Source organism: Mangifera indica, chromosome 4 (assembly GCF_011075055.1).
Source record: "Mangifera indica cultivar Alphonso chromosome 4, CATAS_Mindica_2.1, whole genome shotgun sequence".
Lineage (NCBI taxonomy): Eukaryota > Viridiplantae > Streptophyta > Magnoliopsida > Sapindales > Anacardiaceae > Mangifera > Mangifera indica.
This window is the reverse complement of record NC_058140.1, coordinates 19,318,507-19,579,124: the sequence shown is the minus strand read 5'-3', so window position 1 is coordinate 19,579,124 and position 260,618 is coordinate 19,318,507. Positions and strand designations below refer to the sequence as shown.

Genomic DNA, 260,618 nt, shown 5'->3' with positions numbered 1-260,618 from the left:
AAAATAAAATATATTTATTTAAAAAAAAATTTAAAAATTATGCAAAGCTGCCCTTCTGCCTGGCAAAAGCATATATCTGCTTCTGCACCAAGGCAGCAGAAGCAAAAATTGCTTCTGCTACCCAGGAAATTTTTTTTTATTATGAACAGTATCAGGCCGGGCCAGCCATGGGCTTAATATTAAAGCCCAAGGCCTGGCCCGACACTCTACAGTACCGGGCCAGACTTTGTCATACCCGGACTTTTTTCTGTGCTTCGGGTCGGGTCTCCATTCGATCTGGCCTGATTAACGTGTCTATCTATGTCCTTCATATTTCATTGTGGTTTATTTGTTTTGATATTATATAGTTTATTGTAATGAAAATCTAAATTCATAAATAAGATTCATCCTACTTCTCTTCAACCATTAAGGTCAAAGCTTTTATTTAATATTCTTGATGATATTTATATATCAGAATTTAACACAATTTTAATGAATTTAAAACTCTATGTGCACTAAATCCTTAATTACCCATCAAATAAAACTAAACCCTAAACGTATATCCAGCTTATAAAACAGGTTTTTACATATGGGTTTTGGTTAAAAAAAAAAGAATTGATTACTAGTTTTTGGACTTGTATTTACAATTTTTTTTAATAAATCAGATATAGCTATACGTATCCACTATTTAAAAAAATATATATTTAATTGATTTTTATATATTTTTCTCTCTTCTATCTCTTCTTCTCACCATTGTGGCTTCCTTTTTACTTGAAGTCTTGCTTCTTTTACCTTCCCCTTAATGTGGGGCAAGTCCCATTCCAATTTCACTTCATATTTTTACTTTTTCAAATAAGTATATTCTATAGAAAATAGTGAAAATTTTGTCTTTTTTATTATAAAATTTTAAAAGTTTGTTTAATTCATCAATAAAAAAACAAAGTTTGGACCTTAAGTGAAAAAAGAAATTGTTCCCTAACTCTTAAGGGTTACCCCAAACATTAAGTTTCAAGTTAATGCAATGCTTAAATTGAATGACATGTAAATAGTGATATATATATTTTTTTTTATAACTAAAATTTTCATTAGAATTGAATTATTACATTGAGTTAGTATTACTCATATCAAATAAGACAAATCTCAATTTTAATGACTAATAATTTGCCCCACAATCAAAATTAATATGCGACCAAGGGTACCATGAGTTCACCCATCCCTGTATAAGATAGCTATGACACCCATGTGTCCCCATGCGCGCAATAACTTAGCCCATACTTGCCTAAACCAAAACAAATAGGCCAAAGGACTATTTCCCACCCAAGGTATACTGTTTTCTCAAGTTTTTCTCTGTTAATTTTGAAAATCTTATTTACCTACCCTTGAAAAGTTAAAATTAACTATTTCAGGGATAAAATTATCATTTTAATTGTATTATTAAAAATAAACTTAAATGTGATTTTATTTTTTTCCCTAAACCCTAAAAACTAACAATTTTTCTCAACCCAAATTTTAAAAAACTACATTTTCCCCCTAGGATTTTCAATTTTTGGAGTTAGTTTTTCGGCGCCATTTCTTCCTCTTCAGCGACCTCCAGGAAGCTCCTCTTCCTCTTCGATGCGGTCTCCTTCCGACAGTTGTTCTAGGAACTATGGTCGATGAAGACCACTCATCTTCGTCTCTGAAAAAGACGAGGTCTTCGTCAACGACGAAGACTCCTCGTCTCGTCGACGAAGACGATTCGTCCTCGTCAGAGACAAAGACGAGTTGACGACCATGCCTAAGATAATCACAGAAAAGAGGCCATGCTGAAGAGGAAGAGGAGTCGCTTGAAGGTCATCGAAGAGGAAGAAACGGTGTCAGAAAACTAACTCTGAAAAATTGAAAACCCTAAAAAAAAAAAATACTGTTTTTTAAAATTTGGGTTAGAAAAAATTGTTAGTTTTCAAAATTTTAGAGGGAAAAATGAGATAAATTTTTCAGGGGTTAGAGTTTCGTTAAATTTAATAGCCTATGAGTGGGTAAATGATATTTTCAAAGTTAATGGGGGTAAACTTGACAAAAGCACATACTTTGGGTGGGTTATAGTCATTTGGCCAAACAAATATAACAAATGCACACGTGTGTCCTCGAACAAATGTGTGAAAGTTTATTGATTTTCCCGCTATAAACCGCCCTCACTTACGATTTAAAAACAAATATCACCTTAATTAAAGTCATGAAATAACAAAATTTCTTCCATTTGAATTTTAAATGTTAAAATAAACATCTTAAAGGAAATTTGATAAATAAAACATCTTAAAGTTAATGATATCAAACTTTTTTTTTTAAATAAGAGTAATATGATAATATTATAGTCATTTATGATAAAGTTACATATGCGATTTCTCTTTTTTTAATGTTTTCGAAGAGAAATTCCAACACCCAATACTATGTTTTTGTTGCCATAAACTCCAATCGTCTAAGTTAAAAACTTTGTCTCGTATATTTTATATTTTTTCAAAGTATCTTTAAATTTTTTTTCTTCTTTTATTATTTTGGTATAAAAAAATATACAACCGTCTTTCTCAATATTAGAAAATATAAAATAGAAAAAAAAAATTTCATAATTGAGGTCACTAATAAAACAATTGTCTTTTGTTCATATTACCAATGTTATTTTGAATATCTCTGGAATTTTGGTTGTTATATTATACTTTAAGGTAATTAATATAATTAAATTAGTATAAAAATTGCAATTTAAGTGTTTACTAACAGAAGGGTTTTTTTTTGTCATTTCATGAACATTAAGAGGCTTTTTGGTGTTTAATCATACCTTAGGGTTCCAAGAAACACAGATTTTAAAAAACCAGAAATAAAAAGAAATTGAGAAAAGCAAATCCAAAGCATGGTTGAGTTCAAATCAGATCAGTTAAATGTCTGGCACCTGTAGTTAATTGCGGCGGTTTTCAGCTCATCTACTTCACCCACCTCTATTAACTTCATTCCCGTCCTTCCTCTGCCTAACCCTCATGACATAGCCGCTTCTACGTTCAACGACCTCACCTAAATTCACTACCAGTACCGTACGCCAGACGCTCACATTATTTATCTCTTCTCAACAATACCCACTTCTTATATCTGTGTTTTTTCCTTTCTTTCAAGATCCAAGAATTCCACTTTGCAGGCCAATCATGGAGAAGTGTTTTCTTGATGCCCTGAAAACTCAGCCACGTTGGGTTCTTGTTTTGTTCACCATTGGTTCTCTTTCGCTTTTGAAGTTTTCTTGGAGTGTTCTCTACTGGGTTTATGTTTCTTTTCTCAGACCTGCTAAGAATTTGAAGAAATACGGTTCGTGGGCTGTTGTGACTGGACCCACTGATGGTATTGGCAAAGGTTTTGCCTTTGAGTTGGCTAGGAAAGGACTTAATCTTGTCCTCGTTGGTCGTAACCCTGAGAAACTGAGAGATGTTTCTGATTCTATTCAGGCAAAGTATGGAAAAACCCAAATCAAGAGTGTTGTTGTTGATTTCACTGGTGATATTGATGAGGGTGTTTACAAAATTAAAGAGGCAATTGAGGGATTGGATATTGGTGTTTTGATTAACAATGTTGGAATCTCGTACCCTTACGCAAGGTTTTTTCATGAGGTTGATGATGAGTTGTTGAAGAATTTGATTAAGATTAATGTTGAAGGGACTACTAAGGTCACTCAAGCGGTTTTGGCTGGGATGTTGAAGAGAAAGAGAGGCGCTATTGTTAATCTTGGCTCTGGTGCTGCTATTATCATTCCTTCTGATCCTCTGTATTCTGTCTATGCTGCCACAAAAGCGTAAGGACTTATCCATTTATTATTCATTTTATTTGTTCCTTCGATTTTTGACTGAAAGAATTTTTTTTTTTAAAAATCTGTGAATGGTGAAAAACGTTTTTTTCGTTTGTGCCAATTTTCAGGTATATCGATCAATTTTCAAGGTGTTTGTATGTTGAATATAAGAAGAGCGGGATTGATGTGCAGTGTCAGGTACTTTTAGCAATTTTTCAACTGTGAATTCATTTGGTTATGATCCTAGCACTTTTAGCGGAGAGTATATAAGTTTTATGGCAAAATAGTATGATTTCTTCTACGTCAATATTGGATCAATTTTCTCTTGAACTTTTTATCTGAGAGTGTGTTTCCAATTAAATATATGTTCTAGGTAGAAGCTTAATCAATTTTGTCAAAACTTGTTGAACTTCTAGGTTTCAGCCACTCTTCGCATCAATACTTGACTTGCTTAAGTAACTGCTAACCAATCAAATATTTGTTTATTAGGGGCAGAACTACACTCTATGTTGATCTAGAATCAAGTGGGTGTTATTGGTTCATTCCTTTATCAACATGCCTTTCTTCATGAAAAAAAGATATACAAGATGATTTGCTAGTTGGAGTATTTGGTAGAAGCTTGCTTTTCTTTCTGAAAATTCCATGCCTTGGCCTTGGTTAATTTAATATAACTATGATGTTTTGTTCACAATATCACGTTTCTCTACTCAGCGAAGATGATTGATCTTTTCACAACTTGAAGCATTTATTAAAATATTTGTTAAAGATTATCTTTTCTTGTGTTTGCTCCAATCAATATTCTATTAAATTAATAGGATTTGAATATTTATTATATTAGCTGAAGCAGTTGTGTACTAGCAAATTGACAAGGCTCTATAATCTCTAAATCATGTTCTTTTCACTGAACAGATTATCAGCTTTACTTGTATATGCTTTCTGATAGTTTGTGATGCCTCTTCATGGTAAGCATATGAGATGCAGATGGGTAGTGAGATTGAATCTCGCGTATAAGTGAATAGCTCTTTTGCAGCTATCTGCAACTTCAGATAGCTGCAATAGGAGACAAGGAGAGGAAAGAAATGATATTTTTCTATGCTGTGGAAATAGGCATTGTTACCTTGCCTGCTTATGTCCTTTAGCTTGTGATGTGTTAGCTACAAACCGATATAGCTAAAGCCGATGTCTAGGGCTAGTTGTAGTTTATTAATATTGAACTCTTTTAACATTTCTAATTGATGTGAAGAAATTTCTGTGCTTACACTGATGTCTTGAGCATTTAAGATGCTCATGCTCTAAGAGTTTGCTATTGGAGCAAACTTTCCGTTGTATGCCTGGTTTTGTTTTGTTTTCCTTAACTGAGAGATTCTGTATACAGGTTCCTTTATATGTGGCAACTAAGATGGCATCAATCAAGAGATCTTCATTCTTTGTTCCATCTATTGATGGTTATGCAAGGACAGCCATTCGATGGATAGGTTACGAACCTCGTTGCACACCCTACTGGCCTCATTCCGTCCTCTGGGGTTTGCTGAATTTATTGCCAGAGTGTGGCATAGATGCCTGGCGTGTGAAGTATAACCTTGGGATTAGAAAAAGAGGACAACTCAAAGATTCAAGGAAGAAGGAATAAACAGTTCTATCATCTTGTCGGGGAGGTTGGCAAGGATAAGCAGTCTGGTGGGCAGATTTAACCTTAAAGCACTAGTTGCATGCCTGGAATGTTTATCTTCAACACATTTTCTTTCTTTTAGTTGTGTATTATGATCAAAATTTCTGTTTAGTTTCCTTAAATTGTTGAATAATCTTGAACTTCCAATTCTGTATTAGATGTTTGAGATGGAAAAGTGAAGTCCCTTTTATCATGACTAGAGATATTTAATCTAAATCATCATATAGATCATTCTCCATCACAAGTTCTGCATGGTTCTTGAATTCATTGAAGAAATTGTGGTGGGTCATTGCCTTGCCTTCTCAGGATCATGCAAATTAGAGAGACAGGATGGACCCAAATTTAAGCCTTCAGATTGTGGGGAGCACTGCGTATTTTGATTCAGTTCACAATTACTGACTTCATAGAAGTTGCATCTTTTCAGTGAAGGCCACCTTATTTTTATATTATTTAACCTCCCAGCAGATTTTCAATTACATCCATCATTTAAAAAATAAGAATAATAAAACCAAGATAGCCCTAAATCTTTATTGTAACTATTTCACCTTGACTAAAACAATTATTAAGACAAAAATGTTTTTATCCTAAATTAGAATGGCCTTTTCACCATTTGCACTATTATCGACTACAACTCACCATCACTTGCCGGCACTACCAACCCTTCATGACTTCTATTGCCACCACCTAACACAACCACCACTCTTTCACTATTAATATTACCACTTTCGATTTCGTCTTCTTTAACTGTTAAATCTTGCTTTTATATAATCGCGAAATTTCAAGGAGTATTGAAGATCAACATTGGCTGTTGAAACCTTAGATCTTGACAGTTGAAACCTTGAATCTCATCGGTTTTGTTTGAGATCGAGGAAGCAACCACTTCCAGATTGGCAAGCCCCCACTACATTGCGGTGTGCGGGAGTAGACCTGGCCACGCTTTGTGAACCAGCGGTTTCGGTTCAAAACCGCCTGTTCACGGTTCGAAAAAATAAGGACCCTGAACCAAAACCGTAATAGGATGGTTTGTCCACGGTTCGAAACCGACGGTTTCGGTTCATGACCCCAGTTCGGAACCGATAGTTTTGGTTCGAAACCGATATTGAACCGTCAATGCTAATACATTATCTTGATTTAATTTTTAAATTATTAATTACAATAATTGAAATTATAAATTTGTCTGCAATAATTGCAAACAACATCGAAATTACCATTTTCTTTTTGTATTTTCTTAAAATGAATCTTGTCAGATGTAGGAATTTTTTGAGAGTGTTGTTCGTGTTGTTCCATCTCCATCTGTTGTTGATGTTATTGTTGTTACTCCACCTCTTCATATTGGCTTTCACTTTCTTATGTTGAAAAATCATCTATAAGTTGATTTTTATTCACATTTGATATATGTGAATATTGATCAAATCTTCTATTACCGGAAGAATTTTCACTACTTGTCATTTTTTGATAATAAATAAAATTAATTATATAAATAAATTATATGATTAATTATAAAAGATAATAAAAAATAAATAAAATTAATTATATAAATAAATTGTATGATTAATTATGAAATATAATAATAAATAATAAATAAATTTAATCATAGAAATAAATTCTATAATTAATTATGAATTGTATAATAAAAATAGAAATTGAAATTAATAAAAAATTAAGAAAGAATTTAATTAAATTTAAGAGAATTTGATTGAATTAAAAGATTGAGAGAGTATTAAAAGTTGAAAGAATGAGAATGAGAGTTTGAATGATTGAGTGAGAGAGTGGAGAGATTGAAATTTGAGAGAATGAAATTTGAATTGGTATATATATAGGAAAAAATATTTTGAAAAAAATTAAAAAATTGGGGGGTGAATTGTAATTTTAAAAATTGCAGGGGCAATTTCTCTGAAAATTGCAGGGGATCTTCTTCTGCAAGCCAACGGTTCCTGCGCAAGGAACCGTTGGCTGTTTAAATAAATTTAAAAAAATTCAAAAAAAATTCAAAAATTTTCGGTTCAACACAATAAACAGTCGGTTTATATGTCAGTTCATAAACCGAATTTGAACCGGTGGTTTCACGATTCAAATTTAGATAAACCGGAACCAAACTATTAAAATCCGGTTCCGGATTTGTCGGTTTCAATTTTATCCGGGCTGGTTTCAGTCCGGTTCACGGGCCAAACCGGCCTGTGGCCAGGTCTATGCGGGAGTAAACACTCACCTAATATTTTATTAAGATTATCCCGAAAAGGAATAAGAAAATTAAGTTGCTGTTGACTTGGGCCTGGGCCAAGTGGACGGTCGGCCCATTTCTGACCCGATGCGGCACTTCAAACTTAAAAACCAAGGAGCGGTTCCTTAAGAGCTGTCTTCTTCGAATTGAAGCAATGCCGACGCCGCCATAGCCAAACCCTCAACACAAAACCCCTCAATTCTACCGAGCCATATAGCTTCTTCTCCTTGTCCCTTGTCGCCTCATTATAATATTCTTCACTCTTTTTTATCTGAATCTATCAATGGAGGAACCCACTTCTATTTCTGATTCTGGCGCTACCATAACCTACAACACCGTCTTCGTTGACACCAGCCTCGATACCCACTTGGCCATGATTGTCTCTGGTTCCGACACTGTTTCGGATCTCAAAAGTAGTTACACTCAATTCTTTGTGTTTCCAAAGTGTTCTTGTTGCAATGGCATGATTATAATTTATTAGAAGAGGTTTCTAAATATTCACTTTCTTGAATTTCTTTTTTAAAATAATTAGAGGTATATGAATAGAGAGGGCATTTTCAGATGATGCTTGTGCCATCTATCTGCTAACGTGTTAAGTGAGTAATAATCAATCAATCTTGACAGCCATTCTAATTAAAAAAGAATGATTCTTTTTCATTAGAATTTTAGTGACTGGGTGGGTTAATAAATATAGAGAAAAAATATTTAGAAGGTCTAGGATCAGTTGAAATTTTTTTTTCTGGGAGCTCACAGCTTTTGTTGTCTGATACAATTTGAAGACTCGAGATATAGCTGCATGGAAAGGTTTTAAATTACGTTTTGAATAGCTTGCAATACTTTAGCATTTATGTTTTCTTAAACTACTTTTGTCTTGTTAGATTCTGTTTTCGGTTGCTTATTTATGCTATTGATGTGCAGAGAGAATACTGCACGAACACCCATTGTGTTTTCCTAAAATTGGTGGGATAAAAATTCATGCTTTAAAGGTGATTTCTTTATCTTGCACTTTAAGGTTGTTGGTTATATTACTTGTTTATGTCTTACATTGATGGGTTTTGGGGTTTTGTGAATTCGGCAGGTAAAACGTAAAGGACACTTTTATCATTTATCAGATTCCATGTTTGTAAAAAGTGCTTTCGATGGAGTCAGCAAAAGCTGGTTTCTTTCTGTTGATGCTTCAATTCTAGAGGAGCAGAGTGAAAAACAGCATGCTGGGATATCCAAGTTTGGAGACCTAGTTGCCTCTTGTGGCATCACAGGTAATCCTACAGCTGATGGGGTTGCTCTTCTGGCTGATGCATCTGCTAGAAGGTTGCCCAGTACCGATGAGTCGACATTGACACATGTTCACAGAGACCAGAATGCTAAACAGAAACCTTCTACTCAGATTACTTGCAACATCTTGGCTACTTTGAATGAAGGGAACACGTCAGCTCATGTAACCAATGAAGATGAATCACAGCAAGACATGGTCCTGGTTAACTCGGTCACTGAAGGTGGAGATACAGTATTTACTCATGATATACAAATGGGAATCAAATATAATGCTGATGAACGTTGCAGGATTTCAGCTTGTGACATCAAACAGAAATCAGGGAGGGAGCTGCTGATGAATGATGTTCTCTGTGAGGGAACTGCAGTTTTAGCAAAGAATTTTGAGTGTGAAACATATAATTCTAAGAATGTTGATGTTAATGCAAAGTGTAATACATCATTGGAGGAACCTTCAACCAGGCTTGCTGCAAGTAAAAAGCAGAAGACTGTGAGGAAAGATGACATGGAAAATTCTTCTATAGAAAAGAGGCTTCTGGAATGTGATTCTACTAGAGAGACCTTCATGCAAGACATAACAATTTCTCAGTGCTCTTTTGGGGACAAACAAAATGGTACAAATGCTTCCTTGGATCATTTATCTTTGGAAACGTTGAAGGATAACCATTTATTGACAACCGATGCAAGCACTGGAAAGAAGAAAAGGAAAAAGAAATCATCAAAATTGATTAATCAAGTTCTTGCTGCAGTTCCTTCTTCTGTACAAGATGAGAGGATGGAGAACCCTGGGGACACAGTGGGAGTTCATCAGAGGAATTTGGAAGGTGAGCATAATGCAGCAGTTCTTCCTGCACAAAATGTCCATGATGAGATGATTTCTGAACCACACACAGTGCTTTTGAAGAAAATTCTTGGTGTTCCCCTGCAAGAAGAGGGGGGAAACAATGAATTACCTTGTTCATTGGGTAAGGTCCTATTGTTATTGTCACTTGCAATTCGATGTAGTTTTGTCTTTGATTGAATCAAAATTTGATATTCATATTTGTTTCCGTTTTGTAGATGCTACTATTAGTGCCAAAGGTGTTGGCAATGTTGAAACCAAAAACGTTTCACCTGAATTAACAATTTCATCTGCAGCAAAACAAATGAGCATTTCGGAGGATCACCATGTCAGTGAAGAAGAAGGCAATCCTCCTCTCACTGTCCAGGATAATGGTCTCAATAAGAATACAGGGGTCACCAAATACGAGAATGCTACTGTTCATGATTGTCAGAAATTTGGACGTGATCAGACTGGCAGAGTTGCAGAAGGAAAACAATTGTCTCAAAGTAAAGATTCAGAGGCAATGCCCCTAGTAAAGGGAACCCCTTCAGGCAGGGATGAATTAAGTTCAGAGGCTAATGGAAATGTGGACCCTGATACCATTGTAAATATGGAACCTGCAAAATCTTTAAAGAAAAAAAGGAAATCCAAAAAGTCTCAGGATCATGCTTCATCAGTTACTGAGCATAAAACAGGCTCTGGCCTTGGCATTTCTTCAACCAAGCCTCATGAGACCATTAATAGAGATCATTCAAGTGATAAATCCAAGGAGGAAAACCTCATGTCCCCAATCAAGGGGAAAGAAATACCAAAAAGGACAACAGTGAATGATTCTGTTTTGGCTAATTATAGGGAAGCTGATAATGTGATCCGAAATGTGTTGGAATCCTTGAAGGATGTCAGCGAAATTCCAATGAATGCAGAAAATAAGGATGAGAAATCAAGAAAGAGAACCAAGCGAAAACGAAATTCTGCTTCTAAGAACCTACCAGAATTGCCGGAAGAAGATGAAAATGTCAGTTGTAAAAATGTGACACTGTCAACTGATGGATTTAGGGATGCAGAGGTGGATGCATCATCCAAACTGACAAAGAAGAGATGCTTGGTGAAGACAAGCTCTGAAAACAAGCTAAATGGATCAAACCCAGAATCTGAGAATAATGCTGGGGTTGAAATGAGTCCTCTTCAAGATCAGAGTGGTAATTTCCCTAAAAGTGACTGTTCAAATGAAGCTGATAATAAAATGGAAGTATCCTTTGATAGTGATAGGACTACTGTTAATGTCAATGTTGTGCCCAACCAACAACAGCATACAATTGATGTTTCTCACAATGTGCCTGTTGAAAAGGTGACAGAAACAAAAGGAGCAGTTAAAGAGGTAAAGGCCAGCAAAAAGAAGAAAAAGCTTGATGTACACTCTAATGGCCCCTCACCTGATTTACAAAATGCACTGAAGTTGAATGAGAAGCAGAGCAGTGGAGGGAAAGTTCAAGCTGCTGACTCTAGCAGTTTTGATTCCCAGAGATCATTTTCAAAGTTTGAGGGTGATAAACGGGATCTTCTTCCTAAAACGAAACTAGCAAGAGTTTCTGGAATTGAGGCTAAAGCTCATGTGTCTAATAAATCTGATAAATTATCCAAAAATCAGGAAGCTAGAAGGCCCAATGCTGTCCATGGTTCTTCAACCCATAGCCGTACAGATAAAAGCAGACAAAACGTTGCTGCATCAAACTCTAGCTTGGAGAGTTCAAAAAACGTACTTCCTGAAGGTAAAAGGGATAATAGGCATCAATCTCATTCGGATTTTAGACATGTTTCCAGTAAATACTATGATGGGGAAGTAGTGAATAGAACACAACGTAAGAAGAGCTTGTTGGCTACATCAGGCTCAATTTTTAAGGAAGATGGTTGTGAGAATTCAGATGATGACAATGGGGTAGATCATTCAGATACCAGCACCAGAACTCCATCTGATAATTCTTTGTCATCTGACTATTCAGATGGGGATAGCAGTGCGCAACAGAAGGGTAATTAAAAATCTTAAACTTTGAATATATTAATATTACCAGACTAACTTTATCATGAGCTTATAATTATTGACTGATGGTTTTCATTTTTTCCCTGTCACTTCTCATAAACTATAAGTCTAAGATTGATAATTAATGTGTTATAGTAATTAAAAACTGTCCTCAAAGTTAGCCATACGTTTACTTGGTTGTCCGCTTGTTAGTTTCTTAATGTTAGTTGCCCTTTTTTTATAAAATTAACCGAGGGATTTTCAGTTGTTTTGTTTCAGTCCATGTCAGCATGTTTGGTTGACATTGTTTGAACTCTGAAAACTTTTATATATAGCTAATAATCTTGTCAAATTGTTCTCTTGTAAACTTAGTTCATAAGCTCTGGTGTGCAGAGTGGCTTCTTACTGTATTGTCTTCTTTGACAAAACAAATTCTAATATATAATATTTTGGTATGTATGTGGTTATTACTACTTTCTTTCTGTAATGGGTACTCTGAGCCTGTGGGGACTTATTTTTTTTGTTTAAACTTAAATTTGTTGCAGGAACTTATGTTTCAAAAAGGAAAGAAAGCGGTGGAGGAGACATTACAAAATCATAGTAAGTTTAATTTAACCATTGTGAGATATCAGTCTATTTTGTTTTCCAGTGCTTATGTTTGCAATATATCTAACTTTTGCAGATCAAAAGTCTACAGCGTTATGAGACTTGTGTCTGAGTGTAAAAATTATGCATTTGGAAAATCTATTGACATGAAATCTAAAAATTGTTAAAAGAAACATAACAAAAGAAAGAAAATTCACATCCAAAGCCACTAGTGATGTTTCTTCAGTTGTAAAAATGTAATAGCATGTCAAACAAATCTCTTTGGCAAGCATTATTTTTGTTTAATTTGTGATTTTATACTTATGGTATGTTTATCTAACAATATCTTGTTGGAACAGCTCTAGTGGAACCTTGGAAAAAATCCTTAGAAGCTCAAACAGATACAAGGCTGCCAAGCTAAATGCTTCTCAGTTGCAAATGCAGGAAACCGATAGCCAGCCTCTCGAATTTGTTCCAGATAGCCAGGCAGACCAATAGTCACCTCCTCCTGCTTGTTGGTTTTTTTCACTTTTATCCCACGAGAGTCTATGCTTGCAGAGATCTCTCCTGTTTGAGATTTTAAAAATGAATTGCATTCAATCTGAGCCATGTTTTCCTAATCCTTTTCTATTTCCTTGCATAGTTAAGTTTATGGGCTGAGCTCTTCACTAAGAGAAAAATTATTGTGGATGGCTTGTTTTTGTATCCTGTGAAACTTCCACAGTGGTAGAAATGCAATTTGCAGCACATTAGTTGATAAGAGTAATGTTATGTGTATTTATTTTGAGTATATAAATAAATAAATATTTATATGTATTATTATATAATTAAATATTTTTTTATATTTAATTTAAAATTATTTAATTATAATTGAATAGGCCTATTGAATAGAATATCTAGAGCTGGGGATGTCGAAAGAGGGAGCCATTTCCAAGAAAAAGTTGTTAATTTTGATTGGGAAGAGATCCTTGAAAGTTTAGAGCATAATGATAATGCATGTCCCCTAAAGCCTTAACAAAATCAATTTTAATCCTTATTATTCCCCCTTATCTTTAGGATAATCTTGCTTTACTTACTCTAAGTGCACCCCAGCTTTCATATTCCCACCATCAAATTTATAGAATTTTGATTAAACGATGGTATGTGAATCCAGATTTTTCGTAACTACGTAATCAGATGATGTTTTAGGTTTTATTTTATAAATCTTTTATTAATTTTGATTGGTTTGGTGGCCAGAACTTAGAAGTAACGTCTAACGCAAACAACAACAACAACAACAACAATAATAATTACATTTCTACTATTAACGCCAACTAATCAATTAATTAATGCTGCATTCATCTTGACCCTTGGATTTTTGTCTTTCTTCCTGAATACCACCTCTGTATCTAACCCAAACCCGTCAACTTTCCGGACCTGGACCATCTCCGATCTCTTGAACATCTTCAACAGTGGTTTGACGCTGTATAAATCATTGGCCGAGTACTTATCAGCCCGTCTAGATAGCGCCACATGTAAAACACAAACCCCACCTGGTTTCAACGTCCGTTCGATCTCCATAACGAATTTATTCGGATATAGTGCGTGATCAAACACGTTCGAGAATTCGAAGTCGAAAGTCTCATCATCAAACGGCTGCTTGTGGAAGTCTCCCTTTATAACCAGAGGCGGATACGGCACTAAATCGATACCAACCGAGTCGGATACGCCGATGCGTTTCAAGGCTTCAACTTCTTGGCCAACACGAGCGCCGACACAGAGAGCTTTTGATTGATTAGAAAGAAGGTTTTTTTGTTTCAACTCGTTGAAGAACTTGGCAAAGACTTGAATTTTACGTTCCCAGTCACGTGTTGTCCATATTTGACGTAGTTTAGGGTTAAGGGTTTTGTTGAGTTGACGTTGAAGGTAGGCTTCGTAGGAGTTGTAGCCGGGTCGGATCTTGAGATCTTCGGAGACGGGGTCAGTGAGGGTTGGGCGGTGGATGTGGGGTTGGAGGGAGGAGAAGAGAAGGAGGAGAGGTAAAGAAAGGAAGAGAGAGATGAGAAAGTATTTGAGAATGGGAGTTTTTGATTGAGCGGCGTTCATGAATTGCATGAAGCCAAAGGGAATTGTTGTTTTTTGTGTAGGAGGAAAAAGAGAAATGGATTAGAAGGAAAAGAATTAAGAAAAATAAAAAGGAAAGATGTGAGACAGGAGAGCAGCACCATCTGTTTGTTTAAGTGATGATTTGATTCCTATTTTATCATATCTGATATGATTTCCTTTATTAATTGCATGTCATAGGTCTCCCAACACTGCTTTGCTCTAGTCATTGTGAAGTTTGAGTGCCGTGCCCTTGCGTGTAGGATATATTTTGTTACATCCTATTTATCAGTAATTCAATATTCCTCCACTCATCTCTGATATAGTTATGGTTATCAATTCTATCTTTTATATTTACTTACAATTCTTCGCCAACAAATCAAAGTGTAACACAGCTAGCTTGGTCTACTTTTGGAGTGCGATTCTATCAAAGTCAAAGTGGCCTTTTCTTCTTGTTTCTACCATCCTTGTATATGTAGGCTCCATCACCATGGCTCATTACTTTAAAATCATTTAAACCCCAATATTATAATGTTTCAGTCTCTTCAGCTCACTGGAACCAACCAACTTGCGATATCGATAATGGTTTATATTCAACCAGGTGGTGGCCACAGACGAAATGTTAATGAAGTTCAACTGTAGAAGATGTGATGATTAATAATTATTGTTTCATGCTGATCCTTAAAAGCAAGCATTATAATAACATAATGAGCTGGGGTTTGGTCTTTGAGGCCACTACAAGAGAAAACCCTAAAATGGTAGATCATGCATGCAGGGATTTAGAATGGAGGAGTGGTCTGCAGGCCCACCACGTTGTTTTCCAAGAAAATTTAAAAGAAAAGGAGGTCAAACAAACCGCCTAGCCAATAGTTTTGCTATTGCAATTTGCTCAATTGCCATTCCACAGTGACTCGGTGGTAATGAAATATAGCATCACTTTTTTTTCTTATTTTTAAGTGCACATATAATTAAAATTCTTTCTAAACATCAGTACAATGTTCTCAATCTTATCAGTACGCATGAGAGGTGTGTGTCACAGCTCGAGAAGTCTGATAAGGTGACCACCACTTGTGTCTGAGGCTTGCGTAGATGACAATGAGAAGCTCCATCTCCTCTTGATCCCACTTTGTGACAAAACTAATCATTTTAACTTAATGAAATTACACAGATCTAATTAAGTCGTCTTCAGTCTAGTGTTGTAGGAAGGCAGGCAATGTGGCAAGGTGCAATGTTTCTATTCAAATAGTAGCGATGAAAAGACGGTTGGTCTGACGCTATTTTTTAATGTTTCTAACTACTAACCCTATTTTAATAATTTTTTTACTTTATTTTCTTATTTACGATAATATTCTTCTAATTCTAATACTTTTTAGTTTTCTAAAACTTCTTTTTTAACTTATGATACTTTTTTTTTTTTATAGTTTTTTAATAATATTTTCTTGTTTTTGATGTCATCCCCCTATTTTTGGTATCCTTATAAATTACATATTCACCAGGAATGTGATTGAAGTAATAATATAAATTACATATTCACCAAATTAACATATTTATCTGAGCACTTTAATTACAATTCTTCTCAGGAAAATGCAAAAGAAAGGTAGTTCATTAACAGTAGGTGCAATTATACATATATTAATTTTGTTGCATATCTCACCCTACAAATCCATTCATGTCTCTCACTAAGACCTCATCCTGTTGATTTGATTCAAAGCCGGTTGAAGAATGTTGTATAGCACCCACAGAATTGCTGGAGCGATAACAAACAGCAGAAGTTGACCCCTGTTGTCATTTGTAGCATCAGCCAGCACGGCAATTTCACTAGCCGATGCATGTGGTGGCATTGACATCAACCCAGCCAATCCGCCAAGTCCAAGCCCGATAATCACTCCCTTGCTGCTACGCATACTGTTTATTTGGTTCAGTGCGGGCTGGAGAATGTTGTAGAGCACCCAAGCAATGGCTGGTACGATTGGTAGCAGTAGTGCCAGGCCACGGTTGTCACCTTCTGCTATTTCGGCTATTTGTTGTGCTGCAAAAGCTGCATCACATAAGCTCAAAGTTGAAAAGATTGCTCCAGCAATAGCAGTGCCAGCTATTGCGGCTGAATTCTCAGCCGGGTTTGAGATGGTCAGTCCTTTTGGGAGGTTTTGAATGGAGAAAATGGAGGTGGGTTTTGTGGTTGGTTTGTTGTGGCTGATATTTTTGGGTGTGGTGATGCTCAAACACTTGGCATTGAACACAGCCATTGTAGCCATTGTTGCAGCCATTGATCAGTGTTCTCTAGAATTGTATGGGTGCTTAAGATGGGAAATTTGAGTTGAAGATTTGATGAGAAAATGAGGCAAATGTAGACCAATAGAATTATGGTTTTCAGATTTCAGATTCTTCTCTTATCCAGAGGGTGTGATTGGAAAGGTTGGACCTCACATTTCATACCCCACCCCACCTGCATTTTCTTGTCACTTCTTATGCTCTCACTCTGAATTGTAGCAACTAGTATGTTAATTTTGGACCCAATTGATGGGTATTTATTGGGAACCCATTATTGATGTATTCTGAAGGCCTGAGCCCAAGAGATATGACCCAGAAAACAGAGATTAAGATCAACAGGAGATGCAAAAGTCAAATCATTTCAAGATGCTGCATTGCCTCATTTCCTAAACCTAGGCATTTTGGACTTAATTTGTATGTGAATCAAGTTGTATTTTAATATGGAAGAGCGTGTGGTGTGGCACGAGCATGTGGCGTGGTGTGATGTGTTGCAAAGGCTCTGTTTTAAAAGTGCTTCTTTTGCAAAAAACTGAGGATATAGAGGAAATGCTACAGTTTAACACTGTAATATTGCGAAGGCTCTGTTTTGTGTTTGGAGTTCTTTCATTATCATTCAAACTATTAGATTTTGCAATTACAAAAATAAGATATATATGTATATAGATATACATTTTTTTTTTATAAAATGAGTTTAAATAGAGATATAAATTAGATTGAGTGAAAATCTAATTTTAATTCAAAATTAAATTATGAATATACGGTATACCTGTATTTATTTGATAAGAATTATTAAAAAATTATTTTTAAATCCCAACAAATTGGGCAGGGCATCACCCTCTTAGATTCTGCAACTTCTTTCAACTGAACAAAACCAAACCAAAAAAACTTTAGGGTTTTCCAGAAACGTTAAAATCATGTCTAATTCTCTCTCAGTGAAACCTAATCTTGTTCTTTCTCCATTTCCATACCGGACCGCAACTCAAAACCCTCTTTTTAATCGAACTTACTTTGCCCACAAACCATTCCTTCGTGGTTCGCTTTCTATTACCAAAGTGGGGTTCAAACCCGACCCGCAAAGTGTGGAGGGTGTAATCAAGGAGCTGTTTGGACAAGCTGAGAACTTTCTCTTTACCATAGCTGATGCTGCCGTGTCTTCCTCTGACACAGTAACTACAACGAAACAGAACTCTGATTGGCTTTCTGGTATTACTAATGTAATGGAAACTGTTTTGAAGGTATAACAATTGTATATCTATATTGGTTTTATGTAGACAGGTTTTTTCGCTTATTTTTGCTAATGGGTTCTATAAAGTTGTCTTTCTTTTTTTTGTCTAATTTTTTTCTTCTTGGGTTTGGTTCCAGGTTTTAAAAGATGGACTGTCTACTTTACATGTGCCTTATTCATATGGTTTTGCTATTATCCTTCTCACTGTTATTGTTAAGGCTGCTACTTTTCCTTTAACTAAAAAACAGGTTCGTTAATTCTGTTAATCTGGAGTGAGACATTCCTTTCATAATGTCATGTTCATATGGTGCTGCAGATGTAGTTATTAAAGGTGTTATGTACAGGTTGAGTCTGCCATGGCTATGCGATCTTTAACACCACAAATAAAGGCCATTCAGCAGAGATATGCTGGTGATCAGGTCAAACTCTGTTCTTTCTATTTGTAAATATGTTTACGTAACCTAAGATTGTAGAGATTTAATTTGTTAATATAATTTGTAGCCATAACCATTTTCATTAATTGGTTGTTTTTGTATTGATTGATAAGTTGGAAACTTTTGTCTACTTGCAGGAGAGAATTCAACTTGAAACTGCCCGATTATATAAATTAGCTGGCATAAACCCTCTGGCAGGTACTTATGTCGCTTCCAGATTTGAATTTTTTATTTTATTTTATTTTTTCCTGATATTTTAGGCTTACTAAAATTCCTGAGGAGACTGAGTTGAGCTAGGTTCTGTTTTGAAATTCCCCGTCAATATGTTTTATTACATGTACCCTAGTTTTTGCCAATATAGGAGCATAGGTTTATATTTTTCCATCTTTGTATTACCAGATGCTCTAAGTACAACTATTGAATCACTTCCTCTGTTTTCTTGCCTTATTCCAGGATGCTTGCCTACACTTGCCACAATACCAGTATGGATTGGCCTATATAGAGCTCTTTCAAATGTAGCAGATGAAGTAGGGCACTTATCCCATTAATTTGTTGTTTTCAGCTTGTTGTGGGTGTGGCTGTATTTCCCCACTTTTTCTAGCTGTCTCTTGTGTCTAAATTCTAACTGAATGTTTTGATGAACATAAAGGGACTCCTCACGGAAGGTTTCTTTTGGATACCCTCTTTGGCTGGTCCTACCACAATTGCGGCACGACAAAGTGGAAGTGGCATTTCTTGGCTTTTCCCTTTTCAAGTAAGCAATTCTATACTATTTGAATGTCACATCATAAATTTTTTAAGCCTTGTACCTATTTTACTCAAGTCATGGTTCTGTTTAAGTAAGCAATTCTAAACTATCTTTCATCAAAGTTACAAAGCATGAATTGCACTATATTCCTTCTGGTGTTGAGCATGTAATTTAGTTCATAGTGGCTTCTATAAATTGAAATTAGGATGTAAGCTATATTCCTGGTTCATTCTACCAAAGAGATCCCATATGTGGGTTAGTATTTTTTTCTTTTAATTTTGCTTGATTGAGCTTCATTTATTGATGTGTTTTTGCTTTCATCTATCAAGTTGTTAGTTCAATTCTCATTCTTGGTTCAATGTTCTCAGGATGGTCATCCACCCCTTGGATGGCATGATACCTTGGCGTATCTTGTCTTGCCTTTTTTATTGGTTGTTTCACAGTTTATGTCAGTCAAGATCATGCAGGCCTCACAGGTCAGTCACTTCCCTGTGTAAATTTGTCTGATTACTTGTAAACTAAGTGTTTGACCAAGTCTTACCATATTTGAGATTATTTATTGCTTTGTGCTTTATAGCAGATGTATACAGCTTGTCAAGCTGAATACCAAACAGTGGTGTAATATTTGGTCCCTTTGGCACATGATTACTATTTCAAACAACTTGTCATATAATGTCAAAGTGATGCTACTGAAAAATTGCTAAAATCATGTCGAATTATGTGACGAAAACAATGGTGAAGAGGGACTAAGCAACTTATTGACACTGTTGCATGCATATGAATACTTCCCTTATAGTTTTCCTTTCTAGATATCTGTACATGTGACTTGCTGTCCAGTGGGAGTAGAAACAAATCTAAAAATCTGTTCAATTTCTATTTGGATCCCAATATTTAAATCCCAAGTTACATGGCATTAACTTAGAGATACACATCATCGAACACTTAACCATATCATCTACCATTGATATCATGCCACATCTGTTTCAATGCAAGACTTGGGAACAAACATGGACTGTATAGCAGTATGCACTGTAAGATACAAATGTATTGTTTCTGATTGATTTCATTGCTCAATTTAAGGTATTTTACATGAAATTGCAAATCTTGGCCTTTATCATATAAATATCGCTTATTTAAGGCAATTGACTGTGGACATTTCTTTCTTTCAGAATAATGATCCAAATGTGAAGACTTCTCAAGCACTGACAAACTTCCTCCCATTCATGATTGGCTATTTTTCTCTGTCAGTTCCTTCTGGTCTAAGTCTTTATTGGTGAGCAGATGTAAAGCTCTTCTATATTAGGATCATTCCATCTTGTTTGGAATGATTCCTGTTGACATTCTGCATATGATTTCCTGCATCTTAAATTTCCATTTATGTAGGTTTACAAATAATATATTAAGTACAGTCCAGCAAGTATGGCTTCAGAAGTTTGGGGGTGCAAAAAATCCAATCAAAATATTCAGTGATTCAATCAAGGAAGAAGAACTTGAGATTCCGAAATCTGTCTCAAGATTAAATACCACCAAGGAGGAGGTCAAACAAAGAGAAAAGTTGACAGTGGAGGGACTACGTCCTGGTGAAAGGTTTGTCTTTAACATTATCTGATTTTATTGTTATTTTAACCCCGCTATTTTTAGTTGTAATGTGTTGATATACTCCAGATTTAAGCAATTAAAGGAGCAAGAGGCTAGAAAAAGACGAGAAAGAGAAGAGAAGAGGAAAGCTGAAGAGGCGGCAGATAAGGGAAAAAGGTTAACAAATGAGGAACACAAAAATGAAAAGAGTGGACTTGAGGAGGGAAGTGGAGGTGCTGCCAACTTAGTTAATAAAAGAAATGGAAGCCTGCAGTCTGTAAATGGTCAAGATACCTCCAATTTCAAACTTGTGAATGGTGACCAGTCTAGTCAAGAGTTGAGACAAGATGAGAATACAATCTCTGTATTCAGGACAGAGGACAGTGTGGTTTCTTCCAAGACTGAGGTTGATGGGAGGGATGAACAGTAATCATATGAAAACCTAGGAAGGTATATCTGATATCTTTGCTAAATTTTAATCCTTGCTGCCTGCTGATTATCTAGTCTGTTTATTATTCAGTGAACTTAGACCAGGAGATGTTTTCAGATGCTGTTATGTGGTATGTCTGATTATGTCTTTGGCTTATATGTGCCTTGGTTTATTCCCATGGGCTGCTCATTGGTGTGCCATTTATTGTTCATAACTGCATCATTGTTTGTGTATTTTTTCCCCTTTTTTTAATTCCCAGTGCGGATCAATTCAGTTAGGTATTAGAATGCTGTTGGGATTTGGGTACTTGTTATGATGAAAACATTCCTGAAATAACTTATAATTGATGCCATCTATATCATGTATAATCAGTATGTGGTTGGTTTTTTGGTCATATTTAAGAATTAAGAGGAAGTAATGGGGACTCCACCATAATGGGTAAAGCCTGGCAGTGAATTTCAATATTACTTAACTCACTACTTTTGCCTCCACCTGGATTCTGTTACCGGCCGAGAAATGATCTGTATAATTCCTGTAATTATTCTAGATATTAAGACTGATAAATGATCATTCTGTGAACTCAACGATTCATGTACTTCCTGTAATAATTCAAGATGTTAATATCTGATCATTCTACTACTGGTGTCATGATATATTAGGAAGCTGTTGAAGTATGCAAAAGTTCAGTGACAAAAGATAACAAGCGTTCTGAAGAAGACATGGACCAAGCCTGGAGGGGAGTAAGGGACCCAAGACAATCATTGATACGACATAATAATATTTCAGGTTACCCCAAAGTACAATTCTAGTTGTTTGCATGTTAGGTGGGATATGGGAAAGCAAGTGACGTTATTTATTTCCAATATTTCCACATTGGATTTGTGACATCTCTCCAAACCATGCAGATGACTTGCGGCATCAATAGGGTTTTGGAAGTCGCATGTACGTTAAGCAAGGAGTTGAGATGTAAGAATAGTTTTAATTAATGACCTTTTGTTATTCTATGTATAAGCTGAAAAATCGAATGCATTATCTTTCTCTCTTTTCTTTTTCTGTATGGTACCCATTCTGGATAGAGCATAAAGAATAATAAGGAATAAAAGGTTCAACAGATGCCATGGGTTACCTTATTCCTCACATCAAGCTTTATATTTCATTAACTGCAAAGATGACAGAACATGTAACATTTGATTGCCCTGATCCATTTCATTCTTTATTGAATCCAAGAAGTTAGGCGGTTTCTTGGTCAGACTTTAATAATTTTTAAACCTTGTAGCTTGTATAAATTCAAGTGTAACCAAGCAGTCCTGCTGTGCTGGATGAGCGCAGCACCTTGGCGTACACGCAGGAACACATTCCTCCCCCATGGTTTTTGTTAAATAGATAACTCTTAGGTTACAGGCATGACAGGAAAAGAAAAGTCTCAAATTTAGTTCCCTTGGTCCCCCGCTAAGTGGGTTATTAAAATAATCATCATCTCCTCTAATGATTTTTTAATCAGAAATGATGTTGTCGCGTAGTGATAAAAAGAAATGTCTTGAGTTTGTGCTTGACCCAAATGTGGCAACAACGCATTAACAAGGAGAGGATTAGGGTGATCCTGGTTTTTTTATTTATATAGACCAAAGAATCCTGAATAGTTGCAATAATTCAAAATCTAGAGACAAGCTGCTGAATGCATGCAGGTGCAGCAATCAGTGTGCCCCGGCACCTGAATCATGTCTGCCTCTGTTCTTTTTATCTTTGGCAGAATGAATTTAATGCTATGTTTGCTTTTAAATAACATCATTTCTTGCTAGCTCGTTAGCTGGTGACACCTCAAATGGGTGCTTTGTCTGCAATTATGGAACACATGCTGATGAAGTATGTTTTAAGCATCTTTATTAACTTGTTTTGCTGCTTATTTTGCAGGCCACAGAGGCCGAAAGAAAGGAAGTAAAAAGTAGAAATGAAATCCTGTTGGTTGCTTTATATTTGAACTGTCATAGACTCTAATGGACAATGGGTTCCCAATTAAACCAACCCTTAATCATGGTACGAGATATTCTAAGAGCATGAAATATCTGATTGTCCTAAATCACATCACATCACATCACAAAATTATGATCTTTCTTTTCTTCTTTTTCTGGGTGCTTACCGATTAACTGTTACTTAATACGGTTGAAAAATGTTTTAGCAGAAAGAAATGGAATATAAGACAAGCTTTTTGATAAGAACAAATGTTGCAGCCCACTTCAAAACTGGTTTTATTTATTAGAACTGTGAAGGTGCATTATGACATTGACCCCATTCACCTCTCATCATTGGCTGAATGCTCCAAAACAAACAATATAAAATAGACGAAACCAACCATCAAGAAAAACGTTTCAGCCCCATTTGTTTTTTAACTTTTGAATTGATAATATCAATAGAAAATGGCTGCAGATGGCTACTGAATCAGTGTATATAGTCATTGAAGAGGTCATTATTCAAGTTCAGTATCTGATCCCACTAAACCAGAGACATAAAAAATACAATACCTTCCGTTCTAAGATGAGTAATTTAACACCAATAATGGTTTTGGGTACCAGTATTGTTATGTTGGGTACCAGTAGTTAGCTAAAACTTTACTGGCAAGTTACTTGATGATCTTTAGTTGAAGGGGTTAGGAAACAATATGATTACACCAGACTGTAAGTTGCAAGAGAAATGATCTCTGGGAAGAAGAAGAAGGTGAACTGGAATGACAGAAAGGTTTCCCAAAAGAAAGAGAAGTAATGATTTTCTTCTTTTTGGCATGATGGAATTTGGTTAATATGGCTATTTTACATGCAAAAGATCATGGCATATTTCAAGAAGTTCATTGAGTCAGTTGTGTCTTTCATGGAAAATTACATGTTGAAAGTTTTTGTTTTCTTTAACAAGTGACAGGTAATGAAGATGTATGTTTCTTTAATAGATGGCACCATTGATGAAAAGGTCCACCCAACCTAACCCAAGCTTTCAAGGCTTAATTTGTTGCACTTGCAAACTAGTTTCTTTCATTTTCGAATTTCCCTTTCATTTGTGTATTAATGGTGTTGATGGGGAAATTACAGGAAGTGATTATGTAACCATCTGGAGATTTACATGAGAGGTGTAATCAGAGTGTTATAAAGAATATTCATGTAATTAGCAAAATTAATAAAACAGCAAACTAGAAAGAGAGATTGAGCAAAACCTACGTCCAGTTTAAGTGTTATTAACTCTTTTCACAATTTGTTCACTAGGAAAAATTACAAAGAATGATAAGGAAGGTTTTGGAAAAAATTTAGAGAATGTACTACGTATGAGCTTATGAAAATACTAGTGACATAATAAAAAATCTCATTAAAGAAAACTTAGTTGTTTCAAAAGATCAAAAAGTTTTCAGAAAATTTGTCTGATGCCCTCTTTTCTTTATATCGGTAAAAAGTTCTTCTAAATCTTTCCCGTTTTTCACCTTTAAAGTTATGAAGAAAGTTTAATATTGTAATTACTGAGGTGCAAGAGATTCAAACTATAAATAATATGAATGATAGTTATCATGTTATTTTCAATGTAATATCACGGTCATGTGTTTGTCAAAGTGACAATCACATCTTAATGTTCATTTTTATGGTAACCAATAAATATTTCCCTTCTATAAGATACATGTGGCTTAGCTCGAGATGGGTATATATTCTTTATACATGAGATAATTTTACTTCAATACAAGGATGAAAATGTCCTATAGCATGCCCATCAAACACGCTTTACCACTTTCTGTTTAATCGAGGATTATTTGCGATCTAACAACTTAACTCTCTTCTTGATACGATTTCAAAGAGGCACACATATTCACACAACAAACTATTTCTCTATAATTACTTCTCCCAACTTTTTCTTGAATTACTTAACATAAAAATTTTGATTGGTTCATTGTTTACATATAAAAAGCCATAAAAAATAAAGCAAGCTTGCATTATTGAAAGCATATCCAGGAATATCAATACATGTAACTTTATTCTCTTCATTTATGATCGTTCTTTTAAAGCTCATTTACCAACCCTTTTCCTCCCCTTTCTTCTTTCCCACAGAACCTAAATTCTATTGCTTTAGAATTCAACTTGGCAATCCTTATGATCATTGGTTCATTTCGCATAAATTGAGGCTGTAACTTAAGTCTCATTAGTCTCCATGTCCCTTGACATACAAGGCTGCAACTTTCTGTGAAAAGGATCCCTGAATCTTACAACATCAAACTGTCGATTCGAAATCATAATCATACAACCTTTCTGTGCAGGATTTATATCATTGTCAACTAGTTTTGGGCACCCGATTCAACACAAGTGAAAATAAAAGAGAACCTCAAGGGTTAATAGGATATTTGATCCCATCAGCCAGAAAATTGGGCAGGCATACCTGATAGTTGGGTCAACCGGTGCCATCCATTTCCATCTCACAGTAAAATATATTGTAGAAAAAGTGCATATGAAGTAACCCCTGCTGGGGTCTGTGGACCCTGTTGCTTATGTCTATAAACCTTACAACCCTACAATTGGTTTCCACCTCTAGCTCTAGATCTAGTTTTTTCTAGTAAGAATTTGGTTCATGAAGTAAAGGTCACACTACTACTGCAAATTTTACCTCATGAGGCCCCAAGTTTCTTGTTGTGGCATGTTCTACAATGGTTTGTGCAGCAACTGGTTTATAGCTTCTTTGAATTGAGGAACTAGAGTAGTTGACAAAACTGATAGTGGTGGTTTATGAATCTCGTGAATCATGTTTTCGGTTTCATCCCAAGGGAAGTCAGTCTTCACACTAAAATTGTTAAAAGAGTGCTTCAACTTCATGAAGTAGAGATTTGGTTTGTTATAGTTTTATTTATTTAACCATACATTCATGCTTTAAAAGACATTTCCCAAGTTCAAGCACACTATGTAAACAATAATAACCTTTAGCATTTTTGTGATATGGGTCAAAAAACACTCAATCCTAATATAATTCAAACTAGAGTCGTATTGAAAACATTCAATTCAAATATGATATATTTTATAAATGAATTAACATGACACAATTTATTTAATATTTTTTAAAAGTAGCTTGTATGATCCATTATACTATGAAACACCATGTTTAACATGTGATAAAATATGAATAAATTGTATTTTTGATATATTAAATTGTATGAATAATACATAAATTTATATCTATCATGGATCTTACATAAGAATACATAAATCAATATACAATAATGTATAATGTGAAAATACATATTTAGAATATATGCTAATCTAGGATCTCATATATTTAGAATATATTTAACATAAGAAATCATATATTTAAAATATATTTTAACATCCTCCTCAAACTCAAATAGGTAAAGAATTTGTTTAATCAAGTTTGTAAATCAAGAGGAGAAGATATATGTTATCAAATCAATATAAGGTATGAAAATGAACTAAAAAGTGCCACTAACTAAATAGTGATACAAGTGTGTCAAACTGATGATCTCATTTTTTCATGTAGATGATAGTATAAGTGTACCAAACTAATAAACTCATATTTCCACGTAGGTGAATGCGTGAGTCTACCAGACTAATGAATTCATCTTTTTACGTAGATGATAACATGAATATGTCAAACTAATGAACTCATTTTTCCACATAGGTGATGATGTAAGTATAGAGATAATAATTTCAATTGAAGTTAGATTCTTCGCTTTATCTCTACCTTAACGAAAAGGAGATTTTCCAATAAAATATTAGGAAAAAATGGGGACGAGGACGAAAAATATCTCTATAACCGGGAACGAAGACTTGTCCCTACCTTAATGGAGAGAAGATTCCCAGATAAAAATTATAAAGGAAAAAGGGATAGAGACAGAGATACATATACCCACTCCTCGGCCTACCCCGCCTCTATCCCTGTCCTCGTCCCTATCATTTTATATATTAATATTTGCTTAAAATATTAATATATCTTTATAATTTTAGATTACTTATGTTTTTTGTTTGCATATTAAAGTAGTTAACATATGTTATTTGTGACATTTAAAATAATGAGTTGGTTTTAGTTTTAATTAATTTTATTGTTTAATATATTTATGTTGTGTTTAAAGGATACAAAAAAAAAAATTCTCGTGAGTAGGGAATAAGAAATTTTTGTCATCATTGTAATGGGGATGAGTTAGAGATGAGAATTGATATTCTTTATAGAGATAGGGATGAGCAACAAAGTATTCAACCCCCTTCTCATTGTCATCCCAACATGAGTGTCAAACTAATGAATTCATTTTCCATACTGGTGATAGTATGAGTGTACCAAAAAAAAATACTGACGGTAATGTTTGACTCTTAAACTATGAGAAAATATAAATAAATTATATTTCTAATATATTAAATTGTCTGAATAATACATGAATTTATACATATCATAGATCTTATATAAGGAAAAATAAATTAATATAATTAATCTACAGTAATATATAACAAGAAAATATATATTTAAAATATATGTTAACCTAGAAAACTATATATTTAGAATATATTTTAACATAATGAAATTATATATTTAAAATATATTTTATCATGTTTTTTACTTGAATAATGTTATATGTATATATATATTTTTTATAATTTAAATATATAAATGATATGTCATTATATGATTTTATTTTTTCATTTATATATGTTATTATTGAACTAACCTAACTAATTTTGATATGAAAGAATACGATTCAAATATGATATGACTCTTATACATGGAGATGCATTCAGATTTTGAGGTTTCAATACAAACACAACTTGTTTTGTTGAATAAGTTAACAAGAACATGGCTTATTTGCCATTAATATGAACAATTCTCAATCCAAGCCTTAACCTATTTTTCACTAATCTATTGTATCAGAGTTTTTTTTTTTTTAAATTAAAATTTTGATAACCAGAGTTTAAGGCTTAACTCCTCTTAATCAGCAACAAATCGTATTTAAAATCACTCTCCTCATCCTCTCTCCTCCCTGTCTTGTCAAATCAAAGTTACCCATACCCTGGTTTTCCCTTATACCATAGTTTGTGGTAAGTGAATTACCATGGTTAAGAAGAAAGCTGACGTGTGACAATACTACTATAAATATTATGGGTAATGTAGCAATTCTGCTCTCATTCACCACAATAGAGACACATCATCACTTTGTAAAACGTATAGATATAGCAGAGACAGACAGTTCTCCATTGAAAAAAAAAGAAACACTAAAGCTTCCTGCATAAAATTCCCTTTTTCTTCTCTCTTTTGATACCTTCAAGATTTTCATAATTACCAATTACTTCTCTTTTCATCTCCCTTGAAATAACATATCAGTTTCTGATCAGATTCCCACTTGTTTGCTCTTCAATTTTCCTGTTTTTGATTAACAAAATTCCTGTTATTCACCGATGCAGATGGGTTAAGGGCGGTCACGGATGTTTCTAACATGTAATATGTATTGTTCTATGTCTCGATCTATGATGATCAACCTTGTTTACTGATGACAACGACTAAAAGTTGTTGAACATGTGATTTTGTTCTGTTTATTGTTTGATTCCTTTAGCTTCTTTAGTTTGACGTGATCAAGTTTACTTTTTGAGTTGTTTCGTTTTATGTTTTTGTGATCTGGGTTTGCCTCAAAATTGGTCTTTTATAATGGGTTATTGTGAACAAGGGGTGTTAATTATTGCATCCCTGTTTTGGTCTTAAGCGGTTGGGGTTGGTTTTGCTTGTTTGGTTCAAATTGATCGGGTCTATTTGACTTTCCTTTTTCTTTATTTATGTGAGTTATCATGAGTTTACGTGAATAGGAGTTTCTCTTTTGATATGAGAATTCTTTTCTTTCTTGGTTCCTTTTGGGACTGGAATATCCTTTAGCAGAAGAATAGTTTTCTTCTCTTCAAAGTCTCCTTTTATGGTGTACCTTTTATTTTAAATATCTTTATTTGGTTGTGTGTGTTTTTTTTTTTTTTTTTTGATAATATCTGTCGGTTCTCTAAATGTCTTCGGGTTTCTGGTTTACTTGTTTGTCCATATCAGTTTCTCTCTAGCTGAGGTGATCTAATTCGAAAGTTTTCTCTTTAGCCAAAACTAGTATTGATGATGGGATTAAAAAACTTCGTTTTTCTTCATGTTTTAATTCAGTTTATCATCTCATGTCATGATGAAGTTAATTTTTTTTTTTCTGGTCATTGAGTATTTGGGATGTGTTTAATTTGTAGGTCTTGAGGCTTGAAGTCTGCTGCTCATACAAAATCTACCTAAGGTAGATATTTTGTTTAAGATTCTCAGTAGGCAAAACAAATTTAGTATCAAATTAAAGTTCATACTATATGTGCTATTTTGGATCAATGGTGAAAAGTAATAGAATTGACGTTTGTGTAAATGTTTTGTGTCCCAAGCTATTTAAATCTGCCCTTTCTGCAAATCTTGGGCACTGCAAAAGCTGGCAGTGCTCATGGACGCTACAACAAGTGACACTCCAAGTATTCAATACCATAACATTCCTGATCAACCAAGTACTGCAATGGTGGTCGCTCCTGTACCAACATTTCAAAGAATTCAACGGCATTGCTTTGGGGATTCCATTCCCGGAGAATTTCCCTTGGCTGCCAATCCCTCCATTGTGCTTCATGTCCTGACAGCATGTAATTTAGATCCGAAAGATCTTGCTAAACTAGAGGCAAGTTGCATTTTCCTTAATCTTTTTGATAATGAAGCTCTTCATAATAGTAGAATTGATAATGCTGCTGATTTGATTTTCAAATGTGTGCGTTGCAGGCAACATGCTCATTCTTTAGGCAGCCAGCAAACTTTGCCCCAGACTATGAATTGTCCATATCTGAGGTTGCTGCTCTGGACATGTGCCAAAAGAGAGCTATATTTAAGCCAATGAATGAAGAAGAACGACAAGAGTTTAAGCAAAGATGTGGGGGCTCATGGAAACTGGTGCTGAGGTTTTTGCTGGCTGGAGAAGCATGTTGCAGGAGGGAAAAGTCACAGGCAATAGCAGGGCCTGGTCACAGTATTGCTGTAACATCAAAGGGAGTGGTTTACACATTTGGCTCTAATAGCTCTGGACAGCTTGGCCATGGCACCATCGAGGAAGAATGCCGGCCTCAGCCAATCAGGTTGCGCACTTTTCACCAATCCATTGAACTGGTATTGTAAATGCAAGAAATGGAAAGAGAATTTGTTGGGTAAAGAGGTTAATGGAACTCCATTGTGTTACAGATCTCTGCAAGGCATTCGAATTATCCAAGCAGCTGCTGGGGCTGGCCGGACAATGTTGATTAGTGATTCTGGGCAAGTTTATGCTTTTGGAAAGGATTCCTTTGGTGAAGCTGAGTATGGTTCCCAAGGAACTAAAATGGTTGCAACTCCACAGTTGGTCGAGCCATTAAAAAATATATTCGTGGTTCAAGCTGCAATTGGAAACTTCTTCACAGCTGTATTGTCAAGAGAAGGAAGGGTTTATACGTTTTCTTGGGGACAGGATATGAGACTGGGTCATCAGACTGAGCCAACTGATGTGGAGCCTCGTCCTTTGTTGGGAGCACTGGAGAACATACCAGTAGTTCAAATTGCAGCTGGATACTGCTATCTCCTTGCTCTGGCTTGTCAACCAAGTGGAATGTGAGCTCCTTCATTTCCTTTTATTGAGAAACATTTACATAACTATAGAAAAATTTGTCAAATTTGTAGTGATTTTGAGTTTTTGCATGCTAAATATGGTTGATATTGTGATATAACCATATCTAAACAATATGAAGACTGTGACGATGTTGCTTTCAGTCTGATATTTGCTCAAGCTGAAACTTCGCTTCAACAACATGCTGCTTCTGTTTTAAATTTTCTTCTGGAATGTCTTGCTTTTACCTCTCTCAATTCAATTTAAGAATTTTAATGGAAATTGCTTCCGTAAAGCTTTTTTTTTTCATTGCTTTCAAACTTCTTCAAAATTGCTATATATAATGAATGGACTCTGGTGTTAAAATAGTTATTTGTCTTCTTCTAAAACTATGCCAGGTCAGTGTACTCTGTTGGGTGTGGCCTGGGTGGAAAGCTTGGACATGGTTCAAGAACTGATGAGAAGCATCCTCGACTTATTGAACAGTTTCAGCATTTGAATTTGCAACCAATGGTGGTTGCAGCTGGTGCCTGGCATGCTGCTGTGGTAGGTCAGGATGGGCGCGTTTGCACATGGGGTTGGGGACGATATGGATGCTTGGGTCATGGAAATGAAGAATGTGAATCAGTTCCTAAGGTTGTGGAAGCACTGAATCATGTCAAAGCAGTTCATGTCGCTACAGGGGATTACACAACCTTTGTGGTCTCTGATAATGGTGATGTATATTCATTCGGCTGTGGCGAATCAGCAAGTCTTGGACACAATGCTTTAGCAGCCGGAGGACAGGTCTACTTGCTCTTCTTTTTATTTCTGTGTTGATTTTATATGCTTTCCAGATCGAACTTGTAATTGTTGTTATGGTTATCTTTTCTTTGTCCAGGGAAATAGACATGCAAATGTATTGACCCCAGAATTAGTAGCATCATTGAAGCAAATGAATGAGCGGGTCGTACAGATCAGCCTTACCAATTCTATATACTGGAATGCCCACACCTTTGCACTCACAGAATCAGGGAAGCTATATGCATTTGGTGCAGGAGACAAGGGGCAGCTGGGCACAGAACTAGTTAACAATCAAACTGAAAGGGGGAACCCAGAGCAGGTCGAAATTGATCTCAGTTAGCTATCTAACTGGCGTCCCTGGCCATTATTTACACCATGCCATTCTCTAATTCATGATTACACACATTGCATTTGGTGTTTAGATTTCCTTGTCTATATTGTACATAAAAACAAAGGAAGAATTGTGAAGATTTAAGTTTAGGTAGCAGGGGCCCAAGCAAATGCTGCATTGTTGATACGAAGATATATATACTAGCAAATAGGCCTCAAGCTGTTAATAGTTGATACGTTTGTTAAGTTTCATCGATAACTTATGTTGAATTGCATTCATGGGTTTAGTGTTCTTATCTGTTCTCAGTGGCAACAATGGTAAGGCTGACCTGTTGGTCTGGGCCATTGTCCACACGAGGCCAATATATTGCCCTACCGTTGGAATACATGCAGACCTAGTGTTTTCAAGTTTCATAGTGTTAGTTCAAATTCAATTCAAATCTAGAACAGTCAGTTTGAATTTGAGTTTGAGTTGGAAAGCAGTAACATCTGGTGCATTCAATGTTAATAGATGAGCATTAAATCATACAATTTAGGTGCCGACCGAAGTCCAAGTGCCCTGTCCATTCTCAGCACTCTCTGTATTCAAATCAACAAACCAGCTGAAAAAGGGAAAAGACTACACTAAACCACCTTCCAAGCATGAACATTCTCATACTAGGCAGAACATAAACCACCTTCTCATACTAGTCTGTGTACTCCTCTCACTGCTCTGTGAAAGCAATCACTTGGTTAAGGACATTGACATGACGAAATTGTGGTGGCCCGTGACACTACCCAAGTTAATAAGGTGGGCGAGCAAGAGCAATGGGGCTTGTGTTTGTTTCTGTGATTAAGATCCGTTTGTCCATCTGGGGCTTCAGATATTGATCCTCTCAATGCCTGGGTGCTTCTCAAAAACATTTCTGTTAATCTCGTTTTCAAGATGACTAGTGCTACTACTAACAACGGCAATCGTCAAATGTTAAGACAGGAATGCCCTCCATATATGGCCTGGAGGGCAAAAATGGGATCAATCCACCACCTATGTAACCACAAATGGAGCACCGCCATGAAACTTTTGAGACCAGTGCAGTGGTTACAGCCCTTGACCACATCCAGACGTGGCAAAGGGCCATGCCTAACCACGACAAAAAATTAAAAAAGGCACCGTCAGGGGTAGCCAAATACATATTTTGTCACATCCCAATCAATACTGAGCATGTTTTAGGTAATTAATCACACTTCAAATGAAAATGGAGTCTCAATTAATCAGGATAAATCTCGTTTGTTAACACGTTACTTCGTTATTAGCTTGGTATTACATACAAGAAAAGCTCTTTCATTCCTTTGGAATTGTGAAAGAGAGTAACTTGGAAAATACAAATTTGAAGGGGTCGCCAAAAATTAATTAAAGAAGCAAACTCTGAAGCTGCACGTGCATGAATTGTGTTTAATTTCGTCTTGATGACCAATTGCCTTATCTTCTTACACACGTTATCATTGTATTGCACGTCAAACCAGAAACATTTAATCACGATATGTTTGTATATTTGAGACATGTACATGTAATTCTTGGCCCAGTTTAGCTTTACCATGTGGACACTTTCTGATCCATTCGATATGGACCAACTCAACTTTTTGGGCAGGCTTCAATAGGGAGAAGGACTATTTCCCACCCATGTTTTGATGCATTCTCAAATTGGCACCCACGGCAGATGAAAATCCAGTTTTCCCACCCGTGAGCTGTTAAAATGGATGATTTCTGTTTGCATAAGGGTAAAATATCTATTTTACCCTTGTTAGATGAAATGACAAAAATGCCCTTCTGCAAAATTCAACCCAAAATTGTTGTGAGGGTTTCTTTCACCCCCCTTAGGTTTTATAAACTAACATTTCACCCCCAACCTAAAGTTTTTAAACTTTGAAAACTAACATTTTCACCCCCAAATCTAGGGTTTCCAAATTTTTCAAAAAACAGCCGCCCCCCATAACTTTCAAAACTAGCAGTTTCACCCCCATTTTCAACTTCATCTCCCGACGTCGTCTCCGGCGTAGTCACCTGCCTCCTCCTACTGTTGGTGCGACGACGGTGGTGGCCGAAGAAGGAAGAGATGGAGATCTCCTTCTCCTGGTGCACGGTGCGACGAAGAGACAGAGATCTCTTCGTCGCACGCTTCGTCGCTCCACCCAGACGACGAAGGACGACTCTTCGTCGTCCTTCGTCGCTCGTCGCGTCGTCCAGAAGCTACGACGAAGCGTCGTCCTTCGTCTGTTCTTCCAGATCTGGACGACGCTTCGTCGTCCAGATTTGGGCGACGAAGGGTCGTCCTTTGTAGTCGGAGATCTCCCATCGATCGATTGCAGCGGCCGTCGGTGGTGGCCGGAGAAGGAAGCAAACCCTAGGGGGTGAAATTAAACTTTTCAAACTTTGAGGATGGGTTAGTTATTACTTTTTAAAACCTGGAGGGGGGAAACGGTAATATTTAAAAGTTTTAAGGTTTTAAATAGCAAATGACGATTTTGCCCCTGTCTCTAACTGAAAAATTAGATGGCAGTTTGGTCACGGGTGGGAAAACTGGATTTTCATCTGCCGTGGGTTCCAATTTGAGAATGCATCAAAACATGGGTGGGAAATAGTCCTTCTCCCGCTTCAATAATGCTAATTACTAGTCTAGACTAAGGGGAGTTTGATTTGGAAAAAGTCTAGTATCAAAATTTGAAGATTACTTTAAAAATAAATTATTTTAAAAATTATTAAGTATAAATTATTATTATTATTATTATTATTATTATTATTATATTTGATAAAATTTAATAAAAATAAGTAGGTATAAATAATTATTATGTTTTATTAGATATAATAAAATAATACTAGTATATTATTTTACTTAAATACCTTTAAGTATAATTATTTTAAAATATTTTTTATGTTATTTATTATATTAATTAAAAATAAGATTATTTTTGTTTTAAAAAAATTAATAAATAAGTATGTACTTATAATAAAATCTAGATTATCTTGGTAATCTTTTAATACCTAAAATGAATGTAGTAATTAGATTTTCTTTTATATTATCTATCACATCACCATTAGTAATAGAAAATCACTAGAATATTTTATTATTTATAAATCAAATAAAGTAATATAAATAATAAAATATAGATTATCGAAGTAATCTTTTTACCACTAAAACCACACATCCCCTAAAAGTTTCCTCTAGAGAAAGATAGATATATTTTGAATTAGTAGAATCAAACTGAGTATTGTTTAGTTCAAATTTAGCTTATAGATTTTGAGTTCAAACTTGAAAAGCTTGAGAGTTGTTGCCTTGAGCTTGAGAGTGAAAGTGTAATTTCAGAAATTACAATTAGACCTTAACACCTAATATTCAAGTCATTCAAATTCAAGCTTAATTAGATAATAATCGAGCCAAACATAACTCGATACAAGCCTAAGAGATGAATGGGTGACAAACAGTTCACCTCATGTACAACCCTATTCAATTAACATCAAATTTGCATAAGTAAATACTAATCAGAAAATATATACAGATTGAATGATGAGACAACGTTGCAATCTTAAAGAGGCTAAACATAAATTAGTCCACAATATGATAATGCAAGACTGAAGATTTCAATCATCTTAAAAGTCCATTACTTTACCAATCAATAACGAAGAAGACCAGCAGAAGTAACGTTATCCATTATTGTATAGCCTAGCACATGATCAAATCAATGAGGGAGGTGATTTCTCTTTATAATGATGTGTGCAGATTCTTAGTGGACTACTGAAGTTATCGCCCATTTGTGCTGCATGCTAGTTTCAATTTGCTACCATATCCGACCTATGAAGAACTGAATATCAAACATATTTATGAAGATTTTGTAATGATTTATCGCATGATTCACAATCTTCTCTTATGCAACTGATGGCCCTTTTCACTCTTGTTAGATTTTCTGTAGCGTTTGCTGTTTTCATCGGATGATGGATCAGTAGGTGATGATGGCGAACCTTTTCATCATCATTAACCATATCAGACCTGGATTTTCTCTTTCATTCAAGTAAAAATTAAAGGCATTGCTATAATGGTTGGATCAGAAAAGGACATTAGAAAGTTTGGGAGGAGGAGCCCACTTTAACGCAGGAAAAAAACATGGCGCCTTACACAGTTTCTCATTTCAATGGCGTACACTATTGTAACAGTTGATAATGGCACTAAAAGGAGAGTTGATTTGTTGATGGAGGAGAATGAGTCTCAGCAAATCACATGGCTTTCTCAGCCCCCCTATGTGATGTGTTTTTTGAATCTGTTCTCTAAATTATCAGACTTTTTTCCTTAATCTCTGCCTGCTTGTAGTTGTGATATAGTACTACTAGACAAATGTTTTTGTGCGGAAAACGAAACCACACATAAAAACAAGATTTAATAGTGATTTAGTCTTGTATGAGAAGTATGTCCCATTGGAATTTCACTATGAAGAAGAAGAAGAAGAAAAATTTTGGAAACTCTTCCTTTGAATTTTCTCAATCTTATTATAACTCTTTCAAGAGTTGAACATTTGATCGGCTCTTTGCAAGATGAATGATACTTTAACTATCTCAAAACAAAATATTTTGATCCAGTTCTTGTAGAAATAATTGTAATCATCTTAACTCTTTGCTAACTTAAAAATACTATTTTACATGGAAACATATTAGAAAAAAGTCATATTCTAACGAAAACTAATTCAATTTGAATTGAATTTGACAGTCCAAACAAAGTTTAGGTATATGATTATATGATGTTCTTTCAATTAATAAATAATTTTATCATTCAATCACCTTGATATAGGTAAATTTTGTAATAAAAAGAATTAGAAAATGTAATGTTATTTTTTTGCTTTTTCAGTAAAACTTTCTGCCCGACCAACTAATAATTTATGCTGGTTGGAGGAGAAGTACTGATATCTTGCTTTGGGTTTTCACTAGATACTGGTCTGGTGGTACACGATCACTATCCACGTTTGTTAGCAATATTGACTCATATTTATGCTGGATAAGCTCAACTGATAAATCGGTGAACCAATAAAATTATGTGTATAATTATTTTACATAAATAACAATATATTATCATATGATTAAGTGTTATTTTATCTTTAATTTTTAATTATTCAATCATATAATGATACGTCGTTATTTATGTACAAAGTTATACATATAACTCTATTGATTGATGGATGTACCTGACTAATTTGCCCTCTTAAAATACAGTCAGTCACTTTCATTTACAATTTTTCCCTTGTGTGCGCCTCTCCATCACATGCTTATCATAAATGTCCAATTGTACTGATGAACTCAGAAGTCTCCATACTCCTGTAATTAATATGTATATTTCAATGATAATACTCGGTTGCAGACAAGTGTCGGTGGGAATTGTTGCTTCGTCGATTATAAGTTTAGTTTGATCGATGCCACTTATGAACAGCTACAGGTCTAGTATAAGAAATGCCGCAGTTTCCACAAATTAAACATGCAAGAAAATTTGGTTAGGAAGGTCAAGAAAGTATGTAAATTTGTACACTACTGACGATGATGATCCATTCTCATCTCATATATCCACCAACACAAACAAATAATAATGCTGCAATGACAATTTGCAGGGTGCATGTTATGTTATAATTTGCAGGCATGACCATTGTAGCTTCTGTCAGATTAATGGATGAAATGCATTATCTAACTATTGGCTGAGCATGAATCCACACTGTGGCCACCCTTTTATCCACTTTTGGTTGACTGGGTTAGTTGAATTTGATTAATTTCAGAAACCAACGGCTCAGAATTCTCAGATGAGGGCATGAAGGGTCAGGATTTTGAGGGGAAATTCTTGTAGGGCCTGTTAGGCAAAAATCAAAGGAACAAAACTCACATGGGAGAACGTGCCATTGAAGGAAAAAAGTCTCCAGTCATCAATCTAGTGCACAGTACGAACTTCCCATGTGGGCATTCAATATTAAAGCTTCCACTAGTTCTCAGAATTTCAAAAGAAAATTTAATGTTAATAGGTGTAACCATGAGAACTGAAAAATCAGCATAGCTCCACGTCTCGCATTGTCTTTTTCTGGGTTCAAGTTCCTGCGAGATCAGCATATGTGCTTTTCATTTTTTTTTTTCCCTATTTATATTTAATCCTTTTAATGAATCTTACTGTGAAGTGACACAAAAAGTTACTTGAAATGTGTAGTGAGGAACACTGATTCAATGCTGATTCTCTTAATGGTTTGTAAGATAAGAAGAATTTAAGGACTTTGCTGAATTGAATATAAAGAATCTTGGATCAGAATTGTCTGCTTTTTCCATTATTCAATGGTAATCTTGAATGAAGAACCTGAGCCATGTTTCAAGTAAATCAAGCTTTTTCTAAGGCGCAATTGCATGCAGGAGTTTTGATAGAGAAAGAAAGAAGCGTCTTGTTGCAAATTCAACGCATCACCACCGACATACATGTCAATTCTCATTTGTATTGAGTGTCGGTGTGTTGTTAAATGCTCACAGCACAATTTGTCTTCAAGAAAACTTCATCACTTATAGTCTCACTAATTCAACACAAGCACTCCATCTATAATGAGATTTTTATCGTTAATAATCTTTAGCTAATGACATACGCAGGAGCTATTGCTATTTGCAAACGACCCAAATTAACTACCACTGTGGGACATTATTTAAAGAAGAAATGAAGAAAGCAGGTGGCCCCTAAGGACCATGTTTTTTATATTAATAAGATCAACATCAATTACACACTTTATTTCCTTTATAAATCCAACTCCTCTTCTCACCCTTCTCACAAATTTCCTTTGTTTTCTTCTCTTAGCACTCTTTACTAACGATAAGAGATGGTAACAATTTCACTCTCTCTGTTCGTACTCTTCTGCCTCCTGATCACTCCAGCCTTCATTACCTCCTCTCCGGTTCAGGATCCTGAGCTCGTAGTTGAAGAAGTACACAAGTATGACATATATTATATAATTCAATGAAACTATATTTGATATTAATTATAATGCTGTTTGCTGGATATTAATGTGTCACATGTATATGTTTTTTAAATATTTATCTTATTTGTTGCAGGAGCATCAATGCCTCTCGGAGGAAGTTAGGCTTTCTCTCATGTGGAACTGGAAATCCAATTGATGACTGCTGGCGGTGTGACCCCGACTGGGAAAAGAACCGCCAGAGGCTAGCTGATTGCGCAATTGGGTTCGGCAAGCATGCCATTGGTGGGAGGGATGGCAAAATATATGTTGTCACAGACCCCGGTGACAATGACCCCGTGAACCCCAAACCAGGTACTCTTAGGCATGCAGTTATTCAAGAAGAGCCTTTATGGATCATTTTTGCCCGTGACATGGTGATCAGATTGAAGGAAGAGTTGATCATGAACTCCTTCAAGACCATCGATGGTCGAGGAGCCAGCGTTCACATTGCGGGAGGCCCATGCATTACTATCCAATACGTTACTAACATTATAATTCATGGCCTGAATATACATGATTGTAAGCAAGGTGGAAATGCTTACGTGCGGGATTCTCCAAGCCATTATGGCTGGAGGACCATATCGGACGGTGATGGAGTGTCAATATTTGGAGGAAGCCATGTTTGGGTAGATCATTGCTCTCTATCTAACTGTAATGACGGCTTGATTGATGCAATCCATGGATCCACGGCCATTACAATCTCTAACAATTACATGACCCACCATAACAAGGTGATGCTCCTAGGCCACAGTGATACCTACACTCAGGACAAGAACATGCAAGTCACCATTGCTTTTAATCATTTTGGAGAAGGGCTTATTCAAAGAATGCCAAGGTGAAATCTTTTTCAACTAATAAATTTTGAAGGGTTTTAGGATCTAATTAACTTTTTTCAACGGTATTTATTCGCAGGTGTAGACATGGGTATTTTCATGTAGTGAATAATGACTACACCCACTGGGAAATGTATGCCCTTGGCGGCAGTGCTTCTCCCACAATCAACAGCCAAGGCAATCGATATCTTGCTCCTGATAACACAGACAGCAAAGAGGTCATTATGGAAAATGATAAAGATGTTATTTTACTAATTGTGGGCAATTTTTAAGCGCTAAAACAAATTTACATGACATTCTTTCAGGTCACTAAACATGAGGAAGCACCAGCGAGTGAATGGAAGAATTGGAATTGGAGGTCAGAAGGAGACTTGATGTTAAATGGAGCTTTCTTTACAGCGTCTGGGGGAGCAACATCTTCTAGCTACGCCAAGGCTTCAAGTTTAGGCGCCAGACCATCGTCTCTAGTTAGTTCACTCACATCCGGAGCTGGTTCATTGAATTGCAGGAGGGGAAAGCGGTGCTAGATGGAAACTTATATTGGGAATTTGGAGGAGAAAAAGAATAAGGCTAATTGTATACTGCAAGAAGTAGCATTCTTCAAATTCTTGTAAAATATTGGTCTGTCTTTTTTCTTTATTTTTAAATTTAAATGTATATACAAGATCAGCCTGTTTCTATAAGAAACAAGAGCAGAAATGTTGATCTATGTTTAATGGAATGAAGCATTCTATTGTTTCTACATCAGACTCTTTATAATTCTACCGTCTCACCTAAAAAAATAACCAATTCTTCAACTATAAAAAGCCCCTGGGCCCGATAACTGGAGTTTGCCATAAAAGTCTCATCATTTTAAAGCTAGCACCATCTCATCTATTTATGGGCGGCAGAGATAATTAATTTTTCTTCTCTTATCACTCAGCTTTTCCAATTATTTCGGCATACCATGTGTGAGGTAGCTTTTCTGATTGGACCAATCCAATCTGATGGTGCCATTGAATGAATTAGATGAAGGCTTTCACTAGTGGTTGATATCAATGTAGACTTAACCAACCCAATCTCATCACTGCGCCTCTTCTTGCAGGGGACAAAACCAGGGTTGGGTCTAGTGATGGGCTCTCTAGCTGCTAGACAAGACACAAAAACCCTTCTCTTCTTCTCTTGCCAAGGTATTATTCTGAACTGAGGACGAAGGATAAACTTCAGTAGTGGTGAGACTACGTGCCGTAGAGCCGCTTGTACTGCATTATTAATGGACACAGGGGGCCATAATCTTCCTTCAATGTTCTTCCAACCGCATGCATTAAAGGGGCCTTGAAGAGACCAAACTTCTTCAACAAGTACCATCCATCAACATAAATTGTTAATGAACTCCTGCGGCTTGCCCCTTAACTATTAACCCTGCAACTCTGTAAATATAATATGCATGGGGCTTCAGATTAAACTTTCTGACCCTTTTCTTAAAAACCAGTTCAATGTGTAAAATGCCGACTAATATGTTATGTATTAAGGTCATAATGATGAATATCTGACTCTTAACCATCACAGGATGCAGCGCCGCCCTGCAAGTTTTCCTGCAGATCAAACTGTAAATGGAAACCATTATTTGTAAGATCTAGTAGTCCATGTGTGAATACCAAAAGAAGCAAATTAGTACTTATTTGGACAAGATTAAATTATATTCTTCATGCCTTGAAATGTGGACAAGAATATCTGGAATGATTATTCAACCTGGAAGCATTGACTCCAACCAAAAGATAAACCATATATTTGAGCTAAGCTTGGATGGTTCTGGATACCCTGTCATAAAACTAGGAACTTGACTCGGAATCAAAACTGAAATCTATCGAGACAGGTTCCAACCCGGTAGGTTCTGATTCGATTCTGGTTTCTCTTGGCACTGTTTATAATTCACACATACAATTTTTTTTCCTTTTCCTCTGAAAAAAAAAAAAAAAAAACTCTCGGCATTGTGCTTTTTTCTCAAACACACAAAAAATTTCCCCTCTCGGCACTGTGCATCTCCCTCTTCTGCAACAATTAGCTCCTTCAACCACTGCCATCTTCACTCTTATCCCACTTCTTTAAGTTCTCTTGGTCCTTTCGGCAATGGCTCAGTCTCATTCACCTTCACCCTCTCCTTATTATTTCACCACTACCAACGCCAAGTCTCTTCTCCCCTTACGCCACCACCAATGTACGCACCAACTCTAAGAAAAATACATCGATTCCTCTACCATTGTGACAACCTCACCTTCCGTGCCGCCTTCGTCCACTCCCTTGCCTCCTTCCTTCAAGGGTTACAAATCCTATATCTCATTGGAGGCCATCAACACCTCGATGTGAGATAAGACAGCCTTTTTAATGTCTTCTTTGAGATTAATCATGCAATTTGATCAGTTTTCAAGAGAGAAAGTCGAAAACTTTCCATTAAAAAGGTTGCTAGCCTCAAATGTTAACAAAACGTCTTGCTCTACAACAAAACATCGTGATCAGATAAATTTGTTTTGGATCTAATTCTCAAACTGGTTTCGATTCCATGGCGTAACTAAAACCGACCAATTTAAAAAAAAAAAGGGTTTAAAAAACCTCCCACGATTGAAACCTACTTGGCATAAGTTAACCGATTCCAAACAGGGAAGCCCAATTCTGCTTATGAACCCACCCAGCGGTTGTTCCTATGCTCACCCCTTTTAAGCTTCGTTTTCAAACAATTTTTCGTACCCGTGCAAACTAGCATAGAAGATAAAACAGTAAACGGGTGAAGAGTAGATCTGATTCTCCAAAAGAGCCAAAATCATCCATCCTCATTAACCGCCGGAGTTTTCACAGTACAAATCCAACGAATAAAACCAAAATCTGTGAGAAAATGTAACTCCCATCAAGTTAACATAAGGTCTCAAAAGACTTTGAACCACCATACCGAGTAAACAAATTACATTACAATACAACCATATCCATTTTTGTGAGGCAGAGCCATAAAAATTGACCTAACATCAGTAATCAGAAGGTGAGATAACATCATCAATTTTTAATATCATCTTGACAACTTGTGTTGCAAGAAGGATCTGCTGTTGTTTCCCGATAAGTGTCTCAAAGACATTCTGCTCACGCATATCTGTAGTGCCAACATCATTGCAATCTATTCCAGAATATGGATTGTTTTCCTGCACATTTGAATACCAAAAACAAAAACCTTTTAAGATCAATGGGACTACACAACAAATTGCCAGGAGTAGAGAAAATTTGCAAGCATTTCCCAGGCTAAGATCGGTCATTATATTCCGTTACCTTAATTTGCTGAGATTTCACAGCAGATAAAGTCTCAATAGGCTGCAGACCACTATTTTCCGCAAGTGCCATTGGGATAAAATCCAAAGCATCTGCAAACGCCCTAATAGCATACTGCAGATATAAAAGCAGCCAATGCCATTAACATCATGGGATATAAAAACAAATTGCTAAAAATGATCCATTTTAACTCAGTTTCATACCTGCTCAACTCCTGGGTGTTTATCTGCAGCTGCCTCTACAGCAATTGAGCAAGATATCTCCGCCGAACCACCACCATAGACAATGGAATTGTTACGAATCAGATTCCTAGCCACACACAATGCATCATGGAGGCTGCGCTTAGTTTCCTCAATCATCATTTTATTACCTAATGCATCAACAAACACAATTTACTGGTAAGATTATTAAAATAACTTCAGAACCTTTCTCAAGATACATTCTTTCTGTACATCAATAAGCCCTTCATATCACCCACACCATAACTATTGTTAGGTCAAAATGAACTGAGCAGCATAAGTGCATCTGAACACACTGTCTTGTTGCACTATCATGACATAATAATACCAACTAATTCCACAACATAAGAAAATGAAATGCCAGGTAAACCAGCTACAGCTGATAAGCCAGCAAGAAATATAGTGGACAAAGAAGAAAACAAACAACACGGCAGATGTCTTACATAAAGATAAAGGCATTAGATGTTAGTTTTGCAGTTACTTTAGCCAAGTAAATATTAGATGTTAGTGAATTTGAAACATATGTTTAAAAGCCAGGCCATTAATACAACAGCCGTCAGGCTTTAACAGCTAGGCAGAGTTTATATCTTTACTTTCAATACGGTTAAATCAGAAAACATTTGAAAGTGACAATCAGGAGCACCATACACATGAAAGTACAGACATCAAACATATTAGTGGGCACTGCCAAAAGAAACTTGAAAATGCAGGAACAATCATATCTACAATTCAATTCAGATCTTAGTACCATAAATAATAAAATACTTGATCACACGAAAAGAGCAACTTTGGCAAGCCAACTTGGTTCTAAAAGCAGAAACAAGGAAACATAATTTTACCTCCACGAATAAATATGGTTACTGCCCTTGAATTTGCACAGTGTTCAATGTACAGCATTCGATCTTTTGTTGTACCAAAAGACCTCTCTCGAACCAAACCAGCCTAAAATAAATAATATAGTAAACAATCAACATATTTTGTACTTTGGAGATGCAATATAAACTATATATATATATATTTCATCGAACAGGTAGAGATTTGAACACAGAAAAGTGTGTAACAAGCAATAATCCCAATTTGAAGGTAGATGATGAGTGTTAGAAAGCTACTTAAAAATATATGTTTGTAAATTAAGTGCATCTGTATGGGTTTAACTGATTAGCTCTTACGTCTTTCAAATAAACCAGGATATACCTATTGGAAAAGACAAAAAATACATTAACAAGCATTCTCAATCAAAACATAAACAGGAAAAACAAAAAACGGTAGTACCTTTCCCAGCTTTTCAGGTGTCAACTCCTGAAACCTTGGAACAATCCTTCCACCTACCAAATGCAGATACCATTACTTCGCCAATAAGTCAATTTCACAGAAGCAGATAAAAATGAGCTGAAAAAGTAATTAAGTGCTAAAGAGATATATTAACACAAACCTGTGGCTATTGCTATAAGTTCCAATTCTACACCACCAACCCAACGTACTGCAGGCAAGTTCCTGTGCATTAATAAGTGATTGGCCTCATCATCAAAACCCCATTGACAGATCACTAAGGTAGCACCAACATCCTGCACACAGTAAAACCAAAAAAAATGTTGACCTTTTAATAATATGGTAAATCAGTCCCTCAACAATCCAACAACAAGTGTAACAAGAAGAAAACATTACAATTTCAAATATACAGAACAAGCTTTTCAAAACTTTAAAAAGAAAATAAAAAATTCAGAGAGAATGGGTGCTTGTATAGAAAATATTTAAGATGTTTTAACATTGTAATAACTCCACAAAACCTGGCAACAAACCTACCTTGCACTTCTGAACCATGTCATCAAAGTATTTCTGCTCCTGCAGACGCAAAGTCTGGAACTTTTCCACGCTATCAATGTCCACCTTATGTTTAGTCTTTGGCTTTGGCGGTTCAAAGGGGCAAGTCAAGATAGCAATTTTAGCATTTTCAATTCGTTTTGGCATCTGGGGATGGCTCATATCCTTATCAACAGTAATCCCATATATTAGCTCAGTGTCCTCCAGCTTTCCCCCTACTTTTCCTTCAACTTTAATCAAATCTAAATTAACATCTTTCCTCTCTAAATCTGCAACAGCAAGAACTGCTTTCACAGCAATTTCAGCCAGGTTGCGTTTGCATCGATTCACCCTGCAAAAAAAAAAGAAAAATTTTTATCACATCATCACATAAGATAAAACACATATTAGTATGTGTGTGGGTATTAGTTTACACATATTGGTGAATCACATAGGCTAGTAAAAAGAGAAGAGGGCATGTAAAGGATGGCATCAAATTTTCCAAAAAAGGTGGAAGCAAACTTACATCTTAGAATTTAATGTAGTCATGCAAGTTTGAACCAAAGGCTCTATATTAGAAACCCCAAATTCAAACTTCTGAGCAATATGATCCAAATGTTCAACAGCTATTCTAGACGCCATTTCATATCCCTCTGCAATTCGAATAGGATGAATTCCACGTTCTAAAAGCTGTTCAGCCTGCTCCAAAAGTGCACCAGCCAAAACAACAACACCAGTCGTCCCATCACCAATTTCATAATCCTGACTACGAGATAGTTCAACCATCAACTTTGCAATCTGATTGTCAACATCCATCTGCTCAAGGATCGTGGCACCATCATTTGCTAAAAGCACCAAAAAAAAAAAAAAAATTGGTAACGAAACCAAATCTCCCCACTTCAATTTCTTTTTCTAATGAGTGAAATACAAGGAAATCAATAAATCTCAGCTTAAATGGTCACTCCCTCGTAATGCGCACATGCAAATTTCTCCACTTAGGATAATACATCAGTTTAATCAAACTCTTTATAACCCTAAACTATTCACATCCACAACCCTAAACACAGACAATCGAGAACCTCAGTTAACATAGTATCCACTAAGATCCATAAACCAAGTAACCAAAAACATAAAATGGTAACAATCTAAACACGAGAAGAAGACGTACTAATGATGACATCACCGTCGGGGCTCTGGAGCATTTTATCCATGCCTTTGGGTCCAAGCGAGGTTCGGAGGATGCGAGCCACAGCTTTGCCGGCAGAAATGTTGGCTTTCTGAGCATCGAGTCCACGCAACCTGGACTTCTCATCTTGCTGCTTTATCAGTATAAACGGACGACCAAACTCATCGAACGCTAACGCCATTTTTTATTTTTTTCGGTCTTCTGGATTTTCAGTATTGCATCCTCTCACTGAATCAGATTTCAAGAAGAATGTAGAAGCCTCGGCTTAGTAAATTGCACTGAGATTTATACCGCCAGAGCGGGCGTGTTCAAAGCCCTAACTGAGTGGCAAATTCGTAATTCAAAGATCATACTTAATGGGCCCTTGATCACAAAATAGTTTTGAACCGGCCCGTTTCCTCAATAGGGTTTTTTAAAGAATTTCAAAGTTAATTATTCAAATTCTTAATAGAAAATTTTGAATTTATCGATCAAAGTTTGTATTTGAGTTAAGTCCTACTAAATTCGTAAAACCCAGATGGTGAATTCGTTAATTAGGTTCATCAACAGCAGAAGAAAAGCAACCTTTGAACTATATTGTTCCAAAAATAGGCAAATAGTAACTGGTTATCCTGAAGCTGCGCAAACAAAATCCCCAACATCATAAAAATTTCCACAATTTATGGCTGATTAAACCCAGGGTATATAAGCAATAGCTTTGCAAACAAGAGAAGAGAACCCTCCTGCACAAAATTCATCTTCGGTATTTGTCGTCAAAATGGCACGAAAAGTCACTGCTCTTCTTCTCATTTTTGTGGCCATTGTTGGGTTGACGCCTTCTCTCAACACTTCAGCGGCCCCCAGCGATGGTCCTTCTCCCATTGAGACTAATTCCGATTCTCCTGCCCTTTCCCCCACTCTAGCCCAGATCGGTTATAGAGCTACAGCAGGTGATGTTGCCTTGCCTGCAAGCGTTGGCAGCGAGTCAAAAACCGAAGCTCCTCCTGGAAGTGGTAGCGCCACCGCTCTTCGGGTTTCTGGCCTCCTGGCTGGTGTTGCTATCTCCGCTTGCTTCTTCTAAGTGCAAATACTTAGATTAGATGGCTCATGAAATCGGATGCGTGAAACTGTTTCTTGAAAATTCAAGATGGCAATTTATGTACATAGATTCTTTCTAATTAAAGGTGGGAAATGTGCAATTTCATTCCCAATTATTTGACAGTCCTACGCTTCGTGATCAACTAATGCTACTGTTATGCCTATTCAATTACCTAGAAAACTTATTATTATGACGAGAAATGTTGGTACTAAAATATCAATTTTAGATATAATTTCAAATTCAATACAATAAAGCATTTCAAATTTAGATAATTAAAATGAAAATATAAGAATTGGAAGCCCCTCTATCGGTGGTCAAGCCCATGGTTTTTATACTTGGATCGAGCATCGACAACCACCCCATGGCTTTTATACTCGGATCAAGCATTGATATAGTAAAAAAGTCTATTTAAAGTGGTAAATCAACAATCAAATTAATTAGCTGATAGTCGAATTGATAATTCGTTTAAAGGTGATATTAATTCATGTATACTTTAAGATAAGTTTATCATATTCATTTTGTGCTAAGATAAAAGTAATATTTTTAAGAAAAGTATAAAAAAAAAAAAAAAGGGGAGATGTGAAAAAATGAATCCTAATCATAGACCATTTAAACCCTAACCATTGATCACCTTCCAACAACTCCTCCCACAATTGATCTTATCATTTTTTACTTCTTTTGATATCAAACTTAACTGTTTTTAATTTTATTTTGCATCAATCTCCTCTTCAATAGCTCCTCTCATTGTCAATTTTATCTTATCAATTCCCTTCAACATCAATCTCTTCTTTAATAATTTCTCTCAATGTTGATATTGTCATTTTCAACTCTTCCCTTTTTGATAGTGCCACTTCTGAGACAACTCATCAATCATAACATAAACATTACTTTCTCAATTGAATTGTGATCCAAAGTGACCAAATGACCAAGTCATTGGACCATCACCCAAAACCTTGGTTGTCTTTCGATAGTGATCAAACTAGTTAAACCACCCAATTCAATTCGAGTTTTAAAACCATAGTCAAACCAGCATAGGTAAAGCCTTGCCAAACATGGCACGGCCGTCCAGCCCTACCTGATCAATCACTAACAAACCGCTAGTCAGGCCTAACAGCATTTTCCCACACTAACTTTGAGGAATGTACCTCCCGCCTTGCGCTATATACCTCAAACCTGGCCTTGCCAATTGGACCAACAGCCGCTTATTATGTTTTGATGTCCTCTTGTATCCAGAGGAGTCTACTGTTAAGACAATCAAGAGCCGAGAGGATAGTTATTGAAGCTGCTCAGCTTCAGCTTGTCTACATACATTCCTCTAGATTATTATGAGACAAATTTTAGTTCAGAATAATATCTCCATAACCCACCAGACTCCGATAAGATAATACTTCACACATCAAATCTCCATTTCCATACATTACTCTCATACAATACACTTCCAATTCTCCAGGCCACGTTACCCAGATGAGATGACAATGCTGCTCATCGCATTCTGGATTCTGGAAAAATCACCTTCCCCAATTAGCTGCATGCGTCAATGAAGAGACTCCACTCTTTAAATTAAACCAACATAAATCAATTTTCACTATCACAAAACCTTTTTTTATTGTGTATGTAAAGTATGGTTACTAACTTGAATTCAACTGAGCTCACTCAAGCTTAAGCATATAAATAAGATTTTAATGTGTTTGCACATGACCAAACCACCTGCGGATGTCAAATATTCATGCCGCAATAAGAAAACAGAATGTTTAAAGATAAATAAACATGTAAATTATGGATGAGAATGAAGCCTATTGTCTAGACACCTGCAGGAAATAAACATGCAAAATAAAAATGCAGAAGACCATCAAGCTTTTATTTGAATGTTACAAGAACGGTCCTAAACAGAATCCAGTCAGTAACTGCATAAAGGAAAAACTAACAAAATTTTAAACGGAATGCAGGCAATCATGACATAGATTCAGCTTCAAACAAACTATATCATGTTCTTGTTATGATTATAGAAACTGCAAACAATATGAAATTAAAATCTGCAAATTGTTTTCTGGGCAGGAAAGAAGACTAATTACACATGGACTTAAAATCAACAATCAAAACAAACACTCAATTACAGATATCAAAACTGTAAAGAATGGAAAATATCTACAATGCAACTTGTTTAAGAATAAAAGAAGCCATCCAAAATTAATAGAAGACGTGCAATTACATACTGCAGCAGCCAGCAGGAAAATTGTGAACCCAACTCTTGCAGTTTCCTTATCAAGCAAGTGGATCATCAGAACAACGTAGGGCAGGTAACTGAGTATATGCCACCTTGAATACTGATTTTTTTTTTTGCTAAGTACCTTGAATACTGATGTTGTCTTTCCTCATACAGAGATACAAGGAGATTAATGAAGAGGAAAAATCTAATACACATTGAATAAACAATACAAATCCTATTGAAATTAACCAGAAAATTGTCCAACCTATTTCAAATTTTCTGGTATACAAACCAAGAAACTTAATCTATACAACAAAAAATCCACCACGAAAAATAGTACAAGTGACTTTACAAAATCTGCTTACAACAAGTTTACTACAGGAAAAAATAAATGCACAAGGAGCACTATATTGCGCCTTCAATGACGAAACATACCCAAAACAACCAAAACTCTTGGTGCAGCTCATTTACAAAGCTGTGAAGTCCATAATGTATGACTCCTATGCACTGGTAAGCCTCAAAGTTTACCTAAATCGATTTACAAAATTCTGAAAATTCTTAACACTCTCATGGTAACAGGCTCTAACATTATATATATTACAAAAACCAATTACAGGTGAAACGGTAAGACAGGTTACAATGTATTAATAGCTCATCACTGAGTATCCAATCCTCTACACCAAATAAAATATGACCAATTACAAGCCTCAAAGTCAGTACAACTTTTTTACAAGCTCAAAATGAGCCACAAATGGTCAAATAAACAATGAATGAGGCCATTACACTCTGGTGCCCAATACATGTACTAGACTTTACAGATGAAATGATGCTTTACAAAGTGGCATCAAGAACCTATAATCAACATCAATTCCATAATTAAAAGTTTAAGACTCCCAACTATTTATATGCATTTTCCTCCCCAAGAGCAAATTACAGATCTTAAAGGCGCTTGAGGAAAAAAAGATCAAAGCAAAATTTTCGAGGCTGCTTTAGCACACTTGACAGACCAAAGCCATTATTTGAGGAAGCAAAGAATTCAGACCATCAAACACATCTTCCTCCAGGCACATCCACTCATGAAAACAGAGAGTTGCCCACTCCACTCCCTGAATATGACGATAAAAAGAGAGCCCCCATGTCAATAGACTTTTAAAAAGAAAAATAATTTGCCAAAAGACACTTCTCAGACACCCTATGTCTATCAATCATTATAAAGACACAGCACAGCACCTTATTTGGTAATATTCCCCAAATTACTTTTACATTTTGCACTGACTCCAACCACCCATGAAAAGCCAGCCATTAGACCTGCGAGGTATAGACACTTTAATCTAATAGCAAATTTTAAATCTGAGTATTTCCAAACCTATCCTATTATCACAAAAATCTAAGGGCATTACACTTCTATAAAAAAATATCAATCATTTCTGACCCAAATTTCTGCATGTAAAGTTAATAAACTAACAGCCTAAACCAAATCTTGTAACTCTAGAAAAGATGACATTTCATTCTCAGAATATAGTATAGCATATAGAACATTGGTAACTTATTCTAATATGTTAATAGCCACCAGTATAGCAGAGCATTCAAATACCTGTAAAATATAATATGCAATTAGAGTTGCCATAAAGGTAAAATACTGTTCTTCAACCATTTTAACAATTCAATGTCAAGTAAAACTCAAAGAACTCTTTAACGCAACTACTTTATTGAAACTTTGATGAAAAATAAGAAAAAAAAAATTACCCAAGAAAAAGGAGCAAGCAAAAGAGAAAAGTAATAAAGCAATAGGAAACCATGCTTCAAGATTAGCCTTAAAACTAAAACTTTCAGAAATCATTCACTTAAAGGCTAACGCATAAATCACAAGATTTAGTAACATTACTAATAATGATAAGTGACCTTTATGAGTTCCACCCAACTAGAACCACACATTTCAAACAAAAGAAGGATAACTGAAAAGAACAAAAAAAGTCTTAGTAATCCACTATCAAGGAAGCATGCGCAGAACTAAAACAATAACGAATACAGCTAGCATCAACTCTAACAATAAGCTATCATGCTGTTGCTGTATCTCACTAAAAGTAACACTAGAATGACTTTTCAATAAAATGAAACTTGCTAATAAAATACTAATTATCTGTTACACACCAACCATAATTTCCCTTCTAAGGGGGGACAATATGGGAGAAAACATTATTGATTACATATGAGACATTATCAAAGGCAAAAGAAACACTAAAGGTGGACTTCTCAAGGCATGGCTAAGAAACTCAGTAACAGTAGCAATTTGCATGGATCCAAAGATGTGGAAAAACATCCCCCGATTTGAATAATTAGAATAACTATCACCACCCACAAATCCTCACATTTAATTCCGAATGCAACTGGAAGTATTATGATGAGGGCAAGACATAGATATTACATACATCATACACAATACAAAAGAATTGCACTGTTCCACACTTACAAGCATACCTTAACTATAGTTCCAACAAGAAACAGAATAAATTGGGAAGAAAAAAATCAATCTACAATCAAAGAATGCTAAAACAGCCCAGAGAAAAGCACTTTCAAATGTTTATGGATATTGAATATAAAACACATATTGATAAACCTTATCTTCATGAAGAATGATAAGAAAATTGATGCCAGCTATATGGAAAAACAAGACAAAAAGTCAAAAATTTTCATGTGCAGACTAAACTCAGCTAGAAGATAACTCTGAAATGAAAAAGTACTGAATAGTATAAAACATTAACTTTTTTACTGTTATAACCATGTGGCTTTGACAAACTTTCACTGAAGCAACAAATGCAAGAAACAGGGATAGAAAAGTCATGGGCAATAAAATCAAACAACCATATAAAACAAGTAAGCTTCAAAGCATATGAAAACCAATCGCCCAAGAAACATTATCTTGAAGATAAAATTCAGTAGAGCAAATGTTAAGCCAATGGGATACTCAGCAGCGGGATATCAGAAGTCCAACCCCACAGAGAATATCCACATAGATGTGTAACTCAAAGTTCACTAATCATATTTTAACACACAAATAAGGTTTTTTAATAATGTTCTGTAGAAGGCAGTACCAAAGGAAGAAAGAATGTATTCTTCCCTCCTACAAATACGAGTAGAACTTACTTTTCCCTCAAGAAGTCACACTCTGCATTTGGGCCAACGAAAAGCAGGAAGAGCAATTGTTGATGCACTGTAACAACCCAAGGGCAAAACACTACGAGTGAATTATGGAATTCGAAGTCATGTACAATCAGCCACAGATGAATAAACAGCATAATTCTGTCACTCTGATGGTAGTCGTCTCCTCTTCCCATAATCTGCATCCCTCGATTGAGACCTATGATCCTCTTCTGGCATTGCTCGAGACCTACTTCGAGATCTTGAAGACTGTCCCCTATCCCAGTCATCTTCATATGCTGAGTCACGTTCTCTTTGTCGATGGTCACGGTAACTATCTTTTTCTTCCCTGTACCTGTGATCCCTTTCAGACCTGTCCCACTCTGGTTCTCTCTCTTCACGATGCCTCCTATCAGTGCTCCCTGACCAGTCACGCTCAGAAACCCGTTCCTTTTCCCGAGACGCTGCACTTGACCTTACCCCCTTTTCATGATTTGCCTCTCCATACCCATAATCAGAAGCACCATCATCTCCACCATAACTTGACTCCCTTGTCCTCCGCCCATGCTCCTCCCCTCCCCATCCACCCATACTCGCGTCAGTCCACATTCCCGAATGAGGTCCTTCCATTCCAGAAGAACCCATCATTCCCATCCCATTAGCCGCCATCCCCCGACTAAAGAAGGCTGGGTTGACATGAGGAGCAACTCCAGCAAGTGCCATTGCATTAACAGCAGGAAATGAAGGAAGCATGTTAGGAAAACCAGGGCCTGAAAATCCACCATAGCCAGCTCCCCGACCCATATATGTCGGATCAAACCCTCCCATCATATTCTGAGGATGCATCATACCACCAGCTGGACCCCCAAATCCAGGACCTGCAAGCCCTTGTCCATAAACCCCACCACCGCCAGCATTTCCTGCTCCAGCACTGCTTCCAACCATATTCTTAGCACCCATAGCCCCTCCTCTTCCCCTCATTGGTCCACCTCCAGGACCTCTGTTGGGTACACCCTGCCCACCTCGTCCCCAGCCACCCCTTCCATAATTCCTACCTCCATCACCACCTTGATAATTCATGTTACCACCTCTCCCTGCACCATCATTCATGGGTCTCCTTCCCTGAGGTTGAGACTGAGGCTGGCCCTGGTTTTTATTCATATAAGAAGCTCCCATTTGCTTCAACGTTTGAGAAGAAGCAAAAGCTACAACACATGCCCGTCCATTAAAAACATAACCATTCATTCCCTCTTTGCAAGCAGCCGCAGCACCTGCATCATAGAATTCAACTTGACAGTAACCTTTGGATTTCCCACTAGCTCTCTCATCAAAAAACTTAATCTCCTTGACCCTTCCATACTGAGATAAAACACTTTCAAGCTCTGCATCAGTTGTCCACCAGTGTAATTCTCCCACAAACAACATAGTCCCACCATTCTCCATAGTTGGCCGGACCTGATTATCATTCACTATTGTACGATTGGCATTAGCATGTAGACCCATCTGATTACCTGGAAATTGCATGACACTTTGAGGGCCACCAGGGCCAGGATTTAGCAACGGTGTGGGCTCATTGACTACTTTTCCAGGTATACTTGAAGGATCAACCCCAGCTTTTGGATGTACAGACATAGACCCTTGAAATCCCATATTTCTGACCTGGGCACCATGATTCATCTCCACAACACTTCCTTTCGTTGAAACATGAGCCCCATCTGCATAACTCGCAGCTGGTCTGTTAACACCCAACTGCCCCTCGTTTTGAGCAAGAATTTGGGTCCCAGAATTAGAAAATTTTACTTCAACAGAAACTGCAGGTACGTTTGTGCCTTGTGAACCCCCAGGTTGCAGACGAGGTTCAGGAACCTCATTTTTCTGAGTTTGGAGCCCTCCATTACCCACACCAGTGGCACTCTGTGGAGGTGGTGCTTCATGCTGCTGAAACTGCAATAAACCCTCTCCAACATTAACATCATTATAAAGCTCATCCAACTCATCATCTTCGCCCACCAGTTCTTCATCTGCAAGTGCAGGTATGGCTCCACCTCCCTGATACATCATCTTCTGACCCCCTCCATACTCCTCATCTTCATAATCTATTTGCTCTTCAGCCAGTGGATCCATTCAAGCTGACCATCATAATAAAGAACGTTATTCCTATTTCTCCTCTAAAAAGCTAAGCCCCAATATGAAGAGCTATAAAAATTATCCTCATACTTCAGATCAAAAAGATTATGAGACAAAGATCCATCAACAATCGAACAAACAAATTTTTAAGTACAAATAACCTCAAATTGAAGATATGAAATTAGAATACCCTGGCCAATATAAAAAAAATATTATTTAAAACACGAAATTAAATACTTAATCATTTAAAGAACAAAAGAACATTGTAGATCCAACTCCTACCAAAAGAGGAGAATTACAGCGCAGCGTATACATACACACACAGATCGATAGATATACAGATCAAAACAAAGTATAAAAAAGCTGCCAGATGCTAACACAATAACGATTTCAATAAAATATCTACCACCTGCCAACACAATCTGATGAGAATCATAGGAAATGCTAAGTATCCAACTTAAAATATCCATCAAACCACATAAATCGTTAATACCCACTTGTTAAAAATCATACAAGTCGCATCAAAATACCTTATACGCAAGTTAAAAAAATAAACAAAACAAATAAATCTCAGAAACTCTCAGACTTAGCAAACATGACAGTAAATCTCACTTAAGCACGTTCACAAAGCACAAAAAGATTGATCTTACGGCACTGAAGCAAACAACCTAAAAAAAAAAAAGAGAGAGAGAGAGAATCGGATTATTATGTATGTAGTTTTAAGAAGTTTTTATTCTCAACCTTTCAGCTAAACCTACCAGGCTCAATCAAAAATTATCTTTGACTCCCTCTCTCAATCCTAATCTTTGTTAGTTTTGTGTTTGTATATTCTTCTTATGCTGGTTACAGTGAAACCCTTGTGGATTTGATCCGGGCTTCGTCTTTCCCAGCAAGCTAACACAAGATGATTCTACGCTTAGCCTAGGAAGAGGCGTTTATCATTGTATTTGGAAGGGTATGATAATTGTTTCTAGTCAAAACAAATATAATTGATAAACTTAATATGTTTTTCAAGTGCTGAGTTATAACTATAAATATATTTTTATTTATTAAATATGCATAAATCACAATTTAAAATTAATTATAAAAAAATATATTAGTTATTTTTATTTCTTAAATTTTAAATTTTGAATTGAAAATAAAAAATGTAAAAAAAGATTGTGAACCAGATAATACCCAAGTTGCTGCTAAACTAAAACCAAAATAAAAATTAAAAAAAGCCAGAGATAAAAGCAAATCAAAATCACATAAAACTAAGTGTTTTGCATGGTGAACTCGAGGTTGAATGTGTTTGACCCACTAAGTTTGTTAGATTAAAAGAATTTATTACGGCTGATTTCAATTTAATTATAACAGTTAAAACTCTATTTGATACTATAATTTAATTCGAGTTAGACTCTTTTTAAATTGAATTAAATTCAATTTCATCTAAAGAAAACTCGTCAAGCTTAACGGCGAACCACGTTCACTTATCATCCAAACCCATCAAATCAATTCAATTCAAATTATCTTATGAAAAAGGAAATTACAATTTTTGGCTCAAACATAGCTTTTAATCCAAAATTAAATTCAAGTTCAAACATTTCAAATTAAATCTAATCCAAATCATAGTGTAGTTTTTTGTAATTTTCATACCACTTACATATCTTCATAAAGCCTGTTGAAAATGGTAAAGTAGGATAAATGAAAAGGAAACTGCCTTCTAATGGGATGTTTGGGATTTGGATATCCAACCAGAATTTATTCTCTCTTTCCCACCATACGCTTCAATCAAAGCAAAATTTACAGTGAAAATTATACTTTCATAGGAATTCACAGATAAACCACGACAAAGATTTATAAGAGGCATCAAGTTCACAACACATTATGTTGACATGAAAAATATGATTTTTGACACAGTTTTCTTGCATCTAAAAGCTAGTTTTCACTACATTTCCAGAATTATCAATTTCATATGTGCGAGTCCTGACCGAACCTGGAAGGATTCAATCACCTGTATTGATAATCCAACGGAATGACTTACCGTTGTCATTGATAATTCACAATAACCGAGATTTCTAACAATCATCAAAATTGTAAAAGTTTCTGAAAATTCCTACAATGTCCAGAATATATAACTACAAGAGGATATAGAAATTGAATTCACATTTAACTCAAATGGTACTTCCAATACTCCAAATAATATGAATGAAACTTCCTACCTCAAAATGTACCTTACTGAATTATCTCTCCCAACCAATTGAAAAAGGAAAAAAATAAAAAATACAAATAAAAATGTATCATATCCCTCTAAGCTTAACACTTAAAATGCAATTCAGCTCTGATGATATTTATCTAATTCTTATCTGGTCAAGTGCCAGCATGGCCTACTTGGGCCATGCAACCAAATTGCGGCGTCCTATTGGCAAGATGAGAAATACCCCTCTTCAGCTCCCTAGTCAATGAATGAATACAGGAAACTTATTTTTTCCCCTGTATTTTGGAATATTTCTCATCCACGATTAACATTTAGCAAGAAGCAAAGATAAGAGGAGGGCAATGAGGCTTAGGCAATTGATGGAACAACATCCAGAAATGCCTGCCAAGCAATCATCAGAAATCATTCTTCTTATCAGTACATCCCCTTGAAGATAGGATTTGAGCGGCAGATGCTAGCTCCATATTCCTCATACTCTTCTTTTGTATGGCAGGCCTGTACAAGGAGCAGAAACTTTTTAATCAATAAATTCCATGTAAGAATTATAGCAGTGTTGATCAACACAAGAAAAACTGATAATCAACAACAGAGAACTAAAAAAGTCATGTATGTCTATATCTGCATAAGCAGCTTGTGAAGTCATTGAATGTCCCCATCCTGTCTCCAACAATATAACAAAGAAGCCCTTGATCTAACCCAATTTTACACAAAAAAAAGGTCCATCAAAACTAATAAAGCACTTCAGAAGGAGCTATCTGTGACAGTCTCCTTAAGAACCATACGAGTGTTATGGGTAGGTGTAAGTGATCATACAACTTTCAGAAGCAACATTTTAGCAAGTCATTCACAGTAGAGTTTCCCCATATCTTCTATTGGTCAAAACCGAACCAGAATTTCAGGCCATTCATATACATTATCAACAAGATTACACAATCAGATCTCAAATTCAACTAGCACTGAAAGTCCTATTCATTCACAATTGACTAGATCAATAAATAGACAAAGATATTATTGATGGATTCCAGATAGCAGGTGAAAAGGCATATCACAAACAATTCTTTAAATGTCAGCCCTAGATCAAGGAGCACCTTTATATCTAAGGCGATAGTAACAGTGTGACTCTGCAGAAATGGAGGAAGAACTTTGACATATGACAATATAAACAAACATAGATTGCAGATCCATACCGCAAAAAATTCAGGTGTTGATGCAAGTACTGAACCACCAAACCAAACTGCAAATCTCTGGATAGAATTGCTGACAACATTAACTTCCACAGGTTGTGCCTAGAATCAAATGCAGATGATCAGCTAATCTTCTAAAAATGTTAATAATAAAAAAAATATTTGATAATGAAGTTAAAGTGAATGATAATTAACATTAATCAATTACTTTTAATTCACCACCAAGTCGAGCATCAGATGCAAGAACCCGAGCGTCCACAATCTTCTTCAAATCCCGTTGCAACCTTCTGTGGAAGTCCTTAAACATGGTTGATCCTCCAGCTAAAACTATATTCTGAAATAACAACCCAAAACAATAAATTCAAAAGGTTCAAGAAATATGAGTCTATTACAGGTTTAACTTTTCCAAAATCACTACCATAACATATCCACAAAAATGCCAGTTCCAAGCACACTAGATCTACGTGCATGAATGAGAGCAAACATCTCTTGATGAACATTTAGAAGTTCAAATACCCTCATAGAATCATGATAATAATTTAGGAAATACAAACATAAGAAATGTTAAAGAAAATCAGAATACAATTTATATAATTGAAGGCGCTGGTAAATTTAAACCAACACTTTTGATGGTCTAACCAACAAAGCAAAAGGTCACAAGTATTAGTCCCACCAGAACCATCTAATAGAAATAATTTCTATAGTTTCATTAATCTTGTCTAAGAACCAAAATATGCATTCTTTTCTCTTCCTGATTCTATCTATACCTTATACAATGCCCTTCTTGTGTCAATTGGAGCAGACTGGATACACTTGTCTATTACAGCTGGTAAAGGAGTGGTAAAATTGCTGCTATAGATCTCTGGGTTAAAGAATATCTGTCAAACAAGCAAGGAAATTCATCAGAACAAGTTCGCCAGCAGAAAGCACAGCAACTCACCAAGCAAAAAGTTCATTGCTAATTCATTAATGACTGACATCAATCAAAACAATATTTCCTATAATTTCAAAGGATTTCCATTGCAAATTCCAACCAAGATGTCCATGAAAAACAGCAAACAGAACCTTCTTTTCTAACAATGGAGGAATACCTAAAGTGTCATTCAGTCAAACAATAAAAATGCTTCTGATAGAATACAACAAACCTCAGGGCCAAGAAATCGTTCATAACCAATATCACAAGTGTAAGGTGCCCCTGTCTTTGGTTTGATACCTCTCCATTGCTTAATATATTTAGCTGGTTCTTTGTCATGCTTGTTGTACTCCTGCAATCATTCAAGGAATCATGCAGCTTTGTGAAGGTCAAAAGGAATTATTAGGAAAATTACAAGGTACCAAATAATTCAGCTTAATTTTCAAAGGAAGCAAACCTTGACAATGTCTGAACTTGTATAGCAATACATTTCCTTTACTTTTCGAGCTACCTCAAATGAATCTTCAGGTGGTACATTCTCTCCTCTTTCCTACACAAAACAATATTTAAATTAACAGATTGTCAGTATTGGACAATCTTTGTATGGTTTACAGATTTGAATTTGATTTATAACATATAAATTTTGGTACCACACAATTATTTCTAGAGGTTGATGTTTTATCCAAATTTACTAGCAAAATAGACAATATTGTGTGGTTGAAGCATCTTTTCAAATAGCAGAAATTGGCAGAAAAGAAAATTTAAATTATGAAACGAAACAGCATCCAGAACAAATTTATGAACTATACTTAATATTATTTCATGTCAGCATCTAACGAGTCACAGATTATAATCAAAAGTCTATGCATGAGAAACTGCAAAAAAATCAAATTGAGTGTAACTGAAGTGTCCAAAATCTACAGTCAGTTGGTGAACAATGAGGCTTAAGAATGAAAATCTTCATTCTCTCAAACATCAGTGCAAGGCAATTGCCACATGCTTAATGGATACGACCAAATGAATTCAGTCTTCAACACTTGGCTTTCAAATGCTTCCAATATTCAGCCTCTTATGATTCAAAGATTAAAACTTTGGAAAATGCTTTCAGTAAAAAAGAATCCTAATCGTGCACATTATACTTGAGGTTTCCATAGCATTGCTTTCATGTTCCTTTATCCTAGTGGATGTAAAGTTTATGTCTCCTATAAACATATCAAAATCCTAACTTTCCAGCCAAGGATCAAAACTTTTTGTAAAGGTTCGGCTTAGCTTTACCAACAAACCTAGGCTTATTAGAATCCAGGAATCTTAACTACTTAAGATCATAATTCAAATAGATGCAACATAAATATTTATTCAAAAATAATAATTACCTCATAAAGTAAGCACAAACCACAAAAATTACAATTTACACTGAGGGAGCTAAACCAAACATACCCGCATGAGCTGCTGAATGAAGAGAGTAACATCTTTTCCAGCAATAGGAACCGACTTGATGCTACCCCCAATAACATAACCTTCTGCAACCGGTACAACATGAGTGGCCCCATCTCCAACATCCACAACAACACCTGTCATCTCACACTAAAGGGAACTACAGGTCAAATCTAAAAGTAAAGGATTGCGAAGAATCAAGAATTATAAAGAAGAAATAATGCAGATCTTGATTTCGGTTAGATTTTTTTTAATTATTAATTAAAAGATAAAATAAAATAGAATGATAATAACATTATTAATATTATCATTAAAAGTAACAAGAAAATGCAGGCTTTTAAACTGTAAATTCAAGAACCACCAAATCATAAAAGCTCACTCAAGTAATCTAATACCCCTACATCTACTCAGTATTCCAGGAAAATTGGGTACTCCAGTAAATTTTTGTTAGCTGTATGTTTGTTAAATATTCTCCTCTTTTTTTCTATATATTGGAGCAAATAAAATTACTCAGATAAACATTATTTATATCCAACATTTTAGTAAAAACCCACACTCACAGAATCTTCACAAGGAATGTCCATGGCCAAGTCCAGTATATTAGGGAATTAATTCTGGCCAAAATCATCCACATATATTGAAAGAAAAAATGCCTTCGATTATTCAAACTGATTACTAAGGCCTTGTATCACTAAGTTCATGATATTACTACTTGCATTGCTAAAGGAAACTGAAACTAAGCTTAATTAGCAGCAGAATTTATTCTGTTCTATGGGAAGTGGAAACAGTTCAGAAGTAAGAATTTTTTGCCTGTAGAGTTCAATCCCTTTATTTGTAAGAACACTATTAGAGCAAAATTTACTATAATTTCTCAAAAACTAAATGTAGCTCTCATGGATGAAAGTGATCATTCTTTTTTAGTCACCCTACAATTGTTTAAGCAAACTTGCTGCCCAAAAAAGAAGACAACATCCTGTTCAACCATTATATAGCCGTACAGAGGCTTCACCAAAAGCAAATATAATTCAAAAAAATAACACAATTTAATCCTAGTAAATTTAACGCTCATAAAGGCACTAAAACGATATAGTTATCAAGCCTAAAACACCAACCTTAGATGCCGTGTAACCAGCTGCAAGAGCAAGCACCGAATTCACTGCAATATATAGGCCCGGAACATTAAAAGTCTCAAACATAATCTCACCAGTGTACTCTCTACTCTCCGGTGCAGTAAGTGGACTCTCTGTTAACAAAAAATAATGATCCTCGGGATCACACCGCAAGTAATTAAATATACATTGTTGCCAATACCGCTCCATAGCATCCCAATTATCGACTTGGCCATGCCTAATAGGATAACTAAGATTATAAATACTACTAGATCGCGACTTCGTGAATGCTTCATCACCGATAAAAAAATCAAGGTCTGCCATCACGCCTGCGTTGTATTGCGCAAGCCAATTGGCCTTCGAGGACGTTCTTGATTGATCTAGAAATGACTCGTTGACTGCTACAACTGTTGGAAGAATAAAACAAGGCTCTACGTTCCCCGCAAAACCCATCTTAGTATACCTGCAAAGACGCAAATAAACATGATTGGAAAAAAAAAAAAATCACAAACAGAAAATGATAAAAATCAAAATGTAAGCAAAACCCAATTCGCACATTTCATCAAACACATTGTACGCAGTTTTATCGACACAAAACTAAACATATACAAAAAAAAAAAAATATGCAAACGGATATAAAACGAGAGATATACCCAGTGCCGTTATCGATGACAACGGCCGGACGAGATGTGGGGTCCATTGGAGAAAGAAAAAAGCTGGTTATCAAGATGGCTGTGGTGGATCCGCGACTGAGATCCGATAAAAGGTTCAAGGCAATAATGTATCATGATGGTTCTGGTGGTGATATATGAAAGACTTGTGAGGCAAGTGAAAGGAGCGACTCAACGCACAGCTTGGTTTTGGTCGCGTCAAGCTGGTGAATCCAATACCCATTTCAACCATGTAGACAGTGAGGTCCCTTCATCAACTTCTTCATCATAACCATCAAACTGTCTTTTGTGTCTTCGATACTTTTCTTAATCTGCACACCCAAACAACAAACAACGATTCTCTCTTTCTTTTCTTTTTTTTCTTTTTTTTAATTTTCTTCTTTCTGCGAGGCTTTCTATCGAGGGGGCCAAAGTGCGGTTTGTCGATTTGACCGTACTGATATTTGAGGGTGCGTATGGACCGACCGATCTCTTGACCTACCAACACGTTGAGACCGTTCGATTTGTGAATACTTCATTGGGCTCCACTAAAACCAATAGTACAGTAGTTTGCGGTTAGAGTGGATTATTTCCTCGTCAGAGTACGGTTTTAAAATAGGAGGGTGATAAATTTGATGGTGACTAATAGGAATTAAGGATGTGGTTAAATCTAGTCACGTGACTAACAAATAAATTAATAAATATAAAATGTGATAATAAACGGGATTAGTCACATTATTAACCTTAATGATTCTTAACTTAGGACAAGCAATTCACGGCTTGGTTTATGTCAAGTTTAAATTGTTTGAGTTTAATTTTTTAATTGAATTTAACTTTAATGTTGGTTGATTTGGTAAATTACTAAACTCATAATTTAATCCAAATAAAATATTAATAATTTTTAATTGTTTCAAATCTTATATTTACACGTTTAAAATAATAAAATTTTACTTATCAACTTTCAACATAATTGAGGTTGTATGTAAGCCATACTTCAATTCATTTATTAATTTGATTAAAATAAGTAAAAAGCAAACTTAGCTTAAGCGAATTCAATTTTGGATCTTAAATTTGAAGATGTTTAACTTGTCAAACTTATGAATTTGAAAAAAATTACATTTAAATAAATTAAAATGACATCACTTTTATTAATACATATCAAAATAATATCGTTATAATCGATTTTAACATAACTACAATATCAAATTAATCTCAATTTGAACTTAATTTGATAATAAAATTAAATATAAGTTCAATTTCTCAAGTCAAGCAAAACTCGAACTAGTTTAAAAAGAGATCATTGAACTTAAATCTATGTTCAAACTTGATTTTTTTTAAATCAAATCAAACTTAAATTTAACTACATTTGAACATAACTCTAATATAGGAAAGTAATTAAAAAATATATAATTTATTTGATATAAAATATTTTGAAATTTAAAATTTTAAATGTAATTTTAAAATTAAATTTTAACAAAACTTAGAATTATCTGTTATCAGATAAAATTTGAATTAAAGTCTAATCTATTGGTGAATTCGAGCTCTCCCTTGAACTACTCGGCTCGATTTTACATGCTTTGCTTGAAATTTTATGTGTCTAACTTATTTTTTCTGTTAAAAAAAAAAATAAGAAAAACAATTATTCGGTCACATAATTGCATCTTCACGCTTACGGTTAACAATTTGATTCCAGATAGAATAAGAATTTATAACGATTGACATGTTATTCGTAAAAATTAAATAAACAAATTGGGTATTTATAGGCCAGCTGCCCTTGCTGAACCTACAGCAAATAATTGGGCTAAATCTATAAGCGAAGCCAGGGTGAGACTCTATTAGGTGGACCACGTCATTCGAATCCAAAACTTAAAATTCTTACAAACGGCAGACGAAAATCCGGACTGTATAATTGCATGTGTCTGTCGTCACGTTAACTCTGGGAGAGCACGTGACACGTGTTTGCCACTTGTACTGAATCTGCTTGCAGTACCTCACCTTCCTTCCTCCCTCCCGTCGGTGGCCGATTCCAATTTTTGCAACATTTTATATCTTCTTTTTCCTCTTCCTTAACCACAGACGAATGTCATATTTACATAAAATTTAAGAGGAAAAATAAGTACTGCTTTCATCTAATTATTGTTATTTATTTATCATTAAAGTTGACGTGATCCATTAATTATGATATTCCGTTACTCATTTAGACAACAAACATTATCATGCTGCCAAACATTATTATTGCTCATTTAATATATTAATTATTTCATATAATTAATGTTTGTATAAATCTAGTCATTAGATGTTTGTGCCTTGTGGGTTGGGATTCTGCGCAATAAATTTTCAATCCTTTTTTAACCCATTTATAATTATATATATATTTTATATAATTTTTATATATAAATAGTCACATATTATCATATAATTTAATATTATTTTATTTTTAACTTATACAAAATTTAAATCATATATTTCATGTCATATTTCAACCCTAGATTGTTTACAATGATTTCATGTTACATATTTAAAAACTTAAAGAATAAAAGAATTAATAATTCATCTCAAATTAATGTGTTGCTATATTGGTCACTGTTATGCTGAACAGAAGTCAATAGTAGTGACTCACTTAAGCAAATTACCTGCACCCATCGCTCCACTATGAACGGCTAGTTGTTGCAGTTTGCAAACCCCTATTTCTTTTATTTATATAATTTGAAGGCCAAATGCTATTTTCCACCCAAGGTTTTATGCAAATCCTTTTTTTACTTATTAACTATAAAAAATATAAATATTCACCTGTTTATTAAATTTCACTGTAACTATCAAGAATAAAATTATTATTTATCAAAATATTTAAAAAAACTAAAAATTTATTATATTTTTCTTGTAAAGTTTAAAAGTTTAATAATTTTCTTTCATCCAAAATTTAAAAAATTAATATTTTCTCCTAAGATTTTCTTAGTCATGCTATCGATGGTCAGAGATGGCGATAACTTTCTTTTCTCTCCCTCTAGGCTTCTCTACCATAGAAGATCACCCATATAGGCTAGAACGGTGGCCCAAAGACTGGTGTTTGTAGGATCTTTGTCGTCTATTCATGACAAAGATTTGTGAAAACATCAATCTTTGATCACTTTTGTCTTCAGGAAATACTTATTAGACATAATAGTTATCGAAGACTAAGGACATTGATAATCGACATTTCACACCATCTTCATACACAAAGATCTGATAGAGATCCTGCAAATGTTGGTTTCGAGCCATCGTACTAGTTGATATGAATAGTCTTTTGTGACAAAGAAACCAAGAGAAAAAGAGGAGAAGCTCGCCGTTGTCTTTGGCTATTGGTAGCGTAGGGGTAAAGGGAGATTTTTCCTTTATATGAGAAATATTCATTTGGGCTAATTTAAAAGAGCGGAGGCCTAAAAATAAAATAAATTCAATAAATTATATAAAATTATTGTTCATGATGGCATTTTTTGGCAGAAAGAAGAGGCAGCTTCATGCTTGCCACCTCACACACTCCACTCCCCTCACACAAATCTCCAATATCCTCTTACGGGTATCACGACCGTTGTTTTCACTCGCGAAATGACGCAAACAGTGCCCCCACAATCAACGTCAACATCAGTCAATTACAACCTAAAAGAACAACAGAAAGGGGCAAAACCGTCATTCATTCTGAGCCATCACCACCTTGGGCCACCGTCCGAAAAGGCTTCTACTTCTCACCCAACGGACACACTTTCCCCACCTCCCAAACCAAATCACTTCCTGTGCACTAATGCGCACGTTAGCTGTCTCCCCCGCTATCATATCCAATTACCCCCAAAATCTAATTTAATTAATTATTTAAATCACTAAATTAATTACATTATTTTCACATTAATTAAATATTGATAAAATTTTAAAGTCCATAAGTAGGAAAATAAAAAATTAATATACATTTATTTATTATCGTGGGAGGCCAACACTGCCTTTATACTGAATTCTACTGACCACTGCCTTAAATGGATCTATATACGCACTGCACCACACTTTATAATTCGTAACTGCCTTGCACTTTGAATCTTGATCGCCTTCGCCGTTCCCCTTTCCCGTCTTTATGTCATTTCAGAAACGTTTCGTTTTGTTTCGTTTCACTTTCCCGTCAGTTTTACCACGAGGTCCGATCCGGACTCATATACCCGACCCTAACCTCTTCATCTTCTTTCTCTGACTGTATTTATCCTGAGATTTGAATAATAATAATCATAGTACATTTATGTGATGGATCTTTGATCTGATAGTGGATGCTTTGGTGCATAAGATGAATCCTCTATGCTGCATTGCTCCCGTTTCGATCGATCGGGATCGGGCCAACCCGGTGGTTGCTAAATCGACGAGTCATTGTCAGCTAGGGCTTGAAACGGACTCCGTTAAGACTGTTAAATCGAGTTTTTCAGCTCAGGTATCTTCGGTTGGTACAGATTCCGATAAATCTTCAGCGGCTAATGCTGTTGTTGAGCTAGTAGCGGAATCAGGAGAGTCAAAGTTGTACGGTGGAAATGGCGGAGGCGTCAGTGCCAGCGTGGCAGGTATTTTGTACAAGTGGGTGAATTACGGTAAAGGGTGGAGGTCAAGATGGTTCGTGCTTGAAGATGGAGTGCTGTCGTATTACAAGATTCATGGACCGGATAAGATTTTGATGAGTCCAGCTAGAGACGACAGTGTAAAAGTAATCGGAGTTGATTCGGTTAGGTTTTTGAGAAAGGCTAACTGGAACAGTTACCGTCCGGGCTTAGCAGCTCGGCAGTGCAAGCCATTCGGTGAAATTCATTTGAAGGTTTCTTTTCCGCTTGTTTTTGTTTGTTTGGTTTGTTGGATAGATTTTTATCATTTCGTTGACTTGTTATTGTTATACGTACCCTTTAATTGTCAATTTGATGTTATTTTAAGTTAAAGTGTAGCATAGTGAGTGGCATATTTTTTGTGCTGCTTTTTTATTTCACCGCTTGTTTGGGTTATTTTATATCTTCTTTATGTGATGCGTCAGTTAATGGCTTACCATGGATGAAATCCTTAGTCTAATTTTAAATGTTGATTATGATCTATGGACTTTTTTGTTTTGCTGTGTGAAAGCTTGTTGTTGTTAATTTACTTATGAGATACAAGCTATAAGTATTCCATACGAACCATGTCTAAAGAATTTGGATAGTTTTTGCTGTTTCATTTGGTCCATCTGAAGTTTGATGTCATGCTAACGCACCAAACTTGCACTTGGCTGTTCTTTGCAAATTATAATGAGATCTGTATGATATAACAATTGATAGTTATATTAACATTTTTTTTTCTGCAATCATTCTGTGATAGACTAATGATAATTTGGGAATAATGGTGTCTGTCTGTTTTGCTAAACTCTGCTGGGAAGACTGGCATAATCAGAGCTTGGTAGCATATTTTGTCATATATAATGATGGAATTACCAGTCATATGTTCAATTCCTCTGCAGTAAATATGTTCGACTAATTTCCATTAAACATCTTCTCTTTGAGTAGCAGCTAAATTCTTTTGTATTATGGTGCATAGGTATCTTCAGTCCGTGCAAGCAAGTCAGATGACAAAAGGCTTACCATATTCACAGGAACAAAGACACTTCACTTACGTTGTATATCTAGAGAGGACAGAACTCTCTGGATTGAAGCACTACAGACTGCTAAAGATCTTTTCCCTAGAGGGTTGACGAGCAGTGATTTTTCACCTTCTGAAGATATTGTTGTTTCAACTGAGAAACTACGACAACGATTATTGCAAGAAGGCATTAGTGAGGCAGCTATTAAAGACTGTGAGTCTATTATGCTCTCTGAACACTCGGTCCTGCAAAACCAGCTAAATTCTCTTCAACGTAAGCATATGATTCTATTAGAGACATTGAAGCGACTAGAGGTATATGTCATTCTTCCATTACCAAATCCTTAACCGTGTACTCTAATTATTTAAAACAACTAGAAGGATACAGAAAAAAAAAAGCTTCAATTACTGGATGAACTTTTTTTCTGTTTACCGTTCTCTGACAAGGAATTTTTGTTTGTAATGTATATCTTGTTTGTCATAGATTTTTATGAGATTCCTTAAAATATAGCTAGAGCCTGTATGGTTTCTGTTTTCAGATTTTCTTGTTAAGGTTTTCATAGACCAAGGTTATACCACCAAGCACTTGGTTAATTCCCATTTTGTTTTTCATCCATTAATTTCAGTTCATTTGTATTGTTGGTGAATATTGAATTCTGAGCTCGGTCATCATTCTTTGTCTTGTATTTATTAATTTACATAGACTGTTTGAATGGCATATCTAAGTTATTAGTTTAAGGGCTTCAAGAACTAAAGAAATGAAGATCAGCCTGGGCCATTGAGATGGACTGCCATTTTTATCTGGTGAAAACCTCACAGGTGCAAGCGTGGTAGGCCTGTGTTAATGGAGCTTAGTAGAGGAAGAAAGAGAGCCAGATGGTGTATGATTTTATTTGAAAATATAACAAAAATCTTGATGGTCTTTCCTTGGAGTGGATGAGGAAATGGAAATAGGCCCCACGCTGCTGACATCAATGTCTGTTGAGTGGACTCAAGTAGTTTCTTAAACCTCCCTTTGCACCTTCTTGTTCCCCATACATTTTGGTCATGTTGTTTGAATACATGATATTGGTGAGGATTTTGCCATGCTTTCAAAAACTGTAGTGTGAGGATTTAGATTATGTGACATAATGAATTGGGCAGAAAGTGTGCATCATTATTCAACTGTATACTTCTGGTGCTTCTTGGGTTTTCATCAGTTTATGAATCTATGTTTCTTTTGTATTTGAGCCTATGTTATCTCGTTAAATTTTCCTCAAATTTTTATTTTACTTCTATGTAAATACTATGGCTAATTTCTCCTCTAAAAATTGTTTTACAGACAGAGAAAATTGAGCTGGAAGCTACTGTAGTGGATGAGACAAAGGAGCGTGAGTCTTTCTGTGGACAAGGGAATAGGAGATATAGTGGTTAGCTATGCTTTTGACTTCTACAATCATATTACTTGTTGAACTAAACAATTATTTTACTTCATTTTGATTTCATATCATCTTCTGTTGCAGATTTCTATTCTGTCATGTCTGAGGGCAGTGGAAGTGATTCTGAAGCAGATAACGAAAGTCATGATGGAGCAGATGTTGAAACGGATGAAGACGATGGAACATTTTTTGATACAAATGATTTTTTGTCTTCAGAGTATCTAAGAAGCGCTTCTTATCAGAGTAGGGAATCTTTGGGAAATGCTTGCATATATGAAAAAGAATTATTCCTTTCTGATCGTTTACGAGGTGTTGCAAGTGAAGTCAGGCTAATAAAATATCCATATGTTAAAAGAAGGGATAATTTGCCAGAACCCAAGGAAAAAGAGAAGCCGGTTGGCCTATGGTCAATTATCAAGGACAATATTGGAAAGGATTTATCTGGAGTTTGTCTCCCTGTTTATTTTAATGAACCACTTTCTTCACTGCAGAAGTGCTTTGAGGATTTGGAATATTCATACTTGGTCGATCTAGCATTGGAATGGGGAAAGCAGGTCAGGTCCTCAGCTCTGCTTTCTTTTGTGGCTAAGCTGTTTTAGAGCATCATCTGCTAGTTACATTTTATCCCAGGTAGTTCATGTGGACGCTTGAGTTCTGAAAGAACTAGTTTCCTGCCCTGCAGCCTCCATTGTGCTGTATCATCTGTTCACTTGGCATTTATAAAACTCTTTTCTGGTCAAATTATTTATTTATTATTATTATGTTTCTTTCTTGACGGAGTCTTCAGGATGGATCTAGTAATTATTCCCTAAGCATTGGTTCACAGGTCATGCTAAATTCCAACTTTTAGTTGCTGATATGGGTTCCTTGAAGAATTAAATCCCTCAACTCCCCTTTGGGAGGAGGCACCTGGTCCTCTGGCCAAGGACTTGTGGCCTGTGTGGACTATGTATAAGAAGGTAGAAAGAAATGTTATTTTGTGATAGTTCAGCTCCAAACATTATTTTTTTATATCAGGGAGTCAGCATCAACATATTGTCTGTTTCCCTGGAGTTCGGAGCTTCTTTATGCAAAACCTGCATTCTCGTATGGTTGGTGCATTGTGGTAAAATTTACTCATTTGTGGACTGTGGTTAGATTAGGCTACTATCAGTGGCTGGTTTGGGTTATGAGTCTTATCAATACATTCTGTGTTTTAAAATAAGCCTATCAGGACAGTTGGTATAAGCTTCATGAAGATATCACTAGCATTTTTTTCTAGAACAATAAAAGAGAGGGACCAGCCAGATGTGCTGGAATAAATATTTGTCTTTGTTGCATTTATAATTGAGTGTTGAAATGATCTATATTCCATGTTCTGACATGAGTGATTTGCATGTCTCAGGGAAATGACTTGATGAGAATTTTGAACATTGCGGCTTTTGCTGTATCTGGCTATGCATCAACAGAAGGCCGGCAGTGCAAACCCTTCAATCCTCTTCTTGGAGAGACCTATGAGGCTGACTATCCAGATAAAGGACTTCGCTTTTTTTCTGAGAAGGTAATTGCTGCTCTCTTCCACTGTGTTCTGAATTTTGATCCAACAATGTTGGAAAGAAAAAGGTTGAGGCCACCCCTTTGTTTCTCATAGTTGTTCATGAAAGGTGGCAATAGGGTGGTACATGACACTTTTCCAGTCAATTGCTGGATATCTAACAAGGTAAATTTCAGGTGAGTCACCATCCGATGATTGTTGCTTGTCACTGTAAGGGAAGAGGTTGGAAATTCTGGGCAGACTCCAATCTCAAAGGCAAATTTTGGGGGCGGTCTATTCAGCTTGACCCTGTTGGTGTCCTAACCCTGCAGTTTGAAGATGGTGAGACCTTCCAGTGGAGCAAGGTCACCACATCCATATACAATATCATTCTTGGGAAAATTTATTGCGATCATTATGGTACCATGCGTATTAAGGGCAGTGGGAACTACTCCTGCAAACTCAAGTTCAAGGAACAGTCTATTATAGACCGAAATCCCCATCAGGTATTTTTTACTTATAAATTGACAATTTAAAAAATACTTCATGGCCACTGATGTTCTTACACCTCTCTATTGGTTCATAATAGCGGTCTTTTTTTTTTCTTTTTGGAGCTCTACTGTTGTTTCTTCTCTTTTATTATCTCAACCAAAATGCAAAAATTTGCTCAACTACAGTGTCCTTTCAGGAAATTCATAGGTGCTTCCACTTCTGTAGTAGTATCAAAGTAGAAAATTTGATGCATTTCTTTAAAATATTGGTCAGTTTTTCCTACAAAACATTTGTATAAATAACCAGAATGTAGAAATCTGCATAGGTGACTGGGCACTGTTGATATGAGTCAAAACTGAAACTATAAATGAATATTATACGTGCATCCAGTGGCAATCATGGGAATTATGTTATTCTTTTTACTAGTTGATTAAGTTTTTTCTGATGACGAATCTAGGTTCACGGATTTGTGCAAGACAATAGAAGCGGAGAGAAAGTGGCGATGTTGGTGGGTAAGTGGGATGAAGCTATGTACTATGTGCTGGGAGATCCAACTACGAAGCCGAAGGGGTATGATCCGATGACTGAAGCTGTGTTGCTTTGGGAAAGAGGCAAATCTGTTACCAAGACAAGATACAATCTCACTCCTTTTGCGATATCCTTGAATGAACTGACTCCTGGCTTATTGGATAAATTGCCTCCAACTGATTCAAGGCTGAGGCCAGATCAGAGACACTTAGAGAATGGAGAATATGAGTTAGCAAATGCTGAAAAGCTGAGGCTAGAACAGTTGCAGAGACAGGTATAACTTAAAGATCTTCATCTTCTCTTGTCCTTAACATATAATACTGTTATAATTGGAGGTTTATTTATACCTTCCCATTTATTATCTCTATTGTCTGCAATTTTTTCTTAACTATCTTTTGAGCAAAATTAGTGTGCTTATCTTATGATACAGGCAAGGAAGATGCAAGAGAGGGGATGGCAGCCAAGATGGTTTCAGAAGGATGAAGATGGTTGCTATCAATATAAAGGCGGGTACTGGGAACAAAGAGAGGAGAAGAACTGGGATGGAATTTCTGATATATTTGGCCAGAGCAGCGATTCACCTTCTATATTGGTGGAAGAGTAATTTCTCTTTGCACTTGAATTGCAGGCAGTTTGATCTTGGGCTCAAGTATATTGCTGTGTTTTTCATATATCCATCGTTTTTCTTACCCGTTCTACCCTTATGTCTACCAAAAGATCAACTCAAAATGTCCGTTACTTTAGTTGTAGCTTTGTTAAAGTTATAATTAAGGAGCTTCCTTGACGTGTAACACTCTTTTTCTCGTGCATTTTGTCCTGATATATATTAGCAGCTTTGATTATTGGTTGGGCAGCACTTAATCAATGCCTTCATGAGAGCATAATCTCCGTGGATGGGCTGCTTTCTTCTTGAAATAAAAGAAAATCTATTAATTATACTTGGAAAATACAAAAATACTTCTACAATATTTCATAATACTGGAAAAATCATGTGACCTTAAAATTATTTTCATTTGAATGCCGATACACCTGTGAGCAAATCAAGTTCATGTAGATGATCATTTCCAGGCTTTCCTTCCCCGGAACTGCTTGCCAGATCGGTTGTGCTTTTTCTTCTTCTCCTCACGAGATTTAGCTGCCTTGGCTCTTTTGGCAGCAAGGGGCATAGCCTTCTTGTGCTCCTTCTGCCGATTGCTCAAACCACCCGTCTGTGTACAACATCACTAACATTTATAAAACCATTGATACAGAATGTGTATGAAATAATGAGTATAGAGAAGCAAAATTGAAGTAGACTTAAAAATTTCACTGGCAACATTTTTCTTCACTCAGAAACAATAGTTTTTTCACTTTAAACTAATTGAAGTGACTTCAGCTAATATTCCTCACTACTGTTTTCTTTAAAAAGAAAAAAGGGTAATCTGAATTGGTGAAATAAAATACCTTTTTCTGTTTTACAGCAGTTCGAGCCATAAATTTCCCTCTGTCCTCCCTACCTGCTCTAACTAATGCAAGCCTTTCTTCCTTGCTTAACTTTTGCCGTACATGAGCCTAAAATTTGCATGAACAAGCAGGTCAGAACACCAGATCTATTTCAAGAAAAGAATATCTTCAAATAAAATGAGAAGATCGGAGGAATATATGCACATGCACAGAAGAATTAGGGGATAGAGTACAATGAGGTTCACCCATCAAACATCTCATAAATTCTACAACATTATTCAAGCCTATTAAGCTTGCCATTATTAAGCAGACAGAAATTCTAACTTCTTATCATACATGTTTATCATATTTCTATTGTATGAAGTTTTACGTCCAAGTTTGAAAATAAATGTGCAATTTATTCCAGAATCTAGTATTGTCTGAATAGACTCAATATAGCATATAAATTCCTTTACACTCAATCATCTAACCTAGTTTCCAAATCATACCCAATTTATCTCACTCAAAAGTTCTCCCCCTTCGGAAAACTTGCAGCATTTGGGCTTCTAGAAAGCCAACTCGCAACAATGGTGTGAGAATATGGTAGAAGTACACATGAGCAATAGAAGCAGAGAGGACTTACTTCAAGCTTGGCTGGGTCCACACGCTTAACGCTGAGTTGATCTGAACTTGGAACCTTGAATCCTTGCTGAGCCAAAGCAAGCTTTGCATCTTTCTTTGCCTGATAGTATAAACCAAAGAAGCACCCAGCAATGAACATATAACTTGTATATTGATCATATGTCTATGAAAATGTGCATGTGCAAAGAAAATCCTGACTCAGAGCTCAACATTATACAAGATTACACACTGTATCGCATTAATCATACAAACTTATAAAGATATTAGCACACCTTCAGTTCCTTGATCCTTTGGAAGTCTTCATTAGAAAGAATACCATCAGCTGAGTCAGAAGAGGCATGACCTATTTTTGCTTCCGCCAATTTCTTTAGAGCCCGAAGACTAGTATCAGACGCAATAAGTTGTTCATCAAAATCAGAATATTTTCTCTTCCTTGCTTTAGATTCTTTAGAAACTAGTCCGCTATTTCCAGCATCATTGTCATAATTTTTAGGAACACCATTACCTTCTTCAAGTTCCTCGTCTTCCTCTGTCTCTACATCCTCATCCTCATTATCACTATTATCATCATCATCACTGACACTAATACCATCATCTTCATCACCAACATTACCATCATCATCATCTTCATCTACTGTATCATCACCTTCACCATCATCTTCCTCATTTCCAGTACCATCACTATGCAATTGACTTTCTTCATCAATATCAACAGTGGTCTTACCATAATTATCATGATTGTCATCAGAGCCACCAAATGTGGATTCATCAGTGTCATCCCCACTACCATCACTGTCTTCATCATGTTGTAACAACTCAACACCGGGAACATCGCTAGCAACACTGACTTCTCCATATGCTCTAGGCCTTGCCTTAGGGTCAACAGGGCGCCCACGATCCTTCTTCACCAGCAATGAAGGGCAAACCTGGAGTAGGGAAAAAGTAATTAGACTCCCAAACTTGGGTACACAAATAAGTGGACATGCAATTGTTTACACACATGAGAAGCACTGCAAGAGAATTATATCAGTACCTCTCTAAACAAAGTGACAAGCGAACGAGCTGCAGCTGAAACTGCCTTCTCATGTGATTTCTTGTATAATACAAGATCTTGCAGCAAGTCTTCTGTCATCAACTAATAGCCAAAACAAAAGATTAATTTTTACAGCATAGCAAATTAGGAGATATATATCAAAGAGCTCAAAAAGTACAGGACCTGGAGAGGTACTTACCAGAGGCATTCGCAGACAAATTTCCCTAACGACATTCAGCCCAACAGCAATGGCCTGGTGCAAGCAAGTGAAGTTTAAGGAAAGTTCATAGGGGATTAGTTAGAAAATGAAATGCAGCAGACAAAGTACCTCTGTACGTGAACGATCATGTACAAATTGATTCACAATCTGTTTGAATAAAGGTTCAACAGCATCAGGAGGCACCTGATTTCGTGAAAGCAAGATCAAAGGAAGTTAAAAGATGGAAAGGAAGTAGAGAAACAAGTGTATAAGTGTATCATCTACCTTTTACAAATTTAAGACAAGATTTATATATCTCCATAAAAAAAAGAAATAATTAAAAATAGAATAAAAGATATTTCATAAAAAACAATCTATCAAAATAGAAAGCCTACTGTACCATATCATGGCAAGCCTGAACAGCAGCGGCAAGTAAATTGGTGATATCACGTTGATGAGGCTGCATATACCAAGACAATCATAGTTCAATTGAACAAGAGAATAATGACTTCAATGAATGAGTTAATTAATATACCTGAACATACTTTTGGAGAAAAGGGTAAAAATTTAGCAAAATTAATCGGTGAAGTCCAATAGTACGAGCAATCACTTTCAACAACATCATTTTAACCTGATTTTAACAAGGAATAATAATCAAATGGATTCATAATTTGTCAGAGTTCCCTGTGGCAAAAAATAACCAAACAGGAAAGAAAAGAGAAAAAGGATATAAAAATGTAGAGCCCCCTAATATAAAAATGACGGTAGCTGCTAAAATGAAAATTTTAAAAATAAAAAAGCCATCTGAGATAGCATAGAGTCAGCAAAAAAATTGAATATCAAAGAGTATTCACCTCAAAACGTTCATTGCAAGTTTGAAGACGAGAAAATAGCTTCTCAGCAAATCCCTGTAGAGAAAATGGTTGAATATTCCCTACTTTCTATTAAAAATACCTATGAACTGAATTATTACTATTAGCTATGATGCATGAAAAGCTGCATACCTGTGCATCAATTAGATGATTAAGAGGAGAGTAATAACTTGTAGAGTTCTTTTCTGATGACAGGCGTTGCTGCTTTTTCATGCTACGCATGGCACGCTGTAGTTTTGCCTTCTTTTTTTTCTTGCTAGATGTTGTACCTTTATGGTGCGCCTGAGATTTCATTCAGAATCACAACATTGAAATTAACTAATGCCTTTTCAAGTTATAAACTATATATTCAGTGAACACTGACTTCACTGGCATCATTATGAAAATATATAAATAATTTATATAACTGTAGGTAATAACTGACCTTATAGACAGCTTCCTTACTAAGGATGGCTTGTGGTGTGTGAGTAGTCACATCATCTTCATCACTTGAAGCATCACTATCATCATCATCTTCAATATCCTCATAGTCAAGAAGAAATGATAGCGCAGCTATCATGATCCTGATAAATTCATAAACAATTAGTATCCTCTTAAACTCCAAACTAGAAACAACATGTCAGCTATCCAAGTCGAAGCAAAATATAAAATAAAATGTTCACCTTGATGATGAATGAAAACACGCTTTACAGATAGCATTAGCTGTTCTATCATCAAACCACACCTTTCTCCGGTGAAGTTCACATAGAGTAGTAAGCGCCCTCTTGGCTCTTGTTTCATCCTCTGCCTAGAGAGAAGTAAAATGATGCAAACATCAATGCGAAGCTCGAAATTAATTCAAACAGTATAATAATACCATAAACCAAAGATAGATAATGTAGACCAACCTGTAGAATTGAAAACACAATATTCTGAAGTGCTCGATTCTTGGGCTCATTTTTATGCTTCTGATTCATGCGCTTAATGCTATGAACAACATGCGAAAATGCCAACTTCCTCAGATTCCTATCACCTAGGGTTTGAAGCTCCATGAACAACGCAAGGATGTCTTGGGTATCAACTATCTAAAAGTAAACAGTGGTATTAAAATAAAAATACGACGAAAACAAAATTCTTCTCAAGTTATTGCCACTGATAAACATATTAAAATTCTGAAAAATAAGAAAAGCTGGATTGAACATAAAAGTAATAAGATTATGATAAGTTCTGCTTATTCTAACAGCAATCACTAGAACCTGAAATTCTAAAATATACCTTTCGATTAACAAGAAGAATAAGCGCTTGAGTAACGTGGCACCTAAGCCCCGAGGGTAACGTTGCTGCAGACGATTTTAAGAATTCAGCGAGCTGACTTGGGAAGTCAGCGAGTTGCTTACGATAAAAGGGCGTGACATGCGCTAAAAACATAGCGCGGTCACCGAGGTCTTTTGCTATGGTGTGATCACCACCAACGCCACTGATAGAGCCGAAGTTGAGAGCTGCTTGCTGCTGGAAGAGATCGAGAGCCGAATTGAATTGCTTGTAAATGAGTGTGAGCTCCGTTTCGTAGCCATCCGGGTCGCATTTCATTTTCGATTGTAGTATTGGTAAACTTAATTTCTCAGAGCTTCGGCCGGAGGCCGAGAGCGACTCCGGCGTGAGGCCGTCGATGACGTGCTGAGTTGACATTAGTCACTAAGCAGCAGCAGAAGTTAGGTTTTGGGGAAATTTGAGAAACCCTAGCAAAACCCTACAAAGCTGTAAATTATTCTTTTAATTATTGGGAATAGGGGTATCAGTGGGGCAGGTTTGGTTGAACACAAGAAATTTATACCTACACCCAAATACTTTATAAAAATCAAAAAACCGCCCCCTTCACTTATCCATAAAATTAAAAAAGAAAATAAAAATTGTTGGAGCGTACAGTACAACCAATCGCAGCAGGAAGGCAGATAAAGCAGGCTTTAGCTTTTAGCACTCTCTTTGTTGTCTCATCTCTTTCACGGCCATCTCTTGTGGGTTCTACTCTTGGTGGTCGTCGTGCTGTCGCGATATTTGAGTTCAATTCAATTCAAGTTCCTATTTACACCTTTGAAAGTTCGAACTTTACCCAGTAAAGGCCAATTTGCAGCCATGAAAAGAGCGTTCCTTTCAGCTCCAGGCCAGCTTTTTAACCGCCCTCAGGTTCTCTTCTCTCGCTTTCTGTATATCTCACATGCGCACACGCACAAGTAAGTACAGTCACGGAAGTTGAAAAGAGAGTGTTATATGATAGCCACTTCTCGCACTGCAGTTGGACAAAGACCATATCTTTTGGATTTTGTAATATTCTTATAAGCGAGATACCATTTGCAGTATTATAAATTTACTCTTAGTTTGCCATCGATTTTATAGAAATTTTTGAATTTATCGAATTGGATGCATTTGGGAAAAAAAAAAAAAAGGAATTGGGTTGTTTGACTCTTTAGCGATTGAATAGAGTCCGAAGTATGCTATCGATTATACAAACGCTCAACACTCAAAAGGTACTATTGTTGGAATTGGTGACCGCTTCATCTATAAGGTTTCACTTCGTCTATAAGTTGTTAGCATATGGGTTCGGTTGCCTGGTCATTGGGTGTGGGTCCTTCTCCGGTGGAGTGGACAGGGCTGCAGGGGGTAGTGCCCCAAGTCAGTAAGCTGCGTTTAATTACCTGCTTCTAATCATGTAGCGGGTAAGGTGCGACTTATTGCTAGACACCACCCGCAGATTGAGTTTATCTCATGAAAAACCGTTCTAGAATTTCCGTAAGGAACAAAAATATTACTAGGGTTTGGTTTGGTAATAGAAATTTTGTAGCAAATACATTTATTGTAGCGAGAGAAGTGAGAGAATATTGAGAAATATTGTCTTTGTTAGAGATAACACGATTTTGGGTGAATTAAAATAAATCAGGCGTGTTCTCTTGGTTAAGTATGTGACTATTTCCTTTATTGATCTCACACACATTCTGTAGTTTGTTTTTCTACAACTATTACTAAAATTTTTCCCAAAATGTTGCATCTTTCTCTTATTGTTAGTACATGGGTTCAAGCGATTTTTAGTAAAGTTGATCATTGTCTGTCAGGGAGTTTGCAATGTTGGAATGACTGGTGAAGAATTGATTTCAAAATTGCTAGACAGAAGATGGACATTGAAAGGTCCTGATACTAAAATTCACCAAATTATGCTTTCTGCTACCCCAGGAAAGCATGGAGATGGGCCATTTGGTAACATTTCTTTTCTAAATAATACTAGTCCATGTCTTGGTGATCACTTGATAGAGAAAGATCAGGATCAATGCTTCTATGTCGTGAGAGATGACTTGTTGCATCCTCTGGTAAATGGTAATAAAGCACGGAAATTGGATGGATTGCTTCCAATTCTTGAAGATCATTCTGTGACTGACGTGGTGAGAATTGCATTTGTTTTGGATGTTAACTGAAAAAGGCATGTTAGAGAAGTCTGTTTGTTTGCTGAAATATTGGGCTTTATATATAATTGTTGGTAACATACATGAGATCATCATTCCTGGCAGTGTCCTTTTTAATTTTAGGGAACATGAAGACCAAATAACTTTCAACTGGAACCTTTTCTAGGTTACATGTGGAGGTTGTCAAAGTGCTCATGCAACAGCTCTGGGTATGCAACTTCTTACACTTGTTACATTGGGATGTTTCTCTGAATATTATTTTGCTAGAAATTCCTTGTTTGGTGAAGTAACCCAGATGGGTCTTGCTTCAAACTTCTCATTTGTGTGTATTTGCAGCTGTTGCATGTGCAGAGCGAGGATTAAAATCTCATTTGCTTCTGCGAGGGGAGCAGCCTAAAGTTCTGACAGGCTATAACCTGATTTCAACAATTTATGGAAATGTCACGTACGTGCCAAGATCCCTTTATGCCCAAAGGGCTGAAATGCTAAAGTGTCATGCTCATTTGATTACCGGCAATAATGGTCATGTTGTATGGTGCAATGAGATGCTCAAGGCATCTTTAGCCAAGTGGACACCCTGGGCTTCTGACTTTGTGCAAACTGGTGCTCATAGAGATGCCGACAACTGCCCAAGAAAGGTTGTAATTGTCAATGAAGGAGCAGGAGATTGTGTAGCTTTACTAGGTAAGTCAAGCATCACCTTTTATAGTGTTGTGATACCGTGTATGCATGTATACATACTAAATCTCTTATTAGGGACTCTTTCTGGCTTATGATAATCAGCCAGTGTATAATCAGGTCTTAAACATGCGCTATCACAAATGTTTTTACCGCGTAAGGCTGATATGACATCTTCCTGTCAGCATTTCTTTCTGAGAACTTGGTGTTACTCCAAGGTCTCTGTTCCTAGATATATCATCCTTGAGCAGGTCGCAGTCACATAAGGTCTGGTCTAAGCAATTTGGAAATGACTGTATATTGCCTTAATTATTTATTTCCTACATTGATTTCCGTTGATTATTTTAACTTTTTATGGAAAGGAAGCAAGATCCTCCATAAAATGTTATTTTAAGATATTAAAGATTTATTTTGCATTTTTTTTCTGCTGTTAAGTTGGATTTTTCTCTTGCTGGTTACTAACTGGTTGATTGGTAAAATGGGTTGACTGCTATGGTTTCTTCTCATAGGTGTCTTTCGCCTAGTTCAGTACTTATCCCAGGATCATTTACTCGGAAAGAAGGGGGCTGTCAAATTTATTGTGGATGCTGGCACTGGTACAACAGCTGTTGGTTTAGGACTTGGAGCCATATGTTTAGGGTGTGTTCCAGTCTTTATTATACACTTGTAATTAAAATGAACCACCTCAGAGTTTCTGCATGAGAACATTATTTTATTCTGGGACTAACTTTTTACCAAGGCACACTCTGCTGGCACATTGATCAAAGCTATTGTTTTTTCTCAGGCTTCCATGGGAGGTAACTGCAGTAATGCTTGCCAATACAATTGATGGGTACAGGCAACATGAGAAACATCTGATTTCTGAATTCCAGGAGATATTTGGTGTTCAGCTTGACGACAACAGTCTAAATAAGGTAGATGGTGGAATTGTTTACTGGGAAGAACGTTGTCAACCCAGAAAGTTCGTGATTTCTTCCCCTTCTGGTTATCTAATGGTCGTCTCTGTAGCTTTTATATATATATATTTTACTTGTCCTAGATTTCTGTTAAATTTGTTTCAAACCTGGGTCAAAGCTTTTTTAGAAATATATTTTAGGTGTACTTTAGTGTCAAAATGTTATGATATGTAGTACAAATAATTTCTTAGCATTCACATGTGCAATATTTTAAAAACATTAATTGTTTTTCCTCTTTATTAGTTTTGAACTGTTTATTCTATACCGTGTATATATTTAGTTTCTTCTGAATCTTGACTGGTTTAAAAGGGGAAAGTTGGGGATCAAGTAAAGAAGTTAAGCTTGATCACTATCTATTATATCCTGTGCTGTGAACATTTCTAACTCATGAAATCAAGATCGATTGTTGTTAAGTTAATCGAGTTCATGCACTCTCTCAGATTTGGCAATGTGTTGGAAGGGGAAGTAGAGGCATGCAAACAAATTGCCCAGTTCACTGGTATTTCAGTAGATCCCATATACACTTTAGCGGCTTGGGAGATGGCAACGCTCCTTAGTGACAAGGAATTGAAGGGGGACACTACTGTTGTCATGCTTCACACCGGTGGCATGCTTGGCATGTTTGGATTAGCCCAGAGGTATAAATCTTACTTCAATGTTCTTACAGATGGATCCTCTGTTTAGTAACACTGAGTTTTGTATACCATACAGAAGGCATTATTTCTGTGCTAATTTTTATTGAACTGTGGTAAGGGCATCGAATTAAATGATCATTGCAAATTTGAGTGTGTGATTATATCCATTTCCTTTTTAGAAGAGCGAGTATCTCTGTTCTCCTTTCATGAAATGAATGTGTGATTATATCCATTTCGTTTTTTAGGAAGAGAGAGCGTATCTCTGTTCTCCTTTCATGAAATGAATGCAAATGTTTAGCAGTGTTGGCTATGTTCTAAATTTCTAGAAATGGTGATAATATGAACTTCGGGAGAACCATATCTCAAAAGCTAGCTATGAAGATGAGAGAGACTAAGATCATATAAACCTTACGTTAGTTGTCTATATTTTCTAATGTGGGATTCAAGTCTCATAGTTTGTACTTGAGATCCTACCATGCCATCACACTCCGCAATTCCTGCGCCCATACGGGTTGGCTATGCGCTAGTTTTGGGTGAACATTGTAATATCGACATCACTATCTGAGTCGTACGATTGCAACTAGGAGATATGATGATGACTATGATACCAAATGATACGAACCTTGGAAGAATCACACCTAAAAAATTAGCTATTGAGATAAGAGAGTCTAACGTTATATAAATCTCATATTAGTTACTCATATTTTTTAATATGGGATCTAAGTCTCATATTTTACATTGAGATCTTAACATACCAGGGTATATTAGGATCTCAAAGGCAAGGTATAAGATTTGGATTTCATATTAGAAAATATGGGCAATTAGTATGAAGTTTATATGGTCTTGAGTTGTTCTATCTTAATAGCTAGTTTTTGAAGTATGATTCTTCAAAGATTTGTACCGGATGACAATTAGTCCTGTGATGCCTTTCACTATAAATTCAACCCTTGACCAGAACATGGTGCCTTAACCCCAATAATCAGGTTTCTCTAGTTCACAAGATCAATAAAATTACACCAAACTTGATGAGGTCAAAGGTCATATAACAATGGCCCCTGCAAAGAGGTGAGAGAAATCACCCCTTCTTGACGACTGCCTGTAGCTACTAATAAACTCACTGATACTTCCAGGATGCGCACTATCTCGTTGATTGTATCCTTTTTTCATACAAGACACATAAGACAGACCATTGACTTGAGTTGGTAACATTGCAACTTGTTGCCTATCCATTTTTATGAAACCTTCTTGTTTGTTTGTTTTTTTTGGCTTGACGTTGATTGATGACTCTGCCCATCTTGCCCTTTAAATGCAATTTCACTTGGCACTCTTAAATGATCTCTGCCCCCAAAATAGTCCAAATCTTACATGAATTTGGCTAAGACTTTACATCAACCAAGACTTCAATCCTCACCACTTAGTGGTTCATCATAAATGACTTTTGATCTTACATAAATCACGAAATGAGGATTTCAAGCTACCCTCTGGCCACTATCAAATTTTAAGAAAATGGGTAGCCAGCCTAACCATTGTGCATTATTTGAAGCTGGTTATTGAGGTCCATGTGGTCAGGAGAAGGTGAAACTCTCGATGGAAACTGTAATCTAGGAAATAGCAAAGTAATTATTTAAAACTTGGTTTCTAGATTGGGGTGCTATGTTTGTATAATATTAGAGTTGAACATTCTTGATCAAAGTGTTTATAATATATTTAGAAAGTGGTGAAGCATAACATATAATTGCCCCCTTAAAGCTACCTAGAATCCAAAGCCAGAATAAGAAAATGCTCAACCCTTAGTGGGTAACGATTCGCCACAGTGACAGGACACGACACAAGAACAAGCTCCGCATTACGCACACGCTTGCCGATGCTCAAATTAGCCTTCTTCCATTGTAGCGCAAAATTATTATAAGAAGCACTAACTTAATTAGGTGGCCTACACTCAGGCAGGCCGCAGCTTTCCTGGTAACAGGGGGGAGCAAAGAAGGATGGTCCCATGGACCACTTTCTCTAATGTTAAAGCTTATATGTTTCTTCAAATTAGCACGCAAAATCCCATATATTTGGTTATAATGAATAGTTAGAGTGGTAAAAGATTAAGAGTGTTCGAGTATAAAAATATAGTTTAAAACCCATCAGTATTATATTAAGATCAAACTTTTAATTTATTTAATATAATGATTATAGAATAAATTATTAAATTTAAAATTTTAATTGTTCGATGTGATTGATTCAACTCAAAAATAACTGTTGTATATATGAATCCGCTTAAGTGATGTTTCATTACGTCCTAGGCATCCATTGAAAATTATAAAATATGAAAAGGTTGTTATGAGCAAGTTTTAGGGTAGCCCAACAAATGGAATGTCTTTGAGTTTGCTGGGTAGTTTTTTTTTTCATTTAAATTAACAAGGGTTAGGTGGGGACTGGGAAGAAGAGTATACATCTCTTTCACTTACTTTTCTGTGACATTAAAAGAAAAGAGGTAGGTGGGTTGTGGTGGTGGATAAACAGAAGGAAGAGACAGAAAGAGAGGAACTGAGTGGTGGCCATGGCCCATGAATTTATGTGGAGAAAATGGGGAACAGAGCAACAAAACCTAGTAGCCCTACTGTATAAATTATTAACAGCATCAACGTTTCATCGTAATATACATATATCAGTATCAATATCAATTACCATAACACATATTTGCATATAAAATATAACTACCCAGAAGAAGCATTTTTCCTTTAAAAACGAATGTTGATTCAATGAAAATTATGAACCCAGTATGCATCTATTCCTTGTTACTGCTTCCTCCTAACCTAATGTGTAAATTTGTCCTCCTCCTCCTCCTCCTCATCATCTCTTAAAATTTTCAGCCAGACAGAGGGGATGTTAATGTGAAAATGTGTTGAAAGAAGGATCCATCGAAAGAAGCAGAAGCAAGATTAAATATAGAAGAGACAAAAAGGACGTGGATGGGGAGACAATAATGTGCAAAGTAACGATGATTAAATTATAATACTTGGATTATGGTGGGTGGTGGGAGCATTGGAAATCTCCTGTTGGACCTGAAACTAGAATCGCCGGCGCACGTGTGCTGCCTTCTTCCGCATCTCGTAATTTTCTATGCTTCACTTGCAAACTCAATTCATTATCATTCCTTTGTTCCATCATTTGATGTCTTTGATGCAAACTTTTCTGTTCATACTCATGCAAGATCAGCAGAAAACCGCTGAAAATTTCAGTTAAAGAAAAAAAAAGCAAAACTTTTTATGGGAATGGCAAAATCTTTTGGTTTAGATCATTAAACAATTTGCAGGGTTCATTTAAAGATGTGATACGGTGATAGATTTGCAGATTTGCAAATACTGTAGTTATGATGAATTGATGAGGATGTCATTTCATCTTATATTTCCATATCAATGTAAATAATTTTCATTTTTCATATATACAGATATATAAACTACGTCTTTTCAGTACAGTGACCTCTAAAATACGAATTCATTTTGAGTCAAAGAAATGAATGCTTAAGTTCAGTATTTTAACAGTACAGCCTTAACTCAATGTTTATTCAATTTTTTCTTCTTTTTGTGACAGAATTTGTTTGTTGGATTTTTTCAGCAATTCCAATCCTTAAAAAGGGAAATACGTAATTAATTAATTATATTTAGGATTTTCAGTACAGAAAAGATCATTCATTACTGTATTCATGGTCAAAGACTTTCTGCCACCGACTCATAGCAAAACCATCGCCCAGCAGGCCAGCACTGACATTAATCAATACAAGGTAAGACAAAGAAGTAAAATTTGATTAAACTTCATCATCCCCGCATCACCCAGCTGCCACTGTCGCTGCTGGCTTCAGCTTCCTTCTCCTGCCTTCAAAGTTATTATTATTGGTATTATGATTTACATACAGCCCAGAAGTATAGCTTAAACAGTTCTGAGTTAATATGAGAATTTTCAATGCCTATCAAATTGCATTCACAAAGTTTGTCGCTAAATATAGAGAGATAAAAGCAACCACACAGCGATTGAAGAGAGAAGAAAGACAGTCACAGAATGACAGAACAGAAGATGAAATAACAACTCTTTACTGTTAGAAGCCAAAGAGGCAGCTTAGCTAGCTAGTAGCCACGTTTGCATGCAGCAGAACAGAGAGAAAATTAATGAAAGAAAAGATTTTCTGGGAAATTGTATTGGTTGGTGATAATAATAAGAGGAAGAAGAGCAAGAGGCTTTTGTTCGTTAGGGGATGTACAGAAATACAAAATACAATACAATACGGATACGAGTAGTCAAAATACAAACATGAAAAGTACCATGCACCAGGCAATTATTACTCTTACTTTCTTCGGTATCTGATGCTATTACAGTTTAACCTGCACCTATTTTTATCCCCTGCAATCATCTGGTTCATCTCCTCCTCTTTCATCAAATCAGCCACGTGTACGCTCCACATCCATTCTCACCCCTATTAAATTAATCTCACCGGGGAATCAATGGGAACCGTGAAGGAGAATTAGATGGCAAAGGACATTTATAGCAACTTTGGAAAGGAAATAAAGACCGTTTATTCTTGCTTGGAGAGACTACAGAGAGGGTGTTGTAGATATTGAAGAGGTATTTATACTGTCAGCAACGAAAGGAGACATTTTTACCGTCAATAATAGCCGCTAACTTCACCGGAAAAAACTGGTTTTCCGACTTGTGAAAACTTACGGAAACCCTCATGGGAGAAACCGGTATCGTCCGGTTTCCGGGGAGCCTTGACCCACGAGCACAGGAGTTCAGGCCGAGAAACCCCGTGAACAACCAACCCCAATTTCCGGTTTTTAGACCGCCCCAAGTTTTTTACCCGTACACTCATCTTTCTCCGTATCCTTCAAACGACGTCCAAGTTTTGCCGTTTTGTGATGCTTCTGCTGCCGCCGTTGGTATAGGTGGCTTGGTCTACCCTCAGTATCATACACAAGCGGCGTACGTTAGTAGTTCTCCCTCATATCATGCGCTCCCTCCTCCGTCCTCGACTCCAACGCGGACGTTGGTTTTGAGTTCGGTGGCGGGTGATGTGAGTGAGTCAAGTGTGAGGAGAGATTTGGAGGTTTTTGGTGAAGTAAGAGGTGTTCAGATGGATAGAGCGGACGAAGGGATCGTCACCGTTCATTTTTATGATCTGAGACATGCGGAGATGGCTTTTAAGGAAATACGAGAACAACACATGCAACTACAAACCTTGTTGGGGAATCAGTGCTGTGGTTTCGTGTTGCAGAAAAATTGCGATGGTCAAAGTCCGAGTTCTTCGTTTGTGTCTCAAACCGCGCGTGGCCTCATTGCCGGTCGACCCGTTTGGCCGCAGTTCATCGTTCCGTCCTGTAATGCGGTTCCTGACGGGAATAATCAAGGGACTATCGTGGTTTTCAATTTAGACTCTGGTGTCTCCTCTTCCAGTCTAAGAGAAATCTTTCAGGCTTTCGGTAAGTCTTGAGTATATTTTTTTCCCATTTTGCTGCGGGTTTTAGAGGGGTTTTAGTTTGAAGTGAAGAAAAGTTTTCATAAGATCTGAAAGTGTTTGATTTGTTTTACTGATTTCTTGCTTTGATGGGAATTGGTGGTGGGCCGAGCTGTTTGTTTAAGAATCCAATGGATCGTTTTCTTATTTCATTTGCCATTTTCGATAACACATCTGACTAGAAATTGAAGAGCTACCTAAATGACCTTTATTAATTAACATTATTTCTCAGGTCCCGTGAAGGAGTTAAGAGAGACACCGCTGAAGAAGCACCAAAGATTTATAGAGTTCTATGATATAAGAGATGCAAGTAAGGCTCTCAAAGAAATGAATGGCAAAGAAATTTTTGGTAAGGCTGTTGTTATTGAATTTAGTCGTCCGGGTGGCTATAACAAGAAGTTCTTCAATGCCAACACAAACACAGCTAGTACCAGTAACAACTTTACTGTCAATAACCACAATTCTTATATGACAAGAAATTCAGATTATAGATTTTCAACTCACCCATCTTCTTCCTTTTCTCATTCTCTTGTCGCTCAAACTCAACCATTGAGAAAGAAATCTCCATCAAGTTCAGTAAATGGAAACCCTAATGTGAACAAGACTAGTACTGCTTCAATTGAGGCCTCGGTGGCTTCTTTGTCTTTAGCAGGTGCAGTAGCCAATACAATTGATGACGGGAATCCAAGGAGGAGTAGTGGGAAATGCCAAAGCAATCATTCAACGGCATCTTCTAAACCGCAACAAGTTAAGAACAGGAGTAATAAGCATTGGAAGGGAAGACAAGTGAGGAAGATAGATTCTCGTTTCCTTATAAATGAAGTTGCCATGGCAGACTCAAATTGTAAAGATTCCCGAACCACTGTCATGATCAAGAACATACCCAACAAGTACAGGTTGCTACAAAAATTCTACGCAAATTTTTTATACATTTTTTGCATAATGATTTAACGTATATGTAATGTTATATTTTATTTTCCCAATTTTTGTATCTATCTGGTATTCGGCATAATTTTTTCTTTCTTTTGACATGCTGCAGTCAGAAGCTGTTATTGAATATGTTGGACAACCACTGTATTCACTGCAATGAACAGATTGCTGAAGGGGATGGCCAGCCTTTGTCTTCCTATGACTTCGTCTACCTGCCTATTGATTTCAAGTAATTCTTTTCCATGCCTTCCTTTACGTTTTGTTTCCCTTGAAAAACAAAAGGAATCTCCAGGAAGAGTGATTATTGAAAACTAATTTATACATTTTGATTTTAATAGTAACAAGTGTAACGTGGGATATGGATTTGTGAACATGACGTCTTCTGAAGCAACATTGAGGCTATATAAAGCCTTTCATCTTCAGAACTGGGAGGTCTTCAACTCAAGGAAAATTTGTGAAGTCACCTATGCTAGAGTCCAGGTTTTATTTTTATAGTAACTTTGTCTTTTGAATAATTTATGGCGACTTCAGAAAGCGTATGTTGTGTTTTAATTGTTTTGTATGTAAAAATGAAAACTTTGTAAAGGGATTGGAAGCTTTGAAAGAGCACTTTAAGAACTCGAAGTTCCCGAGCGAGATGGACCACTATCTGCCTGTGGTGTTTTCACCACCTCGAGACGGGCGGCAACTGACGGAGCCACTCCCCATTGTTGGCCACACTAAGCAGCAGCAGTTGATGATGATTGACCACTCACTCACCAATCCAGATGCCTCGTACGATGATCATGATGACCATGACGATGATGATAACGACTTATATGTTGGTGGTACACCTGATAATCATACCAATGGCTTTACTGATTATGCTGACTAAAACGATCCCCTGAATGGCGGCAGCTGCTGTAGCACAAACGGCGGCGACGATGACAGAGATAATGCCATGTTCTTGTGGCATAAAACAAGAGTGGTTCTGTGTCTATATCTCTCATATCATATCAAAATATAAATACATAGCCATTAATTATATATGACTTGTTCACTGCAACCAACGTTTGTGCTGCAATACCTACCCGATGGCCTCTTGTTGAGCACCGAGCCCTCTCTTTATGTAGCCTGCATCTGTTTACCCTCCAGGTCAGCTAGCTGACCGCGACTGTCATCTCTTCCATTTACTTCTCGTTCAGAAATTAAGCAAGCTGTAGCGAAATCAAGTATTTACGTTTTTTTGGTTGCACAAATTGTAGCGTGGTTACTGATGTAGCTAGTTATTTTTACGTTTCTGGGTTATGAGTTATTTGTTTCTGATAAGATGTATATGTTTATTCATTGGAAACATTGAGAGACTTGACCAACGTATAATACGAAGTCTCTATAACCCGGCGATGTACGGTGGGTATATGGCTAATTGCTGATACCTCTACACCTGCCAACTTTCTGGTCTGTGTACGTCTCTGATCTTTAAACTATCGTCGATTCCTTTGGCTGTCATTTGACTCATTTCTGCCCGAGTCTCGTTGATCTCCTTGGTAGCTGTAGTTCCATCTATTACGTTTCGGCTCTGGTGAACTGTTCTTCCTGCAACTACGAAAGTTTCAACTTCTTCGATGGCTGAAGTTTATTATCCTTCTGGTCAAACAAATGATGGGGTTTATACATCAATTATGCCACAAAAAACGCTTAATGTTGGCTTGTCTCTTCCAGAATGTTGACCAATGCAAAGATTTTGCTTACGTACATATGGGGTTCAAGACTCAGTAGGCATATTGTTTTGGCTTAAATTAGTTAAACATGTATGATGAAGAAAAGGAATTAAAGAAAAAGAAGGGCAAATTTAATTAGAAGAGTTGCAGTAAGTTTAGGTCAATGGAGATGAAATCTTCAGAGAGAATAAAATACGATATATGTTTGAGTTTGGCTCGGTTGTCCAAGTGAATTGAAGTAGCAGAGAGAGGACCACGTGAATTGCTGACAAATCTGATGCCACGCAGGACAAAAATCTGATGTGGCATCTGCTGTGGCTGTGTAGGATTGGCTGGATCCGTACGATGTGCAACAGGTTCTGCAGTGTCCAGCTCATAAAGCCTAAAACACCCCATTCAATTAATTTTTCATGTTTTTTCTTATGTCATTCACTACTCTCTACAGTTGCCTCTTTGACGTTTCACTGTTGTATGCACTGTCTTTATCATAGCCCAATTTAATGCTTCCTTCTGTAGCTTTCTCTTTATCTGTCACAATCTGCTCTGCTTCGTCTCCATCTCTTCTTTGTGCCCTTCACTTGATGTTATGGGGTTTTGACACGTGGACCACCTGATGCTGTCCACGTTATCTCCTTGTTTTTTGTTAATGTTCTTCCATATTTCCACAGTTTAACCTCGTATTGTTGGTGTCAATAGGCAATTGTCTTGCTGACAGTGGACCAATCCAACCCCTCACCATGCCAGACAGAACTCTAGTCCTCTAAACATCATTATATTTTACGGGCTCTTTGTATTGTCATCATGGGATGCTCTTATCCTAGATTCTGCAACATGGGCCACTTCTTCAAGGGCTGGATCCAAATTGAGTTCGAATTTTCGGAATTATTAAACTAACACAGCTTTTTGCATTACATAAATAGTGAGGATTTGTTTTGTGGTTTCCCCAGGTGTAATTTTGTCTTGTAATTGTTTGTAAGTTGTGTTTGATTAGGAGGAAGTGTGGTTTTGTTTTGACCAACGACCGGGCAAAGACCGGTACGTATGGTCAAAGATATGGCGGGAGCATGGAAACTGTGGCCTGCATGCGTGGCGCAGGGTCCTTTTCACCTAATCAAGGCCACACAGTTGGCCACTTGGACAACTTGTTTTGAAGCCTAATTGTTTAAAAGAAGCAAAATTTTTTTATTGTGATTTTGGAAAAACCAGTTTTACGGTTTCTTGTCCAAATAATTCAGAGGTAACTTTGAACAACTTGAGCTGAATTTGAACAAAAATTAACTTAGGCTAGATGTGAATTCAAAATAATTAATTTGACATTGAACTCAATTTGTTTGAGTTGGCTATTCAATAATGTGAGAGAAGAAGAAAAATAATTGATGGAGATGAAGAAGAATTTTTAGCAAGAAGGGCTGCAATACAATAATGCCAATAAATAATTGATCTCGAGATTTATAAATTAATACTTCAATTTAAGTTTAACTAGTTGAGCCAAATAGTGACTCTTGAACTCAGACCCAAGCTGGCTCAGATGGCAGCCAATGTCCAGACCTGTTTATTGGCAGATATGGGCTTCACACTTTTCACTATATTTAGGCTAGATTTTCAAATTTTTTTTTAGTCGCTTGGGATAGATCATCGATACAGATTGGCCCATATACCACAAATAGTATATTGGTTTTTCTCCCACTCCATTTACAATACCAGCAACAACAAACAGGTTTATTCAGCTCCAAATTATTACATAAAACAGTATATGGTGAACAACAACTGCTCTGTTTTAAGCACTTGGTGAACTACACAACTTGTATGAGATGGACAGAAGTCTGATTATATATGAGTGTACTGAACTAGAGTTCATCCTTGCCGGGATGTCTTTCTGTTGTCCGAGTTCAGCTTGACTGGATACGATGCTTCCAGAGTTATACCTCACAGCCCCTCTTCAGCATCGATCTCTCGTTGCATTCTTATATAACCCTTTTCTCCCCAGTCCCCCACGAATTTTTCACTATCCAGTACTTAGTTCCATCTTGAGTTTCTCCGTATCCTACAACAGCCACTCCATGATTCAGCTTTGTGCCACAGTCTCCATTGAATACTCCCTGCAATCACATCACTGTTGTACATTAAAAAAAAAATTCAAGTCTAGAAAATGTGATTTGCAATTATTTCTACATTATAGTCTTCATATTTATCTCTTCCTGATAGAAGCCTGAAAATTGTTACCTCTGAGTAAAACTGAAAATCCTTGCCACCAGCATCTATTGCAACTGCTACAGGTTGGTTTGCTACAGCTTTGATCAACACAATCTCATCACTTTCCGGTACCATTTCATAGCCATCGATAATCACTTCTGGTGCATTCTTCTGCAAGGCCGGCAGTAGTTTGAATATTAAGTTATACATTTCAGATATCGAAATCTTCTCTATGTTGCTAGTTACCAACCTTGGGCAACTCACAGGATCCATCTCTAGCTGTATAAGGGTAACTTTCCTCCATTGTTAATCCATCACTTTTTGCAATGAAGTCCAATGATTGCTCCATTAATCCTCCATCACAACCATGGTTGTCTTGCTCAGACAGGGACCATAACTCACCTGTTTTGATCTTGTTAATGCCCTCCACTGCAACTACAGTTGAAAATGCCCAACAGCTTCCTGTAAAATTAAATAATATCCAGTAGATTTCAGGCAACAGGTCAAGGAAAATGGTGGAAGCAAACTAAAAATTTAGGATTTGATTTCTGTTCTTTTTTAGGAAGAGGGGGATTGACAGTCTACCAGTAGCAACAACTAGACGACACCATAAAATTGCCAGAAATGATTTCACAACATAAATTACACCTCATTGCTAGTGCAACCTGGAACATTTCAGAGATGGAAACTAAGAACTAAACTTTATTGATGGTAATATTTCCTGATTATGTACTTTTAATTGTAACAAAAGATCGTTCTTACCACATTTGCCTTGGTTCTTGACTCTGGTGACAGCTCTGTTCTTCCTACAATGGACAGATGGAGGAAGATCATTGGTCTTGGCATCCCTGAACCCTGTGTTTCTCCAGGGACCATGTAACATTCTATGGTGGCTTAACTTTGAACCACGGGTGCTCAAAAACTCATGGTTGGTCATATCAGCATACCTGTTGAGCTTCAACTTGTAAGGCAAATCCATTTGGTTCACCTTGTGAATATGCTTCAGATTCTGCTTAAACACATTGAAACGCATTTTTTTCCCCTCAGGTTATGCGACACTGTGTGGTGGCTCCTCCATCTCTCAGACAAGTCCCAGAGGCTCTCTTCAGAAGCCAAGTCACTCTCGTGGTAATCAAAACTTCCAGCCAAGCCTAAAACCAGAACAAGTGACAAACCCACCAGTAAAATTTTCTTTGTATCCATCACTTGTGGTTGAGGATTATGAATGCATGGACTAGATATGAATTATGGGAAATGAAGCTACCGCCCTTATATGAAAATATGGTAGTGGCTGTGATGTGATCATTTTTTAGAGCTTTAAACAGAATAGAAGGGAAAAGCAAATGGCCTTTCTGAGGTTAGAGCTTTGTACATTTTGTGTGATCTCTAGATGGCTAACATGATAAACATGTTGAACTTGTTTAACTTATTTGCACAGGCTCACGAATTGATTATGCTACTAGCGCACTGGACACACGACACATTGCAGGGCCGCAGAAAAGTGCTCATAACAGCAATTCCTTCAGTTAAAAAGGCAAATAAACAGATGTCAGAACAAGATGACTGTCTTGCTGAACCTGCATATAAGAGGATGACCCGACCGAATAGATAACCAGTAGTGAACTTTGAGGGTGTTCAAAGATAAGAGCACGGATTCAAATCCACCATCGACAAGAACTTGGAATTTAGATTAACTTTGTTCTTTTCTTTTCATCCCCGATTTTGTTTACGTAAAAACTGGACTAACTGCGTGAGATTTCATTTGTCATATAAGAGATAGCTGAGATTTCAACTTAAAGAATTTGCAAACAAATGCAAGCTATTTGCCTGTCAAGGCAGCTGCCAAATTACAACAATGGTGGCTCGCTTGAGTGCTCAAGGAACATACAGTAAAGAGATGCTCAAGATGAATTCTTTAACACGAGCTGGGATTCTTCCAACAGCAAGTCAAAATCCCTCGAGCTTCAATATGTGCCAATTACATTTGCAAGTACGGCAAAGGATTTCAGATAGTGGCTAACATGCACAGCTTAAGAACCCAAAAAACCCGAAGTAGTGAGATGTTCACGGTCCTCAAAGCAATAAACTAACCTCAGTGTAAAATTATTTACAACCCACCGGCATTGTCATCATTTAATCAAATTCCCTAAGCAGATCCACCATATACAATTACATTAAGAAATAAAAGGAAAACGGGTATAAAGAACATATATACACCCTTTCTCAGGGACTTGGTTCAGTTCTATATGATATCTCAGCATCTATAACAGATATGTACAAGCCATAAACATTAAATCAAATTGAGTAACAAATAAGCAAGAAGGCTTTGAAGGCTGCACAGGTAGATTGAGGAAAAGAGTAAGACAATGCCAAATGCTGTTGGTAAAGTAGTATGATCTAAATATATCTTTATGCAATTGTATTTCACCTTCAACTCCAGATATTTTCTTTCTTTCTTTTCAATTTTGGAGATTCCCATATCACATAAAAAGTTAAACAAATCTTGAAATGGGGAGTTGGGACTGATGCTAGGCCCTACATTCTTGATAAACAGAACTACCAAAACGGTTGCTGGGAAATGATGAACGACAGTTAGCTAACAAAACAACCTATCAAGTCTCATGTAAACAAACTGAATTGTATCCGGAAGCAGAGATGGTATGCATTGCAGCCTACAGCCTACTCAAACATAAACTATCTATACAAGATGAATATGTGAGAACTCCTAAGTAAAATGAAATCTAGAGACTCAGAACATATCATAGCAGTCCAAAAACAGAAGTTCTCAGTTCAATTCTACAAAAATTACATAAAAAAATTTTCCAAGCGAATGCCGGACATCATTTATCAAATCATAGATAAAATTAGTTGCTGCAAGAGTCTGAACTCAATAGGGGGAATAAAAAGCAAATTAAACCACATATTTCATCAGCGTTGATAACAATTATAGCAAGAACTTACAGTACACATCATGCTTATGAGAAAAATTATTAATTGGAAACAAAAACAGGAACAATACGAATGGAATTACAGAATCTCCTTGTATTTGTTGTCTTTAACCATTTCTTCTCTCACTCTCCTGATTTCCGCTTCCTTTGCCAACCTCTCATTCTGAAACATCAAAACAAATATAATTAGTCATACAAGTAAACGAATACTGAGAACCTAGGGTTCTTATCGCACTGGGAAATCCGAAGACATCAAATCTTGTGGGAAAGTAAATTTGAAGGGAGATCTTACAAACTAACAGTAACAAGTCAAGTACAAGAGATTAATTACATTAATTGACAAAAGCAAAGACGGCAGCCAAACCTTTTCGTCCTGACGGAGGGCGATCCAGACGTGGATTTTCTCCATGGACTGCCAGAAGAGGAAGGCTCCAAATGACATTGCGAAGTACGTTGCCACTCTCACCATCTTTGATTTCCAATTTGGAGATAATCGAGTTATCAATCTATCAAAGCCCCGCGAGGGATCGCTAAAATGAGGTCAGGCTATTGAATTTGAAGGTCAAGGAGGAGTTATATGGTGCAGTCGATGTGCATTAACTATCATGCAGCCTGCTTACCACAAATGGGTCTGTATAGTACAAAGCCAGATTGGGCTTATATCTGACAGTCCAGCCCAGAAAAGATACAATAAATTTTCTCGGGAAAATTTTCAACTTTCAGCAAGGAGCGTAAAAACAAAGATGTTGTGTGTAAGGTGTCAAAATCATAGATTCCCAATGTCCCGTTCAACTTTACTTTTCCGGTGACAAACAAAACAATGCCACCGAAAAGACATACACACAAACAATTTGACTTCTTCTACCATGCTACTCATAATCTGACAAGACCGAAGGATTACATAGAAATGCCGGCACTGTCCGTATGGCATAAGCAGTTTGTACAAGACAGTAAGGACGGCGCTTTCCTTCTCTCTTTTACACATTCTTACCTTCATTGTGACAGTTTTTTTTTTTTTTTTCTAATTTTTTGGTCTCTTTCTACACCTGTTACAACAAGAATGAGAGTGAAAAGAGAATATATATTAGTGCTTCTCATACATGCATAGTAAGTCCATAATAGACCTTTTTTTAATGCATACATTAAGCTAGCCTTGTTTTTCATTTCAAACAGATTGAGTGGTAGAAAAGGTAACTCGAAGTGGAAGGGTTGGAGATTAGTATAGCTTGAAGATTAAGATAGCACTGATATGGGGACTGAAAGCAAAGGTGGGCTCTTTCGTTATGCTGATAGGACAGACAAATTGCTTTTGTTGTTTGGAATTCTGGGCTGCATAGGAGACGGGATGATGTCTCCAGTTACCATGTATGTGCTTAGCGGTGTTTTCAACGAGCTTGGATCTTCTGATATCTCTGTCTCCAATGAGATCGTGAACAAGGTACTCAAATATTACATCAAATAATGCATCTATTCTGAAGTAAATAGTATCAGTATCATGGTAAAAAAATCAACTGAATTAGTGGCTAGTGCTACTAAGTTTACATATCAAAAAATATAGTTGACACTCAAACTACTGGCATCTTCCTGTGTAAACAGTACACACTCAGGCTGTTCTATCTTGCAATCTTCGTGGGGGTATCTGCTTTCATTGGTATGTATCTTTCTGATACTTTTCTTGTTATTTGGGTTCAGTTCATATCCGATTCTCCCTATTCCAATTACATTTCCCATTGGCTCGTTAGAGAAGCGGTGTTTGGACGCACTGAAAACCAATGGTATCGTGTTGGCAAGACAAATGGGGTCCCAAAAATACAAAGTTGCTATGCTGCACTCTGGCTTTCAAGTTGTTTTAGGTCTTAAACTAGGCAGCCAAACCTTGGTCAATTTAGGACTATCTTGCATGTAAAATAGTTTCGTCAAATACATATATCAAGCATATGTCTCTCATTTCTGGAATTTTATCGGAGAACCTCACTTTTCGCAGAAGGAATATGTTGGACAAGAACTGCCGAGAGACAGGCATCTCGCATCAGGATGGAGTACCTGAAATCAGTCCTCAGGCAAGATGTCGGTAGCTTTGACAACCGAACTGCTTCTTCCACGACGTTCCAAGTCATCTCAACCATTTCCTCAGATGCTCATGCAATTCAGGACACCATTGCTGAGAAAGTTACTACCTATCATTTAACACCTTTTTGTTTTCTTTTCCCTCATTGTTCTCATACTGACGACATTTATTTTTCTGTGTCTGTAGATACCTAATACTCTGGCTCACCTCACATCATTTATATCATGCGTCGTAGTTTCTTTTATGCTCTCTTGGCGACTAGCACTGGCTGCGTTACCATTTACACTCTTGTTCATCGTTCCAGGAGTTGTATTTGGGACAGTACTAAAGCAACTAGCAGGGAAGGCTAAGGATGCTTATGACATCGCTGGTGGGATTGTGGAACAAGCTATATCCTCGATTCGAACAGTCTATTCATATGTTGGGGAGAATCAAACACTAAACAGGTTTAGCCATGCTCTTCAGGAAAGAATGGAGCTTGGTATTAAACAAGGCTTAACAAAAGGATTGTTGATGGGGAGTATGGGAATGATTTATGCAGCTTGGGCTTTCCAGGCTTGGGTAGGAAGCTTCCTTGTTACTGAGAGAGGAGAAAAAGGTGGTGCTGTTATTATTGCTGCAATTTGTACAACAATAGGAGGAACGTAAGTTGCTTGCATTCATAACATCGTGACTTGTGTACAAGTACCAGCTTGTATATTGTTTATGTTAAAACTGACAGAATTTTGTATGTCCAGGGAAATTATTGCTGCACTACCCAATCTCTCTTTCATCTCCCAGGCAACAATTGCTGCGCAGCGAATTTTTGAGATGATTGATCGAATTCCAGTAATAAATTCTGAAGATGAAAAGGGAAAAGTTTTGGGATATGTCAAAGGAGAGATAGAATTTAGAGAGGTTGACTTTAGTTATCCAACAAGACCTGATTCCCCAATTCTTAAAGGATTCAATCTAAAAGTGCAAGCAGGAAAGACAGTGGGTCTTGTTGGAGCCAGTGGTTCTGGCAAGTCCACCGTTGTATCTTTGCTTGAAAGATTTTATGATCCTGCAAACGGGAAAATTCTCCTTGATGGGCACAAAATAAAGAGGCTTCAGCTTAAATGGTTAAGATCCCTAATGTGACTGGTTAATCAAGAGCCTATTCTTTTTGCAACATCAATAAAGGAAAATATTCTGTTTGGTAAGGAAGGAGCTTCAATGGAAGAAGTTATGAAGGCAGCTAAGGCTGCAAATGCTCACGACTTCATTGTTAAGTTAAGTGATGCATATGAAACCAAGGTAAGCCAATCTTGTATATTTTTAATGTATATAAAATTGATTTTCATTGCTACAATTGACTCGGTTTATTTCATTTATACACCAGGTAGGCCAATTCGGTGTTCAGTTGTCAGGAGGTCAAAAACAAAGGATTGCTATTGCAAGGGCTTTAATAAGAGATCCAAAGATTCTTTTACTTGATGAAGCTACAAGTGCTCTGGATGGAGAGTCTGAGAAAATAGTGCAGGAAGCCTTGGACCAGGCTTCACAAGGAAGGACAACAATTATTATAGCTCACCGCCTCACCACAATACGTAAGGCTGATTTTATAACAGTACTTCAATCAGGAAGAGTGATTGAATCTGGTTCCCATGATGAGCTGATGCAAATGAACAATGGAGAAGGTGGGGCCTACAGAAAAATGGTGCAATTGCAGGGATCAACAATGAGTAATGAAGTCTCTAACACTGTCTATAGTCAAACAGAAGGTGTGAGATCAAGTTACCAAAGCAGCCCGGCCTATCCATTCAGCCCAGTATTTTCAATCGACATGGAAAGCTCCTCCCAAATGCATTGCTATGACGAGCAAAATGAAAAAAACATAAGCAATAATTCTAGCTCTCCTTCTATCAAACTGCGTCTACTGCAAATGAGTGCAACTGAATGGAAAAGAACTGTGCTTGGGTGTGTAGCTGCTGCTGGTTCTGGAGCAATTCATCCTGTATATGCCTACTGTTTGGGATCAGTTGTGTCGGTTTACTTTCTTAAAGACAATTCCAGGATCAAATCGGAAATCAGAATGTATTGCTTCATCTTCCTAGGATTATCAATTTTAAATTTCATCTCTCATCTCCTTCAACATTACAATTTTGCAGTCACGGGAGAGCATTTGGTTAAGAAGGTGCGAGAGAAAATGCTTGGAAAAATACTCACCTTTGAAATTGGGTGGTTCGATAAGGATGAGAATACAAGCGCTGCAATCTGTGCACGACTAGCTAATGAAGCTAACCTGGTTCAATCCTTCATTGCAGATCGTATGTCGTTACTGATTCAGGTCTTCATCAGTGCTTCGCTGGCTTTTACCCTGGGATTGCTGGTTACATGGAGGATAGCCATTGTTGTGATTGCCATTCAGCCTTTACTCATTGGGAGCTTTTATTCTAAACGTGTTCTGATGAAAAGGATGTCAGAAAGAGCACAGAAAGCACAAAATGAGGGAAGCCAACTGGCAAGTGAAGCTACCATTAACCATAGGACTATTACAGCCTTTTCCTCTCAGAACAGGATATTGAGTTTTTTCAAAGAAACAATGAAGGGCCCAAAAAAGGAGAGCATCAAACAATCATGGTTTTCAGGAATTGGCTTGTTCAGCTCCCAATTTCTCACAACAGCTTTTATAGCATTGATTTTCTGGTATGGAGGGAGGGTAATAAGTCAAGGATTGGTTAAACCAAAACACCTTTTCCAAGCATTCTTCATCCTAATAAGCACTGGTAAAAACATTGCAGATGCAGGGAGCATGACTTCTGATTTAGCAAAAGGAGGCAATGCCATCAACACAATTTTCACTATCCTGGACAGGCCAAGTGAGATAGAACCTGAAGAGCCTAGAGGTAAGGAAGATATGAAGGCTACATCCGGACACATAGAACTAAAGAATATATTCTTCTGTTATCCATCAAGACCTAACCAAGTGATCTTCAGGGACCTATGTTTGAAAATTGAAGCAGGGAAAACAGTGGCACTTGTAGGAAAAAGTGGTTCTGGAAAATCTACTATCATCGGGTTCATTGAAAGATTTTACGACCCGCAAAGTGGAGTAGTCTTGATAGATGAATGTGACATCAAGAGCTACAACTTGAGAAGTCTGAGGTCACGTATTGCATTAGTAAGTCAGGAGCCAACACTTTTTGCAGGAACTATACGTGAGAATATTACTTACGGTAAAGAGGATGCCACAGAAGCTGAAATAAGGAAGGCTGCAACTCTAGCCAATGCTCACGAATTTATAAGGTAGTCTTCTTCTCAGATAGAATTATATACCTACAACAGAAACTAGTTTTCTCTATGTTAACACAATATTGATACGAATTTTGATGGTCCATGCAGTTCCATGAGAGAAGGCTATGAAACTTACTGTGGAGAAAGAGGAGTTCAGCTATCAGGAGGGCAGAAGCAGAGGATTGCCCTGGCTCGAGCAATATTGAAGGATCCGATGATCCTCCTCTTAGATGAGGCGACTAGTGCACTTGACAATGTGTCAGAGAACCTCGTCCAGGAAGCATTGGAGAAGATGATGATTGGGAGAACATGTGTAATTGTAGCTCACAGGTTGTCCACAATACAGAAGGCAGACACCATAGCTGTGATAAAGAATGGGAAGGTGGTGGAACAAGGATCACACTCCAATCTACTAGCCCAAGGGAGGGGAGCCTACTACTCTCTAATTAAGCTACAAGGTAGTCCTTACAGGTGAAACACTGCAGTAGTGAGCTGAAATATTTTCTTCTATTTATTTATTTTGAAGATGTAATCTTTTCTTCATTTCTTGTGAATATGCTACATTTCCATAAGAATCAAGCTGGATTATGAAGTATCAGAAAGCTTCTTTTAAATAAACAATTAGAAATATTGTTGATACGAGAACAAATGCTTTCAGTGTACATCAGTAGTTAGTTAACCTAATACTGATCAATCCAAAGTTTGTGGCACAAATTTGAAACCAATCCACCAGTCTTCTATTTGTCTAGACTGAAAAAATACTTGCCATGACTTTTTATCATTCATTATTAAACTTAAGCTAAAAAAATCAAAGATTAATATGCTTGTTAAATTCCTCTGTAATATTGCAAGCTAAAATATGAAGCACTGCTGTGTGTTAGTGAAGTTCTAGCTCCACCATGGATGATCACATTCATTTTGTTAAAGTTCGGTAAGTTTGGTGAGTTTGCTCACTATATCCACTGATGGACGATCACATTCAACTTATCAAAGCTGATTATCAGAATGTAATTAATACCCCGCTACTGTATAATGTTTACCCGAATTCAGTAATAGATTGTGGTGGCAGCAAAGAGATTATCAGATAAACTTCTTATTACACTTACGTAAATGTAACGGGACATGCGGTGAAGTGGATATGACATGCGGGCAGAACAAATAGGACCTAATGCAAACATGTCACTTGTGAGTACCTGTTACGAATATCTAACAAATTCGGTCTGATTGTTGCTGACTTTATGAAGCATTTCCAACTTCCAAGACTCAACTACCGTGTGCTGATAATTAAAGCATGCAGCAGTAAGCAGTCATCCATTTCCAAATCTAGCAATTCTTCCCCCACCAAAGAGAAAAGCATGTTTAACTTCTGCTATTTATTCATCACCATTAGAAAATTTAGGTACTTTCTTCCACCATCACATGGCATGCTTGCTCATTATCATCAACTTTCGGATCTCCATTTTATGCAGCAAACCATGCGATTCAGCAAAATGACTTCCGCAAAATCCCAGAAAAATATTCTCTCTAAAAACTAGAAACCCTTTTTGAATGCCTATATATAGTGTAAATTGCATAAGAATCCCTTTTGGGTTTAAATAACACGCTGGAATAACAGCGGCTTCCATTGTTATATACAAGCACGATTGCATTCAGATTTAATCTATGTGGGTTTCACCTAAACTTTATCGATAATTTATCAAATATTAATATCGGTGATAATCTAGAGGACTAAACAATCAGCTTTACACTTTCTTAACCTTGATTAATTATAATTAATAAACAGTCAGACTTGTTTCTTCTCCCCAGTTGCATGGAGAGGGAACAAGTCAAAAAGAGAAGATGAATGAATAGTGATGCAGAGCTTTCACCATAGATATTAATATGCATGCGTAACCCATAAAAAAAAAAAAAAGTGAACAATGGTTTGGTAAATATCTATATATAAAAGCGAAATTGCTTTCTCCGTTTCAGCTTTCGAATTGGTATTCAATTTGATGTGAACCCAATTTGAGCTAAAATTTCAGTTCAATTGCTCAATTTAAATTTGCCCAAATCTTCCTATGATGGTAGCGTTCATCATTTTTGTAATACTATTCATCTTACACTGAATTCTTTTTATTTTGTGGGTATTACTTTTTATCATGTCAATATCCCTATTCATCCCACCAAATTAGAGATAATAAAAACCAAATCTAGGTACCCTTCGATTTGAGTTCAGTTTGAATAAAAAATAGTTCAATTTAAGTTTGATTTGAATTCGTTGAGTTAACATTAAAGATGATTTGAGTTCGATTTCAATTCAAATTTGACTCAAATTTATAACTCAGATATATAACTTAAACTCATAATTTGAATTTATGATTCATTAACAAAATGATATCCTTTAACAATTATTTAATATAATTCGAATAAAACTACGAGTTAAATTTGAACTGAATCGAGTTATCTCTTCAATTCGTGTGTCAAACTCTCTATAGCTCAAGTTTGGTTCGATTTTAAAACGAAACAAACATCTTAACTTGAACTTAGTTCATATTCAAAGTAAATAAATTCGAATCTAATTGAATCAGCTTTTAAATCCGAATTAGCTCAATTCCGATGCAGGCCTACACCAAACACTTTATGATAATATCTCTAACTGATTCAAATTTAATATAATAAAGTTAAACTAAACCTGAATCAACTAATACTTAAATTTGACTGAACTTGAATATACCTTTAACTCAATCGCTGAAGCATGCCGAAACATCCCTGAATCTAACTACACAAATTAAGAATTGCCTTATCGCCATAAGGGAGAAAAAAAAAAAAAAAAGGCATGGTGCAAGTGGATATATTAATTAATATGTGGCTTTCAAAAGAACAAGTCATCTGATGAATAATTAAGAATATTTTGGAGGAAAATTGAGAAACCCTCGTTAGATTTTGAGACGACATATTTGTTTTTATTTGACCAGGATGGTGACACGTACTTATCCATAAGTTTGGCCAAAGTAAAGTGCGTTCACAACAATTGATCCCATCTCAGTTGAAAGAGATATTCATGTCCGGTGGATTAGTTTGTATGAAGTATACTTTGATTTGTATATAGTCAACTTGAGTTTTATTTTACCTTTGCTCTTTTTCTCCCTTTCGAACTTGTTAATTGAGCTGTAACTTTCACTAGTCCCATCCCACCTGTGATTATAAGTATTGAAAAGACACCATTTTACTTGTTTACGTGTGAAGTTAAAAATCCCAATAATGAAAAATACATAAACGTCAAATACAAACTAATTTATCTAAAAAAGAATTTTCACCTTTTGTCAAAGTCGGAGTAAACTCATATAATTGAAGGTCAATCGTAAATGATAAAAAGTATTCAACAGTTCAGCTGCATACGTTATATGGAGAAGATGACATTCCATTCTACCGTTTCTTTCTTTCTTTCAAATCAATTCAGGGACCGTTTCCCCACTAAATCTGTGAGTCTAATTCCAAACTTGTTACTTCCAATACGCGGGAATCTTTTATTTTCACACCATTTTCGGAACCCTTTAAATCCACACATAACCTAACCTTATCTCATCACAACTATTAATTTGGTTGGTAAAAAATATTCAAACAGCATTCATTTGAAAAAAAAAAAAAATTATAAACTGTACATTTTTTTTTTGTTCACACTTGAGTTAAATCCCCTTTTTAAAATTAACCGACTGATAGTTTTGCCACTTCCAAGAGGGTACATAGTATGTGACTTATTACTAACAAGACATGCAGCTTTGTCATCTCCTCCTGTGCAGGCAATGTTAGATTTCTTATGCCATAAAATAATACGACAATAGAAGCCAATAAGCCAGCCAGAATAATTGATTTTGGCGTTTGCTTGGATTGGCCTAGCCTGAAACAAGAAGGAAATCTCTTTCTTATCTTCCTGGTATTGCCCTGTAACGCGTTTAGCCACCAAATCCCTCTGGGGCTCTCGACTGCGAAGCAAAACCTCCTAGTTGATGTGGAACGTTTATAAATTTCCGGTATTTTATGTTGTATTTTTAATTATATGATATAATATATGAAAAAAATAAATATATTATTTTAAATTACTATAATATGATAAATAAATTTAAAAAAATAATATAATAATTAAAATATTATATTATTAATTTTTTATATATAATATCACTAAGGTGCCTAATACCCACTCATAAGTATACCCTTTTAAAAAGTATTGTGTATATAAATAATAAATATATATTTGAATATAAATAATAATATATTGATTGGATTTTATTTAATGGCAAATTCAAAAAAAATCTAAACATATATAATAACATGCATCATTTATATTTAAATTTGTACTGAGTTATGCTTTATAACGTACTTTTATATACCTCGGACAAATCGTATGGCCTCCACGTGGCATAATTCTATTGCTTACTTCTATTCTGAAGGTCCTATATAACGCTTCCCTCACCCTCCGAACTCTTTAAATTTTTATCTCTCGGAAGCCTTTGTTCTCTTAGAAATATAAACATGAAGGTCCGATCATGGCTAGCCATATGTAACACCACCGGGAACGACACAACGGCGACATTTCCAAAGAGTCAAAAACATCTGGTCTCAGACAGCAGCAGCAGCAGCAGGTCCTCTGATAACACCGGCAGTTCCACGTCGATAGCTGACTCTAGCTACAGTAGCCTACAAAGCAACCTCTCCCTTCAAACACTACCCTCTGTTTCTTCCCTCCAAAAAATATCCCCGGAAGATGCTGCAAACTTCTCAGTTTCTCACGTTTGCATAACCTCGCTTAAGCCAAGGCCCAGGCTCCCTATCGGCTGCATCGCTGTCCATCAAAACCTTCTCTATGCCGCCTCCGCTCACGAAATCAACGTCTACGATCGTCACACGTGGGCTGTTCTCGATACATTCAACAATGAAGATTCCTCCTCTGGCTCGGTCAAGTCTATTACTTTCTGTAATGGGAAAATCTTCACTGCTCACCAGGACTGCAAGATCCGAGTGTGGCAGTTAACGCCGAGCAAACATCACAATCTCAAAACCACTCTCCCTACTGTTAACGATCGTTTGCGCCGTTTTATGCTTCCGAAGAATTACGTCAGCGTCCGCCGTCACAGGAAGAAGCTCTGGATTGAACACGCTGACGCCGTAACCGGTCTCACCGTAAATAACGGTTTGATCTTTTCGGTTTCTTGGGATAAGAGCTTGAAAATATGGCAGGCCTCTGATCTCCGTTGTTCAGAGTCTGCTAAAGCGCACGAGGACGCGGTCAACGCGGTGGCGGTTTCCGCTGACGGAACAGTTTATACCGGATCCGCTGACAAGCGGATTCGAGTTTGGGGCAAACCTTTTAACGAAAAGCGGTTCGGGTTGATAGCAACGCTAGAGAAGCACAAATCCGCTGTGAACGCTCTGGCCTTGAGCGATGACGGATCAGTATTGTTTTCCGGAGCTTGTGACCGTTCGATCTTGGTGTGGGAAAGAGAGGACACTGCAAATTACATGGCGGTGACGGGAGCTTTACGAGGTCATAATAAAGCCATTTTGTGTTTGATCAACGTGTCTGATTTGCTAATGAGTGGTTCAGCTGATCAGACGATTAGGATATGGCAGCGAGGTAACGACGGTAGGTACGGTTGTTTGGCCATTTTGGAAGGTCACATGAAGCCAGTGAAGACGTTGGCGGCAGTTATGGAAGATGACCAAAACGGCACCGTTTCAGTATTTAGTGGAAGTCTGGATGGTGAGACTAAGGTGTGGCAGGTGGCGATGTCGAAAGCCAGCAGCCCAAATTGGAAATTTACAAGATAAAAAAAAAAGAAGAAGAAGAAAATCCAGTTAATATTTTTTTTTATTTGATTGGGAGATTTTACCGAACATGTATTTGTAATTTTTTAATTAGTGGTTTGTTCAGTGAAATTATTATTATTATTTTACAATTTGATATCTATCGAATTAGTACCAAATTAAAAGGTTTTAAGATTTAAACCCTAATTATTTGCTGATAAAATTAAGAATCAGGAAGGAACCTTGAAGAACTCCGACGGGATCCATTCTAGATGCAGGCGCCCTTAATTAATCTAGATTAAGAGAGATTAATTATGATTAAATTAATTGGTCAACGTAAAAGTTTAAATTGTTTGAATGTGGTTTTATTGGCAAGTAGCTAGTAGTTTATTAGTATTATCAAGACAATTTGTTTAGTATTATCCAATCCTTAGTTGGATAATCCTCAATTTGTACTTAATTAACTATCATAACCACCAATTAATCGTCTGCCTCACGCAACCCTAATACTGAAATTAATACCACTAATCAAGATAAAAGCAATATTATATATATTTAATTTAAATATATAAATTAATATATATTTATATATAAATATTATTTTATTTTTTATTAAAAATTATTTAATTATATAATAATTTATATATAAATTAATATATTCAAAATGGATATATTTAACTTTATTGTCATAATAAATATATATTATCTCAAAATTTTTGACTTTATAATTCATCCAATAGTCAACCCTCTTTTACAAAAATACAGATTTAGAAGTCTGCAACACATGCCTATTTCCTCTACCAGCTAATGGAAACTCATGGCGTTAAGTCCATGTCTATGAATTGGATGGGTGAGAATCTCTGCGCAGCAAAGTTTGAAAAGTTTCTCCAAGTCAATTCATTATAATTTCATTTTGAAAAAAAGGCACTTTATTTCCTTAATTTTCAGCTTATGATATAAGCATGTCTTATAATTACTAAAAATATACGGTAATTAAGGTATATGTCTCAACCCTTTTGTATTCGTCGGTCGAAGATATGGCCTACCAGAACAGTACACTTTGAGGACTGTGGGTACTCAATATAAATCACCATTAAAGCTGCCAATCTCTGTGGCCCATTTCATGTCCTCTGGTCGAATAGCTAATGATAATGGTTAATAGGTTAAGTTGCGTTTTGGACAATGAAAGGCAGGGTTAATTGGCCGGCGAGTTGACATTTAGCAGGAATAAGATTTTTGTCAATTCTACACTAATTAGCTGGCTAAATTTAGTTGGAATTCGACCAAGTATACGAAACCAATGGTTCTCTTTGAGTTTTTTCATTTCGATAAGAAGAAAATCTTATTTAAACTTAATTGTCTCTGTAAAATTGAATTGAGCATACAAAATAAATAAAACCCTGTAAAACGACCCACAGCCAATGATCCCCTTTGAGCTTTGAACAGTGGAAAGAGAAGATGAAGTTTCTATTCTTTAAAAAGAAGCACCTTTTACTTTGAAAGCAAGTTGTCGAGAGGCAGCAAAAAGAATTGGTCCAAGGACATGAATATGGCGCCAGGCCAATTATATTATCGATCTCTTGGTTTTAATTTTTGTCCGCTTACTAATATGAAAACGAAAGAAGATAAAAGATCACAAATGGTAAAAAAGGTAAGAGTTTTGAAAATGGATACAGCTGAGCTGCTTCTACTTGCCTGTTCTTCAACATAAACAATAGTCCTCTCCTCCTCCATCGTGGTTGTTATAATAATAGTATTCACAGCTGTCTTTTTGAACGATGAAATGAAAGCCGAAGAGCGAGACAGCGCGTTTGCTCAAGTTGGCAAGGCAAGTTGATGTGATGCACTAGGCCCTTCTTCGATAAAATTAAACTCTTTGATTTGATATGTCTAGCATTAGGCAACCCTGCAGCCAACTTTGATTGGCATTGTTTGTAATAATATCTTGGGTAGAAAAGTACATTATAAGGGCGTTTAGTTGGAGGTTTTTAAGATTACTTTGATAATCTATCTTTTATTTTTTTGTTTAGTTTGTTAGTAATAAAAGATTACAGTAATATTTTATTACCAATGTTGACGTGACATGTAATACAGGTAGTAATCTGATTATCACTTTCACCTTAGGTATTTAAAGATTACTGAGGTAATTTTAAGTTTATTATAATTATATTATTATTTATTAATTTTTTGATATAAAAATAAATTTATTGTTAATTAATATGACAAATAATATAAAAAATATTTAAAAATAATTATATTAAATGACATTTAAGTAAAATAATTTACTAGTAATATTTTATTACTTTTAACCAAACACAATAATTATTTATACCTATCAAATTTTATCAAACATAGTAATAATTTATATCTAGTAATTTTCTAAGTAATCTATCTTCAAGGTAATCTTTCTATTTTAGTAATAAAACATTACTCAAACCAAACGCTTCCTTAAGATTTTGTTTAAAAACACTTTTAAGATTATATAAATAGTGTTGGAAAATTGAAATTTTTATCTCTTTTTTTATCGTGTATATATTTATACCACTTATTCTAAAGCTTAAACAAAAATATCATAATAATATTATATTTTTTTAAAATACCCTTCTTAAATAACTCATACAGAAAGAGAGAATATCATCTTTTTTTTTTCCTCAGCCTTCCAGTGAAGTGATGAAGGAATCACTGCAGTATGAAAAAAAATCTTCAACAAAGAAGACGCATAATTGAACAATAAAACTTGTATGTTATGTGTTTTCTTTATAAATAATTAAAAATCAAATAATATATGATAGATTCATGTTATGACTTTATATGAAATTTAATTTTATTATGATTTCATATTGTTAGATTGTTTAATGTTGTTATTTTATATTGTTTTTATTATTTAAAGTTGTTATAATATTGTATTAATGATTATAAAATATAAAATTTTAAATCTGAAAAGTTTTCAGATTAAGAATGGGTTGGTGTCGCCAACCCCCCTTCTAGATTTATTTTTTTAAGTTCTCTTTTATACAATGGAGCCTATACATATAAATTAAAATATTGTGAATGACTTTATTTTACTTTTAAATTTTCTTCTAATAGTGGGACCCATATAAGTTAAAATATTGCAAATGATTTTATTTTACTGCATGAAAGAGAACTCAAATCCAGAAGGGGGGTTGGCGACACCAACCCATTCTTAATCTGAAACTTTTCATATTTAAAATTTTGTATTTTATAATCATTAATACAATATTATAACAACTTTAAACAATAAAAATAACATGAAATAACAACATTAAACAATCTAACAACATAAAATCACAATAAAATTAAATTTTACATAAAGTCATGAACATGAATCTATCATACAATATTTGATTTTTAATTGTTCATAAAGAAAACACATAACACATTGATCTGAATATGAATGATTTTACTGTAAAATATTTGTAACAAATGTTAATTCTCTAAATAAATTTAGTAATTTTTGTCTCTCTATCATTAAAAGACTGAGAAAAAAGAGAGTAACAGTATTCTCTCTTTCTGTATAAGTTACATCAATAAGAGTATTTTAAGAAATAAAATACTACTATAATATTTTTGTTTAAGCTTTGAAATGAGTGATATATTTATATACACAGTAAAAAAGAGGGTAAAAATTTCAATTTCCTAATAATATTTTTGAGTTCACCATGAAACTTCCTTTTAAAAAAGCTAACAATATAAATGTAAAATAGTGATTTTATTATTTATTAATTTTAAAACTAAAATAATAATTTTTTTTATAAATTAGGCTTAAATATTTAAAATATAATAGTTTAATCTTTTAAAATATTTGAAAATCACAAATTAGTTCTTAAAATATTTTTAGAATTTAACATTTCAATATCATATTTTTATCATCGTTATGATCTTACTTTTATATATCAATTCCCCACAACTAATCAATTGAGTTATTAATGATTTGATTTAGTGAAAATTGTCGCTAACAATAGCCTAAATTCATCAATCTAAGGAATAAGATAGGTAGAAAGAAAGGAAATGCAATAGAGGAAGAATAGGAAGAGAGTTAAATTGATGGTGGCTTGAAATCGAAAAAAAGAAGAGTAGATGGTTGTAAAAGAAAGGAGAAATATGTGGGTTATTATTAAGTTAGATATTTACAGATTTTTAATTTTTTGTTAATTTGAAGTTGATAGTATTTTTTAAAGTAAAATAGTAAATTCAAGTTTTTTTTTTTCTATTAATTGAGTTTAATGTTTAGTATAAATGTGTTATTTATGAGATTTAGCGATAGAAGTGCTCTGAGGCCAAACCTTTTAGAGTGTGATCGATTAGGGCATATTGAAGATTATTTTGATAATCAATTTTTTATTATTTACGTTATTTTATTTGATTTATAAATAATAAAATATTTCAATAATGTTTTATTATCAATAATGATATGATAGATAATATAAAAGATAATCTGATTATCATTGTCACTTTAGATATTAAAAGATTATTAAAGTAATCTTTATTTTATTATAATTATATCTTTATTTATTAATTTTTTTAGATAAAAATAATCTTATTTTTAATTAATATAATAGATAACATAAAAAATATTTTAAAATAATTATACCTAAAAATATTTAAATAAATAATATATTAATATTTTTATTATTTCTAATTAAATATAATAATTATTTATATTTATATAATTTATTAAATTTTATCAAATATAATAATAATTTATACTCTATCCATAATTAAACTCAAACACCTCTTATATAAAAAAATTAATTTATTGTGTAGTTTAGCGAGGGTCCACTGCTGTTTCGTTTTGGATGCTTCATGCATGCTAAGTCAACCATCTTGATTGCTTATTTTTGTACGGAATCACGTTGTCTTAATTAATCTAAAATTTAATTAATTATTATTAATTTTATATTTAATTAGATATTTAAATAATATAATATAATTATATAATTTTAAATTAAATATAAATAAATATTTAAAATTAGGTGTTGATAGCATATTTTAACTATTGAATAGAGCTGCCTAGCTACAGATACCATTTGAAAACAGAGACACTTACTTGTCATGTATTATCATCAACCGACCCACCCCATATGACTTGTCAATTTTAAAGAAATTTCGTGTGCTCCATGTCTTGTCCTATTAGGTTCTGAATTGCTTTCTCATCCGGAATCTAATGCAATTATGTTCATAATATAAGAAGCAGGAGCAGTTTATTAATTTATATATTTGCTTTGTCTTGTGTGAAACTGATAGCCTTAATCCTAGCGCTGCTGTAAATTACTAGCTTAATTTTTATTTAATACCCAAAATACGAACGTTAGCATCTTTTTTATATGTTTGTATCCAAGTAATTACAATATTTTTGCCCATTTTCTTATGTTTCTGGTTGCCGTGGGTGGTCTCTTCCCTTGGTGGTAGCTTGTTTGGTTCTTCTGATCCACCTATTTGCTGGGTTTGTTTGGTTGCTTTTCTGGGTTGTTTGCTGTTTGGTGGTATGGGTGCTCTCCAGTTCCTAGGGTTGTTTTGCATGTTTTTGGCTCGTTTGTAGGAGCTTTTGCTGGCCTCTCAGCTTTGGTCAAGCTTAGATTATTTTCATGTCCTTGTTTGAGTGCCCCTTTTTGTTAATATACACATTCATGATTTCTTTAAAGAAGATTGCACGCAGTGAATATATTTAATACATAAACCTTATGATCAACTTATTTTTTTATACAGAACTCTTGTTGGTTCCTTCAAATCCCTGGAAATTATATTAATTTAAAGTTATAAAATGGTTGTTGAAAAGTTGTCGCCATAGTTTCTACAGTTATACTCCTTGCATGAATATTTGCAGTGAGTGAGAGGCAACTTGCTCCAGTCAACTGGACAAAGTTGTTTTTGGGGTTGTTGCAGTCGATAAAATAATCGGTGCCACCATTCTTAACGATAAGCCGTATGTATTGTTTATATAAATGATTGCATATTTTAATATGTCGTGGAGTTGGAGACGATAAAAACTGGAAAAACGTTTCTATCCATTACCATCCTCGACCGATCTTTCTTTTCTTCCGTGCCGTGCGCATAAACTGCAGCGGTATTGTTTATTTGTAAATCTTCCAAGCAACAACAAAACGCCCTTCTTCCAATCAAGAAATTGTTTCCAATTGGCTATTTTTTTTTAATATATGAATCTGCGAGCTAGCTGTCTTCAACATAGCTGAGAGAGTGATTCAAGAAGCCCCACTTTTCTCTCGCCAGTAACCTTCCCTTACTGTGCTCTTCTTGCATGGTTCTCCGTGAGTTCATAAATTGCTTCAGCGGTAGTTGAACATAATTCGATGCAAATCTTAAAATCTTTCCGACGTTAAATAATAAAATTGTTATGAATCACTTTCACAATTTTAATAATTATAATCAAATTATAATTATTATTTTTTTATAGTATTAAAGTTATACTGTACTCATCTTCACAAAAAGGGAAGAATCATATATATAATTTATTTATAATATTTGTGATTCAATACTTTAATTTATTACCAAAATGTTATCTATATTGGATACATATTTTATTATAATTTTGATTATGAGTTTTGTAACCAAAAATATATTTTAATTTAATATTTTTTTTATATTTTGTTGATTATTTTATCAGAAGATCACTAATATCGTTGTCGATGATATGCGCATGAGATTAAATGAAAGCAAATCCTGTATATCTTGTTTCTAGGTCAACATCCATCAAGATCAACGCACCATTGAACAATTGTTGTTGTTTCCAGAATTCTCCATTTTATAGAATAAAATCCAAGTTGCTTCGATCATTCGCACACGGACGCACTCTCAGTATCTGACTCATCCTCAACACTAACAAAGAGACATCCGAGAGAGAGAGAGAGAGAGAGAGACAGCCACCAGGCCATGTATTTAATTGCAATATCTCCACCATGACTCCTGCGCAAACATCATTTGCTTCGCCACCCTTCATATCACTATCATGGGTGGATTCAAGCTGAAGTTGTCTGGGTTCATATCCATATTTAATTTGAATAAATCAAATTTGAATTTAAATAATTTTAATTTGTTGAATCCACTTATGTTTAAAATACAAAGTTGGGCGTGTGGGGCATTAGCAATTAGTAACTGTCTTTTTGAGGTTGGGCCTTTTGGCACTTGTAGTTTGGATTAGAAGTCCAAAAGGAAGACCCAGAGGCTTTGGATAATGAGTCCAGAATGAGTGTCCAATTTAAATGCCCAAACCCGGTGAATTAATTTTGCCCGAAACTGGATTACATTTTAGCCACTAACCTTGAATTGATTTACAGATTACCCTCCGCCCTAAACTACGTCGCTTCTTCTACCTCCGTCACTTTCTTTTCTTCCTAGCAAAATAGAGGTGTTGGATCACATAAAAGCAGGCACTTGGCAGTGCCGCAGTGGTATCAAAATGGCGTTGAGACTGGCTGCGCTAAAACGCTCGGGGATTAACACAGGATGCGGGTTATCCTTCATGCGGCTGGCCCATGCTGCGGCCCTTCCTGCGCCGATAAATTCAACTATCAGTTCCCCAGCTGTATCTCCACCGTTGGGTTTACCAGATAACCCAGAAGTAGAAAACAACAGCGGTTTCGGATTCCCTAGTTTCTCATTTGGTGGATCAATGGAACTTATGGCTGTTCCCAAAAAGAAGGTTAACAATTTTTCTTTTCTATTTCGTGTCAACGGGATGTCTGTTTTTTTTTTTTTCTCTTCTTTGATGTAATGGTATTGCTAGATTTTAGGTTTGATTGGTGATTTCTAGGTTGTTTCTGGTGAGTATTCATTTATTAGGGTTTAGGATTTTAGACTTTTAGATGGCGTCAGTTATCAGTTAGCATATTGTGTTTGAAGAAAAATTTTCTAATGTGGCTGTAATTTATCCCTTGAAACTTGAAAGATGCATAATTTTGAAACATCCTTTGCACATGGTCGTCTGGCCATGTCTAAACTTTCTGTTAATTGATTTTTGTGCCTATTTTAATCATGCAGGTTTCTCCCCATAAGAAAGGCATAAGAAATGGGCCAAAAGCTTTGAAGCCTGTTCCTGTGATTATTCGTTGCAAGTAAGGTTTTCGCTAGTAGTGTTTGCATGCTTCATTTTTTATGTTTTGGATTGAATTTATTGTATTGCTCTAACCTATTATATTTATATATAAGATTGTGTGGTTAGGCAGGCTGGGATCATTGTTGGGGGAAAACTAAATTGGTTTGCTATAATATACCAGCCTCTGAAATTGGCTTTACAATTTGTCATGTTTATGACTTCAATTATGTTAACAAATCTATAGGATAAAGAGTCTTTCTTGAAGAGATCTCTCTCTACTTTAGACATGTCGGATTATTTGCCTACTTTTCTCAAATAGAGCCTCCTATTAAGCTGGAGGACTTTTCCTTTAATTTCTTAGAAAGGGATTTAATTTTGCTCTAGTCTAAGCGGTGGTAGATTGTTGAACTAGGAGGGATTTGTGACCATTTTTCATCATTGTTCATATTTTTGAAGTAAAGAGGAGTTGGTTTTGGGATTTCAAGATGTAGGCATCAAAAAGTCGAATTCTTAAAACCATGGATGATGATGTGAAATTAATGAGTTCTTTTTTTTTTTTTTTTTCTCATCACCCTCTTTGTACAAAGATGTAATTACTTGCAAATATGTTCGGATTTATTTATGTTCTTGAGTATAATCTATAACATTATTGCAGGAGCTGCGGTCGGGTGAAACTGCCACACTTCTTCTGTTGCAGCGGAGAGAGGCGGAAGGAAGAGTGAAAAATCAAATTATTATTCTAGCTGCTCTTTTTCAATGAAGCACCAAGCATAGTTTTGTTGTTTTTTGAATTATCTAAACTGTACCAGATTTTAATACACTTGATAGAAGTTTCTTTGTAGAAAAGACTGATTGCATTTTGTTTCTCTTTTTTCTCTCATAAGGATTTCTTTGTCAATCTGGTAAATGAAGTCTAGGCAACCATATTGTATAAATGAGCTAGGTGGATGGGATTGTTGTGTAACTCTGCTATCAAATCATTGCTCTGAGTGCTGATGGTTAGTGCAGAGATGGGCATTGAAGCCTTCGAAGGAAAAATTTCAGTGAAGAAGAGATAATCTATAATAAATAATTATTAACCTGATAACAACTATAGCCATTAGCGAAATTGATAGCCTCAAATGGCAAAAGAAGTAACGTCAACCAAGACAAGCTCCTCGTCACCGTCACACGTGTCACACAACGGTGAAACGTTGTGTACACCGCTGCGAGCCATAAGTAGGAGTGTATTAAGGTGGTTCTTAAGACCACCGTAAGTGATTGAAGCTACCCAATAAGATAAGTTTCGGGCTACATATTTGATATGATTGGTCCAGACCATCACAAAACAGTAGTATTGGTGATACATGAATGCTGAGCGTAACATGTAAATATATGAAGTGGAGAGGCCAAGAATTAAGAAAGCAGAAGGCAGAGAGTTAACACACCTCGGTTTCAGTGCATGTTGAAGGCGGTTTCATTTCAATGAATTGGCTCAGCAACCAACAAAGGTACACCTTACATGCAGCTTCTCTCTTGTTCTTTCTGTTCAAGTTCTGATAATGGTTCAGTATGCAGTCATTTTGTTGATAGGTATTTAACTTGGTAATTTTATGTTCTTAATTTTGTCCTCTCTGTTTTGATTACTGAGAATGCAGAATTTCATGTTATGCCTATGTACATTATTGCACTTGTTCATCTTGCTCTTGAGATAAAGAGTTTGAAAATTCTATTCAATGTTATTGTGAAATATGTATTTAGATCCAATTTTACCGTAATCAAAACCATGGCTGACATTTCTTTAAATCTTTGTCTTCCATCTAGAGATCAACCGAGGCTATATATTTGACAAATAGAGAGGATAAAATAGAGAGAAGTAAAGATGAGATTTGGGAAAGAGTTCAAGAAACAAAAGGTTCCTGAGTGGACGGATGCTTATATGGATTACAATGGGCTCAAAAGGATATTAGGATCTGTACAAGCAAAGTACGCAACCTCCAACACCCGTGAGAGCTCTTCACCAGAAGTTGAAATTTCGTAGAACCTTCAGTGGACTACACGCACACTCTGGTAATCTTGTTAACAGAGACGATGTCGAAGATCAAGTGATAGATGTCAGCACATCACCACGAGATGGTTCTGATTCTGGACATTTTTACAAGACTAATATCCTGAGGCAGTCTGATGATGGAGGAGCGATTGAGGTTAGGATCTTCAAAAGGCTTGACCAAGAACTCAACAAGGTCAATAACTTTTATAAGGACAAAGTGAACAAAGTGATGGATGAGGCAACTGAGTTAAACAAACAAATGGATGCCTTGATCGCTTTGCGGATCAAGGTGGAGGGGAAACATCCTCTTGCTGTTAATACTTCTTCTAGGCCCTTAAGAAGTAGTACTTCAACCAAAACTAGAATTCGAAGTAAGTTTTTAATCAGAACCCCTATAGTTATGTCCATGATTTAAGTATTCCAATTGTATATTGAAAATTTTCAGCCTTAAGTCAATCATTTCCTATAGTCAGATTGATTTTATATGACATCAACATTTGCAATAGTTTTGGGATTTTATTGGAGAGGCTGTCATTTCCTAATGTGTTACTATAACTTGCTAAAGGCACAGGAAAAGAGCAAACAATGGAACCTGGAGTTGAGATGACTTGCAGAAGTCTGGTAGAACTTTGTGACACTCAGGGTGGTAATGCAGTTCTCTTTCTTAAGAAAATTCTCTTATAATCACACCTAAATCTAATCATAATAAACGTGCAGAAAATGAGAATGCTGATACAGAATTCGGAGTGGACATGAATGATAAATGTAGAGGGGGATGCTCTGCTGTTCCCACTATGAATTACGGTTGTGACAGCCAGGAGAAGAAGAACATGTACCAGTGCAAAGAAGATTCACTTGAAATCCTTGAGCACGTGAAGACTAACAATACACTGGAATCTCCACTGTCAACTTTAAAAGGTGCTTTCAAGGATTCTAAAGATGATGAGTTAAGATTTAAGAAAGAGGAGCTGACGGATGCTGAAGAACGATTGAAAGTAGTGTTTATTGAATTCTATCAAAAGCTACTTCTTCTTAAGCACTACAGGTGATTAACAGTAACATTGTCTGAAAACATTTACCTTGTAACTCTTAAAATTGTCACGTTCTTATTATTTAATTAATGGATGGACCAGTTTCATGAATCTCGCAGCATTTTCCACAATAATGAACAAGTATGAAAAAGTCAGAAATTCTCACAAATTAAACATTAAATTAATTTTGATTCACAATACTCAAATTGTTTCATATTTTATGTAAAAGAGAAATTGATTGAATCACTGTCTGCATAATACAGATCTCTTTGAGGAGGGCATCCGGATCATACATGAAAATTCTGGACAGCTCTTACCTTGGCAGCTGTGATGAGGTCTGTCTCATGTACCTATATTCCAGTTTTGAATTCACAATGGTGACAGGCCATAAAGTGGATTACAGGAAAAACGTCATACTGTATATGTTACTTCCAAAGGATGGCACTCTGCTGTTCCTTTCCACTCTTGATTCTCAGTCATTGGAGAAACTCAGGCTCTTCTATAATGGGAATATTAATTAAAGTTGCTTTATAAATATGAACCAGCTGTATTTGGTGATTTTGCTGATGGAAAGTGGAAACTGCATTCTTTTTAAGATTGCAGGCAAGTAGTGTCTCTTTCTATTTTCATTTTCATTTTCAGACAGCAACTGTGCAGGCTTTTCTTTTCTGGTTCTTCTATTTCTTTTAAAAGTTTTTGAATATTTGTTTTTTTTACCTAACTCTCACCTTAAATGGTTAATAGTCCTGATTGGCGCCCTGTAATTAAAACTTTATGGTTTCTCTCTCTTTCACTTCTCTATCATCTTTGAAGATACTAACCATGTAATCAGCATTTCTTAAGTGATCTGTTCTCTCATGCTTCACTTTATTGTTACCCAGTTTGAAGCAAGACCAGTTAAAGTAACTCAGTATACAGTGCCCAGATCTTCAATGGACAGTTGTTATAGAAGGGAATGAACAAGGTTGGCAAAGACACAAACTAAGCACACATGAAATCCACATCCTTTGTTGAAATTTTTGCATTTGAAAAACTAGTTTCAGTTAAAGTCTAGGCTGTGTTGATTGTTGTCTGGGATAATGTACTTTCCCTGATTTTCAATATGATACACTTTGGAAAGCACAACCTACTATAGAACTCAGTCACTTGTCAGAACAGTTACCATATTAATGTCTCTTTGTCCATACAAGTTAGTTTATTACCATCGTTGGCCTTATCTATAAACTAGATCTTCTGTATTAATAGTTTATAAACCCATTATGAATAGAAAGTTTGACAGTGTAGTTAGTTTGGCTCACATATTTTACCTTCTTAAAACATTTCATGTAAACTGAGTAGATTTGCCTCCATGCCATCATAGGTTAATGCTCTTTTGGAAAGGGTAGAGACAACCTTCATCAACCATTTTTCAAACTCAAATCACAGAAAAGGTATGAAGTTACTGAGACCAAAAGCAAAAAGTGAAAAGCGTAGAGTAACATTCTTATCAGGTTAGTAATTTCCTTTCCATTTAAAACTTGTGCTTAAAATTGTCCTTAACCGGTTATGTTCTCTTATGGTTTATTTATTATTTACTGATTTTTATGCTGTTTTGTTATTTTCAGGGTTCTTTTCTGGTTGCTCTATCACATTAATTGTTGCTATTGTACTAAGAATAGAAGCCCTGAATCTAATGGACAAGGAGAAGGGTGCCTTGTACCTGGTTAACATTTTCCCCCTTTACAGGCAACCATATACCCCCCTACACTTGTCTTTGTTAATTCTTTGAATTTACTAATTTACTTCCAAATAGCTGTTTCAATTTTTTTCATCCAGCCTATTTCAGCGATAATCACTTAATTATATCTTTGGAGTTTATTTGGATATGTCATTCTGCATATGCTAATGTACGCTGCAGACATATACTTGTGGAGGCATTATCGAGTCAACTATCAATTTATATTAGGTCTCAAGCAAGGAACTGAGTTGGGATATCAAGAAGTCTTCCTCCTTAGCACAGGTTTTACGGTACTTGTTCTAGCTAGTTTCTTGGCAAATTTGCACCTGGACATGGGCTCAAGACATTACTAGAAATTAACTTAACTACTTCCTCTTTTTTCAATTACAGTAAGATGCTAGATGTAACTAAATTTGTTTTTACTGGTTTTCTGCTATATGACAATCAGTCAGTTTTTCATAATTACTGCTTGGTGCTCTTGTTATATATATAACAGATAAAAGAAAACTTCCCTACTTTGTATAATCAAGTTTCTTCTTGTATTCTCTCTGTTTTGCAGATTGTTCTTGTTATACTTTTATGTCCTTTCAATATCATATACCGTTCAAGTTGCTTCTTCTTTCTTAAATCCCTATTTCATTGTGTTTGTGCTCCTCTCATACACAAACGGTTCTTGATGAGCAAGTTAACATCTTGATTGTTTTCCCTTTCAGGTGACACTTTCAGACTTTCTCTTGGCATACAATCTTACTAGTCAGGTGTTATCCTATAACCACACATTTGATTGATTGCAACTGGTAAATATTTATAACTTGAATATTTTTTTATGCTAATACCTGTTCTTTTTTGCCAGGTCCAGGCCTTGAGAGTATAGTATTTTGCGGAGTATAGTATTATACATATGCTACCATGGTTTGGGAGAATATTCCGAGAGACAAAATAAGTGCCATAGTCATGGCATTTATAATATTTTCTATTTTGTTATTGCCGTTTTACCATTCTGGCTTCGGTTTCTCCAGGTATCATCTCATTCTTCTTTTGTTTTCTTGTCTGCTACATTTGAGTGAAGCTTTTTAATAGATAATGGTGGTGTCATAGTTATCACTGGAGGCTCTAGGAAATTATATATTACATAAATATGCTTGTTCGATATTCCACCTTAATTATTAGTCCTTTTTTTCTGTAAATCCTAATTCACCTCCCTTAAACTGAGGGAAAACAACTGTCATGTTTGGGGCATGCACTAACGGATGCTACATTTAATTTTGCTGTGCCTCCGCAGATTATGGGAAGAGAGGGATGCAGTGCAAGGATATTATGGTTTGAAATACTTCTTGATAATCATAGCAGTTCTTATCAGAGCAGCTTTTATGCTGAAGAAAGGGACAAAAAGGTTAGTGTTTGCATTGATCTGCTCAGCGATTGCAACAGCTATGAGTAGATATTTCGATATTGTCATTGATTGGGGAGTTACGAGAAGGAGATCAAAGAACCCGTATTTGAGAGATAAACTAGTTATCTCCCATAAGAGTGTCTATTATGCAGCAATGGTAATATGCAGTGACTAATCTTAGGTTACGTCAATGAGAACTCGTGCTACTGATTTAAAGATTTTAAGAAAATTTATTACAGGTCCTGAATATAATACTGAGAGTTGCGTGGATGCAGCTAGTTATAGAATTCAAGTTGCATCCGCTTCATAGAATGACCATAATAACTGTCATTTCCTGCCTCGAAATTATCCGTCGTGGCATTTGGAACTTCTTCATGTATTTCACCACCTCTAGTATTAGATAATGCGTTTGCTGGGTTTTTGTTTTCTTGTTCTTTACAATGTTGCAATCACCATAATGTCTTGCTCCTGACATTATATTATGGGAGATCTCTGTCAACTTTTCGTACATATATAGATAGAGAACACTGTTAATGATATTTCAATATGAGGTTATACAAGGGTTGCAATCAATCAGGTTGGAGAATGAGCACCTGAACAATGTTGGTTAAGTACCAAGCATTCAAGTCAGTTCCGCTTCCTTTCAGTTACTACCACGAGAAAGACGACAACGATGATTAGCTTCACCGAACTCTCCATTGAATTGAGCATTGAGTTCATTAAGGCAAGTTCTGTTGCTTTGAGGATCTTTAAGTGCAACTATATGGGCATGTGTACACGACACTCTGATATAGATATAGATATAGATATCCAGATTTCTGCTCCTACATTGTGATATAGATATTACTGTAAGCATTTTACTGGTAAATGCATATAGAACATTATTACTGCTATTTCAATCGGCCACTGAACACATCTTGAAGGCGGGTGCCATCGCTTTGATGAAACAGTCACTGTCGATCGATTTTGATTTGGCAAAATCTTTGGAGATAGCTCAATGCCTACAGCTCTTTTAACATGAAAACACCATTAGATTACAAGTTGCATCAAGTTTCCAACTTCTGCAAGGGAAAGAGATACTTCATCTTCAGTTTATAAATGATTTATCCATTTGAACAAATGCAGGAGTTGAACCTGGAAAGTAATAGATTTTAATGGATTTATAATGAATGGAACCAGTAGGACATTCCTATGTCAAAAGCTAAAAGGTTTGTGTAACTCTAAACTAAATGACTGGTTTTTGTGTTTTAATAATTATTACATGATTATCATTTTTGTTATAAATAATTAATATTTGTGAAGTATCATGCATGATTTTCTTAACTGTTTTTATAACAGAGACATGAGAGATCTCAACAATCTGAGTGCTGGTTAAGTAAATTGTAAAGATTTAACAAAGGCCAAAGGACTATTTCCCACCCAAGGTATGCTGCATTCCTAAGTTTCTCCCCTTTAATTTTGATAATCTCAAATACCCACCTATGAGCAATTACAATTAACGATAGCAAGGGTAAAAACGTTATTTTCTCTATAATATTAAAAATAAATTAAAATATAATTTCTTTTTGCGCCCTTAAACTTTAAAAACTAAAAGTTTCCCTCAACCTAAGTTTTAAAATATGACAGTTTCACTCTAGGGTTTCGTTTTGAAATCTCTGGCGACATCTTCGGCTCCATTGCCGGTATCCTCTTCCCCTGACAGTCTCTCTCCTCCTATTTGGATGTCGGATCAACGGCGGAGGAGCGATGGAAGACGAAGAGCTTCGTCGTCATCTATGGCTCCATTGTCGACAGCCTTTGACGAAGCTTTTCGTCTTCCACTGCTCCTCCGATGCCAATCTGACGTCCAAATAAGAGGAAAAAGACCGCTAAAGAGAGATGATGCTTCAAGAGGGAGAGGCTGCCGGCAATGGAGTTGGAGATGACGTTGGAGATTTCAAAACGAAACCCTAAGGTGAAACTGTAATTTTTTAAAACTTAGGCTGGAGAAACTTTTAGTTGTTAAAGTTTAAAGGGGCAAAAAAGGATAAAATTTTAAAGGTTAGAGTTTTATTAATTTTAACTGTTTATGAGTAGGTATTTGAGATTATCAAAGTTAAAAAGAAAAAATTAGTGAAAGCAGTATACTTGGGGTGGGAAATAGTCCTTTGGCCTTTAACAAATCATTATATTGATTATCGGCTTTACTTGATTAAAAAGAGTTTACTCAAAGATAAAATTTTTGTGTGCTCATAGAAAATCCAATGTTATGTGTTAAGGGATAGATTTAAGTTGAATCAAATCAAGTTTGAGTGAGAATTGATTCAAAATCAAGCCAAATAAAAATAACCAGTTTAAATTCAGAATGATTCAAGTGATAAATAATGACACTAAAAAAAAAGAAAAAGAAATAATAGTTACTTACAAAAGAAATACAAAATTTATCAAAAAAAAAATTTGGTGCCATGATTTTTGTGAACCCTCAATCTTCAACTAAGATAAAATTTTAATTTAAGTCTGAATCGAATAAAAATTCAAATTGAGGTGATTCGATTCAAATCTATCTCTAGACCATTTATAACTTTAAATCACGGACTCATACCAAGTCCGATTTGAACAGGGCGGCGCTCAAGGGTTTATAAGAGGTTTAATAGACAATGAAAAGCTCTCTCTCTTCAAGAACTTCAACAACAAGCCACTTTCCAAAAACCCTCGACCTCCTCAAAATCAGCATCTTCCGATCCCCAAAACCCTAACTCCTTAGCTAGCCTTTTAAATCCTAAAATGTCATCTTCTGATAACAACCAATCGCTAAAATCAACTCCGGAATCTGCAAATGTTACCTCCCACCAACCCCTAGAATCAAAACCCCAAAACCCGGAAGCCAATTCCCAATCTTCTTCAATCGATACAAAAATTGAAAAACCCCAAGAAGAGAAGGAGACAGTGATCGTTAATGGAGAAGAATTTGAAGGTGAGGAAGCGGAAGAAGAGGAGGAGGGAGAGTGTGGATTTTGTCTTTTTATGAAGGGCGGTGGGTGCAAAGAAAGCTTTATAGCCTGGGAGAATTGCGTTGAAGAATCTGAGAAGAACAAGGAAGATGTTGTGGAGAAGTGCTTTGAAGTAACTAGTGCTTTGAAGAAGTGTATGGAGGCTCATGCTGATTACTACCAGCCCATTTTGCATGCTGAAAAAGCGGCTCAGGAGGAGGCCGTCAAGGAGTTGGAGAAAGAGAAGGCTGCCCAGGATTCCAAAGGAAATGTTGATGAGGGTAGAAAATAAGATGGTTTGATCACTAACTCTCTATGTATGACTTTGAAATTTTATTGCGGGAATTCCGCCGAACTGAGGATAATAAGATTTTTTTTATCTTGTTTTGTTACGGATACGGAAACAAGATTAAGGATAGTTAAGAGATGAGAATTAGAAATTATTTGAAGATGCTGTTAATGTTTACTTTGTAATAAGTGGATGCTGTTTTTGAACATGAGAATCAAGTATTATTTGGTTATATGATGAGAACTTGAGTTATTCGATTAACTGTGATTTGCTTGTTGGTTTTTATTTGCTTATGCCAGCAATATTAATGTTGAATTAAACTATCATTATTTAGTGATACAATAACTGGAACCAGGGGCATATTATGTGGACTATGTATGACTGTCCTTCTTGGAGTGAATTGTATCACTTGAGATAAATGCTGATTTTAGTTTTCAATGTTCATTCAAAACCTAACTGAAGTACATTAAACTTTGTTGGGTTGTCCAACAATAGTGTTACTGTAGTTGCAATGTGCAAAAGATGATTTTAAGCTCTCAGAGATTAAGTTGATTTCTATAACTTTAGAGTTCTTTCATTGTGGTGTTGCATAACCATTTGGTTCATGCTAGGTTCAGAAAAACCCTGTGGTAGAAATTTTCAACAGCATTCTTATTTTTTGTCTTGAGTAGTCCAATTCATTTGCGTAATGTTTCAAATTTTGCTAGGTTAGAATGTCATTGTATGGTATTCGGTTCTTGTACACTGTACTTATGTTTAACCCTGTAGCTTACTAGGACTTTGGCATTTTTGAATCCTTGGTGAATATATGCAATAAGTATAGACCATTGCTTTAGTAGAAGCTGATGGCTTTTGGTGATTAAAATTCTTGTCTTGAGATAAGGATCCTGTCTTCATAATCTTGATGATGAAATCTGCTGTACAATATTCGAAGAATGTTGATCTCTACTAATTGTTTTTCTTCAAGTGATACATTTAAAGTAAGGTGGAGTTTTCATGTGATATGTCTGTGAAACCCCTAGGAAATATGTATGTACAGGATTCCACCTGGATTAAACTTTCTTTGTTTTTCTTCGTGGTTAATCATTGAGACGCAATTCAAATTTGTATCAAACTTGCATTTCAACCACTTCTGTATCTGTTTGGACAGTTAATTTTGGCTTTATCTAACTAGCAGGAACAGAAGTTATATCACTTGTGATAATATCTCATTCAGGGTTACTTCCTTTGGGCTGTGATATGCTCAGTAGTGGTGATATTCAAACAGTAGTATGTCTGTTTTGAGTGGCTTGGTTGATTTACATGATCATCTCAAGTTTTGCAAATTTGCTGGTTTTGAATGCCATCTCAAACCGGCCATGTGCTTGCTCTCTATATGTTTTTGAACTCCTCCTGGATATTCCTTTGAAGTTAAAATATTGGATGGTGGAAAAAAGAGAAAAAGAAAGGAAAAACAGGTCTTGGTGATTTAATGTCCTGGCTAAGATGGGGATTCTGTATTCTTAATTTGATTGAATCTACCAATCTATACTTGAGAAATAAGGAACATAGTTTGTGTTTTCATTCCTGTGGTTAAGGTAAAATTATTGTGTGTATATGTGTCAAAGAAATGTTTACTTCCATCTCGGAATTTCATGAGTAATTTGGTTGCTGTCTAAAGTTTCAGTGTGGATAATTTAGTCAATGCCTTGCCTAAGAGTTCAAGTTTACCAGAACTCAAGGGGAGATTTCATACCAGTCAGGGGAGGCTCTCTCTATTTAACAACTAGAACACCTAAGTGCTCCCAAAAAACTGTCCTTGTCTTCTGGCTCATTGGTTTCACAATCGCAAACTCATGTAGTTGATTCATGAAATCCTAGGATGTCTTCCTCTTATAAGACCAAAACCCCCCAAGAGAAAGGAAGGTGATCAATAATGGAAAAGAAATTGAAGGTGAAAGAGGAAGAGTGGCTTTTGCTTGTTTATGAAGGGTGGTGAGCGTAAAAAAACAAAAAAATCTTATAGACTGGGGAAATGGCATTGAAGATTCTGTGAAGAACTGGTAAGAAGTTATGGACAGGTTCTTTGCGGTAACAAGTACTGCAAGAGAGATTACAAATTCAGAGGACTTAAAAGGGAATTGAGGTGGTTGTATTATTAGCGCCTTTTATTTCTTGAAGGAATTACAGTTTTTTCCATTATGATGTTGATTCATTTTATATGGGAATCTGCAGAAACGAAATTTCTTGGCTTTTTTTGTTTTTCTGAAGAAAGAGATGAGAACTGAAAGTTATTTGTGTTGTTAATTGGCTTCTTCATTAATAAATGGATAATGACTGCGTTGAGAATGAATAGTTATTTGCTCATAAATGAATTATGAATTGTTTGAAATGTGGGTTCTGCGGGCTTTCCCATTTTAGGACATGAAAAAATTATTTTCATTGATCAGTATGTTACTCTTTCATCACATGTTCATAGCATTTACCTCTGAAAATTTTGACAAAATCAACTTACATATACAATTATAAAACAAAAATGATACTAAAAATAACAAGGACCTCTTCCAGGTAAATTTATTGTCAAGAGTATCTGCTGAAGCCTTTGGTAATGGCAACTTGTATATTTTATATGTCTTTGTCTTCATCTTTGTCATAGTTGAAAGGTAACGGTACTGACTTGAATGCGCGGAACTTTCCAACATTGTTCAAATGCTCATTCTCCAACCTGCCCAGTTACAAAAAAGTTAAATTGACATGAAATATTGAGCATGTGATGTGACAGCAAATCTCCTTAATTTACCTGAAGAAATTCCATATGCCTCTACGAATGATTTCAAGGCAGGCAACAGTTGCAATCAAGGTGTTTCTATGAATGAAACTGAAGTCGAACTTAAGTACAGTCTGCATCCATGCAAATCTCAGAAGAACATTCAATGCCATGGCTATGAAATATACACTCTTGTTAGGTACAAGGAGCTTGTCTCTCAACCAGCGGTTCTTTGAATGGCGATTAAGAAGTCCCCAGTCAAATACCAGGTCCCAGTATGTAGCAATGATGGCTGCAAGAACTGAAAAAGTCCAGGCTAATACTTCCCAACCCTTTCCCTTGTCAAGACTCAGAGCAGTCCTCATGCAAACCGCTACAATAGTCAGGAAATATTTGATGCCATTGTATCCTTGCATTGGATCTTTCTCCTCGAAAAGGCGTCGAAGACACTGAAAATTAACAGTTGCCTTGTAAATTTCCTGATCAAGTTTTATGGAACAAAACAGACTGAAAGTAAAGATTTTGTTCACCTGGAGGAGGCGAGACGTGTATGGAATCACAGCAACGATGAAGTTAAAAGTTTTGAATACAGGGCTTTCACTGCAGTGGTTCCTGCGAAGTCTAACATCTCCCCATCCATAGTAGCAGATGTAGAATTCCAAACTTCTAAGGGCTTGCACCTGAAAAAAAATCAAAGATTGAAAATTTTAATGATAAATTTGAACATTTTTATAATTGACACATACCCATTGCATAATCCATTTCACAAACCTGGCTAGTAAACTGATCTGCCAAGAAGAAATCTGGGAGGGTTACCTGCAATGGAAGAATTTCACAGGTAAATAACTCTTTCTTTATAGTTAAATTTCTTGATTTCCCTTTTTAAATCTGACAACTATTACTTTACCTTGTAGAGAGGAGCAGCAATACAGTGGAACAAACATACTAAGAAGAAGAATCGACTTGAGCGATACAAGATGTTGAATGGAAAGAACAATGCAACTAGCAGAACCTGCAAACGCAAGTATACAAATAAATTAATAATGATTTGAGTGTAAATTTGTGGAAGTTCAATGAGCAGAACAGTAGAGAAAAAACAAGTTCGATTATGTTTACCAAAACCAAGATCAAAGGCAGAGATTCAGTCAATGTATTGTAATCTTTTGTCTGTGGGTCTATCTCCATGTCAAGGTTGCCAAGCACAGTGAGTAGGGCCAGTACAGATATACCAAAACTCACAAGTAGAACTTGCCGATAGCCCAACTCTGTTCCTCGCTTGAAACCGAATATGAAGGAATAGTTGACTCGGTACCGCCTCCAAAAATATATATTGGCAGCGTACATGAGCATGTGCAGGACAATATATATAAACAAGCTGCAAAACAATTTGTTTCATAACTTGTCAAGCATGTACATTCTGCAACCCAGCTTGATGAAGACAATTCTCGGAGGCTAAATCTTGATCGTTACCTGTAAAGAGGAAACATGTTGTCCATGTACTGTTTCTGTCCTTCCTTGCTCAAGATATCATGGGTACGAATGATTAAAATGAGGGCTATTATGAGAGCAACTGTGCAGCCAGCGAAAAAACCTGCAAAATTAGCCTTGAAAGTGTGAATATTTAAGCGGTTTAGTGGGCTTAATCCAGTTGAAATAAGAATTTTACCGGTAGAGAATGTTGTTCTATGTCTTTCTCTCTTGGCTGTTGGTCTTAAGATGTTCATGCCTTTACTTCGGTTTGAATTCGAAAAATGCTTGATGAATGTAGCTTCCACTCTCTCCATAAGCTTGGAAACCTGTAATATCACATCCCAGATTATATTTTTATTAATTAAAGGCCTTAAAGTAGTGGCTCCCGATAATTAATTGAGCAAATACATGCTTCTAAAAGCCTACCTCCTCAGAGCTGCCAAGGTAGGAATTATCCACCATCTTCATGTAAGATTTTGATGCATTTCTTGAAGTGATCTGCAAGATTTCAGGCAGTAGTTTGGATTAATTAAGTCCATCATCACTGAATATGGAAGCGCAAATGGGCTTTTAAGAGAGATATATATACCTTATCGTATTTCTTCATAATCTTTGAAAACGCCAGTGTATTTAAGAAGCTGTTTCATACATAAATACAAGGATCAGATTTATATTATATTGAAACCAAAAGTGCAGACATGATGAAGCGACAGACGGCATTAGCTTACCAGTAATTCTTTAGAAGACGAAGCTTTTGGTAAAATTCAACAAAAGCCCGCTTAAGTTGGTCTTCAACTTTTCTCAGATTTTCTCTGTTGAATTTAATCTCGGTCTGGTGAGGAACCCCGAGGACACTCTTGATAGTGGAACGAGGAGTTTCTTTTGTGTTGTTTATTTTCACCTTCTCAAGTATTTCCAATGGAGCCGGTCTACGTTTATGTGGCTTCACCTCCAAAGGTTTTTTATGCTCTTCATGAATCTTCTTCTGCATATTATTCTTCTGTTTAATCTCATCTTCATCATGACTTGATTCATCTGACTGCCCATGGCTGCTCTCCCCACACTCTTCAATCACATCCATGGGGGCTTGTCTTCCTGCAAACACAGGAATTGATTAATAACATAATCCAAACTTAAAAACTTGATTAATATTAGAAAATAATCAAACTTACTGCTTGCTCTAGCTCCAGCTGGAGTAGAAATGGAAATTTCAGTGGCAGAAGCTGCAATATCTGAAGCCAAACGAGTCATCTCCACCGTCCGGTCGAAATAAGCGGCTGGTGGATTCTCCACCTTAATTCTGAAAGCAATCAGAGCATCCATTTGCTTGTTTAAAATAGCGGCCTCCCTGAGCACCTCTTGCACCTTGGACTTATAAAACTTGTCCACCTTGTTGAACTCATCATCAAGCCTTCTAAAATACACCAACTCGTATTCTCCTCCTTCATCCGAAGACATAAGAAACGTGGTCTCGTAACTACGATCCCCATTCTTGCTTACCGAGTTCACCAAAATGGGATGGCTTTCGATATCCGATGAAGAAGATGGGCTCACAGGATTATGTCTCTGCGACTGCGTCAGCCCACTGAAAGCTCTGTATAGAGTCAACTTCCGTTTTAGCCCACCGGGGGTGGCCGGCGGCCTAATAGTTTGCTTAAAACGTTGGATTTCTTTCAAAAGGGCTTTGAGATAATCGTAATCCATGTATGCCTCTTGCCATTCCGGCACCATCTGCGATGAAAACTCTTTTCCAAACTTCATAATTTTCGGCTGGTTTGGCCAGAATTAGTTAATGAACTTGATAATGATTAAGACAGTAGTTAAGCAACCCTTGAAAATATGCAATACTTATCGTCTCGGGTTGCAATTGATGTGGCTTGAACAAGAAGAAAGCGGAAATATCGATGAGCTAGCTACTGATGCATTAATGTATATATAGAGGAAAAAGAGAGAGACCCATTCTGTAAATAATCATTATAACCAGGGACTTTATTCTTTTCCATGGTTGAAAAATCTTTGTAAAAGCTTGCAACCTGTGAAAGCGACCGCCATTGATGGACAAATTGCTTTCAATGGAGAGTTGCCCAAGTAAGAGCTGTTAATGGATGTCGGTAAGAGCTGTTAAAAATCTTCAGTCTTCACTGTAGCTATTAATTGATTAATTCCACCACAGGTTTACGCGTAATTGTTTTGGTCATGGATTTCTAGAAGTACCAAATATTAATAAATCACTCAACTTGGGTAAGAAAAGAGACAAGCCAGGGTAGGAACAAATATTTATAATCATGTTTGAATTATGAATCTCTTGATTATCCTATTTTAGTTGCAACTCTTCGTAAGTCCTATAATTATAAAAACCTAATTGGAGACGAGGGACTGAGATTGAGAGATCTCTACATACACATATGGTTACATAAGTTTATACACTTATATAAGTTAATATCCAATTTTGTGAATGAGTTGAACCGTATTAAAATTCTTATGTTTCAATTCTTTTATTTTTCTTCTTTTTATATTCATATCATATAGTAATGATCATCAAATATAGCTTGACATGTACAAGATCTAAATCACAATGTGTTATTGCCTATGGAATTTCAATTATGTTTTATAGGTGTGTGGTTTTTTTTGTATACTGTATATGTTTTTAGATATTTTTAATACCAATGATAATATATTAGATATTATTTTATTTTTAATTAAAAATATTTAATTATATTATATATCTAATTAATTATACCTAAATTGATACTTTTTATATATACAAAATTTTATTGTTTGAATAAATAAATTTCATATATAGTGTACTAGAAATATCAAAGAAGGTACCATCCATATATAAAAATAAATATTAATATATGAATTAATGTCAGAATAGTTGAAAAATAATTTTCAAACTGTTACATATCCAGGTGACTTTCCATGTAATCAAGTCAAAGCAAATCCATGAGAATACATTTATGGAATGGTGGCTATATGACGATGAAAGTGGAAAATTAAAGGAATGCATTAAATTCCTTTTATATGAGTAAGCCAAAATGTCAAAGGGAGTTGGTGAAATTTTTTGTATAATTACCTCCCTTCATCTCTCAATTTATAGACGTCCTCTCATCCGAATTTGCAACTCTCTTTCTCACTTCTCAATTTCTTTACATAATCAATAATATCTTTCTCTCATTATTCCTCAATCTTTTGTTTCATAATTACTCAAGTAAATTTATAACACGATTAACACGATCTATTCAAGTATATTATTATAATATCTTAATTATTATATATATCTTATTTTCTGTTATGTTGTTATTTAATTTTTTAATTATAATTATACTCTATTTACAATCTGAAGTTTGTAAAATATTATAAATTTAGACCCGAAGTCCTGAACATTATTTATAATCTGAAGTTATACAATTATGAATATGGACCTGAAGTCCTAAATATGATTACAGTATATGATTTGTAATCTAAAGATTATAAAATCATGAGAAAATATATATAGGTTTAATTTGTAAGTTTTATATACTATAATATTATGAATATTAAATCATAAAACCAGAAGTTTTGTGAATATATGAAAAATACGAACCTGAAGTTCGCATATAATTTTTCTTCATTATATCACTAATTGTTATTTCTTTCATCAACCAACAGTTGGTGAAATGACAAATCTTGTAAAACTTCAATATGTTATCCTTCGATTGGATGGAGAAAATTACTCTGAATGGGTCTTGGACATAATTTTCCATCTTTAATCAATGAGCTTAAGAGAAACAATAAAAGAAGGAAATAACGTATCTCAGCAGGATAAATCTATAACTACTATTTTCCTTTGTCATCATATCTATGAAGTGCTACAAGCAGAATACATTGATATTATAAACCTACTAGAATTATGGAGGAATTTGAAATAAAGATTCGATCATCATAAATCAATAACATTACCAATGGCCCAATATGAATGGACTCATTTATGCTTACAAAATTTTAAATCTGTAAGTGAATATAACTCTGTCATGTTCATAATTGTCTCCCGAATAAGACTATGTGGAGAAAAAATAACTGAAGAAAATATGTTAAAAAAAAATTTCTTCACATTTCATCCCTCAAATATACTCCTATAGCAGCAATATAGGGAAAAAAATTTTAAAAAATATTTTGAACTGATATCCTGTTTATTGGTGGCTTAGTAAAACAATGAATTATTATTAAGGAACCATCAGACACGCCCCACTGGTATTGCACCGTTCCTTGAAGTGAACGCAACTACTAGTAGTAGTCATCGTGAGCGTAGACGAGGTCCTGGACCAAAAAAGTTTCAATCTAAAGGTGGTTATAATAGAAAATCTTTCCACCTTCAAAGGACTAGAGATGAAGCAAAATAGGATAAAGGAAAAATGATACATAGTAAACCACAAAATCATAAAAGTAAATGTTATAGATGTCGTTCTAACGGTCATTGGTCGCGTATTTATCGTACACCAAGACATCTAGTAGATTTACACCAAACATCTATCGAATCAAATTGTGTTGATAATCCAGACCCTGTAGATCTGGCTAACTTTGACCTTTCAAAATTTCTTCAAGACTAGAAAATTATGTATATTATAGTGTGTAATTAGCACTATATATTTCTTCCTTTCAAATTTTGTAATAACTAATGTAAATTTTAAAATGAAAGGAAATGGACTCCAAAATTAAAGCGTTAACTTCAAAATTTGGTGATGGAAACCTGTGTTTGGTCGATAGTGCAACCACCCACACTATATTAAAAGAAAAAAAAAAATTTATTAACTTTATCACCAATAGAGGCTAAAGTAAATACTATATTATGATCAATCAATCTGATTGAAAACTCCAAAAGAGCTATAATTATGTTAAACAATTGGACCAAATTAAGCATCAATGATGCATTATATTTAAGTAGATCCAAAAGAAATCTACCGAGTTTTAAAGATATAAGAAAAAATGGTTATCATCTTGAAACCATGAGTGAAAATGGTACATAATTCATTTATATAACTAGTAATGTCTCCGAAAGAAGGTTTATACTAGAAAAATTGTCTGCTTTATCATCTCGATTGTATTATACAATTATAAAAGCAATTGAAACCTACGTAATATTGAATCAGAAGTTCGTTGATCCAAAAGTATTTATGCTTTGACATGATCGTTTAGGCCACCTAGGATCCACAATGATGTGTAGGATTATTGAAAATTCACATGAACATACATTAAAGAATCATAAAATTTTATTGTCTAATGAATAATTTTGCACCACCTGTTCTCAAGGCAAATTAGTAATAAGACCCTTTCTCTCTAAAATCGGAGGTGAATTTCCATCATTTCTGAAAAGGATTTAAGAGGATATATGTGAACCCATTCATCCACCAAGTGGGCCATTTCATTATTTTATGATCTTAATTGATCCATCTGCATGATGATCTCATATTTGTTTATTGTCTACTTGAAATGTTGTATTTGCTAAACTATTAGCATAAATTATCAAATTAAAGGCACATTTTGTAGACTATACGATCAAGTCAATACGACTAGATAATGTTGGTGAATTTATATCTAAAACATTTGATGATTATTGCATGTCTATGGGGATTGAGGTTGAACATCCAATCTCGCATGTCCACATACAAAATAGATTAGTTGAGTCTCTTATCAAACGACTTCAGATAATTGCACGTACTTTATTACTAAAAAGTCAATTACCTTCTTCTATGTGGGGATATGCTATATTATATGTCGCAGCGTTAATTCGCTTGCGACCATCTTCTTATCATCAATATTCTCTCTTACAAATAGTCTTTGGCCACCAACCTGATATATTTTATTTGAGAATATTTAGTTGTGTTGTATATGTCCCTATTGTGTCTCCTTAACGCACAAAAATGGGATCCCAACGTCGTTTGGGAATATATGTTGGGACTTTATTCTTTTCCATGGTTGAAAAATCTTTGTAAAAGCTTGCAACTTGTGAAAACAGCCGTCATTGATGGCCAAATTGCTTTCAATGGAGACTTACCCAAGTACGAGTTGTGTGGGTTCCTTCCTTTTTCTATATATGTTGCATGCACAAGACAATCTTTAGTCTTCACTGTAATTGTTAATTGATTAATTCCACCACAGGGTTACGTGTGTTATAAATTTAATTAGCAAATGTGAAATATAAAGAAATGAAGGAAGAATTGAAGGAAGGAAGTGAGAAAGAATTGAGAGAGTAATTTTATATAAGATCCGGATGAAGAGAAGAAATTTTGCTGCCCTCCAATCAACAAAAATGACAATTTTCCAAGGCATTTAATGTCTTCCCATTATCTTTTGGCCAAAGTCAAATGCATGCAATGGAAAAATCCACCATGTATAACACTTTGTCTTGGATTTTTACCATTTACAGATAATTATATTAATCTTGTTAAGAAAAAGCCCAGTGGGATAAAAACCAAAGCAAAAAAACATAATTATTAAATGTCATGTAAGTTAGCGTTGGACGTGCTTAAACTGTCTTATTAAAAACCTTACTAGGAAAACCCAGTGGGACAAAACCTAATAAAGGAAAAAAAGAGTACAGTGTACCTTTTGTCTAATATTTGATAAACTTCAAAAATTTTCCTGATGAATGCTCCCTTTAATGAACGTCCCCCCTTTTTGAAGTAGGATTAACTTGATTGCTTATTGAATCGTCACATACCAATGTTATACACTAACTTCTCAAATGTTGATGTCGGTAGTGTCTTAGTGAACAAATTTGTAAGATTCTCACTAGATCTTATTTGCTTGATATAAATCTTTTTGCTCTGCTGGAGCTCATGAATGTAAAAGAACTCTGGTGAGATATGTTTAGTTATGTCTCCTTTGATATATCCACCTCTAATTTGGGTAATACATGTTGCATTGTCTTCATATAATGTGAAATGAGTGTCTGTTGTAGAAGAAAGACTGCATGCATTCTGGATATGATGGATAACAGACCATAACCATATACATTCTCAGTTGGCTTTATGAAGAGCTAAAATTTCTGAATGACTCGAAGAAGTTGCAACTAAGGTTTGTTTGGTGAAGCGTCATGATATACCTGTGTCATTATAAGTGAAAACATATCCTGTCTATGAACGGGTCTTATGAGGGTCAGAAAGATAACCAGCATCTGCATATCCAACCAAACTAAGATTTTTAAGGGATTTGACATAATAGAATAATCTCAAATCTCTAGTTTTACATAGGTAATGAAGTATATGTTTGATTCTATTTCAGTGGTGACGGGTTGGTGTAAAGCTAAATCGGACAAATAAATTAACTGCAAAGGATATATCTAGTCTCATGTATTGGGCCAAATATAATAAGGGTCCAATGACATTAAGATATACTACTTCAGGACTAAGTATCTTTTCATCTTCTTATTTAGGACGAAATTGATCATTTTTTGGATCAAGAGACCGAACAACCCGTACAGTGCTTAAAGGATAAGTCTTATCCATATTAAAGTGTTTTAATAATTTTTCAATATACGTTGATTAATGGATAAGTATTCTATTTGAATTGTGCTCGATCTACAGGCCGATACAATATTTTCTTTTTCCTAAATTCTTTATTTCAGATTTTTTTTTCAGATATTCAACCGTTTTTGAGAACTCTTCAAGAGTCCCAATTAAATTCATGTCATTAACATAAACTGCTACAATAACAAATCTTGATTTTGACCTTCTGATAAAAACATATGGGCATATAAAATCATTCACATAGCCCTCTTTTTTAAAATATTCACTAAGGTGATTGTTCCACATACGTTCGGATTGTTTTAATCCGTATAATAATCGTTATAATTTAATTGAGTACATGTCTTTTGAATTGACCCTTTTTGCTTCAGACAATTTGTATCCTTTAAGGAGTTTCATATAAATTTCATTGTCCAAATTTTCATACAAATAAGTAGTAACTACGTCTATTAGATGCATATCCAGTCTTTCAGAGACTGTTAAACTGATTAAATATCTAAACGTGATTATATCCATTACAAGTGCATTTGTTTCATCAAAGTTTATACCAAGCATTTGAGAAAAACCTTGGGCTACAAATCTGACTTTATATATAGCAATTTCATTTTTCTCATTTCTTTTTCTCACAAATACTCATTTATATCCAATAGATTGTACATCTTGAGGTGTTGGAACTACACGCTCAAACACTTGACGTTTTGCTAGAGAAATTAATTCTACTTGAATTGCTTCTTCCCATTTGGGTCAATCATGTTTTTGTTTGTACTCAACCATAGTACGTAGCTCAAAATCATCATTATTCAGAATTTCAGTAGCTACTGTAAATAAGAATATATCATCAATTATAATTGTTTCACAATTCCACATCTCTCATGTATGAACATAATTTAATGATATTTCAATATTCTCATTTTCCTGTTCTTTAGAATTTTGTACCACTTCAGGGGCTTGAGTCTCTTCAAGGATCATAACCTCTTCTAGAGGAATATTAGAGAGTGTGGATTTTTCATTTATCTTAGGATCATCATGATTGATATTTGTTTGATTATTTGTCTTTCTTTTTCGAGGAACAATATCCTTCAATCCAACAGGTCTACCACACTTCTAGCATGGGTAGATTGATCAATCACGATTCGAATAAACTGTTCAACAGTCACATTGATTCTTGCTAGTGAATTGGCCGCTAGAACATGTGATCTTGTCACTTTTGTCATATCTACAAATGCATCGGGCATTTGGTTGATAGTAATTTATAAATGCACTATCCTGTGTACTTTAATTTCACTATAGGATGTACGAAGATCTAAATAAGACATGGTAGGTACATACCAAGTAAGTTCATACCTAACTTCAAGAGGCATTTTCTTTTCCTCTAAAGATGGAAACGTTGTCTCATCAAAGTGACAATCTGTAAATCGTGTAGTAAAAAGATCACCTGTTAATGGTTCCAGGTATCTGATAATAGATGATGAATTATATCCAACATATATTCCCAAGCGATGTTGGGGCCTCATTTTTATGCGTTTAGGAGACATAATAAAAATATATATAACACAATTAAATATTCTCAAATGAAATACATCAGGTTAGTAACCAATGACCAATTGTAGAGGAGAATATTGATGATAAGAAGAAGGTCACAAGTGAATTAACACTACAACATGTAATATAGTATGTCCCCACATAGAAGTAGGTAATTGATTTTTTAGTAATAAAATACGTGTAATTATCTGAAGTCGTTTGATAAGAGACTCAACTAATCCATTCTGTGTGTGGACATACAAGACTGGATGTTCAACCTCAATCCTCATAGACATGTAATAATCATTAAATGTTTTAGATGTAAATTCACTAGCATTATCTAGCCGTATTGACTTGATCAAATAATCTGTGAAATGTGTCTTTAATTTGATAATTTATGCTAACAGTTTAGCAAATACAATATTTCTAGTAGACAATAAACAAACATGAGACCATCGTGCAGATGCATCAATTAAGAGTATAAAATAACGAAATGACCCACTTGGTGGATGAATGAGTCCACATATATCCCCTTGAATTCTTTACATGAATGATGAGGATTCACCTTTAATTTTGAAGGGAGATGCTCGTATTACTAATTTGTCTTGAGAACAGATGATGCAAAATTGTTCACTGGACAATAAAATTTTATGATTCTGTAATGTATGTCTATGTGAATTTTCAATAATCCTACGCATCATTGTAGATCCTGGGTGGCCTAAACGATCATGCCAAAGTATAAATGTTTTTGGATCAACGAACTTCTGGTTCGATACTGCGTAGGTTTTAATTACCTTTATGATTGTATAATATAATCCAGATGATAAAACAAATAATTTTTCTAGTATAAGTCTTCTTCCGGAGGCATTACTAGTTATATAGATGAATTCTGCACCATTTTCACTCATGGTTTCAAGATGATAACCATTTCTTTTTATATTTTTAAAACTCAGTAGATTTCTTCTGGATCTATTTAAATATAATGCATCATTGATGCTTAATTTGGTCTTGTTGTTTAACATAATTGTGGCTCTTCTAGAACCTTCTATCTGATTAATTGATCCTGATATGGTATTTACTTTAGCTTCAATTAATGCTAAAGTCAAGAAAAATTTCTTTTCCTTGAGAATTGTGTGCATTGTTGTACTATCCATCAAACACATGTCTCTCACATCAACTTTTGAAGTCAACGCTTCAATTTTAGAGTCTATTTCCTTTTATTTAAAAATTATGTTAGTTATAACGTACACAAAATATTGAAAGAAAAAGAACATGATACTAAAAGACAAAATAATATTTATAAGGCCAAACGACTATTTCCCACCCAAGGTTTAGTGTTTCTCAAATGTCCCCCCTTTAACTATGGAAACACCAAACACCCACCCATGACCGGTTAGATTTAACCAAACCCTAACGGTGGTAGGGGTAAAATCGTCATTTTTGCTATAATATTAAAAATAAACTAAAATAGAATCTAATTTTGCCCCCCTAAACTTTAAAAACTAAAATTTTCCCCCAGCCTAAGTTTTAAAAAATCGCAGTTTCACCCTAGGGTTTGGTTTTGAAATCTCCGACGACCGTTCCGGCTCCGTTGCCGACGGTCTCTCCCTCCCGAAGCAGCCTCTCCTTCTGGCGAATGTTTTCCTCCTATTTGGAGGCTCGATCGACGTCGAAAACGGGAAGAGGGACGAAGAACTTCGTCGGGGAAGACGAAGTTCTTCGTCTCCCCAAACGAAGACAAAGCCGTCGTCTTCGTCTGGAAAGATGATCGTCCTCCCACTGGGACGACGATCGTCTTCCCAGACGAAGACGACGGCTTCGTCTTCGTCTGGGGAGACGAAGAACTTCGTCTTCCCTGACGAAGTTCTTCGTCCCTCTTACCGTTTTCGATGCCGATCGAGCCTCCAAATGGGAGGAAAGCATTCGTCGGAAGGAGAGGCTGCTTCGGGAGGGAGAGACCGTCGACAACAGAGTCGGAACGGTCGCCGGAGATTTCAAAACCAAACCCTAGGGTGAAATTGCGATTTTTTAAAACTTAGGCTGGGGGAAAATTTTAACTTTTAAAGTTTAGGGGGGCAAAAGGAGATAAAATTTTTAGGCGTTAGGGTTTGGTTAAATCTAACCGGCCATGGGTGGGTGTTTGGTGTTTCCATAGTTAAAGGGGGTACATTTGAGAAAACGCTAAACCTTGGGTGGGAAATAGTCGTTTGGCCTATTTATAACTCTAAAATAAATATATATGATGGACTTATAAAAATCTTGGGCATCTTTGTCACTATTCAAGTGACCCATATTGTTATTATTTGAAAGAGGATTTGAAACATCAAGAATTATTAGATCGACAAAATCTAACTTATTAAAAATTTAATTATTATAGGTGTTTAATATAGATCCACCCAATGTTTGTGTGTACTATAGGTACACCACTAATGACATTTATAACCATACTTATTGTTTTGTGGTTTACTCTGCTTTATAATTTACTTCATCTCAGTCTTGGTCCACTTCTGGTGGTATGATTGAGATTTTCTATTATTTCTCACATCCATGATAACTACTTCTGGTAGTTGCGTTCACTTCAGATAATGATATAATACTTATAGGGCGAGTTACTCATACTCATGATAATTACTTCAGGTAGTTGCGTTAACTTTAGGGAATTATGTATAACAAGAAAATATTAATTCAGAATTTTCTTTTCCGATATTGCTACTATAGGGGCATAAAATAAAATATGAAGAATATTTTATCTTTCACATTCAAGAAAAGATTTTGAATATCGTATAGTTATAATAAATTATAGAGTAATTGGAAATATTACTGAATCTGATGTTCATATCTATTTTTTAAATTTCTCCACAAATTTAATAGATTTATTATTATATTCATATTTCGGCTTGCAATCCTTCAGGGATATGATGCCGAAAAATAATAGCCTTTATTTGTCCTTCTAGGATATTTTATTTAGTTAGTTTTTCAATGCTCATAAATTTTAGGTGGAGACTCATGCAAAAAACCCATTTAATATTATCTATCCAATTTTAGGAACTTTAGGTTCAATTATTGTCATATTTACAAAATAGTTGATTTTATAAGTGAAATATTAGGACTAATCTTTTTAGAAACTTCAAGTTCATATGTTATCTCATATTTACAAAACTTCTGGTTTTGTAATTAGTATTCAGAATATTATAACACGTATTCTAATTATATTTTGGACTTCAAATCCATATTTTTCACACTTTATACAAATTTCAGGTTGCAAAGGTTATATCATTATTTTAAAATAAAAACTTTGATGAAACTTAAGACTTTCGGCTCATATATATGTATTGTCATGATTTTACAAACTTCAAGTTGCAAATCGTAAAACTTGGAACTTCGAGGCCATATATATATATATTCTCACAATTTTACAAACTTCAGGTTGTAAATCGGATATAATTATCATAATAAAAATAAAAATTCAAATAAATAAATATTCAAATAACTAAAGATGCAAATAAATAAACATTCAAATAAATTGAATACAATTACTATAATAAAAATAAATATTCAAATAATATTAGGACTTCTGGTCCAGATTCTTGGTTTTGATAAGCTTCAGATTATAAATGATATTTATGACTTCAGGTTACAAATGATATTTATGACTTCAAATGTAAATTTATGATTTCGTAAACTTCAGGTTACGAATAATATTTAGGATTTTAGATCCAGATTTATGATATTCAGAACTGCAGGTCCAGATTCATAATTTTATAAATCTCAAGTTACAAATAAGATTCAAAACTTCAGGTCTAGATTTATGATATTCCAGACTTCAAGTCTAGATTTACAATATTCCAAACTTCAGGTCTAAATTCATAATTTTGTAAACTTCAGGTTACAAATAATATTCAAGACTTTGGGTCCAGATTTATGATATTCCAGACTTCAGATCTAGATTCAAGGGTTTCAGAACTTCAGGTCTAGATTTACAATTTTATAAACTTTGAGTTACAAATAGGATACAATTATAAAGAAAAATTAAATAGAAGCATAACAAAAATTAAAAAATAACTGAGATATTCGTATTTATAATATATAAATACTATAATGATATAATAGAAAGATTATAATATACCTAAACTAATAACGTGTTATAAATTTAATTAGCAAATATGAAATATAAAGAAATGAAAGAAGAATTGAAGGAAGTGAGAAAGATTTGAGAGAGTAATTTTATATAAGATCCAGATGAAGAGAAGAAATTTTGCTGCCCTCCAGTCAACAAAAATGTCAATTTTCCAAGCTAATTTTCCAAGGCATTTAATGCCTTCCCATTGTCTTTTGGCCAAAGTCAAATGCATGCGGTGAAAAAATCCACCATGTATAATAACGTGTAGCCTTTTTGGTCATGGATTTATAGAAGTACCAAATATTAATAAATCACTCAACCTGGGTAAGAAAAGAGACAAGCCAGGGTAGGAACAAATATTTATAATCATGTTTGAATTATGAATCTTTTGATTATCCTATTTTAGTTGTAACTCTTCAATAAATCCTATAATTATAAAGATTCAATTGAAGATGAGGGATTGAGATTGAGAGATCTCTACATATACATATGGTTACATAAGTTCATACACTTATATAAGTTAATATCTAACTTTGTGAATGAGTTGAACCGCATTAAAAATCTTATGTTTCAGTTCCTTTATTTTTCTTTTTTTTATATTCATATCATAAAGTAATGATCATCAAACATAGCTTGACATGTACAAGATTTGAATCACAACGTGTTCTTATCAAAGGAATTTCAATTATGTTTTATAGGTGTGTGATTTTTTTTGTATACCGTATATATTTTTGGGTATTTTTAATATCAATGATAATATATCAGATATTATTTTATTTTTAATTAAAAATATTTAATTATATTATGATATCTAATTAATTATACCTAAATTGATACTTTTTATATATACAAAATTCTATTGTTTGAATAAATAAATTTCATATATAGTGTACTAGAAATATCAAAGAAGGTACCATCCATACATAAAAATAAATATTAATATATGAATTAATGTCAGAACAGTTGAAAAATAATTTTCAAACGAATTATATTTGAATTTTCCGCAAATGCATAGAACATAGCCATAACGTGTGTAGCAAATTTATAGTTTCAACCAAGTTCATTGGAAAAAATGGGAAAAGGACAATTTTCCATATAAACTTTAATTGAAATTCAAAATCATACTCAAGATAAATAAAAAGTTTGAATATTTACTTATAAGCTAATTTTTATCCAAATTTTTAACTAGAGACAAGGGTAAAATTCATATTTTATCCATAAATCCTAAAACCTAAAAAATTTATATAATTTTTCCTCTTAATTTATAAAACTCATATTTACTTCTCATTATTAAACTTAAAAAAATTCACTTTTCCCTCTTTTTCAAATTTCATCTCTAATGACTTAGAGAATTGATCATTGATCGAGAAGAAACAAAGTTCAAGGACAACAAAAGATGACGTTTCATCATCCAGATCGATAAAAGATGACGCTTTCGTCGTCGTATTGTCCAAATAACATGATGAAGGATTATGCTTCGTCGTCTTTTGTTTCTTTTTGTTGATCTAGATGATGAAGGGTTATCCTTCATCATCTTTTGTTATCAAATCTAGAAAATGGGTTAAAAACTTTAGCTGTTAGTCAGAATGATAGTGGTGAGTATAAAAAAACAAAAACAAAAAAATCTTGTAGACTGGGGAAATGGCATTGAAGATTCTGTGAAGAACTGGTAAGAAGTTATGGACAGGTTCTTTGCGGTAACAAGTACTGCAAGAGAGATTACAAATTCAGAGGACTTAAAAGGGAATTGAGGTGGTTGTATTATTAGCGCCTTTTATTTCTTGAAGGAATTACAGTTTTTTCCATTATGATGTTGATTCATTTTATATGGGAATCTGCAGAAACGAAATTTCTTGTCTTTTTTTGTTTTTTCTGAAGAAAGAGATGAGAACTGAAAGTTATTTGTGTTGTTAATTGGCTTCTTCATTAATAAAAGGATAATGACCGCGTTGAGAATGAATAGTTATTTGCTTATAAATGAATTATGAATTGTTTGAAATGTGGGTTCTGCAGGTTTTCCCATTTTAGGACATGAAAAAATTATTTTCATTGATCAGTATGTTACTCTTTCATCACATGTACATAGCATTTACCTCTGAAATTTTGACAAAATCAACTGACATATACAATTATAAAACAAAAATGATACTAAAAATAACAAGCACCTTCCCTTCCAGGTAAATTTATTGTCAAGAGTATCTGCTGAAGCCTTTGGTAATGGCAACTTGTATATTTTATATGTCTTTGTCTTCATCTTCGTCATAGTTGAAAGGTAAAGGTACTGACTTGAATGCGCGGAACTTTCCAACATTGTTCAAATGCTCATTCTCCAACCTGCCCAGTTACAAAAAAGTTAAATTGACATGAAATATTGAGCATGTGATGTGACTGCAAATCTCCTTAATTTACCTGAAGAAACTCCATATGCCCCTACGAATGATTTCAAGGCAGGCAACAGTTGCAATCAAGGTGTTTCTATGCATGAAACTGAAGTCAAACTTAAGTACAGTCTGCATCCAGGCAAATCTCAGAAGAACATTCAATGCCATGGCTATGAAATATACACTCTTGTTAGGTACAAGGAGCTTGTCTCTCAACCAGCGGTTCTTTGAATGGCGATTAAGAAGTCCCCAGTCAAATACAAGGTCCCAATATGTAGCAATGATGGCTGCAAGAACAGAAAAAGTCCAGGCTAATACTTCCCAACCCTTTCCCCCGTCAAGTTTCAGAGCAGTCCTCATGCAAACCGCTACAATAGTCAGGAAATATTTGATGCCATTGTATCCTTGCATTGGATCTTTCTCCTCGAAAAGGCGTCGAAGACACTGAAAATTAACAGTTGCCTTGTAAATTTCCTGATCAAGTTTTATGGAGCAAAACAGACTGAAAGTAAAGATTTTGTTCACCTGGAGGAGGCGAGACGTGTATGGAATCACAGCAACGATGAAATTAAAAGTCTTGAATACAGGACTTTCACTGCAGTGGTTCGTGCGAAGTCTAACATCTCCCCATCCATAGTAGCAGATGTAGAACTCCAAACTTCTAAGGGCTTGCACCTGAAAAAAAATCAAAGATTGAAAATTTTAATGATAAATTTGAACATTTTTATAATTGACACATACCCATTGCATAATCCATTTCACAAACCTGGCTAGTAAACTGATCTGCCAAGAAGAAATCTGGGAGGGTTACCTGCAATGGAAGAATTTCACAGGTAAATAACTCTTTCTTTATAGTTAAATTTCTTGATTTCCCATTTTAAATCTGACAACTATTACTTTACCTTGTAGAGAGGAGCAGCAATACAGTGGAACAAACATACTAAGAAGAAGAATCGACTTGAGCGATACAAGATGTTGAATGGAAAGAACAATGCAACTAGCAGAACCTGCAAACGCAAGTATACAAATAAATTAATAATGATTTGAGTGTAAATTTGTGGAAGTTCAATGAGCAGAACAGTAGAGAAAAAACAAGTTCGATTATGTTTACCAAAACCAAGATCAAAGGCAGAGATTCAGTCAATGTATTGTAATCTTTTGTCTGTGGGTCTATCTCCATATCAAGGTTGCCAAGCACAGTGAGTAGAGCCAGTACAGATATACCAAAACTCACAAGTAGAACTTGCCGATAGCCCAACTCTGTTCCTCGCTTGAAACCGAATATGAAGGAATAGTTGACTCGGTACCGCCTCCAAAAATATATATTGGCAGCGTACATGAGCATGTGCAGGACAATATATATAAACAAGCTGCAAAACATTTTGTTTCATAACTTGTCAAGCATGTACATTCTGTAACCCAGCTTGATGAAGACGATTCTCGGAGGCTAAATCTTGATCGTTACCTGTAAAGAGGAAACATGTTGTCCATGTACTGTTTCTGTCCTTCCTTGCTCAAGATATCATGGGTACGAATGATTAAAATGAGGGCTATTATGAGAGCAACTGTGCAGCCAGCGAAAAAACCTGCAAAATTAGCCTTGAAAGTGTGAATATTTAAGCTGTTTAGTGGGCTTGATCGAGTTGAAATAAGAATTTTACCCGTAGAGAATGTTGTTCTATGTCTTTCTCTCTTGGCTGTTGGTCTTAAGATGTTCATGCCTTTACTTCGGTTTGAATTCGAAAAATGCTTGATGAATGTAGCTTCCACTCTCTCCATAAGCTTGGAAACCTGTAATATCACATCCCAGATTATATTTTTATTAATTTAAGGCATTAAAGTAGTGGCTCCCGATAATTAATTGAGCAAATACATGCTTCTAAAAGCCTACCTCCTCAGAGCTGCCAAGGTAGGAATTATCCACCATCTTCATGTAAGATTTTGATGCATTTCTTGAAGTGATCTGCAAGATTTCAGGCAGTAGTTTGGATTAATTAAGTCCATCATCACTGAATATGGAAGCGCAAATGGGCTTTTAAGAGAGATATATATACCTTATCGTATTTCTTCATAATCTTTGAAAACGCCAGTGTATTTAAGAAGCTGTTTCATACATAAATAGAAGGATCAGATTTATATTATATTGAAACCAAAAGTGCAGACATGATGAAGCGACAGTCGGCATTAGCTTACCAGTAATTCTTTAGAAGACGAAGCTTTTGGTAAAATTCAACAAAAGCCCGCTTAAGTTGGTCTTCAACTTTTCTCAGATTTTCTCTGCTGAATTTAATCTCAGTCTGGTGAGGAACCCCGAGGACACTCTTGATAGTGGAACGAGGAGTTTCTTTTGTGTTGTTTATTTTCACCTTCTCAAGTATTTCCAATGGAGCCGGTCTACGTTTAGGTGGCTTCACCTCCAAAGGTTTTTTATGCTCTTCATGAATCTTCTTCTGCATATTATTCTTCTGTTTAATCTCATCTTCATCATGACTTGATTCATCTAACTGCCCATGGCTGCTCTCCCCACACTCTTCAATCACATCCATGGGGGCTTGTCTTCCTGCAAACACAGGAATTGATTAATAACATAATCCAAACTTAAAAACTTGATTAATATTAGAAAATAATCAAACTTACTGCTTGCTCTAGCTCCAGCTGGAGTAGAAATGGAAATTTCAGTGGCAGAAGCTGCAATATCTGAAGCCAAACGAGTCATCTCCACCGTCCGGTCGAAATAAGCGGCTGGTGGATTCTCCACCTTAATTCTGAAAGCAATCAGAGCATCCATTTGCTTGTTTAAAATAGCGGCCTCCTTGAGCACCTCTTGCACCTTGGACTTATAAAACTTGTCCACCTTATTGAACTCATCATCAAGCCTTCTAAAATACACCAACTCATATTCTCCTCCTTCATCCGAAGACATAAGAAACGTGGTCTCGTAACTACGATCCCCATTCTTGCTTACCGAGTTCACCAAAATGGGATGGCTTTCGATATCCGATGAAGAAGATGGGCTCACAGGATTATGTCTCTGCGACTGCGTCAGCCCACTGAAAGCTCTGTATAGAGTCAACTTCCGTTTTAGCCCACCGGGGGTGGCCGGCGGCCTAATAGTTTGCTTAAAACGTTGGATTTCTTTCAAAAGGGCTTTGAGATAATCGTAATCCATGTATGCCTCTTGCCATTCCGGCACCATCTGCGATGAAAACTCTTTTCCAAACTTCATAATTTTCGGCTGGTTTGGCCAGAACTAGTTAATGAACTTGATAATGATTAAGACAATAGCTAAGCAACCCTTGAAAATATGCAATGCGTATCGTCTCGGGTTGCAATTGTTGAGACGTGAACAAGAAGAAAGCGGAAATATCGGTGAGATGCCTACTGATGCATAAATGTATATATAGAGGTAAAAGAGAGAGACCCATTCTGTAAATAATCATTATGACCAGGGACTTTATTCTTTTCCATGGTTGAAAAATCTTTGTAAAAGCTTGCAACCTGTGAAAGCGGCCGCCATTGATGGACAAATTGCTTTTAATGGAGAGTTGCCCAAGTAAGAGCTGCGTGGGTTCCTTCCTTTTTCTATATATTTTACATGCACGAGGCCAACTTCAGTCTTCACTGTAATTGTTAATTGACTAATTCCACCACAGGGTTACGTGTAATTTTTTTGGTCATGGATTTATAGAAGTACCAAATATTAATAAATCACTCAACTTGGGTAAGAAAAGAGACAAGCCAGGGTAGGAACAAATATTTATAATTATGTTTGAATTATGAATCTCTTGATTATCCAATTTTAGTCGTAACTCTTCGTAAGTCCTATAATTATAAAAACCCAATTGGAGACGAGGGTTTGAGATTGAGAGATCTCTACGTACACATATGGGTACATAAATTTATAAACTTATATAAGTTAATATGTAACTTTGTGAATAAGTTGAATGGTATTAAAAATCTTATGTTTTGGTTCATTTATTTTTCTTCTTTTTATATTCATATCACATAGTAATACTCATCAAACATAGTTTGACATGTATAAGATATGAATTATAATATGTTCTTGTCAGAGAAATTTTAATTATGTTTTATAAGTGTGTGGTTTTTTTTGTATACCGTATATATTTTTAGGTATTCTTAATACTAATAATAATATATTAGATATTATTTTATTTTTAATAAAAGATATTTAATTATATTATGCTGTATAATTAATTATACCTAAATTGATACTTTTTATATATACAAAATTTTGTTGTTTGAATAAATAAATTTCATATGTAGCGTTCTAGAAATATCAAAGAAGGTACCATCCATGTATAAAAATAAATATTAATATATGAATTAATGTCAGAACAGTTGAAAAATAATTTTCAAACGAATTATATTTGATTTTTCCGCAAATGCGTAGAACATAGCCATAACGTGTGTAGCAAATTTATAGTTTCGACCAAGTTCATCGGTAAAAATGGGAAAAAGACAATTTTTCATATAAATTTTGGTTAAAATTTATAATCATACTTACAATAAATAAAAAGTTTAAATACTTACTTATGAATTAATTTTTGTCTAAATTTTTAATTAAAGATATGAGTAAAACTATTATTTTATCTATAAATCTTAAAACTTAAAAAATTTATATTATTTTTCTTCTTAATTTAAAAAACTCATATTCACTTTCCATGATTAAACTCTGAAAAAATTATTTTTCTCTTTTTTCAAAGTTTCATCTCTAATGGCTTAGAGAATTGATCGTTGATCGGAAAGAAACGAAGGTCAAGGACAACAAAAGATGACGTTTCATCATCCAAATTGACAAAAAGAGACAAAAGATGATGTCTCCATCGTCGCATCGTCCAGATGATATGATGAAGAACTACATTTCGTCATCATTTATCTCTTTTTGTTGATCTATACAATGAAATATTATTCTTCATCATCTTTTGTTACCAAATCTGAAAGATAGGTGAAAAATGTTAACCATCAATCAAAATGATAGTGGCAAGAGAAAGAAAGAAATTCTAATCTAAAAGGTAAAATAATATAAATTTTAAAGTTGTATAATTTATAGATAAAATAATAATTTTATCTCTATTTTTAATTAAAAATTTATATAATAATTAATTTATGAATAAGTATTTAAATTTTTTTCCCATTAATAATATGATCGGAGTTAGGGTATATTTTGGGTGGAAATAGTGCTTTTCCCGGTAAAAATTAGGTTCATAATTTCACATTGGAATTTGGAATTGAAGCAGTCGCGGTTGACCACACGGCCTCACTATTAACTTGTCCCTTCAATCCTCCACTTTCCCTAGCACTTTCTTGGCATCATTGTTTTGATTTTATTAATTATAAAGACTAAATAAAATTAAATACATTTAAATTTATTTAAATTTAAAATCAGTCTAAATAAATTTAAAACAAATTTAATTTAAATAAATTTATACATAAAAATTTAATATTTTTAAATTTAAATTTCAAAAATGTTTATGTATAATAATTTTACTTTTATCTTTAATCAAAGATATAAATAATAATTAATTTATAAATAAATATTTAAAATTTTTATTTATCATATATAAAATCTAAAATTAAGGTAAGATTTGGGTGAAAATAGTGCTTTCCCCGGTAAAAATTAGGGCATAATTTCACATTGGAATTTGGAATGGAGGCAGTCGCTATTGACCAGACCACATGCCGTACTATTAAATTGTCCCTTCAATCCTCCACTATCCCTAGCGCTTTCTTCGCATTATTATTTTGATTTTATTTATTATATAGACAAAAAAAGACTACGAAAATATTCAAACCAAATTTATGTCAATTTGAGTTTGAATGAGTTTGTTAAAATAAGTTTAATTTAAACGAGTTTAAATATATAAATTTAATATTATTTTTGTATAAATTTTAGAAATATTTAACTCGTTAAGTTTATGATTTTAAAAATTTTTATATAAAATGATATCATTTTGATCAAAATATATTAAAATAATATTATTTTAATATCAAGATAAATTTAGACTTAAGTTAAACTTGAATTCAATTTATTTAAAACAAGCTGAGCTCAAACATATTTAAGATAAATTGAACCCAAATATATTTAAAACGAGTTCAAATTTAAACTAAAACTTGATTTTATATAAATACAACCAAGCTTAATTTTAAATAATTTGACCCCAAATAAGAGGGTCCCCTTAATTACTCTTTCAAATAGAGTTGTTTTGAATGATTTGGACGCCCTCTTTTGACAAAGTTATTCTCCTCCTCCTGTGAGTCAGATTCATATTTCATGACCTTTTCTGAGACATTTAAGAGCTTTTTTAATCACGTGTCAAAGTTTTCTACTCCTGTTCTTGAATATTGACCAACACGCTTTATCATTTTTCTCCTGTTTTCTGCTAAAAATACAAAAAAAGAATTTCTTAATAGTGAGTGACTCAATATAATAGAGTTGTATGAAATATTATTTTATTTTATTAAATATATATATTTAAAATAAATATATATGTATATAATAATACATATTAAATATATATATTTTATTTTATTCTTAATTTAGAATATCTATTTATATAATAATACATATTAAATATATATATTTAAAATAAATATATATAATTTTATTCACAATAATATCAAGAGTCAATGTTACAAATTTATATACCCAATTGTATTATTTCCATATCTCAACCCATTAGAAGAGTAGACATCTTACTCATGATAGTCGAATCGTATATCATATTATATATCAAAAATTTAATTTTTTATATCATATATCAAACATTATATTATATGATACGATTTTTAAAAAATAAAATAATAAAAAATTCTAACTTATACATTATTATTTTTAAAAATATTACAAATATTTTTAAAATTTAAAATTTTTCATACGTCTCTATTATATTATCTTTTTATTTAAAAAATATGTTAATTTATATCAATAATATATATTATATTATATGATATATTCATTATATTATATTAATTTGATATATTTTATTATATATTATTTTTATTTATATGATATTTTATCATAAAATATATATCATATATCATAAAATATCAACTACAATTTTAGTCCCTTGTTCATCACAAAACAAGCTACTTTACTTTTTGTCTCCTTTCCCTTAGCAATTAAAAAGACCATTATTCATCACCCACCCACAGCCTTTGAATACAGTGGCAGTGGAACATTGTTCTGGCTGACTCAGTTCAAAGTCCTGCAAAACAAGTACGCGTCATAGACAAAATAATAAAATACGCATGCATGCACCAAATTTACTCAAATTGGCACTTTGAAATTTTTAATAATTATTATAAAATTCAGTTCAATTAATAATTATATATATATATATATATATATATATATATGATAAAATTATTGTTTGGAATCTTACTCACTTCTTTCAGTATTAATTTATTCATATAAAATATTGTTATTCAAATAATAAATTAATAAAAAATATTTGTATGAACAGTTTGACTCAATTCAAAAAAATGAGGCATTTTGCCAATTAACCAATTTTTATTTACTGGCTATAAACGATTTATTTGACTTTAAATCAGAGAATCTCTGAAATCTCTTCATATTATATATATATATATATATATATATATATATATATATATATATAAAATCTACCCAACTGTTGATTTTTTCGTGGGGCTGGAGGGAGGAAGAACTTTCCCTGCGGCTCCAAATTTTGAATAATCTGAAGATGGTTGACTGAATAATAATATGTTCTTCGTATTCTCAGCTAAACGCGGCTTTCTGTTCTACCAGATTCAAGTCTGAAACAACTAACTACTACACTTTTTGCTAAAATAAAATTAAAAAATACAGAAGATTGAACTAATCATCTGGAGAATCTTCTGGTTTTGAAAATGTTGTGTTACAGAATTTGGTAACGGAATTGCTGATCATATGGATGATGTTTATTGATGTTGCCTTGCCGACGTTTCCTTTCACGTAAGACTTGTTTGAGGGCGAGGACCCGGAGGAGAGCGAAGACCGTATGTTGGGCTTGTCCAGAGCCCAAAACATTCCAGGTACAAGCTTAAAGCCTACAAGAATGAGAAACCCAGGGTCCTAGCCAGCCAGCCAGCCAGACCAATCACCCAAATCCAAAAGAGTGAAATGTCTCCTTACCCAAATTGAAAAGAGAAGAGAACAATTTTGAATAGGGATCAATGCGATTTGGATTGATGTTCAGTTTAACTGAGTTAAACTTGAACTCTGCTCAAGACCATACTATTTTACTGTCGTTGCATCAGATCTTGTTTCGTCCAATAATTCTTTTTTAGATCAATTTTTTTTTAATTTTAATGTCACTAAATGATTCGTTGGAAGGAACTAAATTGGTTTTGAATATACTAAATTTGAGCCGTACTCAAGGCGACTATTGTTTAGGTTTAGACTGGACTCAAATGCACTTTTTTGGCAAATGAATATGAATTGTTGGATTTACCATAAAAACTAAAAAGCTTATCCAAAAACCACAAGCTATAAATCACAAGGCCAACTACCCAGTACCCACCACCCAATAACAATGGCTTCGCTTTTCACTCACTCACTCTCTTCATTTCCTTCCTCTTTTTTCTCCTGTTCTAAAACCCTTTCAAAAATCTCAACTTGTCACCTCAAAACCAGATCTTTATGTGTATATGCTCTCCAATCTTCACCACCACTAGAAGTCCAGACCTTCTGGCAGTGGCTCTGCGACGAGGGTGTTGTCTCTGCCAAGTCTCCCGTAAGGCCGGCTACAGTTTCCGAAGGACTGGGGCTGGTTGCTCAGAGAGACATTGGTAGAAACGAGGTTGTTTTGGAGATTCCTAAGAAGTTCTGGATCAACCCAGATACGGTTGCCGCTTCTGATATAGGTAATGTATGTAGCGGATTGAAGCCTTGGATTTCTGTAGCCCTGTTTTTGATCAGAGAGAAAAAGAAAGAGGATTCTCCGTGGCGTGTCTATCTTAATATTCTGCCTGAGAGTACGGACTCAACTGTGTTTTGGTGGGTGTAGCTTGGTTTGCGTTTCTGATTTGTTGATGGTTTTGACTTTCTGGGGTTCATAAAATGTTGTATCACTGTTTCAGTGCAGGTCCGAAGAGGAGCTTGTCGAGCTTCAAGGTCAGTGAGGGTTTTGACTTGTGTTATTTTCCATATTTGGAGGATACGTTAACTTGATGAGTTTGGCATTGTCTAAGTGTTGCTGAGTTTGCTTCTTCACTTAAAGAATCGCTAATTGCCTTTAATATTGTTGGTGCCGTATTTTGGTAACTTTACTCGCATTACCTTCTGTTGATCTTAATAAGAGTGAAGGAGATTGAAAACAACATAGTTTTTTTCTTGAGATATTAATTGGTCATTGCTTGATCTCTTTTCATTCACCCTTGAGATCGATTATGTTGATGCAGGAACCCAACTATTGAGCACAACATTGGGTGTTAAAGAACATGTTCAAAATGAGTTTCAAAAAGTAGAGAAAGAAATCCTTATCCCTCACAAGCAACTATTCCCTTACCCTATCACATCGGATGACTTCTTGTGGGCTTTTGGAATTCTCAGATCAAGGGCATTTTCGCGCCTTCGTGGCCAAAATCTTGTTTTGGTCCCTCTTGCAGACTTGGTATGATCTTCAGTTCTTACCTCAAGTTGTTTTCACTAGCAAGAAATTGAAACATAGGGAGTCTATAGTATGTCAGCTATTCAAAATTTCAGCTGACTTTACTGGAGTTTCCTGATTAAACAATGAATCTTCTGGACTTGCACTAATTCACTGTCAAAACATCTTGGGAGGGTACCAGACAGTGACTCAGTGTGTCTGCATGAGATTACCTTAGAAATATACTGATGGATGTCTACAGACTTTAGTGTCTTTAATTCTGTTGCAGTGTGTGGCTCTGCGATATGCTGGCAAAATGAACATAAGGAAAAGAAAAGCTTTATCCATTCAATCGTAGAAGAGGCATCGTAGATCTTTGTGTTATAATTTTTGCTTGCAGAGGTCCCACTAGCACATAATGAAACAATGTATTTTAAATGATTGGCATTTATACACAGTCCATGTTCACTATCTGATAAGAAAAGCAAGTGCTTGTTCTTTTGTTTGCTTTGCTTCAAAAATTAACTTTCTGCAAATCTGGATCATTCATCAGATCAACCACAGCGCCAGCATATCCACAGAAGATTTTGCATATGAGATTAAAGGAGCAGGTCTTTTCTCTAGAGATCTCCTATTTTCTTTGCGGTCTCCTGTTTTTGTCAGGGCTGGAGAGCAGGTGAAACTTATCAACTTCAAATATTTCTTGTTCTATTGGCAGTAACTGTGATCCAAAATTGGAACTCAAAACTATTTCTAATTTTAAGATAATCTGCTGAATCATTGGTATCCTATTGATCCAAGGTATTTTATAAGGAAATACATACAAAACAAACACTCTCTTGAATAATATGGAGTGGGCTTGTAATAGCTGCTTCATTGCTTCTCCAGATCCACAGCCAAATCTAAAGAGGACAATCTAAGAAGGCATTTTAGTGCATGTAGATAAACTATTATGTTTCCATCATATTTTTTTCATGTGTGAGTGCTGACTAAACAATCATATGTCAGGTTCTGATCCAGTATGATTTAAATAAGAGTAATGCTGAGTTGGCTCTGGACTATGGGTTCATAGAATCAAAGTCAGATCGTAATAAATATACTTTAACATTAGTGATATCTGAGTCAGATCCATTTTTTGGGGACAAACTTGACATTGCTGAATCAAATGGCTTGGGTGAGACTGCATACTTCGACGTAGTCCTGGGCCAACCTCTTCCACCAACAATGGCTCAATATTTGCGGCTTGTGGCTCTTGGAGGAACTGATGCTTTTCTCTTGGAATCAATTTTCAGAAACACAGTCTGGGGTCACCTTGATTTGCCTGTAAGTCGTGATAATGAGGAGCTTATATGTCGGGTGGTCAGAGATGCCTGTAAATCAGCTCTATCCGGCTATCATACCACCATTGAAGAGGTAAAAGTTCATCCTTCTTGTTCATTGCTAATAATCTGGTACATGTTAACTCTTTTGTAGTTTCTTTTGTGTCTTGCCACATGATAATATATGTTAAGGGAATGTAATCTGAATTTTGTTTACTTGTTCTATTTTCAAAATTTGTATGTGCCAATTCTGTTAAAAAATAGGAAAATGATCATGGTTGATTGTGGCAACTAAAATGTTAATTCCTTGTATCTGCTATCACATTACGCTTTGAAAGTGAACAGTGGTAAAAACAGTAGACCACCTTCACTTACCTTTTCTGCCACAAACCAACGTTTACTTTATCCTGTCTTGTTCCTGTAGAAAAGATAAACATCTCTGTATAGCTGGTTGCTCATAGCTTGTATCACTATAAAACGTGCTGCAGGATGAGAAGTTGCTGGAAGGAGGAAATCTTGATCCAAGGTTGAAAATTGCGGTTGGAATAAGATTGGGAGAGAAGAGGGTGCTGCAACAAATTGATGGAATCTTCAAGGAGAGGGAACTGGAATTGAATGAGTTGGAATATTACCAGGAAAGAAGACTCAAGGACCTTGGACTTGTTGGAGAACAAGGTGATATCATCTTCTGGGAGCCCAAGTAAGAAACGCGAACGGTTTCAAATGGCTCAGTGGTTTAAGCTGAAATCCGAAAGTAACTTCACCAAAGCTACCATTATTTTCCCTGAAGAGCCACCTCCATTTTGAGCTCACTGTGAGAACCGAAGCAGACAAAAAAAGAGCTTCATTTGGTCATGTCAATGGAGGTTTTGATAAAAAATCTTAACCTAGTGATTCTAACTGAAGTGACAAGTTAATACATAGCTTGCTTCTATGTAATTTAAAGTAATGCATTTGTTTTTAAAAGCTGCTCTGCATTACACCAAGGCATTGATTCAAATCCAGAACGAACTTTCGTTAACCTGGTATAATTAGAATCAGTCCTCAAACTTTGCATCTACATTTCAACTTATCACTTTTGAAGAACAGTGAAACGCTACAATTTCTGAATAGCCAAAAGACTTATTCCCATTTAAGGTATGTTGAAAACCCAAAGTTTCACCTTTCAACTTTTGAAAACCTAAACATTCATTTATAGTAATTTTTTTGTTAAAAATCTCAATTAAAATTACGTATAAATTGTCACTTAACAAAAAAAATTTTAAAATTTTAAAAAGACTAAACTTTTATAATATTTTCCTCCCTTAATTTTAAAATTTCACAATCTTCCTTTTAAATTTTTCTTCAAAGTTTGAAATTTTACAATTTCTCTCTTACTTTTTTCTCCTTCAGTGATTTACTCTTCCCAACCATCGGCCAACCTTTTCTCTTTCTTCTCCCTCATTGGTTGACACTCTTTTTTCTCATTTTACTTTTGTTGAAGAGGAAGACTATCATCTCTATCTCAAATGCTTTGTCTCCGACGAAAATGAAGACAAAGAATCTTCATTTAAGACAAGACAAACGTCTTTGTCTGAGACAAAAAGAAGAAGGTGACCAACCAAGGGAGAAGAAGAAGGGAGGGTCTATCGATAGTCGAGAAGAAATCATCGCTGGAGAAAAAAAACTTAGAGAAAAATAAACATTTTTCAAATTTTGAAGAAAATTTTAGAAATAAAATTGTGAGTTTTTAAATTGAGGGGAGAAATTATGAAAAATGTTTAATTTCTTTATTAAATACTGATTTTACTTATAATTCTAATTAAGATTTTTAATACAAAATTGTTTATAAATAAATATTTAGATTTAAAAAAAATAGAGAATAAAACTTTTAGGATTCATTATACTTGGTCTGGGAACAAGTCTTTTGGCCTTTCTGGATTTTCAAACTATGAATTAATGCGACAGCATTGAACACAATGAACAGGAAACCTTCGGGCGGAAGGAGACAAAATGGACACAATAAATACAAGAACAGAAGAAATTAAAAATGAAAAAAATGATGGACCAATCATGGAAATGCTCAAGCAATCTTTTCTTCCGTTTCTTACGGAACTCTATATGGTCAATAAAGCCTTAAATCCCACCTCGAAAAAGCAACATGGGTTGATCCCACCATCCAATCTTGGAATGGTTGTCCTCACTGCCTTGCACCGGTTCAGAGGAATGCCTTTTCAAGACAAGTTAAATCTGCAGCGCTGTTACTGTACTTCGCTCGAGTTATCAAGACCTAGTAAATCATCACAATTTGCTCCCTCACAAAGGCATTCTTGAGGATTTGCATAGAAATAATCTTCCTCTTTGGGTTTGTCTGCAATTACTTTTCGCCGAGTTGGCTGTCCAAGCCTTTTCTCATGAGCTAGCCGTATAGCAACTGAAAACTCATTCCAGGAAAGTGTCCCATTCTGATGCATATCCACCAACTCTACAATTTTTCTCCTATCCAGCAGGACAGACTTCTTGAACCCAAGATACCTGCACGAGATTTTAAAAAAAAAGAGGCATGTGTTCACAAGTTCTTTTTAATGGATTAAGTTTTGTTTTCCTCAAATTCTTTGAAGGTCGGAATTCATACCTGCGGTGACCTTCCACAACTTTTGCCATATTCCCATCATATGTGGGAATGAATGTGTTGCTGGCTGTGGAAACCATAAAATCCAGGGCAGCCATTTGAGATGAATGATTATGAAAAGATTGCAATTCTTCTGGATCTAACAACGTTTCCTTTTTAACCTAAAGTCAAAATCAAATCTTGAGATACAACATATTATATGCTAAAGTTCCAGCAAAGATTCAAACAAAAAGAATTCCTCTTTAGTAAAAGTAAAAAAAGGGAGATCTTTATAATTAGTAAAGATGTTCACATTCAGAGTATCCAACCATTTGGAGGGCATCACAAGCTTATTTGTTTCAAACAAGAAGGTAAATAACACTTCAAAAAAGTGTGAACAGTTTTTCATTATGAGATTAATTTTACACATTGCTTCCCAACAACAAAAAGGATAATTTAAATCAGCCAAATGCTTTATATCCAAATGTTTTTAAATAAAGCATTTCTCAGAATGGAAATGCCAAAAACTGGCAGAAGCCAAGGGCTCCACAAGAATTTAACAGATTAAACAATAGTAGCAGCAAAGTTTACAGAAGTAGAAGCTAAAGAAACACAACAAACTCACAATCAGTGGATATGCAGCCCTTAACGCTGCCAACCTCTTTTCACCACCATAAATCTCACCAGCTGCAATATAGATCTGTGTTTCCTTATCAAGCCCCAATGCTTGCAAAACTAATGCTGCCTCCTCAGGTGTCAGAGGACACAGACCCTGTGATCTCCTCTCTTCTGACACTATCTCTTTCTCTCTCCACCATGGGTATGCATACCTGAAACATAGGGGGAATGATAAGCAAATTATACCAATATCATCTCTCCGAAAAAAGTAAAGAACAAAATAATGTTACACTATGTTTGTACAAACAGAACAGAGTGAAAACATATAGTCTTTAGTTGGAATTTAGTTATTTTCCTCTAAAAAATTCCAAGTATCAAGACGTTTGACACGTCCATTACCAAACTATAATTTTCTGTAATTTGGTTTTCAAAAACATAACCCATTCAAGATTAAACTTTTCCAAGTTATGTGGTAACAAAGTTAGCAAAGTTGTCAATGACTTGTGACACGACTGACTTCTAAGTATAAGTAAGTTCAGGGTACAGTTCAACAGATATAGAACTTTATAAACAGATTAAGCCTAATGATGATTACAAGCAAATTTCATATCTTTTTTTTCTTTATAAATAGGACTCAAAATCTGTATTATCAGTCACAAAGGAAAAGAATCAGCTTTCAAACACAACAAACCTCAAACGTTTTAGCTCCTCAGCTTCTTCCATGGTGCAGCCATGAGTACAACCAGAGAAAGCCAACATATCCATCTCATATCTCAGATGCAAAACCACAAAAGATCCCCTTTCTTGTAAAATACGAACCAATTTGTATCCCAAGGTCTCAATCTGGGGAGTGAATTTCAGGCCCCGAAAATTTACACGGCACCTGAGTTTTTGAAGATTAAGTGGGATGCCATTGTTTGCCAAACGTGTATCTGTTTTGTTGAAGTGCAACACTTTATGTTTACTGAAAAGTGGCAGAATCTGCAAATTGAACCAAAAACAATCATCAGAGTATGTAACTCAGCAAGAGTATAGATCACCTTTCTACTTTACAAACGAATTACATACTTGCTTTGCCCAATTAACATAAAATGGAGTATTTCTTTACAGACCTGCTGCAAATAATACTTATCGTTTGACCAGCTAACAGGAGGCAGCTGAAAAGGTTTATATCCATACTTCCTACTGAACTTCTTTGGCAGTCGTTTGATGATTCGAACTTCATCTCTTAGAGAATCAGTGAAATGTCTTACATTAAATATGTCCTCAAAGTTACTGCAGAAGAAACCTAAAAGTTTAAACTTTAAAGCAGCCATGGACTAAAAATATTGTGCAACTATTAGAAATAAAGAGCATACCTATGGTCTGCCCAGAAAGATGTCTTATCAAGCTCTGGAACCACCAAAGTGAGATTCAAAAGCCGTGCAACAGTCACCATGTCACATATCTAGAAAATCAAAATAGCCAAGTAAAAAACTAGATTTAGTATAAGATTTCAGACAAATAAGTAGTAAAATAAGTACAAACTGCAGCACGCATTTGATTCAAGCCCCCATTGCAGGACACGATGAGAAAACCATTACTTGTATAGTTTCCTGCAAAAATAAAAAAGCGTCATAAACTAATAATCCCCAAATGCAGATAAAATTGTGTAGGAATTTCTTTCAGTTAAAAAGAAAAGACTCTATAAGGTACAATATAATACAATGTAAATAAGATAAGAAAGGTCTTTACACATGCAAAGTGAGCTTACAGTTTTTAAGTGGGTTATGGTGCTGGACAAAATCATCTTAGGCACAAGCACTAACAACTGCCTCAGTTCACATATACTAACAGAAACAAAAATATTGAGGTAATTTGAGTTTCACATGGAAACGCCTAGTGCTGAAAACCACACCCAAATCCGAAGGCCTCAAGTAAACCATGATCATTTAATCTATTGGCCTCCATACTTCAATACTTCATTTATAACATTTTCACAGTGAAATACTCTTGACTATCCAACATGTAACGACAAAAACTTCTGTACTTGGTTCTGAAAAAAGATAACCCTTCTCACCTTTTCTAAGCCTCTATACCCCATTCTACATATTAATTCTAGCATCAACATCATCATATGCATGCGGTATCAAGCCAACTAAAATCCATTCAACATCAGATTCACAACCAAATAAACCACGTCTTCTACAAAACAATTAACACTATGCCACTCGCTGTAACAAAAAAAAATTGCATTCTCTAAGCCAAACAAGTGGACGTAACAAAGCAACTTAAAAACATTAAATCAGTAAACAAAATTATCAACTTTGAAGCTAAAAGAACCGAACATCAGAAATCCTGAAAAGCGGTTGCATCAGGAAACTAACTTGGAGCAACAGGAGGCGATGGAGATTGAACAACGAGGTCCACTTGGCGGGGAACATTTTTAAACCAACGTATTCTATTGCTTAGATTGGGGAAAATTTTAGGGTGCCAAAGCTCTCCAACGGTCACTAACTGTACCAAACATGTCCATAGCAATATGCTGGAACATACCCTTAAAAACCAAACTTGTAATCGTGTTCTGGGAATCACCGGCGCTGGCAATTTGTCGCATCTAACTTGAATATTCTCCGATCTAACTTCCATTTCCCTTCTATTCTCTTCATCGCCGCTTCATGCAAACTCTATCAAAGCTCCGCTTTCACCAGAAATTAACAAAAACCCAGTTGCAGTTTCACAACAAACCTGCATTGTTAAGAACACAAGATCTTCAAAGTTTTAAATAATAATAATTTACATCCATCTATGAGTTAATGGTAAAACTTTCAAGACATCAATAAAGTTAGGAAAAAAAACCCAGAAAGAACATGAGATTCACGAGCCAAAAAGAGAAAAAAATGAGTAAATAAATCTGGCCCAACGACCCTAAAAACAACCGTCAATCGGTTCGTCTTATTTTAATTTTGAAACTTCTGGGAAAATCTTCCTCCTTTTCCTCTGGCTTAGCTTTACCATAATATCTTGTTAAAGAGACAATGGTCAAAATTCTGGTACCCATAATATTCCGTTATCATTCTTTACTTGATCCGAAATGACTAATGAGTTTGAACTAAAGCAATGTAGGGCCGTTCCTAGTTAAACTCCTTTCGGGAATTTTTTAAATTTATTTATAAATACATGAGTATGATCCCATTTTACATCCTTTTAGAATCAGAAATTACTCGAATCTCGGAAATATTTTTTTATGATTGATAAGAATAAGATAGAATCTCCGTCTATCCAAAACCAGAAAATATGAAATACAAAATGTAGATGGCAAAATCAAGGTTTGCCCTCTGCTAGATTCTTTTCTTTCAAACCGGCCAGAGATCAAATACTGACAATTTGTATAGAAGATAAAGCACTTGTAATTCTATTGTATAATATACTCTTAATTATTTGATGAAACAGTTTTTTTTTATATAATAAAATTATTTGTATAAATAATATGTATAATTTTATATATAAATAATGATATATCATTATATAATTGAATATTATTTTATTTTTAATTTAAAATTATTTAATCATATAGTGATATATCAATGTTTATAAACATTATTTATTTTTATAACATTACTCTTCTTTGAAATGGTCCAATGCTTTCTCATTTTAGGAGATGAGTTTAAGTAGTAGAGTTTTATTTTTCAAGGCTACTAATGGTAGGGGTGTTCAAAATTATCCAGTAACAGAATCAAACCGATTTTTAAACTAAAAACCAAATTGAAAAATAGATTATTCAAAAAATCGGTTCGGATATCGGTTCAAAAATATATATAAACCGAATTTTCGGTTCGGTTACTGGTTTGCTTAATTTTCAAAACCGGTTAACCAAACCGAACCGGTTTTTAAAAAATTGAATAAAAGTTTAATAAAATATTAATAGAATATTGAATATATTTTCAAAAACATTAGAATAAAAATAATAAAATATAATAATTTTTTGAAATTCGATTCAAAAATCGGTTAACTGAAGTTTCGGTTCGGTTAATTGATATTTTCAATTCGGTTCAAAATCGGTTAATCTTTAAATCAATTCGGTTTCGGTTCATGATTTTTTTCAAACTGAAAATTCGATTCGGTTCAAAAAATTGGCAAAGTGGTTCGGTTAACCGGTTTTGAACACCCCTAACTAATGGTAGTGTGTAATACCCTCAAGTACATTTTAGGGGCATTTATGTCTTTTGACCCTATTTTGGGATATTTTTAATTTTAAATAAATATATATATATATATATATATATATATATATATATATATATATATATATATATATATATATATATATATATATATATATATATATATATATATATTCACATGTATGTGTGTGTGTTTTTATATATGTAACTATATAAATATATAGATATGCATAAATAAATAAAAAATAAAAAAAAGAAAGAAAAGGAGATAAAGATTATATAAAGAGAAAGGAAGAAGACAAAACCAAAAGAAACTTCAAGACTTTTTCCTCTTCTCTGCCTCATCCAACAGCCAGCCTCCTTCATGCTTTTTCTTTGCTTTTTGAAGAAAAAATGAAGGATTTGAAGGAGTTTTGGAAGACAAGTAAGAAAAGAAAAGAAAATGAAGCACTTTGGAAGCCTTGGTAATCAAGAGATCTCTTCATTTTTCCTTTACTTATGCTTATATATGTATTGGATGCATGTTATATGTATATATTAGTATGTTTTGGTGTTGATTTAAAGTGATTTTGGTGATAAAGGAAACAAGACAAGGAAAAGGAAGCCAACTTGCAAAAAAAATTGGCTTGAAATAAGGTAAGGGATATCATCCTTGATATGTTACATGTTTTAGGCTTTTAGTTCCTTGGATCTATATTATAAATGATGATTTTGAAGTAGAGAAATGTTGTTTTGCCATTTTGGGTGTCTATGTGTGTGATTTTGTTGATGACAGAGAGTTAGACAATATTTACAGTTTTACCATTGAGTTCGTCCCATGTTTTAGCTGTCTTATTTTATGATTTATGAGTGTTATTATATCTTGTTGAAAAGCTCTTTGAATTATCTTTTCAATGATATATAGTTTGTATGAATTGAGGATCATTTGGACTGCTAAATATTGTATAAACCATAAGGACTGCTTTACCAAATAAACAGAGGAGACAGTTTTTGCCACTGATTTCATCTCACGTTTTGACTGTTTTATCTAATGATTTATGAGTGCTATTATATCTTGTTAGAAATATCTTTGAATTATCTTTTTAATGATATATAGATTGTATGAATTGGGGATCATTTGGACTGTTAAATATTGTATGAACCACAATGACTGTTTTACCAAATAAACAGAGAAGACAATTTTTGTCACTGATTTAATCTCACGTTTTGACTGTTTTATCGAATGAATTATGAGTGTTATTATAGCTTGTTGAAAAACTCTTTGAATCCTCTTTTCAACGATATATAGCTTGTATGAATTCGAAACTGTTTGGACTGTGAAATTGTATGAAAAAGAAGGTTGCTCTGTCAAATGAACATGGTTATAAACAATATTTCGCAGTTTTGGAAAGGAAAAGAAAGAAAATAAAGGAAAGGAAAGGAAAGGAAAGAAAGGAGAGAAAAAGAAAAAAAAGAAGAAAAGCAAGAAAAAAAATTTGGGGCTCAAGATTCAGGGGTTGTCCTAAGAGTAATGTCTGGTGAGTTATGAATAAATTTAGATGAAAGCAAAATTAGTAAGATATAAGACCCGCACGCATGCTATAAACTATGAGGGGGCACTTTATACTACACCGCCCGCAGTAGGGCACGTCTGTAGTAGGACATAGACCTACAGTAGGGTCCGCTTGCAGTAGAGCATGCTCATAGTAGAACTCAATTCAGATTCAGAAATGGTATAGTAAGAGAAAAAAAGAGAGCTCGAGCTTAGAAAAGTGTCAAACCTCTATAGTTAGCTTATAGAAAGTATCAAATAGACATCAGATGGGACAAAGTATGACCCAAATAGTAAAACATAAACTAGATTATCCCCTCGATTTCTTATGGGGGTTATGAGTGAGGTTGAGTCCCGAGAGTGAGTTAGAACAGAAAAGGAAATAGTTTACTTAATTTTTTTCCCTTACTAAGTGTTCTTATCACTCACTTCCTTTTCTTTCATGATTGCAGGTACAAGTGATCGAGGTAGCTGCGAGGCAGGGCAGGTCAGCGTAGGTAAATCCGACTGGAGCATGTTATCTCTGGTTTATATTACATGCATACAGTGACATATTCTTATCGACTTTTGACCTTTTTGAGATAATGATACAGTTGTATATGATTACTCCACGTATTAGGATGCTTTTAGATGAGTTTTCACATGAGTATATACATTTTTTGTTCGTTTCCAGATTTTCAGTTTTCTTAAAATAATTTATAAACACTTTCAGTGATGCGTTCATGTTAAAGTATTTTAAAAGATTAAAAAAAAAAAATAGACGCTCTGGATATTAATTCGTAATATTTCTCCTTTGGTGGGTAGTACTTCTAGGAGGGATGTTACATAGTAGTACCTTACAAGCAATATTTTTTGGATAATATCATGTATACAAACAATAACGTGTCATCGTATAATTAGATAATTAAAAATTTAAGATAAATTAACACTTAATTATATAATAACATATAAAATTTGCACACATAATTTTATTAATATCTTTTTACGAAACTCGGTATTTATAATCTTGATCGAATTGACCAATTTGATGGTGAATCAATAACATATCTGGTTCAGGTAATATGATTAAAACAATAAAATATGTGTTAGTCATTAAACCGGACGTGAGATTGAATAGCTGAATATTTTGAACTGTTATTAAACCTTCAAATTTGATTACTCCAACAATTATGATGAAACATGGTTAAATCCAATAATATTGGAGTAAACCTAAATCTTTTTTTTAACAAATTTTAATACTTTATCGATTTTATTATCTCTTATAATCATTTTATTTATATAAGGAAAATGACTATTTTTTACTCAAATTTTAGTCCAATTTCAAAGTCACATCTATAGGAGATAAAAAATCTAAACTCTCACTTATGACCAAATTGTCATTCAAATATTCAGTTAGAGACAGGGATAAAATCGTTATTTTACCTATAAACTTTAAAACTTCAAAATTTTACATTTCCCCCTTTAAATTTTAATAATTAACATTTAAACACATCCTCCAAGTTTGAAAAGTTTAGATTTTACTTTTAGGGTTTGTTTTTTTCTCTGGCCACCACCGACAGCCAACACTTTCCATTGATCTCCCTTTTTCCGACTACAAAGGATGAACCTTTGTCGCTCAGATCTGAAAGAATAGATGAAACGTCGTCCTTCGTCGTCTCATCTGGATGATGCAATGAGTGACAAAAGATGATGTTGTCCTTCATCATCTAGGTTGTATGACGAAAAGATATTTTCGTCGTACCACCGTTATCGCACCAAGAGAAGAAGGAGGTCGAAGACGACGCCGAAAGATGAAGTTGAAGAGTAAGGGTGAAACTGCTATTTTTGAAAGTTATGAGGAGGGACTGAGTTTTAAAAAATATAGAAACCCTAGGTTTGGAAGTGAAAATATTACTTTTCAAAATTTAAAAACTTTAGGTGAAGGTGAAGGTGAAATATTAGTTTCTAAAACTGTGAGAGAACGAAAAGTAATAAACTTTATAACTTTTAATATAAACAGTAAAATGACTATTTTACATCTTCTTTTAACAGAAAAAATTAACAGAAGTTTAGCTATGGATGGGAGTTTAGGCTTTTCATCTTCTGTGGGTGTGGGTTTAAGATTGGGCTAAAAGTTGGGTGGGAAATAGTTCTTTTCCCTTTATAACATGGGCTTTGGGTAAATATAAAATTCTTGTCTCCTTACTCTCGTGAGTTGCCATTGTAGGGATAAATCGACTATGTTTTTTACTCTAAATTTGATACAAAAGAAGCCCATCTTTGCCGTAATTGGGCTGCAACAAAATTACACAATGGGCCTTTCATAGGAGCCCAAATTTGTTGAATTACGTGTTTCAACCAATCGCAACCTACCACGTCACAAAAACCATTGACCTTTTATGATGGGTGGCGCCACTCTACATCAGAGGCCATTTGATGCAGACAGTGGTCGAACATTTTTATTTATTAATTTTTGATTTATCCGTAACTACGACAATATCAAACAATGAATATGATGAGAGTAATCGGAACCCTTGTGGTAATCCTTGGGTTTTTATCCTCTCCTTCTCAATCACTCCGCTTCGAAATACAATCGGGTCATACCAGATGCATCGCCGAAGACATCAAAAGCAACTCCATGACCGTTGGCAAGTACAACATCGTCAATCCTAACGAAGGCCAGCCTTTGCCCGATTCACACAAGCTCATCGTCAGGGTAAGTCTAGAATTTGTATTTCTTCTTATTTTTTGAGTTTTCATTTGTCGAAATTGAATAATGAGATGATTTGGTTGTTTATTATTGTTCATGTAGGTGACGTCGTCATATGGGAATAGTTATCATTTCGGGGATCATGTTGATTCGGGTCACTTTGCGTTTACGGCTGCTGAGGATGGAGATTACATGACTTGCTTTTGGGCCGTTGATCATAACCCACAAATAACCTTGACCATTGATTTTGATTGGAGGACGGGTGTGCAAGCTAAGGACTGGTCCAATGTCGCTAAGAAAGGCACAGTTGAAGTAAGTCAATTGTTTTATTCTTCTGATCTGAGTGCAAAGTTTAGTTTCATCTTTTGATAATTTTGGATTGATTGGGTTCATTGTTAGGGACTTGTTTTTTAAATTTCTAGTTGAAGTCTAAAGTTAGGATTTAATTTTGGTGTTCTGGGTTGGTAGAATATTTTGTCGAGAAAAGAAGAAATTATTGAATTTCCAAGACATTGGAATTGATTTTAAGTAGGCCGGTTGCTTTGAAAAAACTAGACAATAACATGATCTGATCTGATTTATGAAAAATGTCATAAACATACCCTAGATGTGTCAAACTTACATATCTGAAGTTTTATGTGAGAAAACTGCCCTATAGAGTATAGAATAGTTTTTCCCGGGTATTCAAACCATGGAGGTATCTTTGTGTTATTCAACATTAGCAGAGGTGATTAGAATTTATCCCAATTAAATTATCTAGTGATATATGTAGAAAAAAAGGAATCTTCAGTTGGTTGTTAGAAATTACCAGCCAGTCGATTTATAAAAAATTGAAAGATGCTTATTCTCTGTTGTGTTTTCCAGAAGAATTAGGGTGTAGTCTTTTTCTTGGTTGATTGCCAAGGTGAAAATAATCGATAACATTTTGAATTCATGAGATGTTTGGTGATCATGGAATTATAAAGCAAAATGTACTTTCATCTCTACTTCAAGAGGATTGATGTTGGTGCTTCTGATAAATGAATTCATGTTTGGATGAATGAGCTTGAGATTTAATTTATGGGACTCCCTGGTTTATCCTTTTATAGTTTCATTTGATTGTTTGAGTCATGGCTCCAGTAGTCGACTATACAGCTCTATAAAATGGTATACTGGAAGTACTTTAGATGGTCCAGCTATAAATTGAGGAAAAATAAATGATTGTGCTTTGTAGCAATCGAAGTTCTATTGTGGACAACTGTAGGTCTTCAATATATATTTGATATTTTCAGCTGGAAATAACTGTATGTGGACTCTTCACCTCATCAAAAAGTTTTGGGCTGACTATCATGATACTGATACATAAATTCTTGACTTGGTTTTGAGAATTGAGATTAAAAAATAATTGGCAATGTACATTAATATAGACATCATCCATCGGACGTCCAATGCAAACTGCATTATTTTGCTAATAAGTGATAGGAAAATTATGATCCATTCTTGGGAACATTATGTACTGTACATACAATCAGGGTGTTCTCCTTTGTTTTCTTTATAACATACTCTGTAGGATTGCTTTTTCTGTAGTATTGGAATCAGTCTATACTACCTCACTGGTCCTTTCACTTTCAACAATGTACTGGTCTTTTTATGCTGTCAATGATTTTTTTATCTACATATTTTTTAAGGTTGATGTACAGGCTTTTTAAGAACTGAACTTGCAAAGTATGTCTTCCGCCAGAGAATGGTATAGTACATAAACCTTTGATCAAAGCCCAGCCACTTTTCACAATGTCGGATAAAGCCAAGTCTTGTTGTGGGGTGGTTCCAACAAGGCAAACAACTATGATTTTTTTTTTTTAAATGTTAGGATGATAATTCTTCTTTATTCTCATTATATAGGAATTATCATTTGAAATTTAAATGAGTTACTAGGGTACAGTGCCCAAATTCATTCTTGAAATGCCAAAGTATGTGTAAGTGTATGGATTGATATAGAAGTTTTTTGCATTCTCTTCATTCTCTTTATGCCAGGTCATGGAAATAGAGCTCAAGAGGTTGATTGATACTGTTGATTCAATTCATCAAGAAATGTTTTATCTTCGGGAAAGGTAATATAATGTTTTTTTTTTTTCTCGAACTGAAAACTACAGTACTTCTTCTCCAAGGAATATTATTCACTTGCATATCACATTCAATTTCACATTTGCACCTTGCTTCTTTCAGAGAATCAGAAATGCAGCAGTTGAATGAAGCTACAAACTCCAGAATGGCGTGGTTGAGTGGGCTTTCACTTCTTATTTGTATAACAGTTGCAGGCCTGCAACTGTGGCACTTGAAGACCTTCTTTGAAAAAAAGAAGCTCATTTAAGTTCATATCGGGCAAGTTAAACCATTTTTATATTCAATGCTCTTGTAAATTATCTTAGAAAAAATGTACTTTTTCAGAGAAACATAATTATGAGATGATACTGTTAGATTTTTCTTTTGGGTTTCTTTCAATGACCTGAGGGTACTTTTAGATTTTGGTACGACAATGTTTTATGTCTTCCCAACATGAGTCTTGTAGAAGTTGATTTGAGGATAAAAAACTTGCCATTTTCCCAAAATACTTCCTGGTAGACTTGACATTTTATGTTTTATGACATTGGATTTACTGTATTTATCTATTTTTAAAATGACATCTGCGGCCATTTTTATGTCTTCAGATCAGGTTGATTTAAAAAAGGGACTAAATTCCATTCTTAATTACTGCAATTTTTTTATCCATTCTTAATTACTACATTATAAAAACTAAGCTCTCCCACTATCACTCTTCCGTCGTTGTTAACCAATCTTTCAACTTCCGGCAACTAAGATTGGCCCTCTTATTATTGTCATGTTTAGTCGATATGGACCTGCAAGATTGATATTCATTTGGCACTAATTATCTTATAATTCCAAGTTAGTATACCAGACACTGGTGTGAATCAACATACTAGATTTTTAAGTCAAATATGTCAACATATTAGATTTTCATGATTCAAATTGCATTTGCCGGGATGGTTCAGCGAGAGGGCACGGGCTACAACCGCCACCCAAATTGAGGATGTTTGACACTCAAGTAGCCTTGCATATTATTCCAAAATAGCAAAAATTTCAAGTTCACAAGTTACCCTCTTTCTCAACCCTTCCATCCATTTTCGTTCACAGGTAAAATTGGCCGGCGCTGCTACTTTGAAAGTGCCCACCGAAATCCACGTCCCTAAATTCAATAAAAACTGGATCACCATTTATTATACAATCAAATAATCCATAGGAAATTTATGTTTTGCCATATCAACCAATTTGACGTCTCCGACTACAGGCTCAACAGCCTTCGATATTAAATCTACAATAAAAAAAAGAAGCGCAATTGAACACTTGGGACGAGAATAAAGTGCAATTGTGTCGGAAATATAAATTGAGTTTATAAGTATGAAAATTAAAACCCATGTTACACAAAACCAATTAACTTGTGTTAAGGTCTAATCCACAATATTTATATACCACTTTTTTATGTTCTATTCATTAGATGTAAGACTCTTTTTCTTTCCTTTTTATTTGCGTCTCTAACACCCTCGTTTAAGTGCAAGTACCTAGGCTGTTAGACCTGCCGTTTGACTCAGCCGGTTTGTGGCTGGGTGCATTGTCACTTGTATCCAGGAACACTTAGACTGTTAAACCCGCCGTTTGACTCGTGCTCTGATACCAAGTGTCACAGGCCGATTTCTCTCAACTAGCCTGTGCGGCATCCTCGATGGACTGTCTCGAGGATCAGCCTTGCATGTGCCCACATTATGGCTTAGGATCACTGGTTTTGTCCTGCTTTGGACTCATCAGGAAAGCAGCTCCAACTCCGACCAATTTGTGCAGGGTTGGCCTAGTCCCCTCTTCAATGGTCAGTCTATGTGCAAGTCTAAAGCCCACACGTGGCCCAAATGCTATTAAGTAAATGAGGTGTATGACACGGTGCGTTTTATTAATGTAAATGATGCAAAACGCACTGTATTAAGTTGGAGATGCTGAGTTCAATAAGTCACAGAGTTTTAGCTCAAGTACTGTGCAAATTAACTTTTTGTTAAAAGAGTATCCGATGTACGTTTTATGTTTTCTTTGTATAGTTAGTTACTGTTCAGTTGTATTTGATGATGAGCTATAGATTTTAGGAAATCTGGTTTTAATCAATGGCCAAGATGTAGAATTCAGTTATTGACAGCCTGACAGCTCAAGTGTTTGTATAAATGTCTGTATTAGCTAGTTTGCAAGGTTAATGAAAGATTTTGAGGAATTTCAAAAGAAAGTTTGTGCCCTATTTTGACGATATATTGAAATCCGGAATTTGTTCATTTTCTGCTCTTTTATCTTCTGATTCACAGATTATTTCATGGTATCAGAGCAGGACCATCACCAATGTTGCGGTAGTGAAATGAGATCCTCCAAGCAAATAGCAGACGACGACAAATTGACCGTTCTGCGCGGGGCATGTGAAAATATATAACAAATGCCAAGAATACATCATGCCATAACGAGGGGGTGCACCGAGTGAAAGACGGGGGTCTTCCAAGGTGTCATGAGAAGAGTGACATGACGGGGTATATCGCGCTTGACAGGTAGTCGGGCATCCCTTTAGCCAATATGGGTGACACTTATCGTGTGGTCATTTGATGCGGCCGGTGGAAGACTGGGGGTATTTTGCAAAGTTGAGCAGAGCATGAGGGCGTGCTCCATTTTGAGTGGGGGAGTTTGTCACGGGCTCAGGTTGGGAGCCGTGATAGGGCTTTAGACAGTTACGAGTGATGACGATCTTAAGAGCGAGTATGCGTGGTCATTGGGTTCGTGATGCAATAACTGTAGTTAGGAATGCTCCAGCTACGGGGCGTGCACAATGTTGCTGTGGCAGCGCATTAAACAGGAGATTAGGCCAACCCTACACAAACTGGTCAGAGTTGAAGTCGCTTCCCTGATGAGTCCAAGGCAGGACGAAGCCAGTGATCCTAAGCCATAATGTGGGCGCATGCAAGGCTAATCCTCAAGACGGTCCATCGAGGATGCCGCATAGGCTAATCGAGAGAAATCGGCCTGTGACACTAATTGAAAGATTTTGAAGAAACACTAAGCCAATTAAACATTATAACCTCAGGTGGGTGAATCACCTTGATTTGCTGTTTAACTGTCCACATAAATCACTAATGAAATATAGAAACTGAAAACTTAAAGAACAATCAATTAACCTATTCATAATTGAACTTTGAATAGAATTGCAGAGAGGTAGAGACTCTCACAAAACTTCCTCAATTGAATCTATTCGCAACATCTATGCCATTCAATGTCCAGGTTGGGAAGTGCCCTTGAATCCTATTAAGTAAATAGGCCCCAATGATGGTCTGGTGGTAAGGTTTCCTTGATCTTTTCAAGCCCTTTCAGAATTTCCAAGAATGAAGGTCTTGCGTTCATGTCAGTAGCCCAGCACCTCTCTGTTAAGCTAGAAGCATATTCAGAAAGAAAGACATTAACCATTGAACATACAAATTTCTGGTAACTGTATATCAGGTACTCAATATAAATTAACTGGCATATGTCAAACATAATTTGAAATTCCAATTTTTTGTTACAATGTTGGTTAAACAATCTTTACTGATGCCAATACTATGTAAAACTTTGAAAATTATCTTAGTTGAAAAGAGAAGAATAAGGAAAATCTGGAAGAATGACAATACTAATTAAGAAGAGAAAAGGAAATACTAAAGATCAAATATGCATGGCATATTCTGATTTTCTATCGAAATTGTTGGTCAAAGATCCCAAAGCATGAAAGGTGGACTCAAAATTGAGATCCCCAATATGAGAGTGAGGATTTCTCATCGCCCTTAAGGGTTTAAGGTGTAGGAGCTAACAAGCAAGTATTATGTCTAACAAGTTTCATTTACCAAGATGGGGGAACATTTATTATCTTTGCTCAAAATAAATTAATGTAGGTGAAAAATAACACTGCTCAAATAGCTTAGATCCAGTTAAATAAATCTTCTACACTTGGGTTATGCCAATTTTTATGAAATAGACTATAGTGTCTATAGGGGAACATTATTCATCTGTGGTCACCAAGCATACCATTCTCCTCAATATCTGTGTTTCTCACATTTTTAATTCTTCAAGGATTTCTACCCCTCTTTATTTTCTCCATCTTACTCTATCCTTTCTCATCTCTATCTATGGGGGACTAACTCATGGGTTTTCATTTATTTGAAAAAGTTCAACAAAGTTTCTTCAGTCAGTTGTTTTAAGATGTAGTTATCCACAGCCACGGCATGGCTTACTGACTATAGGTGGGTCACTGGAATAACCTTATCAAAAAACACATTCACTGTCAATAATTATTAATATAACAATAAAAATGTGTGCACACTTTGAATACATAACTACGTACACAAAAAATGTGTCATCATGTGATTAGATGATTTTGATTTAAGAATAAAGTAACAACCAATCACAAGATGACCCATCATATGTGTATGCAATGGTATACTAAAAAATATGTACACATAACATTGGTCTTAGTATAAACCATTTTATTGAAGCATGCCTCTTCACACATGGTTCAGTGTTAGAAGCAGCAGCCTAGACAGCTAACAGCTAAATCTGATTCATAGATGGGCCATGTGTGGTGTAAATAAAACCGTTATGAAAAAATGCTATACATTTAACTTACTTTCTCAGTTCAGGGGTATATCCTTTAGCACGACAAATAGGCCTCTGTCCATCTGCCACATATTTGGCTGCTTCATATGGCTCAAAATGTGAAAGTGGAGGTTCTCCTTCAAGCATCTGCTCCAATTGAGAACTCCGTGCTTTAGAACCAAATTTATATACTTTGCATCTCAATGCTATCAAGGGAAAAAATTACCTCATAGAGAATCATTCCAAAAGAGAACACATCAACCTTCTTATCATATTTTCGATGCTTGAAGACCTCAGGAGCCATATACCGGTCTTTTGTTTTGTTCAGATAATAAAAAAAAGAGATGAGTAAAAGAAGATCATATTTCAGACATACACAATAATGACAAAGAGACACTCACAACTTCCAGTCTCCCCAGTCATTTTGTACACATCATGAGCATTTTGAACCTTCATGAGCTTGCTTAGTCCAAAGTCTCCAACTTTCAAGTGGTCTGCGCTTGAGTTGACCAAAAGAACATTCCTAACACATAAGAGACAATTTTATGCAAGAAGACCCAAAAGGATGGTCAAATATTAGCTTAAAAATCATCCAAGATTGAAGAAAAGATAATAAGGGGCCAAAAATGACATTTGTATTGTTAGAGTTCTGTTTAATTATCCTCCAGATGTTATGGATAATTAGGGCATTGATTAAAGCTAAGAAATACTAGCAACATGAAAAATTTTAAGACATCATTTACCCAGAATATGACATGGAGATCAACTCACCTAGGCTTCAGATCTCGATGAATTATGACATTCGGCTCATTGTGAAGATAAGCCATTCCTCTGGTTTCATCAAATTTATAAAAATTAGAATAATACTCAAATTCAGAATGGCTGATGTGGCACTGAAGAAAGATTTTAGGCCATGATCCATAAACTTCAACACACTCATGCTTCTTTTTCTAATATAAATGAATATCTGCACTGTATGAAATATCAAATAAAAGCAGTAAAACATGCACACATCCCAAAGACCAGTCTGTAACGAAATATAATGGAAACCAATTCCCTTGCCATGGAAAATGAAAGACCATGTTCACATGACAAAAAAAAAAATCAGTAAGAACTTCTAAAACACACTAATTTTAGGTTTCTATTTCAGAAAGCCACTAAAAGCTCTAAACAAGATGAACAAAGTAATATAAGCTGTGTAAATTGAGAAAAGCATCTTTTAGAGAAAATTAAAAAAGCATATTTCCCATCTTTAGCTAATATTTGTACAATTCAAAGAAAAAAGGCTAATCAATCTTAAACATCATAGTATTAGAGTATTTTTAGACATTTCCAGGGATACAAAACCCACTGGAAAAGTAAACTTCACTTTTTTTTTTTAACCTTTTCTGATCAATAAAAAACCAAATGCAGCATTTACAAAATATCTCCAACTCGTGCACAATGTTGTGATCTCAGAATCTCTTGGATGGACACAGCACTACTCAGAATTGGGACTTAGGAGCTTCTATCAATAGCTAATATCGTTTATTTTTTTCTCAAGAATGTCTGAAAACAATAATTTTATTAAAAAAATTTGGGTACATAAAAAAAATTAGGCCAGCAAACAAAGCAAATTTATCTACGATTTCACCAGCTAATAAGGGCACAACATGATGATTAATTTGATTCTCTAACCATAATTATACATTTTCCATAGAACTGTTATGCATATCCATAGTCACTTTAAATATTTGTATCGAATTACCCATCATAATGTGCTAAAGTGAAAAAGGAGATGCTTACACTTAAGTCATGCCAATACTTTGGTCAGTTTGCATAAACTCAAATTGAGCACAGTAGAGTTTACATTACACAATCAGTCAATTACACCAAAAACTTACCCAAGAACCAGATCCTAATTCTTGTGGCACTAATGTCAGTAAGCTTTTAAGCTAACAGAAGCTTCCTACCATGCCAACTTAGAATTTCAGAAAATAAGTTAATGATCACCTGTCAGGGGATTTACGTATATTCTATAAGAAATGAAACAACCATATATTGATTAGACTTAAGATTACAAGAATTACCTAGCAATGTCCAGTGCAAAGTTAACCGCTGTTGAGGGACTGAGTGAACCCTTTTCCTTGAGGTAATTATGGAGATCACCCTGACATCACAACAAGTATGTATGGATACTTTTGATTTTCTTCATATCATTACAAAGAGTTTGTGCACAAAGAACTCAAAACTTAAATAAAAGAACAAATATGCATTCATATACCCCTCGTAAATACTCGGTAATTAACATAAGGGGCTTCTTATCAGTGACAGCTCCCAAAAATTGGACTATATTAGGATGGCGAAGTTTCACTAGCAAATTAACCTCATGCCTGAAGTCCATACTGAATTGGGAAAACATAAAACAGTAAGGAATTTAGAATCGCTATATAATAAGAAAATAGGGAAGTAAATTATAGCACAAAAACACCAGAATTATCATTTTACTAACAATGATATCGTACACCCAAAACTTGAAACATGGTAGGTGGCCTTACTAGTTTCAATGGAGAGACTAACTCTTGGAAAAAAATGCTAGGAATATCATATCCAAATAAATATCATAGCATTTGCAGGTCAATTACCGTCTTAACATCTTTTACATTGGTATTCAATGTCCTATCAGCACTGGGAACAATTTCTTCATACCAAGTGGTTTCATGTTTTTGATAAGCCATTAATGTTGATATTGGATCATCTGAACATTTCACAAATGTAATGTACTTACACCACTAATCTATCATCTGAAAGTGATGGAAGAATACGTTTGACAGCAACTGGTGTTCCTCGCCAACTGGCTTTTAAAATCTCACCAAAAGACCCCTGACAGAATAAACTGTTATTAGTAAAAGCACATCACCAAGTATGGTAAAAAATAATTAGAAGACCCACCTAGAATTTGTAAGCCAGGACCAGTATAAAACTAACACAAAAGTAACCTAAAATTTTAAAATTTCTTCCTGGAGTAACATGTCAAAGTTGTACCAGACTACAGTGGTAAAAGTAATAGGAAAAAATAAACTGGAAGCCGCAATTTTTTGAACTAAATGATCTTGAAACACCAACAATTTTTCCAACAAGAGTCAACACAACATTTAGTCACCCTCAACTAGATAGTATTTGGCAGCACAATTGTCATGGGATGAAACCAAAGATAAATTATCATCATCAATTCCCACGGGAAAAAGTAATGTACCCATGAATCCTTGCTCAGTAATCTCACTATGGTTTTTCACATCATGGTAGCAGTAAAATGAAAATGGGTTCAAGAATTTCAAAATTGTAATCAATATTTGATGCAATTTCCAAATAATCAATGCCGCTTCTTAAAACATTTTGCAACAGTTTCCTATAACCGAGATGTTAGCAATCTCAAGGAAAGTAAAACCAAAGCACACCTTGCCAATAGTTGTTGTGTTCGAAAAGTCCAGCTCTGTAGGATCAATTTCCCAATCACACTTATTTGGAAGGGGGGGAGGGACAGGCTTTGATTCAAAGTGACTTCCAGTTTGACCCTGCAACATGCACACACATTCAGAGCCCAAAATGAAAAAAACCAAAAGGCATGAAAGAGTCCTCACTTTTTACAAATAAATCATCTGAATTACCATCAAATTTTACAGTTTATGAACAGTCAGCTCTTTTGAAAAATAACAATGATGGTGAAACGAATCGCCAACTTAATAACAAACTCAAATGAAAATAAAACTAGCAGTAAAAGTAAAACAAAAAACTAAATAAAGGAGATAGATTGAAAATTAAGACATTAAAACATAAAGCAAGGACTTACAAAAGATAAGCCACCATAAGACTTTAAAAGCTCAACCATGTTATATTTTTTAGCTCCTTCCGCATCAGCTAGAGGCTGTCAAGACAAAAATCCACATTTTCAAGCTAAAATAGCTATAAATTGTCAGCCAACAGCCAAATAATTGTGTGCAGATATAACTATATCAAGTTACTGCATTTAAATAGAAAGCATTACATGTAAAGCCTCACAGAAATAATTAAGCGCTTATAATGCTATCGTCAGTTGTAATTAAACTCAAATGATTGCTTAAAACAACAGACTTTCACGATATATAGTTGGCCAAATATGATAATTAGTGGAAGTTTAAAAAAAAGTACAGTATTTTTCCAGCGATCCTGGGCGTTGACGTCAGCACCAAACTCAATCAAGGTTTTGGCGACTTCGGTCCAGCCATGGAGGGAAGCTACATGAAGCGGAGTCCGATTATCGTAGTCCCTTGCCTGGACCAAAGATCGATCTTCTTCGAGAAGCTTCCGGACAGCAGAGCAGTCGTTTTGATGAGCGTGCCAGAGTATAAGTGACGTCCTGCTCACTCTGGCCTTATCCTTCTGCTTGTTGGTAGATGACGTGGCAGAGTTCCCCATCGCGGATGATCCCGGCGAGGGAGAATAGCCGCTGCCGGATGAATTGGAGCTCATGACCGAGGATTGGATTGGATCTGATCGTCTTATTTTTAGCACGCGTTTGTATGCAAATAATATTGAGTTATTAGTTTCACTTTAAATTGGGTAGGCTTCGCAGGTCGCAGGAAACTTGAAGGGAATGAAGGTCTAAAGTTGAAGTTCTTCTGTTATTCAGACGTCTACTTTTTCAACAAAATGGGATAATTCTATTTTCTAATACGAATATAATCTAATGGGTTTGCTTTATTTTAAACTTTTAATTAATCACATAAATTAATCAAATTAAAATTAAAATTAGGGTTTAATCATTTTAATTAGTATAAGGTCTCTGCTAAATACAACAGGATTACTCCAAAACTACCATTACAATGAATGTGTAAACTCAAAGACCCTTTTGTATCATTTTTTATATTTGTTCTATTTTTTCTCATATTTCCATGTCGACATTTCTCTCACATCAACTCCTCTTGGTCTTCAAGGGACCGTTTTCGGGCCCTGAGATTGAGCTCCAGGCTGTGAGGTAGAGGAGGAGTCCTTCCCTTGCGGAACAAAACAGCTAAGGCCCTCATTTTTCGGCAGAGATCAAATACCTGCAGCAAATGTATTGCAACTATAAAAAAACCACCTTTTAAACAGGGTATTAGTTCAATGTTCGGCTTGGAATCTTACAAATGAGGCTTCAATCTCTGCAACACATTCACACCCTTTGCCTCCTCCCTGCAGCAAGTCACAGTATCTCTCAGCTTCATTCTCATCTTCAAATACCTGCACCAAGAGTTGAGCCTTAAACTAAAAAACTAAAGATAAAGCCCAATCACCCTGGAAAACTAAAAACTTAAATCCTGCCGGAGAACTATTATACCAGAAGGTGGAATGCACAATAAGATGGGATTAATTGTTGAGGGTGGGGGACTGGACTGGTGAAGTGGGTAGTATTGATTTCATTGCTAACTTATAATTCCAACCTGTATACAATCATATATCTTATCGGTGGAAATATAGAAGATACCTGTAAATTGATTCATATAAAAAACAAACAGCTGGTATAAGGCAAAACTTACAAGCACTCCCTCCCTAACATCTTCTACAAGCATCTGGAACTTAGTTCCACCTCTAGACTGTTTGGATCGATTTCCAATTTCAGACCTCCACTTTCGTCCCTTGGAAAACAATAATCCAAGCTCCCTTTCAACTTCACTGTTTCCAAAAGTAGAGCCTAAGCCAGAGAATCAACAATTATTGACAAGAAAACACCATACAGAATCAAATCTAACCTCCGATTCCTTCGAGTTTTCATCGTGCATAATTGGTTCTTGTGGTGGGTTAGAACATATACAGGCTTTGAAGCTTCTCTCCATGGGTTTGCATCTAGAACTGGATAATTAAAACAAGTAAAAATAACTATGAATCTTGTCAAGGAAACAAATATGAGATAATATCTCAATGATCCAAACCCCTTGAAAAAGCACATGTGACATTACATATCTCAATGAAAAACCTAAAAACATGAATGATGAGCATCACTAATATTAACTGATCTCAAAACACTCACATTCCAACTAGAAACATAGGTTGAGACATTCAATCACTATAAAGAGAGGTAGAAACAGAACAGAAAAGAATAATTTTTTCAACCAGCCATTCAATCACTCTATGATGGGCTGATTACATATTTGCACTTTTAAACTACACATATTATAATAAAGACACTGAACCATCAAGGGCTGGCAACTATAACAAGTTGCCACTCATGAGGCGAGAAGGAAAATGTTTCTGCCAAGGCCATCCCAAAGAATTACCACCATAACAAAATCAGGGCAAAACAGATTGTTCCTCAAAATTATTACCAAAAGTAGAAAATCTTTTAGCCCAAGTGTCAATAGAGTAACTTCAAACAAAACGTCTGAGCAAAGTAAATATCTGGCATTTACCATCAAACAAAGATATTAAAGTATAAAGGTCATAAATTAGTGGTACATTGAAAGCCTGAAATATTCAATAATCATATATTCTATATTACTAATATGAAGTTATGTTGGCACATTATCAAAACCAATTGTCTTAAATAACATTTCAGAAACTGGCTGACAAATAGCATTTCCGTGAAGTATATTTACGAGAATTACTATGTTCGTGAGTAAAATGTTGTAAAAAATAAGCAATGTAAATTTGTAAGTTGCAGAACACCAAATAGGTAACAAAATATAAACTGGAACACAGTACAGTCATTTAACATTAAAGGGGCAGGTAAAACTACAATAGCATTGCACGAACCTTACTGGAAGTACAATTAAACAAATATACAACACTGTAATACTAAAAGAAAATTCACAATAGCATACAACACCATCAAGGCGAGTTTCGCAAAAGCCAATACTTTAATCTTAGTAGTAAACATCAAGGGCTGATAATCAAGAATCCACCTTCGCAATCAAAGAAATTAAAACAATCAAGAGAAAATCAGAGAGTACCGTCATAGCTGCTGGTGTCGAAAGTCTGGTGTAAATGTCTGCGCATATCATAAGCACGGGAAGAAACTCGCTTAACGAACTCGTTAGAACTCCCAGGAATGGTTCCGTCCAAGTGAAGAGCTTTCTCAATTTCTTGGCTGCCGTCATCACCATCATCTCTATTTCCGGTGCTGGCTTTACAGTAGAATTGAGGAACTCTGCCAGTAGGGCGTCCGGCCAAGGAAGAGGAGAGGGCAGAAAAACGATTGTGAATAATAGTGCAAGAAGAGAAGCGAACCTGTCGGGTGCGAAGACGGAGGGGATTACTGGGAGGGAGAACGATGGAAGGGGATACTGATGAGAGTGAATCCATGGTAAGAACCAAACTGTGATCACCAGGGGCTTTTTGTTTAAACAAATACGTGGTGATGGGCGGAAAATATAAGAGAAATTCTCGGCGTGAAAGATTGAGTAACCGCCAAAGCAAAGATGAAGAAGGAAACCGAGTTTCGTTTATGAAGTGCATGTGAGGTAAATTGGCTGGATATTTTGTGTGGTGGGCTCTTGAAAGCGTTAGTTTGGCGTGTGACAAACAGACGGGCCAAACTCTGAACCGACCCGGAAAAAAAAACCCATAAACATTTGAAGATTGAGGGAGAATAAGACTAAAATGACCAGAATGTATAAGGTAATATTTCAATTTGAACTCGATTTACTCGAACCAAACGTTAATCTGGGCACCCGTGACTGAATGAATTAATCTATAAATTTTTTGAAGTCTTCCATACAAGCTTACAGCACGATCATGAATTGTATTTTACTGTTGTGACATAGTGAGTGCGAGACATCTCATTTATTTATCCAGAGTTCTTAATTTGTATACGCCTCGTTTTGATGTTTGGTTGACAAGTGACCAGAAAATATTGGCAAACTAGATAATTGTCAAAGAAAAAGAATAACAAAATTTGTTAAATTGAATATGTTTCCAGGACTGCGTTGTTTGACTCTGGGAATAGAGGAGCACCAAACTGAAGAACCAATAGAATGACGATTAAAAATGAATTCAACACATCACATTAGTTTGAAATAAAACAATAAATTGACTACCTCTAAGGTCTTACCCCCTCAGTTCCATATCCACAAGTCTCACACCTCTGCCATCATAAGGCTGATTCTATCAATATAAGCTGTAGCGAAGAAGATGTACTTGTTCAATTGGCAAAAACAATGCATCAGAAAGTGTAAAGATGCTGCTGCATCTTATTAAGTACACAACAAAATGATAGAAAATGGGACACATACCCCACATTTGATTGATATTTTATATACAATCTGCACATAAAGCACATATGACAACTCTACGGGTTAACTAATGATGGGAAAGCTTAAAAATGAGGATAAAGATGATTGCAAGGATAAGAGCTGCAATGATGGAGCCAACAATCCATTTGTTCCGAGTGATCCTCTGTGACATGGAAGTTAAGACTTTTTTACTCTTACTGATGGCATCATCTACCCCGTGAAGCTGCAGAAAAGGAAAAAGGCTAAATTAATAAATAGAATTATCAATCAGCAAGCCCACAACTTTTGCTGCAAACTTTAATTTAGAATGAATCAAATCTCCACAGGATTTGAACATATGATAAGTAACTTATCAGCCAACCACAATACCAGTGAGTTACTGAATACATGGAGCATTCCTTGGCTCCTTAACAAGATAGGTAGCCTTTTTTTTGCCCTTTTCATTTGGTTCATCACCCATGTGTTAATCAATTTTAAAAATCTGTGATTATCTATGGTTATTTTGGAAAACAAGTCAAACTAAATAATATCTTGAAAATGTTTCTAAATGCTGGTGATACATTTCTAAATTTTGAGGATTTATAAATTGTGGTTAACACTGTGATTAATTATTATGCATACAAGTTTTTTAGATAAATCCTATGTCAATCTATAAATAAGGCCGTAATTGTGTTATGTTTGTAAGAGAGATTCTTGGATACTGAGTTCATATTATCACATTAATTTCCCCTCACGCTTAATAGCTCAAGCTTCAATCATATCCACCAAAGATCTTAGGCAATTATTCAGAAATATACTGTTTTTAAAATGGTGAAAAAGCAAGTGCAGTTACAGTTTCCTCCAATTTAAATCTCAGACTTCAAAGAAATATAAGCAAGAAACATCCACAGTTAAATATACCAAGATAATCAAATTTCTAAGCCAAGTAAGATTCTACTCAGTTCTACTACTCATTAAATAAAAAGAGAGGGGGAGGACAACCAAAAGAGGTGTTGTCAAAATTTCCCCAAAGAAATTTTGACAACGCTTCTTTTGGCAGTCCCCCCTTTTTTACCTTAAACAAGTAATATGGACAAACTAGAATCTTACCTGGAAATTTGATTGCCCTGGTAGACCTAAACTTTATTTTTTCTGACTTGCATTGCTTTGAAGTTTGAGATTTAATTTGGAGGAAACAGGTTATACTCAAGAGAGGCTCATTCAATATGTCCTAATTGCTCTAAGAAAAACTAGAAATAACTGAAAACCTTGCGAAATTGAACATAAATCAACAAGAAAAAAATCAAGACACCTTATTACGGGATTCTATAAGAGCTTCATGTTGTTGATTCAAATCTCCCAAAATTGAGATACCGCACTCTTCTGTCTCTAGCAGCATTCTTCTACTCTCCTTAATTCTTTCACTTGACTGATTCAATCTCTCAACTGACATGGCCATTCTTTCTCTATGCTCCCCAGAAACCTATACCACCAGTTATCAGTAACAAAATGTTTTTCACAAAATAAATATGAACATCTCCACTTTATGATACGGAAGTTGTTCAAGGAGCCAAAGATCAAACAAACTGAGAAATCACCGAGGTAAGATTAGAGCCTCAAACAAATGTATTTTTCACAAATATATTTTCAATTGTTTTTGATATCTCATGATTTACATGTGCATTTGTTTTGTGAAAAAACCTTTGTTGCTTAGTAGCAATTAATGAACAAAAATCTATACATGTTCTCATCCATCAGCAAAAGCTGGTATAGCAAGGCTTTTGACAAAAAATACTGTTTTATGGGTGCTTCTCCATAGTATTTCAAGTGTTTAATTCAAAAGCGAAGTTGTTTACCTTAGCTATAGAGTGAAATAAAAGTAAATTGCTATAAAAATTAACTTAAGTAATAGCATATACGCCCTAACAAACAGATATATATTTAAAACATAACATTGAAAACAGTATCTTCTCAAAAAAGTATTTTGTGCTAGACACAATAATTTATGACAAATAAGGCTAGATCAAACTAAGAGTTGAATAGATGTTTGCCCAGAAGTTAAACAAGTAATGTAATAGTAAACTCCTTAACCAAAAAAAAAAAAAAAAAGCACCAAGTGAAACAAGTTACATAGACCATTACCGTCTGTGCATCAGCTGTTCCAGACTCCAACAGCTCTTGGTGAGCGTTAGCTGATGAAATTCTTTTAAATTCTCTCTTGAGCTTATTCAAATCAGACTTATATTCTTTTAATTTAGCAAGAAGCATAGCCTTTACACTCGGCTGCAAACTCCTCGCCTCCAGGTCCATTTTCCGAATCTGGAAAACCCCAAACCGAACAGAAAATTATAACTAAAAACATAAAATTTAAGTTCTATCAATGATCAATTAAAAAAAGAATTACCAAAACGTCAGCATCATCTAAGCCAGATTTAATCTCCGAAACCTTTTCATTCTTCTGATCTGTAAAATTGAAGTGTCAAAATAAGGTTGCATAATTGAGATGGATATGAAGAGTGTTTGAGCATGATAATACCTGTATCGGAAAGGAGAGAAGCTGTGTTGCATTTTTTAGAGAGACTTGCGGAGAGCTCGCAGTACTGGCGCTCGTATCCCTCGAACACCTCACTCATCGCTCTGAAAACTCGAAACCCAACCCTAGATCTTCGAAAAAAATATAATCCTAAATACGAGACGGTTTCTTATTTGAATTGTAAAGCTAAGCTAAATCTTTTGTTTTTTTAAGTGAAAAATGAAATTACCGTTCGCAATGATCAATTGGGTGGGCAGACCGCTAGATTCTCGGTTGAATTCAATGAATAGTATTTTGACTTAACTTTGAAGCAACGCTGCGTTTTCACGGCAATCAAACGCACATTCTGGATGGCTAAAGAGCCATGTCCCACTCAAAGTTTAGACAAGATGCAAATTCTCACCTTTGGAGTTTTAAAAGTCAATTTTCTCACCTAGAATTTCCTTCCGTTAAGTGATTTCTATTAGATGCAAGGCTAAATTACACATTTACCCTTTTTAAAATAAAATGACAAAAGTATCTTGAACAGTTAAAATAAGTTTAAATTACAAAGATATCCTTATCTTGCTGAATTCACATAACTATCCTTGAACATGGATACTTAATGTACCAAATTAACGTCCAATAGTTAAGATACATTTACCGATTTATCCTCTAGCTGTATACGCTTAACAAAGTTGATTAAAGTTGATTACTTCAGTATTCATGTATCTATATGTTAATACATTGAAATTGAAGCTCTTCATGAAGTGTTTATGAGTTCAAAAAATCCAGTAATTGCAAGTAGAAATGAACCAAGTTTTCTAGAGCTATTAATGCAGTGTGAAGTTGTAACTCGTAAGCACTCGGATTATTGGTTAGACGAGTAAACTCCGTAATACAATAACCAGACCCATAATAATTGCACCAAATAAGTCGAACCCAAACCTTCTCCTGAAAATTCTAGTGTTCCATCAGTTTTGCTACCCTTGCGGTTACAACCCATGCTACATTATTCATAACTAAACATCACCTAATGAAGGCTTCACATCAAAATCAAATTATAGACTTACAAGACTACAAATTCAATACAGCAAAGTAAATCAGAACTTAAGTTCAACGAACTTCACTTAATCTAATGTTCAACTCCAACCAAGTTTAGTATGCATAACCAACTAGACAAATTTTGCAGTAATCAAAACTAAACTTTACCTAATGTAAGCTTCAACACCAAACAAATTTTCAGTCTACATCAAAATTGCATTAATCACCAAAGCTATAAATACAATGCTCAACCAAACACAAATACTGTTAATCTAAAGCTCAATTTCAACAAACTAAACCATTTTCACCCAAACAAATCGTCAACTCCAACCAATTTCAGTATGCATAAGCATGCAGAAATGCATAACCAACTAGATAAAAATTGCAGTAATCAAGACAAAACTTCACATAATGCAAACTTCAACTCCAAACAATTTCAGGCTGCATTAAATTTGCTTTAACAGCAAAACTGTAAGTACAATGCTCAACCAAACACAGGCTCCATTAATTTCAACACAACTTCAACAAAATAAACACAAATCAAGGAGACAATTGCTATCGGTTTACAACTTCTAATTCAAACTTCAACTCCAACCAATTTAAGTATGCATAATCTATTAGTGGTTTATGGCATCAAAAGTCAGATTTTTTTAAATACTGACTTTGATGCGTATATTCTGATTATGGACATTATACGACATATAATGGCTACACATGGGATAATAAAAGATCAGACTGTATAATTCCCGCCTAACTTGTCGGATCACACCCTATCTTTCCCATCTTGATGCGACTGCATAATGGCTACTCATATCTTTAAATGTCATTTCAATGACTTTTATCAAGGGGAAGTTTAGAGACCTTTGATTATATTCACAAATGGAGATTAAAACAGAGTGTTAAACGTGATAGATTAATGAAATTCTATATTGTAAGGATAACAAATTTATAAAAATAACTAACGACTTAAGCCACATGTCACTTTCCCAAATTCCAGAGCTATTGAGTGAAATTAACCCCATTTTGAAGCCTCAAAGTCAAAGCTAAAATAGAAATATGATTTGCAATAACAAAATGTGTTCCATTTTCTTGTTCATTAAGTTCATAAAATTTGACAGGAAAAAAATCCCTATATATACTGCTCCACACCATCCTCGACAAAATCCAGACAGCCAAAATCATAATATGACATGAATCTTTGAAGAGCAATATTATGTACACTCATAATGAATACTAATTTAGGTATCAATGATGATATATCACTTTCTTACTTTATCCTTAATTTAATATCACTCAATCATATAGTAACACATCTTCATTAGTATTGTTTGGCACTGCTTTGGAAAAGGCTGCCATACTTAAAATGCATCAAAATTTGAACATTACTCAAAGCCAAAATAGAGCACATCAATCTCATATCAATCAAATCCACTAACAGAATTACAGCATCTACAATGAGACGTGCATCAATTGGCAAACCAAATACGACCATACAGGCTAATTCTCTAGGGCAAAAGACTAGTAAATGTCTTACCTTCAGAATTTTTATAATAACAAAATCAAGTCATTTGAACCCTCCCAGAACGTAATGCCCTATGAAAGAAGCCTAGAGAACTATAATATTTTCATACAAATCTGAACTTTAGATACGGATGGTACATTTAGGGAAGGTTCAACTGACGCAACGAAGAGAACACACACTTACCAAAAGATAAGGGGCATCTTAAGATTAACCAAGCCATCCTGTTCTTTAAGATCACAACCCTTCACCGCGTTGATTCCGTTCTTTCATCTCTCATTTGCCTCAAGATGTTCCATCAAGTATTAATAGTGATCATTGGTGATCCTTGCCATAATCTGATGAATATCCAATAACAGAGGCACAGAAAGCCAACAAAAACAGTAATAGAGCAATCATTTCATGAACCATTACAACATCCAACAGCTAATCAATTCAGCTACTCGTGCACTGTATGCTATGTTAACCTCATTGTATAGCACCTTATGAAGCCAAGGTTTCATTTGATGGAACAGACGTCATCTGATCAGACACCAAACCTCCAACTGCTTCACTCTGCCTATTTTGTGACTGCTCTGAATCTTGATCAGGGAATACCTCAGATTGCAAAGTTGGAACAATGTTATTCATGTGTAGCCATGTAAGTTCCCATAAGCTATCTCCTCCTAATGCACCTCTCTGTACAAGCACTCCCCTTGTCTTCATTACAAGTAGAGTATTCTTAAGGAGATCAGGAACTATTTCCAGAAGCTTCTCATTTTTTTTACCTCTCACTTTTACTTTCATATATTTTTCCATTCGGCTAAGGACCCCAAGCCATAGTTTGCAGAATGTTGACAACTGTGAGAGGTCATGGAGCAACTGTAAAAACACTTTTGATAGCAGCTTCATGGCTAAGATAAGTGTCCCTTCCATGTTTCGGTAGTCTTTTTGAGAATGTCCCTGAGCTATTTCAAGCAAGTCATCGAGCATTGTGAAGATTACCATATCAAAACACTGTAGCCACAAACTGTGTGAAAGGTGGATCTCATCTACTCCTGTCAAGCACTTCTGCAATGATAGAAGAGCATGGTTTCTAACATCTTCTCTCTGATCCAAACAAACTTTTCTGAGTCCTTGCACAAGTCGTAGCCACATATCCCCTATATCCTGAGACAATTTTGCTGCTTCATCCTCCCCCATTGCTTCCTTGGCCTCATGACTCCATCTTGCTAAACAATCAACAGAATCAGCCATAAGATCTAATGCACGCACAGATCGCTCTGCCTGTCCAACACGAGATTCAGCAAACTGCCTTGAGGCATCTACACAAAGAACATAATTTGCCGGCACCAAGTGGGCTCCATCTGACATGATGAACAACAGTGCATCAAATCCTACTTCAGAAGCTTCTGTGTGCCGTGCTGTGATGGAAAGTAGAGATGTGATTGTGCGCCACCCCATTTGGGATCTGATATGAGTAGCATTGGCTTTCACAAGGCGACTAACTTCCTGAGTAATCTGCTCACAATATGTATCAGCTACCCGAGCATCAAGCTTCAAGACAAGATTCAAGGACCTCAAAAGTTCATCAGCCAGATTCTCCTTATAGGGAAGCAGCCGCTGACAAATTCGGAGAAGTCCAAAAACAGCCTTTTCTACCAAGGCACAAGACGTCACAGTTGATTGAACAATACTTGCTATGTGCTCATAAACACCCTGCCACAGAAGCACAATCCTGTCTCGGTTGTTCAGGGTAATCGCAATCAGCAACTCTAGGCAAAAGACGGCGGTATCTTCATCCTCAGGAGAGCTGTTCCCTTTGTGGGGTCTCCCTGCAGCCCAAATGAGTGCTCTCGCAAGTTGCAATAAGGATTCAGCTTGCAAAAACTTACTCTCTGTAAATATACTGTCAATATGGCATTTTTGAATTGTTTGAAGGGTACGTTGATGAGCAGCTAGTTGTTGCTCAGTAGGTTGTGATCTTGGCTCCTCTGTGTCAAGAGATAAGAGCTGACTGAACCGGCCCATCAATCCAGAAGATCTTCTTGGAGTTCCCATGGGTGGCATATGGGCTGAAGACAAAGAGTTCGTAAGAGGCTTCCCATGACTAGGGTCAGAAGAAAGCTCAGATTCATCAGCTGCATCACTGGCCACTCGAGCAGGAAGAAGACCGAGCTTGTGCAATCGTAAGATACAATCAAGAATATTTCTCCAACCTGTGCGAATATAGTCCCCATACCTATTTGCAATTGTGAAAACAGTGACGGTTGCCATCCTGGCTTTCGTGTCATCACCAAAGGCCAGCACAGGTTCCTCAACAGATGACGGATTCAGGAGAGTTGTAAACTTACATAAGGACACAACAAGGTCATCCAGAACATCTTCAAGATGATGGCACGCCGAAATTTTGGCAACAGCTAAGAATCCATCAATACATGTTTGGTAAACTTCTTCATGTTCTGCATGATCAAATACAACAGAGATAGCAGCAATTGTTGGGCCTGACATTATTGCAAACATATCATGGTCAAGGTAGGCTCTGCAATCAGCTACAATAAATGGAGCTGTTTTCTTAGACTTGTGCATTAAATCAATCCAACGGCTTGGGGTCATTTCAGGGAAACCAGCACCTTGCTCTGGAGTTGTGCGAATCTCATTCTTGCAAATAGAATGGTAAAGTTCTGATAGGAAATCTCGTGGTAGATCGCTGCCTCCATTGATATGCCTATTATTCCTAATAAAATCCTCTTCTGTCATCTTTTTCTTCACCTGTACATTATGCTGATCGGTATTAAGCATTATAAGTGAATACGATAATAAAAGTGCAGCATCCTTGTTTACTAGAATCTGCGGTGATTGCTCGTAATATCTCTCAGAGAATGCCTCAAGCACCCTTTGTATCTTTTGTGATTCTCCTGGCAGCCGAAAAGTTTCCAAGAATAACCGCAGAGCAGTATCCAGATTCATGTCTTGGAAATCAAAAGTCCCGGCAAATTCATGAAGAACTTGAACACAAAACTCATCATGATTTCCTAGGAAATCACCGACAAGGTTCTTATCTAACCCAGCAGTGTACCTAAAAAAGCAAGCAACACTTTGGGGATCAAGTTTGTCAGGCAAAAGATGTGTTCCTTGGAGAAACTCTAATCCTTTCTTCGGGTCACGGTTAAAATGATCAGCTCCAATCATTAACCTTCTCTTGATATACTTTCTCCGGCGGACAAATGGAACCCAATGATTAGGATCACTATAGTTGTCACACTTCACCATCCAGAACGGGGTATATTCTTCAAGAGTTACTGGAGCATGCTCCAAACTTAGTAATCCATTGCCTATCCTCTCAGCCATTCCCTGTATAACAGCAATCAGACCATCCAAAGCAAGGATGTGCATTGCAGACAAAGGACAGTTCACTGGAAATGCACTTTTTGACAACAAATTAGCTAGGTCTTCAAAAACATTGCTGCAGGTTATGTCACAATCCAAGTTAGCATACATCTCCACCATGAATGTTTTCTGTCTGCAAAAATCAACAAGAGCTTCCATGGCAACCTCCTGCTGCTGATATGAAGCCCCATATCTGCTTTGTGCAAGCCGCAAAATAACACAGGAAAAGAAAGCCTCAAGCTGTAGTTTCAATTCAGTGCAGAGATGGTGATACAGGTTGAGCACGATGCTACATACCATTGAAAGAATAAGTGGGCTCATGGATAAACCAAATTGCATAAGGTTACGAAATAATTCATCTTGAATCAAACTCAATAATCTTGGGTGAAAGCGAATGGCAGGACCAGCCAATTCTATGGCTGAGTTAATCAAGCCCAAGGCAAAAAGCGGCACATCTTCATCAAATGCTAAAGTATTAGACCTCAAACCCGTTGCCATATGCTCTGAAGCATTTAATAAAGAGCAAAGAAAGTGAAATATCTCCACCATGCAAGGGACTCCATATGGCTCAGTCATGAGATGCAAATCATATGAAAAAGCCTCCTTTCCGGTGCCAGCCCCAATTGTATTTTCATCCAATACATTAGCTATCACACCTGTAGCAGAAACAAAATTTGCTGAGGACTGTTGACCATCATATTCAGAGTTACCATTGCCATTCTCCATTTGCTTGCTTCCACACGCATAATCATTATCTACCCCACCAATCTGCAGGAGTCATAGCCCATAAAACATGTCAGTGATTCCAATCGACAGGTTGACTTGCCTAGTCAGTAAAAAGAAATACAAAGAGATATTTTTCTTTCAGGCACTAACACAATAGATAGAGCTCAAGTTAAAATTTATCCTTCTGCTATCTCAGTCCCATCTATGACTCCACAAAAAAGTGAATAGAAACCTTAATTTCAAACAATATCACCTTGCTTAAGGCAAGCACATGCATTCAAACTAAAACCAATTAATAAATTGCAACCAATGCATCTTCCAGCCACTGTCTATGATATTGAAACACAGGAAATTTTCAAAGCAGACAGAAGGAAACAGAGAGAGAGAGCAGAAAAGATTCTAATTTCTGTAATTTGATTAGCAAGAATATAGTGTTGGTTAGAAAAAGATAAAGAAGTAACTTTTTACAACTCCAGGCAATTATAAAAATTTGCAAAAATGACCCGCCACATGTAGATTAAAAAAATGAATAATTTTTCACAACTCTGATTCTGAACAGTCAGACAGTTTACAAAAAATGACCAGACAAATCCATTATCAATCAATTAACAGATGACAAAAAAGCAGCTTGAATATGATTTCCAACTTCTCTACCAAGTTTTTTTTTTACTCTTTTAACTTCCACTTCCTTGCAACTGATAGAAGCGTTACATAAGGGAAGATAATGAACTGGAAAACAAAGATGGAACATGCATTTATACCTCCTGCTTAACAACAGCAACTCCATTGACCAATGCATGCTCTGTGTTACCAATATCTGGAAGGTGTGAAAAAATACGCCTAACAAGCTCATGCATCGTGTGACGAGCTATGCGTTGTAACAACTCACCTTTTGATCCTGCTTGATGAACTATACGAAAACAAGTGTTTACAATGGTACAAACATGCTGATTACTCAACACGACAGATGCTTTGCTTTTCATACAAGCCAGAAGAACCTGAAGTATCTTCATCAGCACCACTTCTTCTGATGCAGGATCAGTCACTTCAAAGCGGCAACTAGTTACAGCATCTACTACCAAGTGCATAGCCTCTTCAACATTAATAGTATCTTGATTGATCACATCAACCGTTAAGATCTTGTAGACTGATGACAAAGCAATACCAGTGATTGGTGCACCAGTCTCATCCGATCGAATCACATCTAAAAACGGCTGGAGATACACAGCAGGGTTGATGGTATGCCATGGATGATGCCATGAGAAGATTTGTTTCCGTAATGTCTTCAGAGACTGGAGCAAGGAGTTTTCTAGCTGATCATCTCCAGACATATACTGACCCCCCCATCTTACATTTCTATTTCTCCTCATGACTGCCAATACAGAGCCTACTTCTGAATTAATCATGCATGCTAAAGTAGCTTTGTTTGAATAAGTAGCATCAAAGTCCTCAGGTTCTTCCTCAATTGCCTTGATTCCAGACTGCAGCTTTAGACGCCCCATTTTTGTACAATATTGTCTGTACTGAAACTAAATTCTAAGCTATATATTATATCATCTGCTCTGCAGAGAAGTCAAAGCATATCCTACAAAATTGACCAAAAAAAAAAAAACCATTAAAGCATAAACATTAGCCCTTCAACAAGCAGATTGATGCTACAATTTCATCAACGGAAATTAGTAAAAATTGAGAGCCCCAAAGTTTAAGATCTAACCAGAACCACATCGAAGATAACAATCACTGCAAGTACAAATAAAAAAAAAAGCCAAGGGCGCTAGTTTTAAACCATCTACGAAGCAAACCTATATACCAGTCCAACTGTCCTCACCCTGTCCTTAAATTAAAACTTTGCAACATTCTCGCTTAAAATTATAAATTTTACATATAAAAAAAAATGTCATGTGCTCTGTGAACTAGGGTTAGATCTTTTCGCGCATTCAACAGCATTAGCCATTTAAACCGCCATAATAACAAAAACAACGTTTAATATTAGAACAACAAACCAAATATAGCTAAAGGATGTCCTTCAGAGAAATTAAAAACAAAAAAACAAAATTGAACTGAATTCAATACAGACACAACGCTAACTGGACTAAGCAATCCATTCCAGACTCGAATACTTCGGCCTCTTACTGAAAGTAAAATGTGCTACTAAAAAGTAAAAAGAGTAAACGGATGAAGAGAATTTGAAGAAAATGAGGAGTGTGAAAATCAAGTACTAAGCAGTGAGATCGTGAAAAATGGCTCACCTTGATGGATCGAACGACTGAGATCTCTCCTTCGGAACGCCAGTCGGAGGAGAGAAAAGTAAAACAGGAAGAAAAATTAAAAATTATGATAGAACAAGGGAAAGAAAGTGACGCTCCCGAGTGCTCTGAGACAGAGCAGAGAAAATCAAAGTAGAGGGGGAACATTACGAGAAAACCCCTCAAGTTTTGTCTTCTTCCGCAAAAGGGCTGGCAAGAAAGACCATGAATATTGTAAATCACAAATCCTGGGTTGACGATTTGAAACGGGGATTTTGCAGAATTACCCTTCAATAGTTTCATTTTAAGAAATGGGCACCAATGGAAGAAGAGAAATTCCCCACCCGATAAGTCGGGTTTATTCAAGCACCTGACGCACTAGGGATGATAATAGGGAGAGGCGGAGAAAAGATCTAAATCCCCGTCCCTATAAAGGATATCAATTCTCGTCTCTGTCTATCTCTGTTAAGGGGACGAAAATAATTCTTCATCATCTCTTTGTCTTTGTAAAGAAAAATATCTTTTTTATATTCTTTAAACACAATATAAATATATTAAATAACAAAATTAAGTAAAATTAAAACCAATTTACTATTTTAAATATCACGAATATAATATATTAACCACTTTAATATACATAATTAAAACCTAAATAAATATTAAAAACATAAATAATCTAAAACTATAAAGATATATTAGTATTTTAAGTAAATATATTAATATAAAGGAACGGGGATCAGGATCGAGACTAGGATTGGGGCGAGGGTAGGGGTCGGACATATGTATCCCCATCCCCGCTTACTCTATGATTGTAGAGATTTTTTTAGCCTTCTCTTCGTCCTCGTCTTTATCAATTTTATTATTTTTATCAGAGAATCTTCTCTTCGTTAGAATAAAAAAGAGTTACGGCCTCTAAAATAAAACCGAAATTGTCATCTCTATGGTGCACTAGATACTATTATGTCAACCTCATTTATCACATTATAAATAGACATCTAATCAAATCTTGTTATTTATGGATATACGTTTTGTTTCATAACAAGTTATTTCAAATTGGATTATATATTAAATTAAATCAAACCATGATTGGCTATTTTAAGATATTCAATCAAATCAAATCATGACATGTTACTTCATGACACCCAATTAAATCATATATTTTATGACAGGTTAATTCAGATTATTTCAAGTTAAAGAATTGCTCGATTCACGGTTATATATGTTATTTCATGATGGGGATAGAAAGAGCAACGAGAGCAATTTTTAATATAATCTTCTTAAAAGACAGTACAATTACCAGTTAAGTCTGGAAAATGGAAGGTGATAGTAATAATTTTAAAGCCAGAACGCAGGACTGAAAATATGATAGACGAAAGGAGAGCCTAATCAAACAATCATAAGAAGTTAAAAGTTACAAGTTGCGACGACACGAATAGACAATCGTTGATGAAGACGGACAAGATTCAATTCAATCCCAATGATGACTTTTTTATGATTTTTCGTTCATACTATTTACCCATGGGTATAAAATTTTATAAAACTTCATAAGGTAAATTGTCATTTTGCTTTACTGATCAAGGGTATTTTTGTTAATTCACTAATTTTATAAAAATTTAAAAGACAAAAATCATCTTTATATCACAGTCAGAGTGTGAAACAACTACTCCATCTAACAGCATCGGTGGATTGGATCGGGGCAGCCAATCTGGAAAATACATAAAGCTCACAACTCAGTCTGTGAATTTTAATAAAAAATAATAATTTATTTATAATTATGATTTAATTATTTATTTTTAATTCTTTTAATAATTATGTGACCAACTGCAGATCTGATATCTAAACTCTAAAGGTCTATGGGTCTGACACAATTCATTACAGTATTGGATCATATCCTTTTAGATTGAGTCATTTTTTTATACTTTGACTGCAGGCGGATCAATCTATTTATCATGTCTAATTCCACCTATAATTTATAGAGATAATGAATTAATGTAAACTATAAAGTGATGGAAACTGTGACAGAGGAAGCGACAGTTGCAATGGCAGTGAGTGGATATTCCTCTTAGATAAATCTTCCCTTGTAAAGTCAATCTAACAATGTCATGATTTCTAGGTCCAAAACTTTACATGGAAAATGAAACGAAGAACACAACGATGGAATTTATGATCTTAGATTGTATCATAATTTGTATTATTAATTCAAGCCAAATGTCCTTTACATTTTATGGCTAGTCCTATGATTCACATCATTATTTTGGTCAAAAAGAAAAAATACCTTACAAATATGAGTATTTGGCTTTCTATGGCTTTATGCATATACAAGTTTATGTGTGGAATTCGTTCTGGAACATCAAAGTTTAGAGTGTTATCTTCAATCAACGAATTCGAATCACCGGGACCCTGCCGCGTGCTGACAAGAATTCGTTCATCTGTGCAAGCTGAATTAGGAGCTGCCCAATCTTCTGCAAAATCAGATTACATGGATGAGACATAAATTAGATTATGCAAATGTAAATTATGTAATCTTAGACGATTTCATTGAGCATTTTTTTTTTTTTAAATGAGAAACGAAAGAACCTGGTCTTTGTCTTTGATTAACAGAATTAGGCGATTGTTCTCTTCCTGAACTCTTGTACGCCATCTCCGCATCCTAGCGTACAGCAAAGAAAGCACCACCGCCGCAACAACTCCGGTCACCGACAAAAACGACCGAAACCCCACTAGATTCGCCGTATAGTAACGAACCTTAGCAGCAATCCTAACAATCCCAGAGTACAGAATCGTGGAACGCACACTCAAGACTCTCCCAACATCATTCACATCTCCTGACTTCAGCTCCGCACTCGACGACGATACAGCTGATGACGACGGTGATGGGCCTAACGGCAAATTTGGTTCTTCTTCATCTTGTGGAGAAACCGGTAAACCTTCATGCTGATTTGGAGGAAAAAAGGAGAGGCTATCTTGGAGATAATTGTCTCTTATGGCAACCATATCCCATTCACTTGGCGGAATAGAGGGAAGTGGTGGTGTATTGTTACTAAGAGACGGCGGTTGAATTTGCTCCCACTCGTTCAAGTTCACGCCTTCCTCTGCAAGCGGGTAAGAACCATCCATTTTTAGCTGAATCCGCAAGCTGCTACTGAGATCTTGAATGTGAAGGACTCTGACTCAGTACTGAGTTAAATAAACAAGCGTATGGGAAAGGTTTCATCCGTTTGAATAAATGATGTGGATTCGCAAATATCGTAGGAAGGGATATTTTCAGGTGAAAATATCTAACTCAGATCCGGAACCTCTAATGCTGCAGTGTCTGTCTTAGATTTGCTTACAGGAGATATGGTGGGCCAATGAGCGACCATTTCTATCCGTTTGTATTGTGATGGAGATACTGATTTAACCATGAAAATAGTCCCACATCGAAAAAAAATAACATGGAAAAAGCGGTGAGGACGCAATAAAACGAATGGACTATGAGTGGGTAACTCTTTACCTGGACGGGGTTTACGAGTGATCAAGAAGGCTCGTAGCCTAGGCAAGCGGCCGACGTTGCACGTTGTTGGTGCGTCTGCCTAACATCTCCCCGTGTGGGAGAGTGTACGTCATAATTTGTGTTAGAAGGGGCCTGCGTTCGCGCGGCCCCTGCCAATCCACACTATAAAACTTCCTCTACACGATGTTGAAAGGTTACGTGAATTATGTATTTTTTTAATTATTAGATTTAATGAAAATTTTTATATTTATAACCTAGAAGTTAAGAATGTTAGGTAAATTAATTAATGTCTTTTATTTATTACATCATCATTTATAATTTAGTTATCTGTAAGAGTTGACTATCATATAATAAATTATTTTTATGGTGATAATTTATAATTATAATCTGTTTACTTGTCTTGTCTCTTAATAAAATTTTCATTAATTATATTAATAAAGTCATTGTTATCACAAACCCTGATAACCTTGCATATGTTGAAAATTGTAGAAGTGAAGGTGCATGAAATTGTGACTGTATCCAGTGCAATTGATTTACATTAAAATGTATATACTTATATATGATAATACGTGATTAAATGATTTTGAATTAAAGATAAAATAACACATAATCATATGATTATATATATAAATGTGTATATATTTATATACTAATATATATATATATATATAATATTACTCTTAGAACAACAAGACTATGATGAAAAAGATAATAAATTAAGATGGTTTTTGTTAACTATTCAAAGTTTTATATTTATGATTATACTCCCTTTGAATTTATAATTCGATGATGTAACAATATGTGTATCAAAAGTCTCGTTTTAAACCTTTATATAATAAGGTCAGAAAACTAGTTATTATATAATTAAATTTTTCAATCTTAATACAATGAATATGATAATTTCATTTAGTTAAAAAAAGTGGGTGATCGTGATCATGTGATTTCAATTTGATAGAAACTGACCCTTATCCTCTAATTACAGGGGTGAAAAAGATATGTTACGGAAAGTGAAAAACTTTTATAATTTTCAACAGTTTTTTTTTTTTTTGACCATAATCTGAGCAAAATGAGTAGAGTATTTCCCTCAATCAGGGTTGATTATTTAATGGGTGAATTAAAGTAAGGAAGAGTGTGACCGCAAACACCTTTTATATAAATAAAAATTGCAACTGCTTTTCAATAAAACGGCGGGTATTAATTTTTCTTTTTTTTTTATATTTTATTTTCCTCTAGTGTTATTACGTTTGACTAGCAGTTAACCGCCCTCTATCCCAACCTGCTGGCTGTACCGACCTTTCCTTTTTTTAATTTAAATTCCGAAAATATCCCCTTCTTCTCATACTCCAAGCCAAATACCGTAATTTCTCCCGAATCCAATTACTCAGATCAAGGTTTAAAAAAACACGACACGGCAGGTTCATTTTTATTCAATTATTGAATCTTCAAGAAGAAGCAAGCAAGCAAGCAGTTCGTTTGGGGCATTTCTGGTAATCAGGATCAATATCTAAACTGCAAGCAAGGTAGCTTTAACTGTTAGTCGTGTTAGTGTTAGCTACTTATGAATCTGTAGTAGTGAAACTTAGTAGCTAGTGACATCCGCTTCAGTCAACTCTGGTGAAAGTTCATGCAGTTGCAGGTTGGTTTGGTTCTTTACTCGAATTAACTTTCTTCTTGCCGCTTCTATTTAATTTGTTTGCAGTTTATTGATTTATGGTTTCTTTTATTGGTTTGGTTTGGTTTAGTTTAGTTCTTGCTAATGAATTATTGCTTTGCTAAGTATGAGACGTAGATTCTGAAAAGAGTTTATTGTCAATGATATACTTTATGACTTAGTTTGGCAGCGTGAAATTGGCCTTTAGATCGGATTTTGGTTATTTTGGGGGATTTTTTTTCAGTAATATTACGGATTTGCGTCTCTAATTCCATTGGATTTCAAATTTAAAGCTTTAACTTCATTTAACCAAACATGTACTTCATGGACGGGGCTCCGTTCTTAGTATTGCTTAGAATTGATTACCTGTGAATTTTTTGTAGAATGGTTTAAAAACTGGTTAAGCTGGTGCGTTTTCATATTTTTTGGTTATGCTGTAGTACATAAGTGTGTGTTTAAGGCTTTGATGCACAGATATAATGCATTCTGTTATGCTTCTTAGTTCTGCACCTTTTGATATAGTTGATGTGTAGATTTCATCTTGGGATTCTCAATTACTTATTTTGTGCTTGGTGCAGGTTAGCAGTTGGTAGATTTATCTTTTCCAAGATCTTGAGATTAGTCTGACAAAATGCTTGTGTCTGCTCTTCTAACATCTCTAGGAATAAATTCTGGCCTTTGTTTGTTGTTCTTCACACTGTATTCTATATTGCGGAAACAACCAATTAATTATGAAGTTTATATTCCACGCTTGCTGGCTGAAGGAAGTTCTAGAAGAAGAAGTCGCTTTAATCTAGAAAGATTAATACCTTCTCCTGGTTGGGTGAGAAGGGCGTGGAAGCTCACTGAAGATGACCTATTGGAATCCTCAGGCTTGGATGCTGTAGTTTTTATGCGGATTATTACCTTCAGGTAGTTTGGGCCTTTTACTGTTATTTTTGAACAAAGGACCAATGGAGCGATTGGAACTGTACCTCAAATACCTGCTTAATGGAGAGAGATACCTCTAGAGAAATTGGTTCACTTGCTCATTTCTACTGGATTTGACTCAAGAGAGATAGATTTGTTTTTGCACCTTCACGCAGATAAATATTGCAAATGAACCTACATAATGATTTTAGGCTAACATACAAATGTTTATCTTTTTCATTGTCCTCTTAGTTTTATCTCTGTTCTGCATAATTGACACGTAATTTACTGTTATTATTATTCTTTGGCATTTGCATTTGATTTTGTCTTGTATAATTTCTGACTTCATGCTTTTTCATCTGATTCTGCAGTTTGAAAATATTTTTGTTCGCTGGGATTATAGGAATTTTTGTTATTCTTCCAGTTAACTGCAAGGGAACTGAGCTTCATGAGATTGACTTTGCAGATTTTTCAAATAATTCTTTGGATGTATTTACCATTTCAAATGTTAACAGTGGCTCAAAATGGTAATATCATCTCTTCAAAGTTGGACTTTAACATCATTTATGACTTAAGAATGAATTTACTTTAAAAAAATAACTGTGCTGACTACTATTTGAATTGTGAGACAATGCACTTTATTCAGTTGGTACCGAAATGGGTTTGAAATCTTGACAGAGGACAAAAATAACTCAAAGTTGCGTTGAGTGAGCAAATTGATAGAGTCGAAATCAGCAACATACTTCTATCATGTTGAGTTCAATCATATAAATGTGGATAGCTTCACTTACAGGGGCATATCTTTTGTTACATGTTCCTATAGATTGAAATGACTGTTGGTGTAAGACGATATGGGCTATTCCTGTATCTTATATTTCTCAACTGTAAAATGTTAAGAGATCACTTATTTTTAAGCATTTTGAACTTTTTCTTAGACCGATTAATTCTTCCATGCTTCTTATTTTCAAAATGCTTTCAATCTTTCATATGCAAAAGCACTGCCATGTGAAATAAATCAAAATGAGGCTTCTTTTCCCTTTGTCACAATAGATGAACATGAGAATCATGAAGCAATAAATAATGTCTTATTATGTTTTTTATTTTTAAGGCAGATTGATTTTGTTCCTAATCTTATGAAATAGCAAAATGGCTTACAAAAGTTATGCATCTGCGAAGAAAGTCACCTTTTTTGGTGTTTTTTTCTTCAGGTTATGGATTCACTTCAGTGCTGTCTATCTTGTCACCGGATTTGTCTGCTATCTACTTTATTATGTAAGTGAGATATGTATACATTTAGCTTGATTGCGTCTCAATACTTGAACCAACGGAACCTGTCATATCTCTATAGCTCCAACTTTCTGTTGAAACTATGAATCCAGTACTTTTTTTAACTGGGTTGATACATTAGATTTATGTTTTGCTTGTGCATCTTCACTCACTTTTGTTGGACAATAGTTATTTTCTATAATTGCTAGGTAATCATTGAATAAAAGTATTAGTGGATTATCATATATAAGCTATCAGGGCAAAAGTTAAATTAAGTACCGTATTACTTCTGCAGGAATATAGTTATATATCTTCAAAAAGGATTGCCTATTTTTATTCATCCAAACCTCAGCCACATCAATTCACCATCTTAGTTCGAAGTATCCCTGTTCCTGCTGGGAGCACTGTCTGTGACAGTGTTGAGAGTTTCTTTAAAGAGTACCATCCCTCCACATATCTGTCACATATGGTTATCCGCCGAACAAGTAAACTTCGAAGTCTTATTGTAAGTAGTTTTTCTTAAGTTCTTATTTCTGATATTATGCTTACCACTTTTCTTTATATCATTTTGTGAAAAGACAATATAATGAAGCAATATTTTTCTCCTTACATGTCTTTGACTTTTGCAGTTCATATGTTGAATAGTATGGATACTCTTTTGCTTAGTTGTTAATTGTGTATGCACAATTGATGAGAAGTGGAACTTATTAGAAACTTCTGAGAAAGGGCAACAAACATAAGTGACATACTATTATACACTTAGATCTAAGATTGTTATTATATATTCCTAAACTAATTTTAGTTTTTCAAAGAGAGAATAGCAGTAACCCAACTGAGCTTCTTCATCCATCAGGGAGCATGTCAGATCTTAAATCTCCTTGTTACGCTCATACCGACTTAAGCTTTAATAGCTCCTCTGCAGATTTGATCCAAATTTTATCAAATTAAGCATTATCCATCTTTAGCAAACAATTGAACAACATGCGAAGTCAATGATCTTTTGTACTGTATATGCCCATCCTTGCATTACATCTACTAAGCATTTCATACGATTTTTGCAGAATGATGCAACGAAACTGTATAAAAGGCTTAGTCAGTTACAGTCTGATCCCAATCAAGAAAAGCATAAGCGTGTTAAATTATTTGGAGAGAAGGTTGATCTTGTGGATCATTATGAGAAGCAGTTAGAAGATATTGAGGAGAATTTGAGAATGGAGCAATCAGAGGTTTCTTTGGATGGAGATGTATGTGCTTTATTGCTGATTTATCTTCTTTCCACAAACTTATAATTCATTATCTTTTCAAATTTTATTGGGATTTTGTTCCACAATTTGAGGCCTAACAATATATGGATGTTGTCTCCTATATGCAGATATTACTTTAACTATGTGAATGTAAACGAGTGCTTATCACATTTTAAATTGAAAGTAAAAAAATTATTTATGTGTGAAATGAGAAGACCAGACTCCTCAGTACCAATTTTGTTGGATTTCAGTATTATCATCGCCAGGGAAACTATAGGTATTTAATTAAAAATTTGAAAAAACTATCAATTAAGTAGTTGTTTTATTGTTAACATGTGTGATGAAAAGATGAATGGCGTGGAACAACTATAGAAGATAATATAATTCCAAAATCTTAAGTTAATAGGAAATGATATCACAACAAAATTTTAAACTTCAATAAGAAATCCCTAATTTGATGCTGTTTTCTTGAATAGTCCATTTGTCTTCTTTTCTTTGATTGGTTCTTTATCTAAATAATTAATATACAAGCAGAAAATTTTAAGCCAGTTCTTCAACATGAAGCTGAGTTTTGGTGGATTTTATGCTGTGTGATATTTATGGTATATGTTAATATTGTTCTTTCATTAGTCATATCTTAGCAGCAATTCTGTTGTGATTGTGATACTCATCCTGGATTGATTTTCTTTTCAGGATTAAGTAATGGTATAATAATATTATTTTTGAGAATTAATTATTATGATTAATTCTTGCTGAGGGCTGTCATATAATGCATGTCATTGATTATATACAGTGAGTATGAGCTATAAGCACATATTTATGTGTCATTTTTTTTCTTCTCTCTCTCAAAAGAAAAAAAAAATGTGTATAAGAGTTATTTCCTTTTAATCTACATATTTTTTCTATGTAAAAGGAAGTTCGAGCTGCCTTTGTTTCTTTCAAGTCTCGATATGGCGCTGCAATTGCTTGTCACATTCAACAATCAGTCAATCCTACAAATTGGATCGCTGAACAAGCTCCTGAACCACATGATGTTTACTGGCCTTTCTTTTCTTCATCATTCATGCGAAGATGGATCTCTAAGCTTGTGGTCATTGTTGCATGCATTCTTCTAACAATTTTATTTATTGTTCCAGTTGTAATTGTGCAAGGTCTTACTAACCTGAGTCAGTTGGAAATTTGGTTTCCATTCCTGAAAAGCATTCTAACCATGTAAGTGATTGTTTTAAGAATTTTTTTAAAGTAACTTCTTCATCATCATCTGCATCAATCAATCAATCAATGATTTCAATACTGTACTAAGCAATAAGACAATCTATAAGTTACATATTCTTCTCCTTTTGATTTGAGGCATATATAGTTTCCAAAATTTTAGTATATTTCCCTCCATTACTCTGATCATGGAAGAAGAGGATGAACTAGGATTAGTGCAATTTGAAGAACAAAAGAATTTGCTCTGTTGATTTTGGGCTTACTTTCATTGGTGCTTTTATCATGCCTTTTAGTTTATTGTAAGAATCAGTTTGGAATTTGTGATGAAGCATTGTAGTCTGTTGCATATCTGTGGTGTCAAAACTCAAAAAACACCTATCAAAAGTTTTGGTTAACTCATTCAGATCATGTTTTTGGAATTTGACTGTGTTGGTGCATTTTTAATTCTATCTGCTTCTTCAATCATACTTTTTCTTGTCATTCAGTTTGTTCTGGCAAAATTTTTGGAACCAACAGTTATTTTTCATAAGAAATGTGATGCTTTATTTTCTAATCTTTGGTATTCACAGTATATAGCATGCATGATTATCTTTAAATTAAGTTGTTTAACTGGAAAACCTCTGAAATACCCTGTATCTTTTGGTTGCTTTATCTAACAATTTGCAGGCCTGTTCTCTTTCAATGTATTTAAATTTGTGAGAAAGATTTCAGTTGGACAGTTTTATTTAGATAAGATAATGCCATTGATCCCTTGTACCATCATTTGTTATTATTTCATTGCAGTTGAATAAAAAATTGATTTGATGAAGGTTTAGATGCTATAATGTTGACAAATGAATCAAAAGAAGGCAGATTCCTAAGTGCAGAGTTCTGTTACTTATAGCAATCCAAATCAAATTTGAACTTAAAGTATATATGGCAAGAGAGTTATATTCTTATTTTTTATCAGGGCTGATTTGTCTAGCATGGATGTGATTTGATGTTCAAGGAAGAAAGATACTTTTATCAAACAATTGTTCAATTTTATTATGTGGATTGAAATATGCTGATCACTGAAAGAAGCCTGGGATGATATTTGAAACAATGAAAATTATTTCACCTTTTCTTACAAAACTGATCCTCTTTTATGATTAACATCATGTTGATTTGTGATGCCATATGATATTTAATTATCTGTCATTCGGATTGAACATCACCAGCTTTTACTTTGTAACATTTGAATGCTTTTATGTTTTTCAAACACATTAATTCTTTATTTCTTTCTCCTTAATTGTGCAAAGTTCTAAACTTCATGAGTCTTACTTGCAGAACATTTGTCAGCCAAGTAATTACAGGATACCTACCCAGTCTTATTCTTCTGTTGTTTCTGAAGATAGTGCCCCCAATAATGGTGTTCCTTTCCTCCATTCAAGGATACATATCTCACAGTGACATAGATAAGAGTGCATGTAACAAAGTACTTTGGTTCACTGTATGGAACATCTTTTTCGCAACCGTATTTTCTGGATCAATTCTATATCAGATCAATATCATTCTTGACCCAAAGAGTATTCCATCAAGGCTAGCTGTTGCTGTTCCAGCTCAGGTGGGACTATATCTTTGGTATGGACAACTTGTTCAAAATTTTCATCCAAAATTATTGAAAGAAAATATTGAGTACTAGCTCAAAATTAGGTGAAATTATGATATGGAACTTTGCTAGTTTTGCATTTTGTTTCCATTTTGTGGTATAGAAAAAGCAGCGTGATTGATAATCTAATTTGAATAGGTGTAGTTGGTTTGGTGATTTGCCTTTGCTTTTAGGGAAAAGAAAGGTTATTAATAGATTTGCCTAACTAATGTTTTCTTCATCACAAGATGAAGGTCCACCAATTTTTTTGCTGCAGATTTTCTTTAGGTGTAATATAAAAAAATTAGTCCTATAAGTAAATGTGATGGTAATACACTAATATCTAACAAATTCTGGGGCAAAAAAATGGCAAAGGGTGTTGTCTTGGGAGATCTGCTGATTTACTCAGATGCATCTGCAAGGTTCCTATAATCTTGATGGCAAAGACAAGATTCGGGAAAGTGTGGCTGGTCATCCGCCTACCCACAATAACAGTAATAGACGGTAGTTCTGCACTTAAGGGACACTGCATTTCATTCACCTCTTGCTTTTCACCAATTTATGATTAATGTCAGTTTCACTATTTTCACTGTTCTGATAAATAATATTTTTTGCTGCAGGCATCATTTTTCATTGCTTATGTTGTCACATCAGGATGGACTAGCACTTCCTCAGAACTCTTTCGAATAATCCCTTTTATATGTAGTATGATAAGAAGACCTTTCAGTAAAACTACAGATGATGATTTTGAAGTTCCATCTATCAAATACTACAGTGACATTCCTAGAATTCTGTTATTTGGACTTCTTGGAATTACATATTTTTTCCTAGCTCCACTAATTCTGCCCTTCCTCTTGATTTACCTTTGTCTTGCATACATCATCTACCGCAACCAGGTTAGTAGGCTATGTAACTATGTTAGCTTTCCAGTTATATTTTTTTCTATAACTTAGAGGTGCATTTTCAAATTTTCACCTTCAAGTGTATTGTTGCAGGGTTGGCTGTTTATGATTTCAATATTCACTTTTCAAGTGAGAGTAATAATACATGACCATGTATTAAGTGCTTAGCTACTTGATGTTCATTTAGTCTTGCTGTTATAATGGGCATATAACCTAATCACCATAGCATAGCTTGTTCAATTGCCATAGGTAGTCAGTTGCTGCTACAGTATTACTCGTACTAGATAATTTTAACAATGATTAGAAATACAGCAAAGATAATGTGATATCTGCTCAGTTATTGTGGTCTTAACAACCTAATGGTGATTTTGAAAATCAAGCTTTTGGAGACTTTAGAAGTTTATATCATTTTTGTTATTGTAAACTTATAACAATACCTATTTGTGGAGTGAGGGCCTGTAGTGCTTGTTCATTTTGTGGGTGAAGGGGAAGCAAAATAATTGCATCTGAAGAATGCATTTGGCTCTCATGTGACAAATAAAAGTTAGTATGCCTTCCGCATATACGACTAGGTGAATTTATTGTTATCATTGTGGCTTGTTTTTTCTGTTTTTAAAAATAGTTTTAATGGTGGTTGAGTAGTTGAGTTACTAGAATTAATAGTGATCAGCTATTGTGATTTTCTATATGAATTGCTACTTTTTGGAGATAATTTATGCAGTACCAAGTTTTTAGGATTTTTGGATTTCATTTTGGCTTTCTGATGCTTGGGATTTTATGTTGCAGTTCATAAATGTATATGAACCGAAGTATGAAACTGCTGGGAAGTTTTGGCCTATAGTGCACAATTCAACGATTTTTTCTCTGGTACTCATGCATGCTATTGCAGTGGGAATCTTTACATTGAAGAAACTCTCTCTGGCTTCAACTTTAATTTTTCCTCTTCCAGTCCTTACACTTCTATTTAATGAATACTGCCGGAAACGCTTCCTACCCAATTTCATTGCCTACTCTGCTGAGGTATTTCTGCATGTGAATTGCTATATCCCATGGCCAGGGGGATTATAGTGCTAACTTTTTTTGGCTGCTGCTTCAGAATTTCCTCCCTGATGTTTATATGGTTTTTTGTGTTATTAGGTTCTGATAAAGAAAGACAGGGCAGACGAGAATGATGCTACAATGGGTGAATTTTTTGATGAATTGACCACTGCCTATCAGGATCCTGCCTTGAAGCCAGTTCGATACACGTCAAATGGTGACAATCTTAACAGTCCTCTTATATCCTCCCCTGAAAGAAGGTAAGGTATGATTTACTGATTCTCTTCTGAAGGTGAACAGTCAATCATTTATCGCCATATTCAGTAGTGGTAATTGATGATTTTACCTTCTTCACCAAGAGTGAAAAAGCATCATTTGTTTGCACAAAAGAGTGTCTATGCAAGCTGCATTTGTGTGCAAAAATCTGTGTATGTTAGGAAAAAGTGTAATGACAGTAGTGTGTATTGGCATGTAACTTTACCATAAGCAAATTTGCAAATATGCACAGGTGAACAATTCATTTATTCTTATGACTCAAGTTTCTGTCCGTACTGTACTTTGCTTCAATCCACTTAATATTATTGTTAGAATTCTGTCTCTATTTTAGGTGAAATGCTTACTGCTTCTCAGCTAACATTTGACAAAGCCGCAAGTTTCTATCCATTGAATTCCTAAATTATAAATTTCCTTCTTAACCTAATAAAAATGAAAATCGAAAGGCATAAACGTTTATTTTTTTCCTCCCATTTTTTTTAAGTGAAAAAACATTTGACCGAAGTTGCACTGGACAAGTATAATGTTGCGAGGTGACGCTTTTTCTGATGTGATTTTAATGTTAAAATCGCACTTGTCACAGTGTAACTCTTGTTGTATTCTTACCTTTCCAACTGTGACTCTGGGTTTGCACCCTTTTCAATATAATTTGTTCATATCCTATAAGATCACACTTTGGCTAGCGTAATTTAGCTAATCAGCAGATTTAATATTAAGATTATATAACAATTTTACTAAAGTTAAATATTTAAAAATAATATAATTATTTTTTATTACATTATGTTAAGATTATTTTTTTAATTGACAGAATTACTTAAGCTGAATACTTTGTAATTTTGTCAATCCTGGTAAATAGTTAATTTTCTCATCAACCAAATTATCCACTTTTATTAGGCCAAATGACTATTTCCCACTAAGGGTTGAGGCAAACTTAATTTTTCACTTATTAATTATCAACAATCTAAATATCTATCCATTTGTTAAATTTTATTGTTATTATTAAAGGTAAAATTATCATTTAATAAAAATATTTGAAAAAAAATTATAAATTCATCATATTTTTTTCCAATTTTAAAAACTAATAATTTCTTCCCCTCCCCCACCTCATGTCCTTTCACTTAAGGTTTGAAAAATCAATATTTTCCTCTTAGGTTTTTCCCTCTTCTCTTGGGCGACGATAGATCGCCACCAATCGTCGATCGTTCTCTCTCTCACCAATCGATACACAACGAAGAGATCGAAATCTCTTTGTGGAGTGATGAAGAGACCAAGATCTTGGTCTCATCGTGGGCTGACCAGTGAGGGTAAAGATGATTGATAATGGTAAAAAATAGAGCACGACTCAGAGAGAAGTTGGGAGGGAGGGAAAATGCTATCATTTCTGACTATTTGTAGCATGTTAGAAAAACCTTGGGGGGGGGGGGGGGGGGGGGGGAGAATATTTATTTTTCAAATTTTGAATGAAGGGAAATTAGTTAGATTTTTAAACTTAGGAGAAAAAAATGATAAAATTTTAGTTTTTTTAATATTTGAATAAATAATAATTTTAACCTTAATAGTAACAATAAAATTTGACAAATCGATGAGTATTTAGATTCTTAATAGTTAGCAGATAGAAAATTGACTTTACATTAAACTTTGGGTAGGAAATAATAATTTGGCCTTTTTATTATAATTAATCAGGTAATGGGTCATGATACAGTAACGAAAATGATTATATTCTTGCCCTTCAAATCTATATCTATGGAACAGCGTCTTGTGAGAACTCGAAACCGTATGGATTAAGACAGCAAAATCATGCAATTACATGGGTTTATAAAAGGCCAAGGGACTATATTCACCCAAATTTAGGTGCATTTTTAAAACCATATATACGAGATTTAAAATGTTAAAAATCTCATTCATCCTTTAAAAATTTTAGTTAGGATCAAGGATAAAATCATCATTTAACAAAAAAATAAAGTTTATTCTTTTACCCCCAGTTTAAAAATATCATAATTCTCTCTATCTAAAGTTTGAAAAATCAAAATTTTACCCCTAGGATTTACAAACCATCGCTGGAGATACTGAACTTTGTCGTCTCTGGCTGCATTGACTCTTCTTCCTGGCTTAACTCTTTCTATTAATCATATTCTAATCACCGACGAAACTTATTTTCTCTGATGAAGATAACTGTCAAAGGTCTCAGGTTTCTCTGATGAAGATGACTATTAGAGGTCTCAGACAAATCTGAGACCTCTGACAGTCATCTTTATCTCAGACGAAGACAAAATCGTTTTCGTCTTCGTCGGAGGAAATATGTTTCACCGATGGTTGGGATGTGATCGATAAAGAGATTTAAGCTGAGAGAGAGAGTCAACGCTGTTGAAGATAATTGTCTTTAGCAACAGTTTGCAAACCTTTGGGGGGGGGAGGGGAGGGGAGAGAGAGAATTTTGATTTTTCAAACTTTAGATATGAATAAATTATGAGATTTTTAAACTGAGAGGATAAACGTAATAAAATTTTAAATTTTTTATTAAATAATAATTTTATTCTTAATTATACCTGAGATTTTTAATGAATATGTGAGATTTTTAATTTTTTAAATTTTATAGATATATCTTTAGGAACACAAACTTGGGTAAAAATTAGTCCTCCCGCCTTCATATATAAAAAAAAGAACACAAGGTATTCAATTTAATAACCATCCTATCCAAATTTAATGATTTCTTTGGCTTAAAGATTGTGTGGGTCCTCCTGATGGGCCATTTATTTATTATTATATGGGAACAAGGCAAGCTAACTAATTATTATTAATTAGTTAATGAGCTAACATTACGGCAATAAATTAAAAAAAAAAGTTACTAATCAATAATTATGGTGGTAATTTCGAAGAGTGAAAGCAACGACACAAAGAAAGAATCCCAGACTGCAGAATAATATTGCGGGCTATGGGGCTGCAATTGTCTCTTCCATTGGACTTTCCCTGCCAAACAGATCTTCTTATAACACCGTCTGCTTTTCTGTGTATTTTCTTATCCTGCCTGGTTCAGTAACCATATTTTTAACGGTGTTCTAATACATTCTTCCAGACCCGGCATGTGAAAAACAAAAGTGTACCGTGGAATAATTACAAAGCTATCAGAAGTTTGATGTTGATGGCTTGGATTCATTTCTTTGTAGGCCGAAATTATTATTTTCTACCATTTAAATTTAAAAAATTTATATTTTATCGGTTTATTAAATTTTTTAATTAAAAATTCAAGAATAATCATCATTTTTACTAAACTTAGATACCAGTTTGTACTAAAAAAATTTAAAAAATATTTATAAAATTAATCCTATTTTTTTTTATAAAAATCAATAATGAAAAAAAATTGCTTTCAGAGATTGGCCTAAATGGTGAAAGGTTAAAAGTCATTTATAAACGTTCAGGATTTGAAAGACCTAAACATAATGTATCACAATAAAATTTTCGATTCCCAGATTCCTAGGTTCTTGTTTCTCCCCACTAGTGATTGTTCAGTTTTTATAGGGTTAATAAACAAGTTTTTTGTCGAATTTTTTTGTTGTTATATTGAGCTTGATATCGGTGATGTAAATGGACAAAGAAATGAGGTTTAAGATAGTGATTTTGAAGACGACTAAAAAGGAAGGGTGATGACGGTTATAAATGATGTAAATTATAATTTCAGCAATGGCGATAAGAAACATAACGATAATAATTGTGAGAGTACAATAAAAATAGGGGTAATGTTATACGTATTCACTTTATATATACAAATAAGTATATACTTATTTGTGTTATCACATAATTTTGTGTTATTATATTCTTAATTTAAAATCATACATTTATACGATAATATACATCAAATATATACTTATTTATATACTTAAAATAGGTACATATAATTTTTATTGATAAAAATAATGACAAGAGCCATGGTAATGTAGGCGGTTCAATGTCCTCTTTGATTTTGTTATTGTCTCACCTCTTCTCCTTTTCGATTTTATCATCGATTTTTTTGACTCTTTTTATGTGGTTTTTAATCGTTAGAAAATGAGAAAAAAGTTGAAAAGAAAAAAATATAATTTCTATGTACTATAAGGAATAAAAATAGAAAAAAGAAATTATCATTTAAATATTAAAATTGCAAACAAAATCTTGTTAAAATAATAGAAAATTAAGAATGAAAGATGGTTAGTTCATTAAAGTTTGGGTGGGACATCGTGATTCGGCCTTCTTTGTTTACGTTGTAAGCCACGAAAATGATGAACTCACGTGAAATCAGACAATTACAAGCACAATCCTACGAAATGTCTCTTTTAACTGTATTGGTTTCTACAATGCTGCGAATTTCTTCAAAGCCTTTTTATATTATAGTTGTCGCTCTCCTTGGCACTTCGTTTTTGGCAAATTTATTAGAAGTCAGAATCCATAATCAAATTAATTCATTTACCCAAACTCTATTGGCAGCATACCTAGTCTAATAATATTTTGAATCACTTGTTAATATATTAAAAAAGACAAAACTCTACAACTCCAGCAGAATCATGAAGAGAATTGTAGAGATTGTGTAATTCACTTTAAAATTGCAAATAATTCCAGAAGAAATAGGCTGACAGGGTCAAGCATGAAGTTATATCTATATATATGTTCTTGAATTCTCCACAACCCATGAAAGGGAACCCAAAAGCCGAATTATACGAAGGACAAACAAGTAGCTACAAGCAGTAGAAATCTACCTGACTGGATCCCTCGCAATCACGCTTCCTCTTATTCTTTCATATAAATATCTATTTCATATCTCTGAAATGTAACACACCAGCTGCAATTGTGTGAAATAGAATATGTTGGGTAAAAGAAAGATGACTGAAGGTCATGACGAAGTGAAGGAAATTAATGATGAAAACATGGGTTGGAGCCAGGTGATGGAGAAGGCGGCGGCGGCGGCGGCAGCATTCCGTGGAGTTCGACGAGGAAGAAAACGTTACATTGGGGTGAGACAGCGACCCTCAGGGCGATGGGTGGCTGAGATTAAAGACACTATACAGAAGATCAGAGTTTGGCTGGGCACTTATGATACTGCTGAAGAAGCTGCAAGAGCTTATGATGAAGCCGCTTGCTTGCTTCGTGGAGCCAATACTCGAACAAATTTCTGGCCTTGTTCACCATCTTCAAAGCCTGTGCTTCCTTCGAAGATCACCAATCTTCTCTTGCTCCGGCTTACAGCTAGGAATAGTAATGTTAATGCTACCAGTGCTTCAATGGTTACTGCTGCTTCACCTGTTTGCCAGCAGGACGTTCAAGAAACGGCAAATGCTATGGAAGATCATATTCGTAGTTGCCAGTTTGATGATTTCTTCAACGTCCCAGATCAAGATTGCACCATTAATACTGAAAATAGTGATAGTATTACTAATGATTACATGCTGGATTGTTTTGACACAAGTTTCAGTACTAATGCAGAAGATAACTGGAGCAGCTTTGCTGGCAATAGCATTAGTCATGAGGAAGAGAAGAAATCAAAGGAAGAAGTAGTTGAAGAAGAGATTGATAAGGAAGTGCTGGATTTTGGATTTGTAGATGATTTAGGAATCTCTCGTCATTGTTCTCCATTTGAGATAGCTGAGGAGATTATGAAGCCAATGCAACAGGACGATCAAATTGATCATGAGGATCCTGAACCAACAATGCTAACAGAGACAATGAAGAGGATGCAGTACGAACGTAATTTCTCAGCATTGCTGTATGCTTTCAATGGGGTATCTGAGTGTTTAAAACTCAAAGAAAAAGGCAAGCCTGAAGTGCATACATCGACTAACCTGATCAGAGTCAATGAAGTGAAGAAGGAATTATTAGAAGAGATGGTGCAATTAGAACAAGTTGGGACTCCACGGGCACCAACAGAAACAGGGTCGTCATCGACATTTTCTTCTTCTTCTTCTTCTTCTTCCACCAAGGAATTTGATGATCAGGTCTCTCTTTGGAGTTCTTTAGATCTTTCTCCAATCGGCTTCTCCATTTAGTGGATACATAGAAACTCATATTAGATCCTCAATAATTAATTAGGTTAATATCATGTTGATTTTCCAAAAGCACATGCATGCAGAAACTAGAAAGAAATTTTGCAGTCCTTTAATCATAGATAACTTTTTCCTTGGCAAATTTATGTATGACACATTCACGGTCAAGATGTTAAAGATAGAATATTATATTATATATCAAAAATTTAATTTTATATACTATATATTAAGTATCATATTATATTATATAATACAGTTTTTAAAAAATAAAATAATAAAAAATATAATAGGTAAGTTATCATTTAAAAAAATATCATAATTAATTTTTTTTTATATTTTTATTATATTATCATTTTTTAAAAAAAATATATCGATTCGTATCAGTAATACATATCGTATAATATGTTTATTATATAATATTAATTATAATACATTTCATGATATATATCATTTTTATTTATATTGTATCGTATCATATTATAAAATATATATCATATATTATAAAATACTGATATACTTGAGTATGGCTGCTAAAGAATTAATGAATATTATGTACCGGGTACTTTATAATAAATAATACGGGTAAATTGCATACTCTCTGTATATATGTATTGTTGGTAAAGTGGACATACTTTTCGTTGACATAGCCCCTATATTTTTCGAGATATCATTTAGACGCTATATTTGTCTACTCCATGTGGATTAAAGTTAGGAATACGGGCTTAGTCCCAAGGGCCCAGACTTGGAGTGCAGGCCTAGGCCCTTTTAGGGCCCATTTCAACCCATTGGAGTGATAGTCCTATCCGTCTTGATCTCGTGGGATGGGCCAATCTAATTCTTGATATTAAGGGACCGTAGGCTCGAGTGGCCCCAGGACTAGTTTTCATCTGTTTCATTTCCGGGATAAAATATATGGCAAATAAATGACGTTCCTTAAACAAAGCAGTCAACATTTCAAGTGCACCAATATGCTCATAGTGGATAATCAATTAAGAGTAATTATCCAATCTACAAGATTATACTAATAATAATTATCATTATTGTCCATGTAAATCATCGTTAGTATGATATTATAGTAAGTTCAATAGTCAAGATCCTTTTTAAGTTGTAGGATCTTCAAGATTTGCATAATCATACATGTAATCCAACTTTCATCTTTCTGGTGTAAAAATTTTCAAAACCCACTTGCCTGAATCATGTCGGCAGGAGGACCTTATCTTTCTTTTTGTTTTTTTATTTTTGGGTAACCGGGATCCGTCTGTATTTATTGTATGAGTAAATTTAAAGTAAGTCAAAATTTTATAAGCATGATAGAAGTTTAAACTCAAGTCTTTATCTTGAAAGTTTTAATATTTTACTAGTTTTGTTAACTTTTGAGCCACTTTAATTTTCTTTTCCTCTTTCCCTTTTTTCACTACTGATATCTTTCAGATAGAAAACAATCGCTGTTGAAGCAAGCTTCTGAACTTTGTTGGATCACAGATTCACAAATGCAGTAAAAGAGTAGTGGCGTTTGAGCTGCAATTCCTTTTACGAGCATAAATCCAACACAGGCTTTCATTTCCAATGAAGATTCAATTAACCAGATTTACCTTACATCTCATCAATGCCGAAAGCCATCACAACATGAAAACTACGTTAACCTACTTGAACAAAAAATTAGAAAATTGTAAAATGGTTTATATCTGTCAGATTTTGATTCATTCCATGAGCTAGCTAAAATCATTCCAAGGAATTTTCTCAATTCTTTTATTTTCTTGAATGCATAAAACATATGTTGATTTTAAGGTATTTAATGGGTGAAGAATATAGCAACAAAGCTGAAAAGATGATTTGCTCTATCATCTCAAATAAATCCAAATCATCCCTTTCATTAAATCAATCTAATGTATTTACGTAATTCAAAATATTGTACAACTTAGGTTATAATAACCGCGTTAAAAATTTGATATGAGATAAATAAGGTATAAAAAAAATAAATGCATACAAAAATTTTAAACATAATTCGATCTGATAATCATAAAACCTACACTATACGTTATTAGTTTATGTTGAAACATAAAGTATACTAAAAAATAGTGTATATGAGATGTGTATTTGAATGAGGATGTTCAAATAAGATTCTTATAATTTATTTTTATTTTAATTAAACTAGTAAAAAATAATTGCATTTAACAGTATCATCATGCATGGTTGTGAAGTAAGGAGATAAGTTTCACTTAGTGACACCGGGTAGAATACAACATTTACCGCTGTTGTTAAAGCTAATTGTATATCTTGATTACTCGAACTCATTCGAACAAGGAGATGGGTGTCCCAAAGATGTTTCTTACCTTGAATCGGAGTTTTCTATCCCAAGAAAAACAAATAGAGAAGAAGACTAGTTCGGACGTCCTATCCCATTAGGCCTCTGATCTATTATTGACTTGGGATTTGTCCTTCTCTCTTGTTTTATATTTATTTCATCTTAGTAATGAATGCCCTAGCCAGTCATTAGTCAAAGTTCCATCCTTCACACCTCGCTGGTTAATCTTCTACCACAAAGCTTCAAAGGCTGGAAACAAAACAAACAGATCTTTAGAAATAAACCCTAGAATTTTTTAGCCAAAAGAAATATTCTTGAGAGAAATGAATCGAAGCAAATACAGTCTTTTCATTTATTCAAACTTATGATGAAGAAAGCAACAGAGGACAAAGCCTTTATAGTAGGTGGGTTGGTGATTGAAGTCTCAGCAATTCAGTGAGGGTTGTTTTTAAGAAACTTGGCTTAATGAAGGTGAATTTGTCATGTGTCAATTTAGAAACTCTAAAGGTCTGACCAATCTAATGTATTTTTGTCATATGTTGAAAATTTCATAAACAGAAGGCAGAGTGGACTATGGTGGGTTGCTGTGGTCCAAATCTTGAAAATCCAAGGCTCCACACTAATCATATTGTCCTGTCATCACATTCCAACAATGTTGATCCTGTAAAATTATATATAAAAATACGAACCCACCTTCCCAAGTGCTTCAATGGCCCATCTCTCAATCCCCACTACCATTCATCATGTTCACAAAAGCTGAGGCAAAAGGGAGGCTTTGAACCAGCAATGGATTCAATCAACTTTCAACATTCATAATCAGCCCCTGTTTCTGGAATAGTATGAGTCTCTATGTAAAGAAGAGAACCATTCATGGAGGTTTTCTTTGTAGCTCAGTGGAACAGAAGAGATGAAGCCTAATGAAGGTTTTTTCAATATTAAATTCTGCTTGTCGTTGAACCTCTATCTATTTTGCAGGTGGGTTTTAAACAGAAACCAACATTTCTGATTCAGTAAAACACTAAAGCTGTACTTGAAATTGTGCGATTTGCTGATGCTTTTCTGCATGTCTCCCACCCACAATATATTATCAAATATTATATTACGTCTGCAGAACTGTGTCCCAATAAATCCAACAACATGTGTAAAACATAAACTTTTTTCATGGATCTTAAATTAGTCTATGATATTGATGAAGGTGATGAACACGATGATGTTAAAAATATTCAACACTGCTATTAAAATCAAATTTATTAAACAAAATTTGACCATTTGACACGGGAAAGTGCAATCAGCATCAGCAAAAGTATATATTTCCTTTTGATGAAATTTAAGTCTTTCCCACCTCATTTTGACTTCAAAAGACTTCAAAATAAAAGGGCCAAAGAAAAAGCCTACTTTAGGCTTATATATTTGCCATGTAGTCAATGGAAGATAAAGGGGATGCATCAGTATCTTAACTTAACTCTTAGCTTATTTACGCAAAGACTGCAAAAAATTCCAAATAGTCTCAAACTTACCCCTTCATTGATGTGCCCTTTTTAACTTTTCTTTTAGGCAAGCTTGGTTACTCTCTTTTGCCTCTGAACTTCAGCTCCAGTACCATCATAGCTCCTTAATAAGAATCAGAGACTAGACACAAAGAACCTCGGCAACTAAAACCCAAACATCTTTCTTTCTCTCTCTGCAATACCTACTGTTTCTGCTTAAAAGACCTTTCCTCTGATATGATAAGTTTGAACCTTTCTGTTTCTTTCATAAGTATTCTCATAACTTCTGATAATACCCCACTCTTGCTTCTTTCTTAATCAAGTCATGGAAGAAACAGAAGACCCCAATGCAACCAAGAAATGCACCACCAAGGCAAGGAGTTTCAGAGGCAGAACCAATCCTCATAAGCATCAGTATCAGCATCATCTGTTTCAATACTCTAATCATTTTGGATTCTGGAACCAAAACCAGTACAACCCAAGATATTACCCGGCTCTGCTTCCTTTACCTTCTCCTATACCTTTACAACTAGCTCTGACTCCACCTCTCCCTCAAAACCACAACTTTAGATCAAAAACCCACTTCCACAAACCTTCATGTAAGCTCAATAATCCTCCTCTTGCTACCTCCTCTGATACCCAACTTCCAGTTGTCACAATTTCACCAGGTACTCAAACATATATCAAGTTCCAAAACCATGTCTTCTTTTTTATTCTTTCTCTTGTTCTTTTCATTTTTCCTTCCATGCTTGTATTTATTAAATGCATGGATGGTTTTAGCTTGAATTCTAGAAACAAAATGTCAAAAACACATAGAAGCATAGGATTCTATGAACTTAATGAAGAATCTTTTTTTTTTTTTTTTTAATTCTAAGCAGGTTGGTTCTGTTATGTGCTTTTTGTAGCCTCCTTTTACCGTACTCTTATTTCATTAGTTTGTATGTGATACATAAAAATTCTTTCTTATCCCGAAAGAAGGATTCTTTAGATGACTTTGATTTATTTATTTATTTATTTTTTAACTTTAGTATCTAAATATGCGAAGTTTGAGTTTTCGGCAATAAGCAGAATCTTATGTATTGACAATTCTGATGCATGAATCTCTAGTATCTGGAATGTGTTTGAATCAGTGTTATGTATTGGTATTTAATCAGTATCATCTTGGATAATAAGTTCAACATATGGCAACATGTAGAAGTTCAACTGTGTTACACTTTGTTTCTATGTATGCAAACAGCTCCAGAGCCTGAGGTGGTTCAAAGGAGAAGCAAAGTAGCCCCCAGAGGAGGTGATGGAAGGAGAATTATGGAAGCAAAAACACAAGCACTAGTGGCTACAAGGAGACCAGACTCCGGTGGTGTAGATGGACAAGTTATATCTCTCCTTGCTAATCATTTTCTGGTCAAATTTGATCCATCGCAGCGAATCTTCCATTACAATGTTGAAATGTCTCCTAGTCCATCCAAGGAGGTCGCAAGAATAATCAAACAAAAACTGGTAGAAAACAACTCAGCTGTGCTCTGTGGCGCTGATCCAGCTTATGATGGCAGAAAGAATCTTTACAGCGCGGTTGAATTCCAAAATGATAGGCTTGAATTCTTCATTAGCCTCCCAATACCATCTAGCAAGTCCTGGTCGCCATATGGAGAATTCAATGATCTGAAACAGAAGCAGGAACAGCTTAAACTTTTTCGAATAAATATCAAACTTGTTTCTAAGTTTGATGGGAAGGAATTGAGTAGCTACTTGAGCAAAGAAGGTGATGATTGGATCCCACTTCCTCAGGACTATCTCCATGCTTTGGATGTTGTCTTGAGGGAGACTCCAAGTGAGAAGTGCATAACTGTGGGAAGATCACTCTATTCGAGTTCAATGGAAGGGACTAAAGAAATTGGAGGAGGAGCTGTTGGATTGAGAGGATTCTTTCAGAGCCTTCGACCAACACAACAAGGACTAGCTCTCAATGTGGATTCTTCTGTGAGTGCTTTCCATGAAAGCATTGGAGTACTTCCATACTTGCAGAAGCGTCTTGAGTTTCTTAAAGACCTTCATCAGAGGAAGACTAGGTGCTTGAGTGGTGAAGAAAAGAGAGAAGTGGAGAAGGCACTGAAGAACATCAGAGTTTTTGTTTGCCATAGAGAAACAGTTCAGAGATACCGGGTTTATGGATTGACAGAGGAAGCCACTGAAAACCTCTGGTTTCCAGACAGGGATGGGAAGAATATAAGGCTTGTGAGTTATTTCAAGGATCACTACAACTATAATATACAATTCCGAAACCTCCCTTGTTTGCAGATAAGTAGGAGCAAACCATGTTATCTTCCCATGGAGCTTTGTATGATTTGTGAAGGCCAGAAGTTTCTTGGGAAGCTTTCTGACGATCAAACAGCAAGAATACTAAAGATGGGTTGCCAAAGACCAAAAGAAAGAAAAGCCATTATAGATGGAGTGATGCAGGGACCTGTTGGTCCAAGGTAATTTCATTACTAATTAGAAAGAATTTTTCTTTTTTTTTTTGGATAAAAATATGGAAGTTGATCTTTACTGTTTGATCTTCAAAAGTCTTAGTAATTTCCCAGAATTTCCTTGGACTTTTTTCTTACAATTGAAAGTGTTTTCTTGACAGTGATAACAGAGCAAGCGAATTCAAGCTCCATGTCTCAAGGGAAATGACAAGGTTAAAAGGGAGAATTCTCCAACCTCCCAAGCTAAAGCTCGGTGATGGTGGCCACATAAGAGATCTAGTACCTTCTCGCCATGATCGTCAGTGGAATTTTCTCGATAGTCATGTCTTTGAAGGAACCCAAATTGAAAGATGGGCGCTGATAAGTTTCGGTGGCACCCCTGATCAGAAGGCCTGCATTCCAAAGTTCATCAATCAGCTATCTCAGAGGTGTGAGCAATTGGGTATCTTTCTTAACAAAAACACAATTTGCAGCCCACAGTTTGAACCAACCCAAGTGCTTAACAATGTCTCTCTCCTGGAATCTAAACTGAAGAAAATCCACGAAACTGCCTCAAACAATCTCCAGCTACTGATATGTATAATGGAGCGAAAGCACAAAGGATATGCAGATTTGAAGCGAATAGCAGAAACAAGTGTTGGGGTTGTAAGCCAGTGTTGCTTGTACTCAAACCTCAGCAAATTGAGTTCACAGTTTCTAGCAAATTTGGCTCTCAAGATCAATGCCAAAGTTGGTGGATGCACAGTAGCTTTGTACAACTCATTACCGTTGCAGATTCCTCGCCTTTTTCAGCTTGATGAGCCAGTGATCTTTATGGGTGCAGATGTTACTCATCCACATCCCCTAGATGATGTTAGTCCATCCGTTGTTGCTGTTGTTGGTAGCATGAATTGGCCATCAGCAAACAAGTATGTGTCGAGGATGAGGTCCCAAACACATAGACAAGAAATTATCCAGGATCTTGGGGCAATGGTTGGAGAATTGCTAGATGACTTTTACCATGAAGAAAAGAAGCTCCCAAAAAGAATAATCTTCTTCAGAGATGGGGTAAGTGAAACGCAATTTTACAAGGTGCTTGATCAGGAATTGCAATCCATTAAAGAAGCTTGTTCACAATTTCCTGGCTATAATCCTCCAATTACATTTGTAGTGGTACAAAAGAGACATCACACAAGGTTGTTTCCATATGAAACTGATCCGTCTTCAACTCAAGTCCAGCTTTCGAATGATAACATTCCCCCTGGGACAGTTGTAGATACTGTGATAACTCACCCAAGGGAATTTGATTTCTATCTTTGTAGTCATTGGGGGGTGAAGGGAACAAGCAGGCCAACTCATTACCATATCTTATGGGATGATAACCATTTTACTTCTGATGAATTACAAAAGTTGGTCTACAATCTCTGCTACACATTTGTGAGATGCACCAAGCCTGTTTCCTTGGTGCCCCCTGCTTATTATGCCCACCTGGCTGCATACAGAGGCAGACTTTACCTTGAGCGATATGAGTCTTCAACTTTCATGGGAAGTTCTTCCACCATCTGTCGAGCTGCCCCTCCAAAGGCAACCCCGCTACCCAAACTTAGTGAGAATGTTAAAAAGCTCATGTTTTACTGCTAATTGTTCTTGTACCAACTTTGCATATCTAAAATTTTATGTACACTTTGAAATGCATGTCTCAAATTCTCAATGTAAAAGTTGAAGGCCTAATTAAATGAAGCAAATTTATTAAGCAGTTAAATAAGTCTAAGATTCTGAGATAGGAAAAGGCAAGGGTACGTATATCTATATGTATTTCTGAGTTAATGGGAAGAAAAAGGCAAACCGGCCTGCACTTCAGTGTAGATAGATACAAATAATTTGAAGATATATTAAATTAATAATGGAGTCTTTTAATTTTTATGACCCCACTATCTGTTATTCTATTATGAACAAAACAATATAGAATACCCATATGTAATTTTTACTTTATCTTAATCATGGGGAAGAAAAAAAAGATGCCTTTAGGGCTCCATGATGAACATTAATTTCATTGACTTCTGATTAATGTGATATGTGGAAAACTCCAGTCAATGCTGGTAAAGTAAGAGTCTATTGCATAAAAAAGAAGGAACTGATTTACCTTGTCCACAAAAATGAAAGAGGTTGTTGTTGTTCTGACTAAACTTTATGGAAGGCATAAAACGAAGGAAAAGTTATGACAGCCTGCCATGCAATTTCTTCTGAAAGTAACAAAAGATTGTGATTACTGTTGATAAGTAAAAGGTCCTTGAAAGGATGACTAGTCACTGAAAAGAAAAGAACAAGCAGAGGGCAGAGATGGGATCTAGGAGAGTTTTGGGTTTATAAATGAAAAAGGATATTCAAAAATCTGATTAAAAGATTGAAAATCTCACATGACTGTACATCTGTCAGTTCATATGTTATTATTATATTTATTTTTCATGCATGTAAAGAGGCAGAGATGATTTATTATTATTCGGAAGCAAAAAGAAAACAATAAATAAAGCATCTTCACTATTTGTGAGACTGAAGAAATGAATTGTAAGTTTAAGCAGAAATTTAAGGGTAACTGTAGTTGTGTTGTGAGTGAGTAACTGATAAAAATTATTTATTTATATGTAGAAAAAAAGAAAGAAGAAACACAATGAAACAAAACAAGAGCCAAGAACAGATGGGATTTGCAGTAAAGGAGACTGGTAGTCCACCTTTCGACTTCCCCTTTTGTCTCTTGAGCTTTGTTTCTTTCTGTTCTCTCTCATGGCCAATACATTCATATTATATAAATATAATAATAATAATATGTTAATGTTTTCTCTTTCTCAGACTCAGTTTTTCTGAAGCAGTTTCGAGTGGTACACGCTCACAGCCACAAGACAAGACACAAAGTCTGAGAAGTAAACGTGGGTTTTGACAGGATCATGGGACCGCTTTCTGACGTGGCTCCCATCATGTTGTTTGATTCTTCTGCCTGACTGTCCTCCCCCTCTTCTCGTCTCATCCATCTTCTTCTTCCGACTCATCCTCTTGTATATATCATAATAAATCATGAAAACCATACCAAAGTGAAATTTACGTATTTATTGATTAATTTGGTATTTAATTTGAAATAATTTAAATTTACACTATATCAGTTTAAATTTAGTGAGTTATTAATAAATTTATTTTTTTATTATATTTAATAATTATTTTTCTTTTTTTTCAACCCTTCGAATAACTGACTTCTCCCACTGTATAAAAATATTATATTATTAGCTATAAATATCCGATTGTACAAATAAAAATGTGTTGTATGATTGCTCCATAGCTCCAAATTTGCAACTTGTGCTGCCGCCATGAATTGGATGTTACAGATGTGATGGTGATGGAACATGGTGATAGATATCGGCAAATTCATCTTTGATATTATTCATTCATGGGACTGGACTGGGTCACAAAATATGGAAAATTTTTGTGTTATGTTTTGTTTGGTTACTGAGAAAATAACGGGTGAAATTGAAGAAATTATGAAGGAAAATGGGTTTAGGATTTCCCTTACATTATTATTTATAAAGGGCTAAACTAAATTGTACATTAACAAACAGTATTCTTCATTGTTTTGTTCTCAAAATCTGCAGCTAGGGATGTAAAACACATACATACATTGATGTGTCAAATTCATGAAATATGGGATTAAAGTCATGTCAGCCGAAATCTAATTTTATTACGTATCTGTTTAATTATTGTAACATAATTATTGAATGAGTGACAAAGATATAACATGTCGCAGTGCAATCCTATGTAAGTTGACTCATTTATATAGGACAAAGTTAATTTTACTGCTTTATTATATGTTTCCATCAATAGTTGTAGATTCGGGGATCAGCCTGATCACATGGTCAATTTGCAAATCGATTAATCTATTTAACTTGGTGATTGGATCCGCGTCAATATGGTATAATTATAATTTTAAAAAATAATATTATATACATAAATTTTAAATATATGAAAAAAAAATATACAAATATATTATTATATAATTAGATTTTATTTTATTTTTAATTTAAAATTACTCAATTATATAATGATATATCATTTATATATGTATTTTTATATACTTAAAATATATATATATAATTTTATTGAGTTTGAAAAAAAAATAAAACAAACCCAAATAAAGATTAATTGAAATTCAATTTGAATATGAAATGATGAGCTTGAGTTCGTGCTCATTTAAATAGTGAGAAGTGACAATAAAGAAGGCAACAAGTCATTGAAAAAGAGAAAATAAAGAATTGTTAAAAGGAAAAAAGAATTATTAGAAAAGAGAAAATATTCAATTAAAGATCTCTGTCATAGTAAGTTTTCAAAATAGGGGTTCATTTACTTTAATTAAGTTAATTTGATTTGATTTGAATTTATTTTTATAAATAATTAATTAAAATAGATGTTTATTTAAGTTGTAAGAGCATATAAAGTTTTTTATTAAACAAATAATAAATAATAAAATTAAGTATATTTATTTTAAATATTTAAATATATAATATTATTAAATAATTAAATAATAGTATTTAATTACATAATTATCTGTTTTAGTATATTAAAAAAATATATATAAATATAATATTACTCAGGAGATTAAATGCGTTTTTTCCGCGTACAATTATCAAGGTGAGGTTGGGCTGCGAGATTCCTTGTGTCGGTAAAGCTCTAAACTCTACTCTAGTATAAAGCTCGTTACACAATAACATCACAATCAACGTCCCATCAGGCGTTAATCCAACGGTTGGAATGGATTGGACGCTGCAGTCATCCCTATGGGTGATGGAATGGATGAGACATATGGACTGATGAATGAGTGAAGAAGCGTGAGGGGCGTGAGATGACTTTTCCATAAAGGAATCATTTCTTTTGTTGTTGCCTTCAAATTAGAATCCACTTCAGGTGGAATCAGGATAAATGCCTCCTTTACTTTGCGTAACATCAATCTTCTCTTCACAGATTTTAAATAAATAATAATGCTTACCAAATTGATATCTCAACAACTCACTTCATTTGTTTTCCATAAATATGTATATCATTCTGGTACATAATGAAGTCAGGATATAACCATGGTAAGCCCAATCATTGTTATATCTAATAAATACAAACAAAATTCTTGATTATAAAAATAAAAACTTAAAAAACCCAGAAAGGGATAGCTTGAATAAGATTAATCCTTCCCATTAAGTTTAAAGTTTTGGTTCCATGCTTTTCATCATCTTAAAGTGCAGATGATAAAGACCAGTAAAATAACTTAAATATACATTTCAAGTCCACATATCCTAAAATACAGGCTCTTGTACACTTCTCTCAGCTGGCAGTTCGAGTAACTCACGAATACCTTCATAAACCTGAACCCCATTATTAAGATAATTATCAGAATTAAACCAATTGAAGAAGACAAACTAACTATAATAAAAACAACAAAGTTTACAAATATGAATGATAGAGAGACCAAAAAAAAAAAAAACTACAACTATCAGTTTATAAACTGCAAAATTCCCAGAACAAAAACCCACACTAAAACCTTTTCCTACCTAGGTATCGAAGCTTCCCAATTGTGTTAAATACAGAAGAAATAACCTTCTTGATACTCCAAAGTGATAGACAGACAAATAGAACAAAAACTTAATCCACAAAGATGCAACATCTTCCCCACTTATATCTTCAAATATTCTCCTATATCTTTCCAGCCTTAGACCCAAAAATTTTCCATAACTAATTGCTTTTCAAAATAAATTATATACAATTTTTTATAACTCGATTGCGAGTAGTAAAGGGATGTCATTAATAATGTTCATAATAAAGAATCTTAAGTAAAAATTTTGCCTTTATATTTTTCATAGACTGAACTCAAAATTCAAATTCAAACCTTCCATTTGCAGTTAGATCTAACCCAGTCTTGCCTTGTAGATTATCATTCTTGGATCAAACCACAACATGTTTTAGTTATTTATCAAAATTGTACAACTAAAATATGTGACCAGGCATAAGCAGCACTGCAACTCCATATGTCATAAAGACCAAACGAATGAAGCAGGAAAAGAAAAGTACCACAATTACAAGTAAACATACCAGTTTGATCTGGGCTTTAATTGATGCAATTAGTTTAGTATACTCCTCTATTTGCCTGCACAGGTGCAATTCAGTAATGCATTAAGTTTGAATGAAGTTAATCAACGAAGAAAAAAAAAACAACTACATGTCAAGACAGATGAGACACACAAATTTATCATGATATCTAATTAAGTATCAGTGTATCATTTCTGCAAATGAATTGTGATGACCAAAAACAGTAGCTACCATAAAGATTTGATATAATTGAAATTCAAGAAGCAATTCCAAGACCATGAGGGTATTATTGTCAGTTTCATTTGTTATTTTGCTCCACGACCATGTCATCATTTTGTTATTTTTTAGTCATGATTCATTCACCAGGGAAAAATAGGGTATGTATAATTAAACAAAAAAAGTCTAGTACCTGGATAATTTCCCTTCCCTCTCTGATATGTAATTTAGAGCTTCAGACCAGGTGAATTCCACATGGAATCCAAGTCCAATATCCACAAATATACGCTGAGTATCTGGCCTGCAAACATGGAAATATTTTCAATCACCCCCACCCCAACAAAGAGAAAGAAGAAAATGAAAAAGGTAGAAGACAAGTTAACTCCAAATGGGGAGAAAATTAAATAGAAGATATCTGACATTGCCAACCATTTATCCTCACATCAGTAACAGTGAAAATATCAGCATAAAGAACCAGAAAATATAAGATACAAAAAACTTACACATCAGCTTGCATGTACACTTCGGAGCCAAGATTCACAAATGTCCTAAGACTTGTTACACTATTTCTCTCTAAATTTTCTATGTTCTTTCGCAAATCTGAGCTATACAAACAAACTGTCAAGAGAAAGCAGATGAAAAGAAGGAACAGCAAATTGTAAGTTCCCCGAAAAGTAAAGGGAAAATCATTGAAAATGATTGTCCCAGTCCTGTCCTTAGAACTATGTATCTTAGGTTGCTTAACAAAAGAAAGACAATTAAAAAGGCTTTGTGAGCCATTATTAAAAGTTAAGTTACTAAAGGTTTTTTTTTTCTTCTCCAAGATCCATAATAAACCTTAAAACAACTAATTACTCTGAAAAGACAATGACAGAAAAGAATAAAAAAAGAATCTCTGGAGTGATCCATGGAGTCGGTTAGAAGGAATGAGAACCAATCTATATCAGTGAACAAACATGTAGGAAGAAAAAGGATACAAAATCTTTTGTTGTTCAAATAATTTGTCCCTGAAAAGTAACCCAAAAAAAAAATAAAAACAAGACAATGCATTAGTATATCACATTGCTTAAAATGTAACAACATTTACTACTTTTAAGTTTCAACTCCAGAAAATGATAAAGCACTTTGCACATATTTTCAAATAGATATGCAAATACTTTGCAGCTGCTTCAATGATTGTGGTTCACAAAAGATTATGAATTTTAACATAACTTCTCAAAGAAAGTCTAAATGATACAATAAATTTGTAATAATAAATTTACTTCATGATATCAAGAGGAACCTAAAGTCCAACTATTTTTCTTCAAATACAAAGTCCCTCCTAATTGCTAGCACAGGATCACTAGAGGATAAGGGGTAATCATACAGAGGATTAGTAACGACAGTAACTCATTTAATCAGCAATATCCAACAAAAAGAGCATATTATAGATCAATATGACAGCATCTAGTTATACCTTATGATAAACCTACAAACAGACCACTATTAACACTCTCATTTGTATTCATTTCACCAAAGAACACAACTAGTTTTAAATACAAACGCCAGAAAAGGACTTGAGCAAAAAGAAGCCTACATTAATATCTTCAACTAGCAACAATTTTAATAAGACATTCTAAACATTTAAATCCAGTGGAAAGACTAAAATTAAACAGGCCTATAAAGGAAAATATACCGTTCACCAATAGCACGAACAAGGTCAGGTTTCAATCGACAATCAACAAAATCCTCAAATTTCTGTACTTTCTCCTGGCGATAGCTATCCATTTTAGTCCTGCTAAAGCAAATATCAACTATCAAGTCAGGTTTAAGCCCACATCAAGAATTCGAAGATTGAGATACAAATGTAATACAACATGAAATTAAAACAGGTTTCAGAGCAAGTTATGCTCATGTCAAATGCAAAGAGCAAGCAGTACATTCATTAACCAGTACATTCTAATTTGCTTTCAAATACAGTAATGAAGTATACAAAATCTATCTTTCTTAGTAATTCTAGTTGTTTCCAAAAACTATAACAGCCTATTCAGGGGTTCAGTAAACAAAACGTTTCATTTAGGCATTTCATCAAATATTAACAGGGCATGTCAAGACAACAATGAGCGAGCTATAAAAATAAAAAAAAATAAAAAAAACAAACTTCAAAAAGCATCCCCATAGTCATTGCATTTGCCTACGTGATATTCAATAGTCTGCTATCTCTTTGTTTAGCTGAAAATTCAGTGAAGGATTAAAAGTTAAGTTACTTCACCTTTCTTACCAGTGACGCTCTTGTTAACCCCAAAACAGTTCTTTCGTGCGCTCGAAAATTAAAATGGAAGCCGCAATATTTCATTTCCCTCATTTAATTATTTAACTATCGAAAAAGGACACTATTTTATAGTATTCACAGAGACATCCTGCAGGTTTACAGATATTCGGTATGCAGCGTGTGATGTAGCACAGAAACTGCGGTACAAGGACACAACATAAACACCCCTATTTTCATTTTATTATACAGTAAATTAATAAAATTACCTTGATTTATCCAATACAATTATTATAGATCTAATCTTTGCACCGCGGGATTTACATGTCTAACAAACTTGGATGAGGTTCGCTGATAAAAAATTATTCATAAGAGATTGGAAAGATTGAAACACCGGCAAACTCAAACTTGCCAAGAATATTTCTTTTTTCCCTGAAATATTTTTTCAAAGCTGTTTAAGCTCCTTTCTATATTTTTATTAATTGGCCAAAAGACTTGTTCCCACCTAATGTATAGTAAAATCTCAAAGTACTATTCTTCAATTTTCAAAAGCTCAAACATTTATTTATGAACTATTTTTTGTTAAAAATTTTAATTAAAGTTATAAATATAACCGTCATTTACTAAAAATTTTAAAAAATTCAAATTATATCATATTTTTCTTCTCAAGTTTAAAAATCTCACAATTTTCTCTCATCCAGTTTTTGAAAAGTGACAATTACCCCTAAGTTTTTTCTTCTTCTCTCTGGTGATGATCGGCCGTCAACCCTCTCACCTTATCTCTCCCTCCCAATCTCTCTCCCTTTCCTCTCCAGCCATGGATCGTCAAATTTCGTTTGGAAATCCAGACGAAGAGATGGCATGTCCTACAAATATCTGGATTTCCCCTTAAGATTTATTGGCAAAGTAGACCTGAGGCATGACCATCCAGTTGAACATGGGTGTCTTAATTTCAATTAACAATGAAGATGGCATGTCCTACAGATTTCAGCAAATCCGCTCAGCTACAATTAACAGTTGACACAAACCCTGGACCGACATTGATCAATGAAGGAAAATATTTCATATTAAACTTAAAAAAAAAAAAAATGAAGGTTCCAATGACAAATGTCTACATGCAGATCTTAATCTTGCGCTGTTCTGCATATATTGCACTGAAGTTTTTACAGTGCAATTGTACCGCATAACATTTGGATAAAGAAAAGCATTAAAGCATTGGAATCTGCAGAAAAAAGGCTACTCCTGAATGAATACCAATGGCAACTATAATACTATAATGCAGCACTCTTTAATACTTTAAAGCAACACACACAATCACAATGCTTTCAACAAATTTAGAAAAATCTAGGATATGAAGTAATGGATAATTTCAGTCGAATATCATTTTTCCAATAGTTGGTGGCATTCACACACTCCCCTTTTTTGGGTAAGAACGAATTATATAAACAAAAAGCAAATGAGACCAAAAAAAAAAAAACGCTCAAAGAAAATGTATACTCAAATTAACTTTTAAAAAAAGAAAAGGCTAGTGAAAGACTCGGATAAGACCACAAAACACCACACAAAATTAAGAGTAGACAAGAAACAAATCCAAAAGAATCATATCTTGAAGCTCTATCTAAGCTCCCACAAAGAAAAAATTCAAGAGACAAAACTTACAAAAACCAAAATACCTATCCACATATAAACTAGGACAGGTCTGCTCAAACAAAAATACAAAAGCCTATTCACACGCTCTTTTTTCTCTAATGCATGACAAAGAAATTCATGATTCATATGTTCAACATTTTGAGAAACGAATTACAGTTGCAATAACCAATTCATCAATGCATATTCACACAATCATTCCAAATCAGTTTAGAAGTTCACTGATCATTCCTAATACCAATAATAATCCAGTGCTAAAATTTTTACTACGTTTTTATTTCATTAAACAATAGCAAGCTAACAAATAAAGTTGTAACAAATGGAAATAACTCTATTAATCTGAAACTAGTACCGGGGTATGAATCTTTCACAGGAAGCTAATAGAAACTACAATGACCAACCACTAGAAAAACAAACAAAAATTTCCAGAAATTTTCCATCGAGAAATCCTGCATTTTCCCTTAATTTTGGAATTATTCAACATTCAACTCCATATGCCTTTTCTTATTGTCCACTTGCAGACAGATGAAAAACCAACTTGAGCCATTAAACGAGGTATCTACAATGGAGTTGAAAGTAACAAGCATATCACCTGCCACAAAATCTTGTATTCTGAGCTCTACCAATGTATTAGACACAACTCCTCATCAAAATGAATCATGACCAACCAAGAAGTCAGCATTTCTTCATCAAATTTCCCATCTCCATATTTTAGCTGAGAAGAAAGTTCCATGGACAACAAGCCAAACTGCAAGATGTCAATATTTGTTACCAGTTGGTCCATCTGAAATGGCTTCAATATTTAAAATTGACTGACATTCAGCAATAGAGGCTTCTGTACTATAAAATTTGCAACTGAAGTAGAAAATTGCATTCATCATGGAATCGATAAGCACCACAAATGAATACATTATCACCAAAAGAGGCCCTTCCCATAACCTCGAAGATCCATCTCCATAGCTCAAAGTGATGACCCTATGCTCAAATAACCACTCAATAAATGCCATCCCAATTGTTGATCCTAAAAATATCACTAGACCCACCTGAGTTTGGCCCTTAATCAAATACCCTGACTTTAGCAATGCCTGTGCCCCTGACACATTCTCCAACACAGAGACAACAATTCCAGTATTACAGATGATAATAGCAATTGCAAAAACTACTGAAAACACCAACCCCACAATTAGAGCCACACACCCAATTAAATCAGATGTAAACCCAACGACAGAAAGTGAACTACACACAGCAACAAGAAGCACAAAGAATGTTGTGAGACAACCAAAAATCACCATACACACCCACAAATATGTTTTCACAGGCCGCCTCCAAATTTTGCAAATTACACCAAAAAACTTACAAAAGTCAACCTCTTTCTTTGAATAAGTACAATCTACAGAATAAGCAACACCAACTTTGGACAACAAGGCCAGTGTAATAAACATAGGACTGCACATTGTGGAGGACACAACCATTTCAGAGATTTTATGAATCAACTGTTTGATAAAAGGCCTTACTTGAACACCACTAGCCTTTGCAACCAACAAGAGCCTAACAGCAAGTTTCTTCACAATGCTTGGATCAACTAACACTTTTGATAAAATAAGCACTGATACTGGGCAAATTAACATCGCAGCAATAAGCATAAAAGCCGAACAATTATACCGGAGAATCCTAACAGATTCTCTCAAGATCTCTAAAGCACTTGTGGCATGAAATTGGTGATTGCTGACATTGTTACCATGGTTAGATGATTCTAACTCAAGAACATGCAAATGGGTATCTTCAGATCCCTCCATTTCTAAGTAATGCAATCTAATCCAAGGGGAAGCACACGCAAAGACCTCAGTTTTTATCAAGACGTCTATAAATTACACAGAGCTGCAATCTGCTCATCAGATCCCCTGTAACTGGTAATAAAGAATGGGAATCATAATGAGCTTTAAAACAAACGCAAATAGATCTGGTAATGTAAAAAAAATTTTTTCAAAAAAAAAACCTGAGCGTCGCGAAATTGAAACGGTGGCAGCAGACAAAACTTTGGAAGAAATGGGTTTATGCTAAACGTATGCTTTAGGTCTTCGGAGGAATGGCGGTGGCATTTACCGCGTTCGAATTAAAAAATCTTTACACTGCAAAGGGGAAAATTTATTATTTATCAATATTCAATATATTATATTTAATAAATCCGTTTTAAAATTTATATTATGTTCGGTCAAACTGTAGGACGTAAGCCCAATTGATCCACAGTATTCTCGCACTCGTTTGCACAGCCTTTTTCTTTTTAAACACTCTGTGCTCCATCTTCCATCACCGACAGAGTCTTCAAAGGATTCTACGCACCACGGTAGATCAGTCAAGTTTACTTCCGCTATCAAATCCATTCTTAACTCTTTTCTGCCTCTCCTGGTTGCCACTTCCATTTGTCGTATAATTTTTTCCGGACTTTCTAATTATTTTCGCAATTTCTTTTTCAATGATAAAACTTTGATAGTAAAATACAATAAATTCAGTAAATAGGTGAGTCAACGGTTAATAAAGTTGGTAGAGTACTAGAAATGCATACCTGAATCTGTCGTTTGGATGACTGGCGATGCAATAGAAAATCTGGGTAAAGATTGGATCTCCACCCTTATGCTTATAATTTTCCAAAAATATTGCACATAACAAAGCAAGTTCATACGAATTACCAAAGATGTGTCTAAAACTAAATTGATTTGATCACAATATATTAACTATATAAGTTTAACCTAAGAATATTTCTAATATTCGGTGTTAAATTAGCAGAGTTTGTTGGGTTTGAATTAAAAATAAAATAATACATAATTATATAATAACATATTATCTAGATATTTAATTTAGTATTATGGAATAGACTAAATGACTATTTCCCACCCAAGTTTTAGGTCATTTAAAAAAATGCATCTTTAGGATTTAAAAACTAAAATATTTATTTATCATTAAACTTTTGTTAAATTTTCAGTTAAATTTAAAGGTAAAATCGTTATTTTACCTATAAATTTAAAAACTCTAAAAGTTTATATTATTTTTCCTCCTTAGTTTTGAAAACTAATAATTTTCCTTCTAACTTAATTATTTTCCAAGTTTAAAAATTGGCTTTCCTTCCCCCCCCCCCCCCCCAACCCAAAGTCTAGGTTTCAGCCTCTCATATGTTTCACATTCACAATCGCCCCCTAGCTTTTTGAAAAATTTTAATTAAACTTAGGGTTTAGGTCAGCTTCCAAATTGCCATCGACGACCTTTTCCTTTTGTCTCCGACATCCTAGACCAAGCCACTGTGGCATCTCCTTCATCTTCTTTCCATATCTATTTGGTCTGGTGCAAAATTTGGCCAAAATCAAGCGAGAGATTTAACTTGATTTCGGTGGAATTTGCGCCAATGGGAGGGAGAATGAAGTTGTGAATCCTCCTTGGTCTATTCTTTAGTCTACTCTGCTCTCATCCTCCCTAGTGAATCTATTATTTCAGTCGGATTTTGCTATTTCAACATTCTTCATTTTTTAATCTTCTACATCTACGAGAAGGATGTCGCAATTTCTATCAGATTTTGTTCTGGACTAGAGAGAAATGGGAAGAAGATGAAAAGGATGTCATAACGGCTCAACCTTGGATGCTGGAGACGGTGCGAGAAGTTCATCGAGGCAATCTGGAAGTTGAGCTAAACCTTGGGTTTAAATAAAAATTTTCAAGAGGTTAGGGACGGTTAAATGGGAAAAATATAAGTGGTTGAAGCCCTAAACTTGGGGGGGGGGGGGGGGGTGAATCAGTTTTTAAAATTAGAAAATAATTAAATTAGAGGATAAATTGTTAGTTTTTAATACTAAAGAGAGAAAATAATATAAATTTTTAAGGTTTTAGAGTTTATAGATAAAATAATGATTTTACCTTTAAATTTAGCTAAAAATTTAACAAAAGTTAAAAAACGAGTAAGTTTTTAGATTTTTGAAATCTTAAAGATATGTTTTTAAAAATAAAGTAAAACTTAGGTGGGAAATAGACGTTTGACCTAGTGAGTATAATGAGATGAGTTTGTCTTTGTATTTATATTTATTTGTATTCGTACCTCTTCTTCATGATTATTAGGATTGTTACCTTGTAATGTCTCACAAATACATTTTCTTGCCTGCTTTTGTTTCTTTTTATTTTTATGTAAATGTGTAATTTAATAGAAAAGCCAAAACGGTAAAATAAATTAGACTCATCTTGTCCTACTACCTCCACAATTGCAAGATAGAAAATAAGATGGTAGCAAAAACACTATATACAGAGCTACACAAGAAACCCTTGGGAAAAAATCAACCCAGCCAAACAACCGAAGCCAGTGAAGAGCAACGCAAGAAACAAACAGACTACAAACACCAGACCCTCAGCTTCATGATCCACCACTGCCTCTAAGACAACCAACGCAGCAACAAGCAAAAGCTATGGGACACCACTGTCTGCCTTTGTTTCTTGGTTGTAGTTAGTTTGCTTTTGTCCGTGAAATAACGTAACAAGAAAGCGTCTGGGACAGATTCTTTTGCTGGATCTGTGCACAAATTAATTGAAAATATGCCAAGAAATATGATCTTCTTTCTTGGCCCTTGGGCAAGTAACTTTCGTATTTTATTTTTTCTTTCATGGAATATAAATATGAAATTATAATTTATTAATTTTGTCTCTTTACCTTTTAAACCTGAAGGAAGTTTCCTCATTAAAACAAATAAGAACGAGCCAAGCAAGCAAGTCAATCGATCTCTCTGGACGCCATGCTCTGTTTGTAGCTAAACTACAAACAATCAGCCTTCTTCACTCTTATTTCTTTCTTTTCATCATCCTCATCAACATCATCCTTCTCTAAAGTGTTTGTATCTCTGAGACTGATCCACCATGCCAACGCCACATCTCAGTCTCTGCACCATCCTTTCCGAATCAAAACGCATAATCAAAGCACACTCACGTCACTTCCTGGCGCTCTCAGTCCTCTTTCTTCTCCCCTTATCTTTCTCTATCGTCGTTTTCCCTACCCTCCAACAACTCCTTCACTTCACCACACACAACTCAAGAACTCTTCTTAGCCACGCTATTTACCATTCCACGTTTGACAAACAAAGTCTTCTCCTTACTCTCTTGTACTTGGGTTTTACCTTTGTTTTATCACTCTGCGCTGTTGGTTCTATCACCTACAGTGTCTTCCATGGCTTCTATGGTAGACCCGTTAAATTTATGTCTGCTATTAAATCCATTGTGGTTTCCTTTTTCCCTCTTCTTGCTACCATTCTTCTTTGTCAAATAATCATGTCTGGGATTATTGCCTTTTTTGTGATTGTGGTGTTTTTGGTCGTCAAGTTCGTTAATTTTGTTGGTTTTCAGTGTGAGTACTCCTACTCCTCTCCCTTCTTTGTGGGGTGTATTTTACTCCTCATCATATTTTTATTGTTGATTTTGGTTTATTTGCAAGTGAATTGGGTTTTGGTAGCTGTAGTAGTGGTGGTGGAATCGAGTTGGGGGTTTAAGGCATTGAAGAGAAGTAAATATTTGGTCAAAGGATACAGCTTTGTGGCTTTATCGCAGAGTTCATGTTTCGCATTTCTGGTTGGGATTTTAATTTGGAGCAGCTCGGATTTAGGCACTCGTTTTGGGGGCATCAGTAAAGGGTGGAGTTGGGCATTTGTGCTACAAATTGTGATTGCTTCAACTTTGTTGATGTTGTTGTTCCTTTACAACATTGCGGCGAATACGTTGTTGTATATGTATTGCAAAGCAATACATGGAGAACTTGCAATGGAGATTGCAGAGGAATTTGCCGAGGAGTATGTGAGTTTGCCTTTCGATAATGGGAAAGTACCTCATCTTGTTTCTGCTGTTTATAATGGATACTAGGTTTTCCTGCCTTGTAATAATAACTCCTTGTTTGTAATTGGTATGGCTGTTGTGTACTATGAAATTAATGTATGTGAATATCTAAAAATGTGAGATGTGATCTTTTCATGTCAATGATTCAATGCCATATACCGGCTGACCAGGAAACTTACGAATTTTTCAAAGTTAATTGAAACGGGGCTGCATAAAGCAGCATCTGTTTGATTCTTTATGATAATTGTTGAATCTTTCTGCAAGAAATCTTCCAGATTCAGAAACTGTGTCAACCATTATAAATCTTCTTCCTGAGTGAAGCCCTATGATAGTTACAGCTATCTCATTAGGGAACTGGAATTGGTAAGATAGTTTAATGGCATCACTGGATATATGCTTCTGCAACTTATCTTCACATTCATTCAAATCTCAATAGCAGCAGAAAATAACAGGCATCACAGAAACTCAATGTGTCAAATCTTCTATCTAGACTATGATGGGTTACAGAAAGTGAAAGGCAACAAGGCAAAAAGTAGCACACAGCAGGAGGGATAAAGTCACACAATATATAGCAACAAGGGTCAGTTTTTTCTCTTTCAGAAATTCGAAAGGAACAGTAAGCTCATTGAGAAGCTATCCAAGAATACGAAGGACGCATTTTTAACAACCCAAAATGGGAGTGCAATCGAGTATTATAAGCAACATAGCAGCAAAGTTGCCTTCTCTGTCAGCCACAAAAGCATAAAAGCAAGTACTGGAAGAAAAGTAGTGTCTCTCAGTGCTTTTCTTTCACAGCCCTTGTCATGTCTTCAGCTTAATAAAACCAATCTCCAAAGCTTCTAATTCAATTGGGCAATGCAGCAGATGATTATCGAGTCCTTGACATACTTTAGCCCACAAATGAAAGAATGTTGAATTTTACAACTTCTTGTAACTAAAATGAACCAATCTTCATTAACGGTTCCAGGGTCAAAGCTTTCTATTGATACTGTTGCTAGATGAAGAAGGTGCTTTCAATTTTACAATGCTATCATCAATCTTCTCATCATGCTCAGTGCTAAAGAGAAGATTACTCCAGTTTGTCGACCTTTGGATGATTCTAGAAGGAACCCGGTCACTATCTTCCCCACCAGATGCTTCATACCCATCACTAGTAGACCTAGATAGAGGAAATCCCTTCTGTGCAGACATTATACCAGCAGATAGACCTGTCAGCTGCCTTGACTCTTCAGCTCCTGATGAGGAGACCCGGAATGGATGAATATCTGGAGAGTCTAAACTACTCTCAGGAGAAGAAGCAACAATACCAGCTGAGCTTGACATTGCTCGGCTTGTTTGGAAAGCACTCCTGGCTTCAAGCTGGAGTGGGGCTAAATTAGTTGAAGCCTCAGTGAAACCGTTTTGAACAGCTTTAGCAGAAAGGCTCGAAACCACTGATAGAGGTTCCATAGGTAGGTCAGCTGGGAGGCGCACCCGCTTACTGGCTCTCCTTCTATTATCTGGCCTTGGGATCATTCGACGGCTACTGCTTCCAAAGCTGTTGTCTGTTTCTAGCCCAAAAGAGGCTTCCCGCCTCACCACAGGTTGCAGGATTTTGGACTTCTTTCTTGCCTCTGCAGCGGCCTTCGAAACCTCCTCTGCATTTAGCCGTGCCAATGTCCATGGACTAATCTTCACCGCTGGGTTCTTTTTCTTAGTTGGATCTTCTCCCACCATCTTTTTCCCTAATGAACTTACAGATGCAGTCTCTGGTGGTACAACATCAAACTGGAGGAAAACAGAAATAGCAGTTGCATCAATAAAACTGTAGAATTGTACACTTAAGTTACGTAAGCACATAAAAAAAGGATAAATTTTAAATTTGATTTCAATACCATTGAGTAAGCCATTTAGTTTCCCATTACTGATTAAATAAGAAAAAAACAGTGAAAATATCAGCTCATTTGAGGACCCGCTTCTTGAGAAACCCACTTATAAGTTACCAATTCACTCATTTTGGAAACAGTTCTCTTCACCTATCAGAATAATGCATGCATTCAAATGGGACAGAATGAATGTCAAAATTTTACTTATGGATTCTACACAGAGAGTAGGCTATTTGTATTATTTCACCAAGAAGATGGCACTATTTACATCATACTTTAAAGTATTAAAAACAGAAAGGAGAATAAGGAAGAAATATATGATCATGGAAAAAGATCCTTTGGTTGATAATAAGCTTATAGGTTATCATTGAATCGTAAAGACCAGTAGGTAAAGATTCACAGGCATTTATATATGATCAAAATTACCTGATCTTCAAGAAACAAGCGAGGAGGTGTACACCATGCACCGCGGTGGAATGTAGAGAAGGAGCTAGCACTGCTCAATCCAGTTAGTGAGCTGGCAATTGACATTTGGGGACTCTGCTGGCCTCCAACTCCTTGTTGCTCTTGTTCCTGCTCTCTTAGAGCTATTATATAATCATAGGTGCTAATTCCCTGTGAAACGTGCATAAGGAATACATTATTAGCTTATTAACATGTCCACATGCTAAAATAAAAAAAAAAAGAAATCTGCACTAAAGCGGATAAAAAGTAAAAATCTACAAAAAAGGGATCACCATCCTCGGTTAAAAAAAAAAGCACACAAACCACTACATATAGCAAGCAAACGTTACAACAAAACTAGCACCCAAAGCAGAAACCCAAATTAGAAGCAATTTATATGCAAGGGCATTGAAACTACAATAGCTTTATCGACTCAAGTACTGAGATAGAAACATGATTTACTAACCAAGGATAGAACAATGAGAAACATTACCTTTTTTATCAGTAGGATATGAAAGAAGAATAGTTGAGCAAGCGGTAATGTAGCAATCATTGCCAAAATCGTGCATACCGCCTGTAACAATGCACTATTTGATTTAGTAAATTTAGCATAAGCAATTAAAGTAGCGCACTCAACTGAAAATGGATGCATCAGTTTTATGGATGTTATTGCTCAGTTTGAAAACAAAAAGCTGCTGAATATATGTAAGCTTGAAGAACACCCAAGGCCCACGGAATTTGTTTTAATAACAAGATCCATTGTAGGAGAAAACTCACCACCACAATAACAAAGGGAGCTAAAGAAAAACTGCTTCCTAACTTGGTCGAGATATCCACAGAGAAGCGCTTGCGCTCAAGAAAACAGCAGATTAATACCAGGATTCCAGTCGACCATTGTAGAATAAGCTGCAATCTCAAGCCCAAGTAGGACAAACCAGGTATACCTGTCAATAATCAATTAAAATGAAGATGACTAAAATTAAAGGCTTACACTGCTTTATCTTCAGGTTCTGGCATGTCGCTTGCAGGACAATAGCAGCAATTAGGATTCAGGAAACTATCCAATACCAGGAAAGGATAAAGAATATGGCATTTGGTTGGGAAGGCACCAATTTAAGAGTAACAGAAACAATGGTTACCCAAAATTTATACAAAATCAAGTACAAGGGATAATATGATTTTGCCGAGGAGATAATTAAAAGACCATGTGAATTTCAAAAAGACTTCAGTGAACATTATGAATTAAGTTCATAATGTTGAAAAGACAATGTGAACATTACAAATTATCAGGCGCTAAAACCTTCTCAAAACCCTGTCTAAACATGGTCATGGGAAACTCATTTTTTTCCAAAAAATGATGTATTTAAGTGACACAAGAACAGGATGTAATGGATCAGACCAAGGAGGATTTTTATAGAGAATTATCAGAGGCAATGACCAGTCGACAAATGGTTTTACTATGGAAGATTTGAAGTGAAGCAAGCAAAAGATAGAGACTTGTTCTTACCAAGACAAGAGCAGAAACCATTAGGGTGAAAAACTGTCGATAATTTCTTTTGCCAATACAATTGTTAAGCCACTGCAAAAATCAAAGACAATTAGCAAACTACAATATGATCAAGGAAAATAAATAAATCCACGAAAGAAAAAAAATCCTCAATACCCTGCAGTGATGATCAAAACGGTCAACACATTTGTCACAAACTCTGCAATGCTTGCTGTACTTGAATACCTGTGAATGACAGTAACGATGATTAAATAAGCTACATCATGTAAGAATGTTCTTATGTAAAGTAGTAACCCTATCCTGCATAAATTGATAACAAAAACAAGTCCTTAGCATGCCTGACTTCTGCAGAATATGCCTTTAAATTTCAAAATGAATACAAAATGAAAATAAGAACCGCTTGACAAGGTGTAAATTGCAATCCATTTTAACTGTTTTCACATACCTCAACTTCACATAAGCTGCAATAATACATGCCATCTTCACTGATTTGCTGCTCAGAAGATTCACCACTTGAACCGGAGCAGTTGCAGATAAAAGCACAAGGCGTTAGAGCATATAAGAGAGAAGATGAACAATCTGCAGATTTATTTATTTTCTCAATTTCTGAATTGAGGTCTTTCGAAGTTACATCTGCACCCATTTCATCCTTCTCCAGAGGTTTTCCCCCAACTGCAGCAGCATTTGCATCATTTATAGATGAAGTAGATTCACCACCCAGTTTAGAATCCTTTAGTCGGGCAGCCTTTACACTTTCTGGAATTTTGAGATATTTTTTGGACTTAAAAACTCCTGGATCAGCGGGATCAGCAGCTGCACACCAAATATATAGACCGAAGACACAAGCAATCTAAATAGAAAAGAGATGATCAGTAAAATTTCATAGCAGGAAAGGTCATTCAACTAATAAAGCTGAATACAAAGAAAATTGCACGCATATAACTAACTTATCAAAATATCAAATACATTGTGACTTGTGAACCATGCAGTAATATATACTAGGATATCCACAAATACAGTTCATAACTTAGTAATCAAGAACTGAAGAACTTCAAACGCAGTGGAAACAAAAGCCTACTACTTTTTTACAATATACAACCTAAAAAAGTGATTGAATGTCCTCTGTAAAAAAAAAAAAAATGTAAATAGATTACACCAAGTTGCAGAATAACTATTTACATAAGATTGTACCATAAATATGGCAGTTGAAAAAAACAGGGACTGATATTTGAAGTCATCTATCAAGGAGCTTCTTCTCTCACCAACCACAGATCTCTTAAGAAACTTCAACAATTGTGAACTTCAATAGTTGCAACAATAATGGATAATTTTTAGACGCTAAATTTGATGCAATATGATACCAAAAGACTCTCAATGAAAAGAAAGATATAAATATTCAAGGTTTACCCATAGAGATTACATACTTTACTAATTTATTCATTCTAAACATGCACAAGAGCAACAAAACTTAAGTAAACATAATTAATTTGGATTGCCAAGAACATGAAAGAAGGAAAGAAACAGTCAAACAATAAATTTAGTTAGCCACAAATTAAGTACTGGTCCACGAATAAAATTCTGCAGTGAAGGCTTATGTTAATCTTAATGGGAAGAACTAGATTGTTTTTCTATTACAGAATAAATTCAGTTACAATTACAGAAACAACTTTCAGAGAAACCGAGCTTCCCAACACCAAAGGGCATAAAAGTAGGATTTCACAATCAGAGGAAAAGAAAAAGGCATGCTTTGGCGCAAACTAGTGACAAAATCCAGATCAATGAAAGGATCCAATTTGAAATTCAAATAGTATACAATCAGAGCCTTACAAAAGGTTCAATAGCAAACAGACAAGCACCCCAGTTACCTTATCGGCTAAATCGACAGGTTGATGGCATGCTCTAGAGGATCTATCGATAAAATTGCCAAATGACAAACATAGGCCGGAAAGCGAAAGCAGCCCAAGAAAAATTAAAAACATACCACAAACCTAAAACCAAACACATGTAGTTTAAAACAAACATGCAGAGAAAGCACAGATCTCAGTTCTTCAACCCTCTAAAAGATTAAGCATATGAAAAAAAAAAAAAGGAAATGACTTACAATAGGAGTGTAGATTCCCATCATAATAAGCTGAAAAATCCTCCTCCCAACAAAAGGGGCAAAGAAAACATAGAAAGCAAACCCCAAAGCCAGAAATACGGCAACAGCCACCACCTTCACAGATACAGAATAACCCATCAAAATCCAACCTTTAATTAATAAAAATGCTTAGGACTAAGAAGAAACAAAAAAATGACAGCAAAAACAAGTTACCTGAAGAGGGTGGTAAGGAAGTTGCCACCCATTTTTCCTCATTTTTTTCTTACAGGTTGCACCTTGCAACCCAGAACAAGAAAATGCCAGAGAACACTGAAACTTGTTTGTTTAATTTCCCTCGTCTGTTCTTTTACTTCCCCTCATTTTCCGGCAAAGAATGAAGATCACTCATTTCACTATGCTACCAAACAAGCATAATCCTTCAAAAAAAGACCATTTTTTTCACGGGTCTATCCTATTCAAAGAAAAGAGAAAAAAATAAAAATAAAAATAAAATGAGAGATAAAATTAAACAAAGAAAATAAGAGAAATGGGACAGTGAGGAAAGCTTTGTCTGTTTCACTAAATCAAATCCTGAGAAGGATGAGATATTAGGAAATAAAAATAAAAATAAAAAATGAAGAGAAATGTGTACAGTGTACTCATAATCTGGTTTTGTGTTTTTCTCTGTTTTCTTTTCCGGCTTTTTACTTGAGCAAGGATCTGTGGTTTGTTGTGACTGTCAGAGAGAGAAGACTATTTTTATTTTTCTTTTCATGCCTATAATTACCTCGCAACCCACTTCTGCTTTCGCTTTTTTTTATTTTCTTGTTTCTAGCGTAACCTTTTTTCTGGGGCAAATCACACCTCACAGTCACAGGCCAATCTACCCAACACAGTTCTTTCCTCTCACTTTTCCAATTGCCTTTTGACACAACCAGCCTTCTTTAAACCCTTCTTAAATGCTGACAACTGATGCACATTCAATGAAATACATTAATTTTCCTTTAACATTTAATAACAATATTAATAATATAAGGTTAAATTATCAATAACAAAAACAAGCAACATAACCCTTTTTTTAAACACCTTTTGCTTTATTTTAATGGCAGATTATGTTGGGGATAAGAGAGAAATAAGAATAATAATAATAATTATGAGAGAAGATGACCCACCCAAGGTGGATCTTGTTTTACAGTAATAGAATACTATGCTTTTATGGAAAGAAATGGAACAGTGACGAACAAACGGAGGGAACCCCACTTTTCTTTAATGACGTTTTCCACTTTAAAGCTTCTGTTTCCATCATAACCAGAAGGGCATGCTTTTTAGCTGAAATTAAATGAAATCAAAACCCTCCACCTTGTCACTACTATTGGACAAATACCTACTGATATTTAATGTTTTCTCTGTTTGTTTTTTGTTTTCAAGTAAAGGAGTAGTTGATGCCTACTAGAAGTAAACAAAGATGGAGCTAGATACCAAGTCATGTGATGGGGATATAATTATGTGCCTACCTGCCCTTTAACTCTGTTCCATCAGTTATTTTTTCATATACATGCGAGAATCATTAGGATTTGAATATTTAGCACGAGAATTTGGCAGGATGCACTTCTTTCAGTGATGAAAAGGAAGTTTAGCTCTAACTAATTGGACTTTACTGCACTTGAAAATGTGCAAAATACAAGGGAGTCTCAAAACATAGTGAATACAAGTCAAAAAGGCTATATATATAATGATAGAAGACGCAAACAAGCAATTCAAACTTATGTCAGTCTTAACCACTAGGTCAAAGTTAAACCAGCAAACTACGAAATAAAAATGGAGATGGGCAAACAATGCCATTAGTATTAGTTGGTGGGGTGTATAAAATTGAGCTGATACGAGGGGAATGGCAAAGGGGAAGGAAGGTGACATTACAGAGACGAGTGAAGGGGATATTTCAAAGGGTGGTTTTGCTTGGGGAAGAGGAATTGGCATTTTGTTGTCAGATGCTGGTCCTGGCGAGGTGAGAAGTAAACGCATGTACAAGAGAAAGATAATTGTCAGTTTATGTAGGCGTAGGCTTAGAGATGAGATGACATTTATTTTTACCATTGCCGATGCATGCACATGGACATGCACCCATGACCCCCGTATTCCACTGCTGCAAATGTCTCAGTCACTTCACCATTTAACATTTTCACACTTAAATTTAAATAGTTAAAAAATGCTTTAAATTTTGAAATATTAATTATTTTATCCATATTTTTATCCGTCATTTATTTATACAGTCAAGCTTGGGTTTGATTTTATCTTAAAGGCCGAAGGACTATATGCCGCTAAAGTTTTTTTTTTTCCTGTTAATTTTAAAAGTTTTATTTACCCACTTATAAATTATTATAATTAATTGAGTTTATTAATTATATCATTTTTTTTTAATCTTAAAAATTAATAATTTCTTCCCAATCTAAGTTTTTGAAAATAGCATTTTCATTTTCAATTTTTAAATTCAATTTTTTGATGATATTTCTTTCTTTTTGATGACCTCCAAGTAATCTTTCTTCCTCTCTAACATGACCTCCTTCCAACTGTTCTCCTCGACATCATCATCGAAGAAGACGACTCATCTTTGTTGAATCGCCTTTATCTCTAACAAAAAAGAATCGTCTTTATCTCAACGAAGAATAATCATCTTCGTCCAGAGACAAAAACAAGGTCTTTGTCGATGATAAAAACTCTTCGTCAACAACGATGCTAAGTAGAACCATTAGAAGGAGGTCATGCTGGAGAGGAAGAGACGTTACCTGGAGATCGCTGGAGAGGAAGAAATGTCATCAAAAAATTGAATCTGAAAATTGTAAACCCTAAGGAAAAAAATATTATTTTTTAAAACTTAGGTTAGGGAAAATTATTAGTTTTTAGGGTTTATGAGAAAAAATAAAATCAAATTTAAGTTTATTTTTAATAATACAGATAAAATGATGATTTTTTCTTGAAATCGTTAATTTTAACCCCCTACAAATGAATAAATAAAATTTTTAAAATTAATAGAATAAAACTTATGAAAACAACATACTTTGGACGAGAAATAGTCCTTTGGCCTCTCTTAAAAATGCAAGTTTCATCCCTTTGCACTACTCACTATAAATCCAGTCACTTTTTTTATAAAAAAGAAAAATAAAATCATTAAAATTTTATATCAAATTTATTTTAATTCAAATAAGTATAGATATTAATATATTATAATTTTATTTTATTAAAAAATTAAAATAATTAATATCCCTTCAAATTTGGTAGTAAGTTGAGATTAGTAATTTGGAATTTTTACCGAAAATTTCAACTTGATTTCTTTAATATGAGTTTGAATTTAAACTTAAATATTTTGAATCGAATTGAATACGAGGAATAATTGAGTTAGAAAATAAGAAAAGAAAAAAAACTGAACCCACTGGATTTAATTCCTTGGATCTCTTTCTCTATCTTATATTAAAACACTCCTTCACCTCTCACGTTTTCAAACGCCCCACCACCAAAATTTTACAGCATTTTTCCATTCTCACTTTGTTCTATTTAAATGAATCTAAATTTTCAACTAACAGCAATAGTAATTTGATATTTTTGTTAATTATTTCTTCCAAAACATTGATTAATCATAAAGCAAGATGAAATTGTGTCATTTCAAGCTAAAAGGGGCCAACCCATTTCTGCATTTAAGTAAAACAATTGGATAAAATTTTATTTATTTATGCAAAGCTGCTTTTGAATTTTGGAAACTATACTTTGAGTATGTTTTAAGTAATAAATTTGTAATCTAACTTAGAAAATAATCTTCTCTCTTTCTCGAGAGAGATTTAGAGAATATTTGTGACGCCAATGGGAACAAAAAGAAGAAACCAACAGACAAATAAATAACCAAATATTGCATTGATTACTGGGTTCATTGCCTCCTTGATTGTTCCTTAATTTTCATTATTTATTAATTAATCAAAATTCCAACTAGTTAGTTATGCTTCAATTTGACGTTGTGCCTACCATCAATTCTATATTTCAAAATTAATTCTTCATCTTGGATTTGATCAATGTTTTAAATTCTAAACTAAGCATTCGATAAAAGGTTTAATTCAAATTTTATTGGATTTAATTATTTTTGGAAAGAATAGTCAATCCAAGCCGATTTAACCACAAGTCATATTGTTCCACATGTGAAAAGCTAATTCGGCTTTACCCAGAGAAACCATAGATTTGAAACCAAGAATAACATCTCATTTTTTGGAATATATGATTGGTTGTCTCAAAATAAATTTGATTTATATATTTATATATGGAAAAAAAAAAAGAACAACGATGGAAAAAAAGGGTTCTAGTGATTTACACTTAAACTTGCATATTTTGCTTTTGATTTGTTGTTTTCTAAATATGTATACTTCCAAAATTATGTTCAAAGCATGGCGTTTAATGGGCAAAAAATATTTTATATTTCTCTTTGAATTTGATATGAAATTAGAAGGAAGAAACCAAGTTTGTGTTAATTTTCCCTAATTTTCTTATTGATTAGATGGATTGCCCAAAAGAAGGAGACAAGATGAAGCCAGAAAAGATGTCTTTGTTTTTCTTTTGATCTTGCCAAACAATTGATAAGATTAATTGACAAAATCTAGAGTGTTAACTTTAAAGTCTACTCAAAACTATATGACAAACAAGCCACGAAATTTTATTTAGGAAATGGAATGGGCTTATGTTTTGCATTTGTTTTTGTTGTTATTCTCAGGGCTTTACTTGGTGAACTGAAGCCCATTACAACAGCTTATTAGCCTGTAAAGCGGAAAACTGATGATTAAGTTCAGCACTTGATCTTAGGGCTTTACTTGTCGAATGGTTGGAAATTGTCCTTGATATTCCAACCATCTCATAAATGTTTTTGATTTTGGTTCTTGCAAATAGTTCTTCACTTCTTTGTCTTTATGGGCTACATTGGGCTTGTCAATTGAAAGAACAACTTATTCAAGATGACTTGTTTTGGAATAAATAGTGCACTTGGGTTCCTAGTTATCCAGAGTCTGCAATTCAAGTACGGATCCCAATAAATTGAAGAGAAATCTGCCAGAACGTGGGGATTTAAATGCATCCCGCCGTCGATCAGGCTTCTTTCTGACTCTTTCAAAAATTTGGTCTTTTAAACCAGGCTCCCTCCAACCGTTGACCATCAGTTTTAACCATTAATCATCTGGGATCTTGTGATTGACTTCATTTAATGCATTAATTAATGCTTAAATATTTTTCCTTGTTTTTGGGTAAGTACTATTTTTCCTCTCTGGTTGTTGAAAGAGCTGAGTTTTTAAGAGCTTGGAAAGGTCAAGGGGTTGAAGTGTCGATGTTGATGAATTAATTAAAGCCACAATGATTTGGGTTTGATTTTTATTCCTGGGTCTGGGGGTCATTTTTTGGTTGGTGATTCTGAATATTATAATGGGCTCTTGAATATACTTCCACTTTCTCCAACCAACCCTTTAAAAAAGAACTTGGATTTGGAATTTGAATTGGTCTCTAACTCTTAATGCATGACGAGAAAGAGCATATATTTGGTCTTTTTTAATATTGCTTGGGATGATTTTTGTTGTGGTAGTTGGATGTTCTTTGTTCCCTTTGAGCTTCTTTGCACTTAGCCCGCTTTACAATTGTACATTATCTATTCAATTCACATTTAATTATTCACTTTATTATTTTAAGAAGGTTAAACTAATTATACTAAATAAATAAAATTTTAAATCATACTTATTATATAAAGTGAATTAAAAGTTTAATTTTGATATATTATTAATAGATTTTAAATTTATACTCTTTTATTTAGGTGTAATATATTTGTATTTCTTTTTCAATAAAACTATGTGTACCTATTTTGGGTATACAAATGTGTACACATTTATATGTGTCATCATGTGATTGGATGATTTTGAATTAAAAATTAAACAATAACCAATCATATGATGACACATATGAGTGTGCATACATTTGTGTACCCAAAGTGGGTACACATAGTATTGCTCTTTCTTTTTTATATACAATTGATAACTTATTTTTGTTATAGCCATTGGGGAAAATATATATTGGGTTTACAAATGTAAAGATTGAAATTCATATTACACAAAACCAATCGACTTATATTAAGGTCAAATCCACATACTTATATACCACTCATTTTACTCAAGTTTATTAGATGTGAGATTTTTTTTTTATTTTTTATATGAGTCTCCAACACCCCTACTTAAGTGCAACCACCTAGGTTATTAGACCTTCCTTTTGGCTCAACCCATCTAGGTGGTTAGATCCGCCTTTTGACGACGTCGGTTTTTTGCTAAATGCATTGTTATTTCTATTCAAAAACACTTTAGACTGTGAAACCCATCGTTTGGTTCGTGTTCTGATACCAAGTGAAAAATATATATTAGACTTACCAGTGTAAAAATTGAAACTCATATTACACAAAATCAATTGATTTATGTTAAAGTCTAATCCGTACACTTATATACAATTCATTTTACTCAAGTTTATTAGATATAAGACCCTTTTTTCTTTCTTTTTCATATGAGTCTCCAACAACCATAACCAATATATTTAATTATGAATTCTCACAATCTAAGTTAAAAAATTGAAGTTGGTTTGAATTTGAAACGTTCAAGTCTTTTATACAACAAAGCCTTCCATTTGAAGTTTTCCAAAATAAGTTGGTGGGCATCTTGAGATTGACTGATATATTTTTAGGGCTAATTCGGCAACTATTCAACACGGTCAAGCTGGACTGGACTGGACTGGACTGGACTGGTGGAGGTTCCAACACCCCACTCAAGGTGCATTGATTTTAATAATATTATTCTTAATCAATAATCATGGAAAAAATCTCTTAATCATTGTGTTTATAATTAATAAACCATGCTTTAGTCTTAAATGTGGTATTTAATTTTGCTTTATAAATTCTAAGAAGCTAATTTTGTCATTGTCTTCAATAGCTTTATTATTTTTTAAATTAAAGAAGCATTAAGTGTAGTGCATGAATGCGGAATTCATAGAGTTCTTGTAAAGAATCAACAACCAAACCAAACATAAATGTCTAAGTTTGAGCAGCATCCATCAGACAGAAACCATATATTTTTATAATAATAGAATTAAATTGGCCAAATAACTATTTCCTACCAAGGTTTTATGCAAATACAACTTTCTATTCATTAACTATCGAAACTTTAAATATATACCAATCTGTTAAATTTTATTATTGTTGTCAGGGGTAAGATTATTATTTAATAAAAATATTTTTAAAACTAAAAATTTATCACATTTACAATCCCAAGTTTAAAAACTAACAAATCAATCCCACAAAAATTTTGAAAAACTTATATTACCTCCTGAGTTTTTGTAGCAATTGCTGAAAACCAAGATAAAGGCGATGACGGTATTCTCCTTCCCTCTTGGCTTCTCTCTCAATCGTTGTCCATTATCGACCATCATTGACCGTCTTCTTCCCTCATTGATGATGCAACGAAGAGACTTAGATCTTAGTCTCTTTGTAGCATTGTCGGTGAGGGGAGAAGACTAACAAAAATATAACTTGACTAAGAGAGAAGTCAGGAAAGAGAGAGAATGTTATTGTCATTGTTGTATCTGACCGTAGGCAATTACTGCAAAAACCTAGAGAAAAATTTTGATTTTTCAAACTTTGGATGGGAAAAGGTAGGGTAAAATTGTTAGTTTAAAAATTTGATGGATAAAATGTAATGAATTTATAATTTTTAAAATAATTTTATCAAACAACAATTTTACATGACAATGAAATTTAACAAAAATATGAATATTTAGATTTTCATTAATTATTAAATAAAAAATTGATTTACACCAAACCTTGGGTGGTATATAACCATTTAACCCAATCAAATTGATTTGACAAACAAGAAGCACATCTCAGTCATGTCATCCTGGCAATTATAGCCTAATGACTATTTTTCATCCAAAACTTTCATCTCTTAAATTTAAAAAATCCATTTATTCATTCATGTATTAGCTACTCTTGTTAATGATAAAACTTATAGGTGGAGGCAAAATGTCAACTTTGTGAGCGAGAGTTGGTTGGCTGCCTTACTGAACTTGTGAAGAAAGGAGATGAAAGGAAGTGAAGAAGAGAAGAATTAAGAAGAAAGATAAGGACAGTGGAAAATTAAACGATGATTATTATTTGATGTTATTTTTATAATTTCAATAAGATTAAGAACAAATTACAATCAGTGTTTGATATCAATACCAAACGTTTAGAACAGTTGCTTAGTTTGTTAAAAGGATAAATTAGTAAATTTATAATAAAATTAAACGGTTTTTATGAATAAAAATGTCTGACGGGGTATAAATAAATTTTTAAAATTTAAAAGGTGAAAATTACAGTTCATCAAATTTGGTGTGGGAAATAGTTATTCGGCCAGCATTAGCAATAATTGTACAAAATTTCAGTGTCTACTTGCGCCCTTGTGTGGAGCTGGTGTATCTGGTACTGGTATCTGAAAACGACTCCTTTAACTAATATTTATTCATTAATGATTGTACTGCAACCAAACGACGTCATCCCTTCGATTCAACCAAACAATTTCACATTAGCTTTCCCGGTGAGAAGAATATTTAAAGAGACTGGCATGTTGATGATAGTGCAGTATTAAATAATGTATCAAGTTTAATCCTTTTGTTGATATGGTACTTCCTGCACACGTGGGAAGGACGACGACAAAGCGTAGTAGGCGGAGGAGGGCCGCTATAAAGTGATTTGCTTGCAAAATAAGGCAACGAAAACAAATATGTATATAAGTAGATCAGTGAAATTATCTGCAATCAATTTTGAATAATTAATTAAGAGTTTAAATAATATATCATTTAGATATCCAATCCTATTTTCCCGTCCACGTGCATATAGCATTGGTCAAACATGAAATGCAGAGACTGAGAGGCAGATACGGAAGGAGAAAGAGTACCACCACATTCATGGAATAACTTAATCTGACTCTCTTGCTGTGTTCTGCTGCCTGTTCCCTGATCTCTCTTTGCGTTTGTGATTGTTCTTTATCTCACAGAGCCACCACTCTGTCAGAGGAATCCGGGTTCCTACTTCCTTTATAGGAACAAGATTCCTCTTTCATGTTCAACTTCTTTTCTTTTCACCTTCAGGTTCGTTTTCAATCTTTTCTTTCTCTTGCCTGCATTTCATTATTTGTTTGTTGTTTGTTTTTTGCATTACTAGGTGGGACAACTGTAAAAGTATGGATAGTGGACTTTGTTGATATAGCTTTCTTAGTTTGTCATTTTCCATTGTAAGTTAAATTTTTTATTTTTGTTTTTTCTTATGTATAAAGTTTACTTCTTTTCCATTTTATGTAATATTCAAATATAATGCTAGCTCTAGTTGATGAAAAGTTTTGTATATTTTGCCTCTCACGTCTTGCGTGTAGGCTTTTTAATGTATATTACTATATTATTTACAATGCTGCAACTACTTTCTCTGTGCTTCCAGCTGAAAGAGACAATTTTTTTGCATATTTGTATAATGTCCAATTGTTTTCAGATTCAAGGAACTGTTTGTCTTTATCATCTTATATGATGAGGACTTACATTATTCTTTTCTTCTCTTTGACAAGGAGATGTTTGTTCATCTCCTTTCTCTCTTTTTATAATATAATTTTATTTGTCCCTAATTGGCTAATCATGGTATTGAGAGAAAAGGGGATTTTTCTTTAAGCATAAGTACTTCATTTTCTTCATGATTTTGATTAAGTAGGTAATTTGATTAAAGTTTTCGTGGCCTTTTTCTGAAATAGTTGCTTTGTCCAAGTCTTATGCTTTCTATGATTAAAACTTGTGCAATTCTTGAAGTACCTAACAATTGATATATGATCTTTTAATTTTGTAATTCAGATTTCTTCAGAGGTAGAGTTTGATTGTATGACTGCAGGTGACATCTCTGTGCAATATATCATCTTAGAGACTTTAGAATTTGTATTTAGGCAGAGCCTTAATCTGCATCCAGAACCAGAAGCAAGGAGCAGTCACAAGAGAATTGATGATATGGAGGCTGATGAAGGCAAGTATTATATTTAGTACCTACAGATATATCACCTTTTTATTGATTAAGCATTATGCCCCTTGGCTGTGTGAATACTTCAACTTACTCGTTCTGAAGACTAAAATCTTCAGAACTAAGTTTTCTTAGATTTACGATTTATAGAACAATTAATTTTGGTTAAATTCAGCTTCTGCTTTTAGTTTTTACTACATTACTTTCTTTGTTCAAAACAAATCTTCATTAATAGGCTTATTTGGCATGAAAAAACTTTCTTAGATTTAAGTATGGAAAGTCCCTTTGTTTCTTTATTTGATGTAGAAGAATACATGGCAGGCTCTTTCGCTTCCTGGAGTTCGTATGCCTTATGCATACTCTTGCAGTGAGGTTGGCATTTTATGAAGTCCATAAATACTGAGGCCTGAGGGAGATTTGCATAAGGTTGCCGTGTCATAATGGGCAGTTGTATCTCAAGACAGGGTGGCGAGCAAAGAGAAAACAGGAAACACTTCGGCAAATATGGGAAACGTTTTCGAAAGATTTCGTTTTCGATTCACAATATGTCAGTTAAACGGATTAGTGATGCCGGAAAAAGAGGCAAAACTGTTCATCCCAACTTTGAGAAGAGTGGTGCAAACAGCCACAACGAAGGTGAGGTGACTAACAAGTCATTTCAGGTCACCCAGATGCAATGGAACCACAGCCAAATTGATGCAACAGGTACATTCTTTCTCCTGGTATTGCTGCAGAAAATCTTTAGTATATCCCCTGAAACAGGAAAGAGTGAAAAAAAAAAATGTATGTCATTACTTGGATTCCGTCTATCTAAAGAAGGTAATTTGTATGGAATTTGTTAGATATGCCATCTATCCTCCTACTGGGGTGGAATGAGACCATTTGAAAAAAATTTCTGAGCATGAAAATTCAATAATTTGCAGGACTATGCCAAGAAGAAGCATGGTTTGACTCGGTTAGTAGTATAGATTCTGATTCAGATGACGACTTCTGTAGTGTTCTTGGAGGTAATTACTTTCGTCTCATCATAGAAAAGTGTGAATTTTTGCTCGGTTTTTCTCCCTGCCAGATACATTTCCTTCAATTGGTAACACAATTGGGCATTTTTAAAATGCTCAAATGCTCCAATATGAAACTGCCTTGCTTTCGGGGTCTAATTTTGAGAAGTTTTATGAAAGTTACCTTAAAATAGATGGAGGTAAATCAGAGAAATGCTTAAACAAAGATGTAAGCAAAGGCATGCATGAAGCTGGGGAGAAAAATCTTGAAAATAGAATAAAATAAACTGTTATCATGCTTTCTGTAATGAGGAAATCCTATGTTACAGAAGAACCAACACAATTTTGTAAGCACAAAGTATGGTTGACTCTTTTTTTTTTTTTATATCTGTATATGATTTAGAAATATGTTCATTTGTTGTAACTGAAAGTACAAGCATATGAACAGGTCAAACTGAAAAATTTCTATATGGTCCCAGAGGAGGATTTCTGATTCCATGTACAACAGTAGAGAAGTCAGATTCAGCAAGCTGGTCTGAGGTTTCACCTTCTGTTTTTAAACTCCGCGGTGAAAATTATTTTAGGTAAGAACATTTCTCTTGCCGCCCTAGATACCATATTGTGAATGCATAACTTATAACAACTTGTAAATTTTTTTTCTTTCATTGTGGCAAACTTAACATAAACTTTTTTATGATGCAGAGATAAACAGAAGCGTCCAGCTCCAAACTACCACGCATACATTCCAATTGGTGTTGATTTGTTTGCCTGCCCTCGGAAGATAGATCACATTGCACAACACATTGAACTTCCTCATGTGAAAGCACATGACAAAGTGCCCTCACTACTTATTGTTAACATACAGGTTTGATCTCTTTACTTTTTTCCAGGTGACATGGTTCATGTCACTGCTCTACTCTCCATTCATATAATGCTTGGAAATAATTCATGAATACTCGTAGCAGCTTCCTTCTTATCCTGCCGCTATGTTCCTTGGTGAATGTGATGGCGAAGGCATGAGCCTTGTGCTATACTTCAAAATATCCGAGAATTTCGACAAAGAGATATCTGTTCATTTCCAGGACTCTGTCAAGGTAAGTTCAACCTTTCTGTATGAACTGCTTATAAGTTAAATGGGCTGATCAAATTTGTGGTGCCCCATAACTGGGCTTAGCCTGTTTATTTCAGGGAAAAAAGTCTTATTACAGGAGACATTCTTAAAAGAAGACATTAATTTTTTTCCTAATGTTGGTTTCTTGTGTAGAGATTCGTTGAGGGTGAGAAGGAAAAGGTTACAGGTTTCGCAAAGGAGTTGATGGTTCCATACAGAGAAAGGTTAAAAATTTTGGCCGGTGTGGTCAATCCAGAGGACCTTGCATTATCTTCCGCAGAGAAAAAGCTTATACAAGCTTACAATAATAAGCCGGTGCTTTCACGCCCTCAACACAAATTCTTTAAGGTAAAGAAAACACCTCTATTCAAGTTTTCATGTATTACTAAAGATGAATAGATTTTGATCCTTAGCAATTGCTCAAATTTGGCTTTTCATAAGCATTCAACCATGTTACCATTTTAGCAGCATTGGAGTAACATGACGATGCTTTTTGTTATAAAGGGACCCAATTACCTGGAGATCGACCTGGATGTACACCGATTCAGCTACATATCCAGAAAAGGATTCGAATCATTCCGCGATCGTTTGAATAAAGTGAAACTTGATTTGGGTTTAACCATTCAGGTATAAAATGCTGGTGAATTGCAGACAAATTCCAGTTTTTAAATGTTTAACTGCTAAAAGTAACTTCGGCTTTGGTTGGGTGTTACTGACAGGCACAGAAGCCTGAGGAACTGCCAGAACAAGTGTTGTGTTGTGTACGATTGAATAACATTGATTTTGTACATCATGGTCAAATACCTACGCTTGTAACTCAAGGTTGATCAATTTAACAATGGACAGCTCCTGAGATTTAATTTAGAGCTAAAAATTCCAGAACATTTAAGCATCAACAGATGAATTCTATAGTAGCTGCATCACCATGTTCATCAGCTGTATACAACTGAAAAATCAAAGAAAAAGAAAATTCTTTTTTTCTCAATTGTTCTTAACTCTTGTTCCTTTTAATCTTATACACCATCAATTATCATCTGTTAGAAGCAAGATTCGAAGATCTGTTATGAGATCGCTGGTTGGTTCAGTGCTGAGATCCTAGAGATTGATCAATTTTGGTTCAAGCACAATACAGGAGTACATCAAAATATCAAATACAAAATAAGGAAGCTGACAGGTTATAAAAAATAATTCAAGTATAATTTAGCACAATAAATAAATACGGCCGCATAAGTAGGCAACTTTATACAGAAAGCTATATATGAAAAAAAAAAAAATCTCTGGTCAGTCAAAAGATTGAAACCCAGATACAAACATTTGTAAACATATGAAGCAACAACACTTTACGTAATTTCATGTACAAAAGAATGCACAGAAGCAAATTTCGATACAATATACCAACTAAACTAGTATAAATATTTTATAGTATTGCCTTCTAAACCCAGTAAGGCCAATTTCTTTTTGAGTTGATATCTCTCCTTCATTTTAGACCTCTTTCTTTTCTATATTAACTTTGAGAAGATGACCATGAACAAAACAATGGCCATGATTTTGAGAAACAGATCTATGAAAAGATAACTTACAGTTTTTGCCTAATCCCCTGCAGCTTTCATTTTCAACTTAACCTCTGCGTCTTAGTGTGATTACAACTCTGAGCAACTATGTCAAATGCTCTTCTTTTAACCGTAAAAGCGCTATAGGCTGTTGATTATTGTTTGCATAATCTGTTTTGGTATTTTGTGGTTTTATCTGTGAAGCATTACTGTTGGCTGTGTTGTGGCTACTAGTTTTAGCAGCTGGTACATCATGATTATGTTTGCCCTCGTACGTTGTTATGACAGCTTTTGGGTCTGTTGAAGCCCTCTCAACGTGCTTACGGACATTGCAACCAGGAAATGTGCATTTATAATAACTCCTGTGCATTATATAAGAAGACATTAAGAATATTTCAATACATACCAAGTGTAAAGACATCAAATTATAAGGGATAACAAAATTTATATGCTCAGGAACCAACAAACACAAAAAAGACTTTATTTTATAGGAAATGAACCAATAATAATTTTTAAACTGTAAGTATTTTGTATGGCCAAATTTATTAATGGACTAGTCACATGACTCCAAATACACGTACAAGCATACATATGTCCAGACAAAGCTGTATTTTCTTCTGTGCCAAAACTTAAATTAATAGAATGAGGGAATTCAAATATAATAACTCAGGGTTAGCCTCATTAAGATGCCGTATTGAGAAATCATTAATCTCCAAAGCTTTATACTTATGAGAAATGGCCCAACCATGGAACTTAAACTTAACATACAGCGATATTTTTTTCGTCAACTGTACACATAATTATTTAAGAGTTGACTATAGCAAAATAGCAACATTGGTTTTCTCCAAGGGCTAATGAAAACCTATAAAGACAGGAATGTTAAGTTAATAAACATACTAAAGTTTCAGCCCATTTTTTCTTTGTGGAGCGGTTACAGATGGTTTTTTTAACTGAACCAATAATGATGACTACTTTTCACTTTCTGTAATATCAAGTATTTTAATTGCCAACATAATGAGTATGTAAGTAGTCAATTAGAGAGACTTTCTACAGTAAATAGCAACAGAAGTGACTATCAAGTAACAAATATAGCAATCAAAGGATAATGAATGACGAGCATAAACTAGAGGTTGTAAGAAGTAAGCAACGGATTCAGTTTAAAGTCAATGATTTTAAAAGAGCAGAACAATTTGGAACTGCTAAAATCACTGTAATGCCCACTAAGTAGTCATACATCCGACAAGCACAATTATAGTAAACTAAGAATATAAAGAGGGAAAAGATATCCGACCTAGGATAAGGATTCCCCTTGACAACTTTTTGGCCATATTTGCGCCATCTGTAGCCGTCATCCAAAAGATCAACTTCACTGGTTGTCTGCACGATGATTTTAGGTTCAGTAACAGTCCTATGTGACGAAGCTGGCTCTGAAACGCTGACCTCTGTATTTCTGCACCCAAGAAAGAGGTTTTATTAGTAAAACAATACAAACAATTGAACAAAAGGAACTTATTTATAATCAGGTACATCTTTTTTTTTTTTTTTTCAGATAAGAAGCTAAAGAAATTGCATTAACAGTTATTCAATGGAGAACAGGTATATCTTCCCATATTAAACATTACCTTCTCTTTGGGTGAGGCTCATCTTCATCTTTCTGATCTACACCAGTTTCAGCATCACCCACTTCCTCACTGTCACTTGTCCCAGATACATTTTCAGGTGTAGCCTGGCTAGATTCTTGATCCTTCAGTCTGTTTACATTTCCACTCTGATATTGAGAAGATAATTCAGAATTCCCCTGGTTATAGGAATTCCCGTTCACGTTTCCAGTATCCTTGGAACGTTTATTAGATTGAGGTGGTTGATGGTTGTGTTGCCCCTTGTAGATAATTTCAGTTACTTGGCCATCAAGAGATCGTTCAACCTTCTTCTTGACAGGGCAATTAGGATGCGTGCATTTGTAATAACTTCGAGGAAATTCACTTCCTTTCACCTGCTTCTGCCCATATTTGCGCCAGTTATAGGGGTCATCAGCAGGCTTATCCAGAACATACGAAGAAGATTGTGGTCTCTGATCAGACTGAGAGAAGTCTGAGGAATCCTTAACTATTACTCTAGAATCTGGCAGTGTGGGCAGCGTCTGCTGCTGTGTGGTTCTATTTGCAGTAAATGATGAGATTTGAGGCATAGATGTTACAGGGGCTGATGACAAAGAAGATGAATATTCAGCTGGAATATGCACATGGGATTGGACTTGGGCAGCCTGGGCAGTGACCTGAGCAAGGGCCTGTTGGTGTGTCATTCCAAATGGTCCCTGCATCCATCCATAATCAAGAAAATTAATAATAGATACATGTCTGGGCTTTAGAGCCACAAGCTACAGACCACTGATGAGGACTGAAATACAAAATAGGACATAGCTTCAACAAGCCATGAGTACGACAAGTTGCACTCACCCATTGGGAGCACAGCCCTCAAATTAATTGATTGAAAGCTAATACTCCTTCGTTTCTTGGTAGCCAATACAGCCATGACCAGATGGGAGGATTTTTCATCTATTTGTCTTAAAGCTATCCAATGTTGTTTAAATTTTGGATACAGGAGTTAGATAGTGCACAGAAACACAACTGGATCTCCAAGAGCAATAACCAACTGCTTTTCAGTCGTTTGTGCATAAAATTATGCAAATGCAGTAAGCCGATGCATATCAATTAAAATATGATCCAGATGGCTAGTATCCAGTCCACTTAGCTACTTAGAATAAGGTTTTATCCAAAAAAAAAAAAATTGGAACTATCTGAGCAATATGGTCACAATCTTTGTCAATTCATTTAAATTGTTCAGTTCAGGGGTAATCCTTGTTCATAATCAACTCTTTTAAAAATTTTTTTAAAAAAAAGTATCTATAGTTGCTTAACATAGCATTCACATACAAACATAATGTCTGCCTACAAATTTTTGGTCAATAACAAAAATGGTGGTTGTCTCACAATAAAGTTACAGAATTAACTGTTAATTACTAATCTGCCAATGTCATGTAAGATTTTTCAATACTTTGAAAGCAACTCGAGCATAGCATGGGTCTAAATGACAAACAAAACTGATATAGATGGCATTTAATTGGTAAGCAAGGTGACCATAAGCTATTTGTACAGGGTAAGCAATTGAAGATATGAAGGTCTATAAAATGCAACACAGCAAGAGAAAAGGGAGAGGCCAAACAACTTCTGATCAACAAGATTGCTTCCACAGCATAAGACATGCATCCCAAGCCAATTGAAGACAAATCCATGTCGGAACAAAACATTAAAATATTTTTATAAACATTGTGATTCAGTATTTAGAGTACTTTTTATGATTGGAAGTGTACTTGCGGCTCGTCAACATACCGTTTGCCCAAGTGTGGTCTGTATCACATGAAGTTGCCCAAACCAGATAAAAAGAGCTATAGTTACCAACTTCCATTGTTAGGACTCAATGAAAAGGAATTTTCTTCAAATTCATTATATAACGATGCTAGCAGCTACTCTATTTTTCCCTACTTAGTGTATGGGTTAACTAGAGGATTTTATTTTCTGGCCTCCTCCTTTCTGCCTTAAGAGGCAATCCCAGTTGAACAAATTAGTTGGAAGGTTGCACGTACCAGCATAAATGAGTTATACTTTATATAAGCAGTGATTGACTATAATATGTAAAAAAATCTGAGTATTAAACAGTTCCAATCTTCTAAAGTACGACCTATTAGGAAATATCAGATATGCTTCATTTCTCTCTCACTGCAGATCTATCCTCCACTCCATCAAAGTAACAGACTTAAATTACCACAAAGTTCCCTAAAAATTTTCAGCTTTTACATTAATTAGGCCTTTGTAGTTGTTATTTCTCAATTTAAGAACTTAAAGTAATAGCCTCATTAGTTATTTTAACTTGCTAGCGGTTCGATTCCCACGTTACTGTATTTATATTCAAAATCTGTTTTAAACAATTATTCATGAACTCTTTTTCTCTACGCCATTTTGACATACATTCATTTATTGCTATAACCTTGATTCAACACGATCCTCACAAAACATAATATTAATCACAAATTTAATAAAATAGTGAATATTAAAGCTTAAGCCAAACAATTGAAGTTGAATTCGGTTACCAAAAAAATTGAAGTTGAATTCAATCACCTGTCCAGGAGAGAACAATCCCAAATTCGGTGAGTCAAGCAGAGCTCCAGGGGTCAAGCCAGGCGGCACCGCGAAAATCGGCGACGGTTGTGCAATCACCAAACCGGATGGTCTATTCTGCTTGAACCGAAAATCCATCTCACCACGTCCGCTGACGCTATCCCCCGAACTTCTCTCCACATGCTCCGGTAAATTCGGTCTGAATTGGCCGGAAGGAGCAGGAGACGCCATGGCCCCAGCGAGCAACTGGGAGAATGACTTACACTCGTCGGAGTCGGAGAACAGGCTCGAAACCAAAGTCATGGGCCCCGGACTGAAGCCCAGGCCCAGCCCCGAGACAGCTCCCTGAGCGTTATTGAATAAAGCTTCAGCGAATGAAGCTCGCGGGGGTAGCATGATAGTCGGATGTGACGGAGGAGTTGATGACTTTGTCAGCTGTGACGAAGTCGTCGATGCTTTCTCTTGATTATCAGCCATTAGATTAAAAATGGAAACTAAAGCGTCGGTTGTTTTAACTTTAAGCTTTTGGATTAACAGATCTGAAATTCAGCAAAAAGTCCACGCCCCCACATATCGAAAAGCTCTATGTGCCTTTGAGTTTTCTTCTGGTTTTTGTCTGCCTGTCTGGCTGTCTCTCAGCGGGTTAGATGAAGCAGAAAGAAACTTTCTGATTGGCTAGCCGCTTCTTTCATTCTTCCGAGTTTACCGTTTTGTCCTTGGCACTGTTCGATTCTTTAGAAGGATAGAATTTTGAGCAGCAGGGATTTTGATGTATTAAAAAGCACCTTATTGGTTGTAAGAGTTGACAAATTGATATCTGATTGGGGCGTTGTGTGACATCTGGGTTGTTTATCAATTATTTATTGGAAAATCCATTTGCCACACAAGGTTTGATGAAATAACCTTATTACCTTTTAAGTTTCAAAAGCCAAATTTCCAACCCATCCACTTAGATTATTAAATCTGTTTGGTTTTCTGAAAACGACTGTTTTTTCCTTTTATTAAAATTGTAAATCAGTCACCAACATTTAATATAAATATCAAATTATCAATGTATTTTTATCAATTTAAAAATGAATTAATTAAACCTTAGAAAATATCAAAACTCAAACTAATTTTTATATATTATGTTTTAATCATTTTTTAGGTATGTAATTGTTGTTTTTTAAAACTATTAAAAGATATATTAAAATTTAAAAAATTTAAAAGACACTCGTAAATTTTATTGAATCTCTAAAAAAATCCCTAAAAAATTTTATTAACATGCCTAATATTTTCAAACATTACAATTTGCCTTCTAAACTTTTGAAAAAGACAAATAGAAAAAATAAGGAAAAAACCTTATATTATAATAGAGTTCACTAATAGAATTGAATGGAGGGTAAGAATCTAGTTTTTTAAAACTGAAGGGCGTAACTGCTAGTTCAATAAAATTTGAGTAGGAGAGGTTTTTGGCCTTATTAATTGCCACCAATAGATTTGAAATATATTATAATGCGATGATTTCTATGCGTGTGTTTGAAAAAAGAAATGAGTAAATAAGCAAGGTGGGCTGTTAAGTATTGAGAAGGATATGTATGGCTTTATATTAACCACAAGTGGAGTCAAGATGAAGACGTGCACTGCACACATGACGTGCACTAAATGGAGTCAATTTGGGTAACAAAATATGTGCTTAAACCACAAGGGGGGCAGAGTGTAATATTGAGATTTGGCCAAATTTTATTGGAGAGATTGAGAAAGGTGGGGAAGACAATGTGGATTTACGCTTGGAAATGCAAGTTGGCAATGCTGGTGGACAAGTTTATATGTGATCGGGTGTGTGGGGGCCCACGTAGTCCCCAGTTTGAAAGCAAAAGAAAGGGAGATGCCTGTACTCTGTGCTGTGTCCTCTTCTATTCTATTTTGACTCAAAGTATTTGGATATATGGGAGAGGGGAGTATTGATGTTGTTATAAGATAGTAGAAGATAATTATGAATTTTCCCTTTCAAACCTTAAATGTTGGTGGCAGATGTGGTGGTGTATGCTGATGTTCGTGATAGTGTGTAAATGTTGTTGACTTTGACAATGACAGGATATTAATGACGGGTGGTAGTGAGAATGTATCGTTGATCAGCTTTGACAATTTGTTATAATTGAAAGAGTTCTGAGACTGAGGATAAGAAACCACCCTACACCTAATTTAAATTTTCACAATGTTTTTTGGTCTACTATATTAGTGGATCATACTATTTGTAGGCCACAAAGGAGGCTTGGGCGGGTTGCCCCCGCCACCTTGGTGTTAGAGTGGGCCAAAGGACTTGTTCCCACCTAAGGTTTGGTTTAAATCTGATTTGTCGTTTGTTAACTTTAAAAAACTTAAATATGCACTATTATGTGAAAAACCTTAGTTAAAGTTAATGTTAAATCTGTTATTTTAAAAAATATGAAAAATTAAAATTTTATCTCAATTTTCCCCTTAATTAAAAAAATTAATAATTTCCTTTTGTCTAAAGTTTTGAAAACTCACATTTTTTATATTTTCCTTCCCTTTTCTTTGGTATGCTTTCTAGTTGATAGTCAACTTCCTTTCTTGCCGCCACTGACGACCTTCTTTCTTCAATGCTCTCTTCACTCTTGATGACACATAACGACAGAATTGATCTCGGTCTTAACCTTCTTCTTCTTTTTCATTTGAGAACTCTTCAGCCTTTTCTTCTTCATTCTTCATCTGACAATTTCCAAACAAAGAACGAAGAAAAAGAAGGTGAAGAGTTCTCCTTCACAGACAAT

General features: G+C 34.9%; 36 protein-coding genes, 1 non-coding gene and 3 pseudogenes across 63 annotated transcripts; 21 read left to right on the top strand and 19 right to left on the bottom strand.

Annotated features, from left to right (window-relative positions):
• The first annotated feature begins 2,843 nt into the window (after positions 1-2,843).
• Positions 2,844-5,643, top strand: LOC123214105 (very-long-chain 3-oxoacyl-CoA reductase 1-like). The gene is made up of 3 exons (XM_044633834.1): positions 2,844-3,787; positions 3,910-3,979; positions 5,157-5,643. Exons 1-3 carry the CDS (start codon positions 3,150-3,152, stop codon positions 5,409-5,411), a joined length of 963 nt encoding a protein of 320 aa, XP_044489769.1. The 5' UTR covers positions 2,844-3,149; the 3' UTR covers positions 5,412-5,643.
• Positions 5,644-7,804: 2,161 nt separating this feature from the next.
• LOC123213754 lies at positions 7,805-13,128 on the top strand. 2 transcript variants are annotated; one of them, XM_044633282.1, is made up of 6 exons: positions 7,805-8,084; positions 8,590-8,657; positions 8,750-9,908; positions 10,003-11,793; positions 12,329-12,383; positions 12,728-13,128. In XM_044633282.1, the coding sequence occupies exons 1-6, from the start codon at positions 7,955-7,957 to the stop codon at positions 12,864-12,866; spliced, it is 3,342 nt and encodes a 1,113-aa protein (XP_044489217.1). In that variant the 5' UTR covers positions 7,805-7,954; the 3' UTR covers positions 12,867-13,128. The 2 variants fall into 2 exon arrangements, with proteins under 2 accessions (XP_044489217.1, XP_044489218.1); XM_044633283.1 differs by lacking the exon at positions 7,805-8,084 and adding an exon at positions 8,109-8,157.
• Positions 13,129-13,545: 417 nt separating this feature from the next.
• LOC123213755 lies at positions 13,546-14,715 on the bottom strand. The gene has a single exon (XM_044633284.1). It carries the CDS (start codon positions 14,460-14,462, stop codon positions 13,686-13,688), a length of 777 nt encoding a protein of 258 aa, XP_044489219.1. The 5' UTR covers positions 14,463-14,715; the 3' UTR covers positions 13,546-13,685.
• Positions 14,716-16,035: 1,320 nt separating this feature from the next.
• LOC123213968 (photosystem II core complex proteins psbY, chloroplastic-like) lies at positions 16,036-16,869 on the bottom strand. Its single transcript, XM_044633624.1, has one exon. The coding sequence runs from the start codon at positions 16,715-16,717 to the stop codon at positions 16,130-16,132; it is 588 nt and encodes a 195-aa protein (XP_044489559.1). The 5' UTR covers positions 16,718-16,869; the 3' UTR covers positions 16,036-16,129.
• Positions 16,870-17,463: 594 nt separating this feature from the next.
• On the top strand, positions 17,464-22,273 carry LOC123213967 (ALBINO3-like protein 1, chloroplastic). Of its 2 annotated transcripts, XR_006501782.1 has the most exons (12): positions 17,464-17,956; positions 18,084-18,194; positions 18,291-18,365; positions 18,518-18,578; positions 18,834-18,907; positions 19,030-19,134; positions 19,497-19,604; positions 20,298-20,401; positions 20,512-20,715; positions 20,794-21,156; positions 21,796-21,922; positions 22,042-22,273. XR_006501782.1 is itself a non-coding variant. In XM_044633623.1 (11 exons), the coding sequence occupies exons 1-10, from the start codon at positions 17,636-17,638 to the stop codon at positions 21,134-21,136; spliced, it is 1,506 nt and encodes a 501-aa protein (XP_044489558.1). In that variant the 5' UTR covers positions 17,465-17,635; the 3' UTR covers positions 21,137-21,156; positions 21,796-22,273. The 2 variants fall into 2 exon arrangements, 1 of the variants encoding a protein (XP_044489558.1); XM_044633623.1 differs by having other exon boundaries at positions 17,465-17,956; positions 21,796-22,273.
• Positions 22,274-28,274: 6,001 nt separating this feature from the next.
• LOC123213932 (ultraviolet-B receptor UVR8) lies at positions 28,275-32,291 on the top strand. Of its 2 annotated transcripts, none has more exons than XM_044633566.1 (7): positions 28,275-28,595; positions 29,362-29,405; positions 29,542-29,822; positions 29,921-30,270; positions 30,374-30,775; positions 31,169-31,556; positions 31,651-32,291. In XM_044633566.1, exons 3-7 carry the CDS (start codon positions 29,598-29,600, stop codon positions 31,891-31,893), a joined length of 1,608 nt encoding a protein of 535 aa, XP_044489501.1. In that variant the 5' UTR covers positions 28,275-28,595; positions 29,362-29,405; positions 29,542-29,597; the 3' UTR covers positions 31,894-32,291. The 2 variants fall into 2 exon arrangements, with proteins under 2 accessions (XP_044489501.1, XP_044489502.1); XM_044633567.1 differs by having other exon boundaries at positions 28,277-28,588.
• Positions 32,292-38,672: 6,381 nt separating this feature from the next.
• LOC123213837 (probable pectate lyase 5) lies at positions 38,673-40,448 on the top strand. The gene is made up of 4 exons (XM_044633444.1): positions 38,673-38,848; positions 38,968-39,708; positions 39,786-39,924; positions 40,012-40,448. The coding sequence occupies exons 1-4, from the start codon at positions 38,736-38,738 to the stop codon at positions 40,231-40,233; spliced, it is 1,215 nt and encodes a 404-aa protein (XP_044489379.1). The 5' UTR covers positions 38,673-38,735; the 3' UTR covers positions 40,234-40,448.
• A 2,033-nt stretch (positions 40,449-42,481) lies between these two features.
• On the bottom strand, positions 42,482-46,486 carry LOC123213836 (T-complex protein 1 subunit epsilon-like). Its single transcript, XM_044633443.1, has 9 exons — positions 46,205-46,486; positions 45,563-45,881; positions 45,040-45,388; positions 44,669-44,801; positions 44,509-44,561; positions 44,076-44,178; positions 43,201-43,367; positions 42,998-43,111; positions 42,482-42,873 (listed from the first exon to the last, which is right to left on the bottom strand). Exons 1-9 carry the CDS (start codon positions 46,401-46,403, stop codon positions 42,703-42,705), a joined length of 1,608 nt encoding a protein of 535 aa, XP_044489378.1. The 5' UTR covers positions 46,404-46,486; the 3' UTR covers positions 42,482-42,702.
• Positions 46,487-50,076: 3,590 nt separating this feature from the next.
• Positions 50,077-55,767, bottom strand: LOC123214799 (cleavage and polyadenylation specificity factor subunit 6-like). 4 transcript variants are annotated; one of them, XM_044634793.1, is made up of 4 exons: positions 55,513-55,767; positions 52,651-54,773; positions 50,737-50,814; positions 50,077-50,612 (listed from the first exon to the last, which is right to left on the bottom strand). In XM_044634793.1, the coding sequence occupies exon 2, from the start codon at positions 54,766-54,768 to the stop codon at positions 52,810-52,812; it is 1,959 nt and encodes a 652-aa protein (XP_044490728.1). In that variant the 5' UTR covers positions 54,769-54,773; positions 55,513-55,767; the 3' UTR covers positions 50,077-50,612; positions 50,737-50,814; positions 52,651-52,809. The 4 variants fall into 4 exon arrangements, with proteins under 4 accessions (XP_044490728.1, XP_044490727.1, XP_044490725.1 ...); XM_044634792.1 differs by having other exon boundaries at positions 52,651-54,962; positions 55,530-55,767; XM_044634790.1 differs by having other exon boundaries at positions 55,530-55,766.
• A 1,132-nt stretch (positions 55,768-56,899) lies between these two features.
• Positions 56,900-62,724, bottom strand: LOC123214800 (actin-related protein 3-like). Its single transcript, XM_044634795.1, has 9 exons — positions 62,262-62,724; positions 61,612-62,071; positions 60,503-60,649; positions 59,523-59,615; positions 59,298-59,417; positions 58,920-59,030; positions 58,361-58,486; positions 58,156-58,254; positions 56,900-57,463 (listed from the first exon to the last, which is right to left on the bottom strand). The coding sequence occupies exons 1-9, from the start codon at positions 62,306-62,308 to the stop codon at positions 57,383-57,385; spliced, it is 1,284 nt and encodes a 427-aa protein (XP_044490730.1). The 5' UTR covers positions 62,309-62,724; the 3' UTR covers positions 56,900-57,382.
• Positions 62,725-66,217: 3,493 nt separating this feature from the next.
• Positions 66,218-72,655, top strand: LOC123214542 (oxysterol-binding protein-related protein 1D-like). The gene is made up of 8 exons (XM_044634367.1): positions 66,218-67,077; positions 67,821-68,177; positions 69,184-69,271; positions 69,365-69,834; positions 70,665-70,820; positions 70,991-71,299; positions 71,743-72,087; positions 72,244-72,655. The coding sequence occupies exons 1-8, from the start codon at positions 66,562-66,564 to the stop codon at positions 72,415-72,417; spliced, it is 2,415 nt and encodes an 804-aa protein (XP_044490302.1). The 5' UTR covers positions 66,218-66,561; the 3' UTR covers positions 72,418-72,655.
• A 64-nt stretch (positions 72,656-72,719) lies between these two features.
• On the bottom strand, positions 72,720-77,782 carry LOC123214541 (protein SDA1 homolog). Of its 2 annotated transcripts, XM_044634365.1 has the most exons (15): positions 77,236-77,782; positions 76,869-77,045; positions 76,644-76,768; positions 76,406-76,544; positions 76,114-76,263; positions 75,964-76,017; positions 75,645-75,740; positions 75,510-75,569; positions 75,239-75,313; positions 75,110-75,163; positions 74,911-75,012; positions 74,150-74,803; positions 73,879-73,977; positions 73,257-73,364; positions 72,720-73,021 (listed from the first exon to the last, which is right to left on the bottom strand). In XM_044634365.1, exons 1-15 carry the CDS (start codon positions 77,647-77,649, stop codon positions 72,872-72,874), a joined length of 2,457 nt encoding a protein of 818 aa, XP_044490300.1. In that variant the 5' UTR covers positions 77,650-77,782; the 3' UTR covers positions 72,720-72,871. The 2 variants fall into 2 exon arrangements, with proteins under 2 accessions (XP_044490300.1, XP_044490301.1); XM_044634366.1 differs by lacking the exon at positions 75,645-75,740.
• Positions 77,783-77,887: 105 nt separating this feature from the next.
• Positions 77,888-81,862, top strand: LOC123214543 (D-cysteine desulfhydrase 2, mitochondrial). 6 transcript variants are annotated; one of them, XM_044634369.1, is made up of 7 exons: positions 77,888-78,282; positions 79,068-79,391; positions 79,579-79,621; positions 79,749-80,096; positions 80,600-80,729; positions 80,875-81,051; positions 81,487-81,862. In XM_044634369.1, exons 1-7 carry the CDS (start codon positions 78,229-78,231, stop codon positions 81,728-81,730), a joined length of 1,320 nt encoding a protein of 439 aa, XP_044490304.1. In that variant the 5' UTR covers positions 77,888-78,228; the 3' UTR covers positions 81,731-81,862. The 6 variants fall into 6 exon arrangements, with proteins under 6 accessions (XP_044490304.1, XP_044490306.1, XP_044490305.1 ...); XM_044634371.1 differs by having other exon boundaries at positions 77,888-78,485; XM_044634370.1 differs by having other exon boundaries at positions 77,889-78,144.
• Positions 81,863-86,197: 4,335 nt separating this feature from the next.
• Positions 86,198-89,592, top strand: LOC123213426 (protein terminal ear1-like). The gene is made up of 5 exons (XM_044632862.1): positions 86,198-87,143; positions 87,411-88,074; positions 88,218-88,337; positions 88,447-88,588; positions 88,695-89,592. Exons 1-5 carry the CDS (start codon positions 86,399-86,401, stop codon positions 88,980-88,982), a joined length of 1,959 nt encoding a protein of 652 aa, XP_044488797.1. The 5' UTR covers positions 86,198-86,398; the 3' UTR covers positions 88,983-89,592.
• Positions 89,593-91,407: 1,815 nt separating this feature from the next.
• LOC123212875 lies at positions 91,408-95,524 on the bottom strand (annotated as a pseudogene).
• A 674-nt stretch (positions 95,525-96,198) lies between these two features.
• On the top strand, positions 96,199-100,794 carry LOC123214992 (annotated as a pseudogene).
• A 3,935-nt stretch (positions 100,795-104,729) lies between these two features.
• Positions 104,730-106,266, top strand: LOC123213124 (protein JINGUBANG-like). The gene has a single exon (XM_044632483.1). It carries the CDS (start codon positions 104,788-104,790, stop codon positions 106,081-106,083), a length of 1,296 nt encoding a protein of 431 aa, XP_044488418.1. The 5' UTR covers positions 104,730-104,787; the 3' UTR covers positions 106,084-106,266.
• Positions 106,267-113,372: 7,106 nt separating this feature from the next.
• LOC123213120 lies at positions 113,373-114,996 on the top strand. The gene is made up of 3 exons (XM_044632481.1): positions 113,373-113,737; positions 114,076-114,149; positions 114,786-114,996. The coding sequence occupies exons 1-3, from the start codon at positions 113,495-113,497 to the stop codon at positions 114,850-114,852; spliced, it is 384 nt and encodes a 127-aa protein (XP_044488416.1). The 5' UTR covers positions 113,373-113,494; the 3' UTR covers positions 114,853-114,996.
• Positions 114,997-115,139: 143 nt separating this feature from the next.
• On the top strand, positions 115,140-121,193 carry LOC123213122 (annotated as a pseudogene).
• Positions 121,194-122,888: 1,695 nt separating this feature from the next.
• On the top strand, positions 122,889-123,819 carry LOC123213119. Its single transcript, XM_044632480.1, has one exon. It carries the CDS (start codon positions 123,064-123,066, stop codon positions 123,559-123,561), a length of 498 nt encoding a protein of 165 aa, XP_044488415.1. The 5' UTR covers positions 122,889-123,063; the 3' UTR covers positions 123,562-123,819.
• A 2,133-nt stretch (positions 123,820-125,952) lies between these two features.
• LOC123213118 (phosphate transporter PHO1 homolog 3-like) lies at positions 125,953-129,726 on the bottom strand. Its single transcript, XM_044632479.1, has 12 exons — positions 128,947-129,726; positions 128,503-128,869; positions 128,364-128,412; positions 128,201-128,272; positions 127,971-128,100; positions 127,775-127,895; positions 127,421-127,679; positions 127,212-127,316; positions 127,076-127,120; positions 126,835-126,984; positions 126,338-126,753; positions 125,953-126,262 (listed from the first exon to the last, which is right to left on the bottom strand). The coding sequence occupies exons 1-12, from the start codon at positions 129,533-129,535 to the stop codon at positions 126,163-126,165; spliced, it is 2,403 nt and encodes an 800-aa protein (XP_044488414.1). The 5' UTR covers positions 129,536-129,726; the 3' UTR covers positions 125,953-126,162.
• Positions 129,727-142,942: 13,216 nt separating this feature from the next.
• Positions 142,943-146,622, bottom strand: LOC123213158 (phosphate transporter PHO1 homolog 3-like). The gene is made up of 12 exons (XM_044632534.1): positions 145,939-146,622; positions 145,495-145,861; positions 145,356-145,404; positions 145,193-145,264; positions 144,963-145,092; positions 144,767-144,887; positions 144,413-144,671; positions 144,204-144,308; positions 144,068-144,112; positions 143,827-143,976; positions 143,330-143,745; positions 142,943-143,254 (listed from the first exon to the last, which is right to left on the bottom strand). The coding sequence occupies exons 1-12, from the start codon at positions 146,525-146,527 to the stop codon at positions 143,155-143,157; spliced, it is 2,403 nt and encodes an 800-aa protein (XP_044488469.1). The 5' UTR covers positions 146,528-146,622; the 3' UTR covers positions 142,943-143,154.
• Positions 146,623-151,808: 5,186 nt separating this feature from the next.
• On the top strand, positions 151,809-155,256 carry LOC123213207 (ribulose-1,5 bisphosphate carboxylase/oxygenase large subunit N-methyltransferase, chloroplastic). The gene is made up of 6 exons (XM_044632594.1): positions 151,809-152,320; positions 152,409-152,437; positions 152,725-152,936; positions 153,466-153,588; positions 153,921-154,325; positions 154,720-155,256. Exons 1-6 carry the CDS (start codon positions 151,857-151,859, stop codon positions 154,933-154,935), a joined length of 1,449 nt encoding a protein of 482 aa, XP_044488529.1. The 5' UTR covers positions 151,809-151,856; the 3' UTR covers positions 154,936-155,256.
• An 861-nt stretch (positions 155,257-156,117) lies between these two features.
• Positions 156,118-160,469, bottom strand: LOC123212932 (rhamnogalacturonan I rhamnosyltransferase 1-like). 4 transcript variants are annotated; one of them, XM_044632177.1, is made up of 8 exons: positions 159,806-160,469; positions 158,967-159,034; positions 158,798-158,886; positions 158,552-158,714; positions 158,131-158,420; positions 157,447-157,651; positions 156,846-157,003; positions 156,118-156,745 (listed from the first exon to the last, which is right to left on the bottom strand). In XM_044632177.1, the coding sequence occupies exons 1-8, from the start codon at positions 160,065-160,067 to the stop codon at positions 156,472-156,474; spliced, it is 1,509 nt and encodes a 502-aa protein (XP_044488112.1). In that variant the 5' UTR covers positions 160,068-160,469; the 3' UTR covers positions 156,118-156,471. The 4 variants fall into 4 exon arrangements, with proteins under 4 accessions (XP_044488112.1, XP_044488115.1, XP_044488113.1 ...); XM_044632180.1 differs by having other exon boundaries at positions 159,023-159,034; XM_044632178.1 differs by having other exon boundaries at positions 159,975-160,469.
• A 5,030-nt stretch (positions 160,470-165,499) lies between these two features.
• LOC123214466 (transmembrane emp24 domain-containing protein p24delta9-like) lies at positions 165,500-168,410 on the top strand. Its single transcript, XM_044634236.1, has 4 exons — positions 165,500-165,828; positions 165,925-166,134; positions 167,836-167,912; positions 168,028-168,410. Exons 1-4 carry the CDS (start codon positions 165,619-165,621, stop codon positions 168,170-168,172), a joined length of 642 nt encoding a protein of 213 aa, XP_044490171.1. The 5' UTR covers positions 165,500-165,618; the 3' UTR covers positions 168,173-168,410.
• Positions 168,411-170,921: 2,511 nt separating this feature from the next.
• On the bottom strand, positions 170,922-177,145 carry LOC123214462 (integrin-linked protein kinase 1-like). Its single transcript, XM_044634231.1, has 11 exons — positions 176,665-177,145; positions 176,327-176,401; positions 175,935-176,051; positions 175,265-175,359; positions 174,761-174,881; positions 174,567-174,646; positions 173,269-173,328; positions 172,899-173,020; positions 172,724-172,809; positions 172,529-172,644; positions 170,922-171,304 (listed from the first exon to the last, which is right to left on the bottom strand). The coding sequence occupies exons 1-11, from the start codon at positions 176,983-176,985 to the stop codon at positions 171,181-171,183; spliced, it is 1,317 nt and encodes a 438-aa protein (XP_044490166.1). The 5' UTR covers positions 176,986-177,145; the 3' UTR covers positions 170,922-171,180.
• A 107-nt stretch (positions 177,146-177,252) lies between these two features.
• LOC123214463 lies at positions 177,253-180,034 on the bottom strand. Its single transcript, XM_044634232.1, has 5 exons — positions 179,442-180,034; positions 178,245-178,344; positions 178,032-178,167; positions 177,640-177,735; positions 177,253-177,560 (listed from the first exon to the last, which is right to left on the bottom strand). Exons 1-5 carry the CDS (start codon positions 179,944-179,946, stop codon positions 177,423-177,425), a joined length of 975 nt encoding a protein of 324 aa, XP_044490167.1. The 5' UTR covers positions 179,947-180,034; the 3' UTR covers positions 177,253-177,422.
• A 574-nt stretch (positions 180,035-180,608) lies between these two features.
• Positions 180,609-183,604, bottom strand: LOC123214464 (vesicle transport v-SNARE 12). 3 transcript variants are annotated; one of them, XM_044634234.1, is made up of 6 exons: positions 183,464-183,604; positions 183,238-183,359; positions 183,106-183,164; positions 182,844-183,020; positions 182,014-182,184; positions 180,609-180,945 (listed from the first exon to the last, which is right to left on the bottom strand). In XM_044634234.1, exons 2-6 carry the CDS (start codon positions 183,332-183,334, stop codon positions 180,790-180,792), a joined length of 660 nt encoding a protein of 219 aa, XP_044490169.1. In that variant the 5' UTR covers positions 183,335-183,359; positions 183,464-183,604; the 3' UTR covers positions 180,609-180,789. The 3 variants fall into 3 exon arrangements, with proteins under 3 accessions (XP_044490169.1, XP_044490170.1, XP_044490168.1); XM_044634235.1 differs by having other exon boundaries at positions 183,238-183,365; positions 183,464-183,587; XM_044634233.1 differs by lacking the exon at positions 183,464-183,604 and having other exon boundaries at positions 183,238-183,454.
• Positions 183,605-185,643: 2,039 nt separating this feature from the next.
• On the bottom strand, positions 185,644-192,323 carry LOC123213940 (ARF guanine-nucleotide exchange factor GNOM). Its single transcript, XM_044633575.1, has 3 exons — positions 192,121-192,323; positions 190,633-191,456; positions 185,644-189,913 (listed from the first exon to the last, which is right to left on the bottom strand). Exons 2-3 carry the CDS (start codon positions 191,371-191,373, stop codon positions 186,260-186,262), a joined length of 4,395 nt encoding a protein of 1,464 aa, XP_044489510.1. The 5' UTR covers positions 191,374-191,456; positions 192,121-192,323; the 3' UTR covers positions 185,644-186,259.
• Positions 192,324-193,700: 1,377 nt separating this feature from the next.
• LOC123213193 lies at positions 193,701-195,407 on the bottom strand. 2 transcript variants are annotated; one of them, XR_006501654.1, is made up of 3 exons: positions 194,695-195,407; positions 194,393-194,579; positions 193,701-193,822 (listed from the first exon to the last, which is right to left on the bottom strand). XR_006501654.1 is itself a non-coding variant. In XM_044632575.1 (2 exons), exons 1-2 carry the CDS (start codon positions 195,232-195,234, stop codon positions 194,493-194,495), a joined length of 627 nt encoding a protein of 208 aa, XP_044488510.1. In that variant the 5' UTR covers positions 195,235-195,407; the 3' UTR covers positions 194,271-194,492. The 2 variants fall into 2 exon arrangements, 1 of the variants encoding a protein (XP_044488510.1); XM_044632575.1 differs by lacking the exon at positions 193,701-193,822 and having other exon boundaries at positions 194,271-194,579.
• A 195-nt stretch (positions 195,408-195,602) lies between these two features.
• On the top strand, positions 195,603-195,763 carry LOC123215167. The gene has a single exon (XR_006501969.1). It is a non-coding gene; the product is annotated as a U1 spliceosomal RNA (small nuclear RNA).
• Positions 195,764-196,919: 1,156 nt separating this feature from the next.
• On the top strand, positions 196,920-205,988 carry LOC123213917 (CSC1-like protein At1g69450). The gene is made up of 11 exons (XM_044633544.1): positions 196,920-197,246; positions 197,840-198,173; positions 198,542-198,697; positions 199,379-199,442; positions 199,732-199,941; positions 200,498-200,680; positions 201,594-201,892; positions 203,201-203,477; positions 204,122-204,397; positions 205,190-205,423; positions 205,541-205,988. Exons 2-11 carry the CDS (start codon positions 197,893-197,895, stop codon positions 205,703-205,705), a joined length of 2,145 nt encoding a protein of 714 aa, XP_044489479.1. The 5' UTR covers positions 196,920-197,246; positions 197,840-197,892; the 3' UTR covers positions 205,706-205,988.
• Positions 205,989-210,564: 4,576 nt separating this feature from the next.
• On the top strand, positions 210,565-211,725 carry LOC123214372 (ethylene-responsive transcription factor ERN1-like). Its single transcript, XM_044634112.1, has one exon. It carries the CDS (start codon positions 210,565-210,567, stop codon positions 211,723-211,725), a length of 1,161 nt encoding a protein of 386 aa, XP_044490047.1.
• Positions 211,726-215,534: 3,809 nt separating this feature from the next.
• Positions 215,535-219,723, top strand: LOC123215134 (protein argonaute 7). The gene is made up of 3 exons (XM_044635205.1): positions 215,535-216,182; positions 216,752-217,988; positions 218,141-219,723. The coding sequence occupies exons 1-3, from the start codon at positions 215,840-215,842 to the stop codon at positions 219,597-219,599; spliced, it is 3,039 nt and encodes a 1,012-aa protein (XP_044491140.1). The 5' UTR covers positions 215,535-215,839; the 3' UTR covers positions 219,600-219,723.
• Positions 219,724-223,156: 3,433 nt separating this feature from the next.
• Positions 223,157-226,696, bottom strand: LOC123213261 (protein UXT homolog). Of its 4 annotated transcripts, none has more exons than XM_044632653.1 (7): positions 226,540-226,696; positions 225,964-226,062; positions 225,266-225,295; positions 224,792-224,893; positions 224,482-224,589; positions 224,076-224,130; positions 223,157-223,351 (listed from the first exon to the last, which is right to left on the bottom strand). In XM_044632653.1, the coding sequence occupies exons 2-7, from the start codon at positions 226,053-226,055 to the stop codon at positions 223,283-223,285; spliced, it is 456 nt and encodes a 151-aa protein (XP_044488588.1). In that variant the 5' UTR covers positions 226,056-226,062; positions 226,540-226,696; the 3' UTR covers positions 223,157-223,282. The 4 variants fall into 4 exon arrangements, with proteins under 4 accessions (XP_044488588.1, XP_044488592.1, XP_044488590.1 ...); XM_044632657.1 differs by having other exon boundaries at positions 225,964-226,065; positions 226,540-226,688; XM_044632655.1 differs by having other exon boundaries at positions 225,964-226,065; positions 226,549-226,687.
• A 1,739-nt stretch (positions 226,697-228,435) lies between these two features.
• On the bottom strand, positions 228,436-230,860 carry LOC123212954. The gene is made up of 3 exons (XM_044632213.1): positions 230,747-230,860; positions 230,180-230,312; positions 228,436-230,090 (listed from the first exon to the last, which is right to left on the bottom strand). Exon 3 carries the CDS (start codon positions 229,977-229,979, stop codon positions 228,942-228,944), a length of 1,038 nt encoding a protein of 345 aa, XP_044488148.1. The 5' UTR covers positions 229,980-230,090; positions 230,180-230,312; positions 230,747-230,860; the 3' UTR covers positions 228,436-228,941.
• Positions 230,861-232,887: 2,027 nt separating this feature from the next.
• Positions 232,888-234,177, top strand: LOC123213490. Its single transcript, XM_044632931.1, has one exon. It carries the CDS (start codon positions 233,071-233,073, stop codon positions 234,061-234,063), a length of 993 nt encoding a protein of 330 aa, XP_044488866.1. The 5' UTR covers positions 232,888-233,070; the 3' UTR covers positions 234,064-234,177.
• A 256-nt stretch (positions 234,178-234,433) lies between these two features.
• LOC123213489 (probable protein S-acyltransferase 22) lies at positions 234,434-240,760 on the bottom strand. Of its 4 annotated transcripts, none has more exons than XM_044632927.1 (10): positions 240,585-240,760; positions 240,167-240,404; positions 239,954-240,067; positions 238,298-238,702; positions 238,009-238,077; positions 237,853-237,924; positions 237,123-237,251; positions 236,839-236,919; positions 236,328-236,516; positions 234,434-235,803 (listed from the first exon to the last, which is right to left on the bottom strand). In XM_044632927.1, exons 2-10 carry the CDS (start codon positions 240,206-240,208, stop codon positions 235,006-235,008), a joined length of 1,899 nt encoding a protein of 632 aa, XP_044488862.1. In that variant the 5' UTR covers positions 240,209-240,404; positions 240,585-240,760; the 3' UTR covers positions 234,434-235,005. The 4 variants fall into 4 exon arrangements, with proteins under 4 accessions (XP_044488862.1, XP_044488861.1, XP_044488863.1 ...); XM_044632926.1 differs by having other exon boundaries at positions 240,167-240,399; XM_044632928.1 differs by having other exon boundaries at positions 240,167-240,369.
• Positions 240,761-249,562: 8,802 nt separating this feature from the next.
• LOC123214519 lies at positions 249,563-253,104 on the top strand. 3 transcript variants are annotated; one of them, XM_044634332.1, is made up of 10 exons: positions 249,563-249,713; positions 249,888-250,016; positions 250,332-250,715; positions 250,934-251,017; positions 251,457-251,592; positions 251,711-251,873; positions 251,974-252,102; positions 252,273-252,467; positions 252,624-252,746; positions 252,839-253,104. In XM_044634332.1, the coding sequence occupies exons 3-10, from the start codon at positions 250,451-250,453 to the stop codon at positions 252,944-252,946; spliced, it is 1,203 nt and encodes a 400-aa protein (XP_044490267.1). In that variant the 5' UTR covers positions 249,563-249,713; positions 249,888-250,016; positions 250,332-250,450; the 3' UTR covers positions 252,947-253,104. The 3 variants fall into 3 exon arrangements, with proteins under 3 accessions (XP_044490267.1, XP_044490266.1, XP_044490268.1); XM_044634331.1 differs by having other exon boundaries at positions 249,851-250,016; XM_044634333.1 differs by having other exon boundaries at positions 249,567-249,709; positions 249,851-250,016.
• Positions 253,105-253,292: 188 nt separating this feature from the next.
• LOC123214518 (probable WRKY transcription factor 4) lies at positions 253,293-258,548 on the bottom strand. Its single transcript, XM_044634330.1, has 4 exons — positions 257,845-258,548; positions 255,292-255,983; positions 254,961-255,119; positions 253,293-254,031 (listed from the first exon to the last, which is right to left on the bottom strand). Exons 1-4 carry the CDS (start codon positions 258,319-258,321, stop codon positions 253,776-253,778), a joined length of 1,584 nt encoding a protein of 527 aa, XP_044490265.1. The 5' UTR covers positions 258,322-258,548; the 3' UTR covers positions 253,293-253,775.
• Between the last annotated feature and the right edge of the window lie 2,070 nt (positions 258,549-260,618).

Coding starts and splice junctions, on each gene's coding strand:
- LOC123214518 (XM_044634330.1), bottom strand. CDS start 258,321: ATGGCTGATAATCAAGAGAAAGCATCGACGACTTCGTCACAGCTGACA. Junction 255,120..255,291: donor GAGCCTCACCCAAAGAGAAG/GTAATGTTTAAT, acceptor TCTTGGGTGCAG/AAATACAGAGGTCAGCGTTT. Junction 254,032..254,960: donor AAGGGGAATCCTTATCCTAG/GTCGGATATCTT, acceptor TATAATGCACAG/GAGTTATTATAAATGCACAT.
- LOC123213124 (XM_044632483.1), top strand. CDS start 104,788: ATGAAGGTCCGATCATGGCTAGCCATATGTAACACCACCGGGAACGAC.
- LOC123213754 (XM_044633282.1), top strand. CDS start 7,955: ATGGAGGAACCCACTTCTATTTCTGATTCTGGCGCTACCATAACCTAC. Junction 9,909..10,002: donor TGAATTACCTTGTTCATTGG/GTAAGGTCCTAT, acceptor TCCGTTTTGTAG/ATGCTACTATTAGTGCCAAA. Junction 11,794..12,328: donor TAGCAGTGCGCAACAGAAGG/GTAATTAAAAAT, acceptor AATTTGTTGCAG/GAACTTATGTTTCAAAAAGG.
- LOC123214799 (XM_044634791.1), bottom strand. CDS start 54,768: ATGGATCCACTGGCTGAAGAGCAAATAGATTATGAAGATGAGGAGTAT.
- LOC123213836 (XM_044633443.1), bottom strand. CDS start 46,403: ATGGCGTTAGCGTTCGATGAGTTTGGTCGTCCGTTTATACTGATAAAG. Junction 43,112..43,200: donor AACACCCAGGAGTTGAGCAG/GTATGAAACTGA, acceptor TTATATCTGCAG/TATGCTATTAGGGCGTTTGC. Junction 42,874..42,997: donor TGAAATCTCAGCAAATTAAG/GTAACGGAATAT, acceptor TCAAATGTGCAG/GAAAACAATCCATATTCTGG.
- LOC123214541 (XM_044634365.1), bottom strand. CDS start 77,649: ATGTCAACTCAGCACGTCATCGACGGCCTCACGCCGGAGTCGCTCTCG. Junction 76,769..76,868: donor TTGTGTTTTCAATTCTACAG/GTTGGTCTACAT, acceptor ACTTCTCTCTAG/GCAGAGGATGAAACAAGAGC. Junction 74,804..74,910: donor TTGTCACTTTGTTTAGAGAG/GTACTGATATAA, acceptor TCCCTACTCCAG/GTTTGCCCTTCATTGCTGGT.
- LOC123213158 (XM_044632534.1), bottom strand. CDS start 146,527: ATGAAGTTTGGAAAAGAGTTTTCATCGCAGATGGTGCCGGAATGGCAA. Junction 145,265..145,355: donor TTATGAAGAAATACGATAAG/GTATATATATCT, acceptor GAAATCTTGCAG/ATCACTTCAAGAAATGCATC. Junction 144,888..144,962: donor TAGAACAACATTCTCTACGG/GTAAAATTCTTA, acceptor CTAATTTTGCAG/GTTTTTTCGCTGGCTGCACA.
- LOC123213967 (XM_044633623.1), top strand. CDS start 17,636: ATGTCTAATTCTCTCTCAGTGAAACCTAATCTTGTTCTTTCTCCATTT. Junction 17,957..18,083: donor TAATGGAAACTGTTTTGAAG/GTATAACAATTG, acceptor GTTTGGTTCCAG/GTTTTAAAAGATGGACTGTC. Junction 18,908..19,029: donor TTTCAAATGTAGCAGATGAA/GTAGGGCACTTA, acceptor ATGAACATAAAG/GGACTCCTCACGGAAGGTTT.
- LOC123212954 (XM_044632213.1), bottom strand. CDS start 229,979: ATGGAGGGATCTGAAGATACCCATTTGCATGTTCTTGAGTTAGAATCA.
- LOC123214542 (XM_044634367.1), top strand. CDS start 66,562: ATGAATCCTCTATGCTGCATTGCTCCCGTTTCGATCGATCGGGATCGG. Junction 67,078..67,820: donor TCGGTGAAATTCATTTGAAG/GTTTCTTTTCCG, acceptor TATGGTGCATAG/GTATCTTCAGTCCGTGCAAG. Junction 69,272..69,364: donor AGGGAATAGGAGATATAGTG/GTTAGCTATGCT, acceptor CTTCTGTTGCAG/ATTTCTATTCTGTCATGTCT.
- LOC123214462 (XM_044634231.1), bottom strand. CDS start 176,985: ATGAGCTCCAATTCATCCGGCAGCGGCTATTCTCCCTCGCCGGGATCA. Junction 174,882..175,264: donor TCAGATGATAGATTAGTGGT/GTAAGTACATTA, acceptor TTCCCAATTCAG/TATGGACTTCAGGCATGAGG. Junction 172,810..172,898: donor GACTGGGGAGACTGGAAGTT/GTGAGTGTCTCT, acceptor ACAAAACAAAAG/ACCGGTATATGGCTCCTGAG.
- LOC123214463 (XM_044634232.1), bottom strand. CDS start 179,946: ATGCACTTCATAAACGAAACTCGGTTTCCTTCTTCATCTTTGCTTTGG. Junction 177,736..178,031: donor ATGTTAGGGAGGGAGTGCTT/GTAAGTTTTGCC, acceptor CTCTTGGTGCAG/GTATTTGAAGATGAGAATGA. Junction 177,561..177,639: donor CAGAGATTGAAGCCTCATTT/GTAAGATTCCAA, acceptor CATTTGCTGCAG/GTATTTGATCTCTGCCGAAA.
- LOC123214466 (XM_044634236.1), top strand. CDS start 165,619: ATGAATATGATGAGAGTAATCGGAACCCTTGTGGTAATCCTTGGGTTT. Junction 165,829..165,924: donor CACACAAGCTCATCGTCAGG/GTAAGTCTAGAA, acceptor TTGTTCATGTAG/GTGACGTCGTCATATGGGAA. Junction 166,135..167,835: donor CTAAGAAAGGCACAGTTGAA/GTAAGTCAATTG, acceptor TCTTTATGCCAG/GTCATGGAAATAGAGCTCAA.
- LOC123215134 (XM_044635205.1), top strand. CDS start 215,840: ATGGAAGAAACAGAAGACCCCAATGCAACCAAGAAATGCACCACCAAG. Junction 216,183..216,751: donor AGTTGTCACAATTTCACCAG/GTACTCAAACAT, acceptor GTATGCAAACAG/CTCCAGAGCCTGAGGTGGTT. Junction 217,989..218,140: donor CAGGGACCTGTTGGTCCAAG/GTAATTTCATTA, acceptor TTTTCTTGACAG/TGATAACAGAGCAAGCGAAT.
- LOC123213940 (XM_044633575.1), bottom strand. CDS start 191,373: ATGGGGCGTCTAAAGCTGCAGTCTGGAATCAAGGCAATTGAGGAAGAA. Junction 189,914..190,632: donor TTGCTGTTGTTAAGCAGGAG/GTATAAATGCAT, acceptor TGACTCCTGCAG/ATTGGTGGGGTAGATAATGA.
- LOC123214372 (XM_044634112.1), top strand. CDS start 210,565: ATGACTGAAGGTCATGACGAAGTGAAGGAAATTAATGATGAAAACATG.
- LOC123213489 (XM_044632927.1), bottom strand. CDS start 240,208: ATGAGGAAAAATGGGTGGCAACTTCCTTACCACCCTCTTCAG. Junction 238,078..238,297: donor GCAGCTTATGTGAAGTTGAG/GTATGTGAAAAC, acceptor TGTCATTCACAG/GTATTCAAGTACAGCAAGCA. Junction 237,925..238,008: donor GTTTTGATCATCACTGCAGG/GTATTGAGGATT, acceptor TGATTTTTGCAG/TGGCTTAACAATTGTATTGG.
- LOC123213932 (XM_044633566.1), top strand. CDS start 29,598: ATGGACGCTACAACAAGTGACACTCCAAGTATTCAATACCATAACATT. Junction 30,271..30,373: donor TGCCGGCCTCAGCCAATCAG/GTTGCGCACTTT, acceptor ATTGTGTTACAG/ATCTCTGCAAGGCATTCGAA. Junction 30,776..31,168: donor GCTTGTCAACCAAGTGGAAT/GTGAGCTCCTTC, acceptor AAACTATGCCAG/GTCAGTGTACTCTGTTGGGT.
- LOC123213968 (XM_044633624.1), bottom strand. CDS start 16,717: ATGGCTGCAACAATGGCTACAATGGCTGTGTTCAATGCCAAGTGTTTG.
- LOC123213755 (XM_044633284.1), bottom strand. CDS start 14,462: ATGCAATTCATGAACGCCGCTCAATCAAAAACTCCCATTCTCAAATAC.
- LOC123214105 (XM_044633834.1), top strand. CDS start 3,150: ATGGAGAAGTGTTTTCTTGATGCCCTGAAAACTCAGCCACGTTGGGTT. Junction 3,788..3,909: donor GTCTATGCTGCCACAAAAGC/GTAAGGACTTAT, acceptor GCCAATTTTCAG/GTATATCGATCAATTTTCAA. Junction 3,980..5,156: donor GGATTGATGTGCAGTGTCAG/GTACTTTTAGCA, acceptor TTCTGTATACAG/GTTCCTTTATATGTGGCAAC.
- LOC123214519 (XM_044634332.1), top strand. CDS start 250,451: ATGGGCAGTTGTATCTCAAGACAGGGTGGCGAGCAAAGAGAAAACAGG. Junction 251,018..251,456: donor CTTCTGTAGTGTTCTTGGAG/GTAATTACTTTC, acceptor GCATATGAACAG/GTCAAACTGAAAAATTTCTA. Junction 252,468..252,623: donor CTCAACACAAATTCTTTAAG/GTAAAGAAAACA, acceptor TTTGTTATAAAG/GGACCCAATTACCTGGAGAT.
- LOC123213193 (XM_044632575.1), bottom strand. CDS start 195,234: ATGGATGGTTCTTACCCGCTTGCAGAGGAAGGCGTGAACTTGAACGAG. Junction 194,580..194,694: donor TAATCAAAGACAAAGACCAG/GTTCTTTCGTTT, acceptor CTGATTTTGCAG/AAGATTGGGCAGCTCCTAAT.
- LOC123212932 (XM_044632177.1), bottom strand. CDS start 160,067: ATGGAAGTTAGATCGGAGAATATTCAAGTTAGATGCGACAAATTGCCA. Junction 159,035..159,805: donor ATCGCCTCCTGTTGCTCCAA/GTTAGTTTCCTG, acceptor TTATTTTTGCAG/GAAACTATACAAGTAATGGT. Junction 156,746..156,845: donor GTTGTGGAAGGTCACCGCAG/GTATGAATTCCG, acceptor AATCTCGTGCAG/GTATCTTGGGTTCAAGAAGT.
- LOC123213837 (XM_044633444.1), top strand. CDS start 38,736: ATGGTAACAATTTCACTCTCTCTGTTCGTACTCTTCTGCCTCCTGATC. Junction 39,709..39,785: donor CTTATTCAAAGAATGCCAAG/GTGAAATCTTTT, acceptor ATTTATTCGCAG/GTGTAGACATGGGTATTTTC. Junction 39,925..40,011: donor ATAACACAGACAGCAAAGAG/GTCATTATGGAA, acceptor ACATTCTTTCAG/GTCACTAAACATGAGGAAGC.
- LOC123214800 (XM_044634795.1), bottom strand. CDS start 62,308: ATGGACCCCACATCTCGTCCGGCCGTTGTCATCGATAACGGCACTGG. Junction 60,650..61,611: donor CTGGTTACACGGCATCTAAG/GTTGGTGTTTTA, acceptor AGTTCCCTTTAG/TGTGAGATGACAGGTGTTGT. Junction 59,031..59,297: donor AACGATTTCTTGGCCCTGAG/GTTTGTTGTATT, acceptor CTTGTTTGACAG/ATATTCTTTAACCCAGAGAT.
- LOC123213426 (XM_044632862.1), top strand. CDS start 86,399: ATGGGAGAAACCGGTATCGTCCGGTTTCCGGGGAGCCTTGACCCACGA. Junction 88,075..88,217: donor AACATACCCAACAAGTACAG/GTTGCTACAAAA, acceptor GACATGCTGCAG/TCAGAAGCTGTTATTGAATA. Junction 88,338..88,446: donor TACCTGCCTATTGATTTCAA/GTAATTCTTTTC, acceptor TGATTTTAATAG/TAACAAGTGTAACGTGGGAT.
- LOC123213118 (XM_044632479.1), bottom strand. CDS start 129,535: ATGAAGTTTGGAAAAGAGTTTTCATCGCAGATGGTGCCGGAATGGCAA. Junction 128,870..128,946: donor AGCTGGAGCTAGAGCAAGCA/GTAAGTTTGATT, acceptor CTGTGTTTGCAG/GAAGACAAGCCCCCATGGAT. Junction 126,985..127,075: donor CAGATCAGTTTACTAGCCAG/GTTTGTGAAATG, acceptor ATTTTTTTTCAG/GTGCAAGCCCTTAGAAGTTT.
- LOC123214543 (XM_044634368.1), top strand. CDS start 78,553: ATGGGTTCGGTTGCCTGGTCATTGGGTGTGGGTCCTTCTCCGGTGGAG. Junction 79,622..79,748: donor TGCTCATGCAACAGCTCTGG/GTATGCAACTTC, acceptor GTGTATTTGCAG/CTGTTGCATGTGCAGAGCGA. Junction 80,730..80,874: donor CTTGGAGCCATATGTTTAGG/GTGTGTTCCAGT, acceptor GTTTTTTCTCAG/GCTTCCATGGGAGGTAACTG.
- LOC123213261 (XM_044632653.1), bottom strand. CDS start 226,055: ATGGATAGCTATCGCCAGGAGAAAGTACAGAAATTTGAGGATTTTGTT. Junction 224,131..224,481: donor AGGGAAGGGAAATTATCCAG/GTACTAGACTTT, acceptor GCACCTGTGCAG/GCAAATAGAGGAGTATACTA. Junction 223,352..224,075: donor TTAAAGCCCAGATCAAACTG/GTATGTTTACTT, acceptor AATGGGGTTCAG/GTTTATGAAGGTATTCGTGA.
- LOC123213120 (XM_044632481.1), top strand. CDS start 113,495: ATGGCGTTGAGACTGGCTGCGCTAAAACGCTCGGGGATTAACACAGGA. Junction 113,738..114,075: donor TGGCTGTTCCCAAAAAGAAG/GTTAACAATTTT, acceptor TTAATCATGCAG/GTTTCTCCCCATAAGAAAGG. Junction 114,150..114,785: donor CCTGTGATTATTCGTTGCAA/GTAAGGTTTTCG, acceptor ACATTATTGCAG/GAGCTGCGGTCGGGTGAAAC.
- LOC123213917 (XM_044633544.1), top strand. CDS start 197,893: ATGCTTGTGTCTGCTCTTCTAACATCTCTAGGAATAAATTCTGGCCTT. Junction 198,698..199,378: donor GTTAACAGTGGCTCAAAATG/GTAATATCATCT, acceptor TTTTTTCTTCAG/GTTATGGATTCACTTCAGTG. Junction 203,478..204,121: donor CTGTTGCTGTTCCAGCTCAG/GTGGGACTATAT, acceptor TTTTTGCTGCAG/GCATCATTTTTCATTGCTTA.
- LOC123213490 (XM_044632931.1), top strand. CDS start 233,071: ATGCCAACGCCACATCTCAGTCTCTGCACCATCCTTTCCGAATCAAAA.
- LOC123214464 (XM_044634234.1), bottom strand. CDS start 183,334: ATGAGTGAGGTGTTCGAGGGATACGAGCGCCAGTACTGCGAGCTCTCC. Junction 183,021..183,105: donor TAGATGATGCTGACGTTTTG/GTAATTCTTTTT, acceptor GGGGTTTTCCAG/ATTCGGAAAATGGACCTGGA. Junction 182,185..182,843: donor GAACAGCTGATGCACAGACG/GTAATGGTCTAT, acceptor CTGGTGGTATAG/GTTTCTGGGGAGCATAGAGA.
- LOC123213207 (XM_044632594.1), top strand. CDS start 151,857: ATGGCTTCGCTTTTCACTCACTCACTCTCTTCATTTCCTTCCTCTTTT. Junction 152,321..152,408: donor ACGGACTCAACTGTGTTTTG/GTGGGTGTAGCT, acceptor GTTTCAGTGCAG/GTCCGAAGAGGAGCTTGTCG. Junction 152,937..153,465: donor TGGTCCCTCTTGCAGACTTG/GTATGATCTTCA, acceptor ATCATTCATCAG/ATCAACCACAGCGCCAGCAT.
- LOC123213119 (XM_044632480.1), top strand. CDS start 123,064: ATGTCATCTTCTGATAACAACCAATCGCTAAAATCAACTCCGGAATCT.